The 230,554-nt window shown below is 45.1% G+C and overlaps 1 protein-coding gene across 5 annotated transcripts; it reads right to left on the bottom strand.

Annotated features, from left to right (window-relative positions):
* Positions 1-41,838: 41,838 nt before the first annotated feature.
* On the bottom strand, positions 41,839-211,511 carry UBASH3B (ubiquitin associated and SH3 domain containing B). Of its 5 annotated transcripts, XM_040431338.1 has the most exons (15): positions 211,153-211,261; positions 96,831-96,899; positions 91,468-91,521; positions 91,120-91,306; positions 83,150-83,348; positions 77,600-77,769; positions 76,854-77,062; positions 76,608-76,737; positions 58,494-58,614; positions 57,465-57,587; positions 56,965-57,057; positions 54,173-54,317; positions 49,295-49,401; positions 44,032-44,183; positions 41,839-43,071 (listed from the first exon to the last, which is right to left on the bottom strand). In XM_040431338.1, exons 4-15 carry the CDS (start codon positions 91,231-91,233, stop codon positions 42,934-42,936), a joined length of 1,701 nt encoding a protein of 566 aa, XP_040287272.1. In that variant the 5' UTR covers positions 91,234-91,306; positions 91,468-91,521; positions 96,831-96,899; positions 211,153-211,261; the 3' UTR covers positions 41,839-42,933. The 5 variants fall into 5 exon arrangements, with proteins under 5 accessions (XP_040287272.1, XP_040287247.1, XP_040287255.1 ...); XM_040431313.1 differs by lacking the exon at positions 96,831-96,899 and having other exon boundaries at positions 211,153-211,511; XM_040431321.1 differs by lacking the exon at positions 96,831-96,899 and having other exon boundaries at positions 44,032-44,159; positions 211,153-211,511.
* Between the last annotated feature and the right edge of the window lie 19,043 nt (positions 211,512-230,554).

Below are 230,554 nucleotides of genomic sequence, written 5' to 3'. Positions count from 1 at the left end.
ATCCAATTCGCATCGAATATATGGTTGCAGACACATGATATTGAATCATTTTCAGCATTAAATAAATGACTGGATTTGGTTTTCATTATCTACTTTTTTAGCTTGTGTGAAAATCTCATGTGTTTTAGGTCAAATTTACGTGGAGATATTTTGAAGGGTTCACAGATCTTCAAGTACCACTCAGTATTTGGATCCCCATCTGGCTTGGAGTTTTTATCTATTGGTTTTCACTCCTCAAGGTTTTTTTTTTCTGTAGCTTCAATATTGAAGTGAACTTTTTTTTTTTCCACTGGTCCAATCACCAAAGAGACAGTGTATGCATGCCTTCCAACCATTCAGGAGCCAGCAGGACAGTCTGGAGTTTCGGCCTCTGTCCCTCAGTCCCAAGGCGGCTGCTGCATGTCCTGACTTCGAATGTACCAGCGCCCTTATGATGTAGATAGTTGTTGTACATATGTACATGCATCGTTGCTGGTGGTTTTTCACAGGTAGGTGTGATACAGTGACGACATTGGGTGTGCTGCGCCGGACCACACATGGCACAGACCAGAGCAGATGTGATCTTCACTTTGTCATGGGAACCATGGGATAGGGGAGTATTCAATTTGGAGTTAAGGGGGCGTCACTGTGTATGGGGGCACTTAAGGGAACCTCCTACAGTATGGGTCCATTGTACTGTGTAGGGTAGTATGTAAGGGGGCCTCAGTGAGGGCATAACTACTCTGAAGGGGGCACAGAGGGTATGACTACTGTGAGAGGAAATAATGTGGGCATAACTACCATGAGGAGCACGATGTGAGCATAACTACTGTGAAGGGGGCACAATGAAGGGATATTTACTGTGAGGGAGCACAATGTGGGCATAACCACTGTGAAGGGAGCCATCTTCTCCTTGCTTCACCATTCAGCTCAGCTGCCGGCGCTCCACAGCAGCAGCGTGATATGTCACACATCATGCTGCTGGTCCGTGTAGCAGCCTGTGCTCCTCCTACACAGCACAGCAGGGCAATGTGTAACAGTATCCTGCCTGCTGCTGTGGAGGGCAAGGTGAGCTGTGATGATCATCGGAAAAATTAGGTGAGTATTTACTGGGTTTTTTTGTTTTGTTTTGTTTTACTTATTGTGAAGGGGCACATATCTGGGCATAACTACTGTGAAGGGGGCACATCTGGGCATTGCTACTGTGAGGGGCACAATGGGGGCATTACTACTGTGTGGTGGTATATAGTGTTGAGCGCGAATATTCGAATAGCAAATTTTTATTGCGAATATCGGCACTTCGAGAATTCGCGAATATTTAGAATATAATGCTATATATTGTAAAATCGAATATTCAGTTTTTTTTATTCACAGTACACATGATCCCTTCCTGCTTCTAGCTCGTGGGTCAATGAGAAGGCTGCAAGAGCTTAGCAACTTCCCTAGCAACCGATAGGAAAGTTGCCTACCCCTTACTATATAAGAGAACCTACCCACAGCCATTTTGTGCTGTTTCATGCAGTTGAGAGAGAGAGAGAGAGAGGAGTGTGATCTTTGTACTGTGGTGAATTCCTGTGACTTCTGATACCTCATATATATAATCCAGATAGTAACATAGTATATAAGGCCTAAAAAAGACATTTGTCCATCCAGTTCGGCCTGTTATCCTGCAAGTTGATCCAGAGGAAGGGAAAAAAAAACCTGTGAGGTAGAAGCCAATTTTCCTCACTTTAGGGGAAAAAATTTCCTTCCCGACTCCAATCAGGCAATCAGATTGACTCCCTGGATCAACGACCCCTCTCTAGTAGCTATAGCCTGTAATATTATTACACTCCAGAAATACATCCAGGCCCCTCTTGAACTCTTTTAGTGAACTCACCATCACCACCTCCTCCGGCAGAGAGTTCCACAGTCTCACTGCTCTTACCGTAAAGAATCCTCTTCTATGTTTGTGTACAAATCTTCTCTCCTCCAGACGCAGAGGATGTCCCCTCGTCACAGTCACAGTCCTGGGGATAAATAGATGATGGGAGAGATCTCTGTACTGACCCCTGATATATTTATACATGGTTATTAGATCTCCCCTCAGTCGTCTTTTTTCTAGAGTGAATAACCCTAATGTTGATAATTTTTCAGGGTGCTGTAGTTGCCCCATTCCAGTTATTACTTTAGTTGCCCTCCTCTGAACCCTCTCCAGCTCTGCTATGTTTGCCTTGTTCACAGGAGCCCAGAACTGTACACAGTACTCCATGTGTGGTCTGACTAGTGATTTGTAAAGTGGTAGGACTATGTTCTCATCATGGGCATCTATGCCCCTTTTGATGCAACCCATTATCTTATTGGCCTTGGCAGCAGCTGCCTGACACTGGTTTTTACTGCTTAGTTTGCTGTTTATTAAAATTCCTAGATCCTTTTCCATGTCAGTGTTACTCAGTGTTTTACCATTTAGTATGTACGGGTGATTTGTATTATTCCTTCCCATGTGCATAACCTTACATTACAGATAGTGTTAGATAGTGTAGGTTAGTGAGTGAATAGTGTAGCTGATAGGTTCCAGTGTAGGGTGTTAGGTACATTAGTTAGGTAGCTCATATATATAATCCAGATAGTTAGTGTTAGTTAGTCAGTGTAGGTTAGTAAGTGAATAGTGTAGCTGATAGGGTCCAGTGCAGGGTGTAGTGTAGGTTAGATAGAGATATACTGTAGTATAGTGTAGGCTTTTGCGGCCTGTTTCGTCTGTGAAAAAAAAATAAAGTTTGTTTCTGTGTTGTAGGGTTTCGTGTGGGTAGTGATTAGCGTCTTTTGTCTATGAAAAAAAAAAAGTGTTTTTCTGTGTTTTCGTTTTTCGTGTATATTTCATTTTACCTTTTTTGCCCCATTGTCCCCAACCCAATAAAGTTTGCCTAAATTACATCATTATTTTCCATATATATATTTTTTTTATATAAAAACACATCATGAGTGCACGTGGTTGTGCCGGCGGCCGTGGTCAAGGTAGGGGAGTTGGTTCCAGTGCTGGGCCACTGCCAGCACTGGCCCGCTCCTCTACCCATGGAGGGGCGGACGCAGGTGGCAGGGGTGTCCGCCTCAACAGTGATTTTTTTGTTTTTATTTTTTTGCCCATGCCGCACCATTTCATCTCAAGACGCCGAGGCAGTGGTGTCATTCGTGATCCAAGCTAGTGGCACAGAGTCCTCTGCCCTGACTCTGAGCAGCAGCTTTCCGGACATCTTGGCGGTGGTAATGCAGGAGAGTAGGCTAGAGCTTGGTCCGGATGTTCAGGACCTTTTGGAAGGGATGGAGGAGGGGGTACTGCCCATCAGTACCCCAGTGACATCCCTTCCAACTGGTGTAGGTGGTTTTAGCCACAGAACCCCCGCACCTAGTCAGACCCAGACGTCAGCGAGGGGACAGCGGAGCCAGGTCAGGGGCTCCATATCTGCTGTTCCCCTCAGTTAACCACTGGTCGACCTTGGGTCTGACATTACAGGTGATGAAGGGGAGGGTGACTTAGAATCAGTGCCACCTCCCTTGTCATGTGACAGCAGCACTGATGAGAAAGGTAGGCACCCGAGGTATACGGTGCGCCAGGTCACCAGGGAGCCCAGTGGCAGGGGCTCCACTGGTAATGGCAGCAGGAGGAGGCCGCAGCAGCAGCAGGTGCCACCTCCACCTGTGCGCACCGAGCCCAAACAGGCCCAAGCCCAGCACCACCCCATCTGACAGGAGGTCGGTGTGTAAGTTGCCTGTTTGGGCTTACTTCACCCTGGCAGCAGACAATGTGACAATTTCCATCTGTCAGCTGGCTATGCCAGGGTGAGGAGAGGGAGGTCTGTTGCTCGACTGGGTACCACTGCCCTTACCCAGCACCTGAGAGTCAACCACTGACGGTAGTGTGAACACATGCAGGGTGGTCGCAGCAGCAGTGCGCAAGGGACAGCAGCTCCTGCCACTGTCCTGCAGCCACCCCACCCCCCTCCAACAATGCATTCCCACTCCCTCTCCTAGAGGTACTGGTACCCGCAGCGAGACCTCTGCACCCTCCTCTATCTCCTCCACTGCCGTCCTGCACCAGCCATCGGTTGCCGACGCATTTGAACGCACCGCGCTCTTCGCCCCCGGGGATGGAGGCGTGCGTTCACTCAATGTGCTCCTGGCAAGGGTTATCGCCCAACATCTGCTGCCCTTCAATATTGTGGACTGCGATCCATTCCAGCAGATGTTGGAGCATGCCCAGCCCAGATGGCGTGTCCCCAGCCGCCATTTCTTTGCCAGGAGCGGCGTCCCTGCCCTACACCAGCACGTTGTGCAGAATGTATCCCTGTCGCTGGATCACACTGTCAGCGACAGGGAGTATCTGACAATGGATGCCTGGACCAGCAGTCATGGGCAGGGACAATACATCAGTTTTACAGCCCATTGGTTGTCCCTCCGAGTCTCCGGGGAGGGATCATCAGATGTGGCGGCATCTCAGTTTGTGGTGCTGCCCAGGGGTGTCCGAGGGAGAACTGCTACTCTCCCTCAAGCCACTGTCTCCACCGCTGCTGAACCCCCCAGCAAGTGTCCCCGTAGCTACGCAAGTGTGGGGCATGTCCGCTGCCAGGCTGTGCTCCAGATTGTGAGCTTAGGGGAACGTAGACACACTGGACCTTATGTTCTGGCTGTCCTCCAGGCTTAGGTCCACAAGTGGCTGACACCCCAGGCAGGTATGGTTGTCTGTGACAACGGCAGCAACCTCCTCGCCGCCCTTAATGCTGGCAGTCTAACACACGTGCCCTGCCACGAGTTGGCCCCATTCGAGCAGGTAACCAAGATGGTCAGCAGGTCTGCCTCAATGACGTGCTCCCCATAGTGTTCCTGCTGGACAGGACACTAGATCGCCTGCTCGATACTGGGGAGAGTCCCTTGGTGGAGCAAGAAGAGGCAACAATGCTCTGCCAAGACCAGGCCCAGGAGGAGGAGAAAGAATTTGTTGAGGAGTTTGCCGACGTCCAGGAGTCTGGGCCTGGTCAGGAGGGAGAGCTGGTGCTGGAGACACCGTTAGTCCGGGGGAGGGGCGGCTTCCACAAGGAGCAGCAGGAGGACCAAGATGTCATGGTCCCGGGCAGCCAAGAGGAGTCACAGCGGGCTGTCCTCTTCCCCATGGCTGCCCACCTGCTGTGAGGGACCCCCGGATCAAGAAAATTAAGGAGAGGGATGATTTTTGGTTGGCCACCCTTTTAGACCCTCACTGCAAGGGAAAACTGGAGCAGTTCATCCCAGCCAGCCGGAGGGATGCACGTATGAATAACCTGAGGGCCTGTTTGATCCTGCGGCTGGAGCAGGCAACGTTCAGCCTCACGCTCCAGTTCTCGCTGTCCATCTCACCCAGCAGGTGGATGGCCCAAGCAGCTCCAGCCGAGTAGGTGATCTTATGGGTGAGATGAGGTTGTTCTACCAGTCTGCGCGATCCAGTAGCAGCAGCAGCAGTCACCACCAGCGGCTGGCCCGCATGGAGGCAGATTACATGGAGTCCGACGGTGCTTCCGACAGCATGAGCACCGATGACCCCATGGCGTACTGGGTTGCCAGGCTGGACACCTGCCGTGAGCTCGCTTAGTATGCGCTGGAAGTACTGTCTTGCACCCCTCCAGCATACTGTCTGAGTGGACATTCAGCGCGGCAGGTGGGGTGGTCACATTGACATTTATCAAAATCCTGGATCGGCAGCGACTTCTTGGCCCCCGCAGTCGTTTCCAGGCGTTGAAGGATTCCTTGATTAATTTATGTATTTATGGATGCATTTTTTTATTTATTTATTGATGATGTTATATATTTCTCTATTGTTGAATTTCTTTTTTTTTCTAATCGATGAGTTTATTTATATTTATTTATACTTCTTATTGTTTTATTCATTTAACTAATTTTTTAAAAAAAATATATAAATATATATATATACTGCCTGTCCAAAAAAAAAAGTCGCCACCTGGATTTAACTAAGCAAATAGTTATGAGCCTCCTATTGGATAATTACTGCATGGGCGATTTATCTTTCAGCTGGCAATAAGTTATTTCACCCCAACTGGTGCAATGAGTTGCTTCTCATTTCTTAACCTTCCTAGCGGTATTCCCAAGTGTGACTCGGGGTTAATTTTCCCTGCCAGGAGCGGTAACCCCGAGTCACGCTCGGGGTAACATTGAAAAGTTGTCAGCGGAGTCGTCTTACCTTCTCCGCTGTGATCGCAGGTGAGAGCGCTGGCCGGCATCTGACTTCCTGGTTCCGTTCCCTGCGAGGACCTGCGGCGCATGGGAGCGGAACTGGGCGGGAAATTCAAAATTATAAAGTGACACACACATAAAAGAGGTAATACATTGTAATCTGAGAGGATTGCACTGTATCACCTCAGATCTGACAGTTGATCACTGTAAAGTGACCCTTGCCTGCCATTTTACTGCTATTTGTGCTTATTTATAACATGGCTTCAAAAAAGCGCCACTGTACTACAAAAGTGTGTTTGGACCAGTTGAGTGACAGCGACAGTGACACAGAGGTGCTCGCAGAACTGAGCGATAGTGAGTCGTGGGGAGATTTGTCGTCTGACACTGACACTGATCTGGAAAGTGACAACGGCGATGATCCTGCACCTGATCTCAGCCATGTGCGCACTTGGTGCCCTATTGACTGTGATACGGACCAGATAGCGCCCCCAAGATTCCTGTTCACTGGATCACCTGGGATGAAGGTAGATGTTGAGCGTGACAACCCTCTGGCATACCTGCAATTATTCCTCACTGAGGAGGTAATTGAAAAAATTGTCACGGAGACAAATCGCTACCAACAGCAGCAATCCTCTACGCAGCATGCCACGTTTTCCAGAAGCAGAAAGTGGGAACCGGTGACCAAAGAGGACATGTGACAGTTTCTGGGACTCATCATTCTTCAGGGGGTGATTGGGAAACCGCTCCAGAAATGGTACTGGACCACCAATAAGTTACTGGCCACTCCATTTTTTGGCACCGTGATGTCAGACAACCGGTTTTCCCTCATCATGAAGTATTTCATGAACAACAAAGAATTTGATGAGGCCACGCATCCTGCGCCCAAACAAAAAAAAATCTGGGAGGTATGGCAAATTGTGACCAATTTCCAGCGGACCTACGTGCCAGAAAGGGATGTCGGCGTCGACGAAAGTTTGATGGCCTACAAGGGACACCTAAGCTAGATACAGTACATTGCATCCAAAAGAGCGCGGTTTGGCATCAAATCCTACATGCTCTGCGAGTCATCCACTGGGTACATCTGGAATTTGGTCATTTACACCGGTAAAGGCACGAAGTTCAACCCCAGGTACAGCGGCTATGGGATGGCCACATCATCTGTCCTTACACTGCTGGAGCCATTGCTGAACCAGGGATATTGTGTGACCACGGACAATTTCTACACGTCTCCGGAACTGTATGAGGTTTTGCTACAAAACAAGACTGATGCATATGGTACCGTTAGGCCTAACTGACGTGACATGCCATCTATGTTTGCCAAGAAAAAACTCAAAACCGGAGAAATGGTTGCCTGGCAGAAGGGTAAGATGATGGCAATGCGATGGCGAGACAAGAAGGACGTGTGTCTCATGAGTAGTGTGCACAATACCTCTACTGCCATGGTCCACACAAAAGGTGGGAAAGATGTGCTGAAGCCGCAAGTCGTGATAGATTATAATTACACCATGGGAGGTGTCGACAGAGCCGATCAGGCAATGACATTTTATCCGGCTATGCGCAAACAGCAAAAAAAAAATTATAAGAAGATCTTCAGGCATCTTCTGGAACAATGCCTTTGGAATGCATATATCCTGCACAGAGCAAAGAGTGACACATCTCTTGTTCATTCTGACTTTATATGGAAGGTGGTTGAGCGGATTTTTGTCAACCACCAGACGGCATCAGTATCTGTGAACAGACCTGGACGTCGTACTGTTGACGTTGTCAACCCAGAATGCCTGACTGGTCGCCACTTTATGGACTACATCCCGCCAACTCCAAAAAAGGCAGCACCTACCAGGATGTGCGTGGTTTGCTGCTCAAAGAGAGATGGCAATGGAAAGAAAGTCCGAAAAGAAACCAGGTTCCATTGTCCTGATTGTGACGTCAGACTTTGTGCAGTCCCATGTTTCAAAATTTATCACGCTCAGGATGTTTATTGAATTTTCTTTGTTTGACAAATTTCATTATTCTTTATTACATTATTTAATAAAATTATATTAATTAGATTATAATTCATGATTTTGTGTTTCAAACTTTAGTAAGTAAGTAATTAGTGCATGCCTTTTGTCAACAAAGTATGTCATAATGATGTTAAAAAAAAAAAGTCTGAATATTGATAATAAAGAAAAAGTAAGTAATTAGTTTAGTAAGTAATTACTAAGAATTGCAGGCCTACAATACATAACACCAAATTTCCATGCAAAAAATTGTACCACTTTTGGTACAAAATTCCTGACATAATCATACCGCCAGGGAGGTTAAACAACCATGTCGAAAGACACATCTCATGGTCGTGGAAAAGATGTTAGTCTGTTTGAGAAAGGTCAAATCATTGGCATGCATCAAGCAGAGAAAACATCTAAGGAGATTGCAGAAACTACAAAAATTAGGTTAAGAACTGTCCAACGCATTATTAAAAACTGGAAGGATAGTGGGGACCCATCGTATTCGAGGAAGAAATGTGGTGGGGAAAAAAATCATGAATGATTGTGATCGGCGATTATTTAAGCGTTTGAAATCAAATCGAAGATAAACAAGAGTAGAACTCAGGGCTATGTTTAATAGTAAAAGTAAGAGCATTTCCACATGCACAAATGCAAAGGGAACTCAAGGGATAGGGACTGAACAGCTGTGTAGCCGGAAGAAAACCACTAATTGGTGAGGCAAACCAGAAAAAAAGGCTTCAATTTGCTAGGGAGCATAAAGATTGGACTCTGGAGCAATGGAAGAAGGTCATATGGTCTGATGAGTCAAGATTTACCCTGTTCCAGAGTGATGGGCGCATCAGGGTAAGAAGAGAGGCAGATGAAGTAATGCACCCATTATGCCTAGTGCCTACTGTACAAGCCTGTGGGGGCAGTGCTATGATCTGGGGTTGCTGCAGTTGGTCAGGTCTAGGTTCAGCAACAGTATGTGCTCCAAGAATGAGGTCAGCTGACTACCTGAACATACCGAATGACCAGGGTATTCCATCAATGGATTTTTTCTTTGCTGATGGCACGGGCATATTCCAAGATGACAATGCCAGGATTCATCTGGCTCAAATTGTGAACGAGTGGTTCAGGGAGCATGAGACATCATTTTCATACATGGATTGGCCACCACAGAGTCCAGACCATAACCCCATTGAGAATCTTTGGGATGTCCTGGAGAAGGCTTTGCACAGCAGTCAGACTCTACCATCATCAATGCAAGATCTTGGTGAAAAATTAATGCAACACTGGATGGAAATAAATCTTGTGACATTTCAGCCCTAGTATAGTGTAACCCTTAGTCCTCTGTGTGATCTCTGGACAATGGCCTCCATATATAAACCATACTGTAAAATAGACCTCTCAGATACCAATCGTCACACAGCGCTCCACACGCTGCCCACACCGGTCTGCTCTCAGTTTCCATATCTGGCACATTGAGTCTGGAGAAGAACACTGCGGTAACGCAGCCTGCTGTGCCATGTGCTGATTCCTCTAAGCCAGAGGGCAGCAGGACTGGCGGGGTTTAGCAGCGGCTCTGTCATCCTCCTTTTGTCTGTGAAGAGTCATGGTTACCGATGCTCGCACGACCCATACATGATCAGCGCCACACACACGCCGTGCTCCAGCAATCGGCAGCACCCAGCCGTCCTCTGCCCGTCAGAGCACAGAAGCCAGTGAGGAACCAGCTTGCCTCGGCCCGCCTCTGCCTGTGGGATCAGTTCCCCTCCCCTCGGTGATGACTCAGTCACGGTCCCCAGCTGCCGACGGGGTCCTTGGTGGCTGCCTCCAGATCATCGATCGCAAATCAAGAGGCAGAATAGCCTTTAGCTGCAAGGCTTGTCTACACACTGGGATTAGTGTCACACAACCCGGAGCAGACTTCAACAGGAAGGGGTTGACAGGCACTGAGGAGCACCTACACTGTCATCCAGCAGGGCGGAGGATGGAGTCTGTTTTGAAGGCACCATGTGTTCTAGAGTTACATAGAACTGCCGGTAAACTTACCCCACAAAACAAATGCAGCTGTGCTTCATCTTTGTGGACTTAACATAGAAAATCAGATCCTGTAGGTTCATAAAAACTTACAATAATCCGGTCCTCTACCATGCAGATGTCTGGAGGGGGGAGAAAATTTCAGGGCTTCCAGGGAAAGATGTGGTAGATAGATTATAGCATGATGGACAATATGTATATATCTATCTACCCCATCTCTCCCTGGAAGCCCTGCATTATTCTACTCCTACAGACTTCTTCATTGTATAGGACCGGATTACTGTACGTTTTTCATGAACTTAAAAGAATGTAAATTTTTAATTCAAGCCCACAAAGATGAAGCAAAGCTGCATTTGTTTTGTGGGGTAAGTTTACTCTCTGTTCGATGTAACTCGAGAACACATAGTGCCTTCAAAACAGACTCCAAACTCTGCTCTGCTGGATAACAGTGTAGGTGCTGTCAGCCCCTTCCTGGTGAAGTCTGCCCCGGACTGTGTGACACTACCCTCCCGTGTGTAACCAAGCCTCGCAGCTAAAGGCTTATTTTGCAGCATGACCTGTGATCGATGATCCGGGCTGCACACTGGAGGCAGCCGCAGAGGACCCTGCCAGCAGTCGGGGACCGTGACTGAGTCATCACCGAGGGGAGAGGAACTGATCCCGCAGGCAGAGCCGGGGACACATCCACACAAGGGCCGAGGCAAGCTGGTTCCTCACTGGCTTCTGTGCTCTGACGAGCAGAGGACAGCTGGGTGCTGCTGATGGCTGGAGCACGGCATGTGTGTAGGCGCTGATCATGTATGGGTCGTGTGATCCGCGGTAACCCTGCCTCTTCACAGACAAAAGAAGGATGACCGAGCCGCTGCTAAACCTCGCCAGTCATGCTGCCCTCTGGCTTGGAGGAACCGGCACACGGGGCGGCAGGCTGCATTACCGCAGTGTTCTTCTCTAGACTCGATGTGCCCAATATGGAAACTGAGAGCAGGCCGGTGCGTGCAGCGTGTAGAGCTAATGTCGTATTAATTTATTGTGGGCTGTACAAACTTAAAATACAATCGATGAACAACTTTGTCAAAGGAAAATATTGCTTTTTGTATGCATGGGAGCACATTCCTGCTCTAGATGACGAACATGCTGCTGTAAGAGGTGTCTAAGTTTATTTTTATTGTTGCTCAGGTCTGGTGGGGGCCCATTCCTGGGAACACATTCCTGCTGCAAACAAAGAACCTGCTGCTGTCTGTTCCTGCTGAGTTAGATGGAGCTATGTGTAGGCCTTAGACTTGACCATTAACATGTACAGCTGCTGCTGCTGTCCTGATCATGTTAAGTTATGTGTAGGCTTTATAGCATGAAGAGAAGAAAAGAAGAAACAAAGTATCTTGCGGCACTCACCGAAGTTGAAACAGTATAAAGCTTTATTCTTCCTATTTACGGGACACTTGTGAATGGGGTGCAGTGGAGGACAGCTGGTTACAGATGCCGATCATCTGTAACCAGCTGTCCGCCCCTGCACCCCGTTCACAAGTGTCCTATAAACAGGAAGAATAAAGCTTTACACTGTTTCAACTTCGGTGAGTGCCGCAAGATACTTTGTTTCTTCTTTTCTTCTCTTCATGCTGTATACGATTTTGCTCTCATACTGTTTTCTGAGCACCACATACGAAGATTTTACGCTGTGTTGTGCGCATTGGTCTGAGGGGGTTGTCAGGCATAGTCACCCGATGCAGTAGCAGTGCCACTTAACTCTGCTCTTACATGAATATGTGTAGGCTTTATACTCCACTGTTACCTTTATCTGCTGCTGTCTGTCCTGATCTTGATGAGTTATGTGTCGGCCTTGTCCTACAGCGTTACGATTTCCCTGCTGCTGTCTGTTCTGTTCCTGCTGAGTTAGGGCCAGCTATGTGAATGCCTTATACTACAGCGTCACCCTTTCCCTGCTGCTGCCTGTTCTGTTCCTGCTGATTTACGCCCAAATATGTGTACGCCTGACGCTACAGCGTTACCATTTTCAAGCTGCTGCTGTCTGTCCTGATATTATTGAGTTAGGCCCAGCTATGTGTATGCCGTATACTACAGCAATACCATTTCCCTGCTGCTGTCCTGTTCCTGCTTAGTTAGGCCCAGCTATGTGTATGCTTTACACTACAGCATTACCATTTACCTGCTGCAGTCTGTCCTGCTGAGTTTGGTCTAGCTAGGTGTAGGCTTTATACTATACCCTTAACAATTACCTGCTGCTGCTGTCTGTCCTGATCCTGCTGAGGACTACTACCATGGACCACTTATTTGCCCTTTGTCTTTATCAACTATCGAGTATTAGAATCCTCTTAAACTGGTGTGCATGCTTAATTTTTTGCGCATGTGCTCTGTTCATCATATATTGTCAATATTTACATATATATACAGTGTGTGTGTATATATATATATATATATATATATATATATATAATATATGCGAGAAAAATTCCACGGCACCTCCAAGGCGTAAAATAGTATCAAACTTTATTCACCAGACCTGCAACGTTTCAATCCGCTTCCTGGGATCTTTCTCATTTTCATAAAGTGCCATGTGCATTAATATATCAATATACATTAATGCACATGGCACTTTATGAAAATATATATTGATGTATGTGATTTTTCAAGATCAACAACCATGGTTTCACGAGCGATATGCTTCACTGATTTATTATATGTTTTTTGTAATTTTTGTATCTTTTGGTACACTGGATCATGTATTTTTAACATTTTGTATATTTGATTATGTAATTGTCACTGATTAACTCACTAATTGACTCACAAGGTATTGTGGGTATAAATGTGGATATTCTGACACCAGTTTGTATGCTTGATAAAGACTGCAATGAGCAGTTGAAACGTTGCAGAGGGGAATAAAGCGGGTCATTTCACTTTTACATTGGAGTGCTGCCTCTTTTTTGGAGAACAACTATATATATATATATATATATATATATATATATATATATATATATTCTTCCTAATAAAATACAATCATGCGGTGTTACGCTTCATTCACCCAAAAACTTTTTTATTTTTTATTTTATCTGTTATAATTTTGCTTTTCTTGGGCTCTGGGCGGCCCTGGCGTGGTTCTTACTAAAACTAGGTGGGGACCGCATGTGGGCTTCCCTTTTCAAAAGTCTCTCCACATGGTTGGGTGTGACTGGCGTTATACTCATCCATGTGGTAATCCTGTTTTGGGAATGGAGTATTATTGCCACATGTATAAATCTATATATACATTTTTATTTGATGTTACTTCTTGACAACTATGAAATGATACTGTGCACATGAGATTTTTATAGAATCAAAGCTTTTCATTTTTCAATATAAACTGTGGTATATACACTGCACGTCGAAAAAAAAAAGTCGCCACCAAAAATGTTTTGTTGGACCGCCTTTAGCTTTGATTATGGCACACATTCGCTGTGGCATTGTTTCGATAAGCTTCTGCAATGTCGCAAGATTTGTCTCCATCCAGTGTTGCAAGATCTTGCATTGATTATGCTAGAGTCTGACTGCTGCACAAAGCCTTCTCCAGCACATCCCAAAGATTCTCAATGGGGTTAAGGTCTGGATTCTGTGGTGGCCAATCCATGTGTAAAATGATGTCTCATGCTCCCTGAACCACTCTTTCACAATTTGAGCCCATTGAATCCTGGCATTGTCATCTTGGAATATGCCCGTGCCATCAGGAAAGAAAAAATCCATTGATGGAATAACCTGGTCATTCAGTATGTTCAGGTAGTCAGCTGACCTTATTCCTGGAGCACATACTGTTGCTGAACCTACACCTGACCAACTTCAGCAACCCCAGATCATAGCACTGCCCCCACGGGCTTGTACAGTAGGCACTAGGCATGATGGGTGCATCACTTCATCTGCCTCTCTTCTTACCCTGATGGGCCCATCACTCTGGAACAGGCTAAATCTTGACTCATAAGACCATGTGACCTTCTTCCATTGCTCTAGAGTCCAATCTTTATGCTCCCTAGCAAATGTAAGCCTTTTTTTCTGGTTTGTCTCGCTGATTAGTGGTTTTCTTACGGCTACACAGCTGTTCAGTCCCAATCCCTTGAGTTCCCTTTGCATTGTGCGTGTGGAAATGCTCTTACTTTCACTATTAAACATAGCCCTGAGTTCTACTGTTGTTTATCCTCGATTTGATTTCAAACGTTTAAGTGATCGCCGATCACGATCATTCAGGATTTTTTTCCTCGAATACGATGGGTCCCCACTATCCTTCCAGTTTTTATTAATGCGTTGGACAGTTCTTAACCGAATTTTAGTCGTTTCTGCAATCTCCTTAGATGTTTTCTCTGCTTGATGCATGCCAATGATTTGACCTTTCTCAAACAGACTAACATCTTTTCCACAACCACGAGATGTGTCTTTCGACATGGTTGTTTAAGAAATGAGAAGCAACTCATTGCACCAGTTGGGGTTAAAAAAATTATTGCCAGCTGAAAGATAATCGCCCATGCAGTAATTATCCAATAGGAGGCTCATAACTATTTGCTTAGTTAAATCAAGGTGGTGACTTTTTTTTGGACAGGCAGTGTATAATATTCTTGAAGCCATGTCACCATTTTGGGAGTTATTCTTATCATTTCCAAGGTTTGCTATCATGTGACCGCATAGACAGGATGCGATTGGCACCATTCACTTTTGTCACTGCTTGAGAAAGGTCAGATTGTGTGGACTGAAACGTTGCTTTTGGTTGCATAAACGCACATTTTCTTGAGGCTGTGCCGTGTCGTGTGTGTGTGTATGTGTGTGTGTGTGTGTGTGTGTGTGTATATATATATATATATATATATATATATATATATATATATATTTGTGGTCAGGGCGACGGTCCCTGGACGTAGGAGCTAGCGCCAACCTCTGGCTTGGAAATGCCGGAAGCCTGTAACGAGGATAGGCCTAAAAGGGGCCAAAAAGCAGACAAACATACGGACAGATTCTTTATTGCACTGTTACAGGGCAAGAGTACAGAAAGCATCACGGATCTCTGATTGAGGATTCGGAATGTATCTAGAAAAACATGACGACCTCCAGCGCCCCATGCACCTGATGACATGAGGAGGTATCTGGTGCCTCGATGCCGCAGAGGCTGCCCCAATACGAAAGGAGTGTCCCGAGATGCCCTTCGGGTCTTGACCCAACCCCGCCACCAATGAACGCACATGTGACATGAACTGGGGCGTGGACAACGGCCCTCCTTTGAAGGGGAGTAGGGGACTATTTGCTGCTGCCGCTTGCAGAGCCACAGACAACTGTCGCAGCCCCTTGACCGGGCACCAGTCGTTGTGCGAGGGGTAGAAAGAAACCAGGGTTGGAGGCCATGTCTGAGCGGTCTTGGTAGATGGAATGCTCAGTACAAACAGGTCGTGATGCCAGGTCAAGTGCTGCTTCTGGAGATGACGGCCGCTGCAGACGGAGGTGATGAATTCCCCTGGACGAAGGAACCCGTAAAACCCCAGGTAAAGGGCGGCTTTAATGATTGTGCTAATCAAGGGCCCAAAAGGATCACCATCCAGAGCCAAGGACAATAGCCTAAATAAGGAGCCGGACATGGGTTGCCGGACCACCGGCCTGCTTGCACCGGCTTTCTCAATGCCCCGGAGTGTGGCCTTGATGGCCTGTGATGTCAAGAAAGAGATCCGGGCTGGATTGTCCAACGTGAATTGATGTTGTACCCCTGCTAAATACAGGCGGATGGTATTGTGAGCGAGCCCGAGGTTGGCATGGCAATGCGCGATGAAGGCCATAATGAATGACACGTCATCCACGTCGCCCTGTTGATGACTCTCGGCAAATTTCTTAAACAGATTCCAGCCCGTCCGATAGTTCCTGACTGTATTTTCAGACAGGCTCTGGTGCAACAGGTCTTTTGCTTTGGTGATTAATGATGTTAGTCCCACACCAGGTCGCTGTACGCCGGAACGCCTGCCGCCGTTGCGTCTGCGAGTGGCATGTTCTGAAAGAAGACATAGACGTTAAACCTGGACAGCGCATCAGCAGCTGTATTCTTGGAACCCTGTATGTGGGAGCACTCAATGCAGAAATTGTGTACCATGGACAACCAAACCAGCCTACGCATAAGAGCCATGATTTTAGGGGATTTGGCTCTGCCATTGCGGATGATGTCGACCAAGTCCTGACTATCGGTAATGAATAATACCCTTGAGTTAGACCAAACGTGGCCCCACACATGGGCCGCTGCCACCACTGGATACAACTCCAACAAGGGAGAAGACCTAAGGGCCTGCCCGTCCAGCATAATCTGGGATGGCCAGGCACCGGCCAGCCAGTGGTTGCCAAATATGGCTGCAAAGCCCTTGGATGCGGCCGCATCGGAATAGACAGTGGGAGAGGACGGGTCCCGGGGGGGGATGAACAACCTGACACCATTCCATAAGGACATGAACGTGCTCCACATGGACAGGTCTGCCATGGCCTGTTGGTCCAAACGAATGACACTGTCTTGTTCCGGGGCTGATGGCAGGAGCAGCAAGAGCCGAGACACGAAGGTGCGCCCCTGGGGCATGACCCTCATGGCGAAATTCAGCCGGCCCAGCAAGGATTGGAGGCTTGTTTTGGTCAGGAAGCAGGATTTGGCAGCCTCCTGGATGGCTAACCGGATCTGCTGTAACTTCTCCTCAGGGAGCCTTGCTTCCAACTTAACCGAATCCAGAATGACCCCCAGGAAGGTGATCGTTGAGGAAGGACCGACCGTCTTCCCTGTGGCGACAGGAACCTGAAGCGCCGAAAACAACTCCAGCAGGGAGGATAAACCGGAGGGAGGGGTGTTCCACCAGCAGGAAATCATCCAGGTAGTGGATACACATAGGAGCCTGCCCATGTTCGACCAGAATCCAGTGCAGGGCCTGGGCCAGCCGGTCAAACAGCCATGGGCTGCTTTTCGAGCGAAACGTAAGACGATTGGCAAAGTAGTATCTGCCTGCCCATTTGATGCCATAATATTGCCACAGTTGTGGGAGGATCAGGAGCAACTTAAAGGCATCGGCAATATCAGTTTTAGACAACCAGGCCCCCCTGCCTGCCTTGAGAACGAACTGAATGGCCTCATCGATAGAGGAGTACTTCATGCTGAACTCTTCTGATGGTATGAGAGAGTTAATACTAGGGATGTGCGAGGAATGAGGAGCCGAAAGATCGTAGATCAGCCTTTTTTTATTTGAGCCTCTCTTAGCCACCACTCCAATCGGGTTGACCCTCCAAACTTCAAAGGGAATCGAGTCAAAAGGGCCGATGATGAAGCCTTTATCCAATTCCGAGGATAATGCCGCTTGCACCGCCTCAGGATCCTGTCTGGCAGAGAGGAGGTTCTCACACTCCCAATTCGAATGTGGCAGGGCCACCAATCCTGTGTGGAACCCTAGTGACAGGCCAGTGATCAAGTGTTGCACGAACTGCCGGTCGTCATGACCTTCCAGGAGCGCCTCCAGGAGATCCACGTTGACATCGGTCAGTCATGCCTGCCTGGCAGATTTTTTGGGACAGGTGGACCTGGGATGTGCCCGAAAGCAGACCGTGCACACGTGAAGGGCCCTGCACCCGCTGAACATGCAGTGACCGAAGTTGAAATTATTGCATATCTGGCTCTTGCCCAGATACACAATAGGCCTGCCAAACTTGTCCATGAGGGCCGGGCCCCTGGGGACACCCGATGTTCCCGGAAGGGCTCTGTCCGGATGGGCAGACGCCTCGTTGGGGCACCATTCTGTGATATGGAAAATGGACTGGCATGCGCCACAAGTGGGGGCTCGGAGACCAGCAAAATGCCTGCAGAAAAGCTCCATGTCCAGCACAGCCCAATTAGTCATAAACTGGAACTGTGCTAGGGAGGCTGCGGCTTTAGCCGCGAAGGACCGGTGATAGTCATAGAACGCCGAGCCCCCATACTTGTGACCCAAATCAGTAACTTGGTACAAATAGGCGTCCAGCTCCTCCCTTCTATTGGGCTGCGCCGAGCAGATGACGTCTCTGAACAAGCTAAATGCGAGAACAAATTCCGGTATAGACAGCTTGCGATTCAACCTGGCATCTTTAGACCTCATCACCACTGACACCTCCCCGCAATCAATGGTTCTGTGCTCGCTAGCATCGTGGGAAGCTATGAGGATAGATGCCAGGTTGACTTCTTTACCTGCCAGTATATCCCTCCTAATATTCTCCGCCACAAAATGAGCAGGGACAATGGCCGGCGGAGTAGAAGACATACCTGGGGAACCCGCCAACGGCCCCGACACTGCCGACACGGGCGCCACTGACTGCGAAGAGGTGGAGGCCCTGGACTCCAGCTCCATGACCCTGTGCTGGATGTCCGCTACCGAGGCAGCCAGACTCCCCATAGTGGCATTTAATTGAGCCAGTGCTGACTGGATAGTAGGTACTGCCAGCTGCTCGCTGGCTGGAACCGGGCTAGATACCAGTAGCCTATAAAGTTCGGCTTTCCTGGCCGAAGCCGGGTGACTAATGCCCCTTCTATTTAATTCGGCCACCAGTTTTGGAATTGTCCAGTTCCTCAGGGATCCATGACCAGCCAGACCGGAAACCACGGACCTGGAGATGGACGAGGCATCGTCGATGTCTGAGGCCTGGGACATGTTGATCGCGCTGCAATAACTCTACGCCCTGGATAACACCTGAGGACAAAACCTTTGTTACTTGTGCGGACACTAGGCGCGTCTAGGACATCCCAATGGCCCCCCCCCCCATTTTTTTTTTTTTGCCTTTACCAGAAAGACCGCCCCTAGATTATGGCCGGCCTGACGAACCTGAATTGATACTCACCTGGTTATGGAATTTGGTGAAAATGATAACGATACCGTACTGGAGGCCCATACCACCGACCGAGGTGGAGGCCTTGTTTATGGGAAACTGCAGGCACCGAGACCCCAAACGTGCTGCCGTATAAACAAAGAACAAGTATGAAAATCTAAATGCATCGGGAATATAACCAACCTGGTAGCGTCAGGCCGAACAACCTGCCCCTAAGGGTAAAAGAGAAACATGGCCTAAATGTTTTAGGCAACAATGCTGAGGACAGAAGAGCCAACAAACCAGGATGACGTGCCCCCCGGGCGTGCTGCTAGGTCAAGCATGCTGCTATGGGCGGATGTGTGCCAAGATTGGTGAAAAAAAGACCCCTGGACGTACTTAGACAGGACACCATGCCGCCGGGGCGGCTGACGCGACATTGCCTGAACGCTTCAGACAAACGTGTAACAAGAGACGAGTAAGACAACCTGGACGTACCAGGTAGGACCACGTGTCACCGGGGTGACGGACGTAATATTTGCCCGAACGTTTCAAGCAGACGTACAACAGGAGATGAATATGACAACCTGGACGTTCCAGGCAGGACCACGTGCCACCAGCGTGGCAGACATACTTTGCCTGAACGTTTCAAGAGGACGTGCAACAGTAGACGAGCATGGCAACCTGGACGTTCCAGGAGTGAACAACATAATACTGCTTGAACGCTTCAAGCGGACGTACCACATGAGATGACGAGACACCCTGGGATCCAGGACACCGTGCCACGAAGTGGCGGACGTGACATTTGCCTGAACGCTTCAAGCAGACATACCACAATAAACAAAATGACAACCTGGGGTTCAAGGCCGGACCACATGCCACCGGAGCGGCGGACGCAACAATGCCTGAACGCTTCAAGCAGACGTACCACAATAAACAATGTGACAACCTGGAGTATCGGGCAGGACTACATGCCACCAGAGTGGCGGACGCAACAAAGCCTGAACGCTTCAAGCAGACGTACCACAATAGACAAAGTGACAACCTGGACGTTCCAGTCAGAATCATGTGCCACCGGGGTGGCCGACAGAATAGCGCCTGAACGTTTCAAGCAGACGAGCAACGAGGGAGAGAGACGGGTATGACAACCTGGACGTGCCACGAGGGACCACATGCCACGGGTGCGGCGGACATCACATATGGGACGTGTGAAAGTGCCTGAGGCCAAACCCCCGTGACACATACCATACCCGTATAGAAAACAGGACGTACCACCTACTGCAAGTAAGGAATCCTTGAAACGGAGTGGAGCGTCAGATAACCGACCAGAAGCAGACACTGCAATATGATGATGCAAGACAATAATGTAAAGTTTTTTTATTTTTTTTTATTCAGCTTTCCCACAGAACACAGGCACTGCTGCTCCCGTACGGAGAGCCCAACAACACCGCTCTAGAGCAGGAAAAGTAAAGATATCTAGAAGCTTGAGGTATTCAATATGGCACTCACAGACAGAAAACTAAATAGGTGAATGGGTAACAGCTCCCATGAAAAACCAGCCACATGCCTAGCCAAGTGCACGTGCTGACGTGCATGCGCCTCTGCAAATGTGACCCAATGATGATCAGCAACGTGCCTGATGGAAACAGTGGGCACATATAACAAGGTATTTATTAATACAACCTATATGTGTATAATACAATTGATGAAATGAAATAAAATATCAAAAACACATCTACCGTTAGTATATGTGTGAGACTCCAGCTATGTTGAAAAAGCTGGTGCCTGATAACTATCACACGTATAGCAAGGATATAGACCACAAGATAGTACACTGCTCAAAAAAATAAAGGGAACACTTAAACAACACAATGTAACTCCAAGTCAATCACACTTCTGTGAAATCAAACTGTCCACTTAGGAAGCAACACTGAGTGACAATCAATTTCACATGCTGTTGTGCAAATGGGATAGACAACAGGTGGAAATTATAGGCAATTAGCAAGACACCCGCAATAAAGGAGGGGTTCTGCAGGTGGTGACAACAGACCACTTATCAGTTCCTATGCTTCCTGGCTGATGTTTTGGTCACTTTTGAATGCTGGCGGTGCTTTCTCTAGTGGTAGCATGAGACGGAGTCTACAACCCACACAAGTGGCTCAGGTAGTGCAGCTTTTCCAGGATGGCACATCAATGCGAGCTGTGGCAAGAAGGTTTGCTGTGTCTGTCAGCGTAGTGTCCAGAGCATGGAGGCGCTACCAGGAGACAGGCCAGTACATCAGGAGACGTGGAGGAGGCCGTAGGAGGGCAACAACCCAGCAGCAGGACCGCTACCTCCGCCTTTGTGCAAGGAGGAACAGGAGGAGCACTGCCAGAGCCCTGTAAAATGACCTCCAGCAGGCCACAAATGTGCATGTGTCTGCTCAAACGGTCAGAAACAGACTCCATGAGAGTGATATGAGGGCCCGACGTCCACAGGTGGGGGTTGTGCTTACAGCCCAACACCGTGCAGGACGTTTGGCATTTGCCAGAGAACACCAAGATTGGCAAATTCGCCACTGGCGCCCTGTGCTCTTCACAGATGAAAGCAGGTTCACACTGAGCACATGTGACAGACGTGACAGAGTCTGGAGACGCCGTGGAGAACGTTCTGCTGCCTGCAACATCCTCCAGCATGACCGGTTTGGCATTGGGTCAGTAATGGTGTGGGGTGGCATTTCTTTGGAGGACTGCACAGCCCTTCATGTGCTCGCCAGAGGTAGCCTGACTGCCATTAGGTACCGAGATGAGATCCTCAGACCCCTTGTGAGACCATATGCTGGTGCGGTTGGCCCTGGGTTCCTCCTAATGCAAGACAATGCTAGACCTCATGTGGCTGGAGTGTGTCAGCAGTTCCTGCAAGACGAAGGCATTGATGCTATGGACTGGCCCGCCCGTTCCCCAGACCTGAATCCAATTGAGCACATCTGGGACATCATGTCTCGCTCTATCCACCAACGTCACGTTGCACCACAGACTGTCCAGGAGTTGGCAGATGCTTTAGTCCAGGTCTGGGAGGAGATCCCTCAGGAGACCGTCCGCCACCTCATCAGGAGTATGCACAGGCGTTGTAGGGAGGTCATACAGGCACGTGGAGGCCACACACACTGCTGAGCCTCATTTTGACTTGTTTTAAGGACATTACATCAAAGTTGGATCAGCCTGTAGTGTGTTTTTCCACTTTAATTTTGAGTTTGACTCCAAATCCAGACCTCCATTCGTTGAAAAATTTGATTTCCATTTTTTTATTTTTGTGTGATTTTGTTGTCAGCACATTCAACTATGTAAAGAACAAAGTATTTCAGAAGAATATTTAATTAACTCAGATCTAGGATGTGTTATCTTTGTGTTCCCTTTATTTTTTTGAGCAGTGTATATCCAGTATAGTGTCAAAATCACATCTACTGTCGGTATATATGTGATCCTCCAGCCATGCAGGAAAAGCTGGTACTTGATACTATCACTTGTGGGCGGGGTTCCTATATACGGCGCGAGCGTTACCAGGGGTGGAGCCGCAGGGCGTGCCTAGCAACCGGCACACGTGCCTGCTCCCGGAACACCCGCCCGCACGCAAACAGCCTGCGCCGCCCGGCCTGCCTCATGGAAGCCTGCCGGGCCACGGCATACCCCCCAACGTGCCTGCACCGCCCATGTACCGCGGTAAGGACCATGATCAGCCGTGCGCTACCCCCCCCCCCCCCCCCCCGGGGTGAGGACCCGACCCGCCGTGCGGTCACCACGCTGCCGAACCGGCATCGGATTCACCCTGCTTACCTGGACAAAAAACGAGACGAGCCGAACGCCGACCAATACTTACCCAGACCGAGACTCAAAGGAGCGGGACGTGCAGGAACCAGACGTGAACCGGAAGTACCAGGTAACTGGCTGCACGTCCCGTCCCCTGCACTCCGTGGATTTTATAGCAAAGGGGCGGGGCCTATGCCCCTCCCACAAATACAGGCTGCACGGCAGCCTTAACTACATATACAATTTAAATATTTTTTATTTAATTTCTCTTAAAAATCCTTTGAAATACAAAAATGGCAAAGGAATATATTGCAATTTGTATGCATGGGAACATATTCCTGCTGCCAAAAAAGAACATACTGCAGTCAGAGGTGTATAAGTTTTTTTTTGGGGGGTTGCCCCGGTCTGGCGGGGGCCCATTCCTGGGAACATATTACTGCTACAAACCAAGAACCGGCTCCAGTCTGTTCTTACTGAGTTTGGCCCAGTTATGTGTAGGCCTTATACTACACCTTTTACCATGTATCTGCTGCTGCTACTATCTGTCCTGATCCTGCTGAATTTTGTGTAGGCCGTTTACTCCACCATTACCTTTACCTGCTGCTGCTGCTGCTGCTGCTGCTGCTGCTGTCTGTCCTGATCCAGATGAGTTTGCCCCAGGACTAAAGGGGCCTTCCTTCAACCTTATAGGTTAAAATTAATAAAAATTAATTTAAAAAAACAACAATATTTAAAAACAAAGGCACACGTTAGAACGTAAATAAATATTTATTAACAATGCTGATGAACAAATATGCCTTTAAGGCAACTTTTTTAGTTGCTTATGGAGGTCCAGCAACTCCTGGATCCCCTGACGGTGCAGCTCCTACAGCTGATGCACCTTCTTATCCTGCTGCTGCTGATGTAACCTCCTTTGCTGCTCCCGTATTATCTTTTGCTGGGCGCTGATCTCCAGCATTGTCCTGTGGTCGGCCTGCTGCAGCATTTTTATTTTTAATTTACTGAGCACTGTTAGGATTTAAAAAAATATTAAAATTACTTTCAATTAAGATTAAGAGGCAATTAGTGCATTGTGTGGAGTATTTGTTAAAGCACTGATGATTTACATTACAATTCGTTAGTTAATGATATTTATGATTATATAGTTTGTTAGTGATAGTTCAGTATAGTATAATGTTATCTAGTTAGTTAGTGCTAGTTCAGTACAGTATAATTGTATTTAGTTGGTTAGTTTATAATAGTTATGTAGAGTATAATGTTATTTAGTTGTTTAATTAATGGTTTTTATGTAGATTACATAGTTAGTGTCCAGTGTTGTTTTCTATTACTGTAGTGTGTGTTGTCCCCTCATTTTTGGCTTTGTTTCTGTACATGTTATGGATACAGAGTTATATTGCTGTCTTCACATATTTACCCTTTCTGGTGGGGGCTGGTGACAACCTCTTCCTCTTCTTCCTCATCAGGAGCTGGGGGGGGGGGGAATGCGGCTGCAGAGAGGGACCAGTCTCCTCGGCCTCCACCTCCACCATTTCGTCAACATCAGATGGTGGTGGAGCATCTGCATGCTGGGATGGTTCAAGCATGCTCTCCCTCCTCCTCCTCCTCCTCCTCCTCCTCCTCAACTGCCGAGACCACAACCACCACCATATCCTCTGTAGAAGGCCTGCGCCGTACAGAGGGAACTGGAATCCCTGTAATCACACAATATTCAGAATTTAGACAAACAACTCAGAACTCATAACAAATGCAAATTCACCTCTTAATTACCGGGCCATTTTTCTCCTTTCTGCCCAGGCCATTTTGAGCAAATCTGACATGTCACTTTATGTGGTAGTAACTTTAAAACGCTTTTACTTATCCAGGCCGTTATGACATTGCTTTCTCGTCACAAATTGTATTTCATGACAATGAAAAAATTCAGTCACAAAATTTCATTAGTATTTTTTTATTAAATACTAAATTTAACAAAATATGTAAAGTGTAAAAAAATAGCTTCTTTTTTTTACAGTGTTCATCTGAGGGGTTAGGTAATGTGATATTTTTCTACTGCTGGTTATTATGGACGTGGCGATACCTAATATGTATATTTTTTTGTATTTTTATTATTACACAATAATAGCATTTTTGAACCAAAATAAATCATGTTTTAATGTCTCCATATTCTGAGAGCCATATTTGTTTTCCTTTTTGGGCGATTGTCTAAGGTAGCGGCTCATTTTTTGCAGGATGAGGTGAAGGTAAAATTGGTTCTATTTAGGGGGTCATACGCCATTTTGATTGCTTCGTGTTGCACTTTTAGTGATGTAATGTGACAAAAAAATTGTTTATTTAGCACAGTTTTTATTTTTTTAATTTTTTTACGGTGTTCACCTGAGGGGTTAGGTCATGTGATATTTTTATAGAGCCGGTCGATACGGACGCGGCGATACATAATATGTCTACTTTTCTTTTTTTCACAATTAATTTCACTTTTAATTTAACTTTACTTTGGAAACAGAACGCTTTTTTTTCTTGAAATTTTTTACTTTTTTTGTTTTTAAAACCTATATTTTTTTAAACTTTTTTATTTTTTTCCGTTTATTTTTTGTCCCCCTCTGGGACTTCAACTTTTGGGGGTCTGATCCCCTTTACAATGCATTACAATACTTCTGTATTGTAATGCATTGGCTGTAAGTGTATTTCCAGTGTAATACAGGGGGCTGGATCTCACAGGCCCTACCGGAAGGCAGCCACGATGCCTAAGGAAGGCATCGGGCTACCTTCCCTGCCATCAGGTCCCTGTCACAGCAGCGCGGTGACCCGATGGACACCCCGCACATGTCTGAAGCTCGCATGTGCCGCGGTCAGCGCTGACCACGGCCGTGCAGGGGTTAATGCACCTGCATCGATGATTTCACCTAAGCCGGACCCCTGCTGTATGCACCGGCAATCAGTGACTGCCGAACCCCTGCCCCTGATCGGGGGGGGCGCAGCTCCTGCACCCGCCCGATCACCATGCAGTACATTTACGTCACTGGGCTTTAAGTCACGTCCAGATCTGACGTACATGTACGTCATCAAGCGTTAAGGAGTTAAGTGGGAGATGTATGTAATGTAATGATGTATGGGGCCTTTTACTGGAATACAGAATGATGATTGCAGTTTATGTGCGTGTGTGTATGTATATATATATATATATATATATACACACTCACCTAAAGAATTATTAGGAACACCATACTAATACGGTGTTGGACCCCCTTTTGCCTTCAGAACTGCCTTAATTCTACGTGGCATTGATTCCACAAGGTGCTGATAGCATTCTTTAGAAATGTTGGCCCATATTGATAGGATAGCATCTTGCAGTTGATGGAGATTTGAGGGATGCACATCCAGGGCACGAAGCTCCCGTTCCACCACATCCCAAAGATGCTCTATTGGGTTGAGATCTTGGTGACTGTGGGGGCCATTTTAGTACAGTGAACTCATTGTCATGTTCAAGAAACCAATTTGAAATGATTCGATGACGTCATGCCGTGGGTCTTTGGCGCAACTTGGCGCCTGCGCAGCGGCAACTTCCGAACGCCGGATTCGGCGACAACTGGCATGTGAGACTCAAGTGATCGTACAGGGTAGGTCATCACTCCCTCTTTGTATTTCAGCATTGCATCACTCCTCCCACTTTTACATTAATGATGCACAAATGTACTTAATAATTGGCACTTGACACTCTCTTGTGTATTTTGTACGCATATTGTTAGATATATAATGTACTATTTATGGATTTGTCCGTACACGGACCATATACACTCAGTATGAATTAATGAGTTTTTTAGGATATACTCTGCACTGTATTTTTTGTTTAATATGTTAATTGATGTTCACTACTATATGATAGGGGTTGGACTATTTATACCCCATGATGCACTTGTGTTCATTGCTTGAAAAAGGCTCTTTGTATGAGCTGAAACGTTGCCTTCCACATGGGTGAATAAACACCATTTGTTTTTTACTTGGAGTGCGGTAGAGATGTATGATGTAACCGCCTGATTTGCTACATGTTACACCAGTTAATAAGTAATCATTTGTAAAGGAATAAAATACTAATTTTCATAACTGTATATATACACTGCTCAAAAAAATAAAGGGAACACTTAACCACTTAAGGACCACAGGTTTATACCCCCCTAGTGACCAGGCCCTTTTTTACAAATCGGCACTCCACAACTTTAGCGGTTTATTGTTCGGTCATGCAACTTATCACCCAAATGAATTTTACCTCCTTTTCTTCTCACTAATAGAGCTTTCATTTGGTGGTATTTCATTGCTGCTGACATTTTAACTTTTTTTGTTATTAATCGAAATTTACCGTTTTTTTTGCAAAAAAATGAAATTTTTGAGTTGTAAAATTTTGTAAAAAAAAACGACATCCATATATAAATTTTTCTCTAAATTTATTGTTCTACATGTCTTTGATAAAAAAAAATGTTTGGGTAAAAAAAAAATGGCTTGGGTAAAAGTTATAGCGTTTACAAACTATGGTACAAAAATGTGAATTTCCGCTTTTTGAAGCAGCTCTGACTTTCTGAGCACCTGTCATGTTTCCTGAGGTTCTACAATGCCAAGACAGTACAAACACCCCACAAATGACCCCATTTCGGAAAGTAGACACCCTAAGGTATTCGCTGATGGGCATAGTGAGTTCATAGAACTTTTTCTTTTTTGTCACAAGTTAGCGGAAAATGATGATTTTTTTTTTTTTTTTCCTTACAAAGTCTCATATTCCACTAACTTGTGACAAAAAATAAAAACTTCCATGAACTCACTATGCCCATCACGAAATACCTTGGGGTGTCTTCTTTCCAAAATGGGGTCACTTGTGGGGTAGTTATACTGCCCTGGCATTCTAGGGGCCTTTATGTGTGGTAAGTAGTTTGAAATCAAAATCTGTAAAAAATGTGCTAAATGTGCTAAAGGTGCTCTTTGGAATGTGGGCCCCTTTGGCAACTAGGCTGCAAAAAAGTGTCACACATCTGGTATCGCCGTACTCAGGAGAAGTTGGGCAATGTGTTTTGGGGTGTCTTTTTACATATACCCATGCTGGGTGAGAGAAATATCTCGGCAAAAGACAACTTTTCCCATTTTTTTTTATACAAAGTTGGCATTTGACCGAGATATTTCTCTCACCCAGCATGGGTATATGTAAAATGACACCCCAAAACACATTTCCCAACTTCTCCTGAGTACGGCGATACCAGATGTGTGACACTTTTTTGCAGCCTAGATGCGCAAAGGGGCCCACATTCCTTTTAGGAGGGCATTTTTAGACATTTGGATCCCAGACTTCTTCTCACGCTTTAGGGCCCCTAAAATGCCAGGGCAGTATAAATACCCCACATGTGACCCCATTTTGGAAAGAAGACACCCCAAGGTATTCAATGAGGGGCATGGCGAGTTCATAGAATTTTATTTTTTTTGCCACAAGTTAGCGGAAATAGATTTTTTTTTTGTTTTTTCTCACAAAGTCTCCCTTTCCGCTAACTTGGGACAAAAAATTCAATCTTTCATGGACTCAATATGCCCCTCAGCGAATACCTTGGGGTGTCTACTTTCCGAAATGGGGTCACATGTGGGGTATTTATACTGCCCTGGCATTTTAGGGGCCCTAAAGCGTAAGAAGAAGTCTGGAATATAAATGTCTAAAAATTTTTACGCATTTGGATTCTGTGAGGGGTATGGTGAGTTCATGTGAGATTTTATTTTTTGACACAAGTTAGTGGAATATGAGACTTTGTAAGAAAAAAATAATAAAAAAATTTCCGCTAACTTGGGCCAAAAAAAGTCTGAATGGAGCCTTACAGGGGGGTGATCAATGACAGGGGGGTGATCAGGGAGTCTATATGGGGTGATCACCCCCCTGTCATTGATCACCCCCCTGTAAGGCTCCATTCAGACGTCCGTATGTTTTTTATGGATCCACGGATACATGGATCGGATCCGCAAAACACATACGGACATCTGAATGGAGCCTTACAGAGGGGTGATCAATGACAGGGGGGTGATCAGGGAGTCTATATAATATATATAATGAGTCATGGGGTGATCACCCCTGTCATTGATCACCCCCCTGTAAGGCTCCATTCAGACGTCCGTATGTGTTTTGCGGATCCGATCCATGTATCAGTGGATCCGTAAAAATCATACGGACGTCTGAATGGAGCCTTACAGGGGGGTGATCAATGACAGGGGGGTGATCAGGGAGTCTATATGGGGTGATCACCCCCGTCATTGATCACCCCCCTGTAAGGCTCCATTCAGATGTCCGTATGTGTTTTGCGGATCCGATCCATGTATCAGTGGATCCGTAAAAATCATACGGACGTCTGAATGGAGCCTTACAAGGGGGTGATCAATGACAGGGGGGTGATCAGGGAGTCTATATGGGGTGATCAGGGGTTAATAAGTGACAGGGGGGGGTGTAGTGTAGTGTGGTGCTTGGTGCTACATATTACTGAGCTACCTGTGTCCTCTGGTGGTCGATCCAAACAAAAGGGACCACCAGAGGACCAGGTAGCAGGTATATTAGACGCTGTTAACATAACAGCGTCTAATATACCTGTTAGGGATTTAAAAAATCGCATCTCCAGCCAGCCAGCGAACAATCGCCGCTGGCAGGCTGAAGATCCATTCGCTTACCTTCCGATCCTGTGTGCGCGCGTTCACAGGAAATCTCTGCTCACGCGAGATGACGCCAATCGGCGTTAGTGTAGCCTGGGAGCGCCGCAGCAATGACGCCTTTCGGCGTTACGTGTGCGGCAAGAGGTTAAACAACACATTGTAACTCCAAGTCAATCACACTTCTGTGAAATCAAACTGTCCACTTAGGAAGCAACACTGAGTGACAATCAATTTTACATGCTGTTGTGCAAATGGGATAGACAACAGGTGGAAATTATAGGCAATTAGCAAGACACCCTCAATAAAGGAGTGGTTCTGCAGGTGGTGACCACTTCTCAGTTCCTATGCTTCCTGGCTGATGTTTTGGTCACTTTTGAATGCTGGTGGTGCTTTCACTCTAGTGGTAGCATGAGACGGAGTCTACAACCCACACAAGTGGCTCAGGTAGTGCAGCTTATCCAGGATGGCACATCAATGCGAGCTGTGGCAAGAAGGTTTGCTGTGTCTGTCAGCGTAGTGTCCAGAGCATGGAGGCGCTACCAGGAGACAGGCCAGTACATCAGGAGACGTGGAGGAGGCCGTAGGAGGGCAACAACCCAGCAGCAGGACCGCTACCTCCGCCTTTGTGCAAGGAGGAACAGGAGGAGCACTGCCAGAGCCCTGCAAAATGACCTCCAGCAGGCCACAAATGTGCATGTGTCTTCTCAAACAGTCAGAAACAGACTCCATGAGGGTTAAAAGTGTGACTCCAAATCCAGACCTCCATGGGTTAAAAAATTTGATTTCCATTTTTTTTTTTGTGTGATTTTGTTGTCAGCACATTCAACTATGTAAAGAACAAAGTATTTCAGAAGAATATTTAATTAATTCAGATCTAGGATGTGTTATTTTTGTGTTCCCTTTATTTTTTTGAGCAGTGTACATTACAGAGTGTTGGTGAGAGACACAAAAGTAATGTAAGCATTGTACCTGGGCATATTCTGTCACAAATCTCTCTGATCCGCTCCAAATTCTTCCTCTTCGAATCTGACCTTTTTTTAATATACCCATCCTAGGGTAATTGCCCTTAAACTTCCTCTTGAGCTCGGAACGGATCTCCCTCAAAATGGCCTGCTTCTCAGCATGGACCCGGGTCTGGTCATAGCCCCGCTCCAACATTCGCTGCAGGATAAAGATGCAAGCATATAATCCCAATTTTTTTAAATACAAGTATTGTAAATAATGTCCTCAGCAAAACATCAAAAAGTATTTTGTCTTCAAAGGGGATATATTAGATTTAATGTTACCGTTATAAGATGGGATTGTATTGCGATTGTATGTGTGTGGGGTCTGAGCAATCGGATATTGGGCAGCTGAGCAGAGATGTACCTGTCTAGTGAAGTGCCGATATGGTATGGGGTGTACAGTTGTTTCTCTACCTGTGGTGCACCCTGGGTAACTCTAAATGAACCAGCAAATACTGGCGGTCTGACAAAGAAAGCTTCTCCTGAGTCCTGAGCAACAGGACACAAACTCTAATCTAAAGACTGTGTTTGTGTGTGTGGAATATAGTGTGCGGCAGGAAAATGGATGTGCAATGTGTATGTTAGAGATATTTCTATGCTGTCCATACGTACATGATACAGACATAGTGCTGTGATGTGACAACAATACTTAGTGCACCAATCAGTGATATCTACTTAGACCTGATAAAAAGAGAAGTTGTATGTATCGCGGAAAAAAAATTCAGATCATAAGTGGCGATTTTCGCAATCACGAATATTTTATAACACTCTATCTGCATATAAAGCGATTGGTCTGACATGCATGTGAAATGTAATCGAATACACTGGTGTAATGTGAAATTACTTACAGTGATCAGGAGTTCTTCCTTACTGTCTCGAAAATTGCTTCTGACCATCTTTTCCAATCGCCTCAAACTTCGGGTAGTTCGAAAACAGTTGCTAGGCCACGCCCATTTTTGCGCATGGGCCTTAAGCAAATTTTATATTGTGATTTTAGCAATGCAAAAAAAAAATGTGAACGAAGATAGCGAATTCACAAATATATGACGAATATTCTGCCATATATTCGCAAATATTCTGCCCCTGCCGCTCAACACTAGTGGTATAAAGGGGGAATGATTAATATGTAGGAGCATTAAGGGGACTGGGTGTGTATAATTATGTTTTGGGAGTTAGAGGCATGGCCTAGTATGAGAATTTGCCACAGTGTGCTACGCACGCTGCACATATTGCCCCTCTTTGTGCTTTTGAAAAGTTGGGAGGTATGAGAAGTGGCAAGTGACGATTTTGTGAGTCTCTTACATTCAAAAGACCTCCAATTACCTTACTAGAATCCCACTGTTTAGTTGGTCTGCATTGTTAATTGCAGTGCGGTATTGCAGGTGCTGCACTGCCATTAAAGGGGTTTACAGTATAAATCTAAAAATAGGGCTCTGAAACTAAGTTGCAGAAGGAAGTTTCTTTAACACCCTCAGCAACATTGCTAACTCCTCTTTTTTCTGGCAACTTACGTGATATCCTCTTTTCCAACTTTAGTCCTTCCTTACGTGATATCCTCTTTTCCAACTTCAATCCTTCAAGCACAGTCTTGAAGCGTTCGTCTCTTCCAGGCCTCTGCAGTTGACGGAGTATCATCACTGATGTCAATGGCTGCTCGGCAGGGCAGGGCTTTTTCCCGATGCATGCGCTGTACGATCCTTGTACTGAGCATGCATCAAGGTCTCTGCACTAAATGGGCTGTCATAGCTGATGGCACTGGTCACTGTCTGAGCCGACAACTGCTAGTGTCCTCCACTGCTCCCATGAACATAACGAACCACATTGTCTGCGGTCCCACCACTGATTTGTCCCTGCAGCGACCAGGTCCTGTGACCGCTAAGGCAAACACTGGCTGGAACGGTACCTCACTGCTGCGATGTAGTGTTCTTGCAGTTGTCTGCTGATGTCTGTGATTGGCCATAACAGTCAGGAGAAGACCCAAAGTGTTGTCTGCTCCGAGGCTGGACAATGCCTTTACAGATAGCTAGATATCTATACACACACAAACACACACGCTCATTGACAACAACACACCAAGAAGAAGTTGTTGGAATGTAATAATACTTTCCATTTGTGAATGTAATGATGATATGTGTAAGTGATTACAATATTCGACTGAAAGGACAGCCCTAGACAGTCTGTGGGTATCTTTCCTGCTTATCCTCCGTGTTTCTCTCCTAGAAAAGTTGCTTTACTCCGGTATTTGCTCACTTCACAGGAACTGCATTTATCCTGGATAAAAAAAAATACTCTTTCACACAGGCTTCAGACAGATTCAAAGGCATCTTCCATCAACAACAAGCAGAGCCAGACTGGACCCTAAACTATACAAAACTAACCAGACAGGGGTGTGACTAGCACATCACCCTGGCAACTATACCAGAAGGCTGCCAGCTCTGAACTATTTGCTTGCCCAGATTCAGACATGTGGGATACACATTGCATAACACAATACATTAATCCTTTTAGCAACCCAACTGTTAACCCCTTGCAGTTGTCCTCTGGGACACTGCACACATGTCCACTACCTCTGCATTCAAATTCTGAGGAACATGTATGCGCACTGCAGTGTGTCATGTGTCACCGCTGCTACATTGAAACACAGCATACAGGGCTTCTGTTCTCATGATCAGTGAAGACAACTCCTTTAAAAAAACTAATCCACAGAATTTTGGACCTAAAGGGTGAATATTCATTTTAAAGGTCCATTCACACGTCCGTTTTTTCTTTCCTGATCTGTTCCGTTTTTTGCGGAACAGATCAGGACCAGTTCTGGACCCATTCATTTTCAATGGGTCCTGGAAAAAATCGGACAACACAATGTGTGCTGTCCGTTTCCATTGTTCCGTTCCGCATGTCCGATTAAATATAAAACTTGTCCTATTCTTTTCCGCAAAATTCGGATCCTGGTACAATACAAAGTCAATGGATCCGCAAAAAACGGAAGACATTCGGATGTCATTACGTATGTCATCCGTTTTATGCAGATTCCGTTCCTGGAAATTACATTTTTATTTTTTATTTTTTTTTTCCAAAGAAATCCAAACAACTTTATTTGCTTATTGAAATTTATACATGTTTCCGTTTTTTGCGGATCCGCAAAAAACGGATGACATACGGAAACATTTTCAGGAACAACGGATCCGCAAAAAACGGACCGAAAATCGGGATATAGAAAAATACTGACACGTGAATGTAGCCTAAGTGTTATTATTAGGATGGCTGATGTCATCGCACGAGTGCTTAGTATACAATAACACAATCCCACAGTCTTTCGAATATACCATTATCCCAGTATAGACCAGTCATCCCAATCCTCCCTTCACATGGAAGTTGTGCAGATGATCCCATGTGATGTCTGCCATCGATCTCTGCCAATTCCATCACACCACAAGGACTGCAGCCCAGAGACACATTGTCACATTTATTTCGGGAGACCAAAGCATGAATGACACAATACAAAACCAGCACGTGGACTGAAAAAGGGAAGATTTTAATGTCTTTTCCTTTCAGTGGTTGCGGATCGTTCACATCCCCCTCCATTATTAATGCTACAATGATCCTCCAAGCAGATTAGCAGCCAGCAAAGCGTAAAAAGTGCAACATTAAAAACGGCGCTCTCTGCTTGCAGCGACAACAGTCTCATCCAAGAGGTCATCTCTGGATTATGTCCCAGTTTTATCACTGCTTCTCTTACATCTTCCCATCAGGGGCATTGGTCTTTATTTCATGTCCATGCATAGTTGCCAGAAACCTCCCAGCTACTCATCCGCAGTGATATAATCTCTCATTATACTTGTCATCACAGAGACTTCACTGGGGTAAAACACTGATATAATAAAACAACAAACATCTCTTCCGTTATTCACCAGCATCAAGCAATGGGACCTGGAAGAGTCAACCTTAAAAGGGGTTTTCCGAGACTCTTGATGATATTGATGACCTATCTTCAGGATATATCCTCAATATAAGATCGGCAGGGCTCTGGCACCCCTGAATCCGGCCAATCAGCTGTTTGAAGAAGCTGCGGCCTCTCCCTAGGCCAATGACGTCACATTCATCCATACTGTGGCTTAGGCCCAGTTCAATCCCATTCAAGCGAATGCGGCTGAGCTGCAATACCAAGCACGGCCGATATCCAATGGATGGCGCTGTGCTTGGTAAGCTGCAAGGTGGCCTCCTCAAAAAGCTGATCAGTGAGTTCCCTGAGGATAGGTTATCAATATCAGAATCTCGACAAACCCCTTTAAAGGGAGTTTGTAAACGCGATTTTGCATATTAAACCAAGCATAATCCCTGGTGGTAATGGCAGAAAGTAATAAAGCAATGTCTTTGTTATTGAAATCCATTGCATCATTCTGCCGAAAAAACTTTTGTATTCATTATGTAAATGAGCTATAAAGTGCACTGATCCCTTAGTACACGCTATCCCTGCCTCTGTAATGAATTGGTTAATTGACAGAGCCAGGCGTCTGAATGGTCTTCTAGCCTGGCCCTGTAATCTCATGCAGCGCCGTGCTGTGCAACCTTGGCGCACACAGGACCTGGTTACTGCCCTGGAGAAATTAACTTTGCTGCGCATGCGCCAAGACTGTACAAGCTTGGCATGAAATTACAGGGCCAGTCTAGCGGAGAATTCAGATGCCTGACCTTGTCAATTAACCAACAGAAGAGGGCTTATTTTAGTACAGCGGCAGAGCTAGGGTGCATTGAGGGGCTAAGGCCCATCCTCACCTAATAGCTAAAGGTACCATTTTATTACTTGTTGCACGTTCAACCAGGCATTATGCCTGGTTTAATATGCAAGATGGCGCTGACAGACTTCCTTGAAGACCACTTTACCGTGCTGTTCCTTCATGCAACTTTTACTGATCTATTTTTAAGGGTCCATTCACACGTCCGCAAGTGTTTTGTGGTCTGCAAATTGTGGATCTGCCAAACATGGACCCCAGCCATGTGCGTTCTGCTTTTTGCACATGGCCGGCACTCTGATAGAAATGCCTATTCTTGTCCGTGGCTGCAGACAAGACTAGGAAATGCTCTATCTTTTTTGTGGGACCGCGGAACGGAACTACAGTACGCGTGCTGTCCGCATCTTTTGCAGTCCCACTGATATGAATGGGTCCACACCTGTTCTGCAAAAATTGCGGAATGGATGAGGACCCGTTCACGCGGATGTGTGAATAGACCCTAATTGAAAGGTTAAATCAATATATAATAATAAACTTTGCAGATACTTTGTTTTACTTCTGATCTTGAGTAACAACTTGTCTTAGGGTACTGTAGGTTCACATGGAGGATTGTGTGCACAAGTTTCACTGTGGATTCAGTGCCCAAAAACCGGGCCAAATCTGCACTGAAACTGCCTCCCATGTCACAGTTCATGCGGCAGAGGGTGTTTTACACAGCCACAGTAGGAACAGTCTGCAAAATCATACAGGACTCACACATTGATGAGTTATCCTCAGGATAGGTCCTCGATATCTGATAGGTGAGGTTCTGATTCCTATCGCTCTTACCAACCAGCTATTTGAAATGGTGGTCCGGTGACGTCACGTTTGTTGGTCACATGGCCCGGTTGTAGCTCAGCCCCATTTAAAGGGGTTTTCCGGGTTCAAAGCGGAACCCGGACATACCCAGAATTTCACCCAGGCAGCTAACCTGACAAGAGCGTCGGAGCATTTCATCAGAGCTGGTGACGTCACCGAATACACTGCTGGGCGGAAGCCTCTGCCCGGCAGTGTGTTATTGTAAATAAAAGAGCCCTTGCCCTGTGCGATCCAGCACAGAGCAAGGGAGCGCATCGGAGTATGACATGCTCCGATGCTAACATCAGAGGGGCTGCCTGGGTAAAAATATGGGTATGTCCTGGTTCGGATCTGAACCCGGGCAACCCCTTTAAGTGAAGGGGCCTATGCTACAATACCAAGCACAGGCGCTATAAAATGTACTGTGCTGTGAAGCGAAGAGGCCGCAGCACTCACTGGAGCTCTGCAGCTCCATCAAACAGCTGATCGGTGATCTGATAATGATGACCTATCCTGAGGACAGGTCCTCAATATAGGAGTCCTAGAAAACCACTATAAATGAATAGCCAAAGCCCAATCTGACCTAACCCTAACCAGTTTCCTATATTCCATTTAGATAAATCTCATTCATTTTAATCAATGTGAACATCTCATCCAGTATTTGCTGCATCATTTTTATCTATGGTAAAGAAAAATGTTCTCATTACAGTAAAAGTTGGATGCGTGTTTGCACAGCCCTGAGTCAAAGTTGCCTGAAGGTTGACACTTGGATCACATCTGTTCAATAACCTAATAAACATCAAAACACATTTCACAAAATAAGAGTCAGAATTTTTTGTTTTTTGATTGTCGTCCTTTAAATAAAAATATATCGTAATACTCTGTAGTACAGTGCAATAGTAACCAGCTAACCATGGCGAGTCACCTGTGCCAGAACTACAACTGGCAGGGCATGCTGGGAGTTATAGTTCTTACACAGGTAGGCAACCAACGATTTGCTTACTGCCTGGGCTACACAACAATGTCACAAGTACAGCACATGAAGTCATGAGGCACACTATCACCATGGCGGATTCTGTTGGCATGCAGCATGGACCAGGCTTGGCTATAGGGGAACTTGTTTTTCGGCAAGTAGGTCAATACAATAAATGTGCAAATTCACAGGTAGACAAATATATAATTTACTACGACAAAGACTAACAGGATGTCTCCTGGTATAGCCACCAGCTGAGGTCCTCTGTAGCCCCTTCTATAGTCTCCCCTCTTATAGCCACCCCTTATTCCCCCGATATAACCTTCTATAATTCTATAGTCCCGGTCTATAGAGGACGTCATACCATATCTGCAACCTGCGCAGCCGCGAGGGAGCAGAGCAAGCCACACACGGTTACTTTCAAAGAGTGATAGTAGTGGTGCCCCCTACTGTTCATTAGATTGCATTGAAGGGACTACACTAATGACTTCCATCCATGGCTCATGATTACTAGTGGGGGGTTAACCCACTGCAGTCATGAAGAAGGTGCTCTTTGCCTCGCCTCCCCCATCCATGTAGTTGGAAAGATAGGGATCATACAGGGACTCTGTGTTTTCTGTCCCAATCCTAGGCCCCTCCACAGCAGCTACCTCTATCCTCTCTATAGCTGCTCTCTTTAGTCCTTTTTGTACCCCCCTCCCCCATAGCCCTTTATTGTTGCCCCTGTAGCCCCCTCTATATTAATGCATCACAGAATAGGGGATTTGTGCCACTTTAGTGCCATCTAATAGATACAGACACAGTGATTTTCATACCTAAGTTCATACTGGTCTGATTAATACTGGACTGCGTTTTATTCTGCTGGTATTACTCAGACTCCAGTCGTAAAGAAGGAAACCATTGGAAAAAAAAAAATCTTTAAAAATCAAGAAATGCGCAGCCATCATCCTCTTTGCTGCGTCCCTTTCTGGGAAAGCTGAGTGACAACCAATATGGCTGCTATTCCTAAATAGCAGATCTACCTACTTATACTGTAATACAACAAAGCAGATAAGACTCTAGGAAAGCTGGGTGATAACCCATATAATGGGGGCCTTTATAGTCACCATCAGGCTTGGACTGGCCCACAGGGGTACAGGGGAATCCCCCGGTGGGCCCCTGTGCAAGGTGGGCCCCTAGTCTCCCACCCCCTGCACAAGTGGCACATAACACAGTAGACTTACTGCACTACATATATATATTCTATGTACAGCACCTCAACCAGCCTATGTTCATATAAAAAACTTGTTAGATTATTTATTATATTTGAATGTATCTGTACGGTGGGTCCCCAAAATAAATTTTACTGGTGGACCCTAGGTACCCCAGTCCGACACTGGTCACCATTCAGCTTTCCCAGGAACAGCAGCTGTTGTGGCTGATTTAAAAAAAAACATGAAAAATATATAAACCTTAAAGGGAAAGTGTCACCAGGAAATTCACTGATAAACCAGGCACAATGCCCTGTAGGACTAACTCCGCTAAATGTAATGATACCTTTTATTTAATGATCTGTTGGTTCATTCTGGAGACAAAGTATTTTAAGCCATATGCAAATGAGCAGATAAGTGCACTGAGGGCGGGCCAAATCAACTCGGTGCACCCTTGCTCCTCCTGCTTCCTTTGCCAGCCTCTCCCTCTCCTACTTGATTGACAGGGCCAGGCAAGAGGTCTATGCAGGAGAAGCAGGACCAGCACATGAATGAAGCAGCACATCACTAAGTGAAAGATATCATTGCATTCAGCTGAGCTACCAATACAAGGCGTTGTGTCTGGTACAACCTTACGCCTTTAAAAAATCATTTTTCCTGGAGTCAGAGATAGAAATTCAATAGGGGCCTCACAGCATTTAATGACCATTCTAGCTTCATTGTGCTATTATTATCCATTGTCATCATCACACATGCCTTTTTTTGCTGCAATGTAGTGATTATTTGGGCAAAACAAGCTGCACATGCGAATATACCGAAAATCGCTGGATCCTGGCGCTTAGATATCATATGTGGGAGCCCTATCGTTCCCTTATCTGACGAAAAACAAATCAAGACTCCAATACCTGTACCGTATCATCCGACTGTTACCTTATAACATTATCTGCAATTACTGTGGCTGCTACGAGACCCTGGTTTGCAGACATTAGGGAATTGTATTATGAGCCATTGTCCAGTATAATATAATTCTTGGGATTGCTCCATTTTTAAAGGGAGTGACTATGTAGGATTATAAGGAGATCTATGAAATCCTCCACCGCTGCCCTGCAGTAGAGTACCATCCTTGTGGGGGCAAACAACCTACATAGAAAGAATATGAGCCCCCAAACGTACCCATAAAATGTAATGAAACTTTACTGTGTATACAAATAAGGTTAAAAAGTCAATCACATGATGCGAGGATAGGTGGCAGGAAAAACGTCCTCCAGAGGGGTGGCGTCCACACTGACTACTGTTACAAATGGGTAAGTTTTGAATATTGGTGCTATTTTTTTTTTTTTGATCTCTGGCTTTTATACAGTTACTTTTTATCTGGTATTACTTCCAGTTAAGGCCTCCTGCACACGAACGTGTGCTTCCCGTTGCCGTATTGCCGACTGCATTTGCGGATCCGCAATACACGGGTGCCGTTCCGTGGGCATTCCGCATCACGAATGCGGACCCATTTACGTCAATGGGTCCGCAAATCCGGAGATGCGGAATGGTGCGGAACGGAAGCACGGAACGGAACCCTATGGAAGCACTACGGAGTGCTTCCGTGGGGTTTCGTCCCGTACTTCCGTTCCGCAAAAAGATAGAACATGTCCTATCTTTTTGCGGAACGGCCGGATTGCGGACCCATTAAAGTGAATGGGTCTGCAATCCGCTGCGGCTGCCCCACAGACGGTGTTCGTGCAGCGCGACCACGGGGCGCACGCGTTCATGTGCAGGAGGCCCTAAGGGTACTTTCACACTAGCGTTTTTGTTTTCCGGCATTGAGTTCCGTCCTAGGGGCTCTATACCGGAAAAGAACTGATCAGTTTTATCCCCATGCATTCTGAATGGAGAGCAATCCGTTCAGGATGCATCAGTTCAGTCCCTCTTACGTTTTTTGGCCGGAGAAAATACCGCAGAATGCTGCAGTTTTCTCTCCGGACAAAAATCCTGAACACTTGCCGGAATGCCGGATCCTGCATTACTTTCCATTGAAATGTATTAATGCCGGCTCCAAGTGTTCCGGCAAAACGGATCAATAAATCTGTGAAAAAAATAAATACCAGATCCATTTTTCCGGACGACAACCGGAAAGACGGATCCGATATTGCAATGCATTTGTGAGACGGACCGCATCCGGCTCCGTCTCACAAATGCATCCGTGTGCATCCAGATTGCCGGATCCGGCAGGCAGTTCTGTCGCCGGAACTGCCTGCCGGAATCCTCTGCCGCAAGTGTGAAAGTACCCTTAGCTGTTTACAGGTTGATGTCCAGCATAAGCAGTTTGGCCAGTATTTACCATTTTTGTATATTTTTTATATTTACCCCCATTTGTTAATATATACGGTCTCTGGAGGACGTTTTTTCTGCCACCTATCCTTGCATCATGTGATTTTTTACCTTATTTGTATACACAATAAAGTTTCATTACATTTTATGGGTACGTTTGTGGGCTCATATTCTTTCTATGTAGGTTGTTTGCAGTTTTTTGAGCTGGTACCATGGTTACTACAACAGATACGGGTAGGGTTCAAGCATAGTATGTTGTGATCTAGGTGTCATGAATGCTTGGCCTGGTTGGACTTTTTTGTTTATCCTGTGGGGGCAGCAGAGGGTTTGATTTCCCTCCAATCCTGCAGGATTATCTATGGAATCATCCCTCCTTGTAATGGAGCAATTCCAATTGTAACATGATATTACAGAATTGCTTAAAATGCAATTCCAAAATAACATTTTTAAAATGGATGCAAATTGAAACTTCATTCTGAATTCCACAAGTATTATCCCTCAGGAGCTATGTAGCAATTAGTTTCCCCTCTGTCCCTCTAATTTATATGTTACACCCCCTTCCCCCAGCACTTCCACCATGGAATGTCCTGCAGTGGGTGCTCCGTTTTGCAGCATCTCACATTTTACCACACACAACCCCCTCCTGCATAGCTTAATCACATTGATGTGCTGTATACAATGAGTTTACAGACAAGATGCAGCTGAAATGCTAAATAAACCTAAATAAACCTATGTCACTTTATGGGCTCAGTAGATAAATATGGAAATGTAACGTATGCAGTGACCAGTCCTATCTCACTGGGTTGGTAGGCTGCACCTGGAACTAGACACAGGATGGCAGCAACAGAACATCATATCTGGTACAACCTCAGAAGCCTTATATTATGGGCAGCACAGAGTATTTCAGGAGAAGAGTGATGTTAGTAAGGGCAGGAAAAAAGGTTATGATGCAAGGAGGGGAAATGAGACAAGTGAGAGTTGCCTAATGGAATGAGAAGGGTTTCCCAGAAGGGCGGAGGATTTCTGTAGAAGGCCTATGTTATATGAGGAGAGACAAGTAAGTTACATAGTGGAAGGAGCAGGTTTCCCCAACAGCACAGAGTATTTCAGGAGAGGCGTGTGCTGATTTTGTAGGACATGATAGTCCAAGAGTTATATAGTGGACAAAATCAGGATCCCCATGCAACACAGAGTACTTCAGGAGAGGCGTAGGATGGCGTTTAAGGGGATCTCTGGTTGAGTTTTTTAATTTGCCCAGAGTACCCCAAACACTACACTTTCTGCCCTGTTTACCTGTTTTTCATGTCAGCACTTTCCTTCCCCCCTTTTCTCAGCTAATATCCGCATGCACAAAATCCCCACCAAATCCGCACCAATTGAGTCCGCACGGATTTCCCTGCCTATTTCAGTGGGGATTTTCCGCACATAAATCAGAACGTGTCATGTACCCTCACTGCCTCCTGGCAGGATGTTTACATGAAGAACTTTCTGTTGTCATCAGCTTCCTGCTGGATTTTCTAACCAAACCCAGCATGCTTTGTTCTGCAGTGTTCCTCAGGGTTTGTTCTACCTGCCACACTGTTCCCTCTGCAGTAGTCACACACCCCCTACACCTCCCCTTTCCATTTTAGTTAGGCGGAACAAGCCATGTGAAACATATCAGAGCAAAGCATGCTGGGTTTGGTTATCAAACCCAACAGGAAGCCAATGAAAACAGGAAGTTCTACATGTAAACATCCTGCCAGGATGCAGTAATGGCAAGAACAGGGAAAGGAAAGTGCTGACATAAAAAACGGTACATGGGGCAAAAAATATGCAGTGTTTGAGATACTTTGGGCAGATAAACAACGGAGGACAGAGGCAGTACCATGACGTGAGATCAGGCAGGGAATGAAATGGAAGAGGAGCAGCATCTCCAGCAACGTTTTACTATTTCAAGATAGGAACATGCTGAGTAATATCCGTCAGGGCTGGACCATACTAACCAGGGCTCTATACAGCTCAAACCCCACGAGTGAGGACTGGACACATAACATCATGAAATGAAGACTAGGAAGACGGTAACTGTGTGTCAGATCAATGCCAGGAAGCTCCACAGACAGGATAAGCTGTATACTGACTCACAGACAATGAGGTTATACTTGTATAAATTGCAGATTCATGCCCTATTGTACTCCCAACAGGTAGATATCAGTTTAATATACAGCTTTATCACTCTGACCTGATAAATATTAATTCTCAACAAAAATATCTATTAGAAACCTCACATATGTATGTATATATATATATATATACACACACATACATACATACATATTAGGCAAAACATGAAATACATTGGTATATTTGGGCGGCGTCTGATGCTTTGCCTGCATTTGCATCCGGAGGCGATATGTTCTACAGTTTGATAAATAGCATGGTCCATCCCACATGTCATTCTTGGAGTAAAGTCTCTCTCCAGTTAAATCCACCGGTTGGTCCATGAGTTAAAGGAAGTATTGGAGGATCATTCAGCTGCCACAGACCGGACTCTCCCAGTTCTTCACAACAGCAAAATCCTAGGTATGGGATCTATAATGAAATGCGTACACAAGATCAGAGCCACATACCTCCCTCATGAAGTAAAGTATACATGTGAGCATAAAGATGCCTCAGGGTTTAAAAGGCTATTCCCGTCTTCCAAAGTGATGGCATATTGCTGGTGATCCTGAGAACGATGGGGACAGTGCATTGAATCAGCGCTGTGGCCCCTTCAATGTGTGTCCCCGTGCAGCTGCTCTGCGGCCACCCTGCTATACCGGGAACTTTAGCTGGCCTTATGTACTTGCATAGAGCTGTCCCGAAGTTCCCCTGCAAAGTAAAGGACTAGGGTGCTCCTGTGCAGGGAAGGACTATGAGGAGGCCACAGCCCCTTCATTGTCAGGATTAATGGGGGTCTGAGAGGTCTGTCCTCCATTCTAGCAATATGCCATCACTTTACAAGATTCGTACAATTCTTTACAGATTCATCAGGAGGTCTGCCAAGGAGCAACAAATGCCAGGAACTGCCACAAATTGACAGAGGGGAGGAGCCTCACCAAGGGGGTGGGGCCTGTGGAGTTTAAATGCCCTACAGAAATGGATTGTAACTGAAGGCTGTCCAGTTCTTGTGTGACAACTCCCAGCATGTACTAGTTAGGCCTTGAGCTGCAAACCATCTTGTCCCAGTGTGTTAGACTAGATTCACATTACCGTTTTGTTATCTGTTCTTCTGATCCGTCATTATTATTATAGGTATCTGTTATGCTCATTTTGCATCCGTTTTAGCCATTTCCGCCAGAGATCTGTTATTTTAAATGGAAGAAAAAGTCCTCCACGAAGGACGGATGGAAATGGCTAAAACGTATGCAAAATGAGCATAACAGATGCTTAAAATACAGGATGTTTTTTTTTTTTTTTCTGTTATTCTGATAGATCAGAAGAACGGAAAATGAAACAGTTTAGTGAACCTACCCTAAGATGAATAGGGAAGGCTACCTCTCAGGTGATTACCTTTCTGACGACCTGCACAAAGTCCTTGGAGTTCTGCGGAGTGAGACCCTGTAGCTGTCGGGTACAGGCTTCCAGGGAAGAGGCATGGGCAACAATGAGGATGTTATCACCTGAGGAAGAGGAAACATCTGAGACACTTTTATTTTCCTCAACTGTAAAAAAGTTACAAATACTGAAAATTATTATACTGTACATAAGGATAACTAGCATTCCACCTATATCAACATCTCTGCAGAAGTAAAGAGGCTCTGTGTCTTTAATTACTGTAAAAGCTAACTACGTCCAATAAGCACGATTAAAAGGGATGTCTCACCTCAAACATTGGTGATATATCGCTAGGATATGCCACCAATGTCAGATAGGCACCTATCTCTAGAACGGAGCGCCCAAAGTAAAGGACAGTGCACCACGCATGCGTAGCCGCTCTCCATTCTTTTCTACAAGAGTGCAGAGAATAGCCGAGAGGCACATTTGGCTATATTCGTAAGTCCCACAGAAAAAAATAAAAAAGTGGCCACATTTTATAGGCAGGTCCAAATTAACAGAAGGCGGGGCAACACAAGTGGGTGGAGTCAACAATACCATAGTGCAAAATACCATCCCAGCAGAATCAAATAACACAGTGTAGCACAATATACTGCTAGAAAAGCTGGCCCTCTGTGGTGGCCATCAATAGCTCCCATCTTCTGTCCTCCTCCTCCAGTTGTCCATGGAGCAGGGAGCTTAGGAGGTGAGATGTGGCCACAGCAGCTGAATTCAGTAGGGTATGTGCGGTCGCTGGTGGGGTACATGAGTACCTGATTCTCACAGCGTTAATTACAGTTGAGAGCTCATTATGTACCCGGTCAGCGGCAAAGAGGAGGACTTGGGTGGTCCTCTGGGGCATTGGCCCACCGGGAAATTTTCCTGTAGGGTCTGTGGCCAATATTCTAGCGATATGCCACCAATGTTTAAGGTGAGACAACACCTTTAATGTACAGTCAGGTTCATAAATATTGGGACATTGACACAATTCTAACATTTTTGGCTTTATACACCACCACAATGGATTTGAAATGAAACAAACAAGATGTGCTTTATCTGCAGACTGACAGCTTTAATTTGAGGGTATTTACATCCAAATCAGGTGAACGGTGTAGGAATTACAACAGTTTGCATATGTGCCTCCCACTTGTTAAGGGTCCAAAAGTAATGGGACATAATAATAATCATAAATCAAACTTTCACTTTTTAATACTTGGTTGCAAATCCTTTGCAGTCAATTACAGCCTGAAGTCTGGAACACATAGACATCACCAGACGCTGGGTTTCATCCCTGGTGATGCTCTGCCAGGTATCTACTGCAACTGTCTTCAGTTCCTGCTTGTTCTTGGGGAATTTTCCCTTCAGTTTTGTCTTCAGCAAGTGAAATGCGTCAAGTCAGGTGATTGACTTGGCGATTGCATAACATTCCAGTTCTTTCCCTTAAAAAACTCTTTGGTTGCTTTTGCAGTATGCTTTGGGTCATTGTCCATCTGCACTGTGAAGCGCCGTCCAATGAGTTATGAAGCATTTGGCTGAATATGAGCAGATAATATTGCCCGAAACACTTCAGAAATCATCCTGCTGCTTTTGTCAGCAGTCACATCATCAATAAATACAAGAGAACCAGTTCCATTGGCAGCCATACATGCCCACGCCATGATACTACCACCACCATGCTTCACTGATGAGGTGGTATGCTTCGGATCATGAGCAGTTCCTTTCCTTCTCTATACTCTTCTCTTCCCATCACTCTGGTACAAGTTGATCTTGGTTTCATCTGTCCATAGGATGTTGTTCCAGAACTGTGAAGGCTTTTTTAGATGTCGTTTGGCAAACTCTAATCTGGCCTTCCTGTTTTTGAGGCTCACCAATGGTTTACATCTTGTGGTGAACCCTCTGTATTCACTCTGGTGAAGTCTTCTCTTGATTGTTGACTTTGACACATATACACCTACCTTCTGGAGAGTGTTCTTGATCTGGCCAACTGTTGTGAAGGGTGTTTTCTTCACCAGGGAAAGAATTCTTCGGTCATCCACCATAGTTGTTTTACGTGGTCTTCCGGGTCTTTTGGTGTTGCTGAGCTCACCGATGTGTTCCTTCTTTTTAAGAATGTTCCAAACAGTTGTTTTGGCCACGCCTAATGTTTTTGCTATCTCTCTAATGGGTTTGTTGTGTTTTTTCAGCCTAATGATGGCTTGCTTCACTGATAGTGACAGCTCTTTGGATCTCATCTTGAGAGTTGACAGCAACAGATTCCAGATGAAAATAGCACACTTGAAATGAACTCTGGACCTTTTATCTGCTCATTGCAATTGGAATAATGAGGGAATAACACACACCTGGCCATGGAACAGCTGGGAAGCCAATTGTCCAATTAATTTAGGTCCCTTAACAAGTGGGAGGCACATATGCAAACTGCTGTAATTTCTACACCGTTCACCTGATTTGGATGTAAATACCCTCAAATAAAGCTGACAGTCTGCAGTTAAAGCACATCTTGTTCGTTTCATTTCAAATCCATTGTGGTGGTGTATAGAGCCAAAAATGTTAGAATTGTGTTGATGTCGCAATATTTATGGACCTGACTGTATAACCTGCGCAATAAATATACATTGTGATCAGACATCCATGAGATCCGCACACCTGATATTACAGGAACTGTTATTCTCACTAATCTACTACTACACACAACCAACCTCTATATCATGACTAAAGGATCATGCACACGACCGTATGTATTCTGCGGTCCGCAAAACATGGATCCGCAAAAAATACGGATGACGTCCATGTGCATTCCGTATTTTGCGGAACGGAACAGCTGGGCCCTAATAGAACAGTCCTATCCTTGTCCATTATGCGGACAATAATGGGACATGTTCTATTTTTTTGCAGAACAGACATGCGGACATACAAAAACAGAATGCACACGGAGTAACTTTCTTTTTTTTTTTGCGGACCCATTGAAATGAATGCTTAAGCATATGGTCCGCAAAAAAAATGGAACGGCCAAGGAAAGAAAATACGTTTGTGTGCATGAGCCCTTAGAGGCTGTCATAGCCCTGCCCCTAGACTAACTTCACAAAAAAATATTATCAGTTATCCAAGTGGGGGTTGGAGGGGTATGCCATAAACAACAGAAGAACAATTACCAGATAAATCTCCAGGTTTTCCGGCACCATCTCGCCGGTGCTCACCATCAGTATTTATTCGAATGCAGCGATGACATTCCCGTCTATTAGCGCGGCCGCTGCAGCAAATCACTGGCCTTTGTAGGGAGATGGTCAGTCATTGCTGCAGCCAACTAAACAAAGACTGGTGGGGCAAGGGGAGCAGTTCACCACTGTGGCCAGCGATTGGCTGCAGCGGGCACATTTCCCCCGTCAACAGGATGTTGATTTCAGCAAAGCAGGGAGATAAAGTGCCGGCCGTGAAGCGATGGAGACCAAACCCAGCGTCAGAGACCAGGTAAGTATGATCACCAACGCAGTTCGGCCACTCTGGGTGGTCGCATTTAGTCTTGGATAACCCCTTTAATTAGTTTCAATAGAGATTTATCACTGCAACTTTTTTTTTAAAAGTCCAAAAAATCTCAAACTCGCTCTAGCAGGGGATGGCGTAAAAAACTGGAGTACCATTTCTAGACAAAAGTGTTAGGTTAAAGTGTACCTAAACTTCCCCTGTAACTTTATTAAAAACCTATTGTAGATGTGATAAAACGCATATTTGTAGTTTAATGTTTTTTTTTTTTCTTTTCCTTGCAAAATAGGCAGCTGAAGTTCAGATGCCTATGACTCTTTGCAATCTGTACACCGCTGTGTACTAGTGTAGAGATTCCCCTGTGGCCACACTGAACGATGTACCGGCCGGAGCATATATTGCTGCTCCTGTCTGTACCAGGGCTGCTCTTCTCTAGCCTGACACAGATGTGTCTGGAAGTCTTTAAAGATTGTGACCGTAACCTCTGTAAAGGTAAAGAAAAACAACTAAAGTATATTACTAATATGCTTTTAATCACATCTACAATAGGTTTGAATTAAGTTAAAGTGAAGGTTTAGGTACACTTTAAATATGCACGAAATTTAAAGGGTTTCTGTCACCCCAATTTTCGCTATTAAACAGGCTGACATTATAGATGTGAAAATGTCACCTGAATTTAACTCTGCATGTCTTTTATTTTAGTATGCCCCCGTTTTCGTGTGATTTTAACTTTTATTATATGCAAATGAGCCTCTAGGAGCAGGGGGGGCGTTGCACCTGCTCCTAGAGGCTCCGTTCGCACACCTCATTTCCACGCCCTTCTGTCTTGATTGACAGGGCCAGGCCAGCGTTGGTTCTCTTGCTGGACCCGTCTGCCATGTAAATCTCGAACCAACGCTGGCCCTGTCAATCAAGACAGAAGGGCGTGCAAATGAGGTGTGCGAACGGAGCCTCTAGGATCAGGTGCAATGCCCCCCCCCTCCCTGCTCCTAGAGACTCATTTGCATATAATAAAAGTTAAAAGCACATAAAAACGGGGGCCTACTAAAATAAAAGAAATGCAGAGTTAAATTCAGGTGACATTTTCACATCTATAATGTCAGCCTGTTTAATAGCGAAAATTGGGGTGACGGAAATCCTTTAACATACAAGATGCTATATTTGATATATTTGGCGCAAAGTATGCCAATGCAGACTCAAGCAAAACTGAATTCAACTATGATCCTCATGATAAATCCCCCCAATGAGGGCTTAATGTGTTCCCCATGCTGCGGACCACAAATAGTGGTCATCAATGCATGGGTACCGTCCATGTGCCCGCTGTTTGCGGATGCGGACCCATTGACTTGAATGGGTCCGCAATCCGTAATAGACAGTCCGCACCAGACCGAAATCCATGCCTCCGCTCCACACCGCTCCGTATCTTGAGGATTGCGGTCCCATCCAAAGTCAATAGGTCCACATCCATGATATGGAGTGCACATGGCCAGTGCCTGTATATTGCGGACCCGCTGGTTGCAGTCCGCAATACAGGTACAGGGCACACACGCTCGTGTGCATGAGCCCTAAATCTGATTCCAGTAGCGATCGTTCATCCCCAGATAGAGAGGATGACTGCTACATCTAAATACAGCTCTACTGTGACATAATGATCTGACAATGATCAGGAAAGAACGCTTCGTTCCTGATTATTGCCCTGTGCATTGGCCCATGTAAAGGGGCCCTTAGTCTATAATCATATAAACTACAGGCTGGGTCCTACCTTTACTTCTACATTCAGTCAGAATATCCTTCGTCACTTGGGAACTGCGGTTCATATAACTTTCGTAGGTCTCTGACACCACAAGCTTACTGATTGGAATGTGAGGTCTGAAGAAAATATATCACATGTTAACACAAAATCCAATAAAAAACCTCTTCTAGAGGGATTTTCCAGGATTTGGTCCCGTTAAATGTATGCCCTCTAGTGTGTGGTACTTAATGGAATACTCATACTTGCCTGCTCCTTGCTGCTCTGGTCCTGTTCCCTGGCTCCATTAGGTAATCTTCTGGTCTGTGACTTGTTTAATCTCAGTACAGATGGTTCACATGCACTGCTGCAGCCACTAACTGGTCTCAGCGGTTACATGTCCCCAAGCAGCATGCCATAGTTGGGTCTCCATTCATTGGTTTCAGCTGTGCAGGTGTCCTTGTCTGTACCCTGGCTTGAAGTAAACAGGGGAACCAGAAGATTGCTGAATGGAGCCAGGGCACAAAACCACAGCAGCGAGGTGTGTATGATTCTTTAATTTGGTACCACATGCTAGCGGTCATACTTTAAAAGGGACCAATTCCTGGAAAACCCCTTTAGGTTATGTGACGTCCATTAGTATTCTTTTATATTATAGTGATCATCTAGGTCTCCTACACAATTTAGGCAAGGTGCTGGCTCTCCTTAAACATTGTCAATAAGTCCCCATATTGTGGAACACTGCTAAAAAGTCTCTATACACAACTGAGCTGTTTAAGGACAGCCAGCACTTTGCCTAAGCTGCATTCAAGGCATTGCACTCAGCCAGACAGAATCTTACTCCAAACTGATGAGGGTCAAGCAACCCTAAATCCCCTCCCCCTTTCCCAACCAACTGTCTGCAGAAGGTTATTTGGCTTGGCCATTTCCCCTTTTCATGTTCCAAGGCTTGTGAAAAAGTCTGACCTTGACTCATAGGGAGCCACTTCCTGAAGGTGGCATTAGCGAGATAGTTCTCCTTCCCTGGGAGATACCTCTTTGCATGTCTCCTACACAATGAAAGACTACTATGGGGTTGTCAACCCAGAATAACATGTCTATTGGCATTTCTATGCAGTGGTACTCCATGGTATCACATCTCCTACTGCTAGGACTGTGGGTTAACCTGCACCATAGTTCTGGTATTCTGTTCAGCTGGGCATTATAAAGCTTTGGCCAGACTTGGAGTATGATCTACACTGTGCTTTCCCCCATCATCATAGCTCCTACATACCACAGTAGGTTGAACAGAGGATGCAGCTTCTCAATATGGAGGTGAAGGTTCCTATTCTACTCTCTCTAGAGGAGATGGGTTTCCCCCAAATATCGTCAGCCCCATCCTCTGCTCAACAATGTACTGTACAGACCTTGGCAGCAGTAGTAGCACTCAGCAAGTGTTTTCTCGCAGTGCAAGGACAGGAAGGGCAGGCTGTAATTTATAGTATAGCAGACTCTGTGGAAAGAGGATGTAATTGCCAATGTTTGAGGAAAAAAGCAGCCACATCCGCTGCTCAGCAGAATCTTCTGTGCTGTGCACAGCCTCCATATAATATACTCACTGACATAAAAAACACACCAAGAAGCTTCCCATATGTGACTGTAATGATGATATGTAAGTGATTACAATATTACAGAAAAAGTATATGTTTATTGGAGAAAACTGTACAATTGTAAGGAGGCTCTAGACCCCTGTTGGGCCACCTCTAGACTGGATACAAAATGAGATACGGTTAGACATGGAGGTATACAGATTCCATATAGTATGCAGCACATTTGCTCATTGTGACACAGTGAGAGGTTTGGTCTGGGAAAACAGGTATTTTCCTCCCAGCATGTGCTGCTGGGCTGATTTAAAGCCAGGTGAGGTCAAATACCGGACCGGATTTTAAATGCCGGACCGGGTTTTGGCAGCACCTGGCTGTCCTTAAATAGGCAGCTGGGCTCAGAAGCCATGTCTCTGTGTTTTAGGATATGGGAACCTTGTTTCTGGATGAAGGATTGCTACCTGTTTGGCGCATGGTGTGAGTTACCACCAACACTGCAAGGTGACTTTTTGTTTGAATATGACTGCTCGTTTTATCACTTGCCTAAAGTGTGAATAAAACAATGAACTGTTTGATCCAAAGAACTTGATCCCCACACCATATATGTTGCAGCTTGGCCTGTAGATCCTGCACACTTGTAGGTTGCTGAAGCTGGTGTCCCAGATGCATTATCCTGCTGAAAAATGCCATTTGGAAGTCCTGCCATGAGAGGCAACACAAGTGGCCACAGGATGTCCTGCACATATCACTGAGCTGTTAGTGTCCCTCATATCACTACTAGGGGTGACCGACTGCTGTATGCGATGGCTTCCCAGATCATCATACCAGCAACTGGGGCAGTGTGTCGCTCCACAACAAACGCAGAATCTAAGCAATCACCATGGGTGATACATACTCGAACTCTGTCGTTGTGGGAACCTGAATTTGTCGCTAAAGCACTTGAAAATGGTTCAGGCAGAGACAAAAATGTGTAGTGAAAGATGCACCTGTGTATAGAGTGTGGACAACGAAAATGTGGTAGCTACTTGTGCTTGATCAAATGATCCTCTTTACTAGTGGTCTGTCTGGGCCATATGGAGCCTGTTCACCGTGTGTGTGTGCGCTTACGTAACCATTTCTTCCAACACATCCTAACAGCTAGATGATCGCCAAGATGGAAATTTATAAAAACAACCATCCTGCCTCTCAGTCCAGTGATTTGCCCCAATCTAAGTCAACTGGGAAAAATGTTTTCAAGTATATCGTACAGGCAGCAAAAGGTCAGAACGGCAAACAAGCTATAGTCAGGACAGGCAGCGGAGAGTCGGTAAACTGGAAAGTTGGTACACAGGCAGACAAACAGAATAGCATACCTTCACTAGTAACTAGCAAGCTATGAAACCTAAAGCTCAGACAAAGCTCACCAAGGGGAAGGTGCCTTAAGTACCTAGCAGGCCCAGCCATTGGCTGGGAATAACAAGGGTGTACCTGCACTGGCCCTTTAAGGAGATTGTGTGCCCTAGAGACAGACCCACTGGACCTGGAGGAGAGGGCAGGCCATGGTCTGCAGCAGGAGAGCAAGTGGTATGCCAGCTGCCAGGCCCACAACAAGTGAGGAACAAGCTGATCCAGACCACTGGGCAACAGAGTACCCAGTCTGCTGAGTGATGCCATGCCCGTGCCCACTCAGAGGATTGGGGCAGCGGCAGGCATGGGCCAACAGCATCACATAATCATTTACATATCTGCCTGAAACATAACTGCAAGCTAGGTTTCAAACCAATCTGACATATCTATCTGGATGCGTTATTTTTTGTCAGTGATTGTACAGTCATACAGTTACCATGTAATACCACTGTACAATTGCCAAATAATACCTCTACATCAATACTTCAACATAATGTCCAAATAATACCACTATACAGCTACCAAATAATACTTCCACACTAGGACACATACTACCGCAACATGCTGTCTCAGTAATACTACCATGACGGTACTGAATAACAAACAATGTACAAAGACCAAAATTACCACCATACAATGACCATATAGGCTTCTCCAAGCTACATAAGTTAATGCAGTACAGATAAATCCAATGACTCAAAGTTGATGTCTACTCTGAATGGAGTCTTTTACTTTCCCTTCTCCACCCGAACCAAACTGCCATGATGACTCTCAACCGTGGCCTATCTCTGTAGATTTTGCTGCCCAAACATAGTGTTATCTTAACTTGTCCAGAAACCTCCCCACCTAATAGCCACACTCCACACAATGTTCCCATCTTCCTGCCCCTTCATTGTACTTCATCAGATATTACCGTATGTCTGCTGCTCCCCTAGGTTTAGCCCCAAAAGAAATTAAACTGATTATAGTGCCCACACAATAAAATGTCTTCTATGTCCAACACAGTAAGGGTGCCTCCCTCTGTATCCCATACAATAATAGTACTCTGTGTCCACATACAGTAATAATCCCCCCAATTGAAAAATAGAGCCCTTTAATATCCCACACACAATAGCAGTGCCCTGCTCACACTAATAGTGCACCCTTAGTACCCCACACATAATAAAAATGCCTTACACATGCGCCCTACACAATAATAGTGTCTTCTTACTTCCCCTTTAGTACATTAAATAGTATAAATGCCTCCTTAGTGCCCCCTGCACCATGCAGTTAGGGTGGACTATATTTTAACAAGTTATGCTATATTTCCACTGGAATAGGTTGGTAAATGCATGCTGCACCAAAATCTCCCCTTGCTATGTGTTTTCATGGTATTATGCAGTATTGTGCTGTCCCAGCTAGAATTCATTTAATATCATACTGTGTTATTTCTTCTATCCACTACACTGTTATTCTGCCATCTAGTGGCCATTGTTATATTTAGTTTTATGTAAGTTATTTATGCTGTAATTTACATGTCATTCATCTTGTAACTTCTTGTCTTCTGTGAGCTTACAATTTGTGTCCTTCAGTCTTTTCCTGTTTGTCAGACTTGCTTCACAGAAGTGGAAAGAGGGCTTTCCTTTGACCTCTATCATCAATTCTGAATGTACATTCAATAAATTACCTAAAGGCTTATCCATTGCATTTCTCCCACTGGAATTCTACATGCAACTGGTGTCACTAGAGGAATGATTATAGCAAGTTCATTATCTTCCATTGCTTGTACAAGAGACTGCCACTCACGCTTATCAGAGACTTCTTTCACGTACATTGGTGGCAGAATAGGTATACATGCAGTTTTCAATACACCATAAAATGAATAAATACATAAGTAAGTTAAAAGAATAAGGATGGACCTAATTTTAAGAGCTTACAAGCTATTGGCAGGTGAGTGGTTTACCTGTATGTTGTATCAACACTGAGATTTGCAGACGCCAATTCGGCCGGGGTGAGCCAGGCAGGGAGGGTAGTACCAGACACCCACTTGGTCCATTCAAACAAACCCGGCTCAATGCGGATTTTGCCCTTATTGTCTTGTTTGAGCCCTGGAAGATAGATAGATCAGTGTTGGAAGCTCATAGTAAAATATGTCAATATCAATCATGGTGCATTAAGAATCTGCTGGTTTCCTCTTAAATAAGTATACAGGCGATCAAGTTTTTACACCAAGCACTTCCAAAAATACTACATCCTTACAGTACACAATGCCACATTGAAGTACAGTCGTGGCCAAAAGTTTTTAGAATGACACAAATATTAGTTTTCACAAAGTTTGCTGCTAAACTGCTTTTAGATCTTTGTTTCAGTTGTTTCTGTGATGTAGTGAAATATAATTACACGCACTTCATACGTTTCAAAGGCTTTTATCGACAATTACATGACATTTATGTAAAGCGTCAGTATTTGCAGTGTTGGCCCTTCTTTTTCAGGACCTCTGCAATTCGACTGGGCATGCTCTCAATCAACTTCTGGGCCAATTCCTGACTGATAGCAACCCATTCTTTCATAATCACTTCTTGGAGTTTGTCAGAATTAGTGGGTTTTTGTTTGTCCACCCGCCTCTTGAGGATTGACCACAAGTTCTCAATGGGATTAAGATCTGGGGAGTTTCCAGGCCATGGACCCAAAATGTCAACGTTTTGGTCCCCGAGCCACTTAGTTATCACTTTTGCCTTATGGCACGGTGCTCCATCATGCTGGAAAATGCATTGTTCTTCACCAAACTGTTGTTGGATTGTTGGAAGAAGTTGCTGTTGGAGGGTGTTTTGGTACCATTCTTTAGTCATGGCTGTGTTTTTGGGCAAAATTGTGAGTGAGCCCACTCCCTTGGATGAGAAGCAACCCCACACATGAATGGTCTAGGGATGCTTTACTGTTGGCATGACACAGGACTGATGGTAGCGCTCACCTTTTCTTCTCCGGACAAGCCTTTTTCCAGATGCCCCAAACAATCGGAAAGAGGCTTCATCGGAGAATATGACTTTGCCCCAGTCCTCAGCAGTCCATTCACCATACTTTCTGCAGAAGATCAATCTGTCACTTATGTTTTTTTTTTGGAGAGAAGTGGCTTCTTTGCTGCCCTTCTTGACACCAGGCCATCTTCCAAAAGTCTTCGCCTCACTGTGCGTGCAGATGTGCTCACACCTGCCTGCTGCCATTCCTGAGCAAGCTCTGCACTGGTGGCACTCCGATCCCGCAGCTGAATCCTCTTTAGGAGACGATCCTGGCGCTTGCTGGACTTTCTTGGACGCCCTGAAGCCTTCTTAACAAGAATTGAACCTCTTTCCTTGAAGTTCTTGATGATCCTATAAATTGTTGATTGAGGTGCAATCTTAGTAGCCACAATATCCTTGCCTGTGAAGCCATTTTTATGCAACGCAATGATGGCTGCACGCGTTTCTTTGCAGGTCACCATGGTTAACAATGGAAGAACAATGATTTCAAGCATCACCCTCCTTTTAACATGTCAAGTCTGCCATTTTAATCCAATCCGCCTGACATAATGATCTCCAGCCTTGTGCTCGTCAACATTCTCACCTGAGTTAACAAGACGATTACTGAAATGATCTCAGCAGGTCCTTTAATGACAGCAATGAAATGCAGTGGAAAGGTTTTTTTGGGATTAAGTTAATTTTCATGGCAAAGAAGGACTATGCAATTCATCTGATCACTCTTCATAACATTCTGGAGTATATGCAAATTGCTATTATAAAAACTTAAGCAGCAACTTTTCCAATTTCCAATATTTATGTAATTCTCAAAACTTTTGGCCACGACTGTACATTATGGGTGCTATTAGGGTTGTGTCAGTAACCAACAAAATATTTTATGAAAATGTAGATGTGATTGGAGTATAAGACATCATGTAACTTAATGGGGTTGACTAGTCAGGATAGCCTTTGTCCACATGCCCTATAAAGACGCCATATAGGGGTCTCTACTCATGAGCTAGAGCAGAGCATTCTGTGGACAAAATGGTGGACAAATTATTTTAATCAGTGCCATGTAATACTATATTTACCCTGATGTGACAGATTGAGCACAGTTACAGAAGGCATGCAGGGTTTAGTCACTGGGTGTCTGGTTGGAGCATTCATTTTAAGATCAGTATGTGCATCAGTCATTGTTGATTTTGGCATTTTCAAAAATCCCAGTTACATGTCAGTTACCTTCTTGAAGAAAACAAGTGCTGCAGAGTGCACCAAGACAGAAACAGGGGGGGTCATTTGATAAGACCGGAGTTTTAGATGTCAGTCTTAATACCCCTTTGGCTGGTGGTAGATGCGCCGAATTTACGTAGAGGCGCCGGCCTCTACATCACTTCAGCATATCCAGTGCCTGTCTAAATCTACGCCAGATCCCTTGCAGGTGTAGAGTTAGACCATTTTCTAGGCTTAAAACAGGAATAGAAAATGATAAATGAGACGGACCTGCCAGGTCACCCCCGCCAGGCCCCTTTTTTTAGACCTGGCGTGAGCGGGGAACCTTTGCGCCGCAATCTGCAACCGGTATACGCCAAAATGTGGCGTATATCTGTTAGTAAATGACCCCCCAGGATTTTTACATAGCACTTGTAGACGTGAACCCAGCTTAAGCCATTACCACCTACCTGTCAACCAATGTGGCTGACAGGACCCAGCTAGTGATGATGCCAGCTACCAGGAGGACTGTGGTCATCACTGAACTACTCACCTTTCAGTATGTTGTGTGCAGTTTGGACACAGCGCAACGATGGGGAACAATATACAAAATCTACAGCAGTGTTACTCTCCAGCAAAGCCTCTCCTGTAATACACATAATGACCATCAGTTATATCCCCGTATTCACTTTATATACACTTAATGCAACATGCTAAGAAGATGTAGACATAAAACCAGCTACATGTTATGCCTAGATATTGCCATACCCATTAGAGATTTTCATGCATCAACTGGCTCATGACTACTTATCCCGGTGCCGGATTACAGGAGTGGTACATTTTGGTGAACCTCTTTAACTGCTCCACCACTGCATGTAAACCTACCTCTATATGGTGATAGTACTGTAATATATCAATTAATAGTGGCAGCAAATGTGAATCTGTTCTATAGACGTGTATGCCACCTACATGTCCATGATGCATCTACTGCAAATATATATCTATATTCTAGAAATTACCCAAAATGTGTGAAAATAAATCCCCAAAACTCACCGACAAGTCTTGCTTGCGTGCACCCAAACACAGTTATCGGGGCGTCCTTTTCATAGTCTCTATATCCACCGCCTCTCTGTGGTAAGCTGGGGGGCATATTCAGGTTTGTCCGGATGTAACGGCCTGTAAGTGCCCAGAAAGAAACAGGATTGTTCAAGACCTGGAATGTACCAATTTACTTCTAAGATAAAATGACCTGGACAGTCATCCCTGAGGCGCCCTCTTGTGTTCAGTCTTAATATTCTATATGCAAAGAGGTATCTTCCAAGGAAGAGATAGAGAAAAAAGACAACGCAACAGCACTCTGCAAACCAGATAAGGTACAATAATGCCATAGTCACAAAAAATGTTATAGTGCTAATTCTACGCTTATTTATAAAGTGAGATGCTTGGCAAATGCATTTTGTACAAAACCATCTGAACCCGTCTGCCGAACGTCAAGGCGATCTCAGTAAGATGGGAACCTAACACTAAATACTACCTGTTATGCGCCATAATAGCCGCTATAAAGTTCAGGCAGTGTTGGTTCCACATGCATGCACATGTGATGGACCATGTGATGAGTGCAGTGACGTCATCAAAGGTCCTTTAGCCAGGTCCTGAAGAAACTAGAAAGAAGAGGAGATCCGCTACGCGATCAAGTGGATGGGGTGAGTTAAATTTGTTTATTATTTTTAACCCCTCAATGGACATTTTACTAAGCATTATGTATTAAGAATGCTATTATTTTCCCTTTTAACCATGTTATAAAGGAAAATAATAAAATCTACACAACACCGATCCCAAACCCGAACTTCTGTAAAGAAGTCTGGGTTCGGGTCTGGGTACCAAACATGCCGATTTTTCTCACGCGTGTGCAAAACGCATTAAAATGCTTTGCACTCGCATGAAAAAAAATTGCGCATTTTCCCGCAACGCACCCGCATCTTTTCCCGCAACGCCCATGTGAAAGAGGCCTAAGTTCTTCCCAGATACCCAGATACGGAAACTCAGGAAGAAAATGACTATAATTAATATTATCACATTTACCTTTTGCATCAAAACACTGTGTCAACCAATATTTCCCGAACACCACGTCCATTCGCTCTCCGTGCCGGCACACAAACAGACATCGCTTCTTGGGGCCAGGGTGAGTGTTAAGTCGCAGGGGCTGGATGAGGAGACACACATCAGGGTTTCATGTTATAAAAGGACTCCAGAGTTAGAAGAGTCTTAATTTTTTCTCTAATTGTAAAAAAATGTGCACTTTTTTTTTAAATTAAAGCAAAAAGTTCCCCTTCCCCTCTCCCCTCCCCCAACCCATCCAATATAATTCAATTTCTACAAAGTGCAATGAACACAGCCGATGAGGCTGTGCGGCCATTAGGCGCTGCAACAATGTAACAAACAACAAAACATTGTTTCTCCAAATCTTACAAATATAAACACAAAAAGAATGTGTTTTTATGACCGGAAGGTTCCGCTTACAGATGAAGATCATTAGGTTTTCATTTGCTTACATGAGACGCTGAGTGACACCCAAATACCACATGTGTCTTTTATCTTGCTTGTCGCCCACGTGTTGGTATTTAGTGATATTTCCTCTCCACCCCCTCACATCTCCTGACCTGTGACTCCTGGCAGAGGGGATCAAAGGGACCTCACTGCCTAACAGATAATTGACTTTACATCTCTAGTACTGATAATAGAGGACTACTGTTCTGCATTTCATCATTTGATTGTGGCAGCGGAGCATGCTAGACCCCTCCCCTGCCCCCCCTTCAAATGCATTAATAATAATAGTAAAAATAATCTTTATTTGTATAGCATATTCCGTTACAGTGGAGCTCCTCTCAGTCCTGCTGTAGTCAGGTCAGCAGTCCCTGCATGGCCACTATGCACTGTATAGCAATATGGTTCAAGAAAATTGCGCGCTCTGTAGTGCCTGCCCTCACCTCCCTACTGTCTCCCGGCCCTCCCGTCTCTCACAGCAACATGGGCAACAACCCCAATGCCTCCTCCTCTGCTGAGGAGCCTCCTGTGTCCCAGCCTGCTTCTGAGCAGCCTGGGGATGCACTGGCCACCAATGTATTAAATAACCCCCCTCCCCCCCTCCTTCTGCCCTCATCACAGCCCCTTTGCCCGATGAGGATGCCCTGCACATGATTGCAGGCTTGCAACAGCCCGATAGCCTGGACATGCACAGCTCCCAGGCTCAGCCCGGCCATTCTTTATCCCCGCGGGTGCAATCCCCTTCAACATTGCCTGACCGCCGAGCTAGGCGCAGGTCGGGATTTCATCGTCATGGCTGCTCCCGCCACCGGTCGAGGTCCTCCCGGCGCAATCGCAGAGATGTCCTCATGCTGGCGGTCCCCATCCTCCTCGAATGCCAGTTCCTGTAGCGATTGTTCTGGCAGGCCTCATCCACGCTGTAGGTGGGTATCTACTCACTCGGCCAGAAGGTCGTCTTGCGGGGCCAGTCAGGTCAGCGCGGTTCAGGAGCCAGTTCCTACGGCGGTACCTGTGGAGCCTCTGTCAACTTCCGCTGGCGGTGAGTTTTTACTTTACTGGGGCTTGGGGTTCGGCTTCTATGGGGCATCAGTTAGTTCCGGCCCTTAATGCCTTGCTATCTCAATTGGATCCGGGTGCTTCCCTTCCGCCTCCTAAGCCCACTGGTCCGGGAATCCTGCCGCCTATGGCCAGCGATCATAAAGAGTCTCTATTTTGTGGCCTTTCCCCTCTGAGAGCACATTTAGATAATGACACAAAAGCAAAAATCTGGAACAACCAGTATGTGGACATATGGTCCTTGATTACCGTCGACCAGCACACGGTGGACAAAGAACGCAGGCCCAACTCAGACAGATTTATTGATCGCAGGCCGAAGGTGGCTCACACCATGGGTAATTGGTTACAGGCTTTCTCAGTGTTGGGCTATGTTATGGGACAGCAGCATCCAGAACGCTGTTCAGAGTTATTTGTATATATGGACTCTATTTACAGCGCCTACAAGTCCCATGGCGGGTCTGCTTGGTGGCGGTATGATGAAGAATTTTGCAGACGCCTGGCGCTTAGCCCAGATATTGTTTGGGGTGTTAAAGCTATGGACCTCTGGTTACGTCTAATGATGTCCCAGAGAAACCATCCCTTTCCTGCCTCGGCCCCTGCCTCCGCTAGCGGCCGGGGGCCAGCAGCCGTTCGCTGACCGGGAGCTTGTTGGCTCTATAACGAGGGCCACTGCAAATTCTTCGCATTGTGCAAATATAGACATGAATGCTCCGTATGTAGATAAACACACGCGCCCATCCGCTGTTCCCGACAGACTGCCCCCAGACTCCCAGCGCCCTTTAGTGGAAAAGACCCCAGTGAGCATACTCGCGATGTCCCCGTACCTCGACCTGTATCCCAATAAAAGTGCCGCCGCCCAACATCGCAGCGGTTTTACTTTTGTTTTTTTCATCCCCTTTTATTTTTCCAGTTCCCCCACTCGAGCTATAAATTTTCCCTCCGCCAAGCGCCACCCAGAGGTTTTGCGTGCAAAAATTCGCAAGGAGGTCGAATTGGGCAGAATTTCTGGCCCATTTAAGTTATTCCCTTTTTTCGAACATCCAGGTCTCCCCGTTGGGTACTGTTCCCAAACGGGAAACCGGGAAGTTTCGGCTAATTCACCATCTCTCCTTCCCCAAGGGTGCCTCAGTAAACGACAGCATTTCAAAAGACGATGCATCCGTTTCCTATGTGTCTTTTGATAGGGCTGTCACATTAGTCAGGGAAGCAGGCAGAGGGGCTTTGATGGCAAAGTCGGACATTGAGTCTGCCTACAGGCTCCTTCCGGTGCACCCAGATTGTTATCATCTGCTTGGTTGCATGGTGGACGGGTATTATTATTATGAAACCTGCCTCCCCATGGGTTGCTCCATTTCATGCCAGTTTTTTTGTTTGTTGTTATTTAGTTCCTTTTTGAAATGGGTAATCCGCTATGAAACCGGCTCCCGCTCCATCATTTATTACCTAGACGATTTCCTCTTCGTCTCCCCTGGTGATTCTTCTCAGTGCCAATTCCTTTTGAACTCCTTTAGTTTTTTCATGTCCCATTTTGGCGTTCCCCTTTCTGCGGAAAAAACGTTAGGTCCGACCACCTCCATTACCTTTCTAGGAATCGAGATCGACTCCTCCCTGATGGTTTTCCGACTCTCCCAGGATAAGCTATCAAAACTCCTAGGCCTTATTGGCGTTTTTTGTGCAGTTAAATCCGTTACACTAAAAGAGCTCCAGTCTCTTCTGGGTTTATTGGTTTTTGCGTGTCGAGTCATGCCAATGGGCAGGGTTTTTTCCAGGCGTCTATCTTTGGTCACGCGAGGTGTTTCAAAACCCCATCACCACGTTCAGTTACCCCTGCAGTTAAAACGTGACCTTACGGTATGGCGTGATTTTCTGCAGAGTTATAATGGTCACACATGCTGGCAGCTTCCGGAGATTACTACTCCTGACCTCTCCCTTTTCACTGACGCCGTGGGACGGGTTTTGGTGCGATTTTGGGTACAGAATGGTGTGCTGCTCCCTGGCCGTCCTAGTGGCACACAGCTGATTTTTGTTCCAACATTACCCTGTTAGAATGGTTTCCCATCATAGTCGCCATTGAATTGTGGGGTTCCCCGCTGCAAAACAGGCGGGTCTGTTTTTGGACGGACAATATGGCGATGGTTTATTGTATAAACAAATTGACATCTTCCTCCCCTCCAGTTTTGTCCGTATTACTTCACCTTGTTCTTCGCTGTCTGGAATTAAATATCTATTTCAGGGCTTCCCAAGTCCCAGGGGTTATGAATGTGGCTGCTGATTCTCTATCACGTTTTCGTTTGCAGGAATTTTGGGAGCTTGTTCCAGACGCTGCGCTAGAGAGTCTTCCGTGCCCTTCTCAGCTTTGGGAAGTACCGTTGAACGGCTGATGCCCCTTGTCCGAGCTTCAGTGGCGCCTGGGATCTGGTATGGTTATGGTAAGGCATGGTCAGAATGGGTTTCATTTGCAGCGGAGCAGCCGGTTCACAATTCCGTATCTACACGCCTCAGCGTTACCATTATTTGTTGTCGTTGCGCGCTGCGGGGGTGTCGGCGGTAGTTGTGCAGCGTCGGCTGTCGGGCATCGGTTTCCATTTTCGGTTAAAAGGATGGTTCGATGTCACCAAGTTCTTTATAGTTCGCCAAGCCCTTAAGCGATGGCGAAAAGAGTATGTTCGCAAGGAATGCAGGCGCCCTATTTCATACCAGGTCCTCACTCAGATCATACAAGCTTTAGACCGCGTCTGCTCATCCCCCGCTGAAGTTTCCCTCTTTACTGCCGCTTTTTGCCTCGCTTTTTTCGGTGCTTTTAGGATCGGCGAACTTCTTCCCCAGTCCAGACACCGGCCGGGTGGCCTTGCTCCCTCTGACGTTTCTATTTCAGATACATCTGTCCGCATTTGTATTCGGCGCTCAAAAAACAGACGTTTTTGCCGTCGGGTCCTGGGTCCCTTTGTTCCGCATTGACGGCTTGGTTTGCCTCTACCGAGCCATGGTGAATTACTCCGCCTCCCGGGCCGATAGCCCCTCTTTCTTATGCCATGGCTCCGGTTTACCCCTTACCCGTTTTCAGTTTTGCGCCGTTCTTCGGCGATGCCTCACTACCATCGGCCTACCTCCCTCTGACTACGGCTCTCATTCGTTCATCAGGATCGGGGCGGCCACGTTGGCTGCTAGAGCAGGGTTACCTGATTCTGAAGTACAGCGCATTGGCAGGTGGAGTCTGCCTGTTTTGCTTCTTTTGTTCCCCCGAGTTGTTATGATTATTTTGATTTTCTTTTCAGACCCCCCTCGCCCCACGGTGTGTTTTCTGGGGCATTAGTATATTCTTTGGGCCGGGCAGAGAGCTGAGTTCAGACCGGGTGGCCGAAGCCTGGGTTTTAGTAACGTGGAGGTTGTGTGGCGCGGGATTCGCAGGCTCCGCTGGTCGCAGGCCCTCCCGGAGGCTGTCGAGCTCAGTAAGGTGGTATGATCCCCAGTCATTCTTGTGGTACACGCTGGAGGGAATGATTTATGTATGCTCAAGGTCGCGGAGCTCATTTCCCTCATCAGAACCAACATGGAGAGGATCCCGTCCTTTTTTTCAGAGGTGATCTTGGTTTGGTCGGAGATTGTCTCAAGAGTCACTTGGCAGGGTGCTAGGGACGCGGGTGCAATCGAGAGAGACAGACGCACTGTTAATGCCAGAATTTCTCGTTTCGTTCGCTCCAGGGGAGCATTGTGGTACGTCATCATCAACTTGAGGGGGATAATCAGCGCCTCATGCGTCCAGACGGGGTGCATTTAAATGAGATTGGCCTTGATATTTTTCTTTATGGTCTTCAGGATGCGCTGGAACAGGCCTTGCTTTTGTTGGGTGGGGGTCGGAGCGCGGTGTAGGGTTACACGGGCTCCTCTGTGGAGGTCGGTTCTAAGAATATACTAAGAGGGAGGAGAAAGCGGAATTGCCCACTGGGGTGCAGTGGTGGCATATCGCTTCTCACACTCCTGAAGTGGTTGTGGTTTTGGAGAAAAGTTTTGTAATTTGCAAAATTAAAGAAGGAAAATATAATAAGAAGTTAAATAAAGCTGTGACCGACCCTCATTCCAACAAAAAAAATCGTTGTTCTGGTGTGGTTATTTGTTTGCGGGGGAAGACATGTGGTTAGGTGGTTGGGTGCAGTTCTCGGCAGTCTTTTTGTTCTGTTAGGAGATATGCTGCCACAAGAGGTGTTTGGCGACGCCTTTATCTTCTGCTGAATACACATACACGATAAGCCAAAGCGATTTTGTACAGTATTTGTGTGTGGGAGCCAGTGGAGAGCTATAAGTCAAACGAGAGATAGGCCGACGGCCACTGAAAAAACTAAAATATTACAGAATGATCTAGATAAGCTGGCAGCACGGGCAAGAACATGGCAGATAAAATTTACCGTTGATAAATGTAGAGTAAACCACCTAAGCCACTGTATTCGTATTACTGCTTACACATTAAACGGAGTAAAACTAGGGACAACAGAGCAAGAAAAAGACGATAATTCTGGTTACACATAGGCTAAGCAGCAGTACTCAGTGTCAGCCAGCAGCTCCAAAAGCAGATACGATATTAGGGTATATAAAAAGAGAGATACAAATCTGTGATCCCAGTGTAATATTCTTCCCTTTATAAATCTCTCTTAAAGGCCGCATCTTGAACATGGGATTCCGTTTTGGGCTCTGTATTCTATAAAGGATATAGGAGAGGTAGAAGAAGTCCAGAGATGGGCAACCAGATTATTAAGGGGAACCTGTCACCAGTTTTATGGTGTCCTAACTAAGGGCAACATAAATAAGTGACTGATTCTCTTAGCACAATGCTGGGTCACTTTCTTTAATTGACCCAGTCAATCTGCCAACATCTTGTATTGAAAAGCTCCAGCTGATAATGATGAGTCCTAAATATTCATGAGCTCCTGACTCTCCCCGCCCACCTGCTGCTGAATGACAGTTTGTTTCCATATGAATCAGCAGCAGGTGGGCAGGGGAGTGGCTATAGCTCTGAATTAAATATACGCTGGACTCAATGACATCACGCCGGACTCAAATCAGCTCCCCTGCATGCGGCATGCGGCATCTTTGTGTGTATATTATGAGGTAACCATCTATCACACCAGTAAGTGAATACATCTAAGGCACTTTTTAGTAGTTAATGATTGTATATAATTAGTTAGATTATAATCAAATATCCACATGACAGGTTCCCTTTAAATGGGATGGAATGAGAGCAGGGATGGACTGGGAACTTCAAGTGGCCCTGGGGAAAAAACTAAAAGTGGCCCCAATTTGTTAGCGAGTCCAAATTGACAGAAGGCGGGGCTAACACAAGCCACACGTAGGCAGGGACAACAGAAGTAGGTGGAGCCAGCAATAACGTAGTGCAGCACAAAATACCGCCCCAGCAAAACCAAATACCACAGCGCAGAATATAATATTGCCCTATCACCATACTGAGGGCAGTGATACAGTTGAATTCAGGAGGGCACCTGCGGCCGCTGGCCAGGTGCATAAGTACCAGATGCTTCTACATTAATTAATGCTGAGAGCCTCAGATTGTTATGTATCTGGCCATCGGCCGTGAGGAGGGCATCAGTTCCACTGGGAAATATCCCTGTAGGGTCTATGGCCAGTCCACCCCTGAATGAGAGGTTTAAAAATCAGGCATGCTCAGCTTGGAAAAAAGACAACTTAGAGGTGATCTCATTCACCTATATAAATACATGTGTGGTCAATATAATGAACGGGTGCATGATTTATTCATTCCAAAGACTTTACAAAGGACCATGTGGAGGAAAGAGACATCTAAATATGAAAGGGTTCTTTACAGTTAGAGTAGTCAGACTGTGGAATGCTCTACCCCTAGAGGTAGTAATGGCAGGTACTACTGTAGGTCAGCATTTATAAAAAGGGTTAGATGCTTATCTGTTAGGGTTATAACTGAGGGTTGTAATTAATGTAATAATTAACATTGCTTAATTCATCTTTTTTCACCCTATGTAACTATGATGAGAGCCGAGAGCAGGGAGTCCCTGCAGGGAGGTACTTTGTGTTCTGCCAATTGTCAAGGAAACCTGTTAACTACTACAAATTGTCCAAAACCGACAACCCCTTTAAGGAAGAGTGTCAGTCAGGCCAGACCCCCTTGTTGTATGTACTACAGAGTGCAGGGAGTGAAGCATCACACTGTCCTGTAAGGCTGAAGATCTTCAGGCCGAGACATCTAACACTCAGCCATTGAATGTCACAACTGTCTGGGAAGTTGCACAGAAAAATTTGAGGTCTGTAATTATTTTTTTTTTGTCTGAAGCCACTAGGGGGCACTAACTTACAATGGAAAAAAAATGACAAACTGCATTGACTAGCCAGCACTGTAAGAAACGTCACATCCATGGAAGATAAAGAAGTGATGAATGCACAAAATGGAATGTCCAATGACGTGCAAGCGAGCGCAAACCTCAGAGTTACATAATTAGCTGCGTACAGACCGCATGCTGCAGAACACAATGGAACTCATAGTAGATAAATGAGAACCAGAACTAATTTGGAGAAGTGGGTAATGTGGAGCAGGGGTGACTTCCAGCTTATGGGTCATTTTGTACTTATACATGGATCCTGGTTATAAATAACACAAAAAGCTGAATCCTGAGGCTGGTGTGATCTATAAGATACCCATATAGGTACATACATAAGTCAAACGTATGGGATAGATCCTGTGGCGTAACTAGAAAGGACTAGGAACCACAGAAAATTTTCGAACGCCCCCCAAGCAACTTCTTTGCAACCCCCTCCTCCCGTGCATCCCCCACTCCTGTTGTTAGTCTAGATCGCTCTCTCAGGTAAGCCCCGGTTGCCGCTACATCCATTTCCTACAGTGTCACTGTATAGAAGGTCATTTTATAATTCTGTTGCAGGGGCCCAGACAATAAAATCTTTTAGTCCTCCTCCTGGGTGGGCCCCTTCTGAGTTCGGGCCCCAAAGCAGCCGCTTCTCCTGCTTCCCCTATAGCTACGCCCTGGATAGGTCAGACAAAATTCGCAGTCATGTGACTTACATGTAACAGATATAAAAGTTTGGGTGTGTACCCCTGCCCTAGATGACAGCCACTGAGCCACCAAAGTAATGGTACATAGGAGCACATTGGGTCAATTGGCAGTTCCAGCCATAGGAATACATTGGGTCACATTGCAGTCGCAGTCCATATAAATACATTGGGTCACTTGGCAGTCGCAGTCCATATATGTTGGAGCACATGACAAGCGCATAAATAACATGATAGTCGCGGTCAATAGCAACACAATGGATCACATGACAGTCACAGTCCTTTGTCACGTGAAAGATTCTGTCCATAGAAATATTTAAGGTCACAATCCCCCAATAAGATGCACGTGGGGTTGTATAACACTGGCACTGCATCAACGTAAATCTACTACACATGCTAGCACCTGTATAAGGCTACTTTCACACTAGCGTTGTTTAAATCCGGCGTTCAATTCCGACACCGGAACTGCCCGCCGGATCCGGAAAAACGCGTGAAAACGGATTACATTTGAATCCTGATCAGGATTTTGATCACAATGAAAAAATGCATTGGAAAAAACGGATCCGCCATTTATGGACATTTTTTTCACATTTTTCGGCTTTAACATGCAAAAGCCGGATCCGGTTTGACTGAACACACGGCGCCGGATCCGGCGTTAATGCAAGTCAATGGGAAAAAGACCGGATCCGGCGTTCAGTCAAAGTGTTCAGGATTTTTGACCGGAGGTAAAAATACAACATGCTACGGTTTTCTGAAAAGCCTGATCAGTCAAAAAGACTGAACTGAAGACATCCTGATGCATCCTGAACGGATTACTCTCCATTCAGAATGCATGGGGATAAAACTGATCAGTTCTTTTCCGGATTTGAGCCCCTAGGACGGAACTCAGCGCCGGAAAAGAAAAACGCTAGTGTGAAAGTACCCTAAAGGATATAGTACACCCAGAATAAAAATAAGTCACCTGAAGATGGAGTATAAAAAAACAACAAAATACTACTCCCCTCCCTCACCCGGTCCCTACTTTCGATTGATCCCTTATTAATGGATCAGGATAGCCAATCGAGAACTAGTAAAAGTTTTGGGGTGAGATTAGCATTGTCATGGATTAGCACTTATATGAAACGAACAATATAATGTCCTCAGTCATGATCGCATATCTAGATTTTAGCGCATATCTAGATTTTAGTAAGGCTTTTGACACTGTCCCACATAGAAGACTTATCAATAAACTGCAGTCATTGAGCATGGACTCCCATATTGTTGAGTGGATTAGGCAGTGGCTGAGTGACAGACAACAGAGGGTTGTAGTCAATGAGAACATTCAAAACAAGGTAATGTTACCAGTGGGGTTCCACAGGGATCTGTACTGGGACCAATTTTGTTTAATATCTTCATAAGTGATATTGCAAAAGGCCTCGCTGGTAAGGTTTGTCTTTTTGCTGATGACACAAAGATATGTAACAGGGTTGATGTTCCTGGAGGGAAACGCCAAATGGAAAAAGATTTAGGAAAACTAGAAGAATGGTCAGAACTCTGGAAACTGAAATTTAATGTGGATAAGTGCAAGATAATGCACCTGGGGCGTAAAAACCCAAGGGCAGAATATAGAATATTTGACACAGTCCTGACCTCAGTATCTGAGGAAAGGGATTTAGGAGTAATTATTTCAGAAGACTTAAAGGTGGGAAGACAATGTAATAGAGCAGCACGAAATGCCAGCAGAATGCTTGGATGTATAGGGAGAGGTATAAGCAGTAGAAAGAGTGAAGTGCTTATGCCGCTGTACAGAACACTGGTGAGACCTCACTTGGAGTATTGTGCGCAGTACTGGAGGCCATATCTCCAGAAGGATATAGATACTCTAGAGAGAGTTCAGAGAAGAGCTACTAAACTGGTACATGGATTGCAGGATAAAACTTACCAGGAAAGGTTAAAGGACCTTAATATGTATAGCTTGGAAGAAAGAAGAGACAGAGGGGATATGATAGAAACTTTTAAATACATAAAGGGAATCAACTCGGTAAAGGAAGAGAGCATATTTAAAAGAAGAAAAACTACCACAAGAGGACACAGTTTTAAATTAGAGGGGCAAAGGTTTAAAAGTAATATAAGGAAGTATTACTTTACTGAGAGAGTAGTGGATGCATGGAATAGCCTTCCTGCAGAAGTGGTAGCTGCAAATACAGTGAAGGGGTTTAAGCATGCATGGAATAGGCATAAGGCTATCCTTCATATAAGATAGGGCCAGGGGCTATCCATAGTATTCAGTATATTGGGCAGACTAGATGGGCCAAATGGTTCTTATCTGCCGACACATTCTATGTTTCTATGTTTCTATGATATATAGGCTGGTTGTCAGCAGTAATAGATGGAATAGCTGTTACAGTAGAATAAGGTGTATGGATCTCATGTCTGATCACAAGGTAAATACACTACTCAAAAAATAAGAGGGAACATTTAATCAACACAATGTAACTCTCTAAGGCCCCTTTCACACGGGCGAGAATTCAGCGCGAGTGCAATGCGTAAGGTGAACGCATTGCACCCACACTGAAGCCGGACCCATTCACTTTAATGGGGCTGTTCAGATGAGCGGTGATTTTCACGCATCACTTGTGCGTTGCGTGAAAATCGTAGCATGTTCGGATGTGGTGCGATTTTCACGCATGGTTGCTAGGAGATGATAGGGATGAAAGCCATCCTGGACCCCATTAAAGTCTATTCACTGTATCATTTTCCCTTATAACCACCACGTGGTGAGCGCAATTACGTCAAAGGTCCTTTGGCAGGTCCTGAAAGAAGATGAAAGAAGACGATGCCGGCTGCGCGAACAAGAGGATGAGGTGAGTTAATATTTTTTATTTTTTAACCCCTCAATCCACATTTTAGTAAGCATTCTGTATTAAGAATGCTAATATTTTCCCTTATAACCATGTTATAAGGGAAAATAATAAAATGAATAGAACACCTAACCCAAACCCGAACTTCAGTGAAGAAGTCCGGGTTCGGGTCTGGGTACCACATTCAGATTTTTCTCACACGCATGCAAAACGCATTGCACTCGTGCGGAAAAAAATGGACATCGGAACGTTATCGCAGTCAAAACTGACTGCAATTGCGTGCCTACTCGCGTGGTTTTCCCGCAATGCACACGCGACGCATACGGAACGCACGTGGTGAGCGCAATTACGTCAAAGGTCCTTTGGCAGGTCCTGAAAGAAGATGAAAGAAGACTATGCCGGCTGCGCGAACAAGAGGATGAGGTGAGTTAATTTTTTTTTTTTTTTTTAACCCCTCAATCCACATTTTAGTAAGCATTCTGTATTAAGAATGCTAATATTTTCCCTTATAACCATGTTATAAGGGAAAATAATAAAATGAATAGAACACCTAACCCAAACCCGAACTTCAGTGAAGAAGTCCGGGTTCGGGTCTGGGTACCGCATTCAGTTTTTTCTCACACGCATGCAAAACGCATTGCACTCGTGCGGAAAAAAATGGACATCGTAACGTTATCGCAGTCAAAACTGACTGCAATTGCGTGCCTACTCGCGTGGTTTTCCCGCAATGCACACGCGACGCATACGGAACGCCCGTGTGAAAGATGCCTAAGTCCATCACACTTCTGCATATGTGTGCATTGCGGGAAAATACATGGATATGGTAACAAGCAGTATACACAAATCATTCACCCGACCCGGGTTTCGCTTTAGGAAGCTTCATCAGAGATACCCCTGACTGCTTGTTACCATATCCATCTTGTAAGTACAATAAAGCCTTGCAGTTGGAACTTTTGTGATTGTACTTCACTATTTGCGGCACCTTGATTTCTCATAAGGTTCCCCAGAGGAGAGGTGAATCCGAGTGAACTGACCGCTTACCCATGTCCACGAAATTTTTGTGAGATCTGGAAGACAGGATCATTCAGCTTTGTCCTGGAGCAGCGCGGTCCATTTACAGAAAACGCTGTTTTGAATCAATTTCTCCTGCTGTTGTGCAAATTGAACAGACAACAGGTAGAAATAATAGGCAATTAGCATGGCAACCCCTATAAAGGAGTGGTTCTGCAGGTGGAGACCACAGACCATTTCTATGTTTTCATCCTTTTTGGATGTTGTTTTGGTGACTTTTGCTTTTTGTCATTGCTCTCACCCCTAGAGGTAGCATGAAGCAGTGTCTACAACCCACAGAATGTTCTCAGGTAGTGCAGCTCATCCAGGATGGCAAGAAGGTTAGCTGTGTCTGTCAGCATAGTATCCAGAGCATGGAGCAGATACCAGGAGACAGGCCAGTACACCAGGAGACGTGGAGGGGGCCGTAGGAGGGCAGCAACCCAGCAGCAGGACCGCTACTTCCTCCTTTGTGCAAGGAGGAACAGGAGGAGCAGTGCCAGAGCCCTGCAAAATGACCTCCAGCAGGCCACAAATGTGCATGTGTCTGCTCAAACGGTCAGAAACAGACTCCATGAGGGTAATATGAGGGACCGACGTCCTTACAGCCCAACACCGTGCAGGGCGATTGACATTTGCCAAAGGACACCAAGATTGGTAGATTCGACATTGGCGCCCTGTGCTCTTCACAGATGAGAGCAGGTTCGCACTGAGCACATGTGACAGACGTGACAGAGTCGGGAGATGCCGTGGAGAACGTTCTGCTGCCTGCAACATCCTCCAGCATGACCGGTTTGGCAGTGGGTCAGTAATGGTGTGGGGTGGGTTTCTTTGGAGGGCCGCACAGCCCTCCATGTGCTCGCCAGAGGTACCCTGACTGCCATTAGGATGAGATCTTCAGACCCATTGTGAGACCATATGCAGGTGCAGTGGGCCCTGGGTTCCTTCTGATGCAAGACAATGCTAGACCTCATGTGGCTGGAGTGTGTCAGCAGTTCCTGCATGACGAAGGCATTGATGCTATGGACTGGCCTGCCCGTTCCCCAGACCTGAATCCAATCGAGCACATCTGGGACATCATGTCTCGTTTTCATCCAGCAACGTCACGTTGCACCACAGACTGTCCAGGAGTTGATGCTTTAATCCAGGTCTGGGAGGAGATCCCTCAGGAGACCGTCCGCCGCCTCCTCAGGAGCATGTCCAGCCATTGTAGGGAGGTCATACAAGTACATGGAGGCCACACACACCACAGAGTCACATTTCCTTGTCTTGAGGCATTTCCACTGAAGTTGAATCAGCCTGAAAGTAGATTTTCCACTTTGATCTTGAGTATCATTCCAAATCCAGACCTTCATGGGATATTAATTTTGATTTACATTGATCATTTTCAGCGATGGACTGGCCATCGGGAGTACCGGGAGAATCCCGGTGGGCCGATCGAATTATGGGCCGGCCAGGGCCGCCATCAGGGGGGTAAAGCTCCAGTAACAGCAGGCAGTGTGGGGGCGGCGCTCACTCACTGACGTCACACGCCTGCTCCTCCCGCACTTGTTACTGGAGGCTGGAGGCGGGAGCTGAATGTAAGGTAGTAAAGACTCTTTACTAAAGAGATGAGCGCTGTGCCCCCACGTGTAGTAGAATACCTACCTGGAGCCAGAGCAGACTGTGCACAGAAAGGGCACTTTGTCACTGTGGACAAAGTATGGCACTTTCTGTGCACAGATTGGCTCTAGGTGGGTACAGTGTGGCACTGCAGTCACTAAGGGCACTATTTATCTGGGCATAGTAGGGCACTATCTGCCCACATAGTCAACATATGGCGCTCTGGGCACTGCCATATAATAGTGTGGGTACGGCGATATTTGGTTCTATGTGGGCACTGTATGATTGTGGGCAGATAGTGCCATACTATCCACAGATAAATGGCGCATTTAGTGCCTGTCGTGCCCACATAGTGCCATATAGAACCCATACTCGGAAAGCGCCATACTTGTGTAGACAGAGTATAATTATAGGCAAAGTATGGCACTTTCTGCCCACGTTTTAGCTCTAGGTAGGTATGATATGGCACTTTGTGGGCACTGTAGACACTAAATACACAACTTATCTGAGCATAGTATGCCCAGGTCTTCCCACGGTCATACAGTGCTCAGATAGCGCCATGTTATGCACAGATAAATGGTGTATTTCTTGCTTATGGTGCCATACAGTACCTACCTAAAGTGAAAACCTACAGTACTTTGGCCACAGTCATACAGTGCCGACATAGAGCCAAAGTATGGCACTTTCTATGCACCTAGGTAGGTACTATATGGGTACAAATGCGCTATTTTTCTGTGAATAGGAGGGCACTATCGTGCTCTATGTGGGCACTGTATCACTATTAGGGCAGATAGTGCCATAGAGACAAAATGTCTCCCAGCACATTATACATGGCTCGTCATCATGGTTACGACCTCCCTGTAATCCAGCATTGGTGGTCGAAAAAAGCACCAAACTATGTGCACTCCCACAATCCCGGCTACTCCTATAGTGTGCAAGCACGACCACCGCTGCTGGATTACAGGGTGGTCAAAACCATGGAAACGAGCAGTGCATAATGTGATGGAAAAATGACTCCCGCCAGCAAAGGAAGCAATATGGACAATCACAATACATTAGTAAGTGCCTTGTATTAACTTTCTCTACAAGATAAATGCCACTTGCTGAAGAGACATAACCCCTTCAAGGATGCGTGCACTGATATGCTGTAGATTTGCATCCATTAAATCCACACTATTTACAGCATACATTGACCTGTGGTGCGGTTTTAAGTCTGCAGTCAGTTTATGCTGCGGATTCCCTCCTTTGCAGTGCACAGATCTGCTGTAAAATCTGCATGTAACTCACATATTTTGTTGTGGATTTTGCTGCTGCAAATTACGTCCTGCACGGATGTGCCCCTTGCTTTCTTTCATTTTGTATGCATAGGTGGTGCCCTATGTGGGCTCTGTATGGCACGCACTGTGCACTGTTTGGCAGTGGCTTGCCTAGTAAGGTGATCACCATCACCATGCTCAGTTTTTATTATCCCCACAGCCTGTGTTAAAATTAAAGTTACTGTCTGCAGCCTGCAGGATACCGATTTATTAATGTATACTACTGTGAGTGGCGGGGAGGGGGATCTATGGATGACGGCACTGTTATAGGGAGGGGGATCCGTGGATGGCACTGTTATGGGGGGGGTCTGTCATGTGGATGACATTGACACTTATGGGGGGGGGGGGGTCTGTGGATGACACTTATGGGGGGGATCTGTGGATACCATTATTTTTTTGAGTGTGTTTTGGAAAAATAAAGTGGGCCGGTCTGGCTGAAGTCCAGGGCCACTTTATTGTCCCAGTCCATCCCTGATCATTTTTAAGTTTTTTTGTTCTCAACGCATTCCACTATGTAATGAATAAAGATTTGCAAATGGAATATTTCATTCATTGAGATCTAGGATGTGGTATTTTTTACTGTTCCCTTTATTTTTTGAGCAGTTGGACAATTATATAATATTCAGTGATGTCAGTAACAGGTCTGGATCCTTTAAATGAGGAAAGAAATAAATATATTATCAAAAGAAACCGAATAGCAGCAAGGAGTATGTAGCATTGCATATCATATATAAAATAGTCCAGAATGAACGGCAGACTGGATATATATATATATATTACCAGGTATTATGTCACCACTTATTATACAGGGTGGCCCGCAAAATAGTATCCCGCCTCCAGCCATAGTATGACAAGATGAACGCGCAAGTGGATTATTTTTTTTTTTAATTACCCACAAGTCACAAAAGATGCTGAAAGTGGTCCCCGCTCACATCTCTGCATCTCTGGGCACATCGGATTATGTTGATACTGCTTGTGATGCTGGGGACAGTGTTTGTGATGTTTTCCTGGAGTTCATCCAGGGTATATGGATTGTTAGCGGGACACTTTCTTTTTTAAATTTCCCCAGAGATAAAAAATCTCACGTGGACAAGTCTGGGGAACGCGGTGGCCATAACCCCTTGCTCACAGTTCGCTTTCATGAACGTGTGGCAGTGAGATCCATGAGGTGTAGCGCATTGCCCCATCTTGTTGGAAAAAACAGGACATTTTTTCTTCTTCCACTTGTTCATTCATCTTGTCATACTACCACTGGAGGAGGGCTACTTTTTCATGGGCCACCCTGTATTACTAGTTAATCAGTTACTATGTTACCAGTTCATTTATTACCAGTTATCATATCACCTGTTATTATGTCCCAAGTTATTATATTACCAATTATTATATCACTAGTTATTACGGTATATTGCCTGTTATATCGCCAGTTATTATAGAACCTCATGGTGTCACGAGTTATTATAGCACCTGTTATGATTTTACCAGTTATTATATGGCCTGTTATGATGTCACCAGTTATTAAAATACCAGTTATTATGTCACCTGTTACAATGTCACCAGTAATTATATTGCCTGTTATATCGCCAATTATTATAGCACCTCTTATGATGTCACAAGTTATTATATCACCTGTTATGATTTCACCAGTTATTATATCACCTGTTATGATATTGCCACTTATTATATGGCCTGTAATGATGTCACCAGTTATTATATTGTCTACTATGATGTCACCAGTTATTATATCGCCTGTTATTATGTTTCCAGTTTTTTTTATACTTACAATGTTACTAGCTATGATGTCACCAGCTTTGTATTGGTCATGAAGCACAGAAGGTATCACTTGTGAGATACTGTGCATTTTTATAGGTGTGACAGAGCCCGTACCAACTCCCAGCTGAGCACAGTGACATTGGGACAATGGCGGTGAGAGCCGACTGCTTGGCTGATGACTGCAGCATTATCTCTGAGCTGTAATTATCCGCCGCTTTCACTTCATTTAGCTGTTTCCTTCCACATTGTCTCGGCCTGCTCATCTGTCTCTCCTTCTACAGATCTTATATCTGGGATTATTTATGAATGTGCTCAGCAACAGAAAGACGGCGGCTGGAATATTTAACTCCTCAGGGCCCTATAGTCAGAAACACAGCCAAGGCCTCAAGATGTTTAGACAGGAAATGTCCACAATATGAACACAGGAGGCCCTGTCCTCACACACATGGCCACATAGTGGACAGGATCGCACAATCCCCTCCTGACATACTCTGTACCATTGCTTTTTCCACTATGTATTGTATTTCTCAGTACACACTGCTCTCCTGACATACTCTGTGCTGCTTAGGAACCTGTTCCTTTTCTTACTTATCTGTCTCCGATTCCTCCTTTCAATTAGCACACTCCTCTTACATACTCTGCTACTGAACCCTGCTTCTTTCACTATATAACCCTCAATCAGTGACCTCCCACAAGATCCGCCCTGAAATCATCTGTGCTGCTGGGAACTTTGCGTGATGATTCAAAGATGTTCAGGGGTCCAGTAAATCCAATAGTCAGTCAGGAGAATGGAACTGTTGGGAGTGCTGGGTGTTTCTATAGATCATTGTCGGATCCCTCATAAGAGAGCAGGTTACTATGTTACCCAGGATGTAGCAGAGTTGTGTGTAACCTATATAGAGCGCTGACCCCCATGTCTTACTGCTGACCAACAATCAACATGTGCTACACTGTGATAAGTTGCAGTACATACTTGCATGGGCGGGCAGATAATGGTGAGTGCCGCAGCGTCCACCAGTCCCTGGTCATCTTGTCGTCTGTCCAGGATTCCATCGCTGAGAGGGTATGAGATAGCGCTCAGCATATTGAGGAGAGAGTATGACCTGTAGAACACAGTGTAGCACAGCAGCTGATACATTGTATCATGTAATGTCAAACACACAGGATACAGCACGACCACAGGTATCCCTGGTAAGTAAGGTTAGGTAGGTTCTCTTACCCATGAAATACCCAAGTGCCACATTCATCAGCCTTTGTCACATAGTTTTCAGGTAAGAGGCCTGAACATCCAGTGGCAAGCGACCAGCCGTAAATCCAACCTTCACTGGTGCTGGTCTGTTCTGTGGGGGACATGAAGATAAAATCGCCAGGCACCAGCTCCAGTTCGTCATCGTTTTGTGGTAGATACGGGTACACAACCTGCAACGTCTGAACAAAGGAGAACATAACCTGCTGAGCAAAAAATACAACTGAGGCCACAAACCTGTAAAGACCCAATGCTGAGGTGTTGTTCCTCCAGAGTGATACATTTCACCTGCACTGATACATTGTAACAAACCATCAGAAGAGCTGTTGGTAGGTTTACCTCATGAAGGATCGTCTAGCCTTCATATATTATAACAAACCCTCAGCTGTGAGGGGTATTAGCTACTCAACCTCTTGATGTAAATGTACAATGTTACTATTCACTGTCAGCAAGAGGGGATCTTGAAAATGGCGAGGAATTGAAACAGGCATGGATTGCCTTGCAGGCAGAGGATGCGCTTTACTTATCTGTACAGTATGTCAAATGCTTGATGTGTCATGGTCTTTTAAGCTGGAATGGCAGCCATATTGGTTTGCACTCAGCTTTCCCAGACACAGATATGACCAAGAAGCTGCCAGTGCCATATACCTATTTGTGATTGGACTTGATTAGTATTTTGGGGGTTCTTTTCATTTTAAGGTTAATGGTCTTTGTGTTACCTCATGATTGATATATCGGATGTCTCTGGAAAATATTGTCGCCACCCAGTCACATCCCAGGTTCAAGTCGATGTTCTGGGCCAGTTTTTCCAGAGTGGGCAGGTGATTGGCTTGGAAGTGATACGCCAATGTCACGTGTAACTGCTTCTTGTGTGGCTCCACCCGAACATCTGAAAACATACAGGGTCCAGGAGGTCATTCAGGATAGGTCATCAATAGTAATTCATGGATAACCCCTTTTGGGGTAATTCCAGTGAGCACATTTTTCTTTGGGCCCCATCTTTGAACCCCCAGGACCATAATAATTTTTATGAAAGATGTTTCAGAACATAAAGATAATTTTTTTTCATGGACGTAAATATAGCCATAGTGCATGCTTTGGGGCCCAGAGGTTGGGGGTGGCCCAATCAGGAGCAAAAACATTATACTTTTTTTGTGGGGAATAACAATATGGTGGCGTTATGCTACTTATGCTGCTATTTTAATATTCTTATTTACTTAAAGGGGTTATGTCTCACAGTCTCTTTCTAACAAAGCTAGAACCAGCTCTGTACCTCACATGGATCCAGAGATCTCCTCATTCATTGCTCTGCTAGATTTATATCAACCTGGCAGCTCAAGGGGAGTGTCTTTTCTGCTGCAGCTAAAGGGGCGTGTCCATGCTCTGCCTATCACAGCTCAGGAGGCAGTCAAAGGATGAAACTGAGCATGTGCGGCCATCTCAGTGAGCAGGACAAAGAAATAAGAAAAAGAACAAACAAAGGGTGGCACTTTACAGATGCATTTATTGAATAATTCCCTGGCTATGCTACCTTTTTAATTACATGCAATTGCAAAAGTATTCAGATCCAGCTGATGGTTTTAAAACTGTAGAATATATTTTGTGGAACAAACCCTTAACCCCTTTAGGACACAGCCTTAGTTCACCTTAAGGACCAGGCCATTTTTTGCAAATCTGACCAGTGTCAATTTATGTGGTGATAACTTTAAAACACTTTGACTTATTCAGGCCATTCTCAGATATTTTTTTCGTCACATATTGTACTTTATGACACTGGTAAAATGAAGTAAAAAAAAAATATTTTTATTTATAAAAAAAAATAAAAAATTTACCAAAAATTTCAATTTCTCTATTTCTACAATACATAGTAATACCTCCAAAAATAGTTATTACTTTACATTCCCCATATGTCTACTTCATGTTTGGATCATTTTGGGAATGATATTTTATTTTATTTTTTAGGGATGTTACAAGGCTTAGAAGTTTAGAAGCAATACCCAATTTTTAGGGACCAGTTCAGGTCTGAAGTCACTTTGCGAGGCTTACATAATAGAAACCACCCAAAAATGACCCCATTCTAGAAACTACACCCCTCAAGGTATTCAAAACTGATTTTACAAACGTCGTTAACCCTTCCACAAGAATTAATGGAAAATAGAGATACAATTTTCAATTTCAAAATTTCACTTTTTTGGCAGATTTTCCATTTTAATATTTCTTTTCCAGTTACAAAGCAAGGGTTAACAGCCAAACAAAAAAATATTTATGACCCTGATTCTGTAGTTCACAGAAACACCCCATATGTGTTCGTAAACCGCTGTACGGGCACACAGCAGGGCGCAGAAGGAAAGGAATGCCATACGGTTTTTTGGAAGGCAGATTTTGCTGCACTGGTTTTTTTGACACCATGTCCCATTTGAAGCCCCCCTGATGCACCCCTAGAGTAGAAACTCCCAAAAAAGGGACCCCCATTTAAGAAACTACACCCCTAAAGGTATTCAAAACTGATTTAAAAAAAGTAGTTAACCCTTTAGGTGTTCCACAAGAGCTATTGGCAAATGGAGATGAAATTTCAGAATTTCAATTTTTCTGCAAATTTTCCATTTTAATCAATTTTTTCCAGTAACAAAGCAAGGGTTAACAGCCAAACAAAACTCAATATTTATGGCCCTGATTCTGTAGTTTACAGAAACACCCCATATGTGGTCGTAAAACTGCTGTACGGGCACACGGCAGGGCGCAGAAGGAAAGTAATGCCATACGGTTTTTGGAAGGCAGATTTTGCTGGACTGTTTTTTTTTGACACCATGTCCCCTTTGAAGCCCCCTTGATGCACCCCTAGAGTAGAAACTCCAAAAAAGTGACCCCATTTTAAAAACTACGGGATAGGGTGGAAGTTTTGTTGGTACTAGTTTAGGGTACATGTGATTTTTGGTTGCTCTATATTACACTTTTTGTGAGGCAAGGTAACAAGAAATAGCTGTTTTGGCACAGTTTTTATTTTTTGTTATTTACAACATTCATCTGACAGGTTATATCATGTGGTATTTTTATAGACCAGGTTGTCACGGACGTGGCGATACCTAATATGTATACTTTTTGTTTATTTATGTAAGTTTTACACAATGATTTCTTTTTGAAACAAAAAAAATCATGTTTTAGTGTTTCCATAGTCTGAGAGCCATAATTTTTTCAGTTTTTGGGCGATTATTTTGGGTAGGGTAGGATTTTTGCGGGATGAGATGATGGTTTGATTGGCACTATTTTGGGGTGTGTGTGACTTTTTGATCGCTTGCTATTACACTTTTTGTGATGTAAGGTGACAAAAAATGGTTTATTTAGCACAGTTTTTATTTTAAATTATTTACGGTGTTCATCTGAGGGGTTAGGGCATGTGATATTTTTATAGAGCCGGTTGATACGGACGCGGTGATACCTAATATGTATACTTTTTTATTTATTTATGTAAGTTTTACACAATAACAGCTTTTTTAAAACAAAAAAAAAAATGATGTTTTAGTGTCTCCATATTCTGAGCCATAGTTTTTTAATTTTTTTGGGCGATTGTCTCAGGTAGGGGCTAATTTTTTGTGGGATGAGGTGATGGTTAGATTGGTACTATTTTGGTGGGCAAACGTCTTTTTGATCGCTTGCTGTTGTACTTTTTGTGATGTAAGGTGACAAAAAAATTGTTTATTTAGCACAGTTTTTATTTTTAATTTTTTATGGTGTTCATCTGAGGGGTTAGGTCATGTGATATGTTTATAGAGTCGGTCGATACGGACGCGGCGATACCCAATATGTATACTTTTTTATTTCCCCCTATTTTTTACCAATTTTTTTTTACTTTATTTGGGGAAAATTACGTTTTTGTTTATTTTTACTTGAAACTTAATTTTTGGGGGGGAAAACTTTATTTTTCACTTAATTTTTTTGTCCCACTTTGGGACTTCAACTTTTGGGGGTCTAATCCCTTTACAATGCATTCCAATACTTCTGTATTGGAATGCATTGGCTGTATGAGTAATACAGTGAGTATTACTCATACAGCTTCCGGCCTGTGAGATCCAGGGGGCTGGATCTCACAGGCTCGTCACCGAAAGGCAGCGCGATGCCTAAGGAAGGCATCGCGCTGTCCTGAAGAGGTTAAAGGGGTTATCCAAGACTATAAAAATGTCCCCCATATGCTGGGTACCTCACAATGAATATACTTACCTGGCTTCCCACACAGTTCCTGGTCCCCGCTCCACCCCTGACACTTCTCCCTGTGCGTGGATGAAAACATCCTTGTTGGGGGGGGAAGGGGGGAGAAGCCAATGGCAGGCGGGGATGGGCATGAGCCTCCCGTCTCCGCCTGCCATTGGCTGCTCCCCTCCGACACCGGTTATTTTTTATCTGCGCACGGGGAGAAGCTGCAGTGGCGGTGCAGGGACCAGGAGCAGCGCAGGGAGAGGGGAGCCAGGTAAGTATCTTAATTGTGAGGGCCTGGCATATGGGGATATTTTTATAGTCTTGGATAACCTTTCTAAGTGGTGGGGCCTTATGTTATTTTGCCATGAGGCCTTGTGAATTATAGTTATTCCCCTGAATTTTGTTTTTGAAATTCTTGATTAACGGGCTTCTGCTTGACTATCAAAAGCCATGTTATGAGAACCTGGAAGAAGGGGTCGGGGTCCAGCAATGAACCACACCAAACTGGTATTCTGGTAAAGGGCACTTGGCACCTGTACCTGCCATTTAAAGGGGTTCTCAGGAAATTAAGAAAATGAAAATACTTAAATATTACTTTATTATAAAAATATTCCTAAATATCTTTCATTAGTTATAATGGCTTATTTTGTCTACGGAGCTATCATTAGGAGAAATAAAATGGCCACCGTCCTATTAGTACACACAAAACCTGTCCTAATCACACAGGAGGACAAGTTACCTCACAACACGGAACTAAAGAGCTGCCTCATCCTCCTCTCTGCTCTGCTTGTCAGGGATTATGATCCTTAATACAGCTGATAAGATCTTCAGCTGAATCTCTGCAGGAATTGAGTCCATGAGGAGACATGAAGTACAGAGGACGGACAGAACAGACTGTGGTAATGGAGAAACATAGAAACATAGAATGTGTCGGCAGATAAGAACCATTTGGCCCATCTAGTCTGCCCAATATATCTGAATCCTATGAATAGTCCCTGGCCCTATCGTATATGAAGGATGGCCTTATGCCTATCCCATGCATGCTTAAACTCCTCCACTGTATTTGCAGCTACCACTTCTGCAGGAAGGCTATTCCATGCATCCACTACTCTCTCAGTAAAGTAATACTTCCTTATATTACTTTTAAACCTTTGCCCCTCTAATTTAAAACTGTGTCCTCTTGTGGTAGTTTTTCTTCTTTTAAATATGCTCTCCTCCTTTGCAGACTGCATACAAGTGCTGGTGCTCATTAACGACATCCCCACCTCCTCTCTGTACTTCATGACTCCTCATGAAATCCATTCTTAGAGAGATTCCACTGAAGATCTTAGATCTATTCAGAAAAATAATCCCTGACAATTTGAGCAGAGAGGAGACAAAACGAGCCATTATAACTAAAGAATGTTATTTAGGGATATATTTATAATAAAGCAACATTTAAGTATTTTCATTTTCTTAATTCTTGGAGAACCCATTTAAAGGAGTTAATCAATGATTAATGTAAAAAATGAAAATCAGACATCATATAGTACATGACAACCTCTTTCTAACAAAGCTAGAACCAACCCTGTACCTCACATGGATCCAGAGCTCTACCCATTCATTGTTCTAATTGCACCAATTCAAGCTGGCAGCTATGGGGCGTGTCCTTTCTCAGAAGCCTGTCTGCTGCAGCTATTGGCACTTGAAGGATGGAATTGAGCATGTGCGGCATTTTCAGTGAGCAGGACAGAGAAATTAGAAAAGGAGCAAACAGCAGGTGGCGCTATACAGATAGATTTCATTGAATAACTCAGTAGCTATAATACATTTTTAATTACATGCAATTACAAAAGTGTTCAGATCCAGACGCTGGTTTGAAAACTGTGGAATATTATTATTAGGACAACCTCTTTAAGACACAATGGTCCAAGCAAAGGGGCTATTTTCTTCAGATGGGAGTGACTTTGGAGCCAGGCATAGGGGGTACATGAAGGATCAACATTGACTAGGGGTCAGTAGGCAAGGGCACATATTGATTATACAATGGGCCAATTCTTTGATGCTATTCTATCTGAATGAGAACATAGTCTTCTCACCCGTTTTCATCAAAGCTTCTTCAGCAAAATCCGTTGCAAATTTCTTGAGAACTTCGGCGCACTCCTCGTTTACAAAGAGGCCGATGAAGTTTGAGGATGTGTAGAGCTCCAGGGGCAGGGGATTAGGAAATTTGGATTTCCAGCGGGATACGGTCGTCTGTAAAGCTTCACACAGCGCGTCCACGTCTTTATCTTCACACTGGACAGAAACAAAGCACAAATATCAGCACGACATAATCGTGTTATCTGCTGCTGGACGCTTCAGATTCAATTACTACAACAAGATCAATGGAAACCAGATGCTGTTCTTAAAGGAATATCCCAGGCTGCTGGTTTACACGAGGCTGCAATGTACTCTCAATGGCCGAGCAAGTCCTACCTACCAGGAAAAACCACATGATAAACTCTAGTGGAGTAACTTAAAGGGGTTCTCTGGGAATTTAGAAAAAGGAAAATACTTAATTATTACTTTATTATAAATATATTTTTTAAATACCTTTCATCAGTTATAATGGCTCTTTTTGTCTAGGGAGCAATCATTTGGAGAAACAAAATGGTCGCTGTCCTAATCACACATCCTCCTCTCTGCTATACAAGTCAAGGATTATGACCCTGGATACAGATAAGATCTTTAGCTGAATTTATCTAGGAAGGGAGTTCATGAGGAGACATGAAGTACAGAGAGGACGGACAGGACAGACTGTGGTAATGGAGACTGCATACAAGTGCTGCTGCTCATTATCCACATCTCCACCTCCTCTCTGTACTTCATGTCTCCTCATGAACTCCATTTCTACAGAGATTCAGCTGAAGATCATATTAAACTGTATTCAGGATCATAATCCCTGACAAGAGAAGCAGAGAAGAGGATGACGCAGCTCTTTAGCATAAATAGGTGCACTAATAGGACGGCGGCCATTTTATTTCCCCTGATGATTGCTCCGTAGACAATACGAGCCATTATAACTAAGTAAAGGTATTTGGGAATATATTTATAATAAGTTATAAATTATAATATTTATAAATAAAACCCCTTTAATTACTGAAATTGTACATTTCTATTAGAAAAATAGTTCTAAAGTGGCTAATTTTGTGTCTTAGCAATGCTTCCCAGGCCTCAACTTATATTATAAGTAATATTTAAGTATTTTCATTTTCTTAGTTCTCCTGAAACCCCTTTAAAGTGTAGTGTTTTTGTAATATACTTTAAAGAGATTGCCCAGGCTTTTTCTATTGATGTCATCAATATCAGGTCAGCGGGGGTCCGATACCAGGCACCCCGCCGATCAGCTGTATGAGGAGACGGCGCACGCAGTAGTATCTCTTCCTGCTCACCACTGTATGTCTATGGGACCGTAGCAGCGTAGTAGCGTCGGACCCCGGCAATCTCATTTTGATGACCTATCCTGATGATAGGTCATCAATATTAAAAGCCCCGACAACCCCTTTTAATTACTGAAATCGTACATTTCTATTAGAAAAATAATTCCAAAGTGGCTCATTTTGTGCCTTAGCAATGCTTCCCAGGCCTGAAAACCTCAGGGCCAATTTTCCATCCGTAGGAAAGCAATAACTTGCAGAATGATGCCCTGAGTGCATGGCATATTTATAAACCTGACTAAAAGAGAAACTGTCTTCGCTGCCTATAGTGACCAATCACAGCACAGCTTTCATTTTGCATTCTGCTCTTGAAAAATGAAAGCTGTGTGGTGATTGGCTGCTATGCGAACAAAGGCACTTTCTCTTTAAAGGGTTGGTCACTTTCTGGCTACTGTTGATGAGTGTGTATGTACGATGACTATATGGCACTAATATAGCCTTTGTTGACTGCACCTGCCAGCTGCTCCTGCACTGTTCTGAGGTTAGAGCATGTACGGTGTATGTGAATGGAGGAGGTGAGTGATGTGTCTGTTCCATCAGCAGGCATTTTATGGACAGCGCCTCTACGCAGACAGCACAGACGAGTTGCCCAACAAGGGGGCATTGACTTATAAAATATAGAAAACAATAGGGAATATCAACAAAGGCTATATTGGTAAGTGCCATCTGGCCATCTTAGGCTACTTTCCCACTGGCGCTTCTGGGTCCGCCTGTGAGATCCGTTTCAGGGCTCTCACAAGCGGCCCAAAATGGATCAGTTTATCCCCAATGCATTCTGAATGGATAAGGATCTGTTCAAAATGCATCAATTTGGCTGCGTTTGGTCTCCGTTGCGTTTTTTAGACGGTCACTAAAACGCAGCTTGCAGCGTTTTGATGACAGTCTGACTATGCGGAGCCAAACGGATCCGTCCTTACAATGTAAGTTAATGGGGACGGATCCGTTTTTCACTGACACAATATGGTGCAATTCAAAAAGGATCCGTCCCCCATTGACTTTCAATGTAAGTCAAGACGGATCCGTTTTGACTTAGACTTTTTTTTGAATGAATAATGCAAACGGATCCGTTATTAACGGATACAAGAGTTTGCATTATTGGTGCGGATCCGTCTGTGCAGATACAAGACGGATCCGCACCGAACGCAGGTGTGAAAGTAGCCTCACATACACATTGGTCAACAGTAGCCAGAAAGTGGACAACCCCTTTAAGACAGTTTTCCTAAATCTGCCCAGGTGTCTCCATAGGAATATAAGTTATAAACAGATAATATTGTATAGTATCAGCATTTAATATAGACACATGTTGGCGGTTATGTTGACATCCAAGGTTTGCCCCATTGTGGCAGCGGCTCTGTGGTCACCCCAGAGGTCAAGCATTATATCCAACTAGGACAATATTAATTCTGGATTTGAAATAATGAAAATTTTCTAATCACAATATTTTTTTATTTTTATACAAACCTATACTCTACCCATACCCCTTGAACTCTGCTCTACCTGTGCACGTGTCAGTCTTCACTGAGGTTCTGGCATTTAATTCAGGAGGATGAATGGTAAAATGTATTGCTGTCAATAACACTGCTGCCTCAGTGGCTGTGATCTATATCTTCCTATCCTCAGTTTATCAGATCCTGTCATGGAAATCTGTCATGCCCATGCTCATGGTGAAGAGATGGCTCGCAGTTAGAGTTCTCACTTACCCTCCCATCTCTGCTGTAACCTGTTACTTTTGTCAACAACTATGTGTCAGATTGTGTGACCCACAAGAATGTGCGGGAAAAGGTGCCGCGCTGGAAGCCATTTTACACAGCAGAAAACCATCCATGAAGAAACTCTGGGGGTCATTTACTAAAGAATGGCGCTTCACATGCCATTCCTAGAAAAAAAGCCCACGGAGGAAAAATGCGACCAATTCATTAAGTGCCTCTTAATAAATCTGTCGCATTTGTGACATCCAAGCTCCAGAAACTGCTATAATTTATGCAATTTCTTGAGTAAATTACATCAAATGTGTCAGGCTGTAGTGGACACGCTCCCTTTCACTAAACTCCATCCTCTTTTTTTTTTTGGTCGAAAGCATCGGAGAAATGGCAAAAAATCTGCTGTTTGCACAAAAATGTGCCACTTTTGTAAATGGCCCTCTCTTTGCACCTTCATGGGAGCTTCCATGAGGACCAGTCTAGTCTTACAGAATGTTAAAGCCCAATCATTGTACAGTATAACGAAAAGCTAGGCAACTTTCTTATACATCAATTTATTACAGTTTTCAAGATCTGTACTTGCTAACGAGAATGATGCTGGACCTAATTATTCTCACACAGCTACAGTTGGTACAATGTATCATTGTATGTATAAGTGCAGCGTCCCACTACGTGTGTGTGGGCACTGCTTAAGAGCACTTTTTTTATTATTACAAGCATTTGGTTGTTATGTATAACTTTGCATTTGTGTAACTGCAAAATCCCTGTTAACAGGCCTATTAGGTGCAATTTATACATCCCACCACTAGATGGGGATAAAGTGCAGGTCCTATATATACTCAGGTCAGGCCTAGTGAGACAGAGTAGTTAAGAAGAGGATTAGTCAAGGAAGATCAGATTAACTAGGATGTAATCAGCAGAGAGCAGATCTGAGGTAGTCAGATCAACTTAGTGGGAGGAAAGATAGAGTGAAGGCTTCGCAACACAGATTAGTGAGTGGAGCCAACTTCACTAGAAGGTGTTTACTCAGATGTTTAGGCGCAGAAGAGTGTTTTCCTTCTGTAGCTGGACTATAGACTTGCATCCCTGACCAGTAGGAGAAGAGTTTGCCTCCCTGGAAAAGAAACAAGCATTCCTAGGAATTCATCGGTGATAAGCGCCATTATTTAGGGCCACAGACACCTTTGCATGGTGGAGGTTTATAGCTTCTGGCAGCCACACCAACCTTCTGAGGGACAGTTGAGTTTCCCTGTCTACATATACTTAGCTTGTAGGGAAAGTCAAGGAATAGGATCCAAGGCATCTAAAGGAACCAGGTACACCTAACCCACTGCTCCAAAACCAACCAAGCACCTGACAAGCCTTAAACAGTGGATTTGCAGTATCGTCTCTGTACCATCTAAAGACTGCATAAGTGTACCACAGCAACTGAAAAACCACTAAAGTAAAAGTTGTGAGTTGCATCTTACCACTGTCTACCTCATTATTCCTACCTATGGTTTTACCACCATTAACAGTACTGGCGTCACGACAAAATACATCAAAGGACTCAGCCGCAACAAGCACCCTAAGCACCCTTAACATCAAGGGCACCTCAACCACCATCTTGGCTGATGCTTCCCTACCACAGAGCGTGCCCCGGAGGATTTCGTGCTGTCCACCTCAACACTGTGCTGCCAGCCCAGGGAGGCTTTCTGCTAACCGTAAGTAAACTGATGAACTGTGTGTTATATTTTGGCCCCTCATCGGTCCACCGTGCACCTCACGTGTACCCCCTGCGACTGGCTGGCTGCATAAGCTAACAGCCTAATACAAGGTCTGGGTGGGTTTAAAGGGGTTGTCCAAGATCTAGAAAAAATTTACAGGGGCCAGGCATGTTGTAAAAATCTAAAGATATAAAAAAGACTGGTGAGAGTATCTCAGTTTCAGCATCGCCACTTTGTCCCTGCCAGAACGGATGTGTGATGCACCATCTACATGCACCTCACCACTGCCAGACAATCAATGGCCTTAGCGGCGACATATGCAGGAACTGCACATGGCTGCTGGGGCTGTTGCAGCACACCAGCGAGAGTGGCAGGATGGGAGTGGTGGCAGTGGTGATAAGGATGGTTGTAGTCCTCACGGTGGCTAATCCCTGCTCCAGGCGTGCAGTTGTTGGAGGGGTGTAACCCTTCTTCCCCTCAGAACACACCTTGAACTTTGGGGTTTCCTGCCAGGTGGTGACCTAGGCTGCCTTTAATTTAAAGTGAATGGGTAACGGGGGCAAGGGAGGAGAGTAGGTGACCCAATGAGATGTGGAGACCAATCACCAGGCCGGTTTGATTATAGTACACTGCTCAAAAAAATAAAGGGAACACTTAAACAACACAATGTAACTCCAAGTCAATCACACTTCTGTGAAATCAAACTGTCCACTTAGGAAGCAACACTGAGTGACAATCAATTTCACATGCTGTTGTGCAAATGGGATAGACAACAGGTGGAAATTATAGGCAATTAGCAAGACACCCCCAATAAAGTAGTGGTTCTGCAGGTGGTGAACACAGACCACTTCTCAGTTCCTATGCTTCCTGGCTGATGTTTTGGTCACTTTTGAATGCTGGCGGTGCTTTCACTCTAGTGGTAGCATGAGACGGAGTCTACAACCCACACAAGTGGCTCAGGTAGTGCAGCTTATCCAGGATGGCACATCAATGCGAGCTGTGGCAAGAAGGTTTGCTGTGTCTGTCAGCGTAGTGTCCAGAGCATGGAGGCGCTACCAGGAAACAGGCCAGTACATCAGGAGACGTGGAGGAGGCCGTAGGAGGGCAACAACCCAGCAGCAGGACCGCTACCTCCGCCTTTATGCAAGGAGGAACAGGAGGAACACTGCCAGAGCCCTGCAAAATTACCTCCAGCAGGCCACAAATGTGCATGTGTCTGCTCAAACGGTCAGAAACAGACTCCATGAGGGTGATATGAGGGCCCGACGTCCACAGGTGGGGGTTGTGCTTACAGCCCAACACCGTGCAGGACGTTTGGCATTTGCCAGAGAACACCAAGATTGGCAAATTCGACATTGGCGCCCTGTGCTCTTCACAGATAAAAGCAGGTTCACACTGAGCACATGTGACAGACGTGACAGAGTCTGGAGACGCCGTGGAGAACATTCTGCTGCCTGCAACATCCTCCAGCATGACCGGTTTGGCATTGGGTCAGTAATGGTGTGGGGTGGCATTTCTTTGGAGGGCCGCACAGCCCTCCATGTGCTCGCCAGAGGTAGCCTGACTGCCATTAGGTACCGAGATGAGATCCTCAGACCCCTTGTGAGACCATATGCTGGTGCGGTTGGCCCTGGGTTCCTCCTAATGCAAGACAATGCTAGACCTCATGTGGCTGGAGTGTGTCAGCAGTTCCTGCATGACAAAGGCATTGATGCTATGGACTGGCCAGCCCGTTCCCCAGACCTGAATCCAATTGAGCACATCTGGGACATCATGTCTCGCTCTATCCACCAACGTCACGTTGCACCACAGACTGTCCAGGAGTTGGCAGATGCTTTAGTCCAGGTCTGGGAGGAGATCCCTCAGGAGACCGTCCGCCACCTCATCAGGAGCATGCACAGGCGTTGTAGGGAGGTCATACAGGCACAGGGAGGCCACACACACTACTGAGCCTCATTTTGACTTGTTTTAAGGACATTACATCAAAGTTGGATCAGCCTGTAGTGTGTTTTTCCACTTTAATTTTGAGTGTGACTCCAAATCCAGACCTCCATGGGTTGAAAAATTTGATTTCCATTTCTTTATTTTTGTGTGATTTTGTTGTCAGCACATTCAACTATGTAAAGAACAAAGTATTTCAGAAGAATATTTAATTAATTCAGATCTAGGATGTGTTATTTTTGTGTTCCCTTTATTTTTATGAGCAGTGTAAAATAAGGTCAGTCTTTTACTGACTAGATGATGGGTGTCACAGTGCAGATACAAGCAGTAGGCCCAGATCTCAGGTATTTCACGGTGTAGACTTTTGTACAGGCAGGGTATAAGGATGGCTATGATAGCAGTTCTTCCCGAGTCTCTTTCTATAGATATGTGCCCCAAATGACTACAGGTGTGCAATCACTTTCAATATTTCTCTGCAATGCCCAACTGCGGGGTGCAATCCGAGATCAGATGACCAGTCCATCTCCGTAGTTAGCTTTTTACAAGTACCCCCTTGAAAAAGCTAACGCGAAACGCCCGTTGGGGAGTGGACTGGTAGTGTTCGTCTTTGGTGTCTTAGATCGATTGGTCAGTATCGGTTATGTGCTGATGATATTCTGTTGCCCTGATGCTTTATGTACTTCATGTGGTGTGCGTTATGTGACATCACTGATATGGCAATGTGGATTTGATGTATTGAGACATGAATTTTGATATTATTTATTATTGAGCTTAAATTGTTTGGTCACACCAATTTTTACTATCAGATGCTGACCATTAATATTGCACTTGCACTTTATTATTGTACACCGACCACCCAATATCGGTCCTTTTGGTTTTTAATGTTTTTTAATGTCCTGTGGTTTTGTGCTAATCATGTCTTTGTGAAATTTTCAATAAAAAGTATGTAATTTTGTGATTACTTTGTATTCATATGTGTTTTTGCTTATTGAGTGACCCATTCATCTTCTATTGTTTTTTTCTTCCTTAATAAAGGTTCCCCAAAATATATAAAAACATACAGAACAATGAAAAAAGCTTTATAGACCTAGGACTGCTCCTCTGGGGTGGCAGTCACTATAGGATCCAGCAGCTATCAGCCCCCAGGAAACCCTCTGAAGTGGGGGGCTAGTTAATGATCAGCCATCACTTGTTTGGCTATGAGCCCCTACTCTTAATTGTTGCGCTCCAGCATGTGACTTACCACAAAGAACTGGCAGAGCGTGATGTGCGGGAATATGTTATGTGCCTTGTTCTTCCCACACAGCTGCTTGGATTGTTGCCAGAAGTCTGAGAGTTTCTGGGCGAGTGGGCCCATCGGTCGCAGGTATAGTACATATTCCCGAGGCAGTTGGTCGTCCAAGAAGGGATCGTCTACATGTGAGAAGAGCCTGGAAAACAAGAATGACAGCTGATGACCTACAAAAACCGTGTAATAAGCCCTCAGGGAGGTGCGGCTGTCAGAGGAGGGGAGGGATTTAGTATTATTAGGGGTGGAGCTTATTGTAACACCAGTTTCATGGTCAGAGCTCATTAAAAATCTAGTACTCACCAATCACAAGCAGCTTGGACGCTTCTCCCTCCTGTAGAGGCCAATGCCTTCAGCCTAAAAATACAAATATGTGCAATTAAATAAGAGGGAAAACGGTTAGAAAAACATGGCTTTTATCCAGAAACAGCGCCACAGGTATACAATGGTTGTGTCTTGTACTGCAGCTCAGCTCCACTGAAGTGATCAGGGCTGAGCTACAGTACCACATGCAATTGGTTGACAGGTGTGCTTATGTTTTTGGATGAAAACAGACAGGTTTTTATAATATTGTACAATGCTTAAAGGGGTTTTCCAGGTTCAGAGCTGAACCCGGACATAACCCCTTCTTCCCCCACTCAGCCCCTCTGAGATGAGCATCAGAGCATTTAATGCTCCAATGCTCTCCCTTTCCATGCGCCGTATCACGCAGGGCAAGGGCTTTTTTGTTTACATTCTTGCACTGCTAGGTGGAGGCTTCTGCCTAGCAGTGTTCCTGGTAACGTCACCAGCACTGATGGGCGGGCTTTAGTGCTGCCCTAGCGGTTTTACATTAGTTCTGGTGAGATTCCCAGATACACTGCTAGGCGGAAGCCTCCACCTAGCAGAGCAAGGGAGAGCATCGGAGCATGAAGAAGGGAAGAAGGGGTTATGTCCGGGTTCCGCTCTGAACCCAGACAACCCCTTTAAAGGGGTTCTCTGGGCTTGTACCCTAAATGCCTCTTACAGCTTACAGAGAATATACACTTCCAGCAGTACTTATCCTTCCGTCACTCCATCGGATTCCGCTAACTCGGCTGGAACCATGTGAACCCCCCTACCCGACTGGCTGCGGGTACTTGGTCTGATGTCCCGACTAGGTGTGCTCCTCTTTCTTCCTGTTCAGCTACATGAACATGATGTAGATGCAGCTGAACAGGAGGACACAGGTGCACATCTGGTTGGGACGTCAGGGGGACAGTCGGTAGCCAGTCAGGTGGTCACATGATCCCAGCGGGGATCGCAGAATCGGCAGAGCGACAGAAGGGTAGGTACGGCTGAAAGTGTATTCTCTTCTCTCCACAGGTGAGCTGAGACAGGAATTTTAGGTCTGGAGAAATCACTTAAGTGTAAGATACCCTGTAATAAATTATATAGGATATAAATGATAGTAAAGGGAATCCGTCATGGTGGAGGATCCTTTTAATTCACACCATCTACTGTACTACATGATAATTAGAAAACATTTCCAAATGCAACCTTTCCTCGTGTACCGTACATCTAGAATCCAAGTTCATGTACTTAAATGGGTATTTCCACAGGATATGCTATAAACGTCCGACAGGTGCAGGTCCCACCTCTGGGACCTACATCTATCTCAAGAACAGGGCCCTGTCTAGTGAATGGAGAGGGGGCAGCTCATGTGTGGTTCACTCTATTTATTTCTATGGGCATTTGGAAGTAGTCAAGCACCCTCAGCTATTTTCAGAACTCTCATAGAAGTGAATGGAGAGAGGTACAGCGACAATCACGGCATATCCTGTGGATGTCCAGACTGGAACTCCCCTTTAAGCTATCCCAATTAGACTATTGAAACCCATCACTTTCATACTCATCATCCACCACTTGCATCTCCCCCTTAAAATGTACAGATTGTAAGCTCCTATTATGGTTAAGACCCTTACCCCCCACATCTTGTATCTCACTTTATAGGTTGCACGCTATTATGATCAGGGCTCTCTTCAAAGATTTTCCATTATGTAGATATACTATATCCTTTCTCTAGTCTGCACTGGGCCTTTTGATCTATGACCGCCATAAACCCTGCACCTTCCCCATACCACCACCTGTCGCTCCTCTATTACTTCCTACAATCTCCAAAATAATCCAGTTGTTAAATATTTACCAGACTGAGGACGTTAGGCTCTCAGGGCAGTAAAATAATTCACCGGGAAACTAGGTCAAGCAGAACGGCTCTACAAATTAATACGTGAAACTGAAAATTTTGAGCGAGACGAAAGCGTGAAGTCCCTGCAGCGGCGAAACTGTAGGTCTAATATTAAATAATCTAAAAAAAAAAAGGTGAAAACATGTGAAATGCTTTACAATGGCAAATATTTTGTAGTACAAAATGCATTCAGTGAATAAGAGCGCCTTCACACTTGGCAGATTGTGTTGCAGAAAATCTTTGCCATCCAAACAGCCCCATTCAGATGAATAGAACTGATTTTCAGCTTCAGAAATTATATCCTGTGCGTTCCGCGGCCTGCAGCTAGGCCTGTGACAACACGTTCATCGGTCATGTGGCCTAGGAGCAGCTCAACCCCATAGAAGTGAATGGGTCTGAGATGCAATACCAAGTCTGTCCACTATGCAATGTACGGCGCTGTGCCTGGTGAGCTGTCAGGAGGCCACAGCACTGACCGAAGCACCATGGCCTCCTCAAACAGCCCAGGTTTCAGACACCCACCGATCAGATATGGATTGAGGATAGGTCAACAGTATAAAAAAGTTTGGGTTTATCATGCTGTGCCATTTTGTGACACAGATGACTTTTTTGTGCAGATATTTTATAATGACATTCATGGGCATAAGGTATAGAGAGGAAGGCCCAGGCCCTGGCACCTAAGGGAGACCAAAGAGGATGCCAGTATGAAGATGCCACCAGTAAGTGGGGCCCAACATTTTGCACTGGGGCTTGAGATCCTCTCTGCTGACAAAACAGTTTTTCTAGTACCAAATGCATTGTTCACATAAGGCACTATGAGGGTCTTTTACGAACAGATATACGCCACTTTTGGCGTATATCTGTGGCAGATTGTGGCGCAAAGTTTATTTGCGATGCAATCTGTGACTTTTTCCCCTTTTTCGGACACTCACGCCAGGTCCAAAAAATGGGGTGTGGTGTGTGGGGGGAAGGGCCGGCCTGTCTCATTTATCATTTTCTACACCTGTTTTATGTAGAGGCCGGAGCCTCTACATAACTCCTATATTTTTCAGGATATTTCGAAATCTGCCTTCATTGAGGAACAACTGCAGGAATTTTTTCAGCCTCTACTGCCATGTCACTGACAGCAAACAAAATGGCTCCACTAGGTGACAGATGGACTAGAGGCCAGGCCTGTCACATGTGAGGGGATGGTAACGGGGACATAGATCTGTGAGGGGACGGTGATTTTATCTGCGGCTCGGGTCACATGATGATAAATGGCTCTTTCATAGGCGCCCAGTGACATGTGACTACCAGTAGACAGAGCGGTTTCTGTGCTTCATATTCGCATGGCCTGTGTTATATAATCAGAGTGCAATGCGGGACACAGATCTTTCTTATTCCTTCGCTGCAAAAATAACACACACTTCATTGTGTGCGAGACACGACAGCTGCTCAGACGGCCTGGCCCCAATTCAACTAGCTGTTGTGACAAGACAAAACATACAGCAATATGTCAGCAACCGAGTTAGGAGGAGAGGAGGTTTATCGCTGACACAATCCCCTATACCGAGGCCTTCATTGCCTTCATTCACTCTGACACAACTAACAACATCACCATTCTCCTGATGCAACTTATGACAGTACTACTCTTTTGATGTAGTGATGACATCATCACTCTCCTCATGTACCTGATCAACACTCTCCATATGCGACTGATGATCTCAACACTCTCCCGATGTAATTAATTACATCCCCAATTTCCTGATGCAACTGATGACATCATCGCTTGCCATATGTAACTGATGACCTCTCCTGATTTAACTAGTTACATCACCATTCTCCGGATGCAACTGATGACATCAGTACTTTTCACATTTAACTGATGGTCTCAACGCTCTCCTGATGTAACTAATTTTATCACCACTCTCCGGATGCAACTGATGACATCACCACTCTCCTGATGCAACTGATGACATCACCACTCTCCTGATGCAACTGATGACATCACCACTCTCCTGATGCAACTGATTACATCACCACTCTCCTGATGCAACTGATGACATCACCACTCTCCTGATGCAACTGATGACATCACCACTCTCCTGATGCAACTGATGACATCACCACTCTCCTGACGCAACTGATGACATCACCACTCTCCTGATGCAACTAATGACATCAACGCTCTTAACATGCAACTGATAACCTTAATGCTCTCCCAATTTAACTTATGACATCACCACTCTCCGGATGTAACTAATAACATCACTACTCTCTTGATGCAACTGATGACCTCAGCAATCTCCTGTTTTCATGGATTAAAATACTACCTAGTATTAAAATACTAGGTAAAATACTCTTGACCAAACTGACGACACGACCAGTCTCCCGATCTTCTGTTTTCAGTGGTAAAATCACTACGCTCTTCATCAAACTCATGACATCACCTCTTTTCTGATACTACTGATGACATCACCAATTTGCTGATATAACTGCCGATATCACTTCTCTCCTGATCAAACTGATGTTATTATGACTCCTCTGATACAATAATGACATTATCGTTCACCTATTTCTAGTGGTGACGTCACTATTTTTGTAATACAACTAATGATGTCATTATCTCTCAACATACAGCACTTTCCAGAGGCATGAATACACAATATACGTTTCATTACAATGCATACTGTCCTGCTAGTGCTCCCTGGAAGTGAGTGTCCCTCAATGGAAAACTAACAATGGCAGCCATTAAGTCAGCATCTCCACCAGGTCAGTGTCTAATCTGGCGCCCAAATGCTTATGTTTGTATACTTGCACGCCAAAGAAATGTTGGCACCAGGGGCATAGCTATAGGGGGTGCAGAGGTAGCAGTCGCTACCGGGCCCAGGAGCCTGAGGGGGCCCAAAGACCCTTGTGCCACATAAGACACTGGCATTATAGAAAGTGCATACTGGTCCATTTACACCTCTGGCTGGAGGGAAGGGGTTAGGTTAAGAATTTGGCATGAGGGGGTGCCCTTTCAATGTTTGCCTCAGGCAGCAGGAAGGGTATGTGCTCCCCTGCCCCTCGCCAACAAGCACTGAGGGACGGGGGCCCAAGCTGAACTCTTGCACCAGGGCCCATGAGCTTTTAGCTACGCCCCTGGTTGGCACATCTCTTCACAAACTGCTCATGCATCAATTCATCTGCGATTGTGTTAACCCTGGGTCTCGCCCCTTTTGTTACAAGGGATGCTCTGCGATTGCATCAAAATTGTAGACAAATTGCCATAGAGATAGAAGAAACTCTGCAGCACCTATTCAACCATCTTCGTTATTGAGGAACAGACAGCACATGTGGAAGAACAAGCCTACAGCCACTTTTCATGTAATCGTGCCGACTTTGCCTCAATGAAGAGGATTGCTTGTAGCATTGTTGAGTGCTGCAGATCTTCTTCTACCACTATTGTGTCTGTGTTCTGCATATCCACATATACCTTGCATTGAGCACTTAGAGCTGTTTTTAGAAGCAACTTTTTCCTTCCCCACGAGCTGCTGAGCGGTTACTAGACAAAGCAGAAATAGCGTATTATCAAAGTTATCAGCCAAGTTTATATGTCACTCACACAAGCTGCGGTCTAACAGACAAAACCTCATGGTAGCATACTGTCCAATCAAGCTAATGGGTGCGGGCGTATTTTATACAAGAACGTCCACAATCTCATGATGAACTCGAATGATAGTCCTGGACTTGACTCAGCAGTGGTTAAGCTCGTTGGCATTGACATGCACAGGGCACTACAGTATATGCCCCTATCACTGGTACCACTTGTGAGATGTACTTTTTAATAATGGTGATAGTGGCCCTTCAAAAAAAAACAAGACAACACCTGATAAAATACATACATACAGCTTGAAAAACTGCATTGCCCGTGAGTCAGTCACATATAACGTGTGATACTTTGCAGCTTTCAATTCATATAGGAAAATGTTCTGCATTCTGCCCAGTGACAAGTACAAATACGCTAAATTTACATACACGAAAGGGCTCACAGCATACGCAAGTGGAATAGATACATGGTAATAAGTGGAAGATCTGGCATCTCTTAAACTAAAGAGCACTTGTCTCTCCCCTTTAATGGATGTTCTAATTGGTTTTACACATTGGTTTAGGACCCTAGTTAACTATAACTAATATAATACTTCCCCTAAGTACAAAAATATTATTACTATAATATTGCCCCATGTACAAGAATATAACTACTATAATACTGCTCCTATGTACAAGAATATAACTGCTATAATACTGCCCCTATGTACAAAAACATAACTACTATAATACTGCTCACATGTACAAGAATATAACTACAATAATAGTGTACCTATACACAAGAATATAACTACTATAATACTGCCTCCTATACACAAGAATATAACTACTATAATAGTGCTCCTATGTACAAGAATATAACTATTATAATACTGCTCCTATGTACAAAAATATAACTACCATAATACTGCTCCTATGTACAAGTATACAACTACTATAATACTGCCTCCTATGTACAAGAATATAACTATTATAATACTGGCCAAATGTACAAAAATATATCCACTATAATACTGCCTCCAATGTACCACAATATAACTACTATAATACTGTTCCTATGCACAAGAATATAACTACTATAATACTGCCCTCTATGTACAAGAATATAACTACTATAATACTGCCTCCTATGTACAAAAATATAACTGCTATAATACTGCTGCTATGTACAAGAATATAACTACTATAACACAACTCCTTATGTAAATTATTGAGTGAAAACCTGAATAGGTAGGTACTAATATCTCCATCTCAGAAAGCTGGGTGAGAACCCCCCCAAAGGTGTTTAGGGTTAAGTAAACCACAACTTCTGGGAATCTTCACTGAATTGTAATAGACGTTTTTTGTGCTGGACTTTGTCTGCAAGTGACATATAAATAACTGTGCTAAAGTTCCATCCCCCATTATTCGACCGGCGTGGTATCTGCCACGTGCAGAGCTCCAGCCGCCATCAGCACAATATATATGATGGAAAATTCATGAAAAGTGAGCAACGGCGGCAGCAACACCTCTGAAAACCTCTGAAAATACCACCCACACAGTGGAAACACAGACTCTTGCTTACTGTTATGCAGGTCCTCGCAGCTGCTGCTATGTGTTCAACGTCCTTGTCATATTTCCCAGATAATTTGTTACACCATCCCCAGATGAATCAAGATCCGACCTCAGAATTACAATAAGTAGAAACGGACAGGCTCATTCTAAGAACTTCTTTATATGTTCTAATCAGCTAAAGCCATTCTTGCAGCAGCACAGAGTATTTCAGGCAAATAATGTTTTAACAGTGGGGAGCAGTGACCCATCCATACAAGTGATGTCAGTGAGAAGAGGATTGGATGAGGTTTATACTGTAGATATACAGTAGATAGATAATAGATATCATTTTCTAACCAGCACCTGGATCTGAATACATTTGTAATTGCATGTACTTAGCATAGCCACTGAGTTATCCAATAAAATGCATCTGTATATCGCCACCTGCTGTTTGTTTATTTTTTGTCCGACTCACTGACATGGCCGCACATGCTCAGTTTCTTCCTTCAACTGCCTCCTGAGCTGTAATAGGGAGAGAGCTGCAGCAGAAAGAACATGCCCCCTTGAGCTGCAGCAGAAAGGACACTCTCCTTGAGGTGCCAGCTTGACATAATTTATCAGAGCAGTGAATGGGCAGATCTCTGGATCCATGTGAGGTACAGGGCTGGTTCTAGCTTTGTTAGAAATAGATTGCTGTTTGCTCCTTTTCTAATTTCTCTGTCCTGCTCCCTGAGAAGGCCGCACATGCTCGGTTCCATCCTTCAACAATAGCTGCAGCAGACAGGCTTCTGAGAAAGGACACGCCCCTAAGCTGCCAGCTTGAATTGGTGCAATTAGAGCAATGAATGGGGAGAGCTCTGGACCCATGTGAGGTACAGGGCTGGTTCTAGCTTTGTTAGAAAGAGATGGTCATGTACTAGATTATGTGTCTGGTTTGCAATTTTTTAATTAGTCATGGGATGAAATTCTGAAACCTTGAAATACTATTTTTATTGAAGGGAACATGACTTCTCTCTCTAGGTGCTAAATCTGCTCTCAGTGCCTAAAGGCGACTATACATATCAGCAGGGGCGTTGCTAGGTCAAAACATTCGGGGCCTCGGCCCCTGATGTTTTGTCCCAGGCCCCGAATGTCCTGCCTGCCTGTTAGATATAACTATATTGCCGTCCTCGGTGTTCCGTTAGATTTCCCTACTCGTGAGATTTCCCTACCCTCATCACTTCCTGCTGTGACGCTGCAGCACCGGACATGACGTGAGGAGGTGTGCCGCGCCGCACAGACGCACAACGACGGGGTAGGGAAATTTCACAGCAGAGTTAGCTGGACACTGGTCGACACTGCGCATGCGCCGGGAGCCTCACCAGCGGTTAGGGTAGGGAAAAATTACGGACCAGTGCGCAGGCGCGGTGATCGGATGGATGTTCTCAGCTGGACACCGGCCGACACTGCGCATGCACTGGGAGCCTCACCAGCGGTTAGGGTAGGGAAAAAGCACTGGACCGTAATTTTTCCCTACCCTAACCGCTGGTGAGGCTCCTGGCGCATGCGCAGTGTCGGCCAGTGTCCAGCTAACTCTGCTGTGAAATTTCCCTACCCCGTCGTTGTGCGCCTGCGCGGCGCGGCACACCTCCTCACGTCATGTCCGGTGTGGCCGCGTCACAGCAGGAAGTGACGAGGGTAGGGAAATCTAACGGAACACCGGCAATACAATTGAATCTAATGCACTGCAAGAGCTAAAGGACATGTGATGACCTCACAGGTCATGTGATCAGTTTTAAATGCAGTAGCTGAAAAGGAGAGGACGGCTCAGCAGTGAAGAGAAGCCCTGGGAAGAGGCTGAGGTAAGATCTGCTATATGAGGAGAGGTAAGTGAAGGGAGAGGCAGAGCAATGCTGGGAGTTGAAGTTATTTAACTGGGACTGTATGTTAGGGCTGAAGGGAGGGAAGCTAATTACATGGAACAGTGAGGTGGAGTGATGTTAATTACATGGGACTGAAATTTGAAAGTGGCTGGGGTAGGGTGATGTTATTTACATGGGACTGTATGTTGAGGGGTAATGTTATTTACATGGGACTGTATGTTGGAAGGGGCAGGAGAGATGGTGTGATGTTATTTACATGGGACTGTATTTTGCAGGGGGCTGTAGATAGAGAGGGATGGTATTTACATGGGACTGTATATTGGAGGGGGCTGGAGAGATGGTGTGATGGTATTTATATGGGACTCTATGGCGGAGGGAGGGAAATAGTGTAATTTACATGGGACTGTATGGCGGAGGTGCTGAGGAATTATAATTTCTGAGGACACTAAACGGAGGAATATAACTGCAGGCGGCATTATAAATATTGAGGGCTCTTTAGGGCGAGCATTATAACAGTAGGGGGCGATATAACTACAGGGGGCACTGCAGGCGACATTATAAATACTTGGGGCGCTTTAGGGCGAGCATTATAACAGTAGGGGCAGTATAAATACTGGAGGCACTGTGGGGGCATTTTAAATCCAGGGGACATTAGGCGTTCTTATTACTACTGGGGGCTCTATAGGAGGGATCCGCATTATTTCTACTAAAAGCACTATGGGGGCCTTATTACTACTGAGGGGTCTGTAGAGAGCTGTATTACCACTGGGGGAACATTAGGGGGCCTTATTTCTACTGGGGGCTCTGTGAGGGTATTATTAATACTGGAGGGCTCTTCTACTGATGGAGGCACTCTTGTGGAGCATTATCACTGTTGGGTCCAGTAGGGGGCAGTATTACTAATGAGAGTATTCTAGAAGGGAATTACTATTGGTGGGAGAAGTACTGTTACTATGGGGGGAACTAATTTTTCTTCAGGATAGTATTTGGGGGTACAGAACAGTAAGGAAGCTAAGATGTCCGTGTGTCACACTCTGCAGAAACGAGGCGGCTGGGAGAAGTGTCGGGACCGAATGGAGAAGATGATGACAGAGAAGATCTACATCAGAGGAGACGTCACCTGGGAGGCCCTGGATGTGAGAGGTATAGCTGTATAGCAAGTACAGTAAAATGTCTTCAGTGCTAGTGTTTGCAGGGGAGGGGGGGGGGGGGGATGCAGTTGTTCAACTTAGAGAATTGGGCCATATGCATTGGTGCTTGGGCCCCGGATCTTTTGAGACCCTAGTAACGTCCCTACAGATCAGATAGATGTTGAAAAAACCTAACAATTTCAGCGGCATCAGCCAACCATCTAATGTGGTAGCAGTATGTCGAGGGGCCTTACACATAACCTCTACTGATTATTGAGGAACAGAACTGTGTACAGTAGCAAATGCACTGTATGTGATTGTGTACTGCACTCTATTTGGCAAACCACTGGTGTCTGTAAAGGGTTAACTCCCTAGTAACACAGCAGAGGCTGGACTGAATCAGAGGTCAGTGAGGTGGTCATGCCACCGATGTCCCCATGCAAGCTAGCATGTTTTGCGGTCAGGACAAATAGTAGTGCAGAGAGAGCCACACCACACAAGAGTGAACTATTAGACTCTGCAAGATTCCTGCGTGTAGCTAGCTAGCAGTGGATGTTAGTGGTGGTAGCTATAAAGCTTGGGCTACGAGGTGACGTGTCACATAACAGCAAGTCTCAGAAAAGTTGCCAGCAAGTCACATGTCGCACATACCTTGCATTGTTGTCTATGATGGCAAAGTCACATGTGACCTATGTCCAAAAATCCAACAGTGTTGAAGTCTTTAAAACTGTCACTTTGCAGTCACATTCGATGTGATGTTGAATATAGGGAGGGCGTGGGCCACGCATGCTACTTGAGGGCCAAAAAGACAAACCCTCTCTTACAGACGACCTTGTTTCTTGGTAGCTGCCTACTTAATCTTTAAAGGGGTTGTGTCACTTCAGCAAGTGGCATTTATCATGTAGAGAAAGTTAATACAAGGCACTTACTAATGTATTGTTATTATCCATATTGCTTCCTTTGCTGGCTGGATTAATTTTTCCATCACATTATACACTGCTCGTTTTTATGGTTTACGACCACCCTGCAATCCATCAGCAGTGGTGGTCGTGCTTGCACACTATAGGAAAAAGTGCCGGCCTCTCTGGGGGCCGAGACCACGGGGGCGCACACAGGCTGGTGCTTTTTCCTATAGTGTGCAAGCACGTCCACTGCTGCTGGATTGCAAGTTGGTCATAACCATGGAAACGAGTGGTGTATAATGTGATGGAAAATGAATCTAGTAAAAGCGGTAACCTTTCCTGTATCTGCCTCAAACTATTGTGTTTAGTCCTATTGGGCCATTTGTCCCAGTGATCCTACCATCTATTATTATTTGTTTGTCTACATTTTTGTGGGTTCTATTTTATCTATATTTAATTAAAAGTGACGTTTTAAAGGGTACATTTACTAGCTTCAGTGATATTGTTGTTCTAATTACCCTATTGTATCTACATATGCAGTGATTTTGGAAAATGAATCTAGCCAGCAAAGCAATATGGAGAATCACAATACATTAGTAAGTGGTTTGTATTAACTTTCTCTACATGATAAATGCTTTGTGCTCAAGCGAGACAACCCCTTTAAATCCATTGTGGAAAGTGGAGCCGTTATCATTCCAGGTTGATTCATTCCAGATTTTTATTTAATCTCCAATTCTTAAGGGCAATACAATAACACTTGAGTTCCACTGCCAGGGGTCGACCACAGCTTGAAGTTTTTTTATGCACTTTTTGAATCCACTCTGGTTTGGGCTTTAAAAACTGCATAAAAAACCTGCGCATGTGACGGTCTTCCCAGGAATAATTCAGCTGGAGGTTAGCCTCCTTCTAGTGCTGTCGCTCTGTAGTTTAGTAGCGTCAACTCAAGGTCTTGACCTGAATGAGCAGCTTTGCTCAAGAACTGCCATGGTGCATCTACCAGGGTAGCAGACACGGCATCTGATAGAGGGCACATCAACTAAGGTAACATCAACACAGAGGTAAGATGCAGTTACTGATGGCTATGCAGGGTAGAGTATATATTGAATGGGGTTCCATTCTATGTTTCATTTTGGAGCCACATAGCTACCCTGATGTGTTATCCTTCTTCACTTTTACCATTATCCCTGTACTATGACATAATTGGTTTTAACAGTCTTGTGATGTCACAGTGTTCTTGACAGTCTTCTGTTATCATGGTGGGCAAATCACGGTACTGTGACATCACGGGAGTGGACATTACATCCATGCTGTGACATCACCGTGGACATTATACCCATGCTGTGACACCACCGTATACATTACACCCATACTGTGACATCACAGTGTACATTATACCCATGCTGTGACATCACCGTGTACATTACACCCATAATGTGACATCACTGTGTACATTACACCTGTACTGTGACATCACTGTGGACATTACATCTCCATGCTTTGACAGCACCATGGACATTACACCCATACTGTGACATCACCGTGGACATTACACCCATGCTGTGACATCACTGAGTATTATTCCTATACTATGACATCACTCTCTGTACATTATAATTCCTGTGCTATAAATTTACTGAGTAGATTATCCCTGCACTCAGTGGCGTAACTACCGGGGAAGCAGGGGCTTCAGGGCCCGGGCTGCCAAGGGGGCCCGGCGCCCCGGCAACGTGTGTTTATTTTCAAGTTAGTTAAATATCGATTCTTGTCTTAATGTTCAGGGCCCCTTCACAGCAGCAGCAGCTGACCAGGCCCCCTCGCTAATGTGATCTAATCTTACTGTCTCCTAAAGTCTCCTGATGTGTCTGGGATTCGAACAACCTCCAATGTATCAGTGTATCAGAGGCAAAGCATATACCCACACAGCCATCAAGGCTGCATTGCAACTGATTGAAAAAATATGAGACTTCTACTGTTATAGCTGGCTAAGTGTACATCTATACACATGACAGCTGCCCCAACACTGCTATATCTCTATATGACAGCTGTCCCAGCACACTCAGCTCTGCTATATCTCTATATATGAGCAGCTGTCATGTGTATAGATGTACACTTAGCCAGCTATAACAGTAGAAGTCTCATATTTTTTCAGTCAGCAGCAAGGCAGCTCTTATGGTCTTGTGGTTAAGTGCTTTGCCTCTGATACAGAAGGTCTTGGGTTTGAATCCCAGCAGAAACTTTTCTGAAATACAAGCACTGACTCCATATATGGACATACAGGGCGGGACACAGGAAGAGGCTGCATCGCATCGCTGACATGGAGGTAAGTAGAAGTGTTTATTATTTTTTTTTTTAATACCCGACTGTTACTGCCATGGGGGGAGCGGGAGGCACTTGATACTGGCACATGGGGGGAGGGGGGTTGGCACCTGATACTGGCACATGGGGGGGGGAAGAGGGGTTGACACCTGATACTGGCACCTGGGGGGGTTGGCACCTGATACTGGCACATGGGGGAGGGAGAGGCACCTGATACTGGCACATGGGGGGGAGGGAGAGAGGCACTTGATACTGGCACTTTTTTGTGGGGGGGGGGAGATGGCACTATGATACTGGGACATGGGGGGAGGAGAGAGGCACTTGATACTGACACCTGGGGGAGGGGGGGTTGGCACCTGATACTGGCACATGGGGGGGAAGGAGAGGCACCTGATACTGGCACCTGGGGGGGAGGGGGTTGGCACCTGATACTGGCACATGGGGGGGGAGAGGCATCTGATACTGGCACATGGGGGGGAGAGGGGTTGGCACCTGATACTGGCACATGGGGGGGGAGAGAGGCACTTGATACTGGCACTTTTTTTGTGGGGGGGGGAGATGGCACTATGATACTGGGACATGGGGGGAGGAGAGAGGCACTTGATACTGGCATGGGGGGGTTGGCACTTGATACTGGCACATGGGTGGGTTTGGCACTATGATACTGGCACATGGGGGGGAGAGGCACCTGATACTGGCACTTTTTTTGGGGGGGAGATGGCACTATTATACTGGGGAAGAGAGAGGCACTTGATACTGGCACATGGGGGGGGTTTGGCACTATGATACTGGCACATGGGGGGTGGGAAGGAGAGAGGCACTTGATACTGGCACATTGGGGGGGAGATGGCACTATGATACTGGGACATGGGGGGAGGAGAGAGGCACTTGATACTGGCATGTGGGGGGGGGGGGGTTGGCACTTGATACTGGCACATGGGTGGGTTTGGCACTATGATACTGGCACATGGGGGGGAGAGGCACTTGATACTGCCACTTTTTTTGGGGGGGAGATGGCACTATGATACTGGGACATGGGGGGGAAGAGAGAGGCACTTGATACTAGCACATGGGGGGTTTGGCACTATGATACTGGCACATGGGGGGGTGGGAAGGAGAGAGGCACTTGATACTGGCACATTGGGGGGGGGAGATGGCACTATGATACTGGGACATGTGGGGGGAGGAGAGAGACACTTGATACCGGCACATGATGGGGGGGCATCTATGGGGACACTTACTGGCACATTATTGGGGGGCATTATGGGGGACACTAGGCCGGCAGCCTATCAGAGGCCGGACACTGAGGGGCACCTACTGGGGCACTATATATGGGGCATTTTATACTGGTACATTATGGGGGGCACTAGCAGGAAGGGGGGAGAGGAGCACTATAAGGGAATTTACTGGGGGCACTATATAGGGGTATTTTATACTGGGACATTATGGGGGCACTATGGGGACATTAGCTCAACTGGGGGCATTACAAGGGGGTATTTTTGCACTGTCACATTATAAGGAGAATTATTACTACTGGGGGGGCATTATAGTGGGCTTTATTACTCCCCCATGGTATGACCCCGTAGTAGCAGCACCAGCCTCTCCCTGCTCTGCTATCCCTCTGCCCCTTCTCCAAATCCTTATTATGAAATCTTTCTCATTAGGATAAAGCACAACATCAGCTCCGCCGAGCCCCCGGCCAAGTGTTGAAGTGGTGTCCGAGATCCCCAAGGGTCAAGTAACTGTAAGTTTTCATATGAAATATGTTTATGTTATACACATATAGCATCCACTGTGCCCCACAATATACAGTATACCGCTACACTGTGCCAAAGGAGTGGGGTTTATACAGGAGGAGGGAGGTGCGAAGCGCGCTGGAGGGGCCCTTACAAATATTTGCTGTGGGGCCCAGTCACTTCTAGTTACGCCCCTGCCTGCACTGACCTCACTTTGTGCATCACTCCTGTACTATGACACACATGTGTGTATTATACCACTATTATAACTTCGCTGTGTGCATAATCTCTGTGCTGCAGTGCATTCATTTTCAGTTACTATGACACCATCATCTGCATTATCCTTGGACTGTAACATAACTGTTTACAATACCTGTTTTGAACTCCACGTTGTACATTATTCATGTGGCCCTGACAATTGCTTTAAAATTCTTGCACCTTCTGCAAGCCCACTACTCTTGAAGTCACATGTTTAGCTGGCTATATACATTAGATAGATATTGTTCAAACCTACAGATGGATGTAAACATGCTCAATCCTTTTGTTCTCAGATAAGCCTCCATCAGCAGCTCACGGTGAGATTGTTGGCTAAACTACTTGTAGCTTGTACAGCCAATGGGTATCTCATATGTATCGTCAGCTTTAGGCTACCTGCACATGGGTGCGGGTAGACTTTCAGAAATGCCGCACAAATTTCTGTGCAGATTTCCATGTGTTTCTCCACCAAATCTGCATCGAAATACGCATGTGTTACTTGCGGATTTAATACGGATTTTCAGCAGATCTCTCCCTTCCATTGAAAAAGGTGAAATCTGCACCAAAAACATTGCACAAACAATTCAGCATAGCAGGTCAGTTTCCGCACACAGAGGAAAAAAGCAAAGTGCACAGGAGATTTGTTTAATCTTATATACTTTGCTGGTACCGTATTACCGTGCCGTTTTTCTGTACAAGAATCAGTGCGGAAAAACACACATAAAACACAGACCATAGTCTGTTCTCACTTCAACTGAGATGGTATGTCTGCTGTATTTCAGTTTTAGACCTTTTAATTGGAATATGCAACAAATTGAATCTCAACTATTATATTTATTATCAAAGCACCATTAATTCCATGGCGCTGTACATATGATAAGGGGTGCATATACATAATACAGACAATTGCACGAACAAGACGAGTTACAGACTGGTACAGAAGGAGAGAGGGCCCTGCCCACGAAGCCTTACAATCTACAAGGTATGGAGGAAGGACACAGTAGGTGAGGGTAAAGCTGGTCATGGCGGTATAGCAGCAGTAGGGTCACTGGTTGTAGGCTTGTCTGAAGAGGTGGGTTTTCAGGTTTCTTTTGAAGATCTCCATTGTAAGTGAGAGTCTGATATGTTGGGGTAGAGAATTCAAGAGTATGGAGGATGCATGGGAGAAAGAAGGAGGTGATTGTGGTAAGATGTGATAAAAAGAGAGAAGGAGGTCTTGTGAGGATCGGAGATTACGTGTGGAGATGTATCAGAAAAGTAGCTGAAAGATGTATGGAGGGGACAGGATATGGACAGCCTTGTATGGATTTGTTAGTATTTGAAACTGAACTCGCTGGGCAATTGGGAGCCAGTGAAGGGACTGGCGGAGGGAAGAAGCAGGGGAGTAATGGGGAGAAAAGGTGGATTAGTCGGGCAGTAGAGTTGAGGATAGATTGTTGGGATGAGAAGGTGCTAGATGGAAGGCCACAGAGAAGGATCTTACAGTAGTCTAGAAGATGATGAGGGCATGTACAAGAATTTTACAGACTCCTGCAAAATGGAATGTGCGGATCCGAGAGATATTTGAGTTGGAGGCAGCAGGTGGTGTAAAGGGCTTGGATGTGCGTTTTGAAGGACAGGGTAGAATCAAAGGTTACTCCAAAGCAGCAGAAGTAATTTACCGGGGAGAGTGTACAACCATTGACCGTGACAGATAGGTCTGTTGAGGATGTTGAGTGAGATGGGGGAAAGAAGATAAATTCAGTTTTATCCATGTTAAGTTTTAGGAAGCTAGAGGAGAAGAAGAAGGATATAGAAGATAGGCATTGTGGGATTCTAGATAGTAAGGAGATGATATCTGGACCAGAGAGGTAAATTTGTGTGGTATCAGCATAGAAGTGATACTGAAAGCCATGGGACACTATGAGCTGTCCCAGGCCAAAAGTGTAGATTGAGAAGAGCAGGGGTCTTAGGACAGAGCCTTGAGGGACATCAACAGAAAGGGGACGAGACAATGAGGTGGTGTGTCAGTGGGAGACACTAAATGTCCGGTCTGTGAGGTATGATGTGATCCAGGAGAAGGCAAAGTCTGGGATGCCAAGAGATGAGAGAAGGGAGTGGTTGATGGCGTAAAAGGCAGAGGAAGGGTCGAGGAGGAGGAGGAGGACAGAGTAAAACTAAAATGGTATGCCATAGTTCACATGGAATTTCTCTTTGCACAGAGGGCTCATTAGGCAATGTCGGAGCAAAGGTTTGACAAGTTGTGCAACTTGCTACAATTTGTTCAACATCCTGATACATGGCCAAAACAGGAATTGCCCTTCTTTTGCAATTTTGAATACAATTTGAGATCGTTTACTATCCCTTCACACAGTTATGTTTGTGTTTTTTTGGCTTTTTTATTAATATTTTTTAAATGTCATGTCGCTCAAGCACCATGTTCTGTCGCGTTTGAATATACAGTACCCCAGACCTGGAGGTATCTGCAAAGTTTGGTTTGTTATGTAATGTTAATACTATGTGCTGCACACTCAGTTGCAATGTTAATGATATGTACTGTGCACAAAGTTGTTCCAGCATGAGCCAAGCAAGGTCAGGGTTAATAATCCTGGCCCAGCCCTCTTTGGAGTTCAGGGTGTGGACTTTCTCCACCCCCTAGTTTCAGAAGTTTCCAGAGAGAGTAGCTGTAGAGAGGGAGGAAGAAGGATCAGAACCATGTGCTCCACTCCCATATACTCCAGCTCCAAGCTCCTAGAGCCTCGGTCACCTCCACCAGCTCCGGAAGATGCAAGCATGTAATACATAAAGGAGGAGGATTTGCATGGCTACAGCGTGAGCGAGAGAGACAGCAAGGTAACCCAGCTTAAGATGATCCAGACCCTGCTGCAGCAGGGGGATAACATGTTAAGACACCCTATCCACTCCAGAATAGTGGACACTACAGCTATGCTGGCCAGGGCACAGCTGTTATCTAGAGATCCCTATAGCAGATATTTTAACCCGAGTAATCTGAGGGCCAGGGCTGTATTTGTCTGCTTAGCTTATGTTGGGAATCGGGGGTGGGGGGGCGCTCTATATTTTACACAAACTACTGCTGGGTGTACTACCACTTCAATCCTGCATACACTAAAGAGAGGATCTTGTTAAGTTTCATCTGGCCTTATCTCTGACTCTCTTAACTACAGACACGCTGGCCATTGCTTCAACATATGCCCTGCCTAGCACCCACATGGACATTAACACCATAGGCACCCCAAACCACCATCAGGCAAGGATCTCATGGCAACAGGGAGTGCTCCGAGGGAATACAGGGTGCCCCTCCTTGACTGTACCAACAACAGAGAATGACCGCCTGAGGGAGTACACTGATACAGGAAGAAACCATCCTTTGGCGCGAACGAGCCGACCAGTTGGAGATAGTAGTAATCTTCAAATGTTTTTATGGCAGAACAACTTCACAACACATTTTGTGTAAACACCTGCCCATCTTCAGACAAAAACAGTTGCTTAGCTTATAAAACATACATGCAGGCTATATATACACATATACAATAAAAAAGGGCGCCTAAAACAAAGGGAGTACACTGGGACAGATCACTATCAGGGCCACTACCACTTCCATCTTCTGCTCCGGCTCGCTGCAGATATAACCTAACAAGTCTGACTCTGATTAATAAATCTCTTAGCTGACCTAAAGAACGGTATGTTCACACGACTATATTGTTGTGTGGAAAAGTCTGATGCAGAAGTAAGAGGCTGCTCCTCTTTTCTATGCAGAATGTGTATCAAGATGTGACATGACACTTCTTGATGTGGATTTCCAATCAATACGAAGGGCAACATGGATTCCCATTTAAAATAATGGGACACAGTTTTCACTGCAGAGTATGTGTCAAAATACATATGCCTGCAGGCTATTTCTCTAATTCTCAGTTGTTCCTGAGCTGGTGGGTGGAGGCTAACTGATATGATGGCTCCCACAGTGTGCTTCCTAACTCTCTCTCAATGACTCAATCACTCAGAAGCATCACAAAGGACATTATTGAATGTATTGATCGAGTGCTACTGAATCACTTTTGCTGATTATAGAGAGAACTGTGTAGTCCTACATTTACAGCTGCGCAGTCCTCTCTATCCCATCTCTATAATCAGTGCCAGAAGGAGTCTGTCACCTACTTGACACGTTTTAAACTGATTGTAAAGCTGTGTGGGACACAAGTACATGACGCTAATGTTACCTTTGTTTCATTTATGAGAGTCTCCAAATCGCCCAAAATCAAGTTTTAAAGATATGCAAATGGGCCATCGCAAGTGCCCAGGGGCAGCTCATTTGCTGCAAGTGCCCAGGCCCCCCCCGGCCTTACTAACGCCTAACTCCTCCCCTGTGTATCCTCCGGCCAGCCCTGTATGCTTGTGGCATCATTCATTTTCTGCAGCCAAAATCCAGCGCCTGCGCGCATCACCTTCGGGCCTGGAGGTTAGTTAACTGGCGCAGTGTACTGTTCCATCCTACTTTGATGCATTCAATGCTGCAATATTTATATCAGCCTTAGGTATCTTCTTCCATTGCTCCTTGTTTCAGTTCTGATAAATGCCCACTGTAGGTGCTTTGACCCAGTTCTAGCAATCCTAGTTTGGCCCTTCTACATTCTACATTTCTCAACACAGCACCTGGATCTGAATGCTTTTGTAATTGCCAGTACAGTATTTTTCCACCTTATAAGACGCACTGGACTATAAGATACACCCAAGGTTTAGACAACAGAACATTAGAAAAATATTTTCTAGGTCCTCTTTGAAAGGAATATGGTTTACTGAAGTGGAAGGGTCAAGTTCAGTAACTTTAGGGTGCAGCATGGGAGGGGGGAATAGCTCCTGTTACCCTTAGGCCTCTTGCACATGAACGTATTTTATTTCAGTGTCCGTTCGGAAGGTACTCTGTTTCCGTATTTCCATTCTGCAAAAAAACAGAACATGTCCTATTCTTGTCCGCATTACAGACCAGGATAGTACTGTCCTATTAGGGACCAGCTGTTCCATTCCGCAAAATACGGAATGCACACGGATGTCATCCGCATTTTTTTGCTGATTCGTTTTTTGTGGACCGCAAAATACATACGGTCGTGTGCAAGAGGCCTTACTGTGTCATCTGCTGACCATTGTAACAACCAGCAATGGTGCATGTGGTTACCTCATTAAATGTACCTATCCAAATAAATGTGTCTCCAGTCATAGTTCTGTTGTGTTCTGCCATGCTTCTTGTTCTGCTAGACTATTTTTAAGTATTTGTCTGCGATACATACACACAGTCACGGTACACACACAACTCTGCTATATGCACACAGCCCTGCCATACACAGATACAGCTCTGCCGTACATATACAGCCCTGCTACACACACACAGCTCTACTTCTACACACATACAGCTCTGCTAGACACATACAGTTTTGTTACATACAAATAGCTCTGCTACAACCATACAACTCTGCTACACCCTTACAGTTCTATTACACCCATACAACCCTTCTATCTCCTATACACATACAGCTCTACTACATCTATACAGCTCAGCTACATCCATACAGTTCTAGTACACACATACAGCTCTAATACACAAATACAGTTCTGTTACACACATATACAGCACTCCTACACACACACACACAGCTCTCCTATACACATACAGCTTTGCTACACCCACACAGTTCTGCTACACACATACAGCTCTACCACATCTGCAGCTCTGCTACACACACTTATCTTTAATAATTAAAAACTCACATTTCCCTGCACTAGTGCTGGCTGTATAGTTCTTCTACATTTGCTCCTCCCATTGATGACATCATCAAAGGTCCTTAAGCTGTACTTGGCCCATTTTAGCCCCACCCATTATTAAAAGCCCCTCCTACATATAATAGGCCACTCCCAACAAACACTGTACAGCTGACATTCTATTGTTGAGGCCTGTCTCTACACATCATACGGAGAGGGGAGGACCTGTCCTGGCTGCACTGCCTGCTTCACATTATACAATAAACAGCAGGCTACAGCCAGAAAGCTCCTCCGCTCTCCTCCCTCCCCAGATCCTGCTCAAGGCCTGTGGTTCCCCCCACCATCTGCCACCCGCCCGTGGCCTGCTGCCCCCCTTGACCGTCCTCACCCAGCTCTGAATCCTCCTTCTGCAAATAGCAGGGGGAGGAGCCGGAGCATCTCCTCTCCTACATAGCGCCCCATACCTCTTACATCCAGTGATGTCACCTTTGTTGTAGACGTTCTCTTTCCTCATCTTCTCCATTCAGACCAGACCGCCATGATGATTTTTCAGCCATCTCCCGTCTCTGCAGAGATTGACAAACAGACATTAGTTTCCCACATTTCCATCATCTTCACATGTTCTGAACACTCCCAATACCATACTGCAGAAACAGTCCCCCTGGAAATACTGCTACCCCACAGATAGTGCCCCCTTCAACAATTATTGGCACACAGTGCTCTAAAAAATAACTGCGCCCAGACACTAATAGTATAAAGATAATGTCCCCCAAAGATAATTTTGCTAAGCTGATACTGTGCCAGGGTGCCCCCCAAAGTAACAGTGCTCCCTAAAATCCCACCAATAGAAATAATTATCTGCCCGGGCACACTTAGTAGTAAAAATGCCCCTATAGTGCCCATACTAGTACTCATGTTCCTCATAGCCCCCCAGTAGTAGTAAAGCTCCGCATAATACCCCCTAGTAGTAATAATTCTCCCTATAATATGACAGTACATGAAATACCCCTGCTTAGTGCACGCAGTTGAGCTAATGTCCCCATAATGTATGCCAGTATAAAATACCCCTATATAGTGCCACAGTAAATGCCCTCATAGTGCTCCCCATAATATGCCAATAAAAAAATGCCCCCTTAGTGCCACCAAATGCCCCAATAGTGCTCCTCTCCCCCCTAGTGCCCCCAAATAATGCCCCTATAGTGCCCACAGATGCCCCATTGGGCCGCTCTCCCCTATAGTGCCCCCCATAATGTGCCAATTTAAAAAAAAAAGCCCATTTAGAGCCCCCAGATGCCCCCATAGTGCTCCACTCCCCCATAGTGCCCCCAAATAATGCCTCATAGTGCCGCTCTCCCCTATAATGCCTCCCATAATATGCCAGTAAAAAAATGCCCCCTTAGTGCCACCAGATGCCATAGTGTCCCCCATAATGTGCCATAAAAAAGGCCCCTTTAGAGCCCCCGCTTCCCCATAGTGCTCCTCTCCCCAATAGTGCACCCCCCATAATGTGCCAGTAAGAAATGCCCCCATAGTGCCCCCCCAAAATGGGCAAAAAATAAATGCCCCCAGAATGCCACCCCAAAAAATATCAGGCTGTAAGAAATCCCAGCTCCCCCCATAGTGCCAGCTCCCCATATAGTGCCAGCCCCCCCCATAGTGCCAGCTCCCCCCCATAGTGCCAGCCCCCCCCCCCACAAAGAAAAAACAAAAACACTAATACTTACCTCCATCAGCAGCGATGCGATGCAGGCCTCTTGCGGCCTGTGTCTCGCGCTGTGTGCTGCCCGGCTCAGGCGGCGCGATGATGATGACGTCATCGCGCCGCCTGAGCCAGCCTCTGATAGGCTGCAGGCATTAGTGCCTGCGGCCTATCAGAAGAACAGGGAAGGGAGACGCCTCTCCCTCCCCTGCCCCACAGCACAGCCATCTGTATCACTGTCCTGAGGACGGCGATACAGATGAATATGGAGATGAGCGCTTCCACAATGGAAGCGCTCATCTCCTACTGCCCGCCGCCACCACCACCGCAATTACATCCAGGGCTGCGCCGCCTGTGGTGATCGGCGGTGCGGCCCAGAGGAATAAAAAAAAATAATAATAATTATTATTTGTTAAAGACGGCCCAGCGGCTTTTTTTAGGGCGGCCTGGGGGGCAATTGTCCCAGCCCGCCCCTGCTTTCAGTACAGTGTAGGACCTTCCTACCCATGCACTCTCCTTACTTGTTAAAAAGTGTGTTTTATAAAGTGAAAAATACGGTAATTAAAAAAATTTGTATAGCCAGTGAGTTATTCAATACAATGTATCTGCTGTTTGTTCTTTTCCTTATTTCTTGTCCATGCATGTGCAATGAGCAGGACACTGGGTCAGTGGGGTTGCTATGCAGTGGGTCAGATTTAGGTGTATATAAGTTCGTGACGCCAGTTGCAGCTTGCGCAGGTACTGTAGCAGGGCCCTTTAAGATGGTATGAGCACATGTATTAGGTAAGGAATGCCAGAGGGGGATAATGTTTCTGTATTGTGTCAACGGTGTCTCCTACCTGTAGTACGGCTGGACTCCTGTATCCTGGCTCACATGCAACAAAATTGACTGCTGTTAATAGGAGTAACTGAGGAATGATGGAATTTCCACACAGATAATAGGGTCCAACTTGTCTTTACTTGATGTTATGATATGCAGCTTTTGATCCAAACAAGTATACAGCTTTAGTCTAGGGTCCCAGCAGGTTTTGGCAATATGTGGCAGGAATTTATATCTATTCTGCATCTGGTACATACGCCTATTAGAATCTGGGAGGCAGGGGCGGGCTGGGCCGGGGGGCAGGGAGGCAATTGCCCCCCAGACCGCCTTAAATAAACGGCTGGGCCGCACGTCTTTAAAAATTATTATTTTATTTTTTATTTTTTTTTATTCTTCAGGGCCGCACCGCCGATCACCACAGGCGGCGCGGCCCTGGATGTAATTGCGGCCGTGCTGTGTGCTGTGTGGCAGGGGAGGGAGAGGCGTGTCCCTCCCCTGTTCTTCTGATAGGCCGCAGGCACTAATGCCTGCAGCCTATCAGAGGCCGGCTCAGGCGGCGCAGTGACGTCATCATCGCGCCGCCTGAGCCGGGCAGCACACAGCAGGGACACAAGCCGGAAGAGCCTGCATCGCTGCTGATGGTCTGGAGGTAAGTATTAGTGTTTTTTTTTTTTTCTTTGCGGGGGAGGGGGGGCTATGGGGGGGGGGCTGGCTCTATGGGGGGGGATCTGGCACTATGGGGGGGATCTGGCACTATAGGGGGGATCTGGCACTATAGGGGGGATCTGGCACTATGGGGGGGGGGATCTGGCACTTTGGGGGAGCTAGCACTATGGGGGGCACTATAGGGGGAGCTGGCACTATAGGGGGGGATCTGGCACTATGGGGGGGATCTGGCACTATAGGGGGGGGATCTGGCACTATAGGGGGGGATCTGGCACTATAGGGGGGGAATCTGGCACTATGGGGGGGGATCTGGCACTATGGGGGGGGGGGTCTGGCACTATGGGGGGGGTCTGGCACTATGGGGGAGCTGGCACTATAGGGGGAGCTGGCACTATAGGGGGAGCTGGCACTATGGGGGGGCTGGCACTATGGGGGGGGCTGGCACTATAGGGGGAGCTGGCACTATAGGGGGAGCTGGCACTATGGGGGGAGCTGGCACTATGGGGGGGGCTGCCACTATAGGGGGGGCTGGCACTATAGGGGGGGCTGGCACTATGGGGGGGGCTGGCACTATGGGGGGGAGCTGGCACTATGAGGGCATTTCTTACTGGCACATTATGGGGGGGCACCATGGGGGAGAGGAGCACTATGGGGGTATCTGGGGGCTCTAAAGGGGCTTTTTTTTAATTATTGTCACATTCTGGGGGGCACTATAGGGGAGAGACGCACTATGGGGCATCTGGTGTTACTATAGGGGCATTATTTGGGGGCACAATGGTAAGTGGGGACTCTAAAGGGGCCTTTTGTATTGGAACATTATGGGGGCACTATGGCATTTGGTAGCACTAAGGGGGCATTTTTTACTGGCACATTATGGGAGGCACTATAGGGGAGAGCGGCACTATGGGGCATTATTTGGGGGCACTATGGGGGAGTGGAGCACTATTGGGGCATATGGTGGCACTAAGAAGGGGCATTTTTTTACTGGCACATTGTGGGGGAGAGGAGCACTATAGGGGCATCTGCTGGGGGCACTAAGGGGCATTTTTTTACTGGCATATTATGGGGGACACTATGGGGAAGGGGGAGAGGAGCAGTATGAGGGCATTTACTGGGGCACTATATAGGGGTATTTTATACTGGCATACATTATGGGGACATTAGCTCAACCGCGGGCACTAAGCGGGGGTATTTCATGTACTGTCATATTATAGGGAAAATTAGTACTACTAGGGGGTATTATGGGGAGCTTTACTACTACTGGGGGTCTATGAGGAACATGATTACTAGTATGGGTACTATAGGGGCATTATTACTACTAAGTGTGCTCTGGCAGAGAATTATTTATATTGGTGGGATTTTGGGGAGCACTGTTACTTTGGGGGCACCCTGGCATAGTATCAGCTTAGCACAATTATTTTTGGGGGACATTATCTTTATACTATTAGTGTCTGGGCGCAGTTATTTTTTAGAGCACTGTGTGCCAATAATTGTTTAAGGGGGCACTATCTGTGTGGTAGTAGTATTCCCAGGGGTACTGTTTCTGCAGTATAGTATTGGGGGCATAGCGGGCACAGTATTGGGGGCACTATCTGTGTGGTAGTAGTATTTCCAGGGGGACTGTTTCTGCAGTATAGTATTGGGGGTGGCAGGAAACTAATGTCTGTTTCTCAATCTCTGCAGAGACGGGAGATGGCAGAAAAATCATCATGGCGGTCTGGTCTGAATGGAGAAGATGAGGAAAAAGAACGTCTACATCAAAGGTGACATCACTGGATGTAAGAGGTATGTGGTGCTATGTAGGAGAGGAGATGCTCCGGCTCCTCCTCCTGCCATTTGCAGAAGGAGGATTCAGAGCTGGGTGAGGACGACGAAAGGGGGCAGCAGGCCACGGGCAGGTGGCAGATGGTGGGGGGAACCACAAGCCTTGAGCAGGATCAGGGGAGGGAGGAGAGCGGAGGAGCTCCCTGGCTGTAGCTTGTTATATAAGCAGGCAGTGCAGCCAGGACAGACCCTCCCCTCTCCGTATGATGTGTAGACAGGCCTCAACTATAGAATGTCAGCTGTACAGTGTGTGTTGGGAGTGGCCTATTATATGTAGGAGGGGCTTTTAATAATGGGCGGGGCTAAAAATGGGCCACTTGACTGGATTTGCCCCCCAGGACTAAGGCTGCCAGCCCTCCCCTGCTGGCAGGTATCTATCTTCTGCTCTGTCTGAGGTCTGCTTGATATGGGCCTGACTAGCTGTGGAGGTACTTATCTTCTCCTTGTCTTGGAATCTTTTACTTACAGGACTGCTCGCAGGGTATGGTGGAGGCTTCCTGGAGATCTGATAGTTCTGTAGATGGCTGCTTCCTTGGTATACCAGCTGAGGTAAGGGACTCAGGCTGGGAAGGTTGATCTGGGGCCTCAGCAGAGGCTTGGATCCTTGGTTGGGGTCCCTGTTTCTGGGAGCTCCTATCAACACAGCCTACCCCAACAGGGGGTGGCTGGTACACTGCCTAGAACTTCCTTTCCTCCCTCTGAAGTAGGATGTGGGAAAAGTCCACTCCTCCTCAGATAGGGGGAAGCTAGCCTGGAATGGTCTGTTCCAGTCTAGATCTAACTCTAACCTGTTACATACTGCTGCCACCTGCTGGTGCACATCAAGTATTACAGCACATATATAAAATACAGACATAGAAATGACAATGCACAGTTATATTACATCAGATGGAAATACATCAACACTTGACATTATTGTAGCAGGGATACAGAGATTTAGTGACATACTTCAGGATGTTACACATGCACTCAGCTTAAATCTTGAACTGTCACCAGCCGCATCTTCTGTTAAGGGTGAGGCCAGACTGCGACTTTATGTAATGCGACAGATTGATTTTAACTATATATCTACAGCAGCAGTCCAAACAAAAGCATTCAGCTGAATGCAATCTTGTGGAGTGCAGCTGTCATAAATAGTTAAAGGGGTTGGCCACTCTGCATGTATTTACTACTACTGTGTGGGAGGCAGGGAAAAAGTACTTTTCCTAATATATGTCTTTAAGTAGATCTGCCTGTTTTTCTACAATCTGATGACACGCCCCCTGAGCCCCACTCTGCCATGCAGCCAGTTCGTCTATGGCTGCACGCGACATGGAGGAGCTTCGTCCATGCCTGCAGAGTAAATGCGCATGCGCTGCTTTTCCTCATCCTCGCAGCGCATGCCCAGTCTGCCACTGGCGCCCCAGCCTCACATAACCCTAACCCCCCCATCCGGCACTTCTACTGTGTCCAGAGTCGGTGCCTGGAGCTGACACATTACCAGCATTGGAGCTTTTAACTTGAAGCGTCCCCATCACCATGGGAACACCTTTATGTTAGAATATACCATCGGATTTGAGTTAGATCGTAAAAACTCAGATCCGACAGTATATTCTAACACAGAGGCGTTCCCATAGTGATGGGGACGCTTCAAGTTAGAATATACTGAGAACTGTGGACATAACGGCCCCCTGCTGCCTGGCAGCACCCGATCTCTTACAGGGGGCTGTGAACCGCACAATTAACCCCTCAGGTGCCGCACCTGAGGGGTTAATTGTGCAGATCACAGCCCCCTGTAAGAGATCAGGTGCTGCCAGGCAGCAGGGGGCCAGACCCCCCTCCCTCCTCAGTATTAAAATCATTGGTGGCCAGTGCGGCCTCCCCTCTCTCCCCAGTATTAAAATCATTGGTGGTCAGTGCGGCCCCCCCCTCCCTATTAAAATCATTGGTGGCTAGTGCGGCCCCCCCACCCCCTATTAAAATCATTGGTGGCTAGTGTGGCCCCCCACCCCCACCCACCCCCTATTAAAATCATTGGTGTCCAGTGCGGCCTCCCCCCCTAATTAAAATCATTGGTTAACAAACCCCCCCCATCATCATTGGTGGCAGCGGAGCGGCAGTTCCGATTGGAGTCCCAGTTTAATCGCCAGGACGCTGCCATAATTTATTATGATCGAATATAACTTTAAAAAAAAACATAATAATGGGACTCAACTGTGTATAATATTTATATATTCTAGACATCCTAAAGGCTACTTTCACACTTGCGGCAGAGGATTCCGACAGGCAAAACGCATGCAGACTGTTGGCATTTGTCAGACTGATCAGGGTCCTGATCCGTCTGACAAATGCATTGAAATGCCGGATCCGTTACTCAGGTGTCATCTGGAAAAAACGGATCCGGCGTTTTTTGCGGTCAGAGCATGCGCAGACCGAAATGCCGGATCCGTCGTTGCGGTATTTTAATGCCGGATCCGGCACTAATGCAAGTCAATGGGAATTAATGCCGGATATGGCATTCCTCATTCCTGCATGTCTTCCAGAATTTAGGACGGAGATAATACCTCAGCATGCTGCGGTATTCTCTCCATCCTGATCAGTCAAAAAGACTGAACTGAAGACATCCTGATGCATACTGAACGGATTTCTCTCCATTCAGAATGCATGGGCATGTGACTGATCAGTTTTTTTCCAGCATAGAGCCCCGACGACGGAACTCAATACCGGAAAAGAATAATGCTAGTGTGAAAGTAGCCTAACTTTTTGTATATATATTTAGTATATATTTCCTTCTTTGACAGGATTCCGCGCAGCTGGAGGGGAAGAAGGAGCGCTTCTGTTTGTATTTAGCTCAGCCTGCTGGGATGTCATGTGACCACTCCTCTGAAGATGCTTGCTGTGATGCATGCTGGGATTTTTACTTTCACTTTGATGCTGCTCCACCCACACAGCCTGTCATCTATGGGAGCATACTATGCTGAACACATTAGAAAAATTATACATACACAGTATATCTCTCATTATACTAATACCTCTTGGCTTTAGTTATTATCTGGGGCCATTTTATTTTTTATTTTTTTGCGTATGGTGGCCAACCCCTTTAAAATCAATAAGTCATGTTACAAAAAGTTGCAGTGTGGCCCACGCCTGACAGAGAAAGTGCTACAGTAAAAAGGACACGCCCTCTGTGTAAGGACACGCCCCCTGTGTAAGGACACGCCCCCTGAGCTGCCAGCCTCAAATAAATCTAGCAGAACAATTGGAGCAATGAAAGGAAAGATCTCTGGATCCATGTGAGGTACTGGTTCTAGTTTTGTTAGAAAGAGATTACCATGTACTATATGATGTCTGATTTAAATTTTTTAGTCAAGGGACAACCCCTTTGTTTGCCTATTTTCCATGTTTCCAACACACCAGGGGGGATTTATCAAAACTGGTGTAAAGGGACACTGGCTTAGTTGCCCATAGCAACCAATCAGATTGATCCTTTCATTTTCCTAAGGAACTTGTTCCGTTGCAACTGTTCCGTTGCTGCTCCATATTTCCCACCCTTGATGGTACTATTCTCTTGAGATAATTTTTTTTTTTTGGCTTTCCGTTTGTGAGATCCGTTCAGGGCTCTCACAAGCGGTCCAAAATGGATCAGTTTGCATTCTAATGCTTTCTGAATGGAAACGGATCCGCTCAGAATGCATCAGTTCAGTCTCCGTTCCGCTTTGGAGACGGACACCAAAACGCTGCTTGCAGCGTTTTGGTGTCCGTCTGATGAAACTGAACCAAACCGATCCGTCCTGACACACAATGTAAGTCAATGGGGACGGATCAGTTTTCACTGACACAATCTGGCACAATAGAAAAAGGATCCGTCCTCCATTGACTTTCAATGGTGTTCAAGACGGATCCGTCTTGGCAATGTTAAGGATTATACAAACGGATCTGTTTATGGTTGCATTAGCTGAACGGATCCGTCTATGACGGATCCTCACAAAACACGAGTGTGAAAGTAGCCTATTGACATTAAGCAAAGTCACTCCTGTCATTTAAGAGCTATAGACTTCACCTATTCTGATAATTTGTTACAATGTATAAGTTCAGGAAAATGTATCATTCTGAAGTCCCGGGCATGTAAGGCCCCTTTCATGAGCGAGTATTCCGCGCGGGTGCAATGCGTGATGCGAACACATTGAGCCCGCACGGAATCAGGACCCATTTATTTCAGTGGGTCCGTGTACATGAGCGTCGGTTTTCACGCATCACTTGTGCGTTGCGTGAAAATCGCAGCATGTTCTATATTCTGTGATTTTTACGCAACGCTGGCCCCATAGAAGTGAATGGGGCTGCGTGAAATTCGCATCACATCCGCAAACAAGTGCGGATGCGATGCTTTTTTCACTGTTGGTTGCTAAGAGATGTTGTTTGTAAACATTCAGTTTTTTATCACGCACGTACAAAACGCATTAAATTGCATTGCACCCATGCGATAAAAACGGAACAACTGAACGCGATCGCAGACAAAACTGAATAAACTTGCTTGCGAAATCGCGCAGTTTTCACTGAATGCATCCGGACCTAATACACTCACGCTCGTCTGCAAGGGGCCTAACTCACAGAGGATTGTGCGAGCGGGATACAACTGTCACATTCAGCTGTGTGTGAGCGTGAAAAGGTCAGTATGGGGGAGACATAGAAAATAGAATAGGACAGCACCACTTACTGGAACAGATAGTCCGTGATATGGCGGCGGTGCTCGTGGCGTTAGGTCCTGGCCTCAGGGACCTCTCAAATGTAGAGAAAACTTCAGGGAAGTCACGGCACTCTCAAACTTGAATCAAAACTTAGTGTTTAATCACACCGAAAAATACAGCAACGTTTCGACACACAGGTCTTTCTCAAGCTACATATGGTTTGCAAGTGAACTTCAAATACATATATAAGTGTATCATTCAATCCGGATTGGTTGAGAGGTTGTCCCTCAGAAAGGTCAATCCCTCCCCCTACATATTCACCCAATCGTGTTCTAAAGTGACAAAATTCAGCAGTATATCAGCATAACAATCCCAGCTGTGTACTTCAATTACCTACCCTACAGCTGCGCAGAGAATCCATCCGGTAGTAGGAGTGCGATGAGTGGCGTCTCCCGCATGTCACTGCACATGCGCGAGTTATGGAACGAGATTCCCAGTGATCACGTGTTCGGCGTAGCCGTCACATGATCGGGAGTCCCGGAAACGCGCAAACGCCCTCCACCACATGACAGATCATGTGATAGAGCGCCCAGCCCGTATCCTGGCAACCCCAGGTCCTGATTTTTTTTTTATAAAGGACCCTGTAAGGCAGGAGATAAGTTCCATAATGGGAGAGGAATAAGGTGAATACTAGCAGTACATGCTGATACGTGGGGCATGGTCTGCATTTTGTGTGAATTATGCTTAGGTTCCGGGTGTTATCCATGAGTGGGGTGAGCGGCACTGCTAGTATTCATCTTATTCCTCTCCCATTATGGAACTTATCTCCTGTCTTACAGGGTCCTTTATAAAAAAAAAAATCAGGACCTGGGGTTGCCAGGATACGGGCTGGGCGCTCTATCACATGATCTGTCATGTGGTGGAGGGCGTTTGCGCGTTTCCGGGACTCCCGATCATGTGACGGCTACGCCGAACACGTGATCACTGGGAATCTCGTTCCATAACTCGCGCATGTGCAGTGACATGCGGGAGACGCCACTCATCGCACTCCTACTACCGGATGGATTCTCTGCGCAGCTGTAGGGTAGGTAATTGAAGTACACAGCTGGGATTGTTATGCTGATATACTGCTGAATTTTGTCACTTTAGAACACGATTGGGTAAATATGTAGGGGGAGGAATTGACCTTTCTGAGGGACAACCCCTCAACCAATCCGGATTGAATGATACACTTATATATGTATTGAAGTTCACTTGTAAACCATATGTAGCTTGAGAAAGACCTGTGTGTCGAAACGTTGCTGTATTTTTCGGTGTGATTAAACACTAAGTTTTGATTCAAGTTTGAGAGTGCCGTGACTTCCCTGAAGTTTTCTCTACAGTATGGGGGGAGATCTATCAAAACTGATGCAAAGTAGAACTGGCTTAGTTGCCCATAACAACCAAACAGATTCCACCTTTCATTTTTCAGAGCTCCTTTGGAAAATGAAAGGAGGAATCTGATTGGTTGCTATGGGCAACTAAGCCAGTTTTCCCGTGTACCAGTTTTGATAAATCTCCCCCAACGTATTATCAGTCTGAAAATGTAAAAATAAATGTTTAGGTTCATCTATAAGTCGCAGAGCTGTTCATAACACCAGAATTAAACTTTACTGTACTGCCTCTTTAAAAGCTGGGTAAGATTATGAAACCCACACTTTATTAAGAAGCGTTATATGCACTCGAAAGGTTAAACAGATGAATTCAGTGTGGACAACAATGTTTCCATGGAAACCACAAGAACATAGAACTCTGGAGTTCAAATCTTAAATATTTTATAAGCAAAATATATCTAAATGTGGACAACAATAGAAACAATGAGAGATCCTCCAACCAGCGCTGTTACCAGGGTGATGCGCTCACGATGGAAGGTCATGAAGGCAACTCAACCTGAGGGCTGAGTCTGACTATTATCATAGGTGACTCACGGGGGATGGGCACAAAACTGAGTTACAGCAAACTGGACAGTAAAAGTAAAACATTGCCCCTCGTGTATCAAAAACATGCAGAAAAAAGCTGGTATGTTGCCCGTAGCAACCAGAATCCAAGATCCAGCCTTTGCTCTACATGAGACTTGCTGTACCAAGTGGAGTTTAAATAACCGGAATTTAAGACAAGAAGCAAGAAATTAAGGTTTGATAGAATTTCCTTGTGTGCTGTTGGCTTAGTTCTAGCTAGTCCTCCAACTGCAGCAGACAGGGTCTAATTTACTCATATTTACTGTTTTCCTACTTTACTGTTCATCCCCATTTAAACATGTGCTCCATGGACAATGTTACTAAGTGTGTGTCCTGTGCAATGTATGCGTGCCTTGAAGGGAACCTGTCATGTGGATATTTGATTATAATCTATATTATAATAACTGTCAATCAGCAGCAGGTGGGCGGGGAGAGTCAGGAGCTCATGAATATTCAGGACTCATCATTATCAGCTGGAGCTTTTCAATACAAGATGTTGGCAGATTGACTGGGTCAATTAAAGAAAGTGACCCAGCATTTTGCTAAGAGAATCAGTCACTTATTTATGTTGCCCTTAGTTAGGACACCATAAAACTGGTGACAGGTTCCCTTTAACCACCTCCGGACCGCCTAACGCAGGATTGCGTTCCGGAGGTGGCAGCGCTGCGCAGAGTCACGCATATACGCGTCATCTCGCGAGACGCGAGATTTCGCTCAAAGCCGGCCCGCGCATGCGCATCGCGGGCCGGCAAAATTAAAAGAAGTATTTCGTCACCAGCCTGCCAGCAACGATCATTGGCTGGCAGGCTGGCGATTTTCAAAAAATCCAATCCAAAGTCAAATAACAGATCATATTAGTAAATATGATCTGTTATATGGCTTCTCTGCTCCTGTGCTGGTCCTTTTCGTCGGTTGGATCCAGCACAGGAGCAGACTGAACTGTGAGTACACCAAACAGCACACCTTAGCCCCAGATCACCCCCCTGCACCCCAATTAACCCTTTGATCACCCCTTTGATCGCCCCTGTCAATCACTAGTGAAAGGAAAAAAAGTGATCAGTGTAAACTGTCACTTTTTTTTTTCCACTGGTATTGGCTGTTAGGTTTTAGGGATAGTTTAGGCCCCTTGGTTAGGTAGTTAGCGTCAGTTAGCGCCCAGCCCACCGCACCGCAGTCACTTTTATTCGCTGTTTAGCGTATCACTAATCAGCATTTGTACTTTTATAGTATCTGTAAGTGATCAAAACTGATCACGGTCAGATCTATAATAGTATTAGTGTCACCTTAGCTCGCCCTCCACCCAAAACGCAGTGTTTGCCCGATCAGGCCTGATCGGTCGCCCACACGTGCGTTCACCCACGCCCGCCCCACCGCAGTGACAAAAAATATATATTTTTTGATCACTGCACATTCACTTTACACGCACTGCGGCGATAAAAAAATCAGTTTTGATATTTTTTATCAACCGCAGCGGCCTCCGGTACTTCGCTAGCCTCCCCTTTGTAAGACAGGCTTGCTTTTTTTCTTGGGTAGTCTCAGGGAATACCCCTAAATTTAGTAGTCCAAAATGTCAAACAGGGGGTATTCTTCTGAAGAGGCCTACAGGATTCTGACCCAGTCGGATGAGGAGTGGGAACCCTCATCTGACGAATCTAGCGGGTCAGAATATGAACCTGTGGAAAGCAGTGGCTCTCTGACCCAAAGTTCGGACGAGGAGGTGGAGGTCCCTGGCAGCACCAGGCGTACCCGGCCCCGTGTCGCTAGACCACAGGTTATGCAGGATCCGCTTCAAGAGCAGCAGAGTGGGGCTGTCGCTGCCGGATCACGTGGTGAGGCATACACCAGCAGCGCAGCCCTCCCTGGACCTAGTACCAGCACTGCCGTACAACCTGGTGAAGTAGCGAGCACCAGAAGGGCAGTTGAAGCTGGTACGGTGGCACGTGCACTAGTTACCCCGTCGCAGCCACCGCACAGACAGGCCCGTAGAGCCCCTAGAGTCCCTGAGGTGCTGGCAAATCCTGATTGGCAGTCACCAACTTCAGCCGCACTAGTAGTTCCCCCTTTCACCGCCCAGTCTGGAGTTCGGGTTGAGACGGCTCAAATCGGTTCGGCCCTGGGATTTTTTGAGCTGTTCTTGACTGCGGAGCTTTTGGACTTAGTCGTGGCAGAGACCAACCAGTATGCCACACAATTTATAACCGCAAACCCGGGAAGCTATTATGCCCAGCCTTTCCGGTGGAAACCAGTCCAAGTTTCCGAACTTAAATTTTTTTTGGGCCTTCTCCTTAACATGGGCCTGACAAAAAAGCATGAATTGCGGTCATATTGGTCAACGCACCCAATTCATCACATGCCCATGTTCTCTGCTGCTATGTCCAGGACACGATTTGAGACCATCCTCCGTTTTCTGCATTTTAGCGACAACACCACCTCCCGTCCCAGAGGCCACCCTGCTTTTGACCGGCTCCACAAAATTCGGCCCCTCATAGACCATTTCAACCTGAAATTTGCAGATTTGTATACCCCTGAGCAAAACATCTGCGTAGACGAGTCCCTAATACATTTTACCGGGCGCCTTGGCTTCAAACAATACATCCCAAGCAAGCGTGCCCGGTATGGGGTCAAATTGTATAAGCTCTGTGAAAGGGCCACAGGCTATACCCACAAATTTCGGATCTATGAGGGAAAAGATCAGACCCTGGAGCCGGTCGGTTGCCCTGACTACCTGGGGAGCAGTGGGAAGACAGTCTGGGACTTGGTGTCACCCTTATTCGGCAAGGGGTACCATCTTTATGTGGACAATTTCTACACAAGTGTGGCCCTCTTTAGGCATTTGTTTCTAGAACGGATTTGCGCCTGTGGCACCGCGCGAACTAGTCGCGTGGGCTTCCCCCAACGGCTTGTAACCACCCGTCTTGCAAGGGGGCAGAGGGCTGCCTTGTGTAACGAAGAACTGCTCGCGGTGAAATGGAGAGACAAGCGTGACGTTTACATGCTCTCCTCCATTCACGCAGACACGACAATCCAAATTGAGCGAGCAACCCGTGTCATTGAAAAGCCCCTCTGTGTCCACGACTATAATGCGCTCATGGGAGGGGTGGACTTCAATGACCAGATGTTGTCTCCGTATTTAGTTTCCCGCAGAACCAGACGCTGGTATAAGAAGGTGTCTGTATATTTGATTCAATTGGCGCTGTACAATAGTTTTGTTCTCTACAGTAAGGCTGGGAGAACAGGATCCTTCCTCAAATTCCAGGAAGAGATCATCGAGAACCTCCTTTACCCAGGAGGTTCCGTGGCCCCATCCACCAGTGTAGTTAGCCGTCTACACGAGCGACATTTCCCCAGTGTCGTTCCTGGTACCTCAACCCAACCGTCACCCCGAAAAAGATGTCGTGTCTGTAGCAGGAGTGGAATAAGGCGTGACACCCGCTATTTCTGTCCTGACTGTGCTGACCACCCTGCCCTATGCTATGGAGAGTGTTTCCGGAAGTACCACACACAGGTACACCTAGCATAGGGATCACATCTCACCAGGACAGGCACACAGGGCTATTAGGGCCCATTCACTCACAGCTGCTGCAAACCTCTCCTTTCACCTGGGATAAAGTGCATAACGTACTTCGCCACATCTTTGGGCGATTTGCGCTTTGCACATTGTCCCATGGGGAAGGAGTGGTTTGTTCTATAAAGGTAAAAAAAACTAAACAAAAAAAAAAATACCGGTAAGTAAAAAAGTTAAACGTTCAGTTAAAAAAGTTTAAAAAAAGTTTCTATGTTCTGTTCAACAGTTAATAAAGTTATTGCTTTGCGGCCTGGTTTTTTCTTTTTCGTTTTGTTTTTTTTACCTTTCAGGTGGACCAACCGATCGACTAGCTGCAGCACTGATGTGCATTCGGACAGAAGCATTGCGCTGCTGTCAGATTACACGCAAGTCGGTGTATGCGGCGCTGCAAGACGAGATTTCTCCTCTGCAGTAAAAGATACGTTTGCCGAGGCATATGAGCTGAGGAGGTGGCGGTGTTCATATACTTTGGCAAACACTTTGTATATATAAAAAAAAAAATCCCGGCAATGATTTATTCATCCACATCGATTGATGTGAATGGAGAAATCTGGTTTGCCAGGGCATACGAGCTGAAGTGGGTATGGATGTTGGGCGGAGCTCCTATGTCCTGGCAGACGCCTTTCCCCTCCTTTTTCTTTTTTTGGCAGAGATTTTTTCATCCACATTGATCGATGCGAATGAAGAAATCTGTGCCGTTCATTTTTTTCTTTCAGCCCAGAGGCTGAACGGAAAAAAAAAACCTCATTACCCGTATGCTCAATATAAGGAGAATAGCAGAAACTCCTAATGCTGGGCATACATGTAATGATTGCGGAGACCCTCAAATGCCAGGGCAGTACAAACACCCCACAAATAACACCATTTTGCAAAGAAGACACCCCAAGGTATTCGCTGAGGGGCATATTGAGTCCATGAAAGATTTAAATTTTTGTCCCAAGTTAGCGGAAAGGGAGACTTTGTGAGAACAAAATCAAAAAAATCAATTTCCGCTAACTTGTGCCAAATTTTTTTTTTTTCAATGAACTCGCCATGCCCCTCATTGAATACCTTGGGGTGTCTTCTTTCCAAAATGGGGTCACATGTTGGGTATTTATACTGCCCTGGCATTTTAGGGGCCCCAAAGCGTGAGAAGAAGTCTGGTATCCAAATGTCTAAAAATGCCCTCCTAAAAGGAATTTGGGCCCCTTTGCCCACCTAGGCTGCAAAAAAGTGTCACACATCTGGTATCTCCGTACTCAGGAGAAGTTGAGGAATGTGTTTTGGGGTGTCTTTTTACATATACCCATGCTGGGTGAGATAAATATCTTGGTCAAATGCCAACTTTGTATAAAAAAATGGGAAAAGTTGTCTTTTGCCAAGATATTTCTCTCACCCAGCATGGGTATATGTAAAATGACACCACAAAACACATTCCCCACCTTCTCCTGAGTACGGAGATACCAGATGTGTGACACTTTTTTGCAGCCTAGGTGGGCAAAGGGGCCCACATTCCAAAGAGCACCTTTCGGATTTCACAGGTCATTTACCTACTTACCACACATTAGGGCCCCTGGAAAATGCCAGGGCAGTATAACTACCCCACAAGTGACCCCATTTTGGAAAGAAGACACCCCAAGGTATTCCGTGAGGGGCATGGCAAGTTCCTAGAATTTTTTATTTTTTGTCACAAGTTAGTGGAAAATGATGATTTTTTTTTTTTTTTTTTTTTCATACAAAGTCTCATATTCCACTAACTTGTGAAAAAAAATAAAAATTTCCATGAACTCACTATGCCCATCAGCGAATACCTTGGGGTCTCGTCTTTCCAAAATGGGGTCACTTGTGGGGTAGTTATACTGCCCTGGCATTCTAGGGGCCCAAATGTGTGGTAAGGAGTTTGAAATCAAATTCTGTAAAAAATGACCTGTGAAATCCGAAAGGTGCTCTTTGGAATATGGGCCCCTTTGCCCACCTAGGCTGCAAAAAAGTGTCACACATCTGGTATCTCCGTACTCAGGAGAAGGTGGGGAATGTGTTTTGGGGTGTCATTTTACATATACCCATGCTGGGTGAGAGAAATATCTTGGCAAAAGACAACTTTTCCCATTTTTTTTATACAAAGTTGGCATTTGACCAAGAAATTTATCTCACCCAGCATGGGTATATGTAAAAAGACAGCCCAAAACACATTCCTCAACTTCTCCTGAGTACGGAGATACCAGATGTGTGACACTTTTTTGCAGCCTAGGTGGGCAAAGGGGCCCACATTCCAAAGAGCACCTTTCGGATTTCACAGGTCATTTTTTACAGAATTTGATTTCAAACTCCTTACCACACATTTGGGCCCCTAGAATGCCAGGGCAGTATAACTACCCCACAAGTGACCCCATTTTGGAAAGAAGAGACCCCAAGGTATTCGCTGATGGGCATAGTGAGTTCATGGAAGTTTTTATTTTTTGTCACAAGTTAGTGGAATATGAGACTTTGTATGGAAAAAAAAAAAAAAAAAAAAATCATCATTTTCCACTAACTTGTGACAAAAAATAAAAAATTCTAGGAACTCGCCATGCCCCTCACGGAATACCTTGGGGTGTCTTCTTTCCAAAATGGGGTCACTTGTGGGGTAGTTATACTGCCCTGGCATTCTAGGGGCCCAAATGTGTGGTAAGGAGTTTGAAATCAAATTCTGTAAAAAATGACCTGTGAAATCCGAAAGGTGCTCTTTGGAATATGGGCCCCTTTGCCCACCTAGGCTGCAAAAAAGTGTCACACATCTGGTATCTCCGTACTCAGGAGAAGTTGGGGAATGTGTTTTGGGGTGTCTTTTTACATATACCCATGCTGGGTGAGATAAATATCTTGGTCAAATGCCAACTTTGTATAAAAAAATGGGAAAAGTTGTCTTTTGCCAAGATATTTCTCTCACCCAGCATGGGTATATGTAAAATGACACCCCAAAACACATTCCCCACCTTCTCCTGAGTACGGAGATACCAGATGTGTGACACTTTTTTGCAGCCTAGGTGGGCAAAGGGGCCCATATTCCAAAGAGCACCTTTCGGATTTCACAGGTCATTTTATACAGAATTTGATTTCAAACTCCTTACCACACATTTGGGCCCCTAGAATGCCAGGGCAGTATAACTACCCCACAAGTGACCCCATTTTGGAAAGAAGAGACCCCAAGGTATTCGCTGATGGGCATAGTGAGTTCATAGAACTTTTTATTTTTTGTCACAAGTTAGTGGAATATGAGACTTTGTATGGAAAAAAAAAAAAAAATCATCATTTTCCGCTAACTTGTGACAAAAAATAAAAAGTTCGATGAACTCACTATGCCCATCAGCGAATACCTTAGGGTGTGTACTTTCCGAAATGGGGTCATTTGTGGGGTGTTTGTACTGTCTGGGCATTGTAGAACCTCAGGAAACATGACAGGTGCTCAGAAAGTCAGAGCTGCTTCAAAAAGCGGAAATTCACATTTTTGTACCATAGTTTGTAAACGCTATAACTTTTACCCAAACCATTTTTTTTTTACCCAAACATTTTTTTTTTATCAAAGACATGTAGAACAATAAATTTAGAGCAAAATTTATATATGGATGTAGTTTTTTTTGCAAAATTGGACAACTGAAAGTGAAAAATGTCATTTTTTTGCAAAAAAATCGTTAAATTTCGATTAATAACAAAAAAAGTAAAAATGTCAGCAGCAAAGAAATACCACCAAATGAAAGCTCTATTAGTGAGAAGAAAAGGAGGTAAAATTCATTTGGGTGGTAAGTTGCATGACCGAGCAATAAATGGTGAAAGTAGTGTAGGTCAGAAGTGTAAAAAGTGGCCTGGTCTTTCAGGGTGTTTAAGCACTGGGGGCTGAAGTGGTTAAAGAGCCTTTCGAGGGTGAATACATTTGCACTAGATGTTGCATATTTAGAAGCCCAGATCTTGGATCTAAATAAGCAGCTTGAAATACATAGGGGCATTGCAGACCTGGAGAGGCTTAGACCTCACTGTGCAGGCGCTGACTGGGGTCAGTGAAATGGAGGTGGGAGGAGGAGGGCAAGATCAGGACTATCAGGTGAGCAGTTGGGTTAATGTAGGAAGAAGGGGTAGAGGGAAAAGTGCCAGGGAGGCTAGTCCTGAGCTGGAATGCCCTAGTAAATATGCCTGTTTGGCTGATATTAGGGATGAAAGCCCAGGGCCAGCAACACTGCAGCAGGGTGTTTCTCCTTGCAACCAGGAGGATGCCCCTGCAGGAAGGATGGGAAAAGGAGTGCAGCAAAGGTCAGACAGATGCTGGTGGTAGGGGACTCTACAGGGAGTGCAGAATTATTAGGCAAGTTGTATTTTTGAGGATTAATTTTATTATTGAACAACAACCATGTTCTCAATGAACCCAAAAAACTCATTAATATCAAAGCTGAATATTTTTGGAAGTAGTTTTTAGTTTGTTTTTAGTTTTAGCTATTTTAGGGGGATATCTGTGTGTGCAGGTGACTATTACTGTGCATAATTATTCGGCAACTTAACAAAAAACAAATATATACCCATTTCAATTATTTATTTTTACCAGTGAAACCAATATAACATCTCAACATTCACAAATATACATTTCTGACATTCAAAAACAAAACAAAAACAAATCAGTGACCAATATAGCCACCTTTCTTTGCAAGGACACTCAAAAGCCTGCCATCCATGGATTCTGTCAGTGTTTTGATCTGTTCACCATCAACATTGCGTGCAGCAGCAACCACAGCCTCCCAGACACTGTTCAGAGAGGTGTACTGTTTTCCCTCCTTGTAAATCTCACATTTGATGATGGACCACAAGTTCTCAATGGGGTTCAGATCAGGTGAACAATGAGGCAATGTCATAAGATTTTCTTCTTTTATACCCTTTCTTGCCAGCCACGCTGTGGAGTACTTGGACGCGTGTGATGGAGCATTGTCCTGCATGAAAATCATGTTTTTCTTGAAGGATGCAGACTTCTTCCTGTACCACTGCTTGAAGAAGGTGTCTTCCAGAAACTGGCAGTAGGACTGGGAGTTGAGCTTGACTCCATCCTCAACCCGAAAAGGCCCCACAAGCTCATCTTTGATGATACCAGCCCAAACCAGTACTCCACCTCCACCTTGCTGGCGTCTGAGTCGGACTGGAGCTCTCTGCCCTTTACCAATCCAGCCACGGGCCCATCCATCTGGCCCATCAAGACTCACTCTCATTTCATCAGTCCATAAAACCTTAGAAAAATCAGTCTTGAGATATTTCTTGGCCCAGTCTTGACGTTTCAGCTTGTGTGTCTTGTTCAGTGGTGGTCGTCTTTCAGCCTTTCTTACCTTGGCCATGTCTCTGAGTATTGCACACCTTGTGCTTTTGGGCACTCCAGTGATGTTGCAGCTCTGAAATATGGCCAAACTGGTGGCAAGTGGCATCTTGGCAGCTGCACTCTTGACTTTTCTCAGTTCATGGGCAGTTATTTTGCGCCTTGGTTTTTCCACACGCTTCTTGCGACCCTGTTGACTATTTTAAATGAAACGCTTGATTGTTCGATGATCACGCTTCAGAAGCTTTGCAATTTTAAGAGTGCTGCATCCCTCTGCAAGATATCTCACTATTTTTGACTTTTCTGAGCCTGTCAAGTCCTTCTTTTGACCCATTTTACCAAAGGAAAGGAAGTTGCCTAATAATTATGCACACCTAATATAGGGTGTTGATGTCATTAGACCACACCCCTTCTCATTACAGAGATGCACATCACCTAATATGCTTAATTGGTAGTTGGCTTTCGAGCCTATACAGCTTGGAGTAAGACAACATGCCTAAAGAGGATGATGTGGTCAAAATACTCATTTGCCTAATAATTCTGCACGCAGTGTATTATTACGCGGACAGACAGGGTCATCTGTCTCCGAGACCGTGAAAGCCGAACAGTGTGTTGTCTGCCGGGTGCTTGGGTTCGGCATATTGCGGATCGGATTGACAGATTGCTGGGTGGGGCTGGGGAAGACCCGGCGGTCATGGCACACATTGGAACCAATGACAAAGTCAGGGGAAGATGGAAGGTCCTTAAAAATGATTTTAGGGAACTAGGAGAGAAGCTCAAGTCCAGGACCTCCAAGGTAGTGTTTTCAGAAATACTACCAGTGCCACGAATGTCACCAGAGAGACAACGGGAGCTTAGGGAGTTAAATAAGTGGCTCAGAAGCTGGTGAAGGAAGGAAGGGTTTGGGTTCATGGAGAACTGGGCCAACTTTTACAGACTCTACAGTAGGGACGGGCTGCACCTTAATGGGGAGGGTGCAACTGCCCTGGGTGAAAAAATGGATAGACGGCTGGAGGATCCTTTAACCTCTTAAGGACATAGGGCGTACAGGTACGCCCTTGTGCCCTGGTACTTAAGGACACAGGGCGTACATTTACGCCCTGTGTATTTTCGATCACTGCCGTGCGGCTGGCAGTGATCGGAACCCGGTGCCTGCTCAAATCATTGAGCAGGCACCTAGGCTAAATGCGCGGGGGGGTCCCGTGACCCCCCCATGTCGGCGATCGCGGCAAACCGCAGGTCAATTCAGACCTGCGGTTTGCTGCGATTTCTGAAGTTTCTGGTCCCCGCAGTCCCTGACCGCGGGGATCAGAAACTTTATATGCCTAAAAAAAAAGTTTTATTCACCCCCCCCTGCACCCCCGAATGATTTTTATGGTGGCGGGAGGTGCAGGGGGAGGGTTGCGGGCGGTGTGGGCGGTGCGGGAGGCGGGCGGTGCGGCAGGCGGGATCGCGATCCCCCGCCCGCCTCCCCTTGTATAATCGTTGGTGTCTAGTGGGGATACCAGGGTGCCAGCACATTGCTGGCACCCTGGTATAAACGGCTGACATCTGCGATGCGATGTCAGCCGTTTAACCCTTTCCATACAGCGGTCCGTACGGACCGCTGTATGGAAAAGGTTAACAGCGCAGGGAGCTCCCTCCCTCTCCCATCGGGGGGCTGCTGTGCCTTTGCAGCCCCCCGATGGGGAGGGAGAGAGCCCCCAGAGAGCCCCCCGAGAGATCCCCTCCTTACCCTTCCCCGTCTGCGAAGTTCTGAGCAGACGGGGAAGGTTCCCATGGCAACAGGACGCCTCTCAGGCGTCCTGCTGTCCATGGTGCTGAACAGATCTGTGCTGAAAGGCATAGATCTGTTCAGTGTAAGTAAAATACAGTACAGAACAATATATATTGTACTGTACTGTATTATTCAGACATCAGACCCACTGGATCTTCAAGAACCAAGTGGGTCTGGGTCAAAAAAAAGTGAATAAAAGTGAAAAAAAAGTAAAAATCAAAAAACACATTTATCACTGATAAAAAATGAAAAAAATAAAATTCCCTACACATGTTTGGTATCGCCGCGTCCGTAACGACCTGATCTATAAAACGGTCATGTTACTTTACCCGAACGGTGAACACCATAAAAATAAAAAATAAAAAACTATGATGAAATTGAAATTTTGCCCACCTTACTTCCCAAAAAAGGTAATAAAAGTGATCAAAAAAGTCGCATGTACGCCAAAATTGTAACAATCAAACCGTCATCTCATCCCGCAAAAATCATACCCTACCCAAGATAATCGCCCAAAAACTGAAAAAACTATGGCTCTTAGACTATGGAAACACTAAAACATGATTTTTTTTGTTTCAAAAATGAAATCATTGTGTAAAACTTACATAAATAAAAAAAAGTATACATATTAGGTATCGCCGCGTCCGTATCGCCAGGCTCTATAAAAATATCACATGATCTAACCCCTCAGATGACCACCGTAAAAAAATAAAAATAAAAACGGTGTAAAAAAAGCCATTTTTTGTCATCTTACGTCACAAAAAGTGTAATAGCAAGCAATCAAAAAGTCATATGCACCCCAAAATAGATGCTAATCAAACCGTCATCTCATCCCGCAAAAAATGAGACCCTACTTAAGATAATCGCCCAAAAACTGAAAAAACTATGGCTCTTAGACTATGGAGACACTAAAACATTTTTTTGGTTTTAAAAATGAAATCATTGTGTAAAACTTACATAAATAAAAAAAATTGTATACATATTAGGTATCTCCGCGTCCGTGACAACCTGCTCTATAAAATTACCACATGTTCTAACCTGTCAGATGAATGTTGTAAATAACAAAAAAAAAAACTGTGCCAAAAAAGCTATTTCTTGTTACCTTGCCGCACAAAAAGTGTAATATAGAGCAACCAAAAATCATATGTACCCTAAACTAGTACCAACAAAACTGCCACCCTATCCCGTAGTTTCTAAAATGGGGTCACTTTTTTGGAGTTTCTACTCTAGGGGTGCATCAGGGGGGCTTCAAATGGGACATGGTGTCAAAAAAACCAGTCCAGCAAAATATGCCTTCCAAAAACCATATGGTGTTCCTTTCCTTCTGCGCCCTGCCGTGTGCCCGTACAGCTGTTTACGACCACATATGGGGTGTTTCTGTAAACTACAGAATTAGGGCCATAAATAATGAGTTTTGTTTGGCTGTTAACCCTTGCTTTGTAACTGGAAAAAAAATATTAAAATGGAAAATCTGCCAAAAAAGTGAAATTTTGAAATTGTATCTCTATTTTCCATTAAATCTTGTGCAACACCTAAAGGGTTAACAAAGTTTGTAAAATCAGTTTTGAATACCTTGAGGGGTGTAGTTTCTTAGATGGGGTCACTTTTATGGAGTTTATAATCTAGGGGTGCATCAGGGGGGCTTCAAATGGGACATGGTGCCAAAAAAACAGTCCAGCAAAATCAGCCCTCCAAAAACCAAACGGCGCACCTTTCACTCTACGCCCCGCTGTGTGCCCGTACAGTAGTTTACGGCCACATATGGGGTGTTTCTGTAAACAGCAGAGTCAGGGCAATAAAGATACAGTCTTGTTTGGCTGTTAACCCTTGCTTTGTTAGTGGAAAAAATGGGTTAAAATGGAAAATTAGGCAAAAAAATGAAATTCTCAAATTTCATCGCCATTTGCCAATAACTCTTGTGCAACACCTAAAGGGTTAACGACGTATGTAAAATCAGTTTTGAATACCTTGAGGGGTGTAGTTTCTTAGATGGGGTCACTTTTAGGGAGTTTCTCCTCTAGGGGTGCATCAGGGGGCTTCAAATGGGACATGGTGTAAATAAACCAGTCCATAAAAATCAGCCTTCCAAAAACAAAACGGCGCACCTTTCACTCTACGCCCCGCTGTGTGGCCGTACAGTAGTTTACGGCCACATATTGGGTGTTTCTGTAAATGGCAGAGTCAGGGCAATAAAGATACAGTCTTGTTTGGCTGTTAACCCTTGGTTTGTTAGTGGAAAAAATGGGTTAAAATGAAAAATTAGACAAAAAAATGAAATTCTCAAATTTCCTCCCTATTTGCCAATAACTCTTGTGCAACACCTAAAGGGTTAACAACGTATGCAAAATCAGTTTTGAATACCTTGAGGGGTGTAGTTTCTTAGATGGGGTCATTTTTGGGTGGTTTCTATAATGTAAGCCTCGCAAAGTGACTTGAGACCTGAACTGGTCCCTAGAAATTGAGTTTTTGTAAATTTCGGAAAAATTTCAAGATTTGCTTCTAAACTTCTAAGCCTTATAACATCCCCAAAAAATAAAATATCATTCCCAAAACAATTCAAACATGAAGTAGACATATGGGGAATGTAAAGTCATCACAATTTTTGGGGGTATTACTATGTATTACAGAAGTAGAGAAACTGAAACTTTGAAATTTGCAAATTTTTTTAAAATTTTTGTTAAATTAGGTATTTTTTGGTGCAAAAAAAATTTTTTTTTTGACTCCATTTTACCAGTGTCATGAAGTACAATATGTGACGAAAAAACAATCTCAGAACGGCCTGGATAAGTCAAACCGTTTTAAAGTTATCAGCACTTAAAGGGACTCTGGTCAGATTTTCAAAAAATGGCCTGGTCCTAAGGTGTAAAAAGGCTGTGTCCTTAAGGGGTTAAACTAGGATCTGGGGGAGGAGGTCATACTAATAAGGGTGTAGATAGTGTAGACAGAGAGTGGGTTATAGAAGGGGACAGTGGGGATTTAGAGGGGGCTGGGGTTAGCGAGGAAAGTAGGGAGAAGAATGAGCATAACAATACACTTATGAAAAAAATAAATGCTGGTAACAAGAACCTGTTACATACAAACATCAACCAAGGTAACCCAAAAATCCCTGATATTCACTTTACAGGTAGTAGTAATTTAAAATAAATTTTCACAAATGACAGAAGGCTACCTTGAAAAATGGGGGAGATGGAGGCTATGGTACTAGAAGAACATATAGATGTAGTTGGTGTGGCTGAGACGTGGTTGGATTCTTCACATGACTGGGCTGTTAATATTTAGGGTTTTATACTATTTAGGAAAGACAGGGTCAATGGAAAAGGTGGTGGCGTGTGCCTGTATGTGAGGAGTGATCTGAAGACAAGTGTGAAAGAGGCAATTGGGTGGAAGTTAAAAGGGATATAAACACTGAAAAAATAATACTTGGTGTTATCTATAGACCCCCTAACATCACAGAAGAGAGAGAAACGCAACTGTATAACCAAATAGAGCGGGCTGCACAGGCTGGTACAGTGATCATAATGGGAGATTTTACCTTCCCAGACATTGACTGGGGTCCTGATTCTGCCTCAACCGCAAAGGGGAGAAAATTCCTCAACTTGCTGCTGGACCACATTATGGGCCAGTTTGTAGAAGCTCCCACTAGGGGCGACGCTCTGTTGGATCTCATAATCTCTAATGATGCAGAGCTTGTTGGTAATGTTACTGTTTGAGAAACAGTAGGAAATAGTGACCACAATAGAATTATATTCTATAACTATAAAAAGCAAACTCTGTCAGCAGGGGCAGGCTGGGACGAGGGGCAGGGAGGCAATTGCCCCCCAGGCCGCCCTAAAGCATGTTAAAAAACAGCCGCTGGGCCGTCTTTAACGAAAAAAAATTATTTATTTTTTTAATTCCTCAGGGCTGCACCGCCGATCACCACAGGCGGCGCGGGCCTGGTTCTAGTTGCCGGCGGCGGTAGGGGGGCAGTAGGAGATTAGCGCTTTCATTGTGGAAGCGCTCATCTCCAATATCAGAGGCCAGCTCAGGCGGCGCAATGACGTAATTATCATCGCGCCGCCTGAGCCGGGCAGCACATAGCAGGGACACAGGCCGGAAAAGGCCTGCATCGCATCACTGCTGATGGAGGTAAGTATCAGTGTTTAGTTTTTTTCTCTTTGCGGGGGGAGCTGGCATTATGGGGGCATCTGGCATTTCTTACAGCCCCATTTTTTGGGGGGTGGCATTTATTTCTTGCCCATTTTGGGGGAGCACTATGGGGGAGAGGAGCACTATGGGGGCATCTGGGGGCTCTAAAGGGGCTTTTTTTTATTGCCACACTATGGGGGGCACTATAGGGGAGAGCGGCATTATGGGGCATCTGGCACTATAGGGGCATTATTTGGGGGCACTACGGGGAACTGGGGGCTCTAAAGGGGCCTTTTTTTATTGGCACATTATGGGGGGACTATGGAATCTGGTGGCACTAAGGGGGCATTTTTTACTGGCACATTATGGGAGGCACTGTAGGGGAGAGCGGCACTATGGGGCATTATTTGGGGGCACTATGGGGGAGTGGAACACTATTAGGGCATCTGGTGGCACTAAGAAGGGGCATTTTCTTACTGGCATATTATGGGGGACACTACAGGGAATGGGGAGAGGAGCACTATGAGGGCATTTACTGGGGCACTATATAGGGGTATTTTATACTGGCATACATTATGGGGACATTAGCTCAACTGCGGGCACTAAGCGGGGGTATTTCATGTACTGTCATATTATAGGGAGAATTATTACTACTAGGGGGTATTATGCGGAGCTTTATCACTCCTGGTGGGCTATGAGGAACATGAGTACTAGTATGGGCACTATAGGGTCATTATTACTACTAAGTGTGCTCTGGCAGAGAATTATTTCTATTGGTGGGATTTTGGGGAGCACTGTTACTTTGGGGGGCACCCTGGCATAGCATCAGCTTAGCACAATTATTTTTGGGGGACATTATCTTTATACTATTAGTGTCTGGGTGCAGTTATTTTTTAGAGCACTGTGTGCCAAGAATTGTTGAAGGGGGCACTTACTGTGTGGTAGTAGTATTTCCAGGGGGACAGTTTCTGCAGTATAGTATTAGGGGTGGCAGAAAAGGGTGTTCAGAAGATGTGAAGATGATGGAAATGTTGGAAACTAATGTCTGTTTGTCAATCTCTGCAGAGACGGGAGATGGCTGAAAAATCATCATGGCGGTCTGGTCTGAATGGAGAAGATTAAGAAAGAAAACGTCTACAACAAAGGTGACATCACTGGATGTAAGAGGCATGTGGCGCTATGTAGGAGAGGAGATGCTCTGGCTCCTCTCCCTGCCATTTGCAGAAAGAGGATTCAGAGCTGGCCAAAAGGGGGCAGCAGGCCACGGGCAGGTGGCAGATGGTGGGGGAACCACAGGCCTTGAGCAGGATCTGGGGAGGGAGGAGAGCGGAGGAGCTTCCTGGCTGTAGCCTGCTGTTTATTGTATAATGTGAAGCAGGCAGTGCAGCCAGGACAGACCTCCCCCTCTCTCCGTATGATGTGTAGAGACAGGCCTCAACTATAGAATTTCAGCTGTACAGTGTTTGTTGGGCGTGGCCTATTATATATAGGAGGGGCTTTTAATAATGGGCGGGGCTAAAAATGTGCGGCGCGCTGCGTTTTTCCATTCCTACAGGGCTTTTAGAAATGGGCGGGCAAAAGAATTGGCGCAGCGCGCTACACGTGCCACATTGGGGGGCAGTAAATGGAATGTGTTCATGTATAAAAGAAAATAAAAGTCTGCAAAATAAAAATGGGCCACTTGACTGGATTTGCCCCCCAGGACTAAGTCTGCCAGCCCTCCCCTGTCTGTCAGGCAGAGCAAAGACACTAAATTTCAAAAAGGCTAATTTCCCTGGTTGAGGGCAGCATTTCTGGGGATAGACTGGGAGCAGCTACTGTCACATAATAATACTGAGGATAAATGGGAGAGCTTCAATACCACATTGAGTAATTGCACTAAAAAAATTATCCCTTTAGGTAACAAGTATAAACGGCTAAAATTAAACCCCCTATGGTTTACAGCTACTGTAAAAAGGGCAATAAAAGACAAAAAGAGAGCATTTAAAAAATACAAATCTGAGGGGTCAGCTGTAGCGTTTGAAGATTACAAAGGGCTTAATAAAATCTTTAAAAAAGAGATAAATTTTTAAAAATTCAAAACGAAAAAGCAGGTAGCAAAAGAGAGCAAAACGAATCCCGAAAAATTATTTAAATATATAAATGCTAAAAAACCTTGGTCTGAGCAGGTAGGTCCACTAAATAATGGTAAAGGGGGGTAGTCACTGAAGATAATGAAAAGGCAGAGTTACTAAATTAGTTTTTTAACTCTGTATATACAAAAGAAGAGAAAGGAGCCGATATCTGTGGGGCCGGGGCTGTTAGTACAACCATTAATATACTCAATTGGCTAACTGTAGATATGGTCCAAGAGAAGTTAAATAGGACAAATGTGAACAAGGCTCTGGGTCCAGATGGATTACACCCAAGAGTGCTTCAAGAGCTCAGTTCAGTCATTGCTGTGCCCCTGTTTATAATGTTTAAAGATTCTCTAGGTACTGGTACAGTGCCAAGTGATTGGCGCAAGGCAAACGTGGTGCCCATATTCAAAAAAGGATCAAGGTCCTTCACAGGTGATTATAGACCTATAGGCTTGGAAAGTATAGTTTGTAATTGGATTGAAAACTGTCTGAAGGACAGTGTCCAGAAAGTTGTGGTCAATGATTCCTATTCAGAATGGTCCCGGGATACTGGGTAAGTGGTGTACCCCAAGGTTCAGTGCTGGGCCCTTTATTATTTAACTTATTTATTAATGATATCGAGGACGATATTAATAGCACCATTTCTATTTTTGCAGATGACACTAAGCTATGTAGAACTGTACAGTCTATGGAAGATGTCCATAAAATACAACCTGACTTGAACACTCTGAGTGATTGGGCATCAACTTGGCAAATGAGGTTCAATGTGGACAAATGTAAAGTTATGCATCTTGGTAGTAATAATCTCTGTGCTTCATATGTCCTAGGGGATGTAACACTGGGAGAGTCACCTATAGAGAAGGATTTGGGTGTCCTTGTGGATGGTAGATTAAATTACAGCATACAATGTCAATCAGCTGCTTCTAAGGCCACCAGGATATTGTCATGCATTAAACAAGGCATTGACTCGCGGGGGAGGGATGTAATATTACCACTTTACAAAGCGTTGGTGCGGCTTTATCTGGAATAGGCAGTTTAGTTCTGGGCACCAGTCCATAGAAAGGACGCACTACAGCTGGAAAAAGTACAGAGGAGAGCGACTAAACTGATAAGGGGTATGGAGGGTCTTAGGCCCCCTGCACATGAACGTGTGCTTCCCGTTGCCGTATTGCGGACCGCATTTGCGGATCCGCAATACACGGGTGCCGTTCCGTGGGCATTCCGCATCACGGATGCGGACTCATTCACTTGAATGGGTCCGCAAATCTGGAGATGCGGAATGGTATGGAATGGAAGCATGGAACGGAACGGTTTCCTCCCATACTTCCGTTCCGCAAAAAGATAGAGCATGTCCTATCATTTTGCAGAACAGCCGGATCGCGGACCCATTCAAGTGAATGGGTCCGCGATCCGCTGCGGCTGCCCCACGGACTGTGCTCGACCACGGGGCGCACACGTTCATGTGCAGGGGGCCTTAGTTATGAAAAAAAGATTAAAATAATTGAATTTATTTAGTCTTGAGAAGAGACGTCTAAGGGGGACATGATTAACCTATACAAATATATAAATGGGCCATACTAAAAATACGGTGGAAAACTGTTCCATGTAAAATGCCCTCAAAAGACAAAGGGGCACTGCCTCCGATTGGAGAGGAAAAAGTTCAGTCTCTGGAAGCGTCAAAGCTTCTTTACTGTAAGAACTGTGAATCTGTGGAATAGACTTCCTCAGGACGTGGTCACAGCAGGAACAGTAGACAGTTTCAAAAAGGGTTTAGACGAATTCTTAAAAGTAAAAAACATTAATGCTTATGAAAATCTGAGTCTCAATTCCTTCTGGGATTCGCATCCCCACCTATCCCTTGGTTGAACTTGATGGACGTATGTCTTTTTTCAACCGTATTAACTATGTAATGCCATGTAAATATGTCACAATACGAACATATTGACACACATTGATACATATAGATACGTCGCCCGACAATCTACAAGGACAAACATATAAATATTACAAAAACGGATGCAATGTAAATATGGCACAATTTTCTACTGTACTGTGTGCGGCAAATTTATGAACGTACCCCTATCCATATTCCTACCAGAGGTTTCTTTTGAAGAACCCAAATCCTCCCCAATGCCTTGCTGGCCTCGTCTATCATCCCTGCGGCTATTCTGTATCTCAGAAGACTGCTACACAGGTGGAGGAGACACACTTTTCGTTTCCATCACCCGATGCTTTCACAATGAGATCTGATTTGATTATGGCTCAGAGGCGGCAGGAAGCTTTGTGCTCCCAGACATCAGACCGCCAATAAATCATCCACAAAATATGAGATTGTACAATAATATGCAGACAGGATGGAAGAGACAGAGGCCCAACCTGCGGCCCTCCAACTTCTGTTTTCAATTTCGGCATACACGGTTCGGGTTATCTAATAATTCCGTTATGGATTCCACTCCCACAAACCATAACGGAATTCTTAGATAACCCGAACCTTGTACGCCAAACTCTAAAATATTAGATCGCTCATCCCTACTCCCAACATGCCTTGATAGCTGTAGGCTGTGCAGGCATGCTGGGAGTTGTACTTCAGCAACATAAGGAGGGGTGCAGGTTGGGCACCCCTGATATAGTGGAAAGAACTAGAAATGGGTCAACTGCTCAGCTACTGTACAGGTGCAGTGATTCCCCTACCACCAGCTCCACAACTACAACCATCATTATTGTACTGACTGTAGTAGAGCTCATGCACAAGAATGTGTGCTGGCCGGGACCAATGCTCAGGCACTGACTGTGTGCCCACCGTCTGCAGAAGTGGACCCATTTACTTGAATGGCGACAATGATCTGCATCCGACAGTCTGCACCGCAAAAAAAGTAGTGCGTTCACTACTAGGGATGAGCGAATCAACTTCGGTTGAAACATCCGAAGTCGATTTGCATAAAACTTCATTCTAATACTGTACGGAGCAGGAGCTCTGTACAGTATTAGAATGTATTGGCTCTGATGAGCCGAAGTTCGGTTCCAAGTGGTACCTTGGAACCTAACCAGAGTTCGGGAAATGTTTTTTTACAGTACAAATTCATTTATGAAGTTATTGCGCGAAGTCTCACGAGACTTCGCAAAGCAATAACTTCAGCTCATCGGAGCCAATACATTCTAAGGGCTAATGCACACGACCGTTGCCCGGCCGTGGCCATATTGCGGCCCGCATACAGGGGGTCCGCAATACATGGGCATCAGCAGTGTGCACAACGGATTGCGGACCCATTCACTTCAATGGGTCCGCAATCTGGGAGATGCGGAACGTAGGCACGGAACGGAAGTCCACGGAAGCACTACAGATTGCTTCCGTGATGTTTCTGGCTGTGCCTCCGCACCGCAAAAAAGTAGCGCATGCACTACTTTTTTTCGGTGCGGACCGTCTGATGTGGATTGCGGACCCCATTCAGGTGAATGGGTCCACGATCCGCAGGCATGCGGCTGCCCCACGGTCTGTTCCCATGCATTGCGGACCGCAATTTACGGTCCGCAGCACGGGCACAGAGCCCTTACGTTCGTGGGCATGAGCCCTAATACTGTACGGAGCTCCTGCTCTGTACAGTATTAGAACAAAGCTTTATGCGAATCTACTTCGGATGTTTCATCCAAAGTCGATTCGCTCATCTCTATTCACTACTTTTTTGCGGTGTGGAGGCATGGACAGAAAACCCACGGAAGCAATCCCTAGTGCTTCCGTGGGCTTCCGATCCATGCGTCCGTTCCGCACCGTATCATTGGGATTGTGGTCTGCAGCACGGGCCCGTGTGCATGAGGCCTTAGGTTGAGTTCACACTTCAGTTATTCGGTCAGTTATTTCCATCAGTGATTGTGAGCCAAAACCAGGTGGGGGTCAAAAACACAGAACAGGGGCAGATCTTTCCTTACACCTTATCTCTGTGTAGGCTTCACTACTGGTTTTGGCTCACAATAAGGCACCTTTTACACGGGCGAGTAATCCGCGCGGGTGCAGTGTGTGAGGTGAACGCATTGCACCCGCACTGAATCCTGACCCATTAATTTCTATGGGGCTGTGTGCATGAGCGATGTTTTTCACGCATCACTTGTGCGTTGCGTGAAAATCGCAGCATGTTTTATATTCTGTGTTTTTCACGCAACGCAGGCCCCATAGAAGTGAATGGGGCTGCGTGAAAATCGCATCGCATCCGCAAGCAAGTGCGCATGCGGTGCAATTTTCACGCATGGTTGCTAAGGAGACGAGGGATGTATGACCCGGGACCCCATTTACTTTATTATTTTACATTATAACATGGTTATAATGGAAAAAAATTGCATTCTTTAATACAGAATGCTAAGTATAATGTCAATTGAGAGTTAAAAAATAATAAAAACATAACTCACCTCATCCACTTGATCGCGCAGCCGGGATCCTCTTCTTGCTTCTTCTTGAGGACCTGCAAAAGGACCTTCGCTGACGTTATCGAGCTCACTACGTGGTGAGCGCTGTGACGTCAGCGCAGGTCCTGCTGAATAAAGATAGAAAGAAGATCCCGGCTGCGCGATCAAGTGGATGTGGGGAGTTATGTTTTTAGTATTTTTTAACCCTCAATTGACATTATACTGTACTAAGCATTCTGTATTAAAGAATGCTATTATTTTCCATTATAACCATGTTATAATGGAAAATAATAAACTCTACAGAACACAGAACCCAAACCCGAACTTCAGTGAAGAAGTCCGGGTTCGGGTCTGGGTACCACATTCAGTTTTCTCTCACAGGAGGGACGGAGCTCTACTGCAGGGTTTCCTGTGGAAATGCAGGTTCCTTGAGGTTTTCCTGGAAATTCTACAATACAGAGTGAGGCCTCTCGTTTTTTTTTTTTCCGTTTTTTTTTGCGTTACGTATACGGAACCATTCATTTCAATGGATCCACAAAAAAAATTGGAAGGTACTCCGTATGCCTTCCGTTTCCGTATTTCCATTTTTTAGAACATGTCCTATTATTGTCCACATAACGAACAAGGATAGTACTGTTCTATCAGAGGGCAGCTGTTCCGTTCCACAAAAAACGGAATGCATACGGACGTCATCCATACTGAAAAAGCCATAGGGTCGTGTGCAAGAGGCCTGAAGTTTATAATTGGTCTGTGGAGACGTGAAGGAGGAATTACCCATGGAAGTTCTGCAGGTAACGACCATGGTTTTTGTCCGCATTTTTTGCGGATCGGATGCGGACCCATTTACTTTAATAGGTCCGTATGTCCGTTTCGTGTCCTCGCAAAAAAATAGAACATGTCCTATTCTTGTCCCTTTTGCGGAAAAGGATAGGATGTTTCGTGGACCACAAAAGCCCTAAGGGAGAGATCACATCTCCGTTTCATTTTCCATTCTTCTGATCCGTCAGAAGAACAGAAAAAAAACTAATCCTGTGCATCAGTTATGCACATTTGACATCTGTTTCCATCTACGATCTGTTTTTTTAGATCCTGCAATACTTTTTTTTTACTATAAAAAAAACTGATCTCAGACGGAAATGGAACAGATGGACCATGTGCAACAGGATTCAGTAAAAAAACTGATCCTGTGGATAAGGGCTCATGAGCACAACCGGAACATATTGTGGATCCACAAAACATGGATACCTGCCGTGTGCCTTTTGCATTTTGTGGAACGGAACGTCCGGCCCTCTGTAAAACAGTCCTATCCTTGTCCGTAATGTGGACAAGAATAGGACATGTTATATATTTTTGCGGATGCCATGTAACTGACATACGGATGTGGACAGCACATGGTGTTCTGTCTGCATCTTTTGCGGCCCCATTGAAGTAAAAGGGTCCTCCAACCTGCAAAAAATGTGGATCGGATGCGGACTAAACAACAGTCATGTGCATGAGCCCTAACTGATACATAGGATCTGTTTTGTTTTTTTAATAGATCTGTTTTTTCTACAGGTTCCAGGGTTTTTTCTGTTCTTCGGACAGATAAGAACGGGAAATGAAATGGAGATGTGAACTGTCCTTAAGGGCTCATGCACACGACCATTGTTGCTTAGCTATCCGTGTGTGTTCTGCGGAACGGAATGGCCAGCCCATAATAGAACAGTCCTATCCTTGTCCGTAATGCGGAAATTAATTTTTGCGGAAAAGACATATGGACACGGAACACACGCGGAGTCATTTCTGTTTTTTGTGGCGCGGTTCCGTATACAGGCTGCAAAAAAAAACAGAACAGACAGGGACAAAAAATATACGTCCATGTGCACGAACCCTAAAGGAGAGGGAAGAACAAGGGGTGTAGATTGCTACTGAAGTTAACCTCTAATTACCCAAACCTTCAGGCTCATGCACACAAGCAGCGGGTCCGCAATATATCGGCACTGGCTGTGTGCGCTCCTTATCACAGATGCATTGAATAAGTCCACAATCTGCAAGATACGGAGAGGTTTGGAGCAGAGGCACGGAGCGCAAGCCCACGGAAGCACTATGGAGCACTTCCATGGGATTTCGGTCCATGCTTCCGCACCACAAAAAAATAGAACATGATTTTTTTATTTTTTTTTGCGGTGTGGACTGAATCTTGTGGATCACGGACTCATTCAAGTGAATATCTCCGTATCCGCAAATGGCAGGCACAAGGCCGGTGACCGCAGCACGGGCGACACACATTCGTGTGCTTCCACTAATATAGCCGTAGGGTTGTGATAGATCTGGTCTGTTCCAACTGTGCACCAGTCTAACCCCCATGCACAAATTTCTGAAAATCTCCACCACTTTCCAGATCCTTGAGCTAAAACAGCCCACATAAAAAAGTCAAAATTATCACAACCCAGAGCAACCGCTAAGGACTAAAATTCCTATTTATTCCAGGAGCTTCTTTAAACCCGGTCCTCTAATGTTATATGATGTAAGAAACCTATCGGAAGCCCTACACTCAGAACCGTACACACTCTGAGACTTTTGGCAGCAGAGCTACGGCCTACGGTATCTCCCCTGACTCAATTCACGAGCAGCGCTGCATCTATCCGGAGACACCATACAGAAAACGTGAGTCACCGCCATCTCTCCCTGCCGTAATGTAACCACAGGGATTTCTCAGCAGCACCTTTATTACTAGGATGATAATTACGAGGCACTGACAGCGTGGCGACCTCACAGCATCACCTGAAGGAGCCGTCACCATCGAACCACATCCTGCAACTTTCAAGTCTCTTCTGACTAATCCATTGTGTGCTTCAATAGGAAGGAGTATACATCGAGTGATCCAGCCCCTCCTCATGACTCTTCTGATGTCAAATCCGGGACCGGGATGAAGCCTCAGCAAGTTCTACATGTGTTTTATGCGAGTTTGTTGCAGATTTTACTCTACGCATTGCAAAGGGCGAAATCTGCAGCATAAATTGACATACTGCAGATTTAAATTCTGTACTGCGGGTCACTGGATTTATCTGCAGTGTGTGAATGAAGATTTTGTAAAGTCTCACCTACCTTGTTAGGAATGCAATACACTGCAGGCTTTCCGCTTGCAAATCTGCGGTGGAACATTCCCTCCATGTCAACATACCTCTAGGGGTGTATGTATGCCCCAGCACCATGATACGGGTAAAATATAGAATTACTCTACATAAACAGAGGTTCAAGGCCGATGCAGGCCATAGCTCAGGATCAGTACTGGGTAAATGATGTAATATATGTCACCCCCAAATAGTAAGTGCAGCTCCAGATAATAACTCAGAATCAGTAAAGGATAAGTAAAGTAAATTATGAACACAGTGACTCCACCAGCAGAATAGTGAGTGCAGCTCTGGAGTATAATACAGGATGTAACTTAGGATCAGTATATTATAAGTAATGTAATGTATGTACACACTGACTCCACCAGCAGAATAGTGAGTGCAGCTCTGGATTATAATACAGGATGGTAATTCAGGATCAGTATAGGAAAAGTAATATACAGTGGGATGCGAAAGTTTGGGCAACCTTGTTAATGATTTTCCTGTATAAATCGTTGGTTGTTACGATAAAAAATGTCAGTTAAATATATCATATAGGAGACACACACAGTGATATTTGAGAAGTGAAATTAACTTTATTGGATTTACAGAAAGTGTGCTATAGTTGTTTAAACAAAATTAGGCAGGTGCATAAATTTGGGCACCACAAAAAAGAAATGAAATCAATATTTAGTAGATCCTCCTTTTGTAGAAATTACAGCCTCTAAACGCTTCCTGTAGGTTCCAATGAGAGTCTGGATTCTGGTTGAAGGTATTTTGGACCATTCCTCTTTACAAAACATCTTTAGTTCATTCAGGTTTGATGGCTTCCGAGCATGGACAGCTCTCTTTAAGTCACACCACAGATTTCCAATTATATTCAGGTCTGGGGACTGAGATGGCCATTCCAGAACGTTGTACTTGTTCCTCTGCATAAATGCCTTAGTGGATTTTGAGCAGTGTTTAGGGTCGTTGTCTTGTTGAAAGATCCAGCCCGGGCGCAGCTTCAGCTTTGTCACTGATTCCTGGACATTGGTCTCCAGAATCTGCTGATACTGAGTGGAATCCATGCGTCCCTCAACTTTGACAAGATCCCCAGTCCCTGCACTGGCCGCACAGCCCCACAGCATAATGGAACCACCACCATATTTTACTGTAGGTAGCAGGTGTTTTTCTTGGAATGCTGTGTTCTTTTTCCTCCATGCATAACGCCCCTTGTTATGGCCAAATAACTCCGTTTTAGTTTCATCAGTCCACAGCACCCTATTCCAAAATGAAGCTGGCTTGTCCAAATGTGCTTTAGCCCACCTCAAGCGGCACTTTTTGTGCTGTGGGCATCACTCTCGCATACAGCATCTCCTTGTGTAAAGTGCGCCGAATGGTTGAACGATGCACATTGACTCCATCTGCAGCAAGATGATGTTGTAGGTCTTTGGTGCTGGTCTGTGGGTTGACTCTGACTGTTCTCACCATTCGTTGCTTCTGTCTATCCGAGATTTTTCTTGGTCTGCCACTTCGAGCCTTAACTTGAACTGAGCCTGTGGTCTTCCATTTCCTCAATATGTTCCTAACTGTGGAAACAGAAGCTGAAATCTCTGAGACAGCCTTCTGTATCCTTCCCCTAAACCATGATGGTGAACAATCTTTGTCTTCAGGTCATTTGAGAGTTGTTTTGAGACCCCCATGTTGCTACTCTTCAGAGAAAATTAAAAGAGTAGGGAAACTTACAATTGACCCCCTTAAATACTCTTTCTCATAATTGGATTCCCCTGTGTATGTAGGTCAGGGGTCACTGAGCTTACCAAGCCAATTTGAGTTCCAATAATTAGTTCTAAAGGTTTTGGAATCAATAAAATGACAACAGTGCCCAAATGTATGCACCTGCCTAATTTTGTTTAAACAATTATAGCACACTTTCTGTAAATCCAATAAACTTCATTTCACTTCTCAAATATCACTGTGTGTGTCTCCTATATGATATATTTAACCGACATTTTCTATCGTAACAACCAACGATTTATACAGGAAAATCATGAAGATTAACAAGGTTGCCCAAACTTTCGCATCCCACTGTATGTACACATTGACTCCACCAGCAGAATAGTGAGTGCAGCTCTGGAGTATAATACAGGATGTAACTAGAGAATCAGTGCAGGATATGGAATATAATGCATTTACACAGTGACTTATATACATAGCTCAGCAGGCAGTACCACCCCTGATAGGACAGTAACTGCGCAGACAGTATTACACATAACATACACAGATACAGCAGCTCAACAAACAGGCTTAGATACACAGCTCAGCAGTCTGTATCACACAAAATAATAAAGAGAATGTGTTAATCAGTGATTATATTTGACTTTGAACTTCATTGACTTATAATTATGTGAGATAAACAGGGAGAATGTCTCCAATAACACGTTATCTGTGCACCGCTGCCTCATTAGTAGCATCCTCAATAAAGAGCGCAGGGTAATTAGTAGGACAGGGGTATAATTAGTGTGTAGCTATGTCTATTGGAGGAGCGTTCTGGATGCATCTTTATTACGACTAATCATAAGACTAGAAATGTTCCCAGCACCTGGAACACACACTGTAAATTTGCTGTAATGAAGAAATTAGGACAATGCAGTGTTATTGGGGGGAGAGGGTTAAATACCCCTCGCTCAGTAAAGGGTATCTACTCACTTAAAAAGACCTGTCACCATGAAATGCAGTGCATTCTACAGGCAGCATGCTATAGCACAGGGAGCTGAGCAATGTATAGTTTTGTATAGACACTTATACAGGGAATGCTATTAACCATTAAAAAGACGGCTCGTTCAGCTATGTTTGGCACACTCGTATTGAGGAGGGGACGGGTGAAGATCTCTCCTTACCAGCCTCAGTACCCGTCTTTTCTTGATCTTCAATGTACCACAGATTACTGCCTTGGACAAGGTCTCGGAAGACTGAAACGTTGGCAGGACAAAATATGTCTTGTGTGGTATAATTATGTACACTGTACACCGGTGTTTTAGATGCCGGTCTTAATAAGCCCCATAGCTGGCGGTGGTTTGCCAAAGTTCTGTAGAGGCGTTGGCCGTCCCCTTCCCTGCCCACACCACGCCCACTTTTTTTAGACCTGGCATGAGCAGGGAATAAGTTGCAGATTCTGCTACTGCTACACCATGGCGTGCAACAGAATCTGCACCAGATATACGCCACAAAAGTGGTGTATATCTGATCATAAATGACCCCCTATATGTCTTATTAGAATATAAATCACTTTTTGCATCAAAGCTATAGTGCCATGGTTTACTTGTACAACAGATCCATTACAGGATTGTCTGGTCCTGCCACAACTGTCAGTTTATCTAATGAGTATGCCACCTTAAAAAGTGTTAAAAACTGTTATTTCCATAAATTCATAAGCGAATAGAACAAATGATAAGAAATTATTTATATTTCATTATAGAAAAATGCCTCTTTCTCCACTTTGCAGAAACTTTTTCACCTTACCTGCCCCTGCGCTGATCTTTTACTCTTATTACACCGTAAAATCTGTCTTTAATGAAGATGGGTTAAACTTAACAGCTTTTTGAGAAATCAGGTTATAGCTGCAGCCCATAGAAGTCTATGGGGAGGGTAGGGAGAGGAGGAATAGCTGCTAGAGACAGAGGCACAGAGAGAGGCTGCTGTATAATGGGAATTACAGTTCCTATATAGTTAACCTAAGGTTAGAAACCACTGCCATATTCTTTTCGGAATATCAGGAGTTACATGTATTATAAGATACAAGGGTCTCATTTCTATTGCCCCAGCAACCAGTCTGTAATGTGTGAAGGTAAGTGACAGGCTGCCGTCAGTAATATCATATCCATACAAATAGATCCAAAGAACTGGCAGGAAAAGGACATTCCTTAATGGACTCCCCTGTACATAATTCATGAGACTAAAACAAGACTCAGGTGTAATGTAACCACCATTTCCTGCACCGTTTAATGTCACTGGGGTTTCTGTCCATCACTGAGAAGTTTGTGAACTCTGCTGGTGTAAGACTATATCCTGTATTACATAATACACAGACTACCTGACCAACTGCACTGTCTGCTCAGATACATATACCTTTCTATAGAGAGAAGTAAGTAGTATTATGGCAGTTACATTCATAAAATATTAGGCAGTATTATAGTAGTTATATACATGTACATAGGAGGCAGTATTATAGTAGTTATATTCCTGTACATAGGGGCAGTATTATAGTAGTTATATTATTGTACATAGGAGCAGTATTATAGTAGGTATATTCTTGTACATAGGGGCAGTATTATAGTAGTTATATTCCTGTACATAAGGGCAGTATTATAGTAGTTATATTATTGTACATAGGAGCAGTATTATAGCAGTTATATTCTTATACATAGGGGCAGTACTATAGTAGTTATATTCTTGTACATGGGGGCAGTATTATAGTAGTTCTATTCTTGTACATAGGGGCAGTATTATAGTAGTTATATTCTTGTGCATAGGAGGCAATATTATAGTAATTATATTCTTGTACATAGGAGGCAGTATTGTAGTAGTTATATTCTTGTACACAGGAGACAATATTACATCCATTATATCCTTGCACATAGGGGACAGTATTATAGTACTTGTATTCTTGTTTATAGGAAAAGTATTTTAGTAATTACAATTCTGGTCTCTGGTCTCTACTTCTGATCAGCAAGTAGAAACAAGCATGGACCTGGTAAGCATCAGAAAAGGAGTGGCAGGGGTTCGGTAAGGTGAGAATCACTTCTTTTCTTTTTTTTAACCCACTCTGAGCCCTCTGCTAAAAAAATAAATTCCCCACTGAACAACTTCTTTAACAAAGGACAAGGTACATTCACAGGATTTTACAATAATAATGGTGCTACAGAATTTGGTGCTGGATCGGAGTCATGTAGTTTGTAGCATTCATTAGTGCAATGAAATGTGACATCAATGATGAAAAATAAAATAATAAACTTGTGAAAATTCCACTAAATATTTTAGAAATATTTATTTCATGGTGTAACTACTATAATGTGACCCCAGATGTGATATTGCAGAGGTTGCTACTGCAGAGTCCTAGGGGGTTAGCAGTTGTGGCTCCTCAAAAAATTGAGGTGCATACATAGATCTGTGGTAAATGTCTATTCCCGAAGATGGGGAAAACAGCAGTAGACACAACTATCAGCACTTATTATATGATAAGAATATCAAACGTAACTATTTTAATTAGAGATGAGCGAATTTTCCGCTTATGTAATTAGTTCGCGATTTGTTTACTGGTAAAAGCAGAATTGCATTATGGATTCCGTTACCACGGACCATAACGCAATTCTATGACGTTTCCTTTATGCATGAGAGGACTCCCCTGCATAATGGAAACGGGACAGATCCGTTATGCAGCCCATAGACTTCTATTATAGCGGAATGAATAACGGAATGCCTTTATGCATTCCATCATAGAATTGCGTTATGGTCCGTGGGAACGGAATCCATAACGCAATTCTGCTTTTACCAGTAAACTAATCGCGAATGAATTTCAAAACACGAAATTCGCTCATCTCTAGTAACAATGTTACAGGTGATCCTGTACCTCACACACAAAATACAGATGTTGGAAATTCCTTTGATAAGAAATTTTTGTGGAAAGAAGGCGAAGATTACAGAGCAGGAAGAGGAAACGCAACGTGTCAAGGTTACACTGTCATACACATTACAGAAATGTACAGGCACAATGGCTACATTAGCATACTGATTGTACAAATGATATGATATACAGTAAGTATGAAAATCCATACTGTCATATTCCTGCAGTTTGTTACAATGTATCAGTCTCTAGGACAATACAGAGATTTGTGCTCCTGCCTATACTGATATGTTGTAACTGGAGCTGTGGATGCAGGACCAGGATGTAGACTTTTATTCTTTAATGGACACCTTTCACATTGAAAAAATATATTTTTACATGCTAGTAGTTACTTTGAGTAAAAATAAAAAATTACCCTAACTTTCCATCTGCGATTTTCTTTTCTTCATTCATTTTCACCCCCCGTCAAATAGAGTTTACAACTTGCTCCTATTTTCAGACTTCTAAAGTGGATGTGTCCCTCTCAGTAATACATGCTGGATCTGTGTGCCAACCATGCTGCTCTCTTCCCTCTGCAAATTGCCGGGTGTGCTTTCCTCCCTATGTACAGCCTGTGTGAGCTGCCCTCCTTGAACGCTTTCCCACTTCTCCACACAGATATCTGCCATATGCAACCTTTATCACTGAGAGAAATGGAAGCAGAAAGTAATTTTATCAGATTCAGCAGCACCACCAGCTAGGTGAAGGACTTACACACACCCCGCAGAAGCAAAATGGTAGAGAATTAAGGCTTTTTTTTAGAAAGTTGCTTAATTTTGCATTTACAAAGCAAATGAGCAATTAAGAAAAATCAGAGCAAAGGTGTCTATAACTTTAAAAGTGTTGTCAAGCGATCAATGAGTGATGAGCAGTCACTTCCCACATGTTGAGAAGGAACATGAAGCAGAGATTGGCATGGGACTTGGGAGGATTCTGAATGGGAGCAGCATGGGATCAGTACGTTCAGTATGACTCATTTAAATTTTCTTTTACATAATTCTCAACCTGTGTAAAAAAATATTAGCCAAACCCATTGAAATGCAAACAGCAACCAAAGATCTTGAAAATGTTGAGAATTTGAAACACAAAGTGAAAGTATAGTGGAAAGTTGCAGAATGTTACATAGTTACAATGCATTTTGAAAGTCTTCAGATTACTTCATTTTTTTTTGCATTTTGTTATGTTTGTGCTAAAATAAAAATAAAAATAATTTCCCATCATTCTGCACTCAGTACCACATGATAAAAAAAAGTGAAAACAGAATTTTAGAAATGTAAAAAAAATATTTTTAAAAAGGAAAAACTAAAATTTCACATGGACATAAGTATTCAGATCCTTTGTTATGATACTTTAAATTTAACTCTGGGGACCTCCCATTTCTCCTCAAGTCCTCATGCACATGGCTCTTTTCCCGGCCGTTCCGCGCATTGGGGACCGCAATTTGCTGTCCCCAATACACGGGCACCATCCGTGCGGATTCCGCAGATGGATCCAGACCCATTCAACTTGAAAGGGTCTTGATCCAACCACACTGCAAAAAAATAGAACATGTCCATTCCACACTGGACCTTCCGGATTGCAGACCTATTCAAGTGAATGGGTCCACATCTGTGATGCAGGGTGCACGCAGTCGGTGCCCGTATATTGTGGACCCGCTGTTTGCGGTCATGTGCATGAGGCCTAACATTGATGTTTTTACATCTTGATTGGAGTCCACCTATGGTAAATTCAGTTGATTGGAAATTATTTGGAAAGACACACCTGTCTATATAAGGTCTAACAGCTGACAATGTATATCAGAGCAAAAACCAAGCCATGAGGAGGAAGGAACTGTCAGTAGATCTTATAGATAGGATTGTGTGCAGATGGGAGAACTTTCTGAAGATCAACCATCACTGCAGCACTCCACCAATCTAGGCTTTATGGCAGAGTGGTATGAAAGAAGCCTCTCCTCAGTAAAAGACACATGAAAGCTTGCAAAAATTTTAAGAGCTGAACATTGACTCATAGGATAGCTGCCTTACATCTGGTGGCATTAGAGGGCAGAGCTTGTTAAGAGCTCATTTGCATCCCTTCCCTCCCAGAATTCCAGAGGAGCATGTATGGCCTATAAGTCTCCTCACACTGACTAAGGTGCTCTCTCCCTAAGGAGAGTTAGTTTCCCCCGGACACAGGCCTCTCACCCAGTTAAGCCAGTACTCTCTGCTCTGCACTGATGAGGGGCAATCACCCCAAAACAGCTGTCTGCAGATGAGGTGCTGGCTTATTTAATATCCAAGTCATGTCTCAAGGCTTATTTTAAGAGCTGAACATTGACTCATAGGATAGCTGCCTTACATCTGGTGGCTTTAGAGGCAGAGCTTGTTAAGACCTCATTTGCATCCCTTCCCTCCCAGCTTGCAAAAAAAACACCTAAAGGACTCTCAGAAACAAGATACTCTGGTCTGATGAAACCAATTCTAAGTGTTGTGTCTGGAGGAAGTCAGGCACTGCAATATACCATCCCTGAAGAGATGCATTGTGGTGGCAACATCATGCTGTGAGGATGTTTTTCAACGGCTGGGACAGAGAGACTGGTCAGGGGTGAGGAAAAGGTGAGTGGAGCAAAGTACGGAGATATTCTTAATAAAAACCTGATCCAGAGTGCCCCGGACCTCACACTGGGCCAGAAGAGCAACAAGACCCTAAGCACACAGCCAAGACAACACAGGAGTGGCTAAGGACAACCCTGTGAATGTCCTTCAGTGGCCCAATCAGAGCCCTGACGTGAACCCAATTGAACATCACTGGAGAGAACTGAAAATAGCTTTCCACCAAGGGTCCCCATCCAACATGACAGAGTTTGAGAGGAACTGCAGAGAAGAATAGCAGAACATCCTCAAATACAGGTGTGCAAACCTTGTGACCTTATGTCAATGTCAATTTTAGCTTTTTCTTTTTAATAAATTAGCAAAGATTTCGAACATTCTGTTTTCACTTTGTCATGGGGTATTGAGTGCAGAATGATGGGAAAACTTGATTTTTATTTTAGCCCAAGGCTACAACATAAAATGTGAAAAAAGTTAAAGGGTCTGAAGACTTTTCGAATGCACTATAGATAGGTTGAAGCAAGACACACATCCATCAAATTCAGGCTTTCTTGATCAATTATCCAACATCAATTGTTAATTCTAACTCTTACTGCCTCTTGCTATTAGATAAGCATCTAGCCCTTTTAAATGCTGACATAGTATCTCCTATTACTGCCTCTTGAGGCAGCGCATTCCATATTATGCTTACTGTAAATGATGTTTCTTTCCTCCACACATAAAGAATATCCCCTAGTTCTTTGTAAAGTCCTTGGAATGAATCAATCCTGTGCCAGTTCCTTGTACTGACCACACTTGTATTCTACATGTGAATGAGCTCACTTCTAAGGTGTCTTTTCCCCGAGCTGAAGAAGCCTGATTTTTAAGCCTCTCATTATAAGAGAAATCTCATTTAATTATTTAGTTGTTGCCTCTGAACACTTTCTCGCTCTTCTATACCCTTTTTCAATGTAGAGCCAAAAACAGAATAACATATTTAAGATATGGTCTTATGAGGGATTTATATAGGGGATAATATAACGCTTTGTTATACAATGATTAAAGGGGTTGTCCAAGTTATATTTATTGATGACCTATCTTCAGGATAGGTCATCAATATCAGATCGGTTGGGGTCCGATACCCGACACCCCCGCCGATCAGCTGTTTGAAGAGAAGGCGCGCGCCGTGCCAGCGCTGCCTCCTCTTCACTGTTTACCTGCTCGCCGTTGCATCTGCAGTGGTGAACAGGTGTAATTACACCCAAGCCGTCCCAATCATTTCAATGGTACATATCGCTTTTATACACTTGTATAGGGGCGATCCGTACCATTGAAATGAATGGGACGGCTTGGGTGTAATTACACCTGCTCACCACTGCAGATGCAACGGCGAGCAGGTAAACAGTGAAGAGGAGGCAGTGCTGGCACGGCGCGCACCTTCTCTTCAAACAGCTGATCGGCGGGGGTGCCGGGTGTCAGACCCCAGCCGATCTGATATTGATGACCTATCCTTAGGATAGGTCATCATTAAATATAACTTGGACAACCCCTTTAAGCTTCATGTATATAAGAGGAGATGAGCCCTTTAAATAATGACAGATAGATACACAGACATATGTGGTACAAGTATATCTGTCAGTTTGGTTTTTACACCCACGCAGCGCCTCATACATACATCTGATATACCTAGTACATGTAAGGAAACCACAGCACTCACTTGTCTTCTGTTTTCCAAAATTTTATCACCAATTTATAGTAAGACGTTTCGACCGGTGTGGTCTATTACAAGCAAAAGACCACACCAGTTGAAACGTCGCACTAAGTTGGTGATTAAATTTTGGAAAACAGAAGACAAGTGAGTGCTGCGGTTTCCTTACATGTACTACGTATAGCTGGGGGAGCTTCAGACTGGCACCCAACACTCCTGGCACCACCACTAAAAAGGTTTTGCATTTTTTTATCGTTGTGCTGCTACACATTTCTTTTTTTCTACATCTGATATACCAGCAGTGATGGGTAACATGGCCTTGTCCTATCAGTGACTGACAGTTTTCTTGCACTGATACAGATAGATTAATGCAGCAATTAATGTAAAAATAAAATATAAATAATTTACTGATGCTGATGGGAAGAAAGGTCCTGTACATCACAGAGGAGGGAACATCCTGCAGACAGCGCGGAGTTAATGGATTCTTGCTGTTTAACTGCGGCTGGTTCTACTTGAGGACAAATATTCGGCAAAGTATTTGCAGTGTGTGGGGGGGGGTGGATGCTTTTGTTTATAAATATTTCAGCAGTTTCCTGCTTTATTATGTCAGAAGAAAAGGCCTTTATGTCCGTAGTGGATGCAGTAGTGGTGCTGCGAGTGGGGGAAAGAGTGAAGACAGAAGAAACAAGGGAGAGAGAAGAGCGCAGGTTAGAATGGAGGAAAAAGAGAGAGTGTAGGGGAGAGATGGGATAGAAGAAAGAGAAAGACATACTGTAATAGAGAGATAAGAAGAGAGCAGGAGGAGAGAGAATACAAAGTGATAGCAGAAGAGAGCAAGAGAGTGCAGGAGTGACAAGAGAAGAGAGCGGGAATGAGGGAGAAGAAGAGCGAGCAGGGGACAGAGAGATAAGAGTGTCATAGAAGGGGGGGAGAAGACACAGCAAGAGAGAGAAAGCAGGGGAGAGTAAGAAAGAAAAGAAAGAAGAGTGAGAATAGAGAGGAGAGTGAATGAAAAAGAGAGGGCAGAGGAGAGAGAAGAGATAGAATGGGGGAGAAAAGAAAGAGTGAGAGTGTGGGGGTCCCAGATGTCTGAGGGGGGGGGCAAATGCCCCATTAAGAAGACTCCAACATTATCAATTTCACATGTTATATGGGGGACCTGGATTTTGCATTTTGACCCAGGAGATTCAAGTTACACCTGTAGGAAGAATGCTAGTTAGACAGAGCCCAAGGAGGAGCTATAGAGAGACGGCAGGGAAGGAATAATGGTGCAGATTGGCAGGGGTGATGTATCAAGTGCACTGTGCCATTAAAGTGGAAGGATTATGCCTGTTTTGTAGGTATTTGTGCCATATTCATGGGCAGCACAGTGGCTCAGTGGTTAGCACTGGTGCCTTGCAGTGCGGGGGTTCTATGTTCGAATCCGACCAAGGACAACATCTGCATGGAGTTTGTATGTTCTCCCCGTGTTTGCGTGGGTTTTCTCTGGGTTCTCCGGTTTCCTCCCACTCTCCAAAGATATACAGATAGGGAGCTTAGACTGTGAGCCCCATTGGGGACAGTTGGATGATAATGTCTGTAAAGCGCTGCCGAATATAGTAGAGCTATATAAAGTAAATACATTTCTGATGCACTGGGGACATTTTAGGGTGGTTTGCACCATACACATCAGTTTGTATTTAATTCATCGTCGCAGCTTTCTGCAAAAATAAAAAATAAAAATTGCTAGTTTGGAATACAAACTGACAGAACCTTTGTAATAAATGATTAGACTGAAGAACTGATAGGTGAAAGTCGCATAAAATGTTGTATATTAATACATTAACCCCGTAGATGTGCCCCAGATTTATCACAGGGGCTCAGGCTTTCTCTGATTCCATACCAACTATTGGTTGGCTTACTCTGAGACAGAATTTTATGCCAAAATTATGAAGCAATTTTGGTGCATAATGTCTCATATTAGGCTACATTTTCTTCTCCCAAAGCCATAGCCTTATTAGACTTAATTTCTGATAATTTCTCTAAATCTAGATATGACAAATTGAGCCACTTTTGATGCAAATGACGTCAAAATCTAGATGCACTTCCATTTGTAAATGTGAGCCATTGATTGTGAAGTGCTCCCCTGGGTGACCTGCTGGGCCTGAGCATGAGGCTTCTGCAGAGATCATTACACAGCATTGCCCCATAAAATAATTGAGATCCAACCATTACAGCTCCTACAGGGTTGTCACAGATTGTTATTTATGTAATGTAATAAAATAAATGCATCTTCTTCTGGAAGGTCCGCTTGTTCTGATCCTCTATCTCTGCTGTCTCTGGAGATCGTTAACCACAGGCAATGCAATTTTCACAGTGAAGGAAGTAAGAGTTCCTCAATTGACCTCAACTGTGAAGGGGTGACATGTGACAGCCAGAAATGACAGCGACCAATGATAGGTACCAACCAGTAGATCATAGGGTTCAGAAATGAATTTTATTTTCTGCTGGGTAAAATATATCACCTAATACGTCTCACCACAGACGGTTTGTTACAACTGTATCCAGTGTAGACAACCCAGGACTCCAGACTGATACACAAGCGAGTTTTCCGCGCAGGTGCAATGCGTGAAGCAAACGCATAGCACCCGCACTGAATCCGGACCCATTCATTTCAATGGGTCTTTGTACATGAGCACTTTTTTTTCACGCTTTAGTTGTGCGTTGCGTGAGATTGGCTGCATGTTCTATATTCTGCGTTCTTCCCGCAGCCCTGGCCCCATAGAAGTGACTGGGGCTTCAGTGAAGAACACATTGCATCCGGATGTAATCTAGATGCAGTGCGGGTGCAATGCGTTTTTCACTGATGGTTGCTGGGAGATATTATTTTTCAAAACTGATTGTACCCGCACAGAAAAAAACGGAACCACTGAACACAAATGCAGACATAACTGACTGAACTTGCTTGTAAATTGGTGCGAGTTTCACTGAGCGCATCCTGAACGCATCCGGAGCCAATACATATCGTTCATGTGAAAGAGGCCTAAAGCTATTATGGGTCAGAGGTAACTTTATGTAATGTAAAAGGTTTAAAGGTGATTTCTGGGAGCTAAATATTGACAAATGAATATCAAATCGGAGGAGGGGGAGGGAGCTGCTGAACAGCGATTGGAAGGGTCTGCCGCGCTCCTGAAGGTAGTGCAGCCTCTGACTCGGCCTCTCCATCACTTGGGAGAAATCTAAAGCTTGTATGGGTCAGTGGTGACATTATGCAATGTTAAAGGGGGGCTCTGGAAGCTTAGTATTGAAGACTTATCCATAGAATAGATTATCAATATCAAATCATGGGGGAAGGGGCATCTGAATCCTGCCACCCCCGCCGTTTAGCTGTTGGATGGGGCTATGGAGCTTCTCAAAGTGCTGCAGCCTTTTCCTCCCATAGCCATTTATGCAGCTTATTCCTATTGAAGTAAATGGGACTGAGATACACTGCCTGTCCAAAAAAAAAAGTCGCCACCAAAAAAAAAAAAAGGTCACACACTCTAATATTTTGTTGGACCGCCTTTAGCTTTGATTACGGCACGCATTCGCTGTGGCATTGTTTCGATAAGCTTCTGCAACGTCACAAGATTTATTTCCATCCAGTGTCGCATACATTTTTCACCAAGATCTTGCATTGATGATGGTAGAGTCTGACGGCTGCGCAAAGCCTTCTCCAGCACATCCCAAAGATTCTCAATGGGGTTAAGGTCTGGACTCTGTGGTGGCCAATCCATGTGTGACAATGATGTCTCATGCTCCCAGAAACACTCTTTCACAATTTGAGCCCGATGAATCCTGGCACTGTCATCTTGGAATATGCCCGTGCCATCAGGGGAGAAAAAATCCATTGATGGAATACCCTGGTCATTCAGTATGTTCAGGTAGTCAGCTGACCTCATTCTTGGAGCACATACTGTTGCTGAACCTAGACCTGACCAACTGCAGCAACCCCAGATCATAGCACTGCCCCCACAGGCTTGTACAGTAGGCACTAGGCATGATGGGTGCATCACTTCATCTGACTCTCTTCTTACCCTGATGCGCCCATCACTCTGGAACAGGATAAATCTTGACTCATCAGACCACATGACATTCTTCCATTGCCCCAGAGTCCAATCTTTATGCTCCCTAGCAAATTGAAGCCTTTTTTTCTGGTTTGCCTCACCGATTAGTGGTTTTCTTACGGCTACACAGCTGTTCAGTCCCAATCCCTTGAGTTCCCTTCCCATTGTGCGTGTGGAAATGCTCTTACTTTCACTATTAAACATAGCCCTGAGTTCTAATGTTGTTTTTCTTCGATTTGATTTCACCAAACGTTTAAGTGATCCCCAATCACAATCATTCAGGATTTTTTTCCCGCCACATTTCTTCCTCAAATACGATGGGTCCCCACTATCCTTCCAGTTTTTAATAATGCGTTGGACAGTTCTTAACCCAATTTTAGTAGTTTCTGCAATCTCCTTAGCTGTTTTCTCTGCTTGATGCATGCCAATGATTGGACCCTTCTCAAACAGATTAACATCTGTTCCACGACCACGAGATGTGTCTTTCGACATGGTTGTTTAAGAAATGAGAAGCAACTCATTGCACCAGTTGGGGTTAAATAACTTATTGCCAGCTGAAAGATAATCGCCCATTCAGTAATTATCCAATAGGAGGCTCATACCTATTTGCTTAGTTAAATCCAGGACAAGCAGTGTACAATACCAAGCACAGCCACTAAGCAATGGACGAGCCTTTCCTTGATATACAATGAGGAGGTTGAAGAACTCATTCGAGAGAAGCAGTCTCTTTAAACAGCTGATTAGCAGGGGTGCTGGGCTTCGGACTTTCACTGATCAGATATTAATGACCGATTCCACTGACAGGTCATCAATATTTAAAGGGGTTATAACTAGGGATGAGCGAACCCGAACTGTATAGTTCGGGTTCGTACCGAATTTTGGGGTGTCCGTGACACGGACCCGAACCCGAACATTTTCGTAAAAGTCGGTGTTCGGCGCTTTCTTGGCGCTTTTTGAAAGGCTGCAAAGCAGCCAATCAACAAGCGTCATACTACTTGCCCCAAGAGGCCATCACAGCCTTGCCTACTATTGGCATGGCTGTGATTGGCCAGTGCAGCATGTGACCCAGCCTCTATATAAGCTTGGGTCACGTTGCGCTGCACGTCACTCTGCTGATTCAAGCATAGGGAGAGGTTGCAGCTGCGACGTTAGGGCGAGATTAGGCAGTGATTAACTCCTCCAAAAGACTTCATTCTGTGATCGATCTGCAGCTGTGGATCATTGAAGTGCTAGTATTGACTTGCTCACTTTTTTGAGGTTGCCCAGAGCGTTTTTAGATCACTTTTTTTCTGGGGTGATCGGCGGCCATTTTGTGACTTGTGGTGCGCCAGCACAAGCTATCACCAAGTGTATTTAGCCATCAATAGTGTGGTTATTTTGTGCTATATCCTACATCAGCTGCAGGCTGAGCCTGTGTCACCGAAGTGCATTTAACCATCAACAGTCTGGTTATTTTTTGGCCATATACTACATCTGGTGCAGGCTGAGCCTGTGTCACCCAAGTGCATTTAACCATCAATAGTGTGGTTATTTTTTGGCCATATATTACATCAGGGGCAAGTTGAGCCTGTCACCCAGCGACTAAAAAATAGACCTGACATTTCTATTCAAGCAAATCTGTACTGTTTTAGCTGGTCAAGTTATTTGTAGTGACCGTAAAAGCACACTTTTTTTTCTGGGTTGAAAAACTATTCCCAAATTTGCCATTCTCAAAATAACTAGTTTCTGGTATTTGAGGCCTACTTGAAATCTATCCCAAAAAGGATATCTTACATTGAAGGTACTGATAGTGTCATTCAGAAAAACCTAAGACACACGCTACCGTGCAGATAGAAGTCTGATTCTGAGATTAAACCTTAACCTGTCACACAGTGCAAAAAAAAAACAGGTCTCACATTTCTATTCAAGCAAATCTGTACTGTTTTATCTGGTCAAGTTATTTGTAGCGACCGTAAAAGCCCTATTTTTTTTCTGGGTTGAAAAACTATTCCCAAATTTGCCATTCTCAAAATTGTGGTGAACGGGAACAATGAGGAAAACATCTAATAAGGGACGCGGACGTGGACATGGTCGTGGTGGTGTTAGTGGACCCTCTGGTGCTGGGAGAGGACGTGGCCGTTCTGCCACAGCCACACGTCCTAGTGTACCAACTACCTCAGGTCCCAGTAGCCGCCAGAATTTACAGCCATATTTAGTGGGGCCCAATGCCGTTCTAAGGATGGTAAGGCCTGAGCAGGTACAGGCATTAGTCAATTGGGTGGCCGACAGTGCATCCAGCACGTTCACATTATCTCCCACCCAGTCTTCTGCAGAAAGCGCACAGATGGCGCATGAAAACCAAGCCCATCAGTCTGTCACATCACCCCCATGCATATCAGGGAAACTGTCTGAGCCTCAAGTTATGCAGCAGTCTCTTATGCTGTTTGAAGACTCTGCTGCCAGGGTTTCCCAAGGGCATCCACCTAGCTCTTCACCAGGGGTGGAAGAGATAGAATGCACTAACGCACAACCACTTATGTTTCCTGATGATGAGGACATGGGAATACCACCTCAGCACGTCTCTGATGATGACGAAACACAGGTGCCAACTGCTGCGTCTTTCTGCAGTGTGCAGACTGAACAGGAGGTCAGGGATCAAGACTGGGTGGAAGACGATGCAGGGGATGATGAGGTCCTAGACCCCACATGGAATGAAGGTCGTGCCACTGACTTTAACAGTTCGGAGGAAGAGGCAGTGGTGAGACCGAGCCAACAGCGTAGCAAAAGAGGGAGCAGTGGGCAAAATCAGAACACCCGCCGCCAAGAGACTCCGCCTGCTACTGACCGCCGCCATCTGGGACCGAGCACCCCAAAGGCAGCTTCAAGGAGTTCCCTGGCATGGCACTTCTTCAAACAATGTGCTGACGACAAGACCCAAGTGGTTTGCACGCTGTGCCATCAGAGCCTGAAGCGAGGCATTAACGTTCTGAACCTTAGCACAACCTGCATGACCAGGCACCTGCATGCAAAGCATGAACTGCAGTGGAGTAAACACCTTAAAAACAAGGAAGTCACTCAGGCTCCCCCTGCTGCCGCCGCCTCCGGCCTCTTCTGCTGCTGCCGCCGCCTCGGCCTCTTCTGCTGCTGCTGCCGCCGCCTCGGCCTCTTCCTCTGCCTCTGGAGGAACGTTGGCACCTGCCGCCCAGCAAACATGGGATGTACCACCAACACCACCACCTGCGTCACCAAGCATCTCAACCATGTCACACGGCAGTGTTCAGCTCTCCATCTCACAAACATTTGAGAGAAAGTGTAAATTCCCACCTAGCCACCCTCGATCCCTGTCCCTCAATGCCAGCATTTCTAAACTACTGGCCTATGAAATGCTGTCATTTAGGCTGGTGGACACACACAGCTTCAAACAGCTCATGTCACTTGCTGTCCCACAGTATGTTGTTCCCAGCCGCCACTACTTCTCCAAGAGAGCCGTGCCTTCCCTGCACAAACAAGTGTCCGATAAAATCAAGTGTGCACTGCGCAACGCCATCTGTGGCAAGGTCCACCTAACCACAGATACGTGGACCAGTAAGCACAGCCAGGGACGCTATATCCCCCTAACTGCACACTGGGTTAATTTAGTGGCGGCTGGGCCCCAGGCGGAGAGCTGTTTGGCGCACGTCCTTCTGCCGCCAAGGATCGCAGGGCAACATTCTTTGCCTCCTGTCTCCTCCTCCTCCTACTCAGCTTCCTCCTCCTCTTCTTCCACCTGCTCATCCAGTCAGCCACACACCTTCACCACCAACTTCAGCACAGCACGGGGTAAACGTCAGCAGGCCATTCTGAAACTCATATGTATGGGGGACAGGCCCCACACCGCACAGGAGTTGTGGCGGGGTATAGAACAACAGACCGAGGAGTGGTTGCTGCCGGTGAGCCTCAAGCCCGGCCTGGTGGTGTGCGATAATGGGCGAAATCTCGTTGCAGCTCTGGGACTAGCCGGTTTGACGCACATCCCTTGCCTGGCGCATGTGCTGAATTTGGTGGTGCAGAAGTTCATTCGCAACTACCCCGACATGTCAGAGCTGCTGCATAAAGTGCGGGCCGTCTGTGCGCGCTTCCGACGTTCACACCCTGCCGCTGCTCGCCTGTCTGCGCTACAGCATAACTTCCGCCTTCCCGCTCACCGCCTCATATGCGACGTACCCACCAGCTGGAACTCCACCTTGCATATGCTGGACAGACTGTGCGAGCAGCAGCAGGCCATAGTGGAGTTTCAGCTGCAGCACGCACGGATCAGTCGCACTGTGGATCAGACACACTTCACCACCAATGACTGGGCCTCCATGCGAGACCTGTGTGCCCTGTTGCGCTGTTTCGAGTACTCCACCAACATGGCCAGTGGCGATGACGCCGTTATCAGCGTTACAATACCACTTCTATGTCTCCTTGAGAAAACACTTAGGGCGATGATGGAAGAGGAGGTGGCCCAGGAGGAAGAGGAGGAAGAGGGGTCATTTTTAGCACTTTCAGGCCAGTCTCTTTGAAGTGACTCAGAGGGAGGTTTTTTTCAACACCAGAGGCCAGGTACAAATGTGGCCAGACAGGGCCCACTACTGGAGGACGAGGATGAGGAGGAGGTGGATGAGGATGAAGCATGTTCACAGCGGGGTGGCACCCAAAGCAGCTCGGGCCCATCACTGGTGCGTGGCTGGGGGAAAACACAGGACGATGACGATACGCCTCCCACAGAGGACAGCTTGTCCTTAACTCTGGGCAGCCTGGCACACATGAACGACTACATGCTGCAGTGCCTGCGCAACGACAGCAGAGTTGCCCACATTTTAACGTGTGCGGACTACTGGGTTGCCACCCTGCTGGATCCCCGGTACAAAGACAATGTGCCCACCTTACTTCCTACACTGGAGCGTGATAGGAAGATGCGCGAGTACAAGCGCACGTTGGTAGACGCGCTACTGAGAGCATTCCCAAATGTCACAGGGGAACCAGTGGAAGCCCAAGGCGAAGGCAGAGGAGGAGCAAGAGGTCGCCAACGCAGCTGTGTCACGCCCAGCTCCTCTGAGGGCAGGGTTAGCATGGCAGAGATGTGGAAAAGTTTTGTCAACACGCCACAGCTAAGTGCATCACCACCTGATACGGAACGTGTTAGCAGGAGGCAACATTTCACTAACATGGTGGAACAGTACCTGTGCACACCCCTCCACGTACTGACTGATGGTTCGGCCCCATTCAACTTCTGGGTCTCCAAATTGTCCACGTGGCCAGAGCTAGCCTTTTATGCCTTGGAGGTGCTGGCCTGCCCGGCGGCCAGCGTTTTGTCTGAACGTGTATTCAGCACGGCAGGGGGCGTCATTACAGACAAACGCAGCCGCCTGTCTACAGCCAATGTGGACAAGCTGACGTTCATAAAAATGAACCAGGCATGGATCCCACAGGACCTGTCCATCCCTTGTGCAGATTAGATATTAACTACCTCCCCTTAACAATATATTATTCTACTCCAGGGCACTTCCTCATTCAATACTATTTTTAATTTCATTTTACCATTATATTGCGGGGCAACCCAAAGTTGAATGAACCTCTCCTCTGTCTGGGTGCCGGGGCCTAAATGTGTGACAGTGGCCTGTTCCAGTGGTGGGTGACGTGAAGCCTGATTCTCTGCTATGACATGAAGACTGATTCTGCGCTGACATAAGGCCAGATTCTCTGTTACGGGACCTCTCTCCTCTGCCTGGGTGCCTGGGCCTAAATGTGTGACAGTGGCCTGTTCCAGTGGTGGGTGACGTGATGTCTGATTCTCTGCTATGACATGAAGACAGATTCTGTGCTGACATAAGGCCAGATTCTCTGTTACAGGACCTCTCTCCTCTGTCTGGGTGCCGGGGCCTAAATGTGTGACAGTGGCCTGTTCCAGTGGTGGGTGACGTGAAGCCTGATTCTCTGCTATGACATGAAGACAGATTCTGTGCTGACATAAGGCCAGATTCTCTGTTACAGGACCTCTCTCCTCTGCCTGGGTGCCTGGGCCTAAATGTGTGACAGTGGCCTGTTCCAGTGATGGGTGACGTGAAGCCTGATTCTCTGCTATGACATGAAGACTGATTCTGTGCTGACATAAGGCCAGATTCTCTGTTACGGGACCTCTCTCCTCTGCCTGGGCCTAAATGTGTGACAGTGGCCTGTTCCAGTGGTGGGTGATGTGATGCCTGATTCTCTGCTATGACATGAAGACAGATTCTGTGCTGACATAAGGCCAGATTCTCTGTTACAGGACCTCTCTCCTCTGTCTGGGTGCTGGGGCCTAAATGTGTGACAGTGGCCTGTTCCAGTGGTGGGTGACGTGATGCCTGATTCTCTGCTACGACATGAAGACAGATTCTGTGCTAACATAAGGCCAGATTCTCTGTTACAGGACCTCTCTCCTCTGTCTGGGTGCCGGGGCCTAAATGTGTGACAGTGGCCTGTTCCAGTGGTGGGTGACGTGAAGCCTGATTCTCTGCTATGACATGAAGACAGATTCTGTGCTGACATAAGGCCAGATTCTCTGTTACGGGACCTCTCTCCTCTGCCTGGGTGCCTGGGCCTAAATGTGTGACAGTGGCCTGTTCCAGTGGTGGGTGACGTGAAGCCTGATTCTCTGCTATGACATGAAGACTGATTCTGCGCTGACATAAGGCCAGATTCTCTGTTACGGGACCTCTCTCCTCTGCCTGGGTGCCTGGGCCTAAATGTGTGACAGTGGCCTGTTCCAGTGGTGGGTGACGTGATGCCTGATTCTCTGCTATGACATGAAGACAGATTCTGTGCTGACATAAGGCCAGATTCTCTGTTACAGGACCTTTCTCCTCTGTCTGGGTGCCGGGGCCTAAATGTGTGACAGTGGCCTGTTCCAGTGGTGGGTGACGTGAAGCCTGATTCTCTGCTATGACATGAAGACTGATTTTGTGCTGACATGAAGCCAGATTCTCTGCTATGGCATGAAGAGACTGATTCTGTGCTGACATGAAGCCAGATTCTTTGCTATGGCATGAAGAGACTGATTCTCTGCTGACGTGAAGCCAGATTCTCTGCTATGGGACCTCTGTCCAATTGATATTGGTTCATTTTTATTTTTTTAATTTTTATTTTAATTCATTTCCCTATCCACATTTGTTTGCAGGGGATTTACCTACATGTTGCTGCCTTTTGCAGCCCTCTAGCTCTTTCCTGGGCTGTTTTACAGCCTTTTTAGTGCCCAAAAGTTTGGGTCCCCATTGACTTCAATGGGGTTCGGGTTCGGGACGAAGTTCGGGTCGGGTTCGGATCCCGAACCCGAACATTTCCGGGAAGTTCGGCCGAACTTCTCGAACCCGAACATCCAGGTGTTCGCTCAACTCTAGTTATAACACAAAAAGTAATTCTATGGAATGAATAGGGCATTTCAAACAAAGTATTATTGCTGTATACATACATGCAATAAAAGTGTGTTAGTTTTTTCATGTACATTTTCCTCTATGAGAGCGCCCCCTGCTGTTTCTCAAGTAGCCAAAATTCTGGTCCATCTTCTCCTGCATTCAGTGGTAGACTAACATATCCAGCAGCTTCCCTGCTCCCCTCCTTCTCTTAGTACCGGTGTAGTGATCTCATAGTAAAATAGTGAAGTGCTTTTCTTTCTATCTCTTTTGCTCTCTTTCTTTCGCTTTCTCTCTTTCTTTTTGCGTGCAAGAGACTATTTTCTATGCAGGGGGAAGGGGTTAACAAGAGCTGGTTGCAATGGGGGAAGGGGGGGGGGGGGGTGTTCAGGTGCTTGATGAGCTACTGTCCACCCACAGAAAGGTAAGATATAGGTCCTCTCTGTAAATTGCGCTGGATAGCAGCATTTTCTGCATTGATATCATTAAATTAATGGTGTGCATTACTCCGGATATTTTTTCAAATTTGTGGTATAATCCCATTAACTCCTGACATCTCCCTTTAAAGGCTGTGGACACCTTTGCGGTCCGGTTTGTGCTGCTGCAGGTTTAGCTCACCAAGGACTGTGTAGACTGAATGCAACTGTGACAAAACGCTTCAGTGAGGAAAGAATGTAATCTAGACTATTCCCATTCATTGACAGCAAGCAGAGATCTTAGAAATGGTGAGGAAATTGAAAGAATATAAGTGGCAAAACTTTCCATTTCTTTTCATATAATAGAATTGAATGAATGGCAGCAGCTTCATCTACGGTGAGAGGGGGCTGTGTATCCAGAGGGGAAACAGATGGAAGAAGTCTTATTATTTCTCCTCTGCACTATTAAAAGCATAAATAAAAATAACAGGGATGGGAAGGATTGCCGAATTCTTGGCGCGGAGTGTTCTGTTTATAGCATGAATGTCTTACAAAGAGAGGAAGCAAACACCACTCCCTTTCTGTGAAAACCAACCTTCCCTGTGTCCCCCTCGCAGACTATTCCCTCTCCACAGGCCTTCCATCCATTATCCCCTCTGTCTGTTCTCTCCCTGTAAACTGAAGCCATTCGGCAGGATCCTACAGTACAAGACCCTCTCCCCTCCCCCTCCAAATAACAACAATATCCTGCGCTCCTAATGAGAAACACAATCGTAGATTGCCTCCAGAAAATCAGCATCTTCTGCGATTTCACATCTTAAAGTTTCCACGCGCCAGCAGCATACGACCCCAAGCCAAAGTGGAATATGGAGACCCGTGCTGGAGCTAGTGAGCACGGCACTATACCCATCATGACATCGGGCACCTTCATCTCACCATCTTTGTCCAGTCCTCAGCTCTCTGCCAACCAAAGCTAACGTATTGTCTATGAAGAGGGAGAATCTTGGGCCAATTCCTATCCCAAACTGAAATGGGGTTTACCACAACTTGGGTCCCACCATGGCCCTATAGTAGAAAAGGGGCTACCTCTGTATTGTTTGCCCTATATATATCTATATGTATCATCATTAGAGTCACAGGGTAGACTTTTATTTACAGTATATAGTGCCACACAGAATGTAGCGCTCCAGAGCTGCATTCACTATTCTAATGATGGTGTTACAGTGTACTTAACTTGCTTATCCTGTACTGATTCTGAATTACATTCTGTATTATACTCCAGAGCTGCACTCCCTATTCTGCTTGTGCAGTCACTGTGTACATACATTACTTATCCTGTACTGATCCTGAATTTTTGCATATGTTACTGCTGCAGCAGCATTATGCATAAAGCAATCTTTAGTTTCTTCACTTACCACTGTTTTCCTTGAGTTTTCCCCTCAGTTACGACTGTTTTGAATCCTACATTATGAGAATCTTCTCAAAATGGCTCCTCTGCCAGTTCTCTGAGGCCAAAACTGCAGTCCCTCAGGTCACATACAAACTTGCTGTAGCCAGAAACTTCCTGCCAGCCAATCAGATTAGATTACTGAGAGACACGCCTCCTCACTTTTAAGCATAATGCAGGCATGCAGTGTGAAGGACCGCCCTCTCTGTCTTCCTAGCCGGAGACAGATGAGCCAAAGCAACGGTCTTTTTAGGGAGCAGTGGAAAGGGACAGGAGACATTAATGAAAGCTATCATTATAAGGTAATTACAGATCTTTTGGCAATCATTGACAGACTAACTCAGGTATACATGCCTAGCTCTAATAAACTAGCAAATAAAAAAAAAAAATATGACCGTTACCCTTTAAGTAACTTATTTTGTACATATCACTGAGTTACATCCTGTATTATACTTCACAGCTGCACTCACTATTCTGCTAGTGGAGTTATTCTGTATATACAAACATTACGTATCCTGTCATTACTTAAAGGGGTTTTCTGGGTGTTTAATATTGATGACCCATAGCTAGGATAGAGTCCATAAAAAAAGCGATGGCAGCATCTCCAATCCAAAAGGCTTTAGGCTACTTTCACACTTGCGGCAGAGTGATACGGCAAAACGTAAGCAAAACGTATGCCAACTGATGGCATTGCTAAGGCTACTTTCACACTAGCGTTGTTTTAATCCGGCGTTCAATTCCGACACCGGAACTGCCCGCCGGATCCGGAAAAACGTGTGAAAACGGATTACATTTGAATCCTGATCAGGATTTTGATCACAATGAAAAAATGCATTGGAAAAAAGCGGATCCGCCATTTATGGACTTTAACTTTTTTTTCACATTTTTCGGGTTTAACATGCAAAAGCCAGATCCGGTTTGACTGAACACACAGCGCCAGATCCGGCGTTAATGCAAGTCAATGGGAAAAAGGCCGGATCCGGCGTTCAGTCAAAGTGTTCAGGATTTTTGGCCGGAAAAGCCTGATCAGTCAAAAAGACTGAACTGAAGACATCCTGATGCATCCTGAAGGACAGACTCTCTATTCAGAATGCATGGGGATAAAACTGATCAGTTCTTTTCCGGATTTGAGCCCCTAGGACGGAACTCAGCGCCGGAAAAGAAAAACGCTAGTGTGAAAGTACCCTAAGACTGATCAGGATCCTGATCAGTCTTAAAAATGCCTGATCAGTCAAAAAAAAAAATGCATTGAAATGCCGGATCCGTCTTTCCGGTGTAATCCAGAAAAACGGATCCGGCATTTATTTACCTTTTTTTCGGTCTGCGCATATGGAAAAAAATGCCAGATCCGGCATTCAGGCAAGTCTTCAGTTTTTTTCGCCGGCGATAAAACCATAGCATGCTACGGTTTTCTCTTTTGCCTGATCAGTCAAAACGACTGAACTGAAGACATCCTGATGCATCCTAAATGGATTAGGCCTCTTTCACACGGGCATCATGTTTTTGGCCCGGATAAGATGCGGGTGCGTCGCGGGAAAATGCACGATTTTTCCGCACGAGTGCAGAAGTTCGGGTTTGGGTTAGGTGTTGTGTAGACTGTATTATTTTCCCTTATAACATGGTTATAAGGGAAAATAATAGCATTCTTAATACAGAATGCATAGTAAAATAGGGCTGGAGGGGTTAAAAAATAAATAAATAATTTAACTCACCTTAATCCACTTGTTCGCGCAGCCGGCTTCTCTTCTGTCTTCATCTTTGCTGTGCAGTAGGAAAAGGACCTTTGATGAGGTCACTGCGCTCATCACATGGTCCATCACCATGGTGATGGATCATGTGACGGACCATGTGATGAGCGCAGTGACGTCACCACAGGTCCTTTTCCTCACAGATGAAGACAGAAGAGAAGCTGGGCTGTGCGAACAAGTGGATTAAGGTGAGTTAATTTTTTTTTTCTTTTTTTTAACCCCTCCAGCCCTATTGTACTATGCATTCTGTACTAAGAATGCTATTATTTTCCCTTATAACCATGTTATAAGGGGAAATAATAATGATCGGGTCCCCATCCCGATAGTCTCCTAGCAACTGTGCGTGAAAATCGCACCGCATCCGCACTTGCTTGCTGATGCTTGCGATTTTCACGCAGCCCCATTCACTTCTATGGGGCCTGCGTTGCGTGGAAAAACACACAAAGAGGAGCATGCTGCTATTTTCACGCAACGCACAAGTGATGCGTGAAAATCACCGCTCATGTGCACAGCCACATAGAAATTAATGGGTCCGGATTCAGTGCGGGTGCAATGCGTTCACCTCACGCATCGCACCCGCGCGGAAATCTCGCCGGTCTGAAAGAGGCCTTACTCTCCATTCAGGATGCATGGGGATATACCTGATCAGTTCTTTTCCGGCATTGAGCCCTTTTGACGGAACTCGGTGCCGGAAAAGAAAAACGCTAGTGTGAAAGTACCCTTATTCACACGTTGCGCATAGATCAGTACACAAAGTCCACAAACAGCAACGTTTAGGCTACATAGTAAGTAGCCTTTATCAAGCTTGATAAAGGCTACTATGTAGCCAAAATGATACTGTTCTATGCACCACGTATGAATAAAGCCTTTTGGATTGGAGATGCTGCCATCACTTTTTTTATGGACTTTATCGTATTGACCCCTTTGGATCAGGAGTCTTTGATTGGCTGTTGCAACTCTGAAAATCCGGATTGAGGTACTGATGTGCTGCTCCTAACTATTTATTGCTATAGTCAGGATAGGTCATCAATACCTGATTGGTGTGGGTCCAAGTACTTCTTCCTAGGTCAGTGATGTCATGTCCATTGGTCACATGGCCTAGGAGCAGCTCAGTCCCATTGAAGTAAAAATGACTGGGCTGCAATACCAAACATGGCCACTATCCAATGGATGGTGCTGTGCTTGGTAAGCTGCTCAGAGAAGTGCTGTGGCCTTGTCAAACAGCTAATTCTCTGGGGTGTCGGGAGTCAGCCTCCCTACCGATCAAGTATAGATGATCAGTATCAAAATCCTGGACAACCCCTTTAATCCTTTAGTGACCAGCCTGTTTTGGGGCTTACTGACCAAGCGTTTTTTAAGTCTTTTTTTCAAAGTCGCCTTCCAAGAGCAATAACTTTTTTATTTTTCCGTCTATGTAGCAGTATGAGGGCTTGTTTTTTGTGGAACAAGTTGTCGTTTTTAATGGTGCTGTTTTGGAGTACGCATAACTTTTAACTTTTATTAACTCTTTCTGTGAGGGAGATGGGAAAAACAGCAATACTGCCACTAAGTATTTACATTATAAATTTTGCGGAGTTCATTTTTCGGTGTAACTATCATAATATCTTTATTCTCTGGTTTACTACGATTGCAGCGATGCCAAATACATGTACATTTTTTTTATGTTTTACTACTTTTGTGCCATAAAACCCCTTTTTTCAAAAAGAAGAAAATCTTTTTGCATCGTCGAATCCCAAGAGCCATAACTTTTTTATTTATCTCTCTATGGAGTTGTGTGAGGGCTTGAATTTTGCAGGAGGGCTTGTAGTTTTGATTGGTATAATTTGGGGGTAAATAACACTTTGATTTCTTGTTATTAAGTTATTCAGGGGTTACTAAGACTAAATTAGCAATTCTGGCATTTTTTTTTTCTTTCTTCTAACTTACAGTGCCTTGCAAAAGTATTCACCCCCTAAAGTTGTTTGAGGATTTGCAGAACTTAATTTACAGAACATGCCCACAACTTTAACGATGTTTTTTTTTGTTTTGTTTTTTTATTGTGAAGCAAACAACAAATACGACAAAATAACAGAAAAAGTCAATGTGCATAATTATTCACCCCCTAAAGTTAATACTTTGTAGAGCCACCTTTTGCGGCAATCACAGCTCCAAGTCGCTTTGGATAAGGCTACTTTCACACCTGCGTTAGGTGCGGATCCGTCTGGTATCTGCACAGACGGATCCGCACCTATAATGCAAACGCTTAGATCCGTTCAGAACGGATCCGTTTGCATTACCATGAACAAAAATTATTATTATTATTTTTTTTTTTCATGATAATCAAAACGGATCCGTTTTGACTTTACATTGAAAGTCAATGGGGGACGGATCAGTTTGAAAATTGAGCCATATAGTGTCATCTTCAAACGGATCCGTCCCCATTGACTTACATTGTAAGTCTGGACGGATCCGTTTGCCTCCGCACGGCCAGGCGGACACCCGAATGCTGCAAGCTGCGTTCAGGTGTCCGCCTGCTGAGCGGAGGACAAACGGTGCCAGACTGATGCATTCTGAGTGGATCCGCATCGGGGCCGCTTGTGAGAGCCTTCAAACGGAACTCACAAGCGGAGCCCCGAACGCTAGTGTGAAAGTAGCCTAAGTCTCTATGAGCTTGCCACATCTTACCACTGGGATTTTTGCCCATTCCTCCTTGCAAAACTGCTCCAGCTCCTTCAAGTTGGATGGTTTGCGCTTGTGAACAGCAATCTTTTAGGCTACTTTCACACCTGCGTTTAGGTCGGATCCGTCTGGTATGTGCCCAGACGGATCCGCACCTATAATGCAAACGCTTAGATCCGTTCAGAACGGATCCGTTTGCATTAACATGAACAAAAAAAAAAAATTTTTTTTTTTTTTTTTTTTTTTGTTCATGATAATGCAAACGGATCCGTTTTGACTTTACATTGAAAGTCAATAGGAGACGGATCCGTTTGAAAATTGAGCCATACTGTGTCAACTTCAAACGGATCCGTCCCCATTGACTTACATTGTAAGTCTGGACGGATCCGTTTGCCTCCGCACGGCCAGGCAGACACCTGAACGCTGCAAGCTGCGTTCAGGTGTCCGCCTGCTGAGCGGAGCGGAGGACAAACGGAGCCAGACTGATGCATTCTGAGCGGATCCGCATCCATTCAGAATGCATTAGGGCTGGACGGATCCGTTCGGGGCCGCTTGTGAGCCCCTTCAAACGGAACTCACAAGCGGAGCCCCGAACGCTAGTGTGAAAGTAGCCTAAGTCTGACCACAGATTTTCTATTGGATTGAGATCTGGGCTTTGACTAGGCCATTCCAACACATTTACATGTTTCCCCTTAAACCACTCAAGTGTTGCTTTAGCAGTGTGTTTGGGGTCATTGTCCTGCTGGAAGGTGAACCTCCGTCCTAGCCTAAAATCACGCAGCAGTGGTACAGGTTTTGCTCAAGAATATCCCTGCATTTAGCACCATCCATCTTTCCCTCAACTCTGACCAGTTTCCCAGTCCCGGCTGCTGAAAAACATCCCACCGCATGATGCTGCCACCACCATGTTTCACTGTGGGGATGGTGTTCTTTGGGTGATGTGATGTGTTGGGTTTGCGCCAGACATAGCGTTTTCTTTGATGGCCGAAAAGTTCAATTTTAGTCTCCTCAGACCAGAGCACCTTCCTCCATACATTTTGTCTCCCACATGCCTTTCCGCAAACTCACAACGTGCCTTTTTGTTTTTTGCTGAAAGTAATGGCTTTCTTCTGGCCACTCTGCCATAAAGCCCAACTCTATGGAGCGTACAGCTTATTGTCATGCTATGTACAGATATTCCAGTCTCTGCTGTGGAACTCTGCAGCTCCTCTAGGGTTACCTTAGGTCTCTGTGCTGCCTCTCTGATTAATGCCCTCCTTGCCCGGTCTGTGAGTTTTGGTGGGCGGCCGTCTCTTGGCAGGTTTGCTGTTGTGCCATGTTCTTTCCATTTGGTTATGATAGATTTGATGGTGCTCCTGGGGATCATCAAAGATTTGGATATTTTTTTATAAACTAACCCTGACTTGTACTTCTCAACAACATTGTCCCTTACTTGTTTGGAGAGTTCCTTGGTCTTCATGGAAGTGTTTGGTTAGTGATGCCTTTTGCTTAGGTGTTGCAGCCTCTGGGGCCTTTTAAAAAAGGTGTGTATATGTAATGACAGATCATGTGACACTAAGGCTGGGTTCACACTTGAGCGTTTTACAGCGCGTTCAAACGCGCTGTAAAACGCTCAACACATGAAAACCAATGCTTCCCTATGGCCCTGGTTCTCACTTGAGCGTTTTACAGCGCTGAAAAACGCGCTGTAAAACGCCCTACGCTCAAACAAGTACTTGAGCTTCTTTGGGGCGTTTTGACGCGCGTTTGTGGCCATAGGACATTGCAGTCAATCACACAAACGCGCGTCAAACGCGCGTTTACTATTGCAAAAAACGCGCGTCAAAACGCGCGTCAAAAACGCGCGTTAAACGCGCATATCAAAGACGCTCAGGTCTGAACCCAGCCTTAGATTGCACACAGGTGGACATCATTTCACTAATTATGTGACTTCTTAAGGTAATTGGTTGCACCAGAGCTTTTTATGGGCTTTCTAACAAAGCGGGTGAATACTTACGCACATGACAATTTTCTGTTTTCTATTTCTAAACAATTGTTTTATTTATATATTTTTCTCATTTCACTTCACCAACTTAGACTATTGTGTTCTGATGCATCACATAAAATTCAGATTAACAAAACATTGAACTTAAGGCTGTAATGAAACGTCAAGGGGGGGGGGGGGGGGAATACTTTTGCAAGGCACTGTACATGATATTTGTGTAGTGCAGGTCATTACAGACCAAAGATGTGGGGGATATTTTATTTTTGCAATTTCTTTCATTGAAAAGCGTATTTTCATTGGGAAAAAAAGCGTGCTATACTGACATTGACCAGCAGGCTGCGCAAGAGAGGTGCAGCCTGCTGGGGAACACTCAAGGTAGGCCTGGGGCCTACACCAGGTCCCAGCCACCCTATACACACTTCAGCACCTGTGATCTCACTTGCGGGGTGCCGAAGGTAGACAGACGGAGTCTGCTACCTCTGTCACCGCTTAGATGCAGCGGGCGCCATTGTCTGCGGCATGTAAGAGGTTAAACAGCGCGAATCGGCAGTGCTATGTCAATTTACCCCTTGCAATGCAGCTGGTGAAATCGGCAGCAAACCCATAGCATTTCTGCAATGAAATGTGCAGCAATATCGACCCTATTTGGACTCATGCACAAGACCGTAATTTACATTACGTGTCTTATCTGCATTTTTTGTGGATTACACAAGGACCCATTCATTTCTATAGGTCTGCAAAAAAATGGACAGCACATGGCGGTCCGCATCCCTATGTCGGTTCTGCAAATTATAGAACAAGTCCTATTCTCGTTCGTATTGTGGACAAGAACAGCCATTTCTGTTGATGGGAGTGAGAAGATTGCGGAGTGCTCATGGAAAGTATCCGGATTTTGTTTGCAGACCTAAATACGGACACGTCTGTGTGTATGAGGTTTGGGTGCGGATTTTGTTGCTGCGGATTTCGGCCATATATGCTTCAGATTTTCCAGAAAATACACAGAGGACCTTGTATACCCGGCTGTACCCTCATAATAAAGAGGTTTTCCTATATCAGGTTCCTGTGCAGTGCCTGGTGTAAAGCGGACCCTTTCCAGAATGCAGAGTGAGCCACCCTTTATGAAATGAATTTGTATCTGCCCCGGGTGTGTCAGCAAGCTCATTTCCCTGATCAAGGGACAAGAACAACAGGAACTTCCTTGGAAGCTGCTAAATGCCTTATAAGAGAACAGATAAAGACATAATGGCAGCTGGTCCTGCTCTAGTGAATAAGCTCCCCACCAAAATATGCAGTCTGTCCCTTCCCCTGATCCTGGGAGAAAAATTCACATGGTTTATAGCGACCCAAGAGGTTACATTATATTTACACAAAAACACAAAGTTATCAAGAAAAGAGGAAGCAATGACACTTCCGGACTGATAGAGGGAAATGTTCCAGCAAAGAACAAACTGGAGGATCAGACGGAGAACAACACAGCTGCTGAGTCCTCGCTATTACCAGAGAATAGAGAATTAACAGCAGCTGACAACTGTGAGACAGAAACCTGAGACAGCAGAAGAAATCACTGACATAACCTATGTAGGGCAGTATTGTAGTAGTTCTAGTCTTGTACATAGACGGCAGTATTATAGTAGTTACACTCAGGTCCATAAATATTGGGACATCAACACAATTCTAACATTTTTGGCTCTATACACCACCACAATGGATTTGAAATAAAACGAACAAGATGTACTTTAACTGCAGACTGTCAGCTTTAATTTGAGGGTATTTACATCCAAATCAGGTGAACGGTGTAGGAATTACAACAGTTTGCATATGTGCCTTCCACTTGTTAAGGGACCAAAAGTAATGGGACACAATAATAATCATAAATCAAACTTTCACTTTTTAATACTTGGTTGCAAATCCTTTGCAGTCAATTGCAGCCTGAAGTCTGGAACGCATAGACATCACCAGACGCTGGGTTTCATCCCTGGTGAAGCTCTGCCAGGCCTCTACTGCAACTGTCTTCAGTTCCTGCTTGTTCTTGGGGCATTTTCCCTTCAGTTTTGTCTTCAGCAAGTGAAATGCATGCTCAATCGGATTCAGGTCAGGTGATTGACTTGGCCATTGCATAACATTCCACTTCTTTCCCTTAAAAAACTCTTTGGTTGCTTTTACAGTATGCTTTGGGTCATTGTCCATCTGCACTGTGAAGCGCCGTCCAATGAGTTCTGAAGCATTTGGCTGAATATGAGCAGATAATATTGTCCGAAACACTTCAGAATTCATCCTGCTGCTTTTGTCAGCAGTCACATCATCAATAAATACAAGAGAACCAGTTCCATTGGCAGCCATACATGCCAATGACTCTACCACCACTATGCTTCACTGATGAGGTGGTATGCTTGGGATCATGAGCAGTTTCTTTTCCTTCTCCATACTCTTCTCTTCCCATCACTCTGGTACAAGTTGATCTTGGTCTCATCTGTCCATAGGATGCTGTTCCAGAACTGTGAAGGCTTTTTTAGATGTCATTTGGCAAACTCTAATCTGGCCTTCCTGTTTTTGAGGCTCACCAATGGTTTACCTCTTGTGGTGAACCCTCTGTATTCACTCTGGTGAAGTCTTCTCTTGATTGTTGACTTTGACACACATACACCTACCTCCTGGTGAGTGTTCTTGATCTGGCCAACTGTTGTGAAGGGTGTTTTCTTCACCAGGGAAAGAATTCTTCGGTCATCCACCACAGTTGTTTTCCGTGGACTTCCGGGTCTTTTGGTTTTGCTGAGCTCACCGGTGCGTTTCTTCTTTTTAAGAACGTTCCAAACAGTTGTTTTGGCCACGCCTAATGTTTTTGCTATCTCTCTGATGGGTTTGTTGTGTTTTTTCAGCCTAATGATGGTTTGCTTCACTGATAGTGACAGCTCTTTGGATCTCATCTTGAGAGTTGACAGCAACAGATTCCAAAAGCAAATGGCACACTTCATATGAACTCTGGACCTTTTATCTGCTCATTGTAAATTGGAATAATGAGGGAATAACACACACCTGGCCATGGAACAGCTGAGAAGCCAATTGTCCTATTACTTTTGATTCCTTAACAAGTGGGAGGCACATATGCAAACTGTTGTAATTCCTACACCGTTCACCTGATTTTGGATGTAAATACCCTCAAATTAAAGCTGACAGTCTGCAGTTAAAGCACATCTTGTTCGTTTCATTTCAAATCCATTGTGGTGGTGTATAGAGCCAAAAATGTTTAAATTGTGTTGATGTCCCAATATTTATGGACCTGACTGTATATTCATGTACATAGAGGGCAGTATTATAATAGTTATATTCTTGTACATAGGGGCAGTATTATATTAGTTCTATTCTTGTACATAGGAGGCAGCATTATAGTAGTTATATTCTTGTACATAGAAGCAATATTATAGTAGCTATATTGTTGTATATATGGGCAGTATTATAGTAATTATATTCTTGTACATATGAGCAGTAGTATAGTAATTGCATTTTTGTGCAAGAAGAGTAGTATTATAGTAAAAACATTCTTGTATATGGGGCAGTATTATAGTAGTAGTTATATAGTTGTACATAGGAGGAAGTATTACAGTAGTGATATACTTGTAAATAGGAGGGCGCTATTTTGGTAGTTATCATTTTGTACATAGGGGGTAGTTTTATAGTAGTCATTTTCCTGTACATAGGGGACAGCATTATAGTAGTTACAATGCATTTGGAAAGTCTTTTTTCACATTTTGTTATGTTATGGCCGTGTGCCAAAATGAAAACAAATCACGTTTTCCCCATCAATCTGCACCCAATATCCCACAATTAGAAATTGAAAAACAAATTTTTAAAATTTTTGATCATTTATTGTAAAGGCAAAACTAAAATTTCACATGGACATAAGTATTCAGACCTTTTGCTACGACACTTGAAAGAAATTTGAAACTACCAGGACTCAACCATCAACCATTACCGCAGCACTCCACCAATCTGGGCTTTATGGCAGTGTTGCCAGAAAAAAATCCTCTTCTCAGTAAAAGATACGTGAAATTTGCAAAAAAGCACCTAAAGAACTCTCAGACTGTGAGAAACACGATTCTCTGGCCTGATGCAACCAAGATTGAACTTTATGTCCTCAATGTCTAGAGGAAACCAATTTTTGGGGAATACAATATCTTCTTAAGGAAATCACTTGAAATAGTGTAAGGAGTCTTATAGGCCAGGCAACACTCCTCTGGAATTTTGGGAAGAAGTTAGACAAATGAGCTCTTAACAATGCTTCTAATGCCACCAGATGCATGGTAGCTATAAGTCAATGTTGAACAACAACAAAGCCTTGAGACATGACTTGGATAATAATTAAGCCAGCATCTCATCTGCAGATGGCTGTTTCGGGGTGATTGGCCTGATCAGTGCAGAGCAAAGAATACTGGCTTAACTTGGTGAGAGGCCTATGTCAGAATTTGGGGAATACAATATCTCCTTATGGAGTGCACCTTAAATAGTTTTGGAGGAAACCAGGTGCTGCACAGCACCTGCCCAATACTATCTCTTTAGTGAAGCATGGTGGTGGCAGCATCTGGCTGTGGGGGTGTTTTCTAGCTGCTGGATCTCAGACTGGGCTAACAAGACAATGACCCTAAGCACAGAGCCAAGACAACACAGGAGTCACTTAGGGACAACTCTGGCTGGGCCATTCGAGGACATTCACAGAGTCCTGACTTGAACCTAATCGAATATCTCTGGAAAAACCTAAAAATGGCTGTCCACCAACAACTCGGCAGAGCTTGGGAGGATCTGCAGAGAAGAATGGCAGAAAATCCCTAAATCCAGGTGTTCAAACCTTGTAACATCATACCCAAGAAGACTGGAGGCTGTAATCACTACCAAAGGTGCTTCAACTAAGTCCTTAGTAAAGGGTATAAATACTTATGTAAATGCAAGATTTTACTTTTTACTTTTCAACAAATTAGCAAAGATTTCGAACATTCGATTTTCACTTCCTCATTATGGGGTATTGAGTGCAGAATGATGGCCAAAAACTAGATTTTTTTAAATTTATTTTAGCACAAGGCTGCACCATACCAAAATGTGAAAAAGAAAACAGGTGTGAAGATTTTCCGAATGTACTGCATATTCGCACTTATTTCAGCTGATCTGCAATATGTAAAGTAATGGGGTCTTGCATCCCATTCATTTCTACAGAGAATGTACCTTGCACTTCACAAAAATCTCTACACACATTTAGATTTATACAGCCTCACACTGACCTATTTTTTTGGCCTCATTTCAAGCCTCCCCTGATTCATCTGCAGAATCTTCCTCTGTCCTTCATTTTCTACAGTTCTGCTGACCCAAATGCAAAACCTTTTATATACTAAAATAGCAGGACCCCCCTCCCCACCACCAAACATCACCCTCAGCGTACTTAACCCCATGTTTTACATACAAAGCACATGCATCAGCTGAAGTGATATCTGAAGATGATCTGCCCCTCACAAAGAATACAGCAGTGGATGTCTGGATTAAAAAGGAGGAGTAGTGGGGGATAAGACACAGGCATAGGCTTTCTTATTAACCCCTATAACCACTGTGACGTACCAGTACGTTACAGTGGCTAAGGTAATGTTTGGAGCCACGTATGGATTGGTCTCACCACAGCAGCCTGCTCCACACATGGCCGCGATGACGGGGAATGGCGATCGCGCTGAACCCCTTCATTTAACCCCTCACATGCCACAATCAACACTGATTACTGCATCAGAGGAGTTATGCAGAGGGATGTGCAGAGGGACTACAACTCCCACAATGCCCTGCTGTAGGCTGATAGCTGTAGGCTGTCTGGGCATGCTGGGAGTTTTGCAACATCTGGAGGGCCGCAGGTTGGGCATCCCTGAACTAGATCATAAAGAAAATTATTCAGGTAGTGGAAACGTATAAGACCATTGCTGATAATACAGTTTCTTCACGAATAACACGTAAAGGTTAAAGTAAACTATGCATTTAATTAAAGAAAAGAAATGTACCAGTTTTTAACATAAATGTGCTACACTTTTTCTACTACTCTTTCGGTATTAGTGTCAGTCTTCAACGTGGTTCTAGCATTCTATTCATCAAGCAAGATCAGTATGAATAGGTCCCTCTCCAAAGGGATCCTTTTCTGTGACCCCCTCACAGAACCTCAACAATGAGTGATTGTCTCACAAGATAAACCTGTTTTCTTTGCCCGGAGTTGTAGTCATAAAATGGTAAAGCAAAAATAAATTTAATTTATTAAAGTGTCAAAACAAAAAAACCTACGGTATATAAATTTGAAATCGCCGTATTCATATTGAGCCGCAGGATAAGGATGTCATGTCATTTTTAGCGCACAGTGAATGCCGTGATGTCAAAAACTTGTTGGAATTGTGTTTTTTTTTATTTAACCCCACAAATAATTTTTTTCCCAATAACAGACATCGTAAATTAAATGGTGCCCTTAAAAAAATACAACTTATCCCACAAAAAAATAAGCCCTCATATGGCTATATGAATGGAAATTAAAAAAGTTATGGCTACTGGAACGTGGGGGGGGGGGGGGAATTAACATGCCAAATCAAAAATGTGCTTGGTACTTAAAGGGGTTATCCCACGAAAAATATTCTACAGTTTTCAAACTAGCACCTGGATCTGAATACTTTTCTAATTGCATATGATTAAAAATTCATTAAAATGTATCTGTTTTTGTTTTTTTCTTATCTCTTTGTCCTGCTCACTGAGACGGCCACACATGCTCAGTTTCAGCCTTCAACTGCCTCCTGAGCTGTGATAGGCAGAGCACGGACACGCCCCCTGAACTGCAGCAGAAAAGACACTCCCCTTGAGCTGTCAGCTTGATATAAATCTAGCAGAGCAATGAATGTGGAGATCTCTGGATCCATGTGAGGTACAGGGCTGGTTCTAGCTTTGTTAGGAAGAGGTTGTCATGTACTATATGATGTCTGATTTTCATTTTTTACATTAGTCATGGTATAACCCCTTTAAGGGGTTAAACTGCTGTGGATCTTTTATATCAAAAGGATGTTCTATACATTACTCTAATGTGACACCAGCAATTGCACTTGATGGTGTTTAATATGATGCATCCCACAGAAGAAAATTAAATTTGGAGAACAAAAGCTACAGTAACTATAAGGCCTGATGTTCAGCTGTAAAAACATCTATCCAGCTGTTTGTTAGCTTTACCTATTCCTGGAAAAAGCTGGTTGACAACCAACATAGCTGCCATTACAGGTTCTATAATGGTTGATACTCGGAAATAATAATCTGTCACTTTTTTTTTTATTCAGGAACATGGAAAAGTTGGGTGATGCCCCCCATAGAAATTGTAATTTTAACCATAGTGGCTGTCACCCAGCTTTCCTAGGAACAATCAAATAAACTGCTGAATGGAAGTTTTTACATCTTGAGAAAAGGGTAACAATTACTCATATTTACCCCTTGTACTGGATTTGCCATATACAAATAATGCTGACCTTGGGGCGCCAAGAAAAACTGGTACTGATTGCAAAATGCAACATATCCAATTACAGCAAAACAGCCAAGAACGGGACACACAGATCTGCAAGCAGCAGGATAACCTTGAAATACAAGATGCCCGCTGGTGGGCGCTCCATTGGCATCAGTTACATAATAATGCTTGGTGCTGCATGTTAAAGATATTAACATTTTTGATTATATGGATAATGGGACATGATGATAAAGACAAGCAGAAAAGAGACTGGACAGAGGATAACCTTTTATGCCCCTTACCCCTCCAAAAATATCCTGTACATGTCACATGGATACTTGAGTTAATGGAAATCTTTTAAAACCTCTATAGGAACACAGTGTGCTCCTGTCCCCTGGGTATTATTTGAGGGGACTAAAAGATTTCTGCTCTTTCTTGTTCCTTTGAACGTCACTCACTGGTCCTGAATTTTGGAACCTCATAAATGGTGTGTAGGAGTGGCTAAGTTTCATACTGCCTACCAACATGGTAGCTGATTGTGCCCCTTTAGGAATCATTATTATTTATTTCAAATTGCCACTAATTCCAAATTGCGGGTCCGCAACACACCAGCCCGGCACCCCCATAGAAATGCCTATTCTTGTCCGCAAGCTGCAGACAAGAATAGGACATGCTCTATCTTTTTGCGGAGCTGCGGACCCAAAATCGGGGCCGTGCTCCGCAATTGCGGCTGCAGACAGCCCACTGTGTGCTGTCCGCATCCATTCACGTCAATTGGTCAGCAAAAAATACGGAACGCACACGGAACACTGTATGTCATGCGTATTTCATCCGTATTTTGCGGATCCATACTGTAGAAATGCTATGCCCAGCCCATATTGCTCATGTGGTTGCTGATTAATAAGTTACGGTTTCTGTATACGATCCGCAAAAAAGGGATCAAATACGGAAACCATACGGATATGTTTTGTGCAATAACAGAACGGAAGAGGACTTAAATCAGAGAAAGAAAAACCTCAGATACTGAACAACGGATCCGTGAAAAACGGACCGCAAAACAACAACGGTCGTGTGCATGAGCCCTTACTGTGCATTTAACAAGCTCTAATTGAAGTTTCCCAGAGATTTTTATTGCATTTGTAAGGGTACTTTCACACTTGCGGCAGAGGATTCCGGCAATCCGGACGCAAACGGATGCATTTGTGAGACGGATCCCTCCATTTGATCGCACAGCCGTTATCGTCTTCTTTCTTTCTTCTTGCAGGACCTGCAAAAGGACCTGCGCTGAAGATAGAAGGCTCTTCTATCTTCATTCAGCAGGACCTGCGCTAACGTCACCATGCTCACCACCTGGTGAGCGCGATGACGTCAGCGCAGGTCCTTTTGCAGGTCCTGCAAGAAGAAAGAAGGCGATAACGGCTGCGCGACCAAGTGGATGAGGTGAGTAATTTTTTTAAATTATTTTTTAACTTCAAGGGACATTTTACTTAGCATTCTGTATAAAAAAAAATGCTATTATTTTCCATTATAACCATGTTATAATCGAAAATAATAAAATCTACAGAACACCTAACCCAAACCCGAACTTTAGTGAAGAAGTCTGGGTTCGGGTCTGGGTACCACATTCAGTTTTTTATCACGCGCGTGCAAAACACTCGCACGGGTTTCCCGCAATGCACCCGCAACGCATCCAGACCTCTTCCGCGATGCCCGTGTAAAAGGGGCCTAAGAAACTTACTGCATTACCCTAAACTAAAGACCAACCAGAGCTTAAAGTGTAACCGCTATGTTTTCATCAAAAAAATCAATTTTAGCATATGTTACTGCTGTTGCTGCTGCATTATGCATAAAGTAGTCTTTAGTTTCTTCACATACCACTGTTTTGCTTGAGTTTTTCCCTTAGTTACGGCTGTTTTAACCTCAACAATATGAGGACCTTCTCAAGATGGCTCCTCTGCCAGTTCTCTGAGGCCAAAACTGCTTTCCCTCACTTCCCATACACACTTGCTGTAGCCAGCAGCTTCCTGCCAGCCAATCAGATTAGATTACTGAGAGACACGCCTCCCCACTCTGAAGCATAATGCAGACATGCAGTGTGAAGGACCGCCCCTCCGTCTTCTTAGCTGGAGACAGGCAAGCCATAGCAACTGTCATTTAAGGGAGCAGTGGAAAGGGACAGGAGACATTAATGAAAGCTATCATTATAAGGTAATTACAGATCTTTTGACAATCATTGACAGACTAACTCAGGTATACATGCTTAGCTCTAATAAACTAGCAAATTAAAAAAAATGACAGTTACCCTTTAAATTATTGGTAAAATGACCCCTCTAAGAAGCTTCTAGAAGTGATGTAAGCTTCGCTTCCTGACTCCATGTCAATTAGGGCTGCAGGAAAGTGTGTCCCATGCCTCCTCAACACTAGTAAGGGAAAGTATTAAAGCAACCTGTTAGGTACTTGGAGGAGCAGTGTAGTGGTTTCTATGGGGATTTTGCCCCTAGCTAAAAGTTGCTGCATTTTATAGCCAATTAAGGCTTTGTTTACACTTCAGTGTTTGGTCAGTGATTTCCATCAGTGATTTGTGAGCCAAAACCAGGATTGGAGCCTCCACAGACACAAGGTATAAGGGAAAGATCTGCTCCTGTTCTGTGTTTAGAGCCGCACTTGGTTTTGGCTCAAAATCACTGATGGAAATCACTGACCAAACACTGACGTGTTAATAAGGCATAAGAGTTATAATCATAGTTTTTAATCAGTAATTCACAGAACACAGTCGAACAACAGAAATTCCGAACACAGTCGAACAAGTCATGACTGACGGAACAAATTTTTATCTGTCAAAACCATTCAATATGATCTCATAGATTACTTCATGTTAAAATCTACCCCTACCCCAAGACTTCCAAGGGACAGGTTCCCTTTAAGGCCTCTTTCAGACGGGCGTTGCGGGAAAATGTGCGGGTGCGTTGCGGGAACATTGTAATGCGTTTTGCACTCGCGTGAGAAAAATCGCGCATGTTTGGTACCCAAACCCAAACTTCTTCACAGACGTTCGGGCTTGGGATTGGTGTTCTGTAGATTATATTATTTTCCCTTATAACATGGTTATAAGGGAAAATAATAGCATTCTGAATACAAAATGCATAGTAAAATAGAGCTGGAGGGGTTAAAAAAATAATAATAATAATTTAACTCACCTTAATCCACTTGATCGCACTGCCTGGCATCTCCTTCTGTCTTCATCTTAGCTGTGTGGAGGAACAGGACCTGTGGTGACGTCACTCCGGTCATCACATGATCCATCACATGACCATGTGACGACCTGAATGACGTCACCACAGGTCCTGTTCCTACAATCAGCAAAGAAGGAGACAGAAGGAGATGCCGGGCTGTGCGATCAAGTGGATTAAGGTGAGTTAATTTTATTTATTTTTTAACCCCTCCAGCTCTATTTTACTATGCATTCTGTATTCAGAATGCTATTATTTTCCCTTATAACCATGTTATAAGGGAAAATAATAATGATCGGGTCTCCATCCCGATCGTCTCCTAGCAACCGTGCGTGAAAATCGCACCGCATCCGCACTTGCTTGCGATTTTCACCCAACCCCATTCACTTCTATGGGGCCTCCGTTGCGTGAAAAACGCAGAATATAAAGCATGCTGCGATTTTTTTCACGCAACGCACAAGTGATGCGTGAAAATCACCGCTCATGTGAACAGCCCCATAGAAATGAATGGGTCGGGATTCAGTGCGGGTGCAATGCGTTCAACTCACGCATCGCATCTACGCGGAATACTCGCCCGTGTGAAAGGGGCCTAAGAACTACTATTTAGTAGACATTAAGTTCCTGTTAAAACTAGCAGAAATGTAAAGACACTGAGATATTAGTGATGACCACTCCACATCTCCTGTATAGTTTCAAGTCCCGCAGCTGAAATAGGTGATCAGTGAAGGTTCTGGACACCGGATCCCCACCGATCTGATACTGATGACCTATCATGAGGATAGGGCATCAACATCTTAGTCGCAGAAAACCCTTTTAATTTTGGAGTAAAGAACATATACAATAATGGATTTCATAATTGTCTCTTCTTCCCTTCTCCTGTAGTGCTATTGAGCATGTGAAACACTGGCCCACACTTACTAATGACTGAACTCTGGCACAATTTGGTGCATTTTTGGCACAATTTTGCACATCTCATTTTAGACAATTAAGTAGGCAGTGGCTCCACGGAAAGGAGGCATGAAGATGCTAAGAGGTGCTATGCTGCATCAACATTTTGGCACAAGATTCTGTCGCCAGTTAGCCAATCAATAGGTAGTATAAAGTTAGACAAATGTGTCCAGCTGTGCACCACATTTATCATCCAGCATCAGCCGCTGTGATATATTTAGTGGATTTTTAGATTGTCAGTCTAAATTTATGCTGTCTACATTTTAGACAAGATTAGCAAATCTGCCCCTGCGAGGACAATCGCCTAGCTCTCTGTCTGAATTGGAGATCAGGTACAATAAGCCAAATCACCTAGTTAAAGGGGTTTTTCGGGAGTTCGATATTGATGGCCTGTCCTCAGGACATGTCATCAATATGTGATCGATTGAGGTCCAGCACCGGGTGCCCCAATAAGCACCGCACCGCTGTCTTCCTAGGCCAATGAGATCATGTTCATTGGTCACATGGCCTATTTGCAGCTTAGTTCCAGTCAAGTGAATGGGCCTCGGCTGTAATGCCAAGCATAGCCGCTATATACTGTGCTTGGTAAGCTGTAAGGAAGCCATAGTGCTCACCGGAGGTCTGCAGCCTCTTCAAAACAGCTGATCTGCAGGAGTGTCGGGTGTTGGACCCCCTCCAATCAAATATGATATCCTGTGGTTAGGCCCATCAATATTAAACTCCCAGAAAACCACTTTAAAGGGAGTCTGTCAGCAGTTTCGACTATGCTAAACTGGTGTCCACACGAGATAGAGGTTGGGGAGAACAGTGCAAGCATACCTTTCTGTGGAGTTATTATCAGGAGTAGTGTGAACGTGAACTTTTATTCTGACAAATGTCCAGGAAGTGTGAAATGCCCTCTGCAATGAGCTGCTCCACAGCCCCTCCCCTCTGCTTTGTGTAACAGCTGTAGTAGTCACCTGATTGGATGTTTTAGCTGTCACTCAGAGCTGAGGGGAGGAACTGTGAAGAAGCTCACTGCACAGTGATGTGCTGGCAAACTAAAAGTTTGTATTCACACTACTCCTGATAATAAAAGCTCTGCTAGGGTATGTTTGTGCTGTTCTCCCTGATGCCTACCTAATGCGGTCAGCAGTTCTGCAGGTTCAAAACTGCTGACAGACTCCATTTAAGTATGCCCCTCTGTTGATGCCAAAGCAAAAGCATAACAGGAAACAAATGACCCCCTGTCACATTTATATTAGACTGTTTGCATCATTTTTAGGATCAGTGTTTAAGACACAATGATTTACAACATATCTGATGCCTGGACCTGTAAAGTGTCACAGGACAATGGGGCACATTTCTAAACACTGTCTGAAAGTAAAGGCACATTAACACGGCTCTGAATGAGCAGGTAATGATCAGAAAGCAATGGTTCTTTCCTGATGATTGCCTGTACGTCCGAGGAGGTAAAAGCTGTAATTACAGGCAGCAGTCACCTCTGCTGTGCGGGGACGAGTGATGGCTACTACAATCGCTTGTCCTCATGATGATTTACGTGTTTGCATTAACGATTATTTTATTCTATGACCAAGAGTTTGCTCGTTCATCAGGTGATAGGTGACACCATTACACGGGCTGATTACTGGGAACGAGCGTTCATACTAGCATTCATTTTCCTATAATCTGCTTAAGGCAATCTTAAACTGCGCCAGATTTACGTCAGTGGCTGGATGATAAACCTGGGTTATCTTTAGCCTTGTCTAGTCTAAATTTACACCCCCTATTTATTCTATTTACACCTCTTTTTTGTTGGCTTAGTTTACCTAAAAAAGTGACAAAATGTTGTTGCATTTTTGGTGCACAAAGTCTCATTTAAGCCACACCCACTACCCCACGAATGCCACCGTGTCAGACAAGTCACAAAAAATGTATACCAACTGTAGTTAATAAATGTGGTACAAACCATATAGGCCAATATTTTGGGGCAAACTGAATAGTGAATCTCCCCCAAGAAGATTATCCTGATGATACCGTTATAATCCAGGACTAAACAGTGCATCAGAAGGCCAAAAACAACTGAATATGTGTCCGAAGTTTTAGGCCACCCAGATGCACGCAGTTTTTGGTGCAGTTTCTGATGTCAGATTTTTATTTTATTTTTTTAGCTAAAATTAGAAGTAGATCCAGCAGGAAGGAGATTCCAGCCTTAGGGCTCATGCACACGACTGTATCTATTTTGCGGTCCGTAAAAAAATGGATCCGAAAAAATACAGATGACTTCCGTGTGACTTCCGTATTTTGCGAAACGGAACAGCTGGCCCGTAATAGAACAGTCCTATCCTTGTCTATAATGCGGAAAATAATAGGACATGTTCTATTTTTTTGCGGAACGGAAATACGGACATGAGGAAACGGAATGCACAGTGAGTAACTTCCTTTTTTTTTGCGGTTTTCATACGGTCCACAAAAAAACTGGAACGGACACGGAAACAAAATACGTTAGTGTGCATGAGCCCTTAGGCCTTTTTCACATATTAGTCATTCACGGATGTCTGTGGTCTCCACGGACAGCACACATACCCATTGACTTTAATGGGGAAAAAATGTGATCATCCGAAAAACTAGCATTTGCTCGTCTGTCAGGTGACTGGCAATGATCAGATAAACAAATATTTATTCCCAGTCATCAACCCATATAAAAGGGCATTTATACAGAAAAGGGCGATTATACAGACAAGGAGACCTCCACCCCATTATTATATTATTATTTCTTTGTTTTTACTCACTTATATATTTACTCATTATAGATGCATTCTATATATAAGGATATATATGGATGTGGAGAATAATCGAAAAAAAAGGAAATGAGCCAATAACAGAAAATACTGAAGAATGCTTAGAGAAAAGAAGAACTGCGAAAAAAGAAAGAATCTATTGGGGAGGTTGGGTGAAAGGGTTAACTTTCAGGGGATGCGAAGAAACAATTACCGCCATGCAGCCCTCCTAGTTTATGGGGCACAACCGGCCAGCGTCACAATGAATCAGAAAGAAATGTAGTCATTGCTACAACTCAACGTTTCCCAACAATCAGTCCAGAATCCCGGTGTTGGGCAATGCAAATACTTCATCAGATTGATTTTAGCTACAAATAAAGTCATTACTCTAGATTGAATGTAGGTGGATTTGCTGAATATAGACCTGGGGAGGGGCGAATCTGCATTATTATCAATTGACTGGTATATTCCTACAACCGAATCACGGTCCCAGCATTGGGAAGCTCTCCGCTAAATGATTCGATTTCTTCTGTCCTATCTGCCTTTTTAACTAGAACAGGGATGAGCAACCTGTGGCCCCCCGGCTGTTGTAAAACTACAACTCCCACCATGCCCTGCTGTAGGCGGTCTGGGCATGCTGGGAGTTGTAGTTTTGCAACATCTGGAGATCCGCAGGTTGGGCATCCCTGAACTAGACCATAAAGAAAATTATTCAGGTAGTGGAAACATATAAGACTAAAATGCATTATTACTATTATTATAGAAAAAAAAAGTACCAGTTGTCAACATAAATGTGCTGCACTTTCTCTACTACTCTCTCGGTATGAGTGTCAGTCTTCACCGTGGTTCTAGCATTCTATTCATCAAGCAAGATCAGTATGAATAGGTCCCTCTCCAAAGGGATCCTTTTCTGTGACCCCCTCACAGAACCTCAACGAGTGACTGCAATTCAACAATGAGTGATTGTGTCACAAGATAAACCTGTTTTCTTTGCCCGGATATTTCACAGTGTGCCCATTACTTCACCAGGGGCATATAAATATCAGTTTCCTCTCAGTGAGTGGTCATTACCAGGGAACTGATGAAGCAACCAGAGTGTAGTCACTGATCAATGTTGTAAAGGTCAGAGGGGGCGAGCAGCAGAACACGACACACAGCTTCTCACAGGTTGTGGTTTACATAGGGAAATTTCACCAAGGTCGCTGAACAAGGACAATGTGCAGAAGTGTTTATAGACTGAGGCTCCAGGTGAAGCCACGCTGCAATATCGCCCCTCAGATCCACTCATATAAAGCATGGTCCCAGGTGTCATCTGCAATTACCTATTGTTTAAATCTCATTTTTATGTTTAACATATGTTTTAACAATTTTTGATATTTTTAATTTTCTATGTCAATATCTATATGTAAACCAAAACCATAAAACTCGGCAGTTTTTACACTGGCCACTAAGCGTTATAATAGGTGCCACTTCTTGGTCTGTACAAATCGCTTTACTGCAGTTATCTGCTTATCTGTCATTCTAATCCTGCCTGTAATGATATCACCATTCACAAAAGGTGATTGTCAAAGCTGATCTATTCTTTCCTTGTACAATGAGCTCTGCGCAGGGCACAGAGCATGCCTAGAAAACCCTCCCATAGAAGTCAATAGGGTCCCCTCCTGACCATTGTGTCTATGGCCCATGGGGCTGCCATAAAGCAATTTTCTTAATGCTTTCTAAATGCTGTTAACAAGTTCTATTTTTTTGCAGTATGGAGGCACGGAGAGAAAACCCACAGAAGCACTTCGCAGTGCTTCCATGGGGATCCGTGCCTCTGTTCCTCACCGCACCTTCCGGATTGCGGACCCATTCAAGTGATCAAGTGTATTTAGTGATGGATCCGTTTTTTCCATTTTGATTTCACACAACCGCATCCTAACGGAACGGATGCATCCTGATGTGCAAAATCAAAACAGATCCGTTTAATTCCGGTATCGAGATCCTCTGCGGGATCTCAATACCGGAATTAACAACGCAAGTGTGAAAGTAGCCTTATCCCACAAATTTAAAAAAACACACCATTTTGCAAAAAAAAAAAATCTGCTTTGTGGTGCATCTTTTACCCTTTTTAGTTTTTTTGTACTCATTTCTCTGCAGCTCTGGTCTTTTCATTTTCTGGGGGTGGGTAGTAGCTCCTCACAATATGTGATTGCACTGCACTCCCAGGAGAGCTCTGCAATTAGCTCTTGCTAACCTCAGGTGTGCAGGGCCAGTTGTACACAAAATGTGGCCCTGGGCAAAATTAAAAGTGGATTCCTCTTTAGGCGCGCTTGCACCCAGCGGAGATCAGGGAAAGCACCCTGTTCTAAAAATCAGTCGCAGCCTGTACTAGGCTTCCAGGCTCATTGTTAGTATATCCCAGTTCAGGCTATTAGATGGCAGCACTGAACTGTGATATAGTGATTTCTATACAGAATAATGGAGCAATTTACATCTGATGATTGTAAGTTGTGGTCCACTTGGGGGACTTAACAAAAAGTAAAAAAATAAAAAATTAAAGTTTTGAAAATATTAAAAAAAAAATATTAAATCACCCCCATTCCCCCAAATAAATAAATAAAATAGCATTATGGGCATCGCCGCATGCAAAAGCGCCCATATTTTTAAAAAGTTAGCTCATATGGTGAATGGCGTAACAGAAAAAAATAAAAAAGGCCGATTTGTGTTTTTTTTCCATCACTTTATCTCCCAAGAAAAGTGAATAAAAAGTGATCAAGTCATGCACAACCCAAAATGGTATTGTCAAAAACGAAAGATCGGCCTGCAAAAAATGAGCCCCCATACATCTCCGTCGATATAACTAAAAAAGTTATGAGGGTCAGCATATCGCGATGAAAAGAAAAAAATTATTTTTTACAAAGTGAGTCCTGATGAAGCTTAGCTTGCTGCCTATAGAGGTCCTGAGCGGGGGTCTTGTTAGGGTTGCCACCTTGCCCAACAAAAAATACTGGTTACACAAGTTAAAAAGGTTGGTGTGGGTTAATACGGGTGTTATTTGATCGTATTTTATGTTTTGCTCCATTTTTTTCCTCAATAAAATCAAACTAATCACTGTTGGGGACACCCTGTGTATTTAAGTTTTATTTAGCTTCTATTTTTAAAATGTTTCTGTGGGGATTTGAACTCACAACTATCTACATTAATAGCAAAAACTTTAACCACTGGGCTGTAGAGCTCAATGTATTGGCATTGCTGAAAAACCTCATAGAAGTTGTATTATACAAAAGCAACATCTATGAGGTTTTTCAGCATAGCATTGAGCTCTATAGCCCAGTGGTTAAGGTTTTTACCTAAAACGTAGAAGGTTGCGAGTTTGAATCCCTGCAGAAACATTTTAAAAATACTGGTTACACAAATTAAAAAGGTTGGTGTGGGTTAGTACGCGTGTTATTTGATCATATTTAACGTTTTGCTAAAAAAAATTCACAATACTTAATTTCACTGTTGGGAACACCCTGTGTATTTAAGTTTTATTTAGCCTCTATCTTTAAAAAGTTTCTGTGGGAATTGGAACTCACAACCTTCTATATTAAAGGCAAGAATCTTAACCACTGGGCTATAAAGCTCAAAGCTAACTTATTGCTGAAAAACCTCATAGAAGTTTCTTATGATTTATACAAGAGAAACTTCTATGAGGTTTTTCAGGAAAGCCTTAGCGTTGAGCTATATAGCCCAGTGGTTAAGGTTCTTTAATGTGGATGGTTGTGAGTTTGAATCCCCACCGAAACATTACTAAAATAGTTTTTTGGCCCTGCAGGTGTGAATGCGCTTCTATTCTGTGAGTAGCATTCATGTGCATTTTGCCCCACCTATCTAATAGGTGACCTTGATTAGGTAGTACAAATAGGTGTGCTTGCTCCTCCTCTCATTGGTTGCCTGATGCACATAGAGGTGACTAGGAGCAGCACACTATATGTGTAGGGTCTGCTCTCCTGAATGTAGATGCCCAACGGCATAGGTAGGTTTAGTGTAGGACCTGCCTGACTGAGACCATTGTGGCGCTGGGTAGGTGGGCATATATGTGTTTTGATCAATATATATTGGCTGAGAGTCTCAGATTTTATCATACCAGAATGAGGGCTTAGTCCATATATAATGTTTTCATCTATTGTTTTACTGCATTATTTTCTGTGACTTTATACAGTAAATGTAGCCATGCACATCGGCATATTTACTATCATATCGTGCATGATGTATTGTATTATTTTCCCGTGATTTTTTTCACCCCAAGTGCTTGTATAACTTGGATGCCTTGTTTTGTGCTGGATACCGAATAAAGAGGTTTGGACTTTCAAGACTGCTGAACCCAGTTATGTTTTTCATCGCCAGCCCATTTAGCCTGTGGTAAAGTGAATGAAATGCCCAATGGAAAAGTTGAGATTTTATATACTTTTTAAACAGAATTTTTTTTTGGGGTTCAAACTAGACCTAGAGAAAACAAACAAACTTTCCACAAATTATCAAATCTGTGAGCCCTAGAGAATCTGGTGGGATCGGATGTTGGCTCGTTTGTCTATCAGTTTTTTGTTTTTTTTTGTCACAACTTCCCTTGCAGTACCCCAGACCTGGGGGTATCTGCAACGTATATAGTTGTGTATTGTAATGTCATGTATTATATATATTGTCCGTGTGTTCCTGCAAGAGGAAAGTATGGTTGGCAGGAACACAGCTAACCACCCTGTTCATCCTCGCTTGGTGGGAGTGGGCTGGTCCTGCTTCCTGGTAGGGGGAGGAGTTCCATTCTAGCTAGAGATGGGAGAGGAAACCTATTCCAGAGTTCCTACTCCTGGGAACCAGAGATTTTTCTCCTATGAGACCAATAATCCAGAGAGATCAGCAAGTTATGCTTCCAGAAAGCATCATTGAGATAAACTAGCAGAGTGATCAGCAAAATACAGCTTTACAGACACTGCTGCAGATTAGGGACTACGGCTCAGACACCTATGACCTAAACCTGCACTAGCACTCATAAAACTCAAGTTTGAATCCTACAGGTAACAGCTATACCCACAAATGCCTGCTAGTGCCAATCCATAGATAGCCAACCTGCCACTATACCTCCTCAACTGGTGACATAATCTGCACTTTGTATTTAATATTGCTGGATGTCCCACATGTTATATTTTGCAGTAAGTAAAGAGAGACTTTTACACTTTTACATTTGGCCTGATTCTTCAAATAATCTTTCCAGGGAGCATCGGCCTGAGGGAGCACATCATCAGGACCACTACCACTCCCATCCTCTGCACTGGCTCCTCAGGGGCTCGCTGCACCCTAATCAAACAATTCTCTGGCAACATGGTCGGAGGAGCCCAGGCATGTATAAGATGCCATCTTCAGTAATGTGACAGAACAAGTCTCCAAACCATGACAAGTGTACCGTGAGCAGAGGACAAGACCGGGCAGAGAACAGAACAGTGATATAAAATCTGCAGAAAGTACGATCATCAATCAGATTCGGGTTTGCCCCATTTTATGGAATCTACGCCCACACTGTTTGCTAATGACTAATGTGGAGATTATAGATATGGATTCACAATTTATATATATAACCTTTCCACTGAGCACATGAAAATATGTAATAAGGGGGGGGAACAATGTCACTGATGTTCACTACTAGTCTTTGCAGCAGCCAGTCTGAACAGAGCTGCAGTGTAAGGCCCCTTTCACACGAGCAAGTTTTCCGCGTGGATGCAATGTGTGACATGAACGCATAGCACCCGCACTGAATCCTGACCCATTCATTTCAATGGGGATGTGCACATGAACGGTGATTTTCACACATCACTTGTGCGTTGCGTGAAAATCGCAGCATGCTCTATATTGTGCGTTTTTCACTCAACGCAGGCCCCATAAAAGTGAATGGGGCTGCGTGAAAATCGCAAGCATCCGCAAGCAAGTGCGGATGCGGTGCGATTTTCACTCATGGTTGCTAGGAGACGATCGGGATAGGGACCCGATCCTTATTATTTTCCCTTATAACATGGTTATAAGGGAAAATAATAGCATTCTTAATACAGAATGCAAAGTAAATTAGGGATGGAGGGGTTAAAAAAATAAAATAAATTAAACTCACCTTATCCACTTGTTCGCGCTGCCCGGCTTCTCTTCTTTCTTCTTCTTTGATGACCTGGGAGAAAAGGACCTTTGGTGACGTCACTGCGCTCATCACATGATCCATCACCATAGTGATGGACCATGTGTTGGATCATGTGATGAGCGCAGTGATGTCATCAAAGGTCCTTTTGCCAGGTCCTGAAGAAAGAAGAGGAGATCCGCTACGCGACCAAGTGGATGGGTTGAGTTAAATTTGTTTATTACTTTAAACCCCTCAATGGACATTTTACTAAGCATTCTGTATTAAAGGGAACCTGTCACCGGGATTTTGTGTATAGAGCTGAGGACATGGGTTGCTAGATGGCCGCTGGCACATCCGCAATACCCAGTCCCCATAGCTCTGTGTGCTTTTATTGTGTAAAAAAAATGATTTGATACATATGCAAATTAACCTGAGATGAGTCCTGTATGTGAGATAAGTCAGGCACAGGACTCATCTCAGGTTAATTTGCATATGTATAAAATAGTTTTTTTTACACAATAAAAGCACACAGAGCTATGGGGACTGGGTATTGCGGATGTGCTAGCGGCCATCTAGCAACCCATGTCCCCAGCTCTATACCCAAAATCCAGGTGACAGGTTCACTTTAAGAATGCTATTATTTTCCCTTATAACCATGTTATAAGGGAAAATAATAAAATCTACACAACACCTAACCCAAACCTGAACTTCTGTAAAGAAGTCCAGGTTCGGGTCTGGGTACTAAACATGCCGATTTTTCTCATGCGCGTGCAAAACGCATTAAAACGCTTTGCACTCGCGGGGGAAAATCGTGCATTTTCCCGCAACGCACCCGCATCTTTTCCCGCACGTCACCCGCAACGCCCGTTTGAACCCAGCCTTAGGCCTCATGCACACGACCGTATTTTTTTGCGGTCCGCAAAACGGGGTTCCGTTTTCCCGTGATCCGTGACCGTTTTTTCGTCCGTGGGTCTTCCTTGATTTTTGGAGGATCCACGGACATGAAAAAAAAGTCGTTTTGGTGTCCGCCTGGCCGTGCGGAGCCAAACGGATCCGTCCTGAATTACAATGCAAGTCAATGGGGACGGATCCGTTTGACGTTGACACAATATGGTGCCATTTCAAACGGATCCGTCCCCATTGACTTTCAATGTAAAGTCTGGAGTCCCTTTTATACCATCAGATCGGAGTTTTCTCCAATCCGATGGTATATTTTAACTTGAAGCGTCCCCATCACCATGGGAACGCCTCTATGTTAGAATATACTGTCGGATATGAGTGAGATCGTGAAACCTCATTTCCGACAGTATATTCTAACACAGAGGCGTTCCCATGGTGATGGGGACGCTTCTAGTTAGAATATACTACAAACTGTGTACATGACTGCCCCCTGCTGCCTAGCAGCATCCGATCTCTTACAGGGGGCCGTGATCAGCACAATTAACCCCTTAGGTGCCGCACCTGAAGGGGTTAATTGTACTATCATATCCCCCTGTAAGAGATCAGGGCTGCCAGGCAGCAGGGGGCAGACCCCCCCCTCCTCCCCAGTTTGAATATCATTGGTGGCCAGTGCGGCCCCCCCCCCCTCCTCCCTCTATTGTAATAATTCGTTGGTGGCACAGTGTGCCCCCCCCCCCTTCCTCCCTCTATTGTAATAAATCGTTGGTGGCACAGTGTGCGCCCCCCATTGGCCCCCCCTCCCTCTATAGCATTAACAACATTGGTGGCTAGTGTGCGGCCTCCCATCTTCCCCCCCCCCCCCGATCATTGGTGGCAGCGGGTTACTAGCAATAGTACAATAGTAAAGATTCATACTTACCTGGGAGCTGCGAGGTTCGTGTCCGGCCGGGAGCTCCTCCTACTAGTAAGTGACAGTTCATTTAGCAATGCGCCGCACAGACCTGTCACTTACCAGTAGGTGGAGCTCCCGGCCGGACACTAACATCGCAGCAGCAGCCTGGAGCAGGTAAGTATGAATCTTCTACTATTGTACTATTGCTAAGTAACCATGGCAACCAGGACTGTAGTAGCGTCCCGGTTGCCATGGTTACCGATCGGAGCCCCAGCGATTAAACTGGGTCTCCGATCGGAACTCCTCTGCCACCAATGATGGGGGGGGGGGGGGGGGGGGAGAGATGGGAGGCCGCACACTGGCCACCAATGTTGTTAATGCTATAGAGGGAGGGGGGGCCGATGGGGGGCGCACACTGTGCCACCAACGAATTATTACAATAGCGGGAGGGAGGGGGGGGGGGCGCACACTGTGCCACCAACGAATTATTACAATAGAGGGAGGGGGGGGGGCCGCACTGGCCACCAATGATATTCAAACTGGGGAGGGGGGGGGGAGGGTCTGCCCGGGGGGGAGGGTCTGCCCCCTGCTGCCTGGCAGCCCTGATCTCTTACAGGGGGCCGTGATCAGCACAATTAACCCCTTCAGGTGCGGCACCTGAAGGGGTTAATTGTGCTGATCACGGCCCCCTGTAAGAGATCGGGTGCTGCCAGGCAGCAGGGGGCAGTCTTGTACACAGTTTGTAGTGTATTCTAACTAGAAGCGTCCCCATCACCATGGGAACGCTTCTGTGTTAGAATATACTGTCGGTTCTGAGTTTTCACGAAGTGAAAACTCAGCTTTGAAAAAGCTTTTATGCAGACGGATCTTCGGATCCGTCTGTATAAAAACTAACCTACGGCCACGGATCACGGACACGGATGCCAATCTTGTGTGCATCCGTGTTCTTTCACGGACCCATTGACTTGAATGGGTCCGTGAACCGTTGGCCGTGAAAAAAATAGGACAGGTCATATTTTTTTCACGGCCAGGAAACACGGCTCACGGATGCGGCTGCCAAACGGTGCATTTTCCGTTTTTTCCACGGACCCATTGAAAGTCAATGGGTCCGCGAAAAAAAACGGAAAACGGCACAACGGCCACGGATGCACACAACGGTCGTGTGCATGAGGCCTTAGACTGCAACAGAAACTTCAAGTAAGCTGGAGCCACTGTACCCTGATGATGCTAAAAAGCCAGAGTAAAAATTCACTGACTCGTAAAGGTTGTACCTCAATACAAATGCAACACTGTCTGAAGCAAAAATGAAGGTTTAGGTTACATGCACACGACCGTATGCGTTTTGCAGTCTGCAAATTGCGGATCCGCAAAAAAAAACTGATGACATCCGTATGCCATCCATTTTTTTTTTTGCGGATCCATTGTAACAATACCTAAAATGGACAAGAATAGGACATGTTCTATTTTTTTTTGCAGGGCTACGGAACGGACATACTGATGCAGACATGAAATGAATGGGTCCGCATCCTATCCGCAAAAAAAATAAATAGAACTGACACGGAAACAAACAATGTTCGTGTGCATGTAGCCTAAGAGTAAGGCTACATGCACACAACAGTTAACAATAGCCAGGGAAAGTCTATGGGGCTATTCACATAGCCGTTTTTTTTACAGGCCAATGAATAGTCGCCGTCAGAAAAAATAGGACTTGTCCTATTTTTGGCCATTTTCACTGCCAGACGGACCCCATTGAACCGTTAAAATGGGTACACTAGAACAATATGGCGTTTTAGGGGTTTAAAATAATATATTTCCCTCAACCACTTGCACGTGCAGTGGCAGTCACTCCTCTGTTAATTGGAAAAGACATGCCGAGGGACCTGCACTCAGCTTGATGACGTCAACACGGGCTCATGCTGGGAGCGTGTGGTGACGTCATCATGCTGAGCGCAGGTCCTTTGGCAGGTCCTTTTCAATCTGCGAGCGCAGGTGGATGAGGTTTTTATTTTGCTAAAGCAAAAAATTACAGCTGGGGCCACTACTATGGGGGTCATTACGGGCCACAATGGGGGCCTTTACCTAAGCTTAGAGCCACTGTCGGGGACATTACTAATTCTTGGGGACACTGTGGGAGACATTATAACTGCTGGGGGCCACTATGGGAGACATTATAACTGCTGGGGGCCACTATGGGAGACATTATTACCGCTGGGGCCACTATGAGGGACATTATTACTGCTGGGGGTTATTATGTGTACTGAGGGCTCTGCAGGGGTTGGGATTTTTCTAAAAAAAAAAAGCCAATGAAATTCACCCGTATTTCATGAAAAACTGATGCAAAACGGCCATTAAAAGCGGCCAGAAGGCCAGAAAATGGGTGCACAAATGGTCATGAAAAACTGACAGTGTGCATGTAGCCTAACATATCTGTTACATGATGATGACATACAGTCCAAAATAATAATCAATGGTAGGAGATAAAAATGGTGCAACACTTTATATCAAGAAATCATTGCAGAAGTGGTTGTGTAGCCCTAACCACAAGGGTCGTTCACATGGACAACTGTCATTCAAAGAAAGAACTGTTCAGATGGCTGTAACTAGTTGGGGGGGGCATGCACATCTTAATAAATATGCTGCATCTTACACCAGCGAACTTTGTACTTAGCCCACAAAACACCACCTTCTGGCCTAAGACACTGACAACTGACACCAGTCTTATTTCACACAAGAGATACGGATTGTGTCAGGAAGGGAAAATCTGAAGGTTTTGTACGCAAATTGAACCAGTTTTGCCTGATTGCGTTCGGTGTTTCTGTTTATCCCGCATGGATGCAATCAGTTTGGATGCATTTTTCACTCGCTTGAAGAAAAACTGTGAAAAACACATTGCATCCAGATGCCTTTTGTTTTTTACGCAAGCCCCATTCACTTCTATGGAGCCAGGGCTGCATGCTGCGATTTTTCCTGAATGCTGAGATGATGTGTGAAAAACGTTCACTATACGGATCGCAGTCGTTGGAAAACTCATTCATGTGAAAGAGCCCTAAAAGTGAAAATCAAACATCATATAGTACATGTCAGTTTATTTCTAACAAAGCTAGAACCAGCCCTGTACCTCACACGGACCCAGAGATCTCCCCATTAATTTCTCCAATTATTCTGCTAGATTTATTTAAAGCTGTCCTTGCTACTGCAGCCGGTGGAAGTTGAAGGATGGAACTGAGCATGTGTGTCCAACCTCAGCGAGGTAGACAAGAAATTAAATTCAGACGGCCGTATGTTTTTTTGCGGTCCGTAAAAATGCTGATGTTTTTTTGCGGACAGTTCAGTCTGTCCACAAAAAAAACGGAATGTGTTCCATATGCAGTTTTTTGGGAATCCATAGACTTGAATGGGGCCATGAAGCCGAGTTTTACTGACAAACCTAGGGCATGCTCTATCTTTTTTGAGGCCCGGTGAAATGGAACAACGGATGCGGATAGCACACGGTGTACTGTCCGCATCTTTTGTGGACCCATTGAAATGAATGGGTCCTCATCCGTTCCGCAAAATTGTGGAACGGGTGCGGAGCAAAACATACGGCCGTCTAAATGAGCTCTTATGCTGATTCACTCCCCTGCGATCGGCCCAGGAAACACTGTCCGTGTGTTGATCGCGTATCCCGGGTCCTGAACTGCCTGCGTCATAGTAAGTTATGATATAGTCAGATCATATCTAATTCTGGGGCTATATCAGTGTACAAACATGATGACCCATGGTAAGATAGAGACTGACTGTATAACATATTAGTATGATGCAGTTTCGGTCAGGGGAGCCGTGGTCGGCCCGGGAGACATGTGGACAGTGTTCCCTGGGCTGATCACGGTTGTATGCCTAAGCATTAAAGAGGTAGGAACTGGAGGATTATATGGCAGGTGTGTGTGGTAAGAGAGGAGAGGATTCAAGGAGGGTGGATCACACAGGCTGTAGATATAGATGAAAACACACACAAGACAGCTTTCAGGGGAAGAATCACATAGGCTGTGCACAAGTATAGCGAGAAAGCAGAGCACCCACTGAACACTCTGCAGGGAGGATGAGTATCACACTCATCAGCACAAGTAAGAGGAGATCCCTCATGAGCTGTAGAAGGGGAAAAAGTACTGGAATGAAGCTGTGCTGATACATTAGAGCTAGTGAGGACAGCAGCAACCTGGACACACTGTCACGAACGTTCCCGTGACAGGTGGCAGGAGATCGGTGAGACTGGCAACATGTGGTTTGATCTGACAGATTTTCCTTGTGGATCAATAGGAGTCTGTGTTGTTTCTGGTAATGGCCACACCCCTTGCCTCAGGTGTTGCTAATGTGGTCATTTAACCTTATTTATAGTTGCTTCTCTCATTATAGCTTATAGCTTCAGTTTGAGTTGTGGATTGCTGGTGTGTGGATCTCGGTGGAGTTCCGGGTGCTTCCATTGCTCCTAAGAAGTTAAGTCTTTCCTTTCCCTTTTTGTATTTTGTTTGAGTTCTGTGTGTTTCATTTCCCTGTCATTTGTATTTAGGCCTGAGGGAGACTAGTGTTCGTCCTTCCTTTTGGAGGAACAGGTTTTCTCAGTCCTGACAGTAGTACCAGGGTCCTATAGGGTGAGTTAGGACATTAGGTATTCCTGTGTATAAACTCACCTATCTCTGGGGTCTGTTCATACTGGTAGTTAGTCAGGACTTTGATTAGGGTTTTTCTCCTTTCCCTAGTTTCAAGGCCTTATTCTCTCACCCTTTTCCCTCCTATGTTCGGTGTGGTGTTTCCCTCCCACACCCGAACGTGACACACACAGACCTTACATTCAGCATGCATTTCTGGGAGGGAAACATCCATGCGAGGAAAGTCTGAAACTAGGAGCAGGTTGTAAACTTCATATGAGGTATAATAATGAAAATGAGTTAAGAAATGAAAATTGTAGCCTGAAACTCAATCCAGAGCCTTCAAATACATTGAAGGACACTTGGAGAATCCCGTTAGGGTGTTGACTTTATTCACACTGTGTGAACAATTCACGTTTTGTCCTTTTTTTTGTGTAAAAATTGCAGTACAAACTGCAACAAGACTGTACTGTGTAAATAAACCCGTACAGTGGTTCTCCCGTGTACAGTTGTGAGGAATGCGGGGAGATTCACTACAGTGGGAAGTTTACAAAACTCTACTACATAACATGCAATACTTGCAGATGACCTCTGGTAGGGTGACTCCGGGTCTTTCCTAGCTGATATCTGAGGACATATCAGTATACAACCGGAAGGTTGTCATAGATACTGGGATGAGAGGAAATAGCAGCGAGTGTCCAGGAGCCCCCATCCAGGATACTAAAAGAGCCAAAAAGAGGGGAGCTCTATTAGGAATGTCACACCAGACATTTATCTGGTGTGGCCTTCAAAACAGCTTATGCCAAAAGGTACCTGGATGATGCCAAGTATGTATTAATGCACTACTGGAGATTTACAAGACCTTTTAATGACAGTTCATTGTTTCTGCTTTGGGTATTCTCTTTTTGTAAGATAAGGGTACTTTCACACTTGCGCTAAACTTTTCTGGTATCAAGTTCCGTCCTAGGGGCTCAATACCGTAAAAAAACTGATCAGTTTTATCCTAATGCATTCTGAATGGAAAGCAATCCGTTCTGTATGCATCACGATGTCTTCAGTTCAGTCACAGTACGGTTTTTGAACGGAGAAAATTCCGCAGCATGCTGCGGTATTTTCTCTGTCCAAAATTCCGGAACACTTGCCGGAATGTCGGCATTATTTTCCATTGAAATGCGTTAATGCCGGATCCAGCCCCAAGTGTTCCGTAAAAACAGATCTGGTTTTGCAGTCTGCGCATGCGCAGACCTTTAAAAATGTGAAAAAGATAAATACCGGATCCGTTTTTCTGGATCTGTCTACAAATGGTATCCGTTTGCATACAGATTGCCGGATCCAGCAGGCAGTTCCGGCGACGGAACTGCCTGCCGGAATCCAACAACGCAAGTGTGAAAGTACCCTAAGCTGCCCAAAACAATTTTTTAATTTGCTGCTCAGTGACCCTCAGTGATCAGCTGCAGTGTATTGGAAGGAGGGGATCCAGAAGCAAGTGTTTAATTTCCCTGCAGTGCCTCCACAGGACAAATGAAGCATTACACAGTCACCACTCAGTCATGTAATATACAGGCATGCTGATTCACACCATAAAGTTTAGGGAAGTTGTCACTGACTGCAGGAACCAGGTCCCTAGTGTTTTTACAGGGTGAGTTTCGTCTTTAAGGTTCACCAGCAGAATGCCTTGGTGCCCGTCTTATCCATCCCCCATCCTGCTTCTTGCTGCCTAGTTAGGATCTGTAATCAAGCCCCTTCTTCCTTTCCCTCTGGATTTGGGCTGGTACCCCACACGCAGTTACCTTTTTCCTGCCGCCATTTTCTGGAGCTGCACACCCTTACTGGAAAATTGTTTGCTTTGCATGTGCAGTTGGATATGTTCTTACTGTTATTCTTATTTTTTTATTGTAGAGCTCTTTTGAAAGCTCCTTATGACAATTCACAGCTGGAGGTTGATGGTTACTGAGGAGATGAAGGCGAACTTACTCATTGGGAGTCTGGTGGCAGGCATAGAGCTTCTGATCCCGATATAATTTACCTGACATGTTAAAGGCTGTCCCACACTGTTTTGTGTTTTTGGGGCCAAAAAAAACACCAAAAAATGTTAGACTTGCTTTGTGTTTTTTTTTTTTTACTTTTTTAGGTGGTTTTATCCATATAGTGTGTTTTACCACCTTTAGGGTCCATTCACACATCCGTAAGTGTTTTGTGGATCTGCAAATTGCGGATCCGCAAAACACGGACACCTGCAATGTGCGATCCACAATTTGCGGATCCGCACATCACAGACACTATAATAGAAAATGACTTTTCTGGTCCGCAATTGCGGACAAGAATAGGACATGTTCTATTTTTTCCAGGAACGAAATTGCGGATCCCGAAAAAACGGATCCCGAAAAAACGGAGCCGGATCCCGAAAAAACGGATGCGGATCCAGGAAATGTGGTTTTGCATCCGTTCCAGCCCCATTGAAAGTTAATGGGTCCGCAAATTGCGGAACGAATGCGGACCCAAATTACGGACGTGTGAATGGACCCTTAACCAGACGTTTTTGCCTTGTGGTAAAAACGTGTGCCATACTGGTATAAAAATGCAAAGAAAAAATACCAACACACACTACAGATGCATTTTAAAGCTACAGAAAAACATTGGAGGTCTATGGGAGGAAAACGGCAGGCAGTGAGAGATAAAATACCAGACAAAGAGACAATTTCCCAAAAATGCCATTGACTCCAAATAATGCACCTCAAGGTTAAAAAAAAAAAAAAGCCTGTTCAGTGTTTAATATTTCCAATAGACTTCGATGCCAAATTTGGAGCTGGTATTTGTAGCCTAACAAAAGGCACAAAAATATTCAGCTAAAAAAAAAAAATAATAATTTCCTCAAAAACACCAGAAACATACTGTACCAGGGTGCTGAATATGGGAGCCCCCTCTATTTTTAAAGGGTTTGGCCCATCTGGGACATTGATTGCATATGGCTAGGATATGCCATCACTGTCCCACCTCTGGGACCTGCACCTATCTAGAGGAGGGGGCCCCGAAGTGAAGGAGCGCACACCACACATACGCAGCATGTACTTTATTCATCGCTATGGGAGTTCCGAAAATAGCTCGAATTTTCAGAAGTCCCATAGTGTGAATGGACAGAGCAGCGGGCAAGCACGGCCACCTCAGTTCACCACTACGGGACTGCCGGAAAAAGCCCAGCCATCATTAGCTAATTTTTGGAACTCCTATAATGGTGAAAGGAGGGTGACTGCGCATGCGCACTTACTGTCTGTTCACTTTGGGAATCCTGTTCTGGAGATAGGAGTGGGTCCCAGACATGGGAACTGCACCTATCCGATATTGATGGCATATTCTATCGACATGTTGTCAATGTCCCAGATGGCAATGCCCCTTTAACAGAGTATTAGAAAATAGGTTCAAAACCGGACAACCCCTTTAATTCAGGAGGGACATTATATGCATCAAACCAGGGGCCTCTGTGCCTGTTGACACCTGCCATTGACTCCTATTTACCGTAGACTCTTGTAAGAGGTGGAGCAATGGCTTGTAACCTGCCGCTCTCCAGCTGTCTTAATATACTCAGCGTGCCACGGGTGCAAGGCCTGTTAACCAGTAACCTTGATGTCAGAAGATCACAGCGCCCTGTGATAAACCAACAATGGGCGATTCCAGCTGATGGTTCACATCATATTGGATGTCTTGGTAGATATATGGTACATATAGTATCGATTAGGCCTAGGGGCACAGCCATAGCCAGGCCTTTCTTCACCAGAGGCAACAGGTCAACCGGTATCTAAATACCCCGGTCCAGGCAAAGTGGCTTCTTGGTGCCCGCTGGCAACCAGCAAGCAGGGAACATGGTTTACCCCTTCCCCCCTCCAGCTACGTCCCTGCCTAGGAGAAGTGAAGCAGGATGAAGGATGAGCGGTCACAATGATATTCACAAGAGTAAATGACCAAACTTGACCGATAACGATGCCTCATTGTATATAAACAGAAGTCAATGTACATAAGAAATCACTTCTTTTAAAATCACTTAAAGGCAGTTCCTTCGAGAAAGTGCTGAACACTGTGTCATTCCCTGTTGGACCATCCATGTAACTTTTTACACAACTTCACCCAAGCTCAATTTCCCTAACCTGCTGAGCTTACAATCTAGAGTAAGGGACTTGTTCATTTTAACTCTGGGGTCTCCAGCAGTTCTATTGGTGTTCTTAAAGTGACAGTAACCATAAAGCTCTCAGCTTATAATGGTGCAGCAGCCTTATAAGAGGAACTGCGAATAGCCGGAAGTCTCCCCAACCTATTCTGGCTGATAACAGAGAGCAATAGATTGCCCTCGCCTGCACAGTAAATAGAGAAGAGACTGCAGGTTTAGTGTCCTTTCAATCACTGAGCTACTACCACCAGCATAGCACCATTTAGAAGATAGAATGCAAGCTCTGCTGCCCAGTCTTCATGAGACATCAGATGACATACAATGGGGCCGATTTACTAATCCTATAGATCAGTGTTCCTCAAGGCCCACCTGCCGGTCACGATTTGAGAATATCCCTCAGAATGAATACCTGTGGTAAGTCCTGATGCACTGACACTAATTCTATCACCTGCTCAATACCAAGGAAATCCTGAAAACATGGCGGGCAGGTGGGCCCTGAGGACCGGAGTTGAGGAACACTGCTCTAGATGGCGTCTAGACCTGCACCAGATTTATCACAGGGGCTCAGGCTAGATGATGAATGTGGTGCAGACGCTTTTCCCTTACTCCAGACCAACTACTGGTTGGCTTTCGTAAAGACAATTTTATCCCACAACTGTGGTGCATTTTGGCGCAAACGTCCCATCTCAGGCTGTATCACCGCCTTCTTTTTTGAGCAATTTTACAAAAAGGATAAACCCAAGCTGCACCAATTCTTTTTAGACAGATTGTAGGCACAAACACATGGGTACGGTAGGTTAACATCTGCGACAACTCCAGCCGCATTTTTGCCAGAAAGCCATCAGATCCCATTATAGTCAATGGGGATCCGTCGGTGTGCGGCAGTATAAGGCTATGCTGGATACGGTAAACTCCGGTAGTCCATTCCTCTGTCAGAACAGACTACTGGGGTTGTTGCTGCAGATGTCACCTACCATTAGTAAGTCTGGGCCAATGCTTTTCTTTGGTAAAAGTTTCTACGATATTCTAGTCTAGCCATATTTAAAGAGGTCCAGATGTCCAGGACGTTCTCCCTATTATTTTTAGCTGGTTCTGGAAACCAGAATCGGGGCAAGGTGTTTTTTTTATAAAAAGTGACATTCTGTCCTGATTGCTGCCTCGGTGGTTCAAAATTATAAAGGTACCGAACCCTTTAATAGACAAAAAGTGAGATTTTATGGGGTTATGTATACGATGTATAACTTCACTGTTAAACCTGTAAAATGGCGCCGACTTCTCTCAGTCGTGTGGCGCATAAGAGACCGAGATCACTTACGACGGTTATTTTCTGTTATACGTTTCCGGCAAAGAACTTTTTTTTTAAATGTCCCACCGTGTACAACGCCCCTTCAGCTTCTGCAAATGGCGGACATAACGGCACCACCTGTGAACGCGACCCTTGCTGTACGGACGCCCCCCTCAAGTCACTACTGTATAATAGTTACATGATTGTGAAAATAACATGGTGACCGCAACATAAACATCAAGCGTCCCCCGAGATGTAACGGCCTCTCCGGCCCCACTGCACAGGTATCCTGCTACATTCTTACAGATCAATGCAAATACAGAAGCCCCAGGGACAGTATCGAGCTAAGCGGCTGCTGCGGAACCTCTTTACACAAGTTTTCCTTCCCAGTCGCATCCCAGGACGAATCCCATTTCCCTCCAGCACTGCAGCTGTGTCTTATTTACACCGCAGTCCATCTGTAATGCAGGAAGACTCCACAACACGGGGACACATGCCAAAAAAGAGGGACACAGCAGGGCCCCTACTACACCACAAATCATGCAGGAATTTGCCTGCTCAGTGAGATGATGAGCAAGAATGTCGCCGAGAGCTCCCCACCACCCCAATATAAGGAATAACTCACGCCCTGGTTTTTGGGAATCCCATGGAGAGTAGGATTTCGAGGGATGATCCATGCTTGATGGTCCCGGTGCGGGGCTGCCTGTTCTTCCTGGGGATGATCTTGCTGTACAGGTCGTCTTTTGCAGCCATGGTCGGAGAAGGGTTAATGTATCATCCCTCAGCATAGAGCCAGCTTGTGATAAGAGGCAGTGGTATCAGCAGCAGCTTCCTGGTGCTGCAGTCACAGGCAGGGTAGGAAGTGACACATTGTATCACTAGCCCTGACACAAGACCCCCCTGTCCCCTCCTGCCCGCCAGGTAATAGTCATGTTTGAATGGATCAAAAAGATGTGTCTTCCAAGCACACTCCCCCTCCGCTCCTTCTTAAAGGGGCAGCGTAGCAATGCTATTTGTCAGCAATAAGGAATTCACAGCAGAGTGGAAGCTACTGCCCATTTTATGCACACTCAGGTCTTCTGGCACACAATGATCCTCTCCAGATGCCCCCTTGTGGTGGAAAGTCATTACTGCCATAGAATCATTTTACATCAATGGGATTTCAATTCATAAATTTGTAACACAGCTCCGGCTTTGGTGTCACTTCTGGAAACGACGGGTTATTAGGCAATTGCTTAAATAGCAATTCACAAATATCTTTTTTTTTTTTGCACTCGTTTCCTCTAGCTCTTGGGTCAATCAGAAGACACAGAGCTGACGGTCCAAGAAAATCAAAAGCTGAATGTACAGCAACCATCCATAATATTAAAACCACCAAGATAGTATTGTGTAAGGCTACTTTCACACTAGCGTTTTTGCCTGATCTGGCAGGGTTCAGCAAAAACGCTTCCGTTACTGATAATACAACCATCTGCACCTGTTATGAACGGATCCGGTTGTATTATCTTTAACATTGCCAAGACGGATCCATCATGAACTCCATTGAAAGTCAATGGGGGACGGATCCGTTTTCTATTGTCAGATTGTGCCAGAGAAAACGGGTCCTTCCCCATTGACTTGCATTGGGGGTCATCCATCTTGCGCCGCATCCCAGGACGGAAAGCAAACTACAACATGTTGCGGTTTGCTCTCCGGTATGGGAACGCAACTAAACGGAACGGAATGCATTTTGGAGCACTCCGTTCCGTTCAGTTCAGTTTTGTCCCCATTGACAATGAATAGGGACAAAACTGAAGGGATTTTTTTCCGATATTGAGCCCCTAGGACGGATCTCAATACCGAAAACTAAAATGCTAGTGTGAAAGTAGCCTAAGTCTTTCTTATGCCGCCAAAACAGCTCTGACCTTTCAAGGCATGGACTCCACAAGACCTCTGAAGGTGTCCTGTGGTATCTGCAATAAGAAGTATTTAAAGGGATTGTATCACTTCAGCAAGTGGCATTTATCATGTAGATCAGTGGTCCCCAACCTTTTTTGCACCAAGGACCAGTTTCATGCAAGACAATTTTCCCAGGGACTGGGAGGGGGAGCGTAGGCTCTGGGGCGGGGCTTAGGGGTGGGCGGGGCTTAGGGTTTTTATTTTATTTTTTCTGTTACGGCGCTCACCACATAGGATTTTTTAAAAAATATTTTAATAGTTTGAACTTTTCAGATGTGGCGATATGTAATATGTTTATTTATTTATTGTTTATATATAAAATTGGGAAAGGGGGTGATTTATACTTAATATATAATTATATATATTTTTTTAAAACTTTTTTTTTACTTTTTATTTAATAACTATTTCCCCCCTTAGGGCCTAGAACCTGGGTTTTTCATCCCTTGTCCTATTCACCCTGATAGAGCTCTATTAGGGTGAATTGGACTTCACACTCTCCCTGCTGCCCTGTGCATAGTGCACACAGCAGCAGGGAGGTTACCATGGCAGCCCAGTAGCGTCCTGGCTGCCATGGTAACCGATTGGAGCCCCAGGATTACACTGCTGGGGCTCCGATCAGAAGCTGCCACTGCCACCAATGAGGAGGAGGGGAGGAGACCCTGTGGCCACTACCACCAATGATTTTAATACTAGGGGAGGGGGGGTGCACTACGCCACCAATGATAATTAACCTTTAATACAGATACAGGAGGCGGGTGCGGCAGAATCACATAGCCGGCATCCAACCTCTGACAGGGAGCTGCGATCAGTGGTAGTTAACCCCTCACCCGCCTCCTGTATCTGTAAGAGGACCTTTCATGGGTCCATACTTTATTAACTAAGTAGCAGGACATGTAGAGCGGCGCCCAGGGATCTCCCTGCACTTACTATTATTTCTGGGTGCCGCTCCATTTGCCCGCTGTGGCTCCCGTTACATTTTCCTGCACTGTATGATGCTAAGTACCAGCATCGGAACACCAGGGAGGAGACATCAGCTTCTCTCCCTTGGCGTTCCTTCTCCCTAGCTGTAGCGCTGTCCAATCACTGCGCAGAGAGTCACAGCAAGGGAGAAGGTGAGTTTTTTTTCTCCCTGGCTGTGCCGCTCTGCGCAGTGATTGGACAGCGCTACAGCTAGGGAGAAGGAACGCCAAGGGAGAGAAGCTAATGTCTCCTCCCTGGTGTTCCGATAGTAGTAATTATCATACAGCGCGGGAGAGTGTAACGGGGGCCACAGCCGGCGAACGGAGCAGTGCCCAAGAATAATAGTAAGTGCAGGGAGATCCCTGGGCACCGCTCTACATGTCCTGCTACTTAGTTAATAAAGTCCAGACCCATGAAAAGTCCTCTGGTTAATTATCATTGGTGGCACAGTGGCCACAGTCCCTCCCCTCCTCCGCCCACTCTCTCCTCATTGGTGGCAGTGGCTGGCCAGCATCACAGTTGGAAGGAAGGAACGCTCTCCTTCCTTCCCGCTGTATGGCCGTGCGGTGTGTGATATGAGCGTTGGGCGCCTGGCGTCTCCGCTCCTCTGCATTGCCGCCGCCCGGCAAACAATCTTCCAGGGCCCGGTCCTGGGCCGCAGCCCGGCGGTTGGGGACCGCTGATGTAGAGGAAGTTAATACAAGGCACTTACTAATGTATTGTAATTATCCATATTGTCTTCTTTGCTGGCTGGATTCATTTTTCCATCACATTATACACTGCTCATTTCCATGGTTTCGACCACCATGCAATCCATCAGTGGTGGTCGTGCTTGCACCCTAAAGGAAAAAGCACCACCCTATGCACGCTGCCACGGTCCTGGCCACCAGAGAGGCCGGCTCTTTTTCCTATATTGTGCAAGCACGGCCACCGCTGATTGCAGGGTGATCGTAACCATGGAAATGTGTGGTGTAAAATGTGATGGAAAAATGAATCCAGCCAGCAAAGGAGGCAATATGGACAATCACAATACATTAGTAACTGCCTTGTATTAACTTCCTCTACATCATAAATGCTATTTACTGAAGTGACAGCCTTTAAGTCTTGTGAGGTGAGGCCTCTATGGCTTGGACTTGTTTTTTCAGCACATCCCATAGATGCTCAATGGGATTGAGAGTTGAGAAATTTGGAGGCCAAGTCATCGCCATAAACCCTTTCTCATGTTCCCCAAACCGTTCCCAAACAGTGTTTGCAGTGTGTGATGCAAGGGCCACTGCCATTAGGGCAAACATTACCATGAAGGGGTTTACTTGGTCTACAACGTTTAGGTAGGTAGTATGTGAAAGAAAACCGATGACTGAGCCCACAGGTACAGAGGGTACACGATACCACACAGACACAGACAACGGTTCTTTCCCAGCAGTTCATTTTACTAGACAATGTAGTGAACAAAAAGCTGAGAATATATAAAACAGATTGGTAACAGAGAATAAACCAACAGTAAATGTAACACTGTCTAACAATAAACCAGTAAATGTGAAGTTTTCCCCAAAGTCCATTAAGCAGTCTAGCTGCATTTGTATGTTCCTGCTCCCAGCATATAACACCCTATGAGCAGCCAGTGAGATAGGAGGGTGTCAGCGTATGAGTCCCTTAGGGCTATGCATCAGCTTGCAGCCCATACACCGCAATGTAACTGAACTTGGAGCATTATTGTATGTCCAAATGCCACTTCAACAGTATAGTTCAATGTGACGCGGCAAAGCCAGACTTACAGTTCCTTGAGCAGGTTCTTGGTGTTTTTTCTTATTTTCTGGTCCACTCCAGAACTGGATCCTATAGACACGACACTCCTAGGATCGTCGCTGCAAACCTCCCCTTTGTGCTGTAGCGAGTCTCCACCATGAGCCGGTCCATTCCCTTCCAGATTTAGCAGAGATGATCCCTTGTGGTTTCCAGCAGCACCAAGCACAGCCCCCGTCTGCTCACTTCCTGCTTCTGGAGGAAGCTCCTCCCCTTACACAGGGAGAGCGTGATGCAATAAGTAATTTGCTAAGTCCAGTGTCCAACCTGCATATTCAGTTTGCTATGACACTTGTAAGGATCCAAAACAGCCCATAAATTTGCTATTTTCCAACTTTGCAAACTAAATAGGTTATTTTTGTATTCCTCTGATAGGCAGCTCCAATGTAGACTTTTATCATCTTATCCTTTGCTGCCATCTACTGACCAAAGTGAGATGTTGCAGTAATTATACAATTTACAACATAGCAGAGTATTACATGTAAGGTACCTTGCCCCACATCCTTACATGCCACTCCACTAGAATTTTGGCGTTCTGTCAGCTCTACCAAATAAATTCACTGCTGCATAGCGCTCCGATCTGTGAAGGCCTCGGTCCTCTGTCATTGGTGCAGGAACAGGACCCGACCCCTCCCAGGGTGGTAGCGCATTTTCAGGAATAGTGTCCGCTACTGAACAATTGGAAGTGGACGACTCGCCAGTCTGTAAAGGCAGCGTAGGGATTAGCCACCACACTATGTCTCTTGGACTCACAGACTTCGATTGCCTCTCCTGAACACCTCCAGAATTATCTGTCGGGGAACAACTCTCTGAAAAACAAGGTCTGGGCATGTTACGGTGTAATCTTTGAGTTGGCCTATCAGAGTCTTCCCTTTGGACTTCGTAGACTGGGCCTTCCAGATACACCTGCCGTTTCACAATATATGGCTGCGGTTCCCATCGGTCATTCAATTTATCTGTGGGCCGTTTGGCACGAACCAATACTCTGTCACCCGGAGACAAGCGTGTAGTCTGCACAGGTTGATGATCCCTAGGGGTTTGCTGTTACAACTTCTCGTTGACCAACCGATGAACAGTCCTCAGTTTGTCTTGGTGTTCCTGCACCCATGAGTCAGCTGTCCTAGGGAACTCTTCCGAAAGAGGTCCAAGGTTCATTTTGGCAACTTATTGCCCTGGACAACCGAACAGCATGTGTGGCGTATAGCCGGTAGTGGTATGAACACAATTATTATACGCCCAGAGTAGTTCAAATACTCGGGCAAGCGCAACTTACGTTCTTTCTCCAGAGAATGGAGCATCTATAGAAGCGTCCTGTTGAATCTTTCACAGGCCCCATTGCCCTGTGGGTGGTATGGCGTCGTTCATGACTTCGCAATCGCAATCCCATACAGCGGACAGCTCTTCCATCAACTTCCCTTGGAAGCAAGCTCCTTGATCAGAATGAATCCGCTTGGGCATCCGTACACCTGGATAAAGTGTTTGCGCACTGCACGGGCGTCTGATCATGGGTAAGTACTGCCACAGAAAATTTTGTGATCAGTCATCACAAGGCAATACTGGTGACCACTCACCGACTGGCCAATCAAGATGTAATCGATCATTGGGATCTCCAGTGGTGCGGACGTTCGGATAACTTGAATTGGAGCTCTCTGCTCAGGAGGCTTCACCAGCTCGCATGCTCGACACTTCTGCCACACTTCACGGACAATCTGCTCCAACTGCAGGCAGTATACGAATGTCTGTACCCACTTGTATGTCTTCTCTTCTTCAAAGTGGGCACCCTTCTCATGTCCCTCGAGGGCCACTCTTCGGGCCAGGCTACTAGGTATCACTATCTGCCACCTTTCTTCAAAATCCGTAGGCAGAAACACCTTTCAGTACATGATTCAATTTCAGATTCTCAGCCGATCCCACTGCTGCAACAGCTTCCATCCATCTGAGGTCAAGCGACTTCGCTCTTCAATCTTGGGCCACATCCCAGTCTTCACCCAGTGTTTGATCTTTTTTAAGTCAGGATCATCATTTTGCACTTGAGACCATTCTTCCTCAGCAACACCGTGCTGTCAGTAGCCACCCCACTTGATTTGGCCACGGGCAACTGTTGAGGCACTCGGCCAAGATCAGGTATCTCAGTCCCTTCATCCTCTTCATCAACCTCACCTACTGGGACATCCCAGGTGACTCTAGACAGTGCATCCGCATTTGCGTTGTCTTTACCGGCACAGTATTTGATGGTATAGTCCAACTTGGCCAGTCTAGCTTCGCATTCTGCAGGTGGGCCAATGGGTGATTGTCTGTTCCTATTAGAATCTGTGCCCCAGTGAGGTACCCTGAGAATTTTTCAGTCATTGCCCAGACTAATGCCAACAACTCGAGTTTGAACTTTCCGGATTTCCGTAGGGACCGACTGGCATACGAAATGACTCATTCCTGCCTGTCTTTTTCTTGGGCTAGTACTGCTCCCAGTCCATGCAAACTTCCATCAGTGTAGAGTGTGAATGGTCTGTCATACTGAGCATATGTCAGGATAGGGGCGCTAATCAGGGCTTTCTTCAACTCGTCAAATGTTTGCTGCTGTGGCAGCCCCCATGATATGGGCCGTGTCTTCGGACCCTTGGCAGTCCCTCTCAAGAGTTCGTGTAGCTGACTGGCGATCTTCGCAAAGCCCTTTATAAATCTTTGATAGTAACCAGCCAATCCTAGGAATGCTTTCACTTCTCAAAGCGTCTTAGGTTTCGGCCACTTACTCACTGCCTCTACCTTACTCTCCGCAGGGCGAACTCCCACAGCTGATACGATGTGTCCCAGATACTCTAGGCTTGTTTGGAAGAGATAGCTCTTCCTCGGTTTGATCTTAAGGCCATAACACTTGCCGCAGTCTCATCAAATGTTCTTCAAATGTAGTTGCATGGACTATCACGTCATCCAGGTAGATCAGAATCGACTCAAAGTTCAGATCACCCAGGTAGTGTTCCATTAGGCGTTGGAATGTACCCGGAGCATTCATCTGCCCGAAGGGCATTCTGTTGAACTCATACAGCCCCATGGGTAGGATAAAGGCTGTCTTCTGTCTATTCTTCTCTGCCAGAGGTACTTGCCAGTAGCCGTTCGCCAAGTCCAGAGTTGAGAAATACTTGTCACGCTGTAGTGCCATCAATGACTCTTCAATCCTAGGCAGGGGAAAATCGTCCTTTACTGTGGCAGCGTTTAAAGGGGCTCTGAACCCGGACATATCCCCATTTTCACCCAGGCAGCCCCCCTGACTTGAGCATTGGAGCAGAGGTCCCAGAGGATTTCATCTCCATTTCCAAGAACGTTAGCACCGCTGGCCTCTCTCTTTACATGTGACCAGATCTCCTGGAGGGCGTTAGCAAACTGGGGAATAGTCTCATCTTCACGCTGAAAGCGAGTGAAGAAATGGGACCTAAGGCTGCCAGTACTGGTCGTTTCTCCGCAAATAGACTTGAGAATATAGCATTCAGTGTCTTTCTTTCCTCTTCTGGACGTAGCATTACAGTGCGTCTAGCATCCTCTTCCAAGGCGTTACAAAAAACCTGTGCTAAATAAACCAATTTTTTGGTCACCTTACATCACTAAAAGTACAACAGCAAGCGATCAAAAAGGCGTATGCCCACCAAAATAGTACCAATCTAACCTTCACCTAATCCCGCAAAAAATGAGCCCCTACCTAAGACAATCGCCGAAAAAATAAAAAAAACTATGGCTCAGAATATGGACACTAAAACATCATTTATTTTGTTTAAAAAAAAGCTGTTGTTGTGTAAAACTTAAGTAAATTTAAAAAAGTATACATATTAGGTATCGCCGCTAACGTAAGAACCAGCTCTATAAAAATATCACATGACCTAACCCCTCAGGTGAATACCGTAAAAAACAAAAAAAATAAAGTGTAAAAAAAGCCATTTTACATCACAAAAAGTGTAATAGCAAGAGATCAAAAAGTCATATGCACCCCAAAATAGTGCCAATCAAACCGTCATCTCATCCCCTCATCTCGAAAAAAAGAAGTCCCTACACAAGACAGTCGCCCAAAAAATTAATAAAACTATGGCTTTCAAAATGTGGAGACACTGAAGAATCTTTTTTTTTTATTGCTTTGTTATGTAAAACTGAAACAAACAACCCAAAAAAGTAGTCATATTTGGTATTGTGGTATTGTCACGTCCGTGACAACCTGCTCTATAAAAATACCACATGATCTAACCTGTCAGACGAATGTTGTAAATAACAAAAAATAAAAACTGTGCCAAAACAGCTATTTCTTGTTACCTTGCCTCATAAAAAGTGTAATATAGAGCAACCAAAAATCATATGTACCCTAAAATAGTACCAACAAAACTGCCACCCTATCCCATAGTTTCTAAAATGGGGTTACTTTTTGGGAGTTTCTACTCTAGGGGTGCATCAGGGGGGCTTCAAATGGGATATGGTGTCAAAAAAACAGTCCAGCAAAATCTGCCTTACAGAAACACCCCATATGTGGTCGTAAACTGCTGTACGGGCACACGGCAGGGCGCAGAAGGAAAGGAATGCCATACGGTTTTTGGAAGCAGATTTTGCTAGACAGTTTTTTTGGACACCATGTCCCATTTGAAGCCCCCCTGATGCACCCCTAGAGTAGAAACTCCATAAACGTGACCCTATCTAAGAAACTTCACCCTCAAGGTATTCAAATCTGATTTTACAAACGTCGTTAACCCTTTAGGTGTTCCACAAGAATTAATGGAAAAATGGTATTACTTACCGGTAATTTGATTTTACAGAGCCCATGACAGCACCACCAGAGAGAGGAGGATCCGCCCCACAGAGACAGGAAACCTGCAGGATAAAATGGGCGGACATTCTCCTCCTCTTCAGTGAGTTTTCCAAGTATCGGAGGAAGGCCGCCCACATATGTTAGACATGCAATTTATATATAAGGTATATATATATATATTATTTATTTTTTTCCGACACCCGTGCAGTATAGAATGACCAGGGAGGGAAACCCAGGGTGCTGTCATGGGCTCTGTAAAATTAAATTACCGGTAAGTATTACCATTTTTTCCTATCGCCCATGACAGCACCACCGGAGATTTACTAGAGAAATCCCTAAGGGTGGGAAGTAGAGAGAAGAACCCCTTTACCAAAGGAAGAATCACTAGAAAAGTTCAAGTCCAACCTATAGTGCTTAAAAAAGGTTGAAGGGGAAGACCAGGTTGCTGCCTCACAAATTTTCTCAATTGGAACCAAGGACCTCTCAGCCCAGGAAGCAGCCACCACCCTGGTCGAGTGGGCCCTCAGGCCAACCAGGGGAGATAACCCCGAGGAAAGGTAGGATAAGGAAATGGCTGACACGACCCACAGTGATATAGAACTTTTTGAGGCAGCAGAACCCTTGTTCCTCCCCTGAAACTGCAGAAAGAGTGAAGAAGACTTCCGCCAGGAAGAGGTAGAGGACAAATAGGCCAAAAGGGCTCTCTTGACATCTAGACAATGGAGAGATTCTTCTTCCTCCGAGGAAGGATTTCAACAGAGAGTAGGAAGAATAATCTCCTGAGAGCAGTGGAATTTGGTGGCGACTTTTGGAAGAAAAGCCGGGTCAGGACGGATGATGACTTTGTCCTCTAAGATTAAAGTGTACGGAGGGTTGATGGAGATGGCTTGGATCTCACCAATCCTGCGAGCAGAAGTCAAAGCTATCAAAATGGATAGCTTCAGGGTAAGATGCTTAATTGAAATAGAATTAATGGGTTCAAAGGAGGGCCCAGATAAAGCTTTTAACACCACCTCTAGACTCCAGGGGGGAGCTATCGGAGCTATCACTAAGGAAGACCTCTCCATGGCCCTAAAAAACCTGGAAACCCAAGGGCTACCCGCTATGTTCTGGTTAAATAGAACAGACAGGGCAGAGACCTGAACTTTCAGGGTACTGACTGATAGACCCATTTCTAGACCCTTCTGAAGGAACTCAAGGATAGAATGTAAAGGAGCAACCAAAGGAATGTTCCTTAACTGGATCTGGGCAAAATTTAAGAATTTGTGCCAAATTCTGCTATAAATCCTTACTGTAGCCTCTTTTTTGCTTTTTAGCAGGGTAGACACCAAAGCATTCGACAACCCTTCCTTTTCTAATAGCCACCTCTCAAAATCCAGGCCGTTAAGTGTAGGCTGTCTACAGCTGGATGTATCACTGGTCCCTGGCTCAGAAGGCCCCGGACCGTAGGAAGCACCCAGGGATCGGAGATCTACATGGTCCGGAGTCCCGTGAACCAGGACCTCCTGGGCCAGAAGGGGTCAATTAGGATTACTGTGGCCCGCTCTTCCCTGATTTTCCGTAAAACCCGGGGAATCAGGGAAAGAGGGGGAAAGGCATAAGCCAGGCAGAATTTCCACTCCTGCGTCAGGGCGTCTATCCCACAGGGGGATCCTGCTCTGCTCAGGGAATAGAACTTTGGCACTTTCTTGTTTGAATGGGTAGCAAATAAGTCGATTTCGGGGATACCCCAAAGATCTACTATTCTCTGAAAAACAATAGGGTCTAGGGACCATTCCCCCTGGGACAGGGTATGGCGGCTCAGGAAATCCGTCTGTTTTTTTTCTACCCCTTTGATGTGGACTGCCGATATCGAGGTGCACATCCTCTCTGCCAGACTCAGAGTGATATAAGCTTCTTCCATGAGGGCTCTGCATCTTGTCCCTCCCTGTCTGTTCAAATAGGAGACTACAGTCCTGTTGTCTGAAAGAATCCTTAGGTCCCTTCAGGGGCGTACATAGAAATCACTGGGCCCCATAGCAAAAATCTGAATTGGGCCCCTTAACTCCGCCGACTACCCACCATGGCCCCTCCCATTTCCTGACCTGGCTCCTCCCATGCCACACCCCCATTAAATAAATTTATACAGTACAGACCAAAAGTTTAGACACACCTTTTCATTCAAAGAGTTTTCTTTATTTTCATGACTATGAAGGCATCAAAACTATGAATTAACACATGTGGAATTATATACATAACAAACAAGTGTGAAACAACTGAAAATATGTCATATTCTAGGTTCTTCAAAGTAGCCACCTTTTGCTTTGATTACTGCTTTGCACACTCTTGGCATTCTCTTGATAAGCTTCAAGAGGTAGTCCCCTGAAATGGTCTTCCAACAGTCTTGAAGGAGTTCCCAGAGATGCTTAGCACTTGTTGGCCCTTTTGCCTTCACTCTGCGGTCCAGCTCACCCCAAACCATCTCGATTGGGTTCAGGTCCGGTGACTGTGGAGGCCAGGTCATCTGGCGCAGCACCCCATCACTCTCCTTCATGGTCAAATAGCCCTTACTTTCAAAGTTTTCCCAATTTTTCGGCTGACTGACTGACCTTCATTTCTTAAAGTAATGATAGCCACTCGTTTGTCTTTACTAAGGCCTCTTTCACACTTGCGTTGTCCGGATCCGGCGTGTACTCCACTTGCCGGAATTACACGCCGGATCCGGAAAAACGCAAGTGTACTGAAAGCATTTGAAGACGGAACCGTCTTCCAAATGCGTTCAGTGTTACTATGGCACCCAGGACGCTATTAAAGTCCTGGTTGCCATAGTAGGAGCGGGGAGCGGGGGAGCGGTATACTTACAGTCCGTGCGGCTCCCGGGGCGCTCCAGAATGACGTCAGAGCGCCCCATGCGCATGGATGACGTGATCCATGTGATCACATGATCCATGCGCTTGGGGCGCCCTGACGTCACTCTGGAGCGCCCGGGGAGCCGCACGGACGGTAAGTACACTGCTCCCCCGCTCCCCGCTACACTTTACCATGGCTGCCAGGACTTTAGCGTCCCGGCAGCCATGGTAACCACTCTGAAAAAGCTAAATGTCGGCTCCGGCAATGCGCCGAAACGACGTTTAGCTTAAGGCCGGATCCGGATCAATGCCTTTCAATGGGCATTAATTCCGGATCCGGCCTTGCGGCAAGTGTTCCGGATTTTTGGCCGGAGCAAAAAGCGCAGCATGCTGCGGTATTTTCTCCGGCCAAAAAACGTTCCGTTCCGGAACTGAAGACATCCTGATGCATCCTGAACGGATTTCTCTCCATTCAGAATGCATTAGGATAATCCTGATCAGGATTCTTCCGGCATAGAGCCCCGACGACGGAACTCTATGCCGGAAGACAAGAACGCAAGTGTGAAAGAGCCCTTAGCTGCTTTTTTCTTGCCATAATACAAATTCTAACAGTCTATTCAGTAGGACTATCAGCTGTGTATCCACCTGACTTCTCCTCAACGCAACTGATGGTCCCAACCCCATTTATAAGGCAAGAAATCCTACTTATTAAACCTGACAGGGCACACCTGTGAAGTGAAAACCATTTCAGGGGACTACCTCTTGAAGCTCATCAAGAGAATCAAAGCAAAAGGTGGCTACTTTGAAGAACCTAGAATATGACATATTTTCAGTTGTTTCACACTTGTTTGTTATGTATATAATTCCACATGTGTTAATTCATAGTTTTGATGCCTTCAGTGTGAATCTACAATTTTCATAGTCATGAAAATAAAGAAAACTCTTTGAATGAGAAGGTGTGTCCAAACTTTTGGTCTGTACTGTACATGACCTACAGAAACTGTTAGGGATAAACATTTTTATTTTTTTATATTTTCATACAATGGGCGTGTCACTTGCCAGGCTTTCCAGAGTGGGCACAGGACAGTGGACACAGATGGGCCATGTCACTTGCCAGGCTTTAGCAGAGTGGGCACAGGACAGTGGACACAGGGCGCAATATGTATGCCACACAACTGAGCGAGTGCAGGGCAGGAGCGCATACACATCACTCCTCCTGCCTCTGTCCACTGTGCTAAAGCCGGACGTAAGCCATCCCCCACATCTTAACCCCTTTGCTACCTGCGCCATTTTGTCATCACTTCTCTTACCCCAAACCCCTTTAACTCCTTGCTGCTGAGTGTGCACATATGCGCATTTGTTTGTGTGTGTGTGTGTGTGTGGGGGGGGGGGGGGGGGTTGGCTGGTTGGTGAAATATCATTTGGTGGCTATGTGCACAATCAGCATTAGCAGCAAGGAGTTAGAGGGGTTAATATCCATCCAACCCTGCCTAATGCCCTCCAAAATGCCCGGGGGGGGGGGGGGGGGTTGTTAGGAAGGAGTAGATGTAGGAGGAAAGCACACTGTCCTCTATGAGCCCCCCCCAACCCCTAATGCCCCCCAAAAATCTCAGGACAGTGTGCTTTCTTCCTACTTCTCCCCGATGGGCATTTTGGGGCTCATAGAGGACAACAGGATTCACTGGAGTGGGATTGAAGCATGTCCCACCCTGTCCTGGCTGTCCCCCTCCCCACCCCTCCTCTCTTGCTGCCTGGCCTGTCAGGCTGTCAGTGTCTGAGTCTGACAATCTGAGTATCTGACAAGTTTGACAACATTATCATACCTAGTCTCTGCTGACTGAGTCTGCTTTCTCTCAGTCTCACTCTCAGGCAACCAGGGCCAGGCAGTGACACGGCAGCCTTCAGGACGAACGGTTCAGGCCAGGCGGGACAGGGTGCTTCTTCGTCTCCTCAGGCACACTGGCGACGGCCGACGGCGAACCGATTCTCCCGCCTCCCTTGCGCACACTGGCCAATCAGCAGCTGCCTCAACAGAGTTGCCTTGTGCTGATTGGCCAGTGAGCGCTACTTGCAGGCTGGTTTAATCCTGATTCCGCAGCAGTCAGGTCAGGATCAGGTCAGACTCCGGCGGGGGCGGCTGGCGGCGGAGATTGCGGAAGAAGAGTTGGCTGAGAAGAAAAGCAGCCGCATAGCCGCATGTCCTGAGTGGGCGGGGCCAAATAGTGTGGGCGGGGCCTTCTCTGCGCTCCGGGCCCCCCAGTGCCGCGGGCCCCATAGTAATGGCGTGGTCTGCCTCTATGGGCGGTACACGCCACTGGGTCCTTTCCTTCTATCTTCGGGAGGGAGGCCCTCATCGCTAGGCCGACCGCCATCAATTCTTTTAGATTGGAGGACTCTGCTTTTTGTCGGGGGTCCCAACGACCCTGGAAGGAAGTTCCCTGAATGTGGGCACCCCACCCTCAAGGACTTGCATCCGTAGTCAGGCACACTAACCCGTCCGTTTTCCACGGGGTACCCTGAATGAGATTCTCCGTATTCAGCCACCATGATAGCCTCTGTAGAGTTTGGACTGAGATCTTCATTTTCGCGTCTAAGGACCAGTTTTTCGTCCAAGCAGACAGGATCTCCCACTGTAAAGCTCTGGAGTGCAGCTGAGCCCACCTTACTCCCGGAATGCAGGATGTGAGGGAGCCGAGGACCGACATTGCTGTTCTTATCAAAGTAACCGGTTTCCGGGTCAGATTTCTGATTTTGTTCTGAACGAGATTTACCTTGTCTGCAGGTAAAAAGGTTCTCTGGAGAGATGAGTCCAGTATTAAGCCTAGGAAGGTCTGCCTTCTTGATGGACGGGGTCTTGACTTCTCTTCGTTCATTATCCACCCTAACCTGTTTAAAATGGACCGGATTTCTGAAACTGCCGAAATGCATGCTTCTTCTGTCTGACCTACTACTAAGAAGTCGTCCAGGTAAGGGATGAAGAGAATGTCTTTTTCCCTTATGTGGGCTGCCATTTCCATCACCAACTTCGTAAACACCCTTGGGGCCATGGAAAGGCCAAAAGGGAGAGCCTGGAACTGGAAATGTTCCAGTTGACCCCTCAAATGGATGGCCACCCTTAGGAACTTCTGGTGCTCTATTGCAATGGGGATGTGGTAGTATGCGTCTTTTAAGTCGAGAACAGCCATGAAGCACAGAGGATAAAGAAGATTGATTTCTGAACGTACAGTTTCCATCTTGAATCTTTTGGGCTGAAGAAACCGGTTTAATTTTTTCAGATTTATGATGGTTCTGAAAGAACCGTCAGTTTTTTTGACCAAAAAAAGTGGTGAGTAGAACCCTTTGCCTTCTTCTTCTTTTATTACCGGGGTTAAAACTGATTTTTCTATTAATTTTAACACCTCTGCCTGTATAACTGACTTCCCTAAGGCCGAAGAAAGATCTACGGTTGGTAAGAATCGGGCGGGAGGGGACTGAAGGAATTCTAATCTTAACCCCTTGCTGATGGTATCTAAAACCTTAGGGAATTTTTCTCCACTCTGCTAAGAAGTACTTCAGTCTGCCCCCCCTACCGGAATCCGGGCGTCATTGTTGTTCTGGCTTTCTCTTATCCGAGGAGGACTGGTTAAAGAAAAAATTCCTATTTTTCCTCTGACCTCTGAACCGGTCCTCCCTGGCCTTCTTATCATGTTCCTGGCTACCCCGAAAGGGACGAAAGGGCCGACTGAACCTATTTCTATAAGAAAAAGATCCCTGAAAACCATGAAACCTTTTCTTCTTGTCTGCCGCTTTATCCAGCAAGTCGTCCAGGCTTGGATCGAAGAGGTATTCCCCCTCACATGGAACTCCACAAAGCTTTGTTTTAGAAGCAATGTCCCCAGTCCAATTCTTTAGCCAAAGAGTTCTTCGCACTGAGTTGGATAAAGCTGATGATCTGGCTGCCAACCTAACAGAGTCAGCCGAGGCGTCTGCCAGAAAGTCCGCTGCCTTCCTGATCGTAGGGAGGGAGGCTAATATCTCTTCCCGGGGGCACCTATTCTTTAGCTGGGACTTAAGCTCGTCTAACCATACAATAAGAGACCGGGCCGTGCAAGTGGAAGCTATACTAGGCCTAAATGAGGAAGTTGATGCCTCCCAAGCCCCTTTAAGAAAGGCATCCACCTTTTTATCCAGGCGGTCTTTCAAGATTCCCGTGTCGTCAAATGGTCGGCCGTCTTCCTAGAGACCTTAGATATAGCCACATCGATTTTAGGTGCCTTATCCCAAGAGGCAGAATCGTCATCCTTAAAAGGATATTTACGCTTAAGATTTTTGGAAATAAATACCCTCTTATTGGGTTTCTTCCACTCTCCTTTTATCAATGCTGATACATTTTTATGTATTGGAAAGGTACTATGCTGTCTGGACTCCAACCCCCCAAACATAATATCCTGAATTGAGCGGGGTTCCCGAGTTTCCTCTATGCCCATAGTCGAGCGGATAGCTTTAAGGAGCTTTTTCGGTGTCTTCTACCGGAAAACAGGGTCTCCCCCCTATTTCTTCTTCCCCAGAAGAGGCCTGCGATGAAACATCAGAGGGGCCAAACACTGAAGAAGGGATCTCTCCCTCATCTGACGAAGGGGGTTCTCTGGAATACTCTCTATGCTTAGGCTTTTGCTGTTTTTGGATAGTCTGGGATGCATTAACTTCAGAGCGTACCCAGGGGCGGACTGAGCGGTCGGGCACTTCGGACGTGGTCCGAGGGCCCGGCCGGGATGGGGGCCCGCCGCAGAATAACCATGTGTTATGCCCAGCGCGGCGCCCCGATTCCGAATGTTATGCTGGCCTGGTAATGGCAGCGGGGCCCGGTGCAGTGACTGTATTCTATTACACCGGCCCCCGCTCACTGTAATATTAATATATATGTGAACGAGCAAGAGAAATCCTCTGCGATTCTCTCCCTCTCTGTACTCACAAACTCCCTGGCAGGCAGGCTGGGCGGCAGCAGAACTCACTGACGTCACGCGCCTGCTTCATTCATAAAGTGGGAGGAGCAGGCGCGTGATGTCAGTGAGTTGCGCTGCCGCCCGGCCTGCCTGCCAGGGAGTTTGTGAGTACAGAGAGGGAGAGGATCGCAGAGGATTTCTCTTGTTCGTTCACATATATATTAGTATTACAGTGAGCGGGGCCTGGTGTAATAGAATACAGTGACTGCACCGGGCCCCGCTGCCATTACAACACCAGATGCCGGCCCCCAGACCCTGTATTGGGGGTCATTTACTCACAGGGACACTGTTATGGGGGGATCTGTGGATAACACATATATAGCATAAGGTGATATATATGTGTCACCCACAGATCCCCCCCACAACAGTGCCATCCACAGAGCCCCCATAACAGTGCCACCCACAGACCACCATTAGTTCAAAAGCACACCTTTTGGTTCAAAATATTTTTTTAATTTGGCTATTCCCCACCCATCTTGTAATTGTTCCGCTACTTGTGGGCTGCGCGGGCATGAGTCCAGTCACTTCGGTGCGCAATCCCATCCTGCAGCGCGTGATCCTGTGAGACCCGCTGCTGTAGGTCACGGGTCTTGCGGGATCACGCGCCGCAGGATGGGATTGCGCACCGAAGTGACTGAACTCATGCTCACGTAGCCCGCAAGTAGCAGATCAGTGAAACAAGTACAAGGTGGGTGGGGGGATGATCTGTGGGGTTGCCCAGATGGCTAGGCCCTTCACAGTAGTTATTAACCCCTTGAAGGGGGGACTGCTGAAAGGGATTAATAACTACTGTGAAGGCCCCCCCCCCCTTCACAGTAGTTATGCCCAGATATGTGCCCCCTTCACAGTAGTTATGCCCAGATATGTTCCCCCTTCACAGTAGTTATGCCGTTATGCCCAGATATGTGCTCCCTTCACAGTAGTTATGCCCAGATATGTGTCCTCTCACAATAGTTATTCTCCCTCCAACCTCCAAATAACCATCATCCACTGTCCAACAGGCCCTTCTACTGTCTTTTATAACTACTTACATAGCTTCTACAATCCCTTTTTGGATTACAGGCCAGCCAGCCAGCCAGGCCCAAAGCCTGCCAGCCACAGCCAGCAAGCCCACAGCCTGCCAGCCAGCAACCGTAATTGAGGTAAGAGGAGCCAACTTGGCCTAGGTATCAGTGAGCTATGTTGTGTTGCTATATTGTGAATAGGAACCAGAGTGTTGGAGAGACCCCCCTCCAGGCCCCATTAGACTCCATTGTAGTCTCTAATGGGAGGGGATTCTTTCGAACACACTCTCTAAAGGACACTGAGATAGCCTCTGCTAGAAAGACCCCTCTCCATGGCCCATTAGCCCTCAATTGTAGTCTATACTGGGGCCTGGAGGGGACTGTTTCTAACAGAGGCTCACTAATGGACGCTGAGATTAGATCACCCCATACGAAAGCATTGAATCAATGCTTTCCTATGGGGAAAAATCTGCAGAGTGTGAGGACGTCCAGCGTCAGATACCAGACCAAAGGTCTGTTTTACTCCAGGAAGCCCTCAGGTGGCTGCCAGCCACTAGAGGCTGACTTATTGCTGGAACGTAAACAATGCAGTTTCTCTAGAACATTGCAGCTTGATTTGCAAAAGGGACACTGTACCCAGACCACTTCAATGAGCTGACGTGGTCTGGGTGCCTTTTGTGTCGCTTTAACTTTGAAATCTTATTTAAGATTGTGTAGGGTGTGGCTGGAGGCGGTGCATGGAGGCGGGACAAGGGTGGGGCTTGCAGCAGAACATGGGTGGGGCCTGTAAGGGGGCCCTTGATTTATTTTGCCCGGGGGCCCTGAGGGTTCTCATTCCGCCCCTGAGCGTACCAACGCTTGCAGACATTTGTAGAAGGAGGGAGACTCCTCAGCCACCGTCTTATCTATACAGGGCTGGCAGATCTTCTTATCCCTGAGAATATGAATTACATAAGGTTGCAGGTCATAATATAAAAACATAAAATGACACTCCGTCCAAGCTATAACCAACAGCTATGTTAGACATTTCCACCTTACCATTCAGATGGTAACCCCACACTGCATAAGGCACATTCCTTCTTCTTCTTCTTTGCCCCAACTTTCTTAGGCCTAGCTGGAACAGGAAGGACCGTGGCCTCCTCTGACCTCTTGCTCTCGTCCTCCATACCTGCAGGGTTGTCAGCTCAAGTCCAAAGAGACGCCGGCCGAAAACCTTGCGCTCTTCTCATAGGCGCCCAAAGATGATGTCACAGCCGGTCAGGTGACTTTAGGAGCGCTCCGCGGCCTGCTCATAGCCGGAGCCGCTCCTCTTCCTCCCCCTGGTGGCCGGCGTCTTCTTCCGGCATAACACGATGCTGTCCGTCTCCAGTACCCCCGCACACTGACAGCCCCCTCCGGAGCTCAGCTGTGCCTCTGCCTGCCCTCAGCGCACCGCTGCAACTTACCAGGGACTCGCAGGTTAGTGGGGAGCCACCAGAGGGAAGTAACAAGCATGTCGATGCTGCAGGCTTCCCATCAGAGACAGGAAACCACACAGAAGAGGAGGAGAATGTCCGCCCATTTTATCCTGCAGGTTTCCTGTCTCTGTGGGGCGGATCCTACTCTCTCCGGTGGTGCTGTCATGGGCGATAGGAAAAATAGAGATACAATTTTTAGAATTTCAATTGTTTGGCAAATTTTCAATTATAATCCATTTTTTCCAGTAACAAAGCAAGGGTTAACAGCCAAACAAAAC

This window comes from Bufo bufo, chromosome 1 (assembly GCF_905171765.1).
Source record: "Bufo bufo chromosome 1, aBufBuf1.1, whole genome shotgun sequence".
Lineage (NCBI taxonomy): Eukaryota > Metazoa > Chordata > Amphibia > Anura > Bufonidae > Bufo > Bufo bufo.
Note: the sequence above shows the minus strand (reverse complement) of the source record. Positions and strands in the feature narration are given on the sequence as shown.

Coding starts and splice junctions, on each gene's coding strand:
- UBASH3B (XM_040431313.1), bottom strand. CDS start 211,280: ATGGCTGCAAAAGACGACCTGTACAGCAAGATCATCCCCAGGAAGAAC. Junction 91,307..91,467: donor GTCCAAGCTGCTTGTGATTG/GTGAGTACTAGA, acceptor CTTGTTTTCCAG/GCTCTTCTCACATGTAGACG. Junction 77,770..83,149: donor AGAAGCTTTGATGAAAACGG/GTGAGAAGACTA, acceptor GTATGTTTTCAG/ATGTTCGGGTGGAGCCACAC.